We start from the raw sequence: 288,358 nt of genomic DNA on the forward strand, positions 1-288,358 counted from the left end.
TGGAATTTAGGGCACAATCTTAGCAATGGCATATCATGCAAGTGTGTTACAAACGGTTGTCTTCCTACGGAATCATTATAATCAAATATAATGAAGTTTGCAAAAATATTTATAAATGTTATTTAAATCTGTAGTTACCGCCAGCTAACCTAATTGTAATGACAAGTGTGTAAAAACATAAATGTGATTGCAGAAAATGCACTCGGAAAAAATTACCTTATGACGGCAGGAATTTCAATTTTCAGTGTCAGTTCTGTAATTAGGAAGTCTGTCTTTCCGCCCTTTCGAAGAAATACAATGTTATGTATTTTAAGACCCGGAACTAAGTAAATAAATTTCACAGGAGGTATTCTGTTACTTATAATATCAAACTAACTTGAGTAGTTCATTGTTTCTGTGGTAAGAATAGGAGTTGAAACAAAAGCATTTAAAATCTTTGTGGTGAGCACTGGCTTATGTAAAGGAAACGTATCATTTTAGACACTATACTACTGACGAGTAGTGATTATGTTCATGTCCCATACCACATCAGAAAATTCGGAACAGTTACCTGACTTCTGCTCCGCGTCGGAACACTTAGCGCTATTTATTCGGGGAATCTGCTTTCTAAATACAATGCAGTGTCATGCCAGAGACTGTATAATTTACATGAATCTTTGCAGGCTCTGTTATACAGGCTAACACTTCATCCACTATGCAACCCAACTTATCGCTGGAGATAGTGGCTCGACGATTCACTTGTGTATACTATATAGCACACACTGATTCAACCTGCTGCGCCACGAACAACCGTTAGTTCACTCGAATTCCGTCGGTAATATCTCGTGGAACGTATAGTATTGTCCCATAAATTACATTTGTAAACAAATGTTTAGTGTTTAATAAGAAATTGTAGTTATTCTATATATCATTCCAATATGTATCTTTTGTATCTCTAATATTCCCCGAATTATGTTACGTTTAAGTAGTGTCAGACCTTTAAAACAACCAAACAGGAATGCTTTATTTGGAGATGGGGCGCAATCACACCCCCTGGTCCGGGCCCAGTCCTGGCTCTCAGCGTCCCTGGTGTTGTTACTAAACGTAGTAGTGTATATAAAGGGAGTGAACAGCTTCAGAGGTTGAGTGCCACTGCGAAGAGAATCAACGCACTCGCCTGAGACAGCGTCATCAGCACTTGAGTGAAAGTGGCCTTGTTGGCCGGCTGTCGAATCGTGAAACACCCTGATTTGTGAGATTTGCCTGATGATGGACTGCATGGGAACGTGAGGGTTGGCTTACTTACTCTTCATCGAAGATCCAAATCAACAACATCAGATTATCACAAAGGTGGATAGCCGAATTGTGCAACAAGCACGCCGTAACCCATGCGTCTGTCGTTCGAGAACAAGTAATGGACACCCTGCTACATTCTGTTTTATTTCACACCATTGGTCTGTGACAAACAGCAGCCTGACTAGGAAATTACTGTCCCATGAGAGGGCTGCCATTAATACCACAACATAAAAGGCTGCGTGTGGGTGTGGTGCTGCTGTGATGAGAAACATGGGCTGTTCATGAAAGGCGGAGGACTGTGTAAGTAATGAATCCCGGATCTGTGCTACCGTGGATGACCATCGGCGAGTATGGTGGCGGCTTGGAGAGAGGTACCATTCTTCCAATGTTTTCGAGAGGGACAGTGGTGTAGCTCCCTGCATCATGGTGTGAGGGGCCTTCGGGTATGCCTTCAGATCTCGGCTCGTAATGACTGAGGGACACCTGACGACACAAGGATGCATCACGGAAATCCTTCCTCCTCACATGCTCATGCGACAGTATCGTGGAATTATTTTTCAACAGGACACTGCTCGTAAACACAGGACAGGGCACGTGTCACTACGAACTGCCTGTGTGACACTGAACTTCACCTGTGACCAGCAACATCGACAGATCTGTCCCGTTAGAACCTGCGTGGGAACAGCTCGGGCGTCGGTTCCTTCTCAGTGCCACTGTCTAGCATATCAAAAACCAGTTAGAACAATCACGGGCCAGCTTACCTAAGTAGGGGATACAACGTGTGTATGACTCCGTTCTCAACTGAATCAGTGCGTGTATCCAGGCCAGAGGGGATGTAACGTCATAGAGATAAGTGTGCTCGTTCTACAAAGTTGTTTGGAAATTTGGCTACATACTGTGACCACTGAAATAACATCACTTACCATTTCTACTTGTGAAGGTCTGTTTAGCTTCCTCCTCTACATCTGCGTGTTTCAAGTTTTTGTCAGGGGTGAATATCGAAATGCAGTCACTTTACTTATCCCTACATTATTAACTCTCTTTTACACTGCGTCGCGACTTTTCAACACATAAAGCGCCTCTACTAATATAATAATACATTAGAACTTTTTTGGTCTACACCTGCTTTTAAGTAACTTTTCCCCTTCCTTAACTTGTTTGACACATATTTTGGAAAAGTTAGAGACACGTAAAGTCCGAAAACTGTCCAGATTGTAATTTATGTCTTTTGTACTATGTTATTCTGCGCCCAAAGGTTTGGTCTTCTCTGCAGAAATTAACGAAGGGTTTGCTCATTGCCAAATGAAGAAAATATTCCATCCCATTAACGAACACAACCCGAGATAAAAATAACGACTACTGCGTGATATCGTTCGACATGGGTCATGTTTCCTACAAGGCTGCCGGGTACACGGTCCTCACTTTCCTTCTGAAAAGGATCGTTAAGAGAACAGTCACTAAAATGCAACTTGAAAAAATCAAATATCTCGCCAGATACAGTGTTTACGCATCAAAGCTTACATTACTACGATTCGTTAAAAATTATATAGTTAACTGCTAAATAATCGAAAATAATTTACTTGTTACCGACGTTGAGAAACAACGCGACTGAATTCAGGCAATCAGCGTCCTTTTCTTCGTTTTTTTATTTTTTTTTTTGAAAAAGGAAAAGCAAATAATAGATCGTAGAACTAGGAATTCTCAATAGACATGGATCTCGTGTTCTGTCTATAGTGCAATACGTTTGGTGCCGTTCTTTGAATGTCATCGCTATCATTCCGTTACTCACAGTACTGTCTGACGAAAAATGAAGAATGTGGCAGGTACGATTGGTTGTCAGTGCCACTTCGTACACAAACACAACACAGACGGGTAAGCAAATGATTAAGAGTAGCAATTCCCAATGACAGGTAGAACGGCCACCAGACTGCATCAGTGCTGTTCGTGGCCGGCCGTTGTGACCGAGCGGTTCTAGGCACTTCAGCGCGGAACCGTGCTGCTGCTACGGTCGCAGGTTCGAATCCTGCCTCGGGCATGGATGTGTGTGATGTCCTTAGGTTAGTTAGGATTGAGTAGTTCTAAGTCTAGGGAACTGAGGACCTCAGATGTTAAGTCCCATAGGGCTCAGAGCCATTTGAGCCATTTGCTGTTCGTGATTGGTGCTGTTACCAGACCTGGCAGAGTATATAAGGGGCGTGAACAGCGTCGGATGTTGAGTGATACCTGTACAAGAGAGGGAGTTACCACGTACTAGAGTAAAACAGCACTATCAGGACTTGACAGAATCTGAAAGGGGCCTGACGATGGGTCTCCATCTGGTCAGCTGACCGCATCGTGCTATACTCAGATTTGTGGCGCATTTGGATGTGACAATGGCTCAGTGATGGATTGCATGGAAAAATGAGGTCAGACATACTCATAGTCGAATTTCAGATCGGTCACGTCTGACGACCATAACGGAGTATCACCGTATTGTGCACCAAGTACATCGTAAACCATTCATATCTGTGCCTACCACCCGACAACACGTAATGTACTCCATGCAAACCCGGATGGTCATCGTCAGCGAATATGGCGCAACCAGTGGAGAAATACCGTTCTTCTAATGTTCTGTAGACGCACAGCGGTGTTACTTCGGGCATCGTTGTGTAGGGACTTCGTGTAATACTTCTGGTAACAGCTGGTAGTGATCGATGGAGCCCCGACGCATCAACAGTACGTCACAGACACATTGAGCCTCATGTGACAGTGTAGTAGTGCCATTTTTCAGGACAATTTTCGTCCCTACCTGGCACGTGTCTCTATGAACTGCCTGCATGATGCACAGATATTCCCGTAGCCAGCAAGATCCCCACATGTTTTCCCAATGGAACATATGTGAGATCAGCCCAGCTCCAATCTCAACTGTCTGAGTTCCAGTAGCCGGCTGGAGTGGCCGAGCGGTTCCTGGCGCTGCAGTCTGGAACCGTGCGACTGCTACGTCCATACACAACGATGCTAGAAGTAACACCGCTGTGCCTCTACAGAACATTAGAAGAACGATATTTCTCCACTGGTTGCGCCATATTCGCCGACGATGACCATCCGGGTTTGCATGGAGTACATTACGTGTTGTCGGGTGGTAGGCACAGATATGAATGGTTTACGATGTCCTTAGGTTAGTTAGGTTAAAGTAGTTCTATGTTCTAGGGGACTGATGACCTCAGAAGTTAAGTCCCATAGTACTCAGAGCCATTTGAACCATTTTTTTTGAGCTCCAGTATCTGAGATATCAAGGACCAATTATAAAATCTGTGAGCTAGCTTGCCACTGGAGAGGATACACAAATTTTATGACACGCTTATAATAGAATAAGTGCATGTATATAAGTCAGAGAGAGTGAAAGGTCGTACTGATAAGTAGGCTTTTACTACAAAGTTTCTTTTTTTTTCTAGATGCTGAACACTTATAAATTTATTTTTATACAGATGTGAGTTAGTAACTTTTACTCATTACGGTAACAGATATTCTTCTGTGGAATACACCATCACTGGGCTGTCCAGCGAAGACTTTTGCCATCACGACAACATGAGCCAGAGATCTTTTTCTGTAGTAACACTGTATTCGAAACGCGGGAACTGTCTAGAATGAATCTTTCTGTTTGCAGCGGAATGTACGCTGTTGTGAGACACCATCACAGATGAAGACTGTGCACTGGACTGGGACTCGAATTTAGACCTTCGCCTTTTGCGAGCTTTACTCTTCCATGTTGAGCTGTCGAAAACGATCCGCCTTCACATCTTCATTTATGCCGATAATTCTCTCCTACACTCCTGACTTCATAAAAGCTCACATACACACGTTGCTTGACTTGAAATCCTTGAAGAAAGGACTGAAGTAGGAGAGAAGTAGACGCAGAAATGTAAAGCTTGATCCTGAATGATGTCTGGGTAGCTCAGACAGTAAGAGCGTTGCCCGCGAAAGTCAATGACGTCATTCTGCTTACCTGATCACCGATTAGTATTAATGTCAAAGGCTTACTGAGATTCATCACATGTAGGAAGAACTATTACACAATTTATAACCAACACCTTGACGACAAGCATGCTGGAACAAATTTCAGTGTTGCATACTCCTATCGGAAAAAGAACAAACGATATGTTAGCAATCACATTGTTTGGTGGAAAGAGTTAGACAGACCGGTATTCATATCAAACTGCAAGGAAATTTTTTATTTATTTTTATTCATTTACTTAATTATTTAAGCTGAACTGATTATTACCAAGACACCCTCTGTTACATCAGATCAGAGTTTCACACATACGTCATAGTTACCTAAGAAATAACAATTTCAGTGTGACAAGTAGCATTAAATGATTTGACTATCTATGGAGACAATGTGAGTAAATATTTCTGACTATGAACTAATAAAGTTAATTCTGGCAGATCAACTACTGCTGCTGCTACTTTCGCGGCGATAACCATTAATAAAATATTCTGGTGTTTCAAGCCGTTAATCTCTTGACGCGGTTTGAAACCCGAGAATATTTTATACATGATGATGATTACGAAATGATTATGATGGCGATTATAGTGACGACGATGACGATGACGACGACGACGACGATAATGACAATAATAACAGTGATGGTGGCATATAATACAAGAATATACAGGTGTACGAAATAGGTGTTTCCTGATACAATGAGTTCAGAGTAAAGGAAATTTAAGGAGACTCCACCAGCTAAGAATATTGGGAAATGAAGAAGATCTGGTTAGAAAGGATATACAGAGATAGCGACTGCGTACAATGATGATCCTAGTCATTATTTCTGCATCAGCAGAGATGACATTAACTCTCCTCTGGAGCTGGAGACGTCATTCAGTTCTCTAATGCACTGGAGGAAGTTATTCCAGAATCGGATTCCTACTACTGAGAAGGACTTGGAGAAAGTATGTGAAGGATGGAGCAGGACAGAAAGGACTTTGCTCTGATGGGAATAGGTATTTCCTCCATGTTGTTCAGACACTAGGGTTAAGGTCGAGGATAGATATGAGGGACAGCATATGTTGATAAAACAGTAGAGGCGCCGTGAGGTTTTCTGGGAGAGACCTTGCAGGATTATGTCACTGTAATCAAAAATTGGAAATACACTCCTGGAAATTGAAATAAGAACACCGTGAATTCATTGTCCCAGGAAGGGGAAACTTTATTGACATATTCCTGGGGTCAGATACATCACATGATCACACTGACAGAACCACAGGCACATAGACACAGGCAACAGAGCATGCACAATGTCGGCACTAGTACAGCGTATATCTACCTTTCGCAGCAATGTAGGCTGCTATTCTCCCATGAGACGATCGTAGAGATGCTGGATGTAGTCCTGTGGAACGGCTTGCCATGCCATTTTCACCTGGCGCCTCAGTTGGACCAGCGTTCGTGCTGGACGTGCAGACCGCGTGAGACGACGCTTCATCCAGTCCCAAACATGCTCAATGGGGGACAGATCCGGAGATCTTGCTGGCCAGGGTAGTTGACTTACACCTTCTAGAGCACGTTGGGTGGCACGGGATACATGCGGACGTGCATTGTCCTATTGGAACAGCAAGTTCCCTTGCCGGTCTAGGAATGGTAGAACGATGGGTTCGATGACGGTTTGGATGTACCGTGCACTATTCAGTGTCCCCTCGACGATCACCAGTGGTGTACGGCCAGTGTAGGAGATCGCTCCCCACACCATGATGCCGGGTGTTGGCCCTGTGTGCCTCGGTCGTATGCAGTCCTGATTGAGGCGCTCACCTGCACGGCGCCAAACACGCATACGATCATCATTGGCACCAAGGCAGAAGCGACTCTCATCGCTGAAGACGACACGTCTCCATTCGTCCCTCCATTCACGCCTGTCGCGACACCACTGGAGGCGGGCTGCACGATGTTGGGGCGTGAGCGGACGACGGCCTAACGGTGTGCGGGACCGTAGCCCAGCTTCATGGAGACGGTTGCGAATGGTCCTCGCCGATACCCCAGGAGCAACAGTGTCCCTAATTTGCTGGGAAGTGGCGGTGCGGTCCCCTACGGCACTGCGTAGGATCCTACGGTCTTGGCGTGCATCCGTGCGTCGCTGCGGTCCGGTCCCGGGTCGACGGGCACGTGCACCTTCCGCCGACCACTGGCGACAACATCGATGTACTGTGGAGACCTCACGCCCCACGTGTTGAGCAATTCGGCGGTACGTCCACCCGGCCTCCCGCATGCCCACTATACGCCCTCGCTCAAAGTCCGTCAACTGCACATACGGTTCACGTCCACGCTGTCGCGGCATGCTACCAGTGTTAAAGACTGCGATGGAGCTCCGTATGCCACGGCAAACTGGCTGACACTGACGGCGGCGGTGCACAAATGCTGCGCAGTTAGCGCCATTCGACGGCCAACACCGCGGTTCCTGGTGTGTCCGCTGTGCCGTGCGTGTGATCATTGCTTGTACAGCCCTCTCGCAGTGTCCGGAGCAAGTATGGTGGGTCTGACACACCGGTGTCAATGTGTTCTTTTTTCCATTTCCAGGAGTGTATATTATGTTGTACAGGTTTCTTTTTCAGGTAATGACGGAAGAGCTTTTCATATTTTTGTAGGGTATAGAGAGATGCTGGTGCCTTCTTGCACAGCGCGGTTACGCTCTCATTCCAATTTAGATTTTCGTGTATATGATGGGGAGAAGCTGCTATCTGTGTTTGTCCCATTTAGGGTGAAAGATGCTAGGGATTTCCGGTCTTCCGGGTTAATAAGCCTAGAATGATCAGTCAGTACCGCTTAGGTTGTGGATGGGGTGAGCTTCCATTTTGTGGCGCTCAATACTGAGGTTTTCGATAGCTGTCTTCAGGTTTATATACAGCTGGAGGTTATCAGTTTATGTGTGGTATTTGCAGTAGTACAAGATTGATGACACGTCATGACATACAATGAAAAGAGTACGATTACGGAACTCTGTTGGGCGCCCGATGTGGGATACGATATGCCATACGAGATACTATAGAATTCTGTAATAGTGACTCATAATAAATGTAAAATATGGTTGTGATTATGGAAGAAATAGGAAGACTCAAAAGAAAATGCCGGAACTACAACCTGATAGATTGAAAGTTTTTCCGATTGCAGTATAACTCCAAGAAGATACCTTCAATGCAAAAGAGGCAGAAAGCGACTTCGGAATATCACAAAAATACTTATATACACAAATAAAAATGAGAATTAGTTCACGAAACACGTTGACGTGTGCATGAAAAAATAAGTAATTTCTGGAGCTTTCCATTATTTAAATCAGAAATTAATCCTTGAGATATGTAATGTTCCATTATCGACTGACGTAATTCATAATAAATACAATTTTATCTACTCTTGTGGAAATGATCTCAAGGATTCAAGTTGTATGACTTAGTGGTTTGCAGTACAAAGATGAGTTAGATGAGATAATGCTGTACATAGTTTCCTGTAACCACTGATGCATACGATCAACAGAAAGTGAGACTGGAGTGAAAGAAGTGGGGTATAGCAACTCTATGGTTAATTTTTATGATGATGATTTAACCATGCTACTGAAAAACAATACAGAAGCGAATATAGGAACCATACCTCGGAGATTTAAGGCTTAACATCTGGAGATTCTATTAATGTCATGTGTACTAAGCATATTTGGATGAACGCTCAGAAATGATGATGATAGGAACCCATCTCCAGGAACGTCAGCCAACGACTGTACACAGCGCCCTCGGCGTAATGGCCAGCGCCTGCCGCTAGACAACCACATCGGCAGCAAACACGAGTTTGTGCGCTGACGTCTCTGCGTCTGTTGAGGTTATAGCTTTCTTGCCAAGTTACTGTTCGTGCTGCTCAGCGAATGTTTCCCAGTTTTTGTTCATTTTGGGAAAAAAAATAGACCCCAGCAAGTCTTAGCAAAGTATTAGTTACTCCATGATGTTGTTGATGCTGCAACTGTTTTTCAGTTAATGAAACGCCGTTTCACTTGCTTTTTCTTTTTTTTTAACTTTATTAAGTTCGCACGCCATGTTCCGGTTTTTATATTAGACCATTATCTGAAAGCTATGATATAAAGGAGCAACGTCAAATGATTTTGACGTTGCTTCTGTGTAGCGTAACTTTCAGATGGACTTGATAATGGCCTAATATAAAGGACGAAACCGGTCGTGCGAACTTAATAAAGTTTTACAAAAACAATTGGAACGCCGTTTCATTCATATTAGCATATTACCTGTTGTCCTTGAAGTTGATTTGCATTCAAAAAGCCGGCCGATGTGGTCGAGCGGTTCTAGGCGCTATAGTCTGGAGCCGCGCGACCGCTACGGTCACAGGTTCGAATCCTGCCTCGGGCATGGATGTGTGTGATGTCCTTAGGCTAGTTAGGTTTAAGTAGTTCTAAGTTCTAGGGGACGGATGACTGCAGCAGTTAAGTCCCATAGTGCTCAGAGCCATTTTTTTCCATTCTGAAAAGTTCTTTCATTCCCTTCACTGTTTTTCAGTATCCCGATTGTGTAACAGGGACTGTAGGTCTCATGTCTACCTACTTTGAAAAATGAACTTACCTTTCTTGATGTCGTAGGTTTAGTACTCACAACTGGTTTCTGAAGAAATTGTAGACTTGTCTCTAATTTATCCCCAACTAACCAACTATATAGAATTTCTTATTCCATTTCCCACTGTCGAAAGCTTTCTCTAGATCCATCTACTTTCTCTAACACAGAACTGGCAATCGGTCATCCTCTTCAATTAATTTTTAGTTTTCTGTGCAAATTACTGTAGTCGGAAACGTAGCAGCTTGAGACACAAGAAAGATCATCCAACAGTTCGCACATATACTTAATAGTGTTTTACGCTCTAGCAATATAGAAAATTCGCGACTTTTACATGCAGAAGAGTACTGTAGTCTGGAGCATCAAGTATTTATATTAATAGCATTAACACAAAGAATGCGACCGAAACAGGAAACAGTCTTGGCATGCTGCACACGTCCTAGAAAAGGCGTAACTGCTCGATATAGCGGCACTTCTCTCACAAAAACTGCTGTCATCTGTGTCACTTTCAGCGCCTAGAGAAACAGTGCTGCGTGGTACGGAGATTTTTTTTAGCAGTTACAGTTCATTAAAAAAATCGATGTCATCATCATGTAATGCAGCTGATTAATTTCTGTTTTGACACGGTCGTCCAATTTTTGTAATTTCTTTTAGATTTATGGTAGTAGAAGTTCAGAACTCAAACATCACTCACTCAAAGCAGTTCGACGCAACTCTCGAAAATTCTCGAGAAAATGGACTTCTAAGTTTTTCGACCACTCCACGTTTAATACGCAAAAATAAGATAGGTTCTTCGATAAGCACTGTGACTGTAGTAGAACACTCGCTTGGTATATGGGGGGGGGCTAGGAGAACCTTTAATAGGGTGTATGTACTACACTTTACAAAATGGACATCGTGTTCATTCAAGAAACATTTAAAACAAACCGCTAACTTGCGTCATAAACACCGAATAAAAGTTGGCACGTCACAGTGATCAGAAAGATTCGCACCATCAAGATCTAAGGCTAGGTAGCTGAACGTCCTGCAGGGTTTTAACTCCCAAGGAGAATGCACACTGGTGTAACAGGGTGATGAGAACTGACTGAATGTGATGGCATGCGAAACAGTCTGTCGTGGAGATTATCGTGAAACTCGCTATCCTTTACGGCGTAGCTGCAGATAGCGCTATAATATGTGTTATAGGCACGGAAAAACCAAACATTCAGAGGCTAAATTTGTCCAATGAGTTCCATGTGGTATGAACTGCAATGTCACACATTTTTCGGGAGGGGTAGTTTGCTCTAAAGGAGTATGATTTTGACCCCAGACTAATAATCAAGCGAAAGCAAATTATTTTGACCAAGTATCGCCCAAAAGGAGTGTTCATACTATAGCTGTTTCTGTTACACCCACTTTCCCACTCTTTCTGCTGTGACGTAAATATTCCTTATTGTCGTTGCAAGATCACGCACACGAGAAGGAATCTTAGGGGGTAGAGCACCTGCAACATCTGCAGCACAATAAAAAACTTCCCAGACAGTTTACCATCCAGATCAAAGCCACTACAATTATATACGAAGGTGTTAAGGCACTGATGTTAGTTGATCTTCTTACAACTCTCTTGATACCTCCAATTTCCAGGTTTCCTTCCATGTGCACTTCTTCTTTAAATCCGGACTAGTCGAAATTAAAAAAAAAATTACAGAATGATAGGATAAGTTTGTTTATTTCGTCTACAAATATTCGGGCCGACTCCGTGGCTTGCTGAAGTTGACGCTTTGTTTGCAATTTCATTATTTTACATCTTCCAGTTCTGCGGCACAGTTTGCAGTTCCCCTGAAATCACGGCACTCTACGTCGCGGGAAATTTGATGCGCGTAATGTAGGTCGCTATCATACACATTCTATAAATTGAATCGAGCATCCCCGAAATGCCCAAATACCAGTTTTTGTAACAAGTGCGTGTCAACTTCGGCAACTGTTACTGTAGATGTAATGCAATGTTTGCTTTGTTTATCGTTGCCAATGCTTTACTTTGTATCAACTCCGCTTGTACTATTGTGAGTTACTAGTCGACTGAGCACTTCTACTAAGCTCCGTAGCCTCTTGCTGTGCTCACCGTTGGATACCTCCAGTCCAGACCCCTGGTGCCATTAGCAACCAATATTGTGGTTGTATGATAGACAATATGCCATAAACATTCCTGGACTTTTGGGTCCCGCACTCAAGGGGTTCCTTGTGAGAAACGACTTTGTCAGAGAGTACAAATGTCGTACTTCCCAGAGTACATGTCGTTAGTCCACGGTCAAGTGATCATTGCGTTTAAAAAGAAGCTGGTGATTTCAATTTTTGTGATGAAGCAGAAAGAGAAGTTGCTTTAGTATTGGTCACTGATTCTATATCTGTGCCCTCAGACCGCAGGCAGACAGTCAGTGATACACGCTGCCAAAGACTTCACGTGTGGCCAATAAGAGCCGACCACTAGTAAGCACATGGGCCTGGCTTCCGAGTGATGCATGAGACAAGGTAAAACTGGGCATCTTGCCACCACCAACTCGCATCCTATAGCACTGTGCTCTGGCATGTACATCGCTGACGCTTTATGTGCGTGACGTAACTGCTTATGGGATTTCACATGAGCAACTCTTTGGATTGTGAATATATGCTTGCTAACAGATTTGCGTGTTCATTGCTCTTGGTGTATGTTCAGAACACTGTAAATGACAAGGCGCAGACTGATTCGATGAACTAACTGCCTGATGACAACTGTCCATCCATACTTATTGTGTAAGTAGCTGTTTCCCCATGGCTGCTCCTGCGTTTGTTTCCATTGCATATAATGAACACATTTTCTCTTTCTCCCTGTCTCTGTGTCCACCTCTTCCACCCACTGTCTGTCAACTTCATCGTCCCACCTCTATCTCCTCCGCCCTACCTCTCTTTGTTCATTTCCTATGCCTCAAATCCCTGAACATATCTCGCCCCTCTCTCTGGCTATATTCTCCTCCCCCTCTTTATTTCCACCTTTGCCTCTCCCTTTTCCACCCGCCCACTGTTCCTCTACACCTCATGCATTTCCCTCTCCTCCCTTCTCTCTGTACATTTCATCCTCCCCTCATTCTGTCCATCCTCTACTGATCTCAACGTGTCCCCGGCCATGCTCATAAACACTTGCAGCCCCTGGAATACAGTTCAGTAAAGCAGGCCGATACTATTCCCACAAGACACCTCCTATGCAGATCAAGCTATACATCAAGGGCTTGAAAATCATTTATTTGCCCCTAATGCACAAGCCGCCCTGCAAAGCAGATCAATAAAGTGGGCTGATACTTCTCTAACACAGCACAGCTGTCATACAGGGCAACCTTCAAAAAAGTATCCGAACACCCCCAAAAACATACGTTTTTCATATTAGATGCACTGTACTGCCACCTATTCCCAGGTACTCCATATCAACGACCTCAGTAGAGTCATTAGGCATCGTGAGACAGTAGAATGGGGCGCTCCGCGGAACTCATGGACTTCAAACGTGGTCAGGTGACTTAAATTTCGTAAATAGATCTCGACGCGACGAAAAACGTCTTTGCTTTAATGACTTCCATCCCAACTCGCGTATCATATTACCCCTATTACCCCTATTACGTCATAATACAAAACGAGGTGCCCTTTTTTGCCCCCTTTCTATGTCCTCCGTCAATCCCACCTGGTAAGGATCCCACACTGCGCAGCAATATTCCAACAGAGGACGAACGAGTGTAGTGTAAGCTGTCTCTTTAGTGGACTTGTTGCATCTTCTAAGTGTCCTGCCAGTGAAACGCAACCTTTGGCTCGCCTTCCCCACAATATTATCTATGTGGTCTTTCCAACTGAAGTTGTTCGTAATTTTAACACCCAGGTACTTAGTTGAATTGACAGCCTTGAGAATTGTACTATTTATCGAGTAATCGAATTCCAATGGATTTCTTTTGGAACTCATGTGGATAACCTCACATTTTTCGTTATTTAGCGTCAACTGCCACCTGCCACACCATACATCAATCTTTTCTAAATCGCTTTGCAACTGATACTGGTCTTCGGATGACCTTACTAGACGGTAAATTACAGCATCATCTGCGAACAACCTAAGAGAACTGCTCAGATTGTCACCCAGGTCATTTATATAGACCAGGAACAGCAGAGGTCCCAGGACGCTTCCCTGGGGAATACCTGACATCACTTCAGTTTTACTCGATGATTTGCCGTCTGTTACTACGAACTGCGACCTTCCTGACAGGAAATCACGAATCCAGTCGCACTGAGACGATACCCCATAGGCCCGCAGCTTGATTAGAAGTCGCTTGTGAGGAACGGTGTCAAAAGCTTTCCGGAAATCCAGAAATACGGAATCAACCTGAGATCCCCTGTCGATAGCGGCCATTACTTCGTGCGAATAAAGAGCTAGCTGCGTTGCACAAGAACGATGTTTTCTGAAACTATGCTAATTAAGTATCAATAGATCGTTCCCTTCGAGGTGATTCATAATGTTTGAATACAATATATGCTCCAAAACCCTACTGCAAACCGACGTCAATGATATAGGTCTGTAGTTCGATGGCTTACTCCTACTACTCTTCTTAAACACTGGTGCGACCTGCGCAATTTTCCAATCTGTAGGTACAGATCTATCGTTGAGCGAGCGGTTGTATATGATTGCTAAGTAGGGAGCTATTGTATCAGCGTAATCTGAAAGGAACCCAATCGGTATACAATCTGGACCTGAAGACTTGCCCGTATCAAGCGATTTGAGTTGCTTCGCAACCCCTAAGATATCTACTTCTAAGATACTCATGCTAGCAGCTGTTCGTGTTTCAAATTTTGGAATGTTCCATTCGTCTTCCCTGGTGAAGGAATTTCGGAAAACTGCGTTCAATAACTTCGCTTTAGCGGCACAGTCGTCGGTAACAGTACCATCGGCACTGCGCAGCGACGGTATTGACTGCATCTTGCCGCTTGTGCACTTTACATACGACCAGAATTTCTTCTGATTTTCTACCAAATTTCGAGATAATGTTTCGCTGTGGAACCTGTTAAAGGCATCTCGCATTAAAGTCCGTGCCAAATTTCGCGCGTCTGAAAATTTTAGCCAATCTTCGGGATTTCGCGTTCTTCTGAACTTCGCATGCTTTTTCCGTTGCCTCTGCAACAGCGTTCGGACCTGTTATGTGTACCATGGGGGATCAGTTCCATCTCTTACCAATTTATGAGGTATGAATCTCTCAATTGCTGTTGCTACTATATCTTTGAATTTTAGCCACGTCTCGTCTACATTTGCATAGTCAGTTCAGAAGGAATGGAGATTGTCTCTTAGGAAGGGTTCTAGTGACACTTTATCCGCTTTTTTAAATAAAATTATTTTGCGTTTGTTTCTGGTGGCTTTGGAAGAAACTGTATTGAGCCTAGCTACAACCACCTTGTGATCACTAATCCCTATATCAGTCATAATGCTCTCTATTAGCTCTGGATTGTTTGTGGCTAAGAGCTCAAGTGCGTTTTCGCAACCATTTACAATTCGCGTGGGTTCGTGGACTAACTGCTCGAAACAATTTTCGGAGAAAGCATTTAGGACAATCTCGGAAGATGTTTTCTGCCAACCACCGGTTTTGAACAAGTATTTTTGCCAACATATTGAGGGAAGGTTGAAGTTCCCACCAACTATAACCGTATGAGTGGGGTATTTATTTGTTACGAGACTCAAATTTTCTCTGAACTGTTCAGCAACTATATCATCGGAGTCTGGGGGTCGGTTGAAGGAGCCAATTATTAACTTAGTTCGGCTGTTAAGTATAACCTCCACCGATACCAATTCGCACGGAGTATCTACTTCCACTTCACTACAAGATAAACCACTACTGACAGACACAAACACTCCACCACCAATTCTGCCTGATCTATCTTTCCTGAACACCGTCTGAGAATTCGTAAAAATTTCTGCAGAACTTATTTCAGGCTTTAGCCAGCTTTCTGTGCCTATAACGATTTTAGCTTCTGTGCTTTCTATTAGCGCTTGAAGCTCAGGGACTTTCCCAGCACAACTACAACAATTTACAACTACAATTCCGACTGTTCCTTGATCCAAGCACGTCCTGTATTTGCCATGCACCCTTTGAGATTGCGACCCACCCCGTATTTTCCCGAGGACTTCTAACCTAAACAACTGCCCAGTCCACTCCACAAAGCCTCCGCTACCCGTGTAGCCGCCAGCTGAGTGTAGTGAACTCCTGACCTGGGTGTCACTTGTGTCATACGTCTGTACGCGAGATTTCCACACTCCTAAGCCTCCCTAGGTCCACTGCTTCCAATGTGATAGTGAAGTGGAAACGTGAAGGGACACGTACAGCACAAAAGCGTACAGGCCGACCTCGTCTGTTGACTGACAGGCCGGCCGGAGTGGCCGTGCGGTTCTAGGCGCTACAGTCTGAAACCGGGCGACTGCTACGGTCGCAGGTTCGAATCCTGCCTCGGGCATGGATGTGTATGATGTCCTTAGGTTAGTTAGGTTTAATTAGTTCTAAGTTCTAGGCGACTGATGACCTCAGAAGTTAAGTCGCATAGTGCTCAGAGCCATTTGAACCATTTGACTGACAGAGACTGCTGACTGTTGAAGAGTGTCGTAATGTATGATAGGCAGACATCTATCCAGATCATCACACAGGAATTACAAAATGCATCAGTATCCACTGCAAGTACTATGACAGTTAGGCGGGGGTGAGAAAACATGGATTTCATGGTCGACCAGCTGGTCATAAGCCACACATAACGCCGGTAAATGCCAAACGACGCCACGCTTGGTGTAAGGAGTGTAAACATTGGACGGCTGAACAGTGGAAAAATGTTGTATGGAGTGAAGAATCAAGGTACACAATATGGCGATCCGATGGTGGGGTGTGAGGATGGCGAATGAACGGTGAACATCATATGCCAGCGTGTGTAGTGCCAACTGTAAAATTCGGAGGCGGTGGCGCTATGGTGAGGACGTGTTTTTCATCGAGGGGGCTTCCATCCCTTGTTTTTTACGTGGCACTATCACATCACACGACTACATTGATGTTGTAAGCACCTTCTTGCTACCTATTATTGAAGAGCAATTCGAGGATGGCGATTGCATCTTTCATTACGATCGAGCAGCTGTTCATAAGGCACGGCCTGTGGCGGTGTGGTTACACGACAGTAACGTCCCTGTAATGGACTGGTCTGCACAGAGTCCTGAGCTGAATCCTATAGAACACCTCTGGGATGTTTTGGAACGCCGACTTCGTGCCAGGCCTCAGCGACCAACATCGATACCCCTCCTTAGTACAGCACTCTGTGAAGAATGGGCTGCCATTCCCCAAGAAACCTTCCAGCACCTGATTGAATGTATGTCTGCGAGATTGGAAGCTGTCACTGAGGCTAAGGGTGGGCCAACACTATATTGAATTCCAGCATTACCGATGGAGGGCGCCACAAACTTGTAAATCATTTTCAGCCAGGTGTCCAGATACTTTTGATCACATAGTGTATGTGTCTGCAGCGTAGAACCCGTTTTTTTGCCCCTGACATATTGGCTGCTCTGCAAAGCAGTTTGATGTGGCACACCATTACTGTTCCCACACATAACCTGCTTGTCATGCAGGGCAACCTATATGCCAGGGGCTGGAAAAAAGCCATTGTTACCTGCCCTTACTGTATATATGAAGATGTAAACCCCACAGTGCTGGTACCTATGATGCCTGCTGTTCCTGGCCAAGTTTGGCACTGAATTTTCAGATCTATTTTCACCAGGTTTAGGGAGTACACATAATTATGTAGCTCATATTTGGTGAAACTCTTCTGTCGCACCTCCACAGTTTAGAACCAGATGAGGCCAGTAGCGTCGTGAGTTACCTTCAAGATGGAATTACAGGGCCCAGTGCAGCAAGACGTCCTTACACCAAGCTCAACAAAACATGATTGTTTCATGGAAACCAAATGCTTGCCACAGTACCTGTGGTGATTGTAAAGCAACTGTAAATGAACAATCGGAGATGGAGGTCTATCTCATCTGAAGCTCCGTCAAAGCTATCTGGTGGTCAGTACTCCAAAGCTTATTTATCTAAACCATATTTGCAACTGCCTCTAGACGAACAGTTCATGCTTATTAGATCCACTTTGGGACTTTACAGGTATAACAGGTTGCCGTTCAGAACTGAAAGTGCACCAGCAATTTGCCAACGGTCTTGGAGCAGCAGATTCAGAAGATTTAGAATACAGTAAACTATCCGGACTATGTGTTGGACTAAATGTTGGAACTATAAGCATCTTCTTTCAAATGCATGTCTATTGTCGTAGACAATACAACATAGTGAGGTCTGCAAAAGTGCAGGTTCTTTCAAGAGTAAGTGAAGTTCTTATGCCACATACTGTGTTGTAAAGGACTGTAACCAATTCAGCAATTGTGGAAACCATAAAAGTAATAAAACCCTAGCAATTCAAAGCGCCTTGAATTACTACATAGCAAAATCAATTACTATGCCAAAGTCTTACAAAATGCCGCGCAGACCCTTGTCTGGCGACCTATGTGTCGTCAAAATGCTTTATGCTTGCCACTGATGCCTCTCAGCATGGCATCAGGACTGTATCTTTTCGCAAATGTACTGATGGGCATGAACAACCTATCGCATATGCGTCCAAAACGATATCTTCAGCCCAATTAAATTATTCTCAATTCAAAACAGAAGGCTTTACGATCAAATCTGGTATTCATAAATTCCATACTTTTTGATGGCACAAAATTTCATCTCATTACTGACCGTAAGCCACTGATTTCCTTGTTTGAGCCTAAGAAAAAATTGTTCGATGCCGCAAATGCTGGGTCATCTTCCTATGCTGTTATATTAGTACAATTCATTATTAGCTGACACAAAACATGTTAACGCTAAAGCCCTGTTCAAGCTACTCCAGGGGCCATATCTCACATTTGATTTTCAGGAAACACTCACTTTTTCCGTATCAGTGACATCCTGCTAAACTATCTACAGTATTTTCCTCTCACAGCAGCTACTACCACAAAGGACATAGATAAGGAACTTCTTACATAACGAATTAGGACATATTCACGAAGGTTGGGTAACATGCCTCCCACCGCACTCCCTACCTGACATTGGGACATACTTTCCTCTCAAAAAAGGAAGGATCCACATAGTACAGGGAGTACTAACACTGACAACGGACAGTGACAGGTGCTGGTTGGTCAGCCTGTCACCAATGCATCAGGATGTCGTAAACCTCCAGCACGTCCTCTTAGTCACCAGTACCACAACATTTCCACGCCTAGCCAACGCAACTGAGCCTGTTGGAGTGCGTACATGCAAACTTTACCAGTCAGATGTGGCTCACTGTCATTGACAGGTACTCGAAAGTCCTAGAATTTACTCGAATGTCAAATACCATAATATCTTGAGTAAAATATTCACCATTGAAGGGGTATCAGAAGCAGTCGTTTTGGAAATGACCGTCAATTCTCGTGTCGTACTTCCAGGGGTTATTTCGCTGCCTAGGAAGCGGAATTCCTTAACTTCATCTACTTCATGATCACCAATTCTGAGTTTATGTTTCTCGCTATTCTCATTTCTGCTACTTATCATTACATTCGGCTTTCTTCGATTTTCTCTCCAGGGATTCGATACACATTAGGCTGTTCGTTCCATTCAACAGATCCTGTAATTCTTCTGCACTTTAACTGAGGATACCAATGTCATCAGCTATACTTATTATTGATACACTTTTGCACTGAATTTTAAATCCATTCTTGAACCTTTCTTTTCTATCCGTCATTGCTCCTTCGATGTATAGACTGAAGAAACAGCGAAAACCAACATACTTCTCTTCCACCGTTTTTAATCCGAGCCCTTCATTCTTGGTCTTCCATTCCTATTGTTCCCTCTTGGTTCTTATACGCTCTGTATATTATCCAGCTATAGTTTACCTCTATTTTTCCCAGAAGTTCGAACATCTTGCATCAATGTACATTGTTGAACGAATTTTCCATGTCTGCTAATCATATGAACGTGTCTCAGTTTTTTCAGTCTTGCTTCTGCTATCAGTTGCAACGTCAGACCAGCCTCTCTGGTGCCTTTACCTTTCCTAAAGACAAACTGATCGTCATCCACCGAATCTACAATTTTCTTATTCATTCTTCTGTATATTATTCTTGTCAGAAACTTGTATGCATGAGGTGTTCAGCTGACTGTGCGATAGTTCGCGCACTTGTCGGTTTTTGCAGTTTGGGAATTGTGTGGAAAACGTTTTTCCGAATGTCTGATGATATATCGCCAGTCTTATACATTCTGCACTCCACCGTCAAGCCGCGCGGAGTGGCCGTGCGGTCTGAGTTGCCATGTAACGGACTGCGCGGCCCCTGCCGCCGGAGGTTCGAGTCCTCCCTCGGGCATGGGTGTGTGTGTGTTGTTTTTAGCGTAAGTTAGTTTAAGTAGTGTGTAAGTCTAGGGACCGATGACCTCAGTAGTTTGGTCCCTTAGGAATACACACATGCACATACAACGTCAATAGTCGCTTTGTTGACACGTTTCCCAATGATTTTAGAAATTCGGATGCAATGTTATCTATATCTTCTGCTTTATTGGATCTTAAGTCTTCCAACACTCTTTTAAATCCTTGATTCTATTACTAGATCCCCTAACTCTTCCCTATCGAGTCATGCTTCTTCTTCAATAACATCAGATTCGTCTTCCCCCTCATAACGTCCTTCAGTGTTCTCTTTCCACCTACCCGCTCTCTCCTCTGCATTTAACAGTGGAATTCCTTTTGCACTCTTAATGTCACAGTTCTTGCTTTTCATTTCAGCGGAGGTTGTTTTGATTTTTCTGTACGCTGAGGCAGTCCTTCTGACAATCATTTCATTTTCGATTGCTTTACGTTCTCCAATCTGCCATTTCGGATTAGGTTCCCTGCGCTTCCTATTTATTGCTTTCCTAAGTGTCTTGTATTTCTGTATTCCCGAATTTCGCTGAACATTTTCATTCTTCCTTCTTGCGTCGACCAGCTGAAATATTCCTAAATAAATTAAAATACTAATCAGTCTTGATCATAAGGATTTATTGAAAATTAATAATCACACTTTAAAATGGTAACCCTTTTCAATTTTATCAAAACTCGCCTTCAGCCCTTCTCTCACCAAATGGTGAATAGAGACGACGAATGGACCATTGGTAAGTATCGGAGGACACCAACAATTGCCTTCTTGACGTGTGATAACTAGTTTTTAATAAATCCTTGTAAACAAGACTGATTAGTATTCTAATTACCTATCACATCGCTATTTGCAAGCAATATTTTCAAAAGTGATGAACTGTTTCTTCTGTTACTCCAGATTTCTTCGCAGTTACCTTTCTTGAACTTGTTTTTTTCTTTCCATCACCTGTGATTGCCCTTTTACGAGCTGTCTATTCCTGTTCAGATCAACTTCCTTTGAGTTACTAATTAGCACAACACCTATAGCCTCAAAGATCTTGAAACGTATCTCTTCATTCCTTAGCACTTCCGTGCCCCGCTACTTTGCCGGACTGAATCTTCCTGGCTAGTCTCTTAAACTACAGCCTATTCTCCATTACTGAATTGTGGTCAGAGTCTGCATCTGCTCCGGGGTACGCCTTACAATCCAATATTTCATTTCGGAATCTCTGTCTGGCCATTATGAAACCTAACTGATATCTTCGAGATCCCCCAGACTTTTACAAGCATACCTCCTCCTCTTGTGAGTCTTGAACACAGTATTCGCTGTTACTAGCTGAAATTTATTGCAGAACTCAACTAGAGTTTCTCTTCTCTCATTCTTACTACCAAGCTCATAGTCTCCTGTAAACCTTTTTTTTTATTCCTTCCCCTATAACTGCATTCCATTTCCACATGACTATTAGAGTTTTGTCTTCCTTTACGTACTGAATTACGCAGTCAATATCTTCATACACTTTCTGTATCTCTTGACATTCTGCTTGTGACGTTGGCATGTATACCTGAACTATCGTTGACTGTGTTGATTTGTTGTCGACTCTGATTAGAACAACCCTGTCATTTAACTGTTCACAGTAACTCACTCTCTGACTTCCTTCGTATCCAAAACGAATCCCACTCCCATTATACCATGTTCTGCTACTGTTGATATTACCCTCTACTTATATGACCAGAAATCCTTGTTTTCTTTCCATTTTACTTCACTGACTTTACCCACTTATGAAACTTGTTATTAATAACCCATCCCAATTCAAAAATAACAGCGAAGTGCATAACTACGCCGGCCAGTGTGGCCGAGCGGTTCTAGGCGCTACAGTCTGGAACCGCGCGACCGCTAAGTTCGCAGGTTCAGGTGGCCTGCCCACTTACAACGCCCCTTCCCAGCCAATAAGGTGAACCTCTACCGACAGGGATACTTTCCGCCCTACGGGATGCTATATTTGTGTCAGACAGCGAGATCGATTGTCTGCGATGTACACTGCGAAACACTTCAACTGCGGCCGATGAGAGGCGCAGTGAGCAATCACATGTGTTTAGCCTCTGAGATAACGCAGGAAATAACATCGAGTGCGTTGCCAGTATGAATTCATTTTCTGTCGTGCTGTGCTCTGGTATCTACCTCGCTGATGCTGTGCATACTTGACTGAGCTGCATAATGAATCCTATTTGGATAACTCTTCGGGTTGTAAATGTGTAGATGATGACGCACTTTTTAACCACACAGTATTTGGATTCTTCTCTTGGTGTATGCGAAAAACTTAAAGACAACCCAGAGCAGACTTGTTTTGTGAATTGTCAGGTGGTAATTGTGTATCCATCTTTACTGCGTAATAGTGTTTCACTTTAGTAGGCTTACTAGATATCACTCGATGCTTTTGTCAGTTAGCACCAGAAACTTCACTTCCCTATACCGCAAAAAATACAGAGAACTGATAGAACGACTTTGTTTTGTGCGTAATAATTTCTGTTCATATCGGGAAGTCTTTGTGAAATATTATAGCTCGTATTGCACATAATCTTCGCTGATTTTTCCAGCCGTTGTGTCATTCACTGACGACAATCTAAGAAGTTGGAAAACAGTGTGTGACAATACAAAATTGCTAAAACTCTAGGAAAATGTTTTATGCTTTCGATGGTTATTGTCATGTTCTCCTCATTTGATTATAATTAGATGTGTTTTGTTCCCAAAAGAAATAGGTTCACCAGCACTATGTCAAATTCTGCTATAATAATCACTAAACAATTTTTCAGAACACCACAGTTATTCACAGTCCATCAATATTTGGGTCGCACTTTACTAAAGGGCACCGCTAAATATCAGTTTAATTTGGGACAAAAACCACATAATGATGATAACAGTGGTAGGCAACTAACGAAAAGACTGGAATATTCACACAATCTCTTTATACCAGCAGTCATGGTTATCAACTTGGTACACTGACTCGATTTATATTGAAAAATATTGGTAGCTCAGTAAATCATCCAGATCAACTGGATAAGAAAGAGGACAGCACAAGAAATGTTCTATGCTGGTTCATCATGGTTAGCCGACAGACTGCTAGATTGCAGCAGTTAACAAATGGTACTCTGTGCCGTATCGAGAAGCACATTTATTTCGGCCCCAGAGTTACACTTGGCAGCCTGGACTGCCTGCGCACGTGAGCAACGTGAGGCCTGTGGGACCGAGGCAGCTGGCAGCTGGTGCAGAACGAAGAGCAGGAGGCCTTCTCCAAGTTGGTACGCCAAGGATCCGTTTACGGGACGTTACTGACAGTCTTTGCGTGGCCACGGCGTGGAATCAAACGATCCAGTCTTGGTGTCTTTGTTAAGGTGTAAGGACGGCGACTCAAATGGGGGAGCAGACAGGGGTCTCCATCTATAAGAAGAACACTAACTGGCTGCTGTTATGGCTGACTGCATTATTTTGGTCGGTCAAGTAACGCAGTACAGTTTACAGTGAGTTCCACAGGCTGTGCATTACGTGTATCGGATGGCCAGTAATATTACGTATGGAACGTGTGTGGGTGCAGTTCAAAAATGGTTCAAATGGCTCTGAGCACTATGGGACTTAACATCTGTGGTCATCAGTCCCCTAGAACTTAGAACTACTTAAACCTAACTAACCTAAGGACATCGCACACATCCATGCCCGAGGCAGGATTCGAACCTGCGACCGTAGCAGTCGCGCGGTTCCGGACTGAGCGCCTAGAACCGCTAGACCACCGCGGCCGGCAGTGTGGGTGCAGTGCAACGTGTCATAGTAGTCGTGCGATGGCACGAGGGGCGTACAGATGCTTTCCTTAAAAGCGATATCATATTGATTCTGTTATTTATACGCTGTGGGCTTGATTCATACGTGCCACTGTACGCGAAGTGAAATTATGCTGTGAGTGCGACAGATTTGTGTGTGTGTGTGTGTGTGTGTGTGCCATTGTACCGAAAACTATGTTATTCTTTTACCCTTAGAAAGTGAAGTTTTTTATATTTGATATTGAACAGAAAATTGTACTGAGAAATTTGCCTAGGTGGTCCTGTAGATGGTTGATACAAGCTTTGCTTTAGTGATTAGCTGGTGACGGTAGTCGCCGTAGATCTATATTTCGTTGAGTGATAATGTAAGTAGCTTTAATTAAATACGATATTTGTCTTCTAGTTCATTGTCCTGCAGTTAATTGCAGCAATTAACTTCACTGTGATTTTTCTGCCCGTGGCTAGGGCCAGATATTGCAAGCCTTTATTGTTAACTGTTTTTGGGCCAAGTGAAGTCTGTTTAAATTTGTTTTCGTAGTGCCCCCTGTATTCAAGAACTGTATTGCACTGTAATTTCTGTTTTATCATCATTTCTCTGTTATCAAGAAGAATAAATTATTTGTAAAATTAAGCCCACGTCTGCCCAATTCCCAGCCTGAGAGCCACTCCACCCAAATTCTACGCTGCAAGTGCTATCTAGACTTCTCCCTAGCCCACTGCTTCTTGATTAGCTTTAATTTCCAACAGTGTACTTTATTTTTATAATGACTGTTAAGAGAACCAACTAATAGACAGCTTCCTCAGACTAATTCACTAAGCCACACAAATGCAATGATCACAAGTCTAACAGCTGATAAGAAATAGAAAAATAATACTCCATTATGCGAGCAAAATATCTATGTAGCACCTCCAGATGACCAACATATACACAATATTCCTCCTCAGTAACCGACAGTATATTCAAAAACCTAACTTCGGAAGGACTGGTTGGAATTGGGGATCAAGATCGAAGGAAATGAAAATTGGAGGAACAAATATACACCGACCAATATGCCGGAGATCAATGACAGAGAAGAATACAGGAAAAGATTAGTGTGTCACCAGTGGAGCCGACAGTGGGAAACGGACACTGAATGTCTCGGAAGAAGGGCGGGAGAGAAGAAGAGAAAGAATGAAGAGGTTCTGGGAGAAGAAGAGGAAAATGCAGTCCACCAAGGGGCTACCCGTGGTCTTACAGAGGCCGTAACGCAAGAAGAAGAAGAAGAAAAGCCACAAATGAACGAAGACCAGGAAAGGGTACAAGTGTTTAAAAAAATGGTTCAAATGGCTCTGAGCACTATGGGACTTAACATCTGTGGTCATCAGTCCCCTAGAACTTAGAACTACTTAAACCTAACTAACGTAAGGACATCACACACATCCATGCCCGAGGCAGGATTCGAACCTGCGACCGTAGCAGTCGCGCGGTTCCGGACTGCGCGCCTAGAACCGCTAGACCACCGCGGCCGGCACAAGTGTTTAATTTTCTCTTCAGATTCAATAATCAATCTACCAAGTTACAACTTTAATCAAAAGCAGGAGGAAAACAATTTTAGAAACGTTCAATGTTTCAGATATCCCCACATAATGATCAGTTTAACCTGATGTCTGATCAGAACACAAAATTTTTCAGTGCTCAATATCGACATTTTCTTAGTTAATAAATTCACATAAATCATGAAAACTATGTAGTCCAAGGTATTTATTACTCAAAATCATGCTTCAACTAAACCACAGGGGGGCAAATCACTCTCCAGCTACACCACAATCGGGCAAGGGGAGGGTGCCCAGAAACTACACTCTTCACCGAAGTTACTACTACTTACCACAGCTAAGTAGAACCACTGAATAAGTAAGCGAAGTGACTCCTAACTTTCCACTATAATGAAATTATTTGCTTCAACAATCCACTAGAGCTCAAGTAATAAACAGCACTAAAATATTTGAGTCACTGACTGACAAAATGTAAGTAGTAAATCCACAATTGCATTTCACAGCACAGACAATACCGCTGTATCAGTAATAATAGGCTCAATCCTAGACCTCATACTACCAGATATATTTACACTGACGGAAGAAGATCGCAACGCCAAGAAGAAGTTATAAACGAAACATGGTAGGCGTCTGAAGGATGATATCTCTTCATATTTCACGACAATCGCATAAGGATGGTGCTAGTAATGCCTCTATGAGGATGGAAATCAGGTTTGCTTTAAATATACTCTGTAATGGGAGCGAGCGTTAGTTTCCTTTGAAACTGGACATTGTGAGTCGATATTAGTCCAGAATCCCTTTAAGGTGACAAAGAAGCCATTATCAACACCTCACTGAGTTTGAACGAGGTCGTGCAAAAGGACTACGACAAGCTGGATGTTCCTTCTGTGGTACTGCAGAAAGACTTGGTAGGAATGTAACAATTGTACATGATTGCTGCCAGCGGTATTCGCGAGACTTATGGGTTCTCAAGAAGACCGGGCTCCGGACGGTCACATGGCACATCCGAGAGGGAAAACCATCGCATTCGGCGTATTGGTCTGACGCATCGTACTGAATCTGCAGCAGTAATTTGAGCAGTAGTTGGCACCATAGTGACACAACGAACTATTACAAATACGTTACTTCAGGGACAGCTACGAGCCAGACGCCTTGCAGCGTGAATTCCACTGATACCAAACGACCGCCATTTGCAAGAGCTTATTGGGGAATTTTCTCATAGCAGCCGGTTCTGCCTCGGTACCAGTGATAGCCGTGTAGGGGTTAGGGGAGTGCAAGTTGAGGGCCAGCAACCAACCTGTCTGCGGGCTAGGCACTTTGGACCTACACCTGACTGTATGGTCAGGAACGCGGTTTCCGATGACAGCAGGAGCACTCTCACGGTTCTCCCACGCACCCTGACTGCAAATTTCTACGTCAGTCTGGTGATTCGATCTGTTTTTTTGTACTGTCATTCATGAACAGCATTCCAGGGATGTTTCCAAGTGGATAACTCTCAGCCACACACCCCCATTGTAGCCGAACGTGCTCTACAGAGTGTCGACATATTGCCTTGGTCTGCTCGATCACCAGATCTGTATCCAATCGGCACATGTGGGACATGAATGGATGACAACTCCATCGCATCCACAAACTGCATTAACTGTCCCTGTATTGGCCGACCAAATGCAACAGGTTTGGAACTCCATCCCACAAGCAGACAACACAATGCATGCACGTTTGCTTACTTTCAGACAATTTTCTGGCTGTTACACCGGTTATCAGCGTACCAACATTTCACGTTTGCAGAGGGTTATCTCGCACATCTGTGATCTTGCAATGTTAATAATTTATATGTTCATTCTCAAACTTCCACTACTCTACATTAATTGTTTAGTGGTGTTGCGATTTTTTTTCGTCTGTGTATAATGGTAAATTGTCTTTATAGCATGACAAAAAAGATTACCAGCTTTAATTGATGCACAAGAAAAGCAGAAAAATTTTTCAATTCATTCTAGGCACTACCATAAGCTCCTCTACAAACTTGGCTTTATCAAACACTTTCTGAAAAACGCTTCTCACCAGTAGCGAAAGCAAAGGCACATGTCAAGAATGAATTGATTAATAAGTGTATACCACAGTACAAAATTAACTCTGATCTCAACAAGTGTAGGAGATCATACTAAATATGCATAAATTATTGGCCCTGTTCGCTAACGTGTATTTTGAAAACCAACAGTATCTTCACTTTCTCATCAGTGACATATAACTTGCAACCATTTAAATAGCACACACAAGTAAGGTGAGTTTTAGTACACAATGAGCAAATGGTATGGAATAAAATCAAGTGGAGTACCAGATGATTATTGAGTTTCATGAAATGTGTGAACAGATATGCCAAAGGTTTGTTACACTGTCCTGAAAGAATAGAAGAATATAACTGGTTGTTCACACTAAAAACTGTATTTCACAGAAGATGCACCAGCAAAGAATTTATAAGCAATGCTTCCTTAACAAGTAAATATTAAATGCTGACAGTAGCAGGTGAATTATCATAAGTAGCACAGTTTCGAATTAAAATAAGAAGAAAAGTTGTGAAAAACTACAGCATTATAATGAACATTAATGAATGTTCTCATATGTGCATAATCAGAGGTACCGGATTTGTAATGATAGATGATAATTACAAGGTCCGAACTAACTGAATAATATAGCCAAGATAAGCGGACAAACAAAAGTGGAAATCTTATCACTATAATGACAGGAAGAACTTTAAACGAAATATTTTGCAATTAGCTACCTATCACAACTAAAACTGCAGACAGTGAACATCAGAAGGTTCCTGGTTCGAATATTGGCAGGGTCATCAGATGAAAGGTTACTGTTAAGATGTGAATTTGGATTAGCTGTGAAAGTGAATCCGAATATGACCTGATATGAAAATTAAATCCCTCCAATGAAAAATTTCCACCCATGAATCATATTTATCAATGTGAGGAGGAGGAGATTAGTGTTTAATATCCCGTCGACAACGAGGTCATTTGAGACGGAGCCCGGGCTCGGTTTAGGGAAGGATGAAGAAAATCGGCCGTGCCCTTTGTATGGAACTGTCCCGGCATTTTCCTGAAGCGTTTTAGGCAAATCTCGGAAAACCTAAATCAGAATGGCTGGACGCAAATTTGAATCATCGTGCTCCCGCGCTCGGCTTAGAATGTGACCTGACTTCAAATAGGTTATAGAATATTACCTCGGCAGTTAACGCTTACTTTGTTAGCGGAAGGATCTATAGAGGGGCGAGCAAAACGAAAACTGAATTTAAGCGAATACGGACAACTATTAGTCATCCCACCAAGTATAAAGTTGTTTAAGCAACATTGCTTACTGGCATTTGTAGTGCATTGGGACTGTGCTTCAAGACTTCGAAAAACACACTTTATCTGTAACAAAGCATTTCTCTCTGTCCCCTGCTTCTGCACCAAAAGCTATCTTGCCTGCTGAAAACATCCACAGAAGATTAAAGCACATTATTTGTGGTGATTACTACTATTGTTGAAGTTAACTGCAATGAGAATGTCTAAATTTCTACCACTTGAGGTAGCCGAGTAACACGTTTCAGATCAAATTATCGGGTACCAACTATTCGGTGCAAATCAGCCTAATCCTTTTAAATAATAAAACTAGTGGCAAATAGAATGATTGTATAGAATGCTTAAACGTAGATTCATCTATCTGATCTCAGAAAAGTGAACAAGTCACAACGACTCACGTGTCACTCATGCTTAGAGAACACGTAGCACACACATAGCTACAGTATAATAAAATTTAATAAAGTATGTTCTAATACAAATCGCAAAACACTTTTCTAAGTTCACTAATAGATAGAGTAGCTAAATTAACTGTATCACCAATCGCATGACTTAATAGCAAGCAAATTTTGCACCTATTCTCGAAACGTCTAGCCTCACGAAGACACAAAGAACACGTAACCAAATATGAGACGCGAGTCCAACACGGACTATTTACAGCAATTTTGAGATGCGAATTAAGAAAAAGTTAAGCATGGAGCAGACGTATGTCGCGAACTATTAACGAAATCGTATTGCTAGTGTGCATTTCCTGCACACAGCCGAGCTACTACACGTTACCACCTCGCCGTGCAACGATACAGCAAACACGTCCTCTCGCCACACAATGGAAAACAAGAGCAGCTGTTCAAACCTAGCATTCTCAGTGAGGGCAGCGAACTCATTGTTTCATTGTTTCACTGACCCGGAACCGAAACAAGAATTCCATGGACCCTCACAAACTAATCCCAAAAATAATTCTTTGTAGTCAATACTACGTACAGAACTGTATCTTTGCAGTAACTGGTACGTAAAAACAGTTTAATTGTAAAATAGCAAATTGAGTAGTGAAAGCTGCCATGTAACAACCGCTTGCATTCCACACATTCTGGAGAGGAGCAGGGTCAAAATTGCCGAACTGTTGTACTCCTCCAGGTTTCAGTGCTATCATTTCGTGAACACCGTGATCACTATACCACTTTCATTTTAATGGCACTCACAAAAATCTAACACAGGTGTTTCGCCATATTCAGAAAGTCCTCCTCTCTTGCTTGAACTCATGACAAATATAGGCAGCCGAAAGAAGTGTTATACATATATAAGTGTATTTGACGGTAGCGATAATACAAGCAACCATGAAGAAACTGACACTTCATTGTACTTCACGACAATTTATGCAAATTAACTTTTTCTGACAAGACTAGACGATTCCTTCATCCATTATTGTCGAATGCCGTCGCTAATAACGTAAATGTCCACTGGTCATTCAGCTTCTTTCTTTTCCGAAGTGTTGCCAACGAGCTCAGCCAGTCACACTACATAGGAGTACTTTTCTATGTCATCTCAGAATCTTTTGTTAAGTGTCAATATTTATTCCATAATCGGTATAGTTTTTATCCGTAGCCACGAAGTTATTTGGGTGTAATAAATGGTTCAAATGGCTCTGAGCACTATGGGACTTAACATCTATGGTCATCAGTCCCCTAGAACGTAGAACTACTTAAACTTAACTAACCTAAGGACATCACACAACACCCATTGGGTGTAATAGTCATGTATAATATATTCAAATACTTTCAGCTACATACATAGTTCGATACAGGTTGTTGTTGTTGTTGTCTTCAGTCCTGAGACTGGTTTGATGCAGCTCTCCATGCTACTCTGTCCTGTGCAAGCTTTTTCATCTCCCAGTACTTACTGCAACCTGCATCCTTCTGAATCTGCTTAGTATATTCATCTCTTGGTCTCCCTCTACGATTTTTACCCTCCACGCTGCCCTCCAATGCTAAAATTATGACCCCTTGATGCATCAGAACATGTCCTACCAACCGGTCCCTTCTTCTTGTCAAGTTGTGCAACAAACTCCTCTTCTCCCCAATTCTATTCAATACCTCCTCATTAGTTAAGTGATCTACCCATCTAATCTTCAGCATTCTTCTGTAGCACCACATTTCGAAAGCTTCTATTCTCTTCTTGTCCAAACTAGTTATCGTCCATGTTTCACTTCCATACATGGCTACACTCCATACAAATACTTTCAGAAACGACTTCCTGACACTTAAATCTATACTCGATGTTAACAAATTTCTCTTCTTCAGAAACGCTTTCCTTGCCATTGCCAGTCCACATTTTGTATCCTCTCTACTTCGACCATTATCACTTATTTTGCTCCCCAAATAGCAAAACTCCTTTACTACTTTAAGTGTCTCATTTCCTAATCTAATTCCCTCAGCATCAACCGACTTAATTCGACTACATTCCATTATCCTCGTTTTGCTTTTGTTGATGTTCATCTTATATCCTCCTTTCAAGACACTGTCCATTCCGTTCAACTGCTCTTCCAAGTCCTTTGCTGTCTGTGACAGAATTACAATGTCATCGGCGAACCTCATGGACTTTAATACCTACTCCGAATTTTTCTTTTGTTTCCTTTACTGCTTGCTCAATATACAGATTGAATAACATCGGGGAGAGGCTACAACCCTGTCGCACTCCCTTCCCAACCGCTGCTTCCCTTTGATGCCTCTCGACTCTTATAACTGCCACCTGATTTCTGTACAAATTGTAAATAGCCTTTCGCTCCCTGTATTTTACCTCTGCCACCTTCAGAATTTGAAAGAGAGTATTCCAGTCAACATTGTCAAAAGCTTTCTCTAAGTCTACAAATGCTAGAAACGTAGGTTTGCCTTTTCTTAATCTAGCTTCTAAGATAAGTCGTAGGGTCAGTATTGCCCCACGTGTTCCAACATTTCTGCGGAATCCAAACTGATCTTCGCTGAGGTCGGCTTCTACCAGTTTTTCCATTCGTCTGTAAAGAATTCGCGTTAGTATTTTGCAGCTGTGACTTATTAAACTGATAGTTCGGTAATTTTCACATCTGTCAACACCTGCTTTCTTTGGGATTGGAATTATTATATTCTTCTTGAAGTCTGAGGGTATTTCGCCTGTCTCATACATCTTGCTCACCAGATGGTAGTTTTGTCAGGACTGGCTCTCCCAAGGCCGTCAGTAGTTCCAATGGAATGTTGTCTACTCCCGGGGCCTTGTTTTGACTCAGGTCTTTCAGTGCTCTGCCGAACTCTTCACGCAGTATCGTATCTCCCATTCCATCTTCATCTACATCCTCTTCCATTTCCATAATATTGTCCTGAAGTACATCGCCCTTGTATAGACCCTCTATATACTCCTTCCACCTTTCTGCTTTCCCTTCTTTGCTTAGAACTGGGTTTCCATCTGAGCTCTTGATATTCATACATGTGGATCTCTTTTCTCCAAAGGTCTCTCTAATTTTTCTGTAGGCAGTATCTATCTTACCCCTAGTGAGATAAGCCTCTACATCCTTACATTTGTCCTCTACCCATCCCTGCTTAGCCATTTTGCACTTCCTGTCGATCTCATTTTTGAGACGTTTGTATTCCCTTTTGCCTGCTTCATTTATTGCGTTTTTATATTTTCTCCTTTCATTAATTAAATTCAATATTTCTTCTGTTACCCAAGGATTTCTACTAGCCCTCGTCTTTTTACGTACTTGATCCTCTGCTGCCTTCACTACTTCATCCCTCAGAGCTACCCATTCTTCTTCTACTGTATTTCATTCCCCCATTCCTGTCAATTGTTCCCTTATGCTCTCCCTGAAACTCTGTACAACCTCTGGTTTAGTCAGTTTATCCAGGACCCATCTCCTTAAATTCCCACCTTTTTGCAGTTTCTTTAGTTTTAATCTGTAGTTCATAACCAATAGATTGTGGTCAGAGTCCACATCTGCCCCTGGAAATGTCTTACAATTTAAAACCTGGTTCCTAAATCTCTGTCTTACCATTATATAATCTATCTGATACCTTCTAGTGTCTCCAGGATTCTTCCATGTATACAACCTTCTTTCATGATTCTTGAACCAAGTGTTAGCTATGATTAAGTTATGCTCTGTGCAAAATTCTACCAGACGGCTTCCTCTTTCATTTCTCTCCCCCAATCTATATTCACCCACTATGTTTCCTTCTCTCCATTTTCCTACTCTCGAATTCCAGTCACCCATGACTATTAAATTTTCGTCTACCTTCACTACCTGAATAATTTCTTTTATCTCATCATACATTTCATCAATTTCTTCATCATCTGCAGAGCTAGTTGGCATATAAGCTTGTACTACTGTAGTAGGCATGGGCTTCGTGTCTATCTTGGCCACAATAATGCGTTCACTATGCTGTTGGTAGTAGCTTACCCGCACTCCTATTTTTTTATTCATTATTAAACCTACTCCTGCATTACCCCTATTTGATTTCGTATTTATAACCCTGTATTCACCTGACCAAAAGTCTTATTCCTCCTGCCACCGAACTTCTCTAATTCCCACTATATCTATCTTCAACCTATCCATTTCTAACCTACCTGCCGGATTAAGGGACCTGACATTCCACGCTCCGATCCGTAGAACGCCAGTTTTCTTTCTCCTAAAAGCGACGTCCTCTTGAGTAGTCCCCGCCCGGAGATCCGAATGGGGGACTATTTTACCTCCGGAATATTTTACCCAAGAGGACGCCATCATCATTTAACCATACAGTACAGCTGCATGCCCTCGGGAGAAATTACGGCTGTAGTTTCCCCTTGCTTTCAGCCGTTCGCAGTACCAGCACAGCAAGGCCGTTTTGGTTAGTGTTACAAGACCAGATCAGTAAATCATCCAGACTGTTGCCCCTGCAACTACTGAAAAGGCTGCTGCCCCTCTTCAGGAACCACATGTTTGTCTGGCCTCTCAACAGATACCCCTCCGTTGTGGTTGCACCTACGGTACGGCCATCTGTATCGCTGAGGCACTCAAGCCTCCCCACGAACGGCAAGGTCCATGGTTCATGGGGGTAGGCGATACAGGTAGTGTTTTACAATTCTACAACCCAAATAACTCGCATTATCTTTAGTTTATTGATTCTGTATACTTCTTCTTCTTTCATTTGTCTTTGAATAGCTGACGTTATACACATTCATACATACGACATGTGGCTATAAAATAACAGGAGTATTGCTGTACAACATTTTATTTCAAAAACATACACATTTAGTTACTGTCCATCTCTATACAGTTCCCTCCTCTATCCCTACAACGCTCCATGTGAATTTTGCATTGATGGAAACAATTATGGAAGTCTTCCTCTGTGAGCTCCTTGATGATGCGTGTTGCTTTTCCTTTTAATGTAGATCTGACTTTCGGGAATAGAAAAAGTCACAGGGTCCTATGTTTAGCGAATAAGGTGGCCGGTCTAATAATGGGATGCTGTACTTTGCTAGAAACCTCTTCACAGACAAAGCGGTATGAATCGTTGCGTTGTCTTGATGCAGAACCCATGATTTGTTCCTTCTCTATTCGTGCCGATGTTTTCTTATGTTCTCATGGAGTTGAGCAAACCCTCAAGATAGCAAGTTTGATTAATAGTTTGACCTTCAGCAACTAAGTGCAGATATACAGTTCCATGAATATCGAAAAAAACAGTCATCTTCGCCTTGAACTCTGATTTCCTCATTCAAGTTTTTACGCTTTCTCTGAAGTTGAGCCCGTCCAGTGCATGGACTGGCGCTCAGTTTCTGGATCATCAGTGAAAAACCATGTTATCACTCCTTCCAAGAAATTTTGATCATTATGAATTGTATTAAAGTGTCAGTACAAACATTTTCGTTGAATTTTCTTTTGTTCGACCATAAGAATTTTTGGCACCAGTTTTGCACACTTTTGTCATGTTAAATTGATTATTTGAAATTTCCTTAACACGTTCTTTGTCAGTTCCTACACTTTCATCTACCGAACGAATACTCAACCGATGCGACCGTGAGATCGCATCGGATTACCTACTTTTTGGATATTTCCACCCATTTTTGATATTTAAGGGCGTCCGCGGCGTAAGTCATTTTCAGCGTCTTCTCTGCCAACTTGGAAATGCTTGCACGACTCAAAATCTCGTGTACTTAATAAACAGTCATCGCTATACACTTATTTTAGTAAAAGATAGGTTTCAGTAGCAGTTTTTCTAAGTTTAATGTGAAACTTCCCGACAATTCGTTGCCCTATTATTGCACTTTATCATTTTTCCGGAAAAACAAAATAACAGCTCTTATACATAAAATGGCCACAACCACACTGATTCGTCCATAGACACTAAAGATGCCACATTTGACTGAGGAGACTTCACGCTTCACAGCTAATAGTCGTTCATCTTTGTCGCATACATACTTAGTCTGTGACAGCGTCAGCCCCGTGATTTGATAGGCACACCTCGTCCCTCTAGCGTGACAAACTTTCACCCCTGTGTCGACGGCGATTGGCAAGGACCGCAGGAGGTAAAGAAAGCGTTGGATAACCACACCACAGCCCATAATACGCAGACCTGGGACCGAGGCATGAGGGCCACAGACAGTACTGAGGGCAGCTGCTATTGGGGCCTCCTTAACACTTGCTCATCTATGAACTTGTAAGTTCGCTATCTAATTTTGTAAACGGTTTACCTAGAAAAGCAAGTCCGAACTGAACTGAAATGCCGTCTCACATGAACTTACAAACTAACACAATCTGACCAATTTAGGAACTTGATGTACAACAGGAGAAACGTAATTCGCGCAACGCAGGTAACGAGCGAAGGAAATGGTTAACTGATTTACTTGATCAAGACTAGTCATAGCATACACATCTGAGTTTCACTTAAAAATGTACAAACAACGGGGCTTGTAACGCCGCTGTGTGTAATGTGCGTTATGCACCCACAGTGTCTGCATAGCATACAAATACATGAAATAAAATAGTCACATTTGATACTATGAGAAACTGCAGTTCTGCCAGCTGCTTCAGAATGCGTTACCTACCTTTAGTTCTGAAAAATACATTCACAGAATAACGACGTGTAGTGTTCATTGTGGTTGGTGTAAGACTCGAGATTAAATGTCGAATAATTTTCAGAAAGAATTATCTATGCTTCCAGAGTGAGATTTTCACTCTGCAGCGGATCGTTCGCTGATATGAAACTTCCCGGCAAATTAAAACTATGACTCGAACTCGGGACCTTTGCCTTTCGCGGGTAAATGCTCTTCCATCTTTTCTTTGTTTTTTTATTATTATTCTGAATGGGAAAATAAGTATTCCCCTTCTGCTCTCTTTTGTTTGGAACATGGCTTGAATAAAAATAAATGTAAATTCTATTGAGAAGGCACTGACGTAATTTTTATGGAAACGTAACTGCATCTATAATTTTTTTATCAGTGCGTGGTAAAACAGAAGTAAGAAAACTGATTATTGCTAATATGTAAAATTTTCTTCTTCAGGAAGGTAACGATTTAGAGTAGGCTTCTGCTGCTTGATTTTGACTCGTAATTAACATAAAGTATGTCTTCTTGTGAGAAGAAAAAGAAATAAAGAAAGAACTAAATAAAAGCTATTTGCCAGTTTCATCGCTGTGTTTTATGCTATCGTCAAAACGAAATATACACATGGACTTCACTGGTCTATACTGATGATGTACTCTGTTTACTGCCGGCCGGAGTGGCCGTGCGGTTCTGGGCGCTACAGTCTGGAACCGAGCGACCGCAACGATCGCAGGTTCGAATCCTGCCTCGGGCATGGACGTGTGTGATGTCCTTAGGTTAGTTAGGTTTAATTAGTTCTAAGTTCTAGGCGACTGGTGACCTCAGAAGTTAAGTCGCATAGTGCTCAGAGCCATTTGAACCATTTTTTTACTCTATTTACTTACTATTTCAAAACGTCCTCCTCCTGCGTGAAGAAGATACTGTAATGAAAAGTCATTCGTTTAAGATACGACATGGTTGATTGTGTACTGTAAATTATTCACTTCTATTCTTTACATTTTGTTTTAGTTAAAGAATTTGCATAATTTTCTTTGTATTTTTAGTACTCATCAACGTGTGGTGTTCAGTTGTAACACAGGGTGTATAATAATTAATGGCGTAAATGCATACAATTGAAAGTACTAGACGCAAAAACATAGGGTCGAAAATGCATATCTTAAGAGGTAGGAGCAATTTTTCATCTTCGATACTGTGAAACAAATCTCTTGTACTGCGAGCTCTTTCCTTTCCATATTTTGGGAAGTGATAATATGGACCTAAACAAGAAAAAAAAGTCCAGTAAACATGTGCCCTGAAATGCATACCTTAAAAGTTATGAGCCCTTGTTCATTAAAAGACTTGTGTTCCAAAGTACCTATGATGAACAAAGCTCATAGCTCTTAACGTATGCATTTTAGAGCACATGTTTACTGGTCATTTTTTCTTGTTTTGGTCCATATTATCACTTCCAAAAATATGGAAAGCAAAGAGCTTGCAGTAGAAGAGATTTGCTTCACAGAATCGAAGATGAAAAATTGCTCGTTTCTCTTAATTACCCTGCATATACCCAGAAGCCCTCCCTATTGCTTGATTCTTTAGTTAAGATGTAGTGCACAGTTTGGCCTTTCAACCAGTTGATTGCGTTTAGTTTTGTTTTAGGGTAAGGTATACTGTCAGGGTTTAAAACATCAGCATGCGTAATGGAGTTGGGCGTGGTTCTGCTGATGCTCGCTACCTTTTATCTTACGTTGAGCCATATGTCTTTTACCTTACCACACAACAATCTATGTTCTTCGGCATCTGGTATATTACATAATGCACAGCGGTGACTCTGCCAATCGAATAGAGTGAAGTTTAGAGTTCGTTGTAATTTTGCTGTTAACAGCAAAGTACCAGGTCGATTTCACATACGTTGGCAGGTTCCGGCATTGAATATTTTCCCAGATTGTTTCCCAGTTATAACAAGGATATTTTTGTTCTACATCGTTTCAGGATTTGTCTTTCATCAAGTTATTGTAAAGTTCTTTCACTTTTATGGTGTCTTTTTAGGGATGCTTGCCTGTATGTAGCTGTATTCCATTAAAAAGTATTTTAATTGGTGCAGTCCATTGGGTATGTTTTGGACAATTGTAGGTGCACGGATGTCGGCAGGAATTATTTCGTTTAACAAATATGCAGGAAGGGTACGGCTTGTTTCTTTCCATTGTTTTTATGTGGCAGAAAGGTGGAAGGCTTGCCCCTTTTTGCTGACATCGGTGAGGTTTAATGAAACACATTTCGTAGGGAGCATCAGAGTTTCACTTTTGACTTTGAAAATACGTCCGCGGCTCACAAAGCGTCCTAGTGCAGATGTGATGCTTTTAGACAAAGTCGCAGATAGTGATAGAACTTGTGCTACGTAATTAACTTTGGAAGTGTTGTATACTTTTGCCACTGTTACTCTCTGAAGTTCATCGAGTTTCCTAATACTATGTACTTGTACACAGGCACGTATGCTGTTAAGTAATTTTCGGTAATTCTCAGCAATAGTGTGCTTAACATGACTTTTAAAATCTATGCCGAGACACTTCATGGTTACAAGCTCGCGTGACAGACCCTGCGTGTACCTACCAATTCGCCGGCCGTTGTGGCCGTGCGGTTCTAGGCGCTTCAGTCTGGCACCGCGTGACCGCTACGGTCGCAGGTTCGAATCCTGCCTCGGGCATGGATGTGTGTGATGTCCTTAGGTTAGTTAGGTTTAATTAGTTCTAAGTTCTAGGCGACTGATGACCTCAGAAGTTAAGTCGCATAGTGCTCCGAGCCATTTGAACCATTTTGAACCTACCAATTCCATTGCCGATGTTGAAAATCCCCAAATTTCTTCTATTAAGTTTTGCACCAGATGCCTGTTTATACTTTGTTACTGTTTGTAGTGCGCTCTCTACTTCAGTACCATTCACGACTAGGAAACCAACATCATCAGCGTAAGCGTTACACACGATCTTTTCTCCATTTATTTGTAGCCGTTGTAGATGTTTCATACGGGAGGCAAGCTGAGTTTCGATGGCGATGGCGAAGAGTGTCACTGAAAATGGACCCCTTGCCTAATGGAACTGGTGACTTTAGTCGGGAGGCTAATGTGTCCATTGATGACAAATCTGGCTGAGTTGTTTGTTAGTATATTGCTTACTACTGCAACGAATCTAGGTGGGAAGTCTATTGCGCCCATGGTCCGAAGGAGAAAACGGTGATTAACCCTGTCGAAGACTTTATCAAATTCGAGTGAGATGAGAGCACATTTTATTTTGCAGACGTCGGCCGTTGAGATTAGGTCCCAGTAATCACAGATGGTCTGGAGAACTTCTCTGTCTTTGCCCACACTTGTTTCATAAGGGTCGGTGACGCTGGCCATTGTGGTTTCCAGCCTGCGAGCGAGGATGCAACCAAATATTTTTTAATCACTGTTTAAAAGGGTAATTGGCCTCAGAGCGCTTACAGTTTTCGGGTTGGTATATTTCCGCACTAACACTACGTGTCCCTCTCGAAATGCTTTCTGGATGTCATTTTCAGGGTTTAGCAGTTCGTTGCAGATGAGAGTAAATTTGACTTTTACGAGGTCACTGAATTTGCTATAAAATTCCGTCGGAATTCCGTCTGCTCCTGGAGCCTTATCTTTCATGCTTCCATTTATAGATTCTTCGACATCATCTTCAGTCACTTGTGAGATGAGCGTTTGTGCTTCCACGTGGTATATTTTGCCTTGCAGGTTGATCATTAACTCGTCTTGAAGCTGTTCGTCAACTGGTTGACTAGACATTAAGGATCCAAATGCTGTACTATTGCCTCTGCAATCTCTATTTGCTTCGTCAGCTTATTTCAGACAATATCTTGCGAGATGCCCTTTTGCATTCACGACTGACATGATAAATGGAAGTGACTTCGTGCTGTGGTATATTCTGAGCTCGCGAGCTTATTTGGTAGCCTTCCAGTTGTTTACCCCGAAGTGCCAAAATTTTTGCTTTAATTTTGTTAATTCTTTCGTAGTTGTCCACAACTTTTGTATCGGACTTGTACAGATCCCTCAGACACTGAGAGTAGAATTCTATAGTTGATTTGTACCAAAAGTTTTTGTCTTTTGAGTAATTTATGAAAAACTTCGGTATTTTAGGTTTTCCATGTTTCAGCCACCAGTCAGTGCCAGTGTTGCACGAGCTAAATTTGCTTTCACACTCTCTCCATACTTTGTAAAATGCATCCTGACAAGCATGGTCTTCCACATGTGACACGTTGAGCTTCCGTGTGCCTCTACCTCGGTAGGTCCCCTGTTTTATCAGACCTATTGTGCATATGTACGCAGCATGACCCGAGAAAACGGTAGGCCGTACTTCGGACAGCAAAATGGGGTGTTTCAAGTTGTTGTTGTTGTTGTGGTCTTCAGTCCTGAGACTGGTTTGATGCAGCTCTCCATGCTACTCTATCCTGTGCAAGCTTCTTCATCTCCCAGTACCTACTGCAACCTACATCCTTCTGAATCTGCTTAGTGTATTCATCTCTTGGTCTCCCTCTACGATTTTTACCCTCCACGCTGCCCTCCAATGCTAAATTTGTGATCCCTTGATGTCTCAAAACATGTCCTACCAACCGATCCCTTCTTCTAGTCAAGTTGTGCCACAAACTTCTCTTCTCCCTATTCCTATTCAATACCTCCTCATTAGTTACGTGATCTAGTTATGCGTTACGTATATCCTGTCTAGGCGGCTCGCCGACTGACTTGTGGCGTGGGTGAAGCCCGGAGCTGTACCATGGTTATGCTCCAATGAGTCTATTAGTCTTAAGTCGTTAACTATACGTTCCATTTAAGTACTCTTATTTAAATTGGGAGTCTGGTCTTTGGCATGCAAAACAGTTAAAATCTCCTACCAGGATAAGGTGTTCATATCGAGTTCCAAATAGAGAGAAGACGACTTCTTTAAAGAACTCCGCTCTGCGGTACCTCTTGCTGGACCAAGAAGGGGGATATACGTTAATGAATCGTATTTTGTTTATTGTGGTGGCTATGTCTTTATTGTTTGGTGGTTTTACCACATCTTGGACAACTATGCTCTCCTTTGTGAGCAGAGCTGTGCCCATTTCCGTTCCATGCCCTGGGTTTGATATGGCGTTGAAGCCGAGCTCAATATATGTCACTTCTTGTAAAAGGATAATCTCACTGTCAGAATCATATATAATAAAATCTTATAAGTTCTGTAATTTAAAGGAACTATGAATCTTACTAAGGTTTACTGTAGCGATGTTGCTTGGTTTGTATGTCAGACATTGTTCGTTCTACTTGATCAAACTTGAAAAAACATTCTTTCGTTTTGTCTCGCAATAGTCAGCTTTAAAACGCATTTTAATAACATACACTGGTTGCAAACGTTTCAGTGGTGTGTCCTTGTTCTTTAGAAAGTTCGTTCATTGAGACGTCTTCGTTGAAGAAATCAGCCTACTTTGCGGCTGGCGTACAGTCTGTTTAAGTTTCGGAAACTTCTTCCTTTTCTTCATCCGCATTGTTATGGTCGCTTTCGTCTGCCCAGCTGTCGTGGGTGGTACGAGTGAATCTTCAGGAGAGTGACTCGTTTCTTCGGGGTGTGTGGATGCTATCTTTGTTAGCTTTCCTTGGACGTCTCGTTTTTCCAACGCAGAAGGGGAACGCTCCTCAGAAGCTGATGTCGCTTTCGTGTTGTTATCTATCTGTTTGCTTAAGCTGTTACCTATTTCCCCCGCCTTTTGTCGCTGTATGGAGCTGTCTCCTCTGCACCTTTGCGCGCCAGCCGGCGTTTCTTATTTTCCTTTGGAGGATTGCCTCGCGACGGACTTTCTTCAGTATTCAAGTTAGTTTTGCTTTCCTGCAAGGTGTTTCGGTCTTCAACTTCCGGCGGATCTGCTTCCTTTACAGTTGGAGGTGCCAGGAACTTCAACTGTTTTTATAGATTGGCGGGAATCTTTTAGGTCGTCAGCTATGACGGCACTTTCGTCCATCGGAAACTAAGTGTCTGGAATACTTGTATTTGCACACGATTCAGGGGCTGAGGAAGTAGTCGGTCGTGCGCGTGACACGGCGGCGTTTAAGTTCCAGGCAGTGTTGTCATCGCCGGAGGCCGGGCGGCCTCGCCGGCCGGCATCTGCGCCACGCGCCGCTGTATACATTCTGCGCGAACGTGCCCAGGCTTCTTACAGGCCGCATAAGTTCGCGGCTGGTCGTCATAAATTACAATCCCTCTATACCCGCAGACACTGATGTACGACGGGATGTGCTTTTGTAACTCTGCTCGAAGCTGCCGTACTCCGTTTAGTACTGAAAACTTGTGCGCTCTTGACCATTTCTCGGCAAAGTTGCTGAGCACTTTCCCGAAGGGTGAAATCACGGCATTAATTTGTTCTGCTGTAATCTCAAACGGCAAATCGAAGATTCGAACTGTGCGAATGGCGAAACCAGCATGTGCAACAGTGACTTCACCAACGTTTCCATCAGAATGCTTAAATTTCATGGTACCTCCGGAAGACTGAACTATTTTCTAACGCAACTCGACACTACGCAATTTTACAAACACAACACAAGCTACAATTGACAGTTGGATCTCTATTATGTCATAAAAGGAGAGTTTCACATCTTCATCTAACCCCATCTCTCCTTCAAACGACTTGGGTCGAGCAAATCGAGTATCAAAAGTAAGTTTCAACGTATCTTTTCGACTTGGTTGGGCCATCACTGCATACTACTCATTACTTCTCGAAGTGTACTGTAAACAGAGCTATAAGCTGCAGCAAGCGCAAGACTTACCACGCGGAAGCACAGACGGTGCAGCGTACTCCTCAACTACGTTTTACCTCCACGCCGTCCACCGGCAAACTTTCCATCGGAGCTACCCAAGCACGACTCACGATCCGTCCTCACAGCTTCAATTCTGCCAGTACCTCGTCTTCTACCTTCCAAACTTCACGGAAGCTCCTCTGCGAACCTCGCAGAACTAGCACTCCTGGAAGAAAGGATACTGCGGAGACAAAACTTAGACACAGCCTGGGGGATGTTTCCAGAATGAGATTTTCACTCTGCTGCGGAGTGTGCGCTGATATGAAACTTCCTGCCAGCTTAAAACTATATGCCGCACCGATACTCGAACTCAGGACCTTCGCCTTTAACGGTAATTGCTCTACCATCAACGCACACTGCAGAGTGAAAATCTCATTCTGGAAACGTCCCCCACGCTATGGCTAAGCCACGTCTTCGCAGTATCGTTTCTTCCAGGAGTCTAGTTCTGTAAGGTTCACAGAAGAGCTTCTGTGAAGTTTGGAAGGTAGGAGACGAGCAACTGGCAGAATTGACGCTGTGAGGAGAGGTCGTGAGTCGTGCTTGGGTAGATCAGATGGTAGAGCACTTGCCCGCGCAAGGCAAAGGTCTCTAGTTCGAGTCTCGGTCCGGCACATAGCTTTAATCTGCCAAGAAGTTTCACTATATATGCTGATCGCAAAGTATTGCACCCTCTATCGAGTGGTGTTGTGGGGTGCAGCTCGGTGTGAATGTATTTATACAGAAAAGTGACGGCAGGGAAATTACATTTATTTAAAAAGCTTTTCAGTAGAACAGCATATAATTACCTATCAGATGTAATTAAGTTACGCCAGCACAAACAAAATTGATGCTCTCAACACTTGGTACAAAAAGCTTCAACACATGAGAATTTTTTAACAAAAGAAAATGTATGTATGATGAGAAACACTGAATAGCGTTCATCGGCAGTGAGGTATCGTCCAAAGATAACCGTCCCACACCAAGTTCAGCGAAGTGCTTCGATACAACAGACATTAGAGATGTCTGGCTGCAATTCGCAGAGACGAATGGGAGGCGTTATGAAGACACTCCCTCTCCCAGCATCGCAGTGCCATCCCACGGAGGTTGGTATAGAGCCATACATGGACTCTCTCTGCCGAGTTCGAAACCTCTGATCAAGCAGTCAGCACCATCTAGTTCGGACACCAGTGTTGTTCAGCTCTCATCAAGTGATGCTTTACTGTTCAAAGACAACTGTAAACATTCGGCTCATTCCTGTGGCAATGGACTGTCGAAAGTGAAGTACATAGTTTTATCATTCTTGTAAGGAAGTGAGCTAATCTTTCATGTGTTGTAGTTCTGATCTTCCCCCTTCCAGAACAATCAAAGACCCACATTTATGGCCGGACGATTGTAGTTTCGTCAGGTCGTAACAGGCAAGGAACGTGACGAATGTAGATCCCTACCATTCAGATGGATTAATAGCAAACAGCTTCTGTACCATGGCTCGAAGTTACGCGCTTCACAAAAGCACAAACACAGCATCTCCACGCAATAGACACCTTTTACAGTCAGGAAAGATTCGTTGCGATTCTCTATTTATAACCTCGCAATGCCAGCCAAGAAAATAAGTAAGCGTGAACCACACGACGTCTGTAAATGAATAATAGATTCGTATTCGAAACGAGCTAATCCTCTACACGACCAGACACCATCTTACCAAACTTCAGTGCCCTGTACAGCTAACCACGCCAGCACACCGACCAGGTCATGAAACCTCCAAATGACTCCTCACACTTTTGTGTTTTAACCACGCTGCCCACAGAACGTTGCAAGGCCCGCATGAACCTCATTGGCTGGAGTAACCGTATCTTACGACAAAGCTCACTGACGTCGCAAAGGCAATTACGCTTGTAGAAATCGACAGCTAGGTACAGATGTGCATCTTTGAGGTGATCCAGCGACTTAAGTACACGGGTAATAATTTCAGCAGTGAAACCATTCAGACACCACTTGGACTTGGTTTGGTGAAGCATTGTGTACCTGAAAGTACAACTGACTGCCACGTGCCGAAGCAGAGCGAACGGGTGCACTTGATAGTACAGTAGGGTTCTCTACTGTTAGGTGAGGCAGGCGCCTCAGTGGCCTCGTGTAATCCCAAGTGAACACGCCCCACACGAGAATACATCCATAACCTGTCTGGATTGTGTTCTGTTGGCAAGCAGAACTGCTTGTATCGATTGGTTTTCTTATCATCGGCATGTACGAGCCGCAAAACATCAGTTCCAGACCGTCCAGTGGCGCTATTTGTGTGACCACGCTAATCTCTGTGCCACGAAACGCGTACTGAAGTGAGGTACAGGTATGGAACTGTGGATTCTGCACCCAACAGCAAAAGAGAAGGGTCTTGACAGTATGGTCTCTCCCCAGTTGACGCTGCCAAATATTGTCTTGGCGAATGATTTGCTGCTCTGTGAACTTTGTTTTTGCTGTTACAGTAGGTGACAGTCGACAGCGACAGCCTGTCATCAACGTGTTGTTGGAAATGCCGGGTGGCTAGGGCCAGGGCCTCCCGTCGGGTAGACCGTTCGCCTGGTGCAGGTCTTTCGATTTGACGCCACTTCGGCGACCTGAGCGTCGACGGGGATGAAATGATGATGATTAGGACAACACAACACCCAGTCCCTGAGCGGAGAAAATCTCCGACCCAGCTGGGAATCGAACCCGGGCCCTTAGGATTGACAGTCTGTCACGCTGACCACTCAGCTACCGGGGCGGACAATGTGTTGTTGCCACGCTTGTTGACACTGGTGGCGTTGTCTTTCCCTGATACACACTTGTAGCCTAGTCCCGCTTCCGATCTCTAAGATGCAGTGGCCCCTACACCAACGATCTGACATCTGATGCACTAACATCAAGCGTTTCTTCTTGCTGATCTTGCCTATGTTGCCGACGACCAGTGGAGACAGTCTAACAGCAAAGTCATGTGACAGACTGGACTATCAAATTCTCCAGGCCCACAGAAGCACACCCTCTCCATCTCTGCACTTATCTCAGGTTCAGTCACTCGTGAGTGTATTAGTTCCAGCTACTCTGATAGTCTGACTTCATTGTAGAACTTCAGCTAATTTGTCTTTGTGTTTCGATTGGTACGCGCTGTATCGTCAAAACAAGTGATTTATTACTAACCATACGTCATAATATGTGATGTTATAGATGGCTAACGCCCCTTTAAAAAGATCCCGTCCTTTTGCACTGCATTGGTTTTATTGTCTCTGCAAATAAGTAAATTGTTTCTGTGGTGCTACTCCAGGTATCTCTAAGACCTGCAAGCGGGTAATAAGTCGGCTGAGTATCACAATATTTACATAACACCAACTACAAAGACAGCAAGTACCTCAAGGTTATGCAGTGAGAGGGACGCCATTGCAGACAAAGGAGGAGGAAGTAATTAGAGGTCTATTATGCTTCCTCTGGCAGTCTAACAGCAGGAGTCATTCTAAGGAATATGACAGAATTAAGATATTTGCCTTTAAAATGCTAAAAAACTCTAGCTTACCATGAGGTAAACATGCACTATAAAACAAACGAAATCCATTATATCCTGAGGAAATTATAAATTACTTTGCCGGAGAATATGAATTTAAAAACCGTTGCCAAGAGAATCGTCTCAAATGACTCAATAAACATTTCGTATTTTTTAAAATTATCTCTGATGCCATATTACAGGACATCCCGCATGTACTAGGTATACACGGGAACTCTTCACCTCGCTGGACACGTTCGGTCATCCAAACTCCTGATTATGTAAAACATCATCAGTGGTCAAAATCTAAAGGTAAAATCTTAATAGTCAATTTTTATTGAAAATTTACAGTACTCATTTATTTACATATGACATACTCGTGTATGACGTACAACTAGTAAATGAAAACATTATTACAACAGGAACAGTCATGTATGAATAATTCTTTTTCCTATGCTTTATCCGTTTACAGTTATTGCAAGTGTGAGAGGATAAAGAACGCTCTTTGGTACGTATTTTAGATTATCATTTACGGGACTTAGGGGCTATAGGCGTAAATGTGTGCATGGGTAATGTGGCGATGTGATAGTAATATTGAACCAATGATTTCAAACGCTTTAGCAAAATGCTCATTACGTATTTCCGCAAAAAGGTAAAACAGCTTTTTGTAACATTTTGCTTCAGAAATATACAATATTCAATGATTGATGTGGAAACGATTATCACCAAGCTTCTTCATGGTACAACTAATTGTAAGACTCTTCTCCTTGGTAGCGTGAATTCTCTGATTATTTCGTGGTAAAAATATTCCAGACCGAACGAAGAAATGTGGTATCACTTATCGTTCAAATGGGACGACGTTTGTGTAGGCATCTTTGCAAAGAAGATACCCACTGCATAGTTGCAGTATCTCACAGCATAGCTGGAAGCCATATTCAACACCTATAAACTTTACCAGTGGCTGGACGGTAATCTGCAGCGAACAGTCTTAAACAATCATGTGAATAAGTCTTCTGTAAATCAGTCAATACGAGATCCGTTCCAGATGTCGCAACCAAAGCGTAAAATTAAATCCACACAGGGTGTACTCTGATCAGCCAGAACACTATGACCACCGACGTACTACCTATATAGACCCGTTCAGGCTACAGCAGCTTCACCTCTAAGGAGCTACTGCTAGTCGATCATACGTATGGTGCATGTGGTATCAGTGAGCGTGCTGTCAGTGTGTAGAATGGAGAAGACGCGCCATCTATCTGAGTTTGAGCGAAGGCAGACTGTGAAGGCCCCTTAGGCTCGCAATAAGCATTTCGGAAACTGCACGACTTGTCAGGCTTCGAGGAATGCTGTGGTGAGTGTCTTCAACACGTAGCGAAACCAAGGTGAAACAGCTTCCAGACGTCATGGGGTTGGACGGCCACCCCTCACTATATATGTTGGACATCGTATGCTGGGCAGACTGGTAAAACAGGACAGGTGGCGGAACTAACACCAGACTTTAATGCTGGGCAGAGTAAAAGTATGTCTGAACACACAGTGCACAGAACACTCCTAACGATGGGTCTCCGCAGCCGACGACCCATGAATGTGCCAAAGTTACACCGCGACGTCGGCAACTACTACTGACATGGGCACGTGACCATCGGCACTGGACGATGGCGCAGTGGCAGAGTGTTGCATGGCCTGATGAATTCCATACCTTCTTCACAATTCTGATGGAACGGCGTGAATCCGTCGCCTTCCAGAGAAATAGCTCCTTGACACCTGTACTGCTGGACGGAGGCAAAGAGGCGGCGGCTCTTTTATGCTCTGGGCGTGGGCGTTCATGGGTCCAGTGGGGCACGTTCAAGGCACCATGACGGCCAGGGAGTATCGTACACCAGTTGCAGACAACGTACACCCCTTAAAGACGACCATGTTTCCCCACGGCAATGGCATTTTTCAGAAAGATAATGCGCCATGTCAGAAGGCCGGCAGTGTGATGGAGTGATTCGAGGACCACAGTTGTGGGTTCAAACAGATGTGCTGGCCCCCAACTCGCTAGATCTGAGATGTGACTGAACATGGCATCAGAGCTTATCGTCCCCCTCCCAGGAATTCACGGGAATTGGGTGACTTGTGTGTGCAGATGTGGTGCCAACTCTATCCAGCGATCTACCAAAGCCTCATTGCTTCCATGCCACCATGCGTTGCAGCTGTTATCCGTTGTAAAGGTATACATACCGGCTATTATGTAGGTTTTCATAATGTTCTGGCTGATCAGTGCAGTTGAGTTTTGCATATGAATTACAATGAAAAGACAAACAAGAATAAGAGATTAATAATTCTCGGCCTTTTTCAACCACGAGCGATGTTGCATGGCAAACGAACTAGAAAGAAAAGCAACTGTTCGTCACAAACTACCGCCTGCTGAAAAGTAAATGTTAAGTATGGCCATGGTGGTTGAATTGGCTAACGACGATTCGGGATTAAACGGCCGCATCGTCGGCGTCCACTGCAGCTATCGTCTCCCGCCAGAGGGCAGCCAGATGTCGAGCGGGATGTGGGTGAAGATCTGGTTGACGAGGACGATGAACACCTCGCTGAGAGCTTCGCCCAAGGGTTCCTCCAAATCCGCCAGCACCTCCTGCCCGTTCTTGTTGAGGAACGTGTTCAGCGTGTGCCCTGCAACAAGCCGGTGATGCGTAACTACGCGACCTCTAAGCCGGAGAGCAAGATTTTTTGCATATCTCTGTAAAACAGCATAGCGATAACGCAAATAAAAGAGTGTGAGAGACTTGTTCTCGGCGAGCACGTACTAAGTCATACGCGCATGAGGCTAAGTGGGCACATTTGTGGTGACTGTGCACCAAGACAAAACATAACCTAAAGAGAAGGTAGGGTAAGGTGACCTAAATATGATATTAAATCACAAATCTGTCTATTTTTAAAGAAAAAGAGTAACTGTTGATAAATAATTGTAAATGTTAGAGAATACAAGCTGTTTTAAAATGCACTGTGTCTAATTCTTTAAAGTTACTAAAGTAGACTAGAAAAAATAAGCGAAAGTGTATCATTTTTGAACTGAAATTCTTAAATATGATACGCCCTGTTCAAAATATGATTCTGGTGCAGTATTGTATTGTACACTGAAGATAGAATGTTAATGTCTTGTAAATGAAACTCAGAGTAGACAAAACGATACATATGAATAAGTACGATTTTTCTGTGGGGTATGTTTCTAAGACATTTATGGCTTAAAAGGTGTGTTGGAGTGAACTAAAGAAATTTATTTAGTCGTTTCTCCTATTTTTAACAGTATAAAGCCAACCAGTAAAGAGTAAGAAGTTTTTTCAATTATATTTAATATAGTGACACTAATGCAGAAATAAGAGATGCATGAAAGGGGAACACTGTCTTTTTTTCTTTTCAAGAACATCAACAGGACCGTTGAACACAAAGCAGATTACTCGTTTGATATTTCCCACCTCAGTAGAAATTTGAGAGTTTGGCAGTTTTCCTGTTACATCACTATTATTAATAGGACAAAAATATGTATGTGGTTCTGTTCTTTCAGACATGTCCAAAAGAACAGACACCATTTTGATCCACCAGCCATTATGAATTGAGATACAAAGGAATTACAGACATTGACTGCAAGTGGGAATTGACTGAAATTAATGGGTGATATTGAAATTTTGTGGCGGACGGGGTTTTGAACCCGGGTCTACTGCTTTATAGGCAGAAGCTCTGACCACTGAGCCATCTGTTTTTCTTTTTTTTTTTCATTTTGTTCGGTACTGTTCGTTGCGTTTGGCCTGGGCGGACATCAGATGACATTCGTTCAAGTTGATCGTTGATTCATTTACACAGTTTTTTTTTTAAATTTTATTACGGAGGGCAAGCAGCCACCTGACCGAACACGCTGAGCTACCGTGCCGGCAATTTGGAAATTTATGGTAAGCTCTGCCTGGGACCAAACTGCTGAGGTCATCGGTCCCTGGGTTTACATACTATGTAATCTAACTTAAACTAACTTACGCTAAGGACAACACACACATCCATATCCAAGGGAGGACTCGAACCTCCGACGGGAGAAGAGCCATCCGGACATAGTGGTCAGTGCAACTGCACGGACTACCCTGGCATGCCTGGCGTCAGGCCCAACTTCTCAACTTCTCCACACACTATCACACTACATACGTGTATAATTAAGGCGAGACGGCCAACGATCTCTTCAGTGCGGAAGCACACCTTGCTCGAACTCTCACGGGAATCGGCGAAATGCCGCGAGTAATGAGAATAGTGGACAAAAGACACTAAGTAGGCTGTTTAGGTTTTTATGTTGGTAACACCATGTAGCGCTCTGAATGAAAATCACTGGCTGTGCTGTGTGCAGTCTGGGGCATTGTTGGAATATTTCCTATTATAGTGTTGGGCAGTTGGCTGTTAAAAGCGCGTAGCGTTGCGCAGTTGGAGGTGAGCCGCCAGCAGTGGTGGATATGGGGAGAGAAATGGCGGAGTTTTGAGAGCGGATGATCTGGACGTGTGTCCATCTGAGACAGTAAATTTGTAAGACTGGATGTCATGAACTGATATATATATTATGACTTTTGAAAACTATTAAGGTAAATACATTGTTTGTTCTCTACCAAAATCTTTCATTTGCTAACTATGCCTATCAGTAGTTAGTGCCTTCAGTAGTTTGAATCTTTTATTAAGCTGGCAGTAGTGTCGTTCGCTGTATTGCAGTAGATAGAGTAACGAAGATTTTTGTGAGGTAAGTGATTTGTGAAAGGTATAGGTTAATGTTAGTCAGGGCCATTCTTTTGTAGGGATTATTGAAAGTCAGATTGCGTTGCGCTAAAAATATTGTGTGTCAGTTTAGTGTTGATCAGAATAGGTAAAGAGCGAAATGTCTGAGTACGTTCAGTTCTTCTCAGCTGTTTGAAAATCAAATAATGTAAGAGGTTTATCAGCACAGTAATTCATTAAGTTTTCTAAGGGGACGTTTCGTAACACTACGTTAGTAGTGTGTGGATAACTTGAGAATTTGGGTCTGACGGGAGGCGTGCTAAGGTAGTCTCTGCAGATGCAGTAACCATTTTGTCAGGATGGCTCAGTGGTCGGACCAAGAGACCTCGCCTCGAATCCCGATCTGACACAAATTTTCAACTTTCACCATCACTTTCGATCAATGCTCGCTAGCAGCCAATGGCTGTAATTCCTTTGTATTTTAATAAGAGAAATGTCATTTTCATTGTTAAAAATTATTTTGCTCTTGTCCACAGCATATAGGGCCATAACTTCTAGGTCATTTTCCAGTACTTTTTATATCATGCAGATGTATATGCAGCTGTATGAATTCCTATTTGCCCTCAAAATTTAGTCAAGATATAATCTCCTCCACGTGCATGTACTGTGTTAGTCATTACAATACCATCTGGTGTGGATTCTTCAAAGAAATCGACATTATCCAGGTTGCTGTCAGACAGATGCCGGAATCAGAATCAGTCTCCTCAGTTTCCTTTCTTTTTGCGTACTTGCCACAGCTTTGATCACAGGCATAACTTTCTGGGTATCCTGCTTCTGGCCTCTGGAGGATTTCTTTTTCTCCAATGAGTTTACTGCAGGAATTGCGGTACCCAGTGGTTGTTGTCGCTGGCGTAGGAAGGGCAGCAATCCTTGGTACACTGCTGTGTACCTAGTGGCTAGGCAGTAACTATATCACACACTGTGCAACATAATTACAGTATCAATTTTTCAAACCCCGTGATTGCCTCCCATTATGACGAAATTTCGCTCAAAGGTGCCAACAACATACCTCTGACATAGTGCAAAGTGTGGCGCCCTGCAGTGACACTGGCGGGCCCGGTGACGCTTCAGGCATTCGAAAAAGGGCCACACCTCAAAGGTTCGTGCGAACTGCAAGGTGGGTTAACAAAGTCACATTGACATCAGATTTCACCAAAATTCTCCTCAATGCCACTGTGAGCGTCTCACATGATGGTAAGGCCGTCGTAACCCCTCTTATCTAAATTTCGTCCCTTCTTTTGACGTCTCTGCGATGGAGGTCAGAACAGCGACACCAAGCGTCGAAATCACGATTTTGTTGTGGGGGACCATGGAACACATTTGAGACACACCGCCGCTAATCGACACTAAAATTGCCCAGCTGGTGGCATAAAGGGCGTCAATGAAATCACTTCTTTCCCTGGGGCGTTGATTTCCACACACTTCGCGGTCGAAAACGACAGTTCGCACTGCGATGAACAAAAGGAAGATGGTCTGGATAACCTCTGGCACTGCTGACAGCTTCGGCAGTGTTGTCCAAGGACGTTATGGGGGTGCATCCACACTTCCCTTCCCCCCCTCCCTCCCCCCTCCCCCCCGCCCGTAGCGTGATCACATGAGAGTGCAACATTTATATGTGCAGGGGTAAAACAGCAAATGCTCCTGTTCTGTAAGATCCCACAGATCGGCAACAATCTAGGTGCCACACACACAACTTCGTTGAGCACGTTAGAAATGTACCTGTGAGGAATTTCGACACCAATTCAGCCTGACGACAGCTCTAGACCCGCAATGATAGCTAAGCCCGCCAAATAAGTGTCTAAGTGGTTGACTAACTCTTAGGCGCTGGACCAGGCTGAATTCGTGTCGAAGTTTATGAATATACGTTTCTAACATGCTCAACGAATGTGCGTTGGTCACACCAAAGATATTGGCAAACTGCGGAGTTGGAGGAGGGGGGGGGGGGGGCGTAATTCTTAGAGAGACCCTTTGCCTTTTTATTCAAGCACATGTTAATGCTGCACTATCGCGTGATTGCTCCACAGGAGGGGGGGGGGGGGGGAAGAGGAAGGTTGATAAAGTATAAGTACCTTTTGATCTTCGAATTATGTTCAGATTTCATCGAATGGCTTTGAATGGTCACCAGTGGTTCCATCCTGTACAAGAGAGCAAAAACTGCGGTCACGCTGCGCTACAGAGGTGTGCGATCACGTTCAATGGAGATGCAGCGCCGCAATGTCATTAGAAAACGTTTGAAAGGTCCGAGGGTATAAGTAGTGTCCAAGGTTGTCAAGAACATCTTCCTGTTGCTCATTGCACAGCGAACTGTCGTTTTCGACAGCGAAATGTGTGGGAATCAACGACCCAAGGAAGGGGTGATTTCATTGACGCCTTTCATGCACCTCCTGAGGTCTTTCCGTGTCGATTCCGAGCGGCGATGCATCTGAAATGTTTTCCTCGACCACCCATAAGAAAACCGCGTGATTTCAACACTGGCTGCCACGGTTGTGACTTCCATTGCAGACAAGTTAAAAGAAGGGGTGAAATGCGGGTAAGAGGTGCTGTGATGATCTGATCGTGTGACAGAATTGTGGTGAATTTTGGTGCCAATGTGACTTCATTAACCAGGCTTACAGTTCACGGCTTGAACCGTGGCCTTTCTACATCTACATGTACATCTACATGGATACTTTGCTAATCACATTTAAGCGCCCGGCAGAGGGTTCATCGAACCACCTTCACAATTCTCTATTATTCCAATATCGTATAGCGCGTAAAAAACGAACACCTATATATTTCCGTACGAGCTCTGATTTCCCTTAATTTTTCATGGTGCTCGTTTCTCCCTATGAAGGTCAGTGTCAACTAAATATTTTCGCATTCAGAGGAGAAAGCTGATGATAGGACTTTCGTGAGAAGATTCCTCCGCAACGAAAAACGCCTTTGTTTTAATGATATCCATCTCAAATCCCGTATCATTTCAGTGACACTCTCTCCTCTATTTCGCCATAATAAAAAACGTGCTGCCCTTCTTTGAACGTTTTCGATGCATTCCCTCAATCCTATCTGGTAAGGATCCCACACCGTGCAGCAGTATTCTTAAAGATGACGGAGAACCGTAGTGTAGGCAGTTTACTTAGTAGATCTGTTACATTTTCTAAGTGTCCTGCCAATAAAACGCAGTCTGGTTAGCCTTCTCCCCAACGTTTTCTGTGTCTTCCTTCCATTTCAAGTTGTTCGTAATTGTAATTCCAAGATATGTAGTTGATTTTATGGCCTTTAGATTTGACTGATTTCTCGTGTAAACTAAGTTTAACGGACTCCTTTTAGCACTCATGTGGATGACCTCAACTTTTCGTTATTTAAGGTCAATTGCCAGTTTTCGCGTCATACAGAAATCTTTTTCTAAATCGTTTTGCAATTTGTTTTTATCTTTTGATGACTTTACTAGTCGATAATCGACAACGTCATCTGAAAGCAGCCTAAGACGGCTGCTCAGATTGTCTCCCAAATGTTTATATAGATAAGCAACAGCAAAGGGTCTATAAAACTACCTTGGGGAACACCAGAAATCACTTGTGTTTTAACCTATGACATTTCGTCATTTACTACGAACTGTGACCTCTCTGACAGGAAATCACGAATCCAGTCATATAACTGAGGCACATAAGCACGCAATTTCACTACAAGCCGCTTGTGTGCTACAGTGTCAAAAGCCTTCCGGAAATCCAGAAATACGGAATCAATTCAACATCCCTTGTCAATAGCACTCAACACTTTGTGTGGGTAAAAAGCTAGTTTGTGTTTCACAAGAACGATATTTTCTAAACCCGTGTTGACTGTGGGTCAATAGACCGTTTTCTTCGAGATAATTCATAATGTTCGAACACAATGTATGTTCCAAAATTCTGCTGCATATCGACGTTAATGATATGGGCCTGTAATATAGTGGATTACTCCTACTATCTTTCTTGAACATCGATGTGACCTGTGCAGCTTTCCACTCTTTGGGTACGCATTTTTCGTCGAGCGAACGGTTGTACATGATTGTTAAGTATGGAGTTATTGTATCGGCATACTCTGAAAGCAACCTAACTGGTATACAGTCTGGACCAGAAGACTTGCTTTGATTAAGTGATGTGAGTTGCTTCGCTACTCCGAAGGTACCTGCTTCTACGTTACTCATGTTTGCAGCTGTTCTTGATTCGAATTCTGGAATATTTACTTCGTCTTCTTTTGTGAAGGCATTTTGGAAGGGTGTGTTCAGTAACTCTGCTTTGGAAGCATTGCTATCGCGCAGAGAAGGCATTGACTGTATCTTGCTGCTAGCATTCTTCACATACGACCAGAATCTCGTTGGATTTTGTGCCATTTTTCCGCATGAGACTGACACTGTGATGTTTGAAACGTCGCCGAACACGAGAGTGACATCGTAGGGTGGCCATTACAGAGGACGGTTATAAGCAACTTTGAAACAAATTTCGAACTTATATGTTAAAATGGGAGCCAACTGCAGGTTTTAGAAAAGTGATCCTTTAATTCCGATGCGCAGAGTATTTTAGAATGGAGCGTATCATATTTAAGCATTATATTTCTTAATAATTGCTTAGTAATTATCTTCATATAACAAACGTGACAGTTATGAATAATTCGGCAGATAGAGCACGGTTTTCTGTTTCTGTAAACAACATCTGGGTAAATGTGACAAATGTTCTAGAACTGTGTGTAGATTTATTTTCGGTCTGAAAATGCTTTTTGTCATAATTACTTTCTTATCTCCAGAGTACAATTTCTAATGGAAAAATAAATTATGACTAACTATTCCTAAACAGTGGCAGCATAAATAACAGTAGGAACATTCGTGATAGGTATGTCACTCTTATGAATATACTGTTTGTACCATTTTATGGGAGTTTTGGCTTTATTAGTTTTAAGACACCTTATCCTAGTTCGTTGGGAATTAATAATTGTGTTGTCCTATATCACAGCTATATATTTCCTATGTGTCAGCTGAAGAAACTCTGTCAATTTATTCCTGCCGCAAGGTACAACTTTGTCTTTGCTAATTAAAAACCATCGACAATATTGTTGCACTTTCTTTGGTACTGACAAGGAGTATATACACGAAGAGCACCGAACGCTGGAACATCACGACGGATGTGGGGCGCTACAATCAAAACAATGTCTCTACTTAGTTTTGTTACCACCGAGTGTTACTATTGTCAATGTTGTTCACCGCAGATGAAAAAAAGGAGTGGAAGAACAACTTAAAGTCGCGAAGGTTAACCTCTTAGCACTGCCACAGTTTCATTATCTCGTTTGCTACCTGCTACAGATGATGGAAAACAAGCCAGACAGTCAAGGAATGATTGGTCTGTCGCGGACGATGTCGTTGGGGACAAAACACATTCTACAACTGCCCATGGATGATACAGGAAATCGGTCGTGTCCTTTTTAAAGGAATCTTACCACTATTTTCCGGAAGATATCACGTGAAACCAGGGAAAAATCTATATCTGGATTGTCGAAGGTAATTTGTTTTGATGCGGCTCTCTATGCTACTCTGACCTGTGCAAGCCTCTTCATCTCCAAATAACTAGTGCAAGCACACTACTGCAATCGACATCCTTCTGACTCTGCCTACTGTATTCATCTCTTGGTCTCCAATTTCTAACCCTCACACTTACCTCTGGTACTAAAGTTTGGTTTTCTGTTAACCGATCATTTTTTTTAGTCAAGATCTACCAAAAATCTCTTTTATACTCATTTCTGTTCAGTACCTCCTTATTAGTTACACGATCTACCCTACAAACCTTCAGAATTCTTCTGTCGCACCACATTTTAAAAGCTTCTATTTTCTATTGTCTGTTTATCGTCCATTTTCCACTTCCATACATTGCTACAATCCATACAACTGCCTTCAGAAAAGACTTAAATATTCAGAAACTCTTTTCTTGCTATTGCCCAAATAGCACAACTCATGTACTACTTTAAGTGTCTCGTTTTCTGCCTAATTCCCTCATCGTCATCTAATTTAGTTCTATTACATTCCATTATCGTTTTTCTTTTCTAGATATTCATCTTATCATATCTCCTTCTTTCAAGACGCCGACCATTCCGGTCAACTGCACTCACAAGTCCTTTGCTGTCTCTGACAGAATTACAGTATCTTCAGCAAACCACAAAGGTTTTATTTCTTCTCCCTAAACCTTAACTCCTACTCCAAATTTTTTCTTTGGTTTCCATCACTGCTTGGTCAATGTACTATCCAGCTACACTATTGATGACAAACAGCTGCAGACAGCGTCAGTCGTAAAATATTTAGGCGTAACTATCCAGTGCGACCTTAAGTGGAATGACCATATAAAACACATAGACTCAGATTCCACGTATCTCTGTCAGATAGGACTGACAGAGGAAATAGACAAGATCCAAAGCAGAGCGGCATGTTTCGTCACGGGATCGTTTAGCTGGCGACAGAGCGTTACGGAGATACTAAACAAACCCCACTGGCAGACGTTACAAGAGAGTCGTTGTGCATCACGGAGAGATTACTATTAAAATTTCAGAACACCACTTTTCAGGAGGAGTCGGACAACATATTACTTCTCCCCAATACACCTCGCGTATTGAGCAGAGGAAAAAATTCGGGAATTAGAGCGAATACAAAGGCTTACCGACAACCATTCTTCCCACGCACTATTCGCGAGTGGAACAGGAAAGCGGTATCGAAAGTACCCTCCGACATACACCATTAGGTGGCTTGCGGAGTATGATGTAGATGTAAAGATTGAATAACATCGGGGATAGGCTACAACCCTGTCTCACTCCCTTCTCAACCACAGCTTTCCTTTCAAGCCCCTCGAATCTTGTAACTGACTTCTGGTTTCTGTACAAGTTGTAAATAACCTTTCACTCCGTTTGTTTTACCCTGCTACCTTCGGAATTTCAAAGACAGCATTGCAGTCAAAATTGCCAAAAAATATCTCTATGTCTACATATTTTATAAACGTAGGTTAGCCTTTCCTCAACCTATTTCCTAATATAAGCATTGCCTAATCTCTCCGGATTCCCAACTGATGTTCCCCGAGGTCGGCTTCTACCAGTTTTTCCGTTCTTCAGTAAAGAATTTGTGTTAGTATCTTGCAACCATGACTTATTAAACTGAAATTTTGGTAATATACATACCTGTCAGCATATGCTTTCTTTGGAATTGGAATTATTACATTCTTCTTGAAATCTGAGGTTATTCCGCTTGTCTCCTACATTTTGCACGCCAGCTGGAAGGGTTTTGACACGGATAGCTCTATCACGCGTATCGGTAGTTCTAAGGGAATGGTGTCTACTTCCGAGGCATTGTTTCGGCTTAGACTTTTCAGTGCTCTGTCAAATTTTTCACGCAGCGTGTATCATCCATTTCATCTTCGTATATGTCCTCTTCTTTCTATAATTCTGTCCTCAAGTACATCTCATTTATATAGACGCTCTACATACTCTTTCACCTTTCAGTTTTCCCTTCTTTGCCTTGAACTGGTTTTCCATGTGACCTCTTGACATTCATACAGGTTTTCTGCAAAAAGCTCTTTCGTTCTCCTTTAGACGATATCTACCTTTCCTGTAGTGAAATATGCTTCCAAATCCTTAGGTTTGCCATCCAGCAGTTCCTGATTAGACATTCTGCACTTCCTGTCAGTATCATTTTTAGACGTTTTTCTTCCCTTTCATGAGTTAGGTTCAATACGATATCCTAGGATTTGTACTAGACCTTGTTTATTTACCTGTTTGATCCTCCGCTGTTTTGATTGTTTCATCTCTCAATTGGTGGGTATCAACTTCATTAATTACTAACGGAGAAAGTAGGAATATACGGCAAGAGCTCGTAAAACAAGAAGTAAGGCACTATTCGATAAGTCTTTATTGAATAATGGTACCTGCGTGTGTGTGAATTCCTAAGGGACCAAAATGCTTAGGTCGTTGGTCCCTAGACTTACACACTACTTAAATTAAAACTTAAATTAACTTATGCTAAAAACTACACGCACACCCCTGCCCGCGGGAGGACTCGAACCTCCGGCAGGATGGGCCGAATATTGGCACCTGGGTAGTCTCCTGTTCCATAAGTAGTCTGACTTTGATGCTTCAGAGCAGAAGTGGAGTAATTTAATGAAAGTAACAACTGCGGTGTTTAATGATTTGTGTATCACAGCGCTGTAAGAACTGAGCAAAACGATAATAATGTTATTAACTCTACGAGTGAAATGAACATAGTTCCATACAAATGAAGATGGAAGAATGTATTTCGACAAATGCATAATACACTGCAGTAAGCAATAATGGATTGGACATTAAACATTCTTCTCACTGGTCAGATGCGGCATGCCACAATTTAAGGTGAATGAGTGTTCATGTGGCAACAAGTTATAAAAAATGTTTGTTTCTTCGCCCTGAAACGAATTACTGCCAATACATTTACTTACAGACGGCCACCATGGTCGAATGGAGCCGGCGTGGTAGCTCAGCGTCACTGGTCAGATGGCTGGCCACCCTTTGTAATGAGAAACTAAGTGAAGTTCCTCATCACTGCGTTTAAGAGATGTGGTGCGCCATCCGCACAGAACAGTTCACTAGAGCTGCACTTTACCAAAACTACGGTACACTACATAAATGAGGTAGTAAATAGTAGGATTACCCGTAGTATTGGTACAACGGGGTTGGGGAGGAAACGTAAATGAATGTTTAAGAGAGAAAATGGAAGCCGATGACTTCTCTTTGTTTTTTGTTGGTTTGGTTGTTTGTTTGCACATAATTAGAATCGCACAACATTTGGTGTTAGTCCATGTGTATTATGTTTCCTTGCAGAATATAAATTGCATTTTATAAGTCATAAAAACTGGGGGAAGTGGCAACAAAACGACAATTCACGTTGTTGTGTAGAATATATGAGTCTGGCGATATACCATCTGACTTTCGGAAAAGCATCATCCACACAATTCCGAAGACGGCAAGAGCTGACAAGTGCGAGAATTATCGCACAATCAGCTTAACAGCTGCTTACAAGAATAATATACAGAAGAATGGAAAAGAAAATTGAGAATGCGCTAGGTGACGATCAGTTTGGCTTTAGGAAAAGTAAAGGGACGAGAGAGGCAATTCTGACGTTACGGCTAATAATGGAAGCAAGGCTAAAGAAAAATCAAGACACTTTCATAGGATTTGTCGACCTGGAAAAAGCGTTCGAATATAAAATGGTGCAAGCTGTTCGAGATTCTGAAAAAAGCAGGGGTAAGCTATAGGGAGAGACGGGTCATATACAATATGTACAACAACCAAGAGGGAATAATAAGAGTGGACGATCAAGAACGAAGTGATCGTATTAAGAAGGGTGTAAGACAAGGCTGTAGCCTTTCGCCTCTACTCTTCAATCTGTACATCGAGGAAGCAATGATGGAAATAAAAGAAAGGTTCAGGAGTGGAATTAAAATACAAGGTGAAAGGATATCAACGATACGATTCGCTGATGACATTGCTATCCTGAGTGAAAATGAAGAAGAATTAAATGATCTGCTGAACGGAATGAACAGTCTAATGAGTACACAGTATGGTTTGAGAGTAAATCGGAGAAAGACGAAGGTAATGAGAAGTAGTAGAAATGAGAACAGCGAGAAACTTAACATCAGGATTGATGGTCACGAAGTCAAAGAAGTTAAGGAATTCTGCTATCTAGGCAGTAAAATAACCAATGACGGACGGATCAAGGAGGACGTCAAAAGCAGACTCGCTATGGCAAAAAAGGCGTTTCTGGCCAAGAGAAGTCTACTAATATCAAATACCGACCTTAATTTGAGGAAGAAATTTCTGAGGATGTACATCTGGAGTACAGCATTGTATGGTAGTGAAACATGGACTGTGGAAAACCGGAACAGAAGAGAATCGAAGCATTTGAGATGTGGTGCTATAGACGAATGTTTAAAATTAAGTGGACTGATAAGGTAAGGAATGAGGAGGTTCTATGCAGAATCGGAGAGGAAAGGAATATGTAGAAAACACTGATAAGGAGAAGGGACAGGATGATAGGACATCTGCTAAGACATGAGGGAATGACTTCCATGGTACTAGAGGGAGCTGTAGAGGGCAAAAACTGTAGAGGAAGACAGAGATTGGAATACGTCAAGCAAATAATTGAGGACGTAGGTTGCAAGTGCTACTCTGAGATGAAGAGATTAGCACAGGAACGGAATTCGTGGCTGGCCGCATCAAACTAGTCAGTAGACTGATGACAAAAAAAAAAAAAAAAAAAAAAAAAAAAAAAAAAAAAAAAAAAAAAAAAAAAAAAAAAAAAAGACACTAGATGATTGCGTAACTGCTGTGGTTTTATGATGTAAATAAAGCAATTACGTTTGATGGAAGGAGAGTTTCATTGCACAAATACAGCTGTTGTTGTTATTTTGTAGTCCATAGAATTTTCTTCATCGTGATCAGTTGCAAGAGTTTCCTGTTATTACTGATAAAAGCGAAAGATGCTTACGAATAACAGAAACATGTTTTACGACATTTCGATGAAGTTTTGTGGCAATGTTGGTGCATATTTGTTCAGCGTTCTTTTTTATCTTTTTGTTGAGAAAATAGCGTTTTCTAGCGCTATCTGGTAAATCTGTATTGTTTTCTTTATTTTTACCACAACATCCCACTGTTTCACGTTAAAAATCAACAATTTTCGAATAAAATCTCAATTAAATATTGACAGTCTCAGTTTTGCTATAAATAGTTTGTTCTCAAGTAAATGAGCGGAGGACAACCATGCAGCACAAAAATTTCCATAGATTACCGTGTCCCTTATATATCCTCACACAGTTTGTAAACGGTTCGTCACTTTCGACATTTAGGGGACTTTCGTAAGACACTGATCGCATTCGTGAATAAAGCTAACGTTATAAGAAAACGCCCGATAGGTATTCAACACACCTAACATACAGATAACATGAGTACGTCGATAACTGACCAAAGCTGCTAGGAAAACTATCGAAGTAGCATCAGAGAAATTATCATTCACTTTTTTCTCTCTCACATGTTTGTGTTTCATGTAGAATCAGTCAGTTCTCATTTCATATGACTGTTCTTTACAAGCACAGACAGGTGGACAGATGAAGTCCACGGGATACCAATTCGATTCAGAGTATGCGAAAGAACTTGCCCCCCTTCTAAAGTGCGCGTCATTTATGTTGGCGGCCGAGTTTAGGTTCGTTCTGCGCATCTGACGTCACAAAACACAGTCAGCCAATGAACAGAGAACGACGTTGCCACATCTCGACTGCAGTGCAGAGCATGGACGAGTGTCTTCAGTTTTAGAAAAGTTCAGTCATAAATAAAGTAATAGAACAAAAGCAATGTCTTGATAGCCGACATTCTTTTATAGAAAGTTTGGAAAAAGCATTCTTTATACCAATTGCTTCATATTCTATTAACTAATTAAACCAAACAAGCAATAAGACTCCTAATTCAGGCGATAGCAAGGAAAGGTGTTTGTATCACTCTCACAAACCGCTTTTTCGCAATAAAGAACAGCGGTAATTGTTTATTTCATATTGTACTTCGACGAAGCGTGAATAATTCATAGCCATACCAACAGTGTTTGTCAGTATTGTGTGTGACGTGTTATAGTCCTCATGGCGTTATGTAGTCAGACGAGGTGCGTTAGCGTAACGATTAAGGTGTTGGGCTGCTACGCGAAAGGTTTGAGCTCAAACCCTTATGATGCTTAATATTTTATTATTTAAAAACAATATCGAAGTGCCTTACTTCACGAATTATATTCGTTTGAATGCAATTTTTTGAAATTTCTAGTGCTTTGTCTCTTCATTAACCCTTTCGCTGCTGCAGACATGTGCTCCCCGCATTCCGCGCTGTGCGCGATTTTGTCATCACTGTACTGCTCGCCTGTGCAGACACATGGTGTCTGCTTTGACACACTTATCATTCGATTTCACAATACTATTTGGCCCAAAAATTTGATTTTTACACGTCTTCTTGACTGATACCTTCCCCCCATAAATGACTTAATTTTGTTTCGATGTTCAACGCAGTTATTATGCAGCATTAAATGTAGTAAACCATTGCACGAAATTTTGAAGAGTTTGCAGAGGTAGAAGTCCATAGCGTTTACTTTCTGTATGGTCGATTTTAGTTGCCACAATAATGAGAATGAAATGTGGACAAGATACCTAAATTTCATATAAAATTTACTGTATAACAATATCTCATTTAATTTAAGTACGACATAGGTGTCGTACGTAATATTGAGAAATATTCCGTCTTTTGCGACTGTAATAAAAGTATTATTTACACCGGACGCGTTTGACTTTATTTTAAACCACTTCAATCAAGGAAAGGTATGGCACACACACAATGGTACTCATGTTCTCTTTCTCGTTTTTGTTTCACAGTCGCAGTTTTACCAATGGTACTGAAATATATTCCTCTTCTGCAATTGTAATAAGGGACTTATTTAGACCAGACGCGTTTCTCTCTTTTGAAGCATCTTCAGTGGACAGTATTTTGTCTCCTCCATTGCCAAGTCACCTTTCGTAGTTCTGTGCTGCGTTAACACAATATTCAACGTTTGTGTTGGCAGATCAGTGTTTTAGCAAATAAATGATGTTTGTGTGTGCCACACACAAAAATTATATTTGACATAGCTCAGAGCACTTCACTGATAGACGGTATATTCAAGTCCTAATGTTTTTGTAAGTCCACAGTTTTGTTTAATGTATTTTGTCCACTTCCTTTTGATTGATTGAAGTGCTTTAAAATAAAGCCAAACGTGCTCAGTGTAAGTAAAACTTTTGTTACAGTCGCGAAAGACGGAATATTTATCAATATTACATACGACACCTATGTGCTTCTTAAATGAGCTATTGTTATACAGTAAATTTTATATGAAATTTAGGTATCTTGTCCACATTTCATTCTCAACATTGTGGCAACTAAAATCGACCATACAGAAAGTATACTCTATGGACTTTTACCTCTGCAAACTCATCAAAATTTCGTGCAGTGGTTTACTATATTTAATGCTGCATAATAACTGCGTTTAACATCGAAACAAAATTAAGTCATTTATGGGGGAAGGTATCAGTCAAGAAGATGTGTAAAAATCTAATTTTTGGGCCAAATAGTTTTTGTGGAATCGATTGATAAGAGTGTCAAAGCAGTCGGAACACGATGTGTCTGCACAGGCGAGCAGTGCAGTGAGAAAATCGCGCACAGCGCGGAATGCAGGGAGCAAGTCTTTGTAGCAGCGAAAGGGTTAATGCGACCGTGGTGGCTTTACTTCATGAACTGCGCGCTCCCCCCTACACGTAAGCTTGCGAACTATGCTATACTATGGGGCTGCTCCTATTGGCGCGTGCGTCGTGTGCAACTGGCAACGCAGCAATCTCCCGCGTCTGGGCGGGCATGCGCGAGCCGCCAAGATAAAAGAATTGAACTATAACAGCCGTGTACCGCAAGTCTCTAGAGGAACGGAGGGTTCCAAATGATTGGAAAAGAGCACAGGTAGTCCCAGTCTTCAAGAAGGGTCGTCGAGCAGATGCGCAAAACTATAGACCTATATCTCTGACGTCGATCTGTTGTAGAATTTTAGAACATGTTTTTTGCTCGAGTATCATGTCGTTTTTGGAAACCCAGAATCTACTATGTAGGAATCAGCATGGATTCCGGAAACAGCGATCGTGTGAGACCCAACTCGCTTTATTTGTTCATGAGACCCAGAAAATATTAGATACAGGCTCCCAGGTAGATGCTATTTTTCTTGACTTCCGGAAGGCGTTCGATACAGTTCCGCACTGTCGCCTGATAAAAAAGTAAGAGCCTACGGAATATCAGACCAGCTGTGTGGCTGGATTGAAGAGTTGTTAGCAAACAGAACACAGCATGTTGTTATCAATGGAGAGACGTCTACAGACGTTAAAGTAACCTCTGGCGTGCCACAGGGGAGTGTTATGGGACCATTGCTTTTCACAATATATATAAATGACCTAGTAGATAGTGTCGGAAGTTCCATGCGGCTTTTCGCGGATGATGCTGTAGTATACAGAGAAGTTGCAGCATTAGAAAATTGTAGTGAAATGCAGGAACATCTGCAGCGGATAGGCACTTGGTGCAGGGAGTGGCAACTGTCCCTTAACACTGACAAATGTAATGTATTGCGAATACATAGAAAGAAGGATTCTTTATTGTATGATTATATGATAGCGGAACAAACACTGGTAGCAGTTACTTCTGTAAAATATCTGGGAGTATGCGTGCGGAACGATTTGAAGTGGAATGATCATATAAAATTAATTGTTGGTAAGGCGGGTACCAGGTTGAGATTCATTGGGAGAGTGCTTAGAGAATGTAGTCCATCAACAAAGGAGGTGGCTTACAAAACACTCGTTCGACCTATACTTGAGTATTGCTCATCAGTGTGGGATCCGTACCAGATCGGTTTGACGGAGGAGATAGAGAATATCCAAAGAAGAGCGGCGCGTTTCGTCACAGGGTTATTTGGTAACCGTGATAGCGTTACGGAGATGTTTAATAAACTCAAGTGGCAGACTCTGCAAGAGAGGCGCTCTGCATCGCGGTGTAGCTTGCTCGCCAGGTTTCGAGAGGGTGCGTTTCTGGATGAGGTATCGAATATATTGCTTCCCCCTACTTATACCTCCCGAGGAGATCACGAATGTAAAATTAGAGAGATTCGAGCACGCACGGAGGCTTTCAGACAGTCGTTCTTCCCGCGAACCATACGCGACTGGAAGAGGAAAGGGAGGTAATGACAGTGGCACGTAAAGTGCCCTCCGCCACACACCGTTGGATGGCTTGCGGAGTATAAATGTAGATGTAGATGTAGATGAAGTACACAGTACTTTCATCACGTTGTCACGGAGCAAGATAATTAGTGACTCACCTAACACCTTGTTGCCGTTGAACAGGTTGTAGAGGTGGATGTGCATGGATGCGACGGTGAAGTCGACCTTCATGGTGACGATGCGCACCACATCGCGGCCACGAACGCTTTCCACCACATACCTCGTGGACACCGTCGTTGTCGTATTGCCTGAAAGAACAGTAGGAACGTGTTATTTCTATAGCTTCCGTCAGTCTTTGAACACAGGGGGAATAAGAAGCACTGGAGGCGGATACTGCACACAAAAGTTACACTTGTAGCACACACTTTGTTCGTGAAAGAAGACTGTACGAATTTGTCACGTTAGAAACACAAAACACATTTTCAAAATGCTCGCCGCTCGCTTTCACACACGCGTGTAGTTGTCGAGTGACTGAGTGTTCCATCTGTACAAACGACTGTGCCGAAGTGCATACTTTAATGCTACGTTGAATGTTTTCCAGATAAACAATTGCTTTAGATGACACTCCATACGCTCGAGATCGGGAAACGTGCTATCTATCACCAAAGACACCATTGATTATGCAACTGAAATACTCTGGATCTCTGCTTTGCATTAACACGAACTGCTACTTATTGGGAAGGGCAAGGGTCTCCGGTTTGTAGTCTGATCTGTACCATAAGGATTTTCAACTGGCTACCAACAATGACTGAAAAAGTCTACCATTTCATCTCTTCCAAATGTTGACTCATCTGTACATAAGACAGAAGATAAAGTTAAATAACAGCTCATCGGGGAAAGTTCTCCAATGGATCTTGCACACACTGAAAATTAGATGGACGAATGAACTGCCCGTAATGTGCTCTCCCTGATATGTATCGCTTCCTACAGCGATGTGTCGTTTGTTGATACACAACCCATATTCTTCGTCAGCCTGCAGAACGCACTCTATCTGGTCACGAATACGAATGAGTCTTGATATAACCCAATCCATAATTTGTCGTGCTATTAACCCATGTCTCAGTAACATATGCAGTGATTATTTTCGATGCGTACGTAAATATTACATGTAGAAAGTACGGACAATTTGCAAAGGAAAATTCGTCTTTTTTACCGACGGCTGAGTGAACAATTAATATGAAAGTTTTTTTTGTATACACAAACAGTTTTTGGGCGGAAATGGCATGCACAGTTATCGAATAGGCAGTCTGAATAAGCAGCCGTGCGCGACGAGTCTTGATAATTTGTTTAGTGGATATAGCAGGTGAGTTTTCCGTGACGCATCACAATGCTCTCTGCTAGTGAATGCAAACCTGCAACTGGAATAGGAAATCTAAGAAACAGAAGGCAAATAGCGTGTTCATTTCAGCTAATAACGGTTTTCGTGTAATCTTTCTCGAACTCAGTTACTGGATCTTCACTTTGTCATATCGTATGAAGCAAACATGAATTATTTTGTCACTATAAATTCCGCATAAGTAATCCTACTTCACCGTATCTTTCTGCTGAGGCGTAGGATTCCCCTGTTACCAGATAAAAGCATCGTGTGCATTGGAAAAACCCTTCATGTGGAGAAGCCGCTTCATCAGGAAATGGGACGTTCTCCGGCAATGAGCCATCATTCATGTATGCTTGTCAGAACCATCTGATGGAAGCAGAAATTAATTTGCTTTTCAGAGTCTACAGGCACACGTTTTTGTAGATCCTGCCTATGATACGTATAGAACAGAAAACGGGGTCCTCTGTATCGATTTGATATGTTTCAAATGCTTGCCCGTGGTTCTTCCTCTTCCATACCTAGCATGCCCTCTTCTTTCCTCAGATACGCGGCTTCTTCGTTGTTACATGACGCGGGGGATCCCTCCTTTCTTAAACGTATACCGACAGAAAAACTTTCATTTTTGGAAACCACCTCCTTGCATAGTCGAAACGCTGCTTCGCCGTTGCCGTCAACCAGACGTACATGTGTATGAATGTGCACTCCTTGCTTGAAAATTTCTGCATAACTAACGTCATTTCACGATTACTGGAAACAACTTTTGTTGTGAAGCTCACCTTCCTGCAGAATGACACAGGCGAAATACTGAATTCTCCCAGGAGCGCTGCCGGCCAAGCCTACAGGAAGTTCAGTGTTTCTAAGGTTTCGAGTCTCTTTGACTGTTGTATCACTGACACTTTAAGTGTAGTTTGCAGTTAACGTGCTTTGTTTAGAAAAAGGCAGATTCATTACATCAAGATAATGTGATCGCTTCACGTATGAACTACTTCATTCTATGTTCTTGCTACATGTCATTTGTGACGTACATAAAAGTAACAACAGCCGCGTAAATGTTTCTGAGACTTGGTACCAAGGAAGGCAGGATTGGGTTGCGATTGTGGGCTGGACCGAAATCAATTACTGTTGGTTAGTTTATTTTTCAGTCACGTACACTTTGCTTGGAAATAACAACAAATGAAAAGTGACAATAAACTAATAAGTGTTTCACGGCTGAAGGTCTTAATGACAACAAATTCAAACTCTTTCTCTGCTGAAGGCCCCAATAGTGATAATTTAAAACTGTTTCACGGCTGAAGGCCTGAACAGTAATCTTAAGAGCCAGTTAAACTGACTTCAATCAGCAATTACAGTTATTAAAATATTTTTAAAAGAACAGTCATCAAAATCTCACTGCTAGAATACAATTGTCTAATTAAAATTTTAAGACAAGTAACACCCATGGCTGAAGGCCTTAATGACAACGAAGTCAAACTCTTTCTTGTCTGAAGGCCCCAATAGCAATAATTAAAAAACTGTTTAACGGCTGAACGTCTGAACAGCAATCCTTTAAGAACCAGTTAACTTCTTCAACTTGCAATTACAGTTATTAAAGTATTTTTAAAGAACACTCATCAAAACCTCACTGCTAGAGTACAATTGTCTAATTAAAATTTTAAGACAAATAACACTCACTGCTGAAGGCCTTAATGACAACAAATGCAACTACCTCTCGCCTGAAGGCTCCAATAGTAATAATTTAAAACTGTTTCACGGCTGAAGGCCTGACTATCAATCCTTTTAAGAACCAGTTAAACATCTTAAAACTTAAAATTACATTCATTACAATATTTTAAAAAAAAACAGTCATCAAATCTGATCATATTAAGAGAGGGGGCCGCAGACGTTGCTCCAAGGATTGACCTGGGTGAATATCTCAAAACTTCGCAAGCGATGAGACAGGCAGCCAAGCGTTGCATTCACTTCACGAAACGGTAACTCAGACTAGTGGCAGTTTAAACGCGTGATCCATAGTCATTTGCCGAATCTACCTAACGTGCTATGACAAATGCAGTGATGGAATAACACACCCAAGCCGGAACCGGCATTTAGCACTACGTCTTCAGACTCCGGTGTTTAGAGCATCCAGAAGTACAAAGGAACCACTACTACCAGAGTAGGAAAAAAATAAAAAACACCACCTGGCCCACAAATCAAGGAAGCTGTTCAACTACACGCCTTACCGGACAGCAACGGCAAGGCGAGGAAAAGTACACTGCCGTAACATACACTAAGCTCCTGGGCAGGTAACTGGGACGTCAGCGACCACTAGGCAGGAAAAATACCACTGGTTGAATTTCACAAATAATAACGTATAGAATGCAACAATTAATCATAAGAAGTGGGGGAATACTAATTAGATTCGCCTTACCCAAACGCTCCACTCGCTCCTCTTCGTCTTGGCGACACTGCGAACAGCAACACGCAAGCAAATGGCGAGATCTCACAATGGCGAAGGTTTCACCACTTGAATAAAGGTTCACTCAACTTGAACTTTCTGGGTCCGGTTAACAACGAGGTTGTATCCCCTGCGACTACAGCCCTTCCATCCAGCAGTGCATGCGTGCCACCAGTGGCCCCGGCGCGTGCTCGTGCTGCACGGACCTGGCTGCTCGTCCGTCCCCAAACGAACTGCCGGCTCACACGACACAGAAACACCACAACGTCGCTCCACGGGTACTACCACCGTTACTAGATATCGATAACCACCGCTGCTGCCGCTAGCGGACGGATAACGCTTGCAAACCGAGTGGCGCCAGTGAACACAAGAAGAAGACGACAACCGTAACCATACCAACTAAACGATGCCAACCTAGCAACAGCTCCTACACGAGCAGCAGCACAGCTCAGTTGCTTTGCGTGGAAGATGATCCATGGGTTTTCCATATTTTTGTGTTGTCTGTACGTCGTTGATGGTCCATACAAAACAAGTACCGAAAAGTAATAGAAAATTTTAAGAACCCGCGCCATACGAGGGACTCGATTCTACGTCAAGATCTCCCCTTCACAAAGACCGATGAGGATCTTGTAGACAAACAAGTGAAATCGCAGGCCCTGCTTCCAGTACTTCCTCGATGGAGGAACTGGGCAGAAAGTCACTAACTCTCATAAGATCGATTGGCAGAGAAACAGTGGTCCGGCTTAGAAGACATAGAAAATGCGACTGTGCTAATCTCCTGGCTCTCCTTTACGACATCCAGTGAATCAATAAGCACAGTGGTCTGGCGGCATCACGAGGGTCTCCAGTACTCTCTGCAGTGTTTAGATACTTGGAAATAGGTGTACAGAAGATTGAAGAGTGACATTAATACTTTTAAGAAATATAATGTTAGTTTGATTGTTAGTGAAACAGGACGGTTGTAATATGGGGTCGCACGGGATACAAGAGAATGACAGAGACTGAGAAACACCAGTAGTTGTCATAGAGGTAGGAGTCTTCCCTATCAGCTGTCATCGCTCTTTCTCTGATGACCTTAAAAGAAAGAAACTGTGAAAGAGGTTATAGAGATCACATAATACAAATGCAAGGGGCAAGCCCCAAAGTCAGCTAACTAAGGGCTATTATTAAACAGTGGAATCGTGTCTATGAGATGCGTTTTGGTTTACATTTTTACCTGTCCTGCGTAGAATAGTGATACCTATTGGTCGGCGCTTTACAAGCATGATAAATTAAACCTTAAAATTACCTTTCGTGCAAGCTAGCCCTCATGCCAAAAGTCAGTTTTAACACTGTAATTTTCTAATATGCATAGTCCTTGCAAGGTATTGCACCAAGCACTTTAACTGGCAGAAAGAAAGTAGTTTTAGTATGGCCCAGATTTGGTCCCAAAATTTTACCGACTTGAGACATACAGCTACATACAAAACTATCAGTTGTAGGGATGCAGTAGCATGTTTAGCAAACAAATGAAGATGAAGCAATTGAAAGAAATTTCTTATTTTAGACAACGCACTGTAACAAGTCTCCAACTCCGCATATGTAGGGTGCGGTATCAACTTAAAAAACTATAATGATATTCATAACAAAATTATTAAAGTTCAGCACATGTATGGAACTATAAATAAAAACTTAAAAAATAAGATGAGGAAAGACACGAAATTAAAGTTTTAGAAGAAAAACGGCTTTGCCTCTCATTCTCAATGGCAGTTAGTCTTGAACTGAAAAACGAAACACAGAAGCGGCGTACAGTCGGCTGAAATGGTCTTTTTAAGAACAGTCAAATGTTACTCAGGGAGGGATCTTATAAGAAATAAGAAATACGGGAAGAAATAAAAATATTTAACTTACCCGACAACGTGGAAGCAACAACCTATGGAAGAAGACAGAAGTTTAGTGACTGTAAACAACTACAAGCCTTTAGGTACAAAAGAGACGTTGGAAGACCTAGGAAAAGGTGATCTTAAAATCGAGAAGTTGGAACAGGCATATTGCGTAATTCTCGAAATGAAGAAGAAGAAGAAAATAAACATAATGCAGCATGATGATGATGTGCCATACTCTGAGGAGCGTAGGGGACGATGCGGGAGACCTGCACCACCGACTAGGCAAGGTCCTAGCGGAGGTTGTTTGCCATTGCTTTTCCTCCGACCATAACGGGAATGAATGATGATGAAGACGACACAACAACACCCAGTCATCTCGGGGCAGGTAAAAATCCCTGACCCCGTCGGGAATCGAACCCGGGACCCCGTAGGTGGGAAGCGAGAACGCTACCGCAATACCAAGAGCTGCGGACATGAGGTAACATACTCGCCCCGTACTACTTGCAATACACGATTTCCTTGGCACCTCTAATGATATAAAAGAAAATAACCAGAAGAACGGAATGTGAAGAAAAAGAAGTAAATACCATTGTTTACGTAATTCATTGGGTAACAAGTAAAGGAATTTCACCGATCTTTCCTGTGAGTATTTCCTCTTACATTGTAAACACGTGTAGCTGAGAGTATTACGTAAAGGAAGAACGGCGTAAGCTACACCCTTGGTATTCTACTTAGATACAGCGGCATGGATCTAACTGCAGATTGTATTTTTGGGGATGGTTGGAAATTGCATTTATCGTATTATCTGTCGTCGTGGGTGTCCTGTAAACGTTAAAAACGTCGCAATGGTAGACTTTTCTTAAGGTCTCTTGTCTAATGTACTCGATTTATTTCTTTATGAGTGTTGTAATCAGTTATGAGGTTCATCTACCAGCATACTATGTCATTCGTTTCTCCTACTCGGTTCACTGTTTGAATAGTATTCTTGAAATAAGTCAATCCAGAAATAGAACTTCTTCCTGAACGCGAGCGACTGCTACGGTCGCAGGTTCGAATCCTGCCTCGGGCATGGATGTGTGTGATGTCCTTAGGTTAGTTAGGTTTAAGTAGTTCTAAGTTCTAGGGGACTGATGACCTCAGATGTTAAAAAGTCCCATAGTGCTCAGAGCCATTTTCTTCCTGAACGTAACAATCCAAGCTATATTCAAAATCCGTTGAGATACCAACTTCAATACTTAAGATTTACCATACTGTTTTCTTCTAAAAGTTTCATGATTATATTAACAGCTACACAGGCTACAAGCTTTCTTCGTCAAAGAATAGCCGTGCTGTTGTTCATGAAATTTTAATGTCTTGTAAATAATTTATTAGCTGAGTAGTGTTTCTTACTGTTCTGTAGTCACTAAGTCTGTAATCCTGAATGAAAAGCGTTTGCTTTTGTTTTAACAAAAGGTATGTAGGGGACTCCCTGAAATTAACTAATGCAGTGATTGATTTGTCTACCTCAGGTTAGCATGTTAGATGTTTTGTGTTACTTAAGTGCAACTTTTTTATGTTTTCATAAACTGCATACCTGAAGGAGATTAAAACCGGCGCTGAAGATGATATTTCACGCAATATGTACAAACAAACAGCACATCCCAATGTACGCAGGGAACAAATGACGAAAAGAACACTGTCAATAAGTTGGTAAATGAGTTGTCTTTGGATCTTAAACAGAATTGTAAAATATGTGTTATTTTCAGATGAATGACAGTTTAACTGGATAAAACTGAACCCGTTTGGTGTACAAAAAAGGGAATTACTATCTGCATAAATATACGAACCAAATTATAACGTTCTACTATTTGGGGTGTGGAATTTCAGATGTTTGAAAGTGGTAGGGAAGCTAGAAAATCTGGAAAAGGGAAGTGCTATGGCTCAATATAGATATAGCGAGGGTCAGTAACGTGAAATGGAAAGAAGACAAGGATTTCTGGTCATATGAGTATGGGGTAATATCAAAAGCAGCAGAAAATGGTATAACGGAAGTGGGATTCGTTATGAATAGGAAGGTAGGGCAGAGAGTGAGTTAGTGGGAACAGTTTAGTGAACACTGTTGTCGTCATCAAAATCAACAGCAAACCAACACAAAGATAATTTAGGTGTTTGTGCCCACGTGGCAAGGCGAAGATGGTTATTATTTTCACCGTACTCGCTGCACGAGTATGCTTCGACAAAATTCTGGCACGCATATCTTTTGCACATATTGCCACTAATCTCTCTGGTCTCTTTTCCCTCCTAACACAGCAGTAGCATCTTCCATGACGACTAGTTTCTTTTGGTGCTGTAGGAGGAGATTCAGCTTTCGATAAACCCAAAATTTCCGTGGTACAGATCTTGATGTTTGTTGAAGTATTTAGTTAGTTGACCTTCAGTGCCAAATAATCATGCAACAGTTCTTTGATAAGAACTTTTAGACAGTCTTTTCTGCGAATGGTTGAAACACATGGAAGCTACACCATCACTTGAAGGAGATTCCAAGACGGCACAGAAAACATGCGCATAAGGCCCAAATAAAAGATCAAGAAAGCTAATTGGGAAGAACTCCATCCTTGGGAGATAGAATAGATGTTAAACTTCAAGAACTGACAGTGACTATACATAGAGCAATGGAGGCATCGATACCTATCAGCAGAGATCATTCTAAAGGAGTACCTTGCATATGGACAGAGGCGCTGCAGAAATTAAGATGCGAAACAAGAAGAGCTAGGAAGCTATACCGGACGAGCATGACTCAAGAAGAATTATAGAACACAAATGTAATGCGAGCCTCCACGAACTTGAGGAATGGTGTCGAAGTGTTAGGTTGCCACTAGCACCTCACAAAACAACATTTGCCCTGCTGAAAGGTAACCTAATAAGAAACCCTAAAATAAAATAAAATTATATAACGATTAGAAGAAGCGCAGTAACTAGATATCTAGGGGTATTTCTCGACGAACGTCGTAACTTTGCACATCGTGTAGAAGATACAGGCAGGAAAGGTACCAGTGTAATGAATAAAATTATAACCATTGCAAATATCAAACTTCGGTTTCCCTTGAAGACAGAGTATACGACCAATCTATATTGCATCAGCTGTAGGATATGGGCTCATAGACTGCTGCTGGAGAAGCCAGCGTGCTTCTAAGCACCATGCCGAATGGTTAGTAATTCTAGGAAAATGCCCACTGGACTTGGAAATTAGGAAAAGGGGAGCCTTTACTGGTTAAAGAAAGGTAATCGAATGAAAATACGAAGGCTGCTTGGAACCGAGGCCAGTTCGAAAAAGGCAATAAAAGATCGCATATTACAACTGTGGCAAAATGAATGGGACACTTCAGGCACTCGCAGGAGAACATATGAATTTCTCCCTGACATCAGAGAGAGATTAAAAATTGGATTTCTTAACCCATCGAATGGACTGATACATTACCTGACTGGCCATGGCCCTTATGCCACGTGTCTGGACAAAATCAGAAGACAGATGAATGATAGCTGCCCGTGCGGCAATGTGGGCACACCAGAACACACATTGTGGGACTCCGCGCTCTATGAAGATGCAGCAGGTTATGGACGTCAGGTGATAAGGATGTAGGATCCCAAAAAAATGGTTCAAATGGCTCTGAGCACTATGGGACTTAACATCTGTGGTCATCAGTCCCCTAGAACTTAGAACTACATAAACCTAACTAACCTAAGGACACCACACACATCCATGCCCGAGGCAGGATTCGAATCTGCGACCGTAGCAGTCGCGCGGTTCCGGACTGAGCGCCTAGAACCGCTAGACCACCGCGGCCGGCGATGTAGGATCCCAAAGCAGCACTAAAGAGTGAGTCGACCTGGCGCATCATGGACGATACTGTAGGCGCAGTATCCAGGAAGGCCAAGGAAGACTTCACGGAGCATTCAACCATAAGTCGTCACACTACCGTCTTGGCTGGACAACATTATCTGCAGATGGAGAGAAGATGACTGAGGTTGGCGACCACTAAGTGAAATCTTGTACCAAGAATCCACATTGCGTTGGTGCAAGTGATCATGGAAGTGTGGACTTTAGGAAGTAACAGTGACAGGCGGAATTACTCGCTACAGTGGAAACGCTGCTGACGTGCTGCCCCACGCCCAAGGAATCCATCAGGCTATCTCTTTTGACTGGGGTACCATGAGGGCGGATCCAGTAGCGGGAACAACCACGCACAAGTTAAATGCACTAAAATAACTGAAGAAACAGAGAACAAATTCTAGTGCTTGAAGTAGATTAGTACTTGGGTAAATCGTTAAGGCATTTAATGGAGTTTTGCAGTAGTAGAAGTAGTTGTAGTGTTTTTTAATCTCTCTCTTTTTTTTAAAACAAATATTAGGTAACAAAAATAAATACTTAATAGGTAACTTATAACTATCCGAGGAAATGCGATTTGTATGGCGTATTTTAGCTTTTTAGACAAGAGGCTGTCATTATGAAGAATAAATAAATAAAAATATACAGATCAGGAAAGGATGGTTAGGTTAGTGTCCTTTATTTATTTTGGTTGGGAAACTGAAGTAGAGATCGGTCCTAATTACTTAATTAATCATAAAGGTCGTGCCTAATTACACATAGCACTCACGACCAAATAGTCTACAGATGCAATGCAATTAGCTCTATTTTTTGCATGTCTGTGTCCATGAGTGTGTTGTGGATGGCTCCAATAAAAGCGTCCCTGTCCTCTGGCTGGTTGATCGACCACACATTAATACCCAAAACGGTGTCTAGAGGGTGATCCGCAATGCAGTACATCTGGGATAGGGTTCGAAGATGGATCTCCTAGCGAGAGGACTGGATGAAATTTATGGCAGCCATCTATGACATTCGCCTACACACATACAGAAAATAGAGCAAATGCACTGCATCTGTAGACTATATGATTGTGAGTGACAGGGTTCTTTTGACTGCAGTGCTATACTATATCATCCAACAAATGTGGCGTTCCATCCAATGGACATCTAGCACACAAAGTAGCGGAATTGCGTTGATTATGTACTGTCACCGTGGATCTTTAAGAGTATAAAAGATGTGATAGGCGCAGCAGGATGCCTTGGTATTTTGTTGTTACTGTAGAATCTAGGCAATATTGTTACAAAATGTCGGTAATACAACTTCCATCGAAGATGTTATGCTCTTTAGCAGGATGAATTTAAATGTGCTTACATCCCGTACCGAATGGTTTTGCGAAGAGCCTTTCTCTATTTGCGGGGCTCTAGCACTGTCGAAAATAACGTACAAATCGTTCAAATCCAGACTTCGCGGCTGGTAACATGTATGCATAGTCTCTATATGTTTGCATGTAGAGCTGCCAGTGGCAGACAGTTGCGGTTCGAAAACATAACTTGCTAATTGTTCGTCTATAAATTACCTTGCCTGGTTTGCGCGCTCTGTAGGTACGGGGAAGGGAAACTCTCACGTTCCAGAATGCCAATTGCAGTCGACACATTGCTAGGATGAAACTGCTGTATTGTTCTACACATGAGCAAAACTACCTAACATCAGACCAGGACTTCCTCGTGCAAGAGGAATGCTACCAGAGCCATGGTAATGCTACTGTAAACAGCAACAACACCATTACATCTCCTTTGGCTACTGATTGTGATGGTCACTCCTTCATAAGAAATTGCTGCTTTTTCGTGGGAATTTTCGTGAAGCAGGGCGTGGGTAGTACCTCAGTGTATCAGCCATGGAAAATATTCATTTCGTTTTCTCCTCACTCTATTTCCTAGTGAGACACAGCCGCATCTGTCAAAACCGATACCACGACTAATAATAAGCACGACTGACGTGGGACGTGTGATTGAGAGTACATACGTTTCTGACTTAAAAAGACGTATAAAATCCATTAATTTCCTAAGATACAGAACAGCAGTCTCCTGACTTCGTTCTACCTACTTTATAAGCAGCCCAAGTGGCTGATATACACTGACTATGCTTTCCTAGGACACCAGAATAGTGTAGAAAAAAGTAATCTTATCATTTTAAAGCCTCACACTTGCATGATCATTGTATGTCTGAAGTTGGACAAATATATCCTTTATTAGAGTATTAAGAGCGTTGCATTCTGCATGACTAATACATCGGAAACCATATGGCTTCACCAATATAGCATTTTAAGGTGCAGAACCGTGTAGCCGTAAATGTGTGTTTATGCTCTACAATCATTTCTCTCATGCCTGTACCTTCCTGGTACTGACTCCAGTAGAACAATACTTCAGAACCGATAGCACAGTTTATTTACGTGTAATGTTTCAAACTCCATCCGTCTGGAGCTCCATCATGTATAAACCACACGTTTCTTCTTCACTGTCTGTTATATCACTGCAACACTCTCATGTCTACTATACACTGATAAGAGGTGCTACCAAATGGTTCAAATGGCTCTGAGCACTATGGGACTTAACAGCTATGGTCATCAGTCCCCTAGAACTTAGAACCACTTAAACCTAACTAACCTAAGGACATCACACAACACCTAGGCATCACGAGGCAGAGAAAATCCCTGACCCCGCCGGGAATCGAACCCGGGAACCCGGGCGAGGGAAGCGAGAACGCTACCGCACGACCACGAGCTGCGGCCAGGTGCTACCCTCCACGACATCCACGGATCTGGAGATATCTTGTGCATTTGGATGCGTACCGTGGGTAAGATTGGTGTTGCAGAAAGGATTGGTCAAGGACAATGTTGGAGAGATCTGTCCTACGAATGTGCGAATTCTCTGATGGCCAGTCGTAATCGTAAATTCTGCACTTTGATTGATGTGCTGTACCGGTATAGGATGCTGCCTGGTATACTTTGATGTATATGACCGAATTACCTACTGCACAGTCATCTATCTGCACTCGTAATCTAGTATATGGCACTTGCAAAGCAGTGGAGGGGTGATTTAGCGATGATACAGAAACTGGAAAGCATTCTGCTGTGTCACTGGCTGCCGCTGAAATTATGGAACAACTAGTACAGCCTGATGTATATGACCAATGGAAAAAAATGGCTCTGAGCACTATGGGACTCAACTGCTGAGGTCATTAGTCCCCTAGAACTTAGAACTAGCTAAACCTAACTAACCTAAGGACATCACAAACATCAATTCCCGAGGCAGGATTCGAACCTGCGACCGTAGCGGTCTTGCGGTTCCAGACTGCAGCGCCTTTAACGGCACGGCCACTTCGGCCGGCTGACCAATGGACGTAGTGCACAGACATCTATCTGCATTCGCAATCTAGTGTATGGTGTATATGACCGAATGGATGTATTGCACCTTCATCCACCTGCATTCTCAAACTAGTATATGGTAGTACCAAAATAGTCAAAATGGTTCAAATGACTCTGAGCACTATGGGACTTAACATCTGAGGTCATCAGTACTCTAGAACTTAGATCTACTTAAACCTAACTAACCTTAGGACGACACACACATCCATGCCCTAGGCAGGATTCGAACCTGCGACCGTAGCAGTCGCGTGGTTCCAGACTGAAGCGCCTAGAACCGCTCGGCCACTCCGGCCGGCCGCCAAATAGTCGACGGGTGATTTAGCGACGATACAGAAATTAGGAAGCAATCTGTTGTGTCACTGGCTGGTTTTGAAATGACGGAACAACTGGCAAAATTGCTAAAACTGATCCTTTTATCAACTGCAGTGCGTATTAAAATGCATCATCCCATATCAACGGTGTCTTTCCCATCCATCTGTCCATGGGTACATTGTTGATTACCACATAATGACTGACTGACACCACTTGGGTGAGATGCTGATAGTCTTGGCAGAACACCGGATATCTGCTACTTGTCACTGTGGAGCATGGGATTAAATGTATAGATCACCAGTTTCAGACAGTTGTTTGGAAGCATCCCTCAATGCTCCAGACTCATCCTATTTCTATAGGCTGCAATGCCTTCCACATGTTTTTTTCCACCAATAAGATAACAGTACCTCTTTTTATTTCTACTGCGGAGTGTATAATAATTATGTGTAATAATTATGTCTTATTTATGGTTGTTCAAATCAGAAAAATATGTAAAGACTTATTATTGGTTAAGTGGACATTTAGAGACGTTGACACGTTAAGCCACAATATTCGTAAGCAGCAGCAGTCTAACGAGGAAAGCTGGCACTTGTGTGACATTGGTCATGTTTCTGCCCAACTACAGAATCGCTGTTCACACATCAGTAGTCAATGTTCCAGGAACTGTCAGCATACTGAACTCATGTGCATGATGTATTTGGCGATGCGGAGGAGATGACACGGCAGTGCCTGACCACACCAGGATAGTGGTAAAACAATGGAAATCCGGCTCTTATGCAGACATTGGTCACATTTATGTCCAACATGAGAAGCATAGATCAATGACCAAAGAGTCAGTCGCCACTCTAGAAACTTAGCGACATTGGCAAAAGCACCGAATAAATATCTTTGACAAACGGGAATGTGGTGATCCTTTGAGGTGGTTCTTTGGAAGGTCCTTCAAAAATGGTTCAAATGGCTCTGAGCACTATGGGATTCAACATCTGAGGTCATCAGTCCCCTAGAACTTAGAACTATTTAAACCTAACACATCCATGCCCGAGGCAGGATTCGAACCTGCGACTGTAGCAGTCACGCGGTTCTGGACTGAAGTGCCTAGAAGCGCACGTCCACCGCTGCCGGCTGCAGGTCCTTCGAAGGGAGAAAGAAGACATGAAGAAATATCACCTGGATGGGTGGACCAATGGTTGTCAGTGGATGTCATACTCCACCACACCAACTTAGCCACCATGCTGCTCGACAGAAGAAGATGTCAGTACCATGCCAATAGGTCAACAGGAAACGGCATTCCAGGTGTTACCAGATATAATTTCATGTGGTACTTACCCAGGTGACTGGTGAGGACAAAGGGACTGCGGTCTCATCAAATGGATCACCTGTGAACTTAGGGGTTGATGAACTTCGCCAGAAGACGCTGAACTTGAAGGTCGATGGTTTGATTCTGGGACAGAGCACTCCATTCCTCGCTGTAGTCCCTAGTTTGTAATGCAACGATGAATTCGCAAGAAGAAGACCACGCTACTGCCGCAGTGAGTCACGGGCATTCTACTGAATAGATGAATAAGCCACCAGTGTGCCACTGCGACACAAGCCGTCACTGCATCAGCTGTCACTGGAGTCCGCACGCTACAACTCTGCCACTCCACTGCTGTGAGGAACTGAGCGAGTTAAAAGACAATGAATTAGTCTGTTTTTTTAAAGGGTCTTATGTCTCAATAAATGACTGTTAGTGGAACCACCAATATTTCAGTCACGCCTCATCCACTGAACCAAGGAAAGAGCCCACACCACCATCAAAAAAGTGTCGCTTCCTTCCCCTGACAAAATAATGACCTTTGATCCACTCTGTTACTGATGCTCAATATCTAGTGTCACTAAACCCTGGACTACTACACTATTACCTCATGCATATGTGAACAGTACCTTCCAGCGATGGTCAAAACTGGAACAGTAATCATGTCCATGACTGCAAAATTAGAAACAATGCTCTTCGAAACAGAAAACTGAGACATATGCTACCCAATCACTGTGGAAGGTGAGATTAACTGTGTAGGGCATCATCTTCAGATAGATGTTGAAAATGCTCTACAATGATGCACAATGATGCACACTCTTCCAGTTTCCATATGTTGGGATGTCTTCCGCATTTTTGTCACATTTATTTCTTCCAACCTGTGTGTTGTGGGAACTGCATAGTTTACAGCATTTGATGTTCAGCTTTCTGTGCGAGCCAGTGGATCGAAATGTGTTAATGTCAGTTTAGCATCTGACACAGACCTCGAAGTCATGGTAGAGAAACAAAGTTCATAGTAGTGCACAAAGCTGTAGACATACATTGCTTAGATGTGTTACAGCTGAAAAAACAATATATTAATCTACTTATAAAGGAACAATACAGGAACCCTCTTTTGTGATTGATAGCCAGTTGGATATGGTCTTCGTCCAGTACAGTTGACAAAACTTTATGCAAGTCTGTGCAAGCAATTTCAACCACTGACCACCTGCTCCAGTGGAACGACACATGTATATCTAATATGCTAGATGTTAACATTCAGGCACGTTTTTAGATATATTGGAAGAGAGAGACATGATAAAATCTTGTAGGAGATTCTATTACAAGGAGTGGTATAACTGGTTGAAGTTTGGATGCATACAGTTCTCTCGAAACCACACAGATTTTTCTCATAAAACTAACAAAAATCAGCTGTACCTATTCTCGTGGAATCATGATTGCTTTTATTATTATGGTCACGACTGCGTGTTTAAAAAAAGGTGTTACCACATTTCCTATATTATTTCATACTTCATAACCTGTAATTATAGAGCAGATTGCGTGAAACAGGCCTTGAAGACCAAAGTGCTTACAAAACTAGAACGCAAGAACCTGCTGCTATTGCGAATTATTGTCTGCTGTATGACAGAAACTTAAGAGACAGGTTGGGAGAGGGGAGTTATGAAGGAAAACTATCAAATGTAATCACACAGACGGTATCTGTTTTCGTTGGATCGGAAGAGAGAAATGTGGTAAAATCTTGCACGAGGTTCTAATACAAGGCAGGCTCGTAAACACCACTGTGATATAGCATCGCACTGGTAAAACGGGACCTGCCATAGTGTACAAAACAGCAAAGTCCTCTTGAAAAATACGTTGTTGTTGTCGACTGTAAAACATTTGTGTTTTTTCCGACATGTGAGCAAATGGCATGAAAGGCTATATTGTGTAATGTTATTTCACAAGTCTGAAATGTTTGTAATACACATGTTCATGGCATTTATCTACAGACACTGGTATGAACATGAGTGATGCTCTCAAGTCGTTTAATTTGTCCATTAAGCTAAAAGAAATTGCTTAACTTACACGTTTTTTCTTTGGAGTCTAAATTCTCACTTTTTTCTTAACTCTGATGATGGTTTCAAACTAACGAAGACATTCTGCGGTGATCGGTAGTTTGTGAGCAAAATAATGATGGAGCATGAACACACTCAATGTTGAAGTCCACCAGTTGGTGTCTGGATACTTTTGACAAGAGAGTGTATATTAGGCAAACAGCCACACGAATATCGCTAACTGTTCATGAAAGTTACCACTTATGCTGCACTAGATGTTAATGGCATTTGGTTTTGCAGAAGAATCTCAGTTTGACCTAGAAAGTGGTGGTAAGATAATTCTGAGTTGATGAGAAGTTGTAATCCATTACGATAAACCGCCAATTCGAGGAAGTGCCTGGGGTATAATTCATTCTTTCGACTCACAGTCCTTTACACCTTCCTATGTGGTCTGTGGGTGTGATCATCTATAGACAGGTTATCTGTGACACATAGACTCATTAGTAGACCTGGGTACTGAATGATAATTCTGTCCAACTAGGAGACAATGATCGCCCAAGTGTTACTCATACTATGAATGAAAATCTTAAGAGCAAACAATTCAGCGCTGTGAGTGGCTAGCTCGATTTACCGATACTGATCCTATATAATGTATTTGGGGTACTCTTGGGAGACCCATTTTTCCACACAGACTTCCTCCACAAACCTGTTAACGCTGAGAGTTATTTTACAAAAAGAGTGGAATTCACTCCATGTGGAGTTCTTAAGTAGGATCATCAACAGCATGCATACCACATTGTCTCCAAAAACATTACTAATAGTATACAAAATTAACAACAGTTCGTACATTTCTAACGTAAATATTCTTTAATCTCTGAAATAATTTATTTGTTTGGCAACTGGGTATTATGTTTCGTTATGATATTATGATTTGTGCTCGTCATCACATTCAAGGCATTTCTTCTTAAATTATTACTTTTGCAGTTTTTCTTGTTCCATCGTACCCATGACTTTGAATTTCATCAAGATCTCACTGAATATTTTTGCACCTGATTTCAGTTAGAGCTTCATTGTAGATATGCGCATTAACTGCGAAAACTATTAATATTGCCTGGAAGGCCATTAATATACAACATGAGCAACAAGGATGCCACCACACTTCCCTGGGAACATCCAAAGTTACTTCTACATCTATCGATGACTCTTCATCCAAGATAACTACCTGCTCCGTACCTACCAATAAGTCCCCAATCCAATCAGAAATTTCGTTTGGTACCACATGCGATCGTACTCCCTATGGTAAGCGTAAATGCAATACTGAGTCAAATGATTTTCGAACATCGAGAAATATTGCATCTTTCTGACTGCCTTGGTCCATGGCCTTCAAGATGACATATAAGAAAAGGGCGAGTTGAGTTCCACATGACCGATTTTTTCGGAGTCCATGCTGATTGGTATGGAGGAAATCATTCTTTTCGAGAGAGCTCATTACATTTGAGCTCAGAATACGTTCCAAGATTCTAGAACAAATTTATGTCAAAGATACTGGACGCTAGTTTTGTAGATCACTTAAGTTATCCTTCTCGTAGATAGGTGCGAACTGTGCTTTCTTCCAACTATTTGGCATGGGTTTTTATTCGAGAAATTATGTTAGAAGATGAGCGAACTCAAGTGGAAATTTTGAACAGAATCTGATAGGTGTTCCATCGGGCCCTGGAGTTTTTTTCAGTTTTACAATGTCAGCTGTTTTTTGAGAGCACTGACACTAATACCTGTACACCTCGTCTTTTATGTACTTTACAGCTTTTTTTTTATATACATCGATGTATACTGAATTACGTTCAATGTCTCTCTCTTCCTCTCTTTAACTCCTCTTAAGTCGCTCTCTCTCTCTCTCAACCACACACACACACACACACACACACACACACACATATATATATATATATATATATATATATATATATATATATATATATATATATATATATATATATATAGTAAGGCTGGATGATGTAAATCATTTCTGCTTCTAGTATTATATTGTATGTATGAATGTTAGTGCTGTTTTTGTAAGTGAATAAAAAATAAGACAATTAACCCATATTGTTTTAGATTATCATCGTAGTTTCAAAAAACTGTTCAAATGGCTCTAAGCTCTATGGGACTTAACATCAGAGGTCATCATCTCCTAGACTTAGAACTACTTAAACCTAACTAATCTAAGGACATCACAGACATCCATGCCTGAGGCAGGATTCGAACCTGCGACCGTGGTTTCAAGTGTTGAAATTACTCCATTAGGCTTGATAATAATACTTAGATCATCAGCAAAGAGAATTATTTCTGCTTCTTTAGATATAAAAGGTGAATCAGGAGGAAGTGTACATGCTTTGTGGGTTGTTTGTATTAGTGGTTCTAAACAAGGAACTTCATATGGACATGGTGCCCTATTCCGAACTGTTTCCCAGAAAGATCACATTTAACCCTCGCAGTACTAATGACGAGTGGCGTATTTTATGACCACCTTTTGAAAATATAATCTGGTTAGATATTTCATATTTTAAAATTTTGAAAAGATATTTATTGTTTCTCATGAATTTTTTGACCAGATTTCATTATTTTTTTTTTGAATTTTTCCGTTAAACTTAACCCAGAAATTTAAGTCTTAGTAGCAAATTTCAACGTCCCCAATATAGGTGGGCTATTCCCTGTTCAGGACCTTACCCACACATCAGTAAGTCTTTTAAAAAGTATGTTGTGAGTAAAAGTGAACAACAATTCACGAAATGTGCATTTTTAAATTTCTTTTACGATGGGCATGAAGTTACATCTGCATCATCTACGTGATTACTTTGTTATTCACAATAAAGTGCCTGGCAGAGGGTTCAATGAACCACCTTCAAGCTGTCTCTGTACCGTTCCACTATCGAAAGGCACGCGGGAAAAACGAGCACTTAAATTTTTCTTTGCGAGCCCTGATTTCTCCTATTTTATCGTTATGATCATTCCCCTTATGTAGGTGGCTGACAACGGAATGTTTTGGAAATCGGAGGAAAAAACTGGTGATTGAATTTTCATGAGAACGCAACGAAAAACGATTGCCACTCCAATTCACGTATCATGTCTACGGACATATCTCCCCCATTTCGCAATAATACAAAACGAGCTGCCCTTCTTTGTACTTTTTCGATGTCATCCGTCAGTCCCACCTGATGCGGATCCCACACCGCTCAGCAATACTCCAGAATAGGGCGGACAAGCGTGGTGTAAACAGTCTCTTTAGTAGACCTGTTGCACCTTCTAAGTGTTCTGCCAATGAATCGCAGTCTTTGGTTTGCTCTGCCCACAATATTATCTATGTGATCATTCCAATTTAGGTTATTTGTAATTGTAATCCCAAAGTATTTAGTTGAATCTGTGTGACTTATCGCGTAATCGAAACTTAGTGGATTTCTTTTAGTACTCATGTGAATAACTTCACACATTTCCTTATTTACGGTCAGCTGCCACTTTTCGCACCATAGAGATATCGTATGTAAATCATTTTGCAATTCGTATTGGTTATCTGATGACTTAACAAGACGGTAAATGACAGCATCATCTGCAAAAAATCTAAGACGGCTACTCAGATTGTCTCCTATGTCGCTAATATAGATCAGGTTTATAACGCTTCCTTGGGGAACGCCGGATATTACTTCCGTTTTACTCGATGACTTTCCATCTATTTCTGCGAACTGTAACGTTTCTGACAGGAAGTCACGAATCTAGTCGAACAACTGAGGCGATATTCCACAGGCACGCAGTTTGGTTAGAAGACGCTTGTGAGGAACGGTGTCGAAAACCTTCTGGAAATCTAAAAATATGGCATCAATTTGACATCCCCTGTCGATAGCACTCATTACTTCAAGAGTATAAAGAGCTAGTTGTGTTTCACAAGAACGATGCTTTCTGAATCCTTGCTGACTGTGTGTCAATAAATTGTTTTCTTCGAGTTACTACGTAATGTTCGAGTACAGTGTATGTTCCAAAACCCTACTGCAAATCGAGCTAGTTATATGGGCCTGTAATTCAGAGGATTACTCCTACTTCCCTTTTTGGGTATTGGTGTGAGTTGAGCATTTTTTCAAGTCCTTACGTACGGATCTTTCTGTGAGCGAGCGGTTGTTTATAATTGCTAAATATGGAGCTATTGTATCAGCATACTCTAAAAGGAATCTGACTGGAAAACAATCTGGACTGGAATCCTTCCCTTCATTAAGTGATTTAAGCTGCTTTGCTACACCGAGGATATCTACCTCTATGTTTCACATCTTGGCAGTTGTATTGAATGAAATTCAGTAATATTTAGTTCAACTTCTTTGGTGAAGGAGTTTCGGAAAACCGTGTTTAATAACTCTGCTTTAGTGTTACTGTCATCAGTGACTTCACCGTTGTTATCGCGTAGTGAAGGTATTGATTGTGTCTTGCCACTGGTGTGCTTTATGTACGGCAAGAATCTGGGTTTTCTGCCAGATTCCGAGACAGAGTTTCGTTGTGGAAATTATTAAAAACATCTCACATTGAAGTACGCGCTATATTTCGAACTTCTGCAAAACTCTTCCAATATTGGGGATGTTGTCTTCTTTTAAATTTGGCATGCTTTTTTCGTTGCTTCTGCAACAGCGATCTGATCCGTTTTGTTTACCATGGGTAATCAGTGCCATCAATTATTAATTTATGTGGTATTTGTCTCTCAGTTGCCGTCGAAACTAGCTCTTTGAAATCATTCCACATCTTTTCTACGCTTACGCTATCAGATCGGAATGAGTGAAGACTGTCTCTTAAAATGGCGTTAAGAGAGTTTTTATCAGATTTTTAAATTGATATAGTTTGCGTTTCTTTTTTATGGTTCTAGGTGTTACGGCATTCAGCCTAGCAGCAACTGCCTTGTGTTCGCTAATCCTTGTATTCGCACGATACTCACTATTTGTCCAGGATTATTTGTTGCTAAGATGCCAAGTATGCTTTTGCAATCATTTACGTTTCGAGTGGGCTCATGAACTAATTGTTCAAAATAATTTTCTGAGAAAGCATTCAGTACAATTTCGGATGAAATTTTATACCTTCCGCCGACTTTAAACATATAATTTTTCCAGTATATCTGGGGTAGATTGAAGTCACCTCCGACTATAACTGTATCAGTGCCGTATCTATTTGAAATGAGACTCAGGTTTTCTTTGAACCGTTCGGCAACTATATCTTCTGAGTCGGGGAGGTCGGTAAAACGATCTAATTAGTAGTTTAGTCCGATTGTCGGATATAACCTCTACCCATACTATTTCGTAGGAACTGTCTAGTTCAATTTCACTACAAGGCGAAGTACTTCTGACAGCAATAAATACTCCACCACCAACTGTATTTAATCTGTCCTTTCTAAAGACTGTTAGATAGTTTTTAAAAAAAATTTGGCTGAATTTATTTCCGGCTTTCGCCAACTTTCTGTACCCAAGTATATGAGCTTCAGTGCTTTCTACTAGGGCTTGGAGCTCTGGGATCCTTTCCCGATATAGTTATGTCAATTTATACCTACAATACCGATCGTTCCTACAACTACCTTACTATGTTTTCTCCTTTTAGACGAATAAACTTTCCGTAGTTTCCTGAGACTCTCTAACCTAAAAAACCACCCAGTGCCTTCCACATAGCCTCCGCTTCCCGTGTAGCCGCTTCCTGTGTGTAGAGGACTCCTGACTTATTAAGCGGAACCTGGAAATCCACCACCCTATGGCGCAAGTCAAGGAATCTGCAGCCTACACGGTCACAGGACCGCCTGAGCCTCTGATTCAGACCCTCCACTCGGCTCTGCACCAAAGGACCACAGTCGGTTCTGTCGACGATGCTGAGGTGGTGAGCACCGCCTTAATTTCGCAAGCAAGACTGGCAGCCTTTACCATTTCCGCTAGCCGCCCGAAACCAGAGAGAATCTCCTCTGATCCAAAGCGACACACGTCATTGGCAGCGACATGCGCCACCATCTGCAACTGGCTGCACCCTGTACTCTTCATGGAGTATAGAGTTTTTATTCATTACAGAATTCTTACACACTTTTAAAAGTAATTTCTGTGATTCTGCAGAACCTCTCGTTTAGCCAACCGTAGCCTTGTGTGGCTGATCGCAGGGAAATAATATAGGGTGCCGCACGGAAAACCGGCCCCGAGTACAGGCTGCTCACCAATTACGGACGATGTGTTGCCGTCACGAGCAGATACAACAAACAGACAAACATGTAATAACTAGGCAGTAAAGAAATAACAAGCTAATGCAAGCAACAATTGCGAAACAATCTATGACGATGTGTAGAGAGCTGGAGAAGAGAACTTGAAAATCTCACGCGACGCGCATGGGCTGGCTATAGCTCATGTAGTCTTTTAAACCTGTTGGTGGCTGTTTCCCAACTTAATAGACCACAAGTGTCTTGTATAAAATGCTTCATTTCGACTTCCATTACATAGCTATGCTACGTCGTAAACAATAATCGTTTACACCATATATATACTTCACGTTGTCTCTGAGTTCGTAGGCGAAGTAGAGACTTCATGGAAGCAGAAAATAAAATTTGGTTTTCTCATACTTGCATCACACGCTTAGTAAAAATTATGTTTTTATGTTGCATTATTAAAGTTAATGCAGCAATAGTAATAATAATTAAGTTCCCAGTAATGAAGTTTTTGGTTTGAAAGGTCCTTCTGAACAAATGTTTTTGAGATAATAAGTTAATACTATTTTATGGCAATCTATGTCTTTTGAAATGGAGACGCACCACTTTTCCAACTGAGCCAAAACGACTCACAACCCACTTCGTTTTTTCAAAGAAACCAAACTAGCAGGTAATGCAAACTGGAAACAACCAAACTTAAAAATAATTTGAGCCTTCCTAAATGTAATGTTTTGTATATGAAAGATACACGAAAATCTTTTTATATGAATTTTCTTACACTAAAAATTAAGAAAGTTATTGAAAGTTAGCTGCTAAATCAAGTCGATGAAACCAAAAAATATATGAATTACAAAACAAAACTTGCCTTGTTATAAGTATGTCTTCTGCTATTCATCGATATAATGAAGTGAGCTGATATGCCCTTTTGTTACCTGAAAAGACGTACCTATTACATACAACGAAATTTTTATGTAATTTACGTAACTGTAAAATACTTTTTGATTACCAGTCGTGGACGCTGAATAGCCAGAACCAAGTGCAAGAACAGTTTGGAACACATGCAAAATATACGAGCGCAGTGAACGAAACGAACAACTGGATACTGAACTAACTAGGAGCAGTCGGCAGTGGAACTGAGACAGGGGGTCATGCGAAGAACGACGAGTGCGTCCGAGGGAGACCGAGACTGAGACGAGCACGCGACCGACGCTGGAACGAGAACTGCCGAAGTGACCGCCGCGACCGAAGTGAACTATGAACCGATCGTTCCTCGTTCCCGGGAACTATAAGTAGACCGCTGCGACCGAAGTGAACTATGAACGGATCGTTCCTTGGAATTCGTTCCTCGGTCCTTTCGTTCATCTTGGTGAACCGTTCCTTTGCACCCGTTCGTTCGCGAACTACCCAACTCTAGTGCGAACCCCCACAGTGATGCCCCTCGGCAGCAGCCTCAATCTGTGTGACGGGAGGCAACGCAGCCTGGAGCTGTAAGCAAAGGGTCACCAACTAAGCTCGCATGTGCACACAGCAATCACAGTTCCTATCCATTTCCGAAGTTGCTGCCGTTTCAAGGTCTTAAAAATGTGTAACAAACGGATGGTGTACTTGCCTTATTAGCAGCAGGAACTCGAGATGCTCTCTCCACAGACTGTCTAACCGTTCATACTCCATGTTATGGAACTTTCTGGTTCTAAGCCCTAATTACACATCAGTATCGATTTAAAAAGTATTATGTGAAGGTAAGTCAATAACAATTAGCGAATTTTGTTTTCTAAAGTGGGCATAAAGTACCCCCCCCCCCACCACCATCACAGTCACCCTTGGTAATACGCGTTACGGGAAATATGTTGGTATTGAAGGCTTAATATCCCTTTCGTAGGTTTTACTTGAAAAACTCGGAAAAATGCATGCCCCATGGAACGAGCCCCAATATTGAATTAAACTACGTTAAATTTCCTACAAAAAAAGTCCTGTTCATTTTTTCTCTAGGACTAATAGTTTGCACGAAAAAAGCGTGAGAACATTGCAGATCTCTCGCGGCGTGCATGCACAGTAGCTTAGGCAGTTTTTGTAGGCTAATTTGAGGTGGTTTGCTGACTTTACAGACCACACGTGTCCTGTATCAAATTGTTCGTTGCTACTTTCTCAACACTACTGTGATGAATTGTATACAATGTCTGAATTTTACAGAGAACAATTGACAATGTACATTAATTGTGTTCTGTCTCGTTCATAATCACTACTAATATCACACGTCAGCATTTACATTTCCTTCAGACTCAGCCTGTATAACACGAACAAGAGCGAACCCGACATTGATCCCTGTGGTGTGCCTGTAGTGATTATTCCCGTGTTGAAAATGCTGTTTCATTGTGTATACTCCATTAGCTCCTTAAGGTAACATTCTACATTCTTTTAGTTAGATGGCATAACGAACCAATTACCAGCAAGAGGAGGAGAATTCTGCGAACTGCACCATCAAGTGCCTTTGACAAGTCATAAACGATACGAATTGGGAATGTTGTGTCGTTCAAATTTTGTAAAGTCTGATTAGTGAACTGAAAAATAGCACGTGCTCTGAAGAGATCCTTGTGAAATCCAATTTGAGGCTGACTAAGTACCTTATTTCGAGAGAGGTGTGTTATAGTTCTTGCATACATAATTGTTTCAAGCGCCAGGAGGTAACATAGGGCAAATGAATAGCTGCATTTCCTCTGTAGCGACAGTGCCAACCAGTCGCCGAGTTTTGTGTCATACGACTATCTCTACACCAATTTTTAAAAGATTCAGTCAATTTTATAACGGCGGACCACCCTACAATTTGGTAAGAATCGTGTGCTGTGTTATATGTCAGAATGAAGCGAACATTTGTTCAACTTTCAAGCTTATTTACTAAACTCTTATAAACAGTACTTAGCTTAATTATCATATTGGTTTCGACCTGTCAATCGTTGTGATTACAGAGTTCTTCAAAATTAATTACAAATTTTAAATTAATAATATTTTCCTTATCTACTTTTTGTTATTTTTATTTCAGATTTTAGAAACTTTTATTTTGTGTTATATTAATTTAGCTTATGTGGTAACGGACAAAATTATAACGCTAATCCTTGAAATAAAATGACAATCGCCCTGCTGAGAAGGTAAAATTACTACGTTACGACTGTACCTGGTAAATTACAGAGAGCGAGAACACAGAAACAGATCTGCGAGGAGACATGGGCGTGCTTACCCAGCCTGAGGGTGGCGCGCCCGTTGCCGACGAGTGGCAGCAGCAGGATGTGCCCCTTGAGGTCGTAGTTGCCTTCCAGGCGCAGGTCTGGGATCTGCAGGCCGAACTCGAGGCGTTGCTGCTCCGTGTCCAACCTGTAAACCACCACAACACGTACAGTGCCATCGACAAATAAAGGTTTGACGCCGGTTTGGGATTTAAGTTTTCTAGACTGGAGGTCTGCAGTACACTCAACAATTGGTCTGCTCTCTAGTATCACTCAGAAAATAACTTTTACAGACGATGTATTGACTGCACAGAATCTCAGAGAAAAGGAATCGTTAAGGATTAGGATTGTAGATTTTCTACATTGCGGTCCACAATTAAAGGGTAACTTTTCGAAACACCGTAATTGTCTCCCATTGCGACTCATGTTTTAAATTTGTCTCAAAGCTGCTGTGTCGTCCGAACAAGGCATAGCCTGGGCAAAAGCGCCACAGGTGGAAATATTCGATTCGGTGCCAGTGCGAATTCTACCATCGCCTCGGGCGCTGGTTGGGATGAAGATATTGACTACAATCTGCCAGTGACCGGACGACAAACAACAGAAGCCCACTCGGAAGACAGAAGAGCAGCTCTCGCCCACTTGGTTAAAGATCATCGTTTAAGGCTGACTTAGACAGGGAACGTCATTTAGCGAATTCTTAGAAGTCAGCAGACAGTTGTTGTAAATTGCATTTGCTATGCCGGCTGTTGTGGCAGAACGGTTCTAGGCGCTTCAGTCTGGAACGGCGCGACCGCTACGGTCGCAGGTTCGAATCCTGCCTCGGGCATGGATGTGTATGATGTCCTTAGGTTAGTTAGGTTTAAGTAGTTCTCAGTTCTAGGGGACTGATGACCTCAGATGTTAAGTCCCATAGAGCTCTTGCTATGTACTGTGACGTTTACCTACGAATATTTGCACCTAGCCATTGGGGACCAGTGTTGCAGATTTCATTGTTCGACAGATCACAAAGATAAGTAATCCTTTTTAACTCATTTGCGTGACTTTGTTACTAATTTGTTGGAGTGTTGTAAAACCTTCGTTCTCCTATCCTGTTACCTGACCCTGGAGGATAGCTGTGTAATAGTGGCAAGGAGAAATTGTCTTAGCAGCGTACTTCACCAGAAGTCGTTTCACGAACTCACAAACTCGACCTACCGTAACAACAGTGGCAACTCGGACTTCACAGCAGTAGCGACGAGGGCTTTACGAAACTGGTGACGAGGCTTTACAAAACAACCCACCTCTGCAACGGTGCAAAAGCATGGCCCGCTGCGACGTCACTCTCGGGCTACGCTACGCTTCAAACAGAAAGGTGTCTATACATACGTAACGAAAGCCATAGTTCAGTTCAGGTGAGCGGTAAGGTAGGATAATGATGTCACACTCGCACCAAATTTCACTAAAATTCTGCTGAACGGCACGGTGGACGTGTCACACAATGAGAAGTTCGTTGCAGCTACCTTAACTACACTCCAGCCCTTCTTTTGATGCTTCTGCAAGGGAGAACAGAAGCACTACATCCACCGTTGAAACCACCAGTTTTCTTATGGATGGCCTAGGAAAACATTTCAGAGTCTCCGCCGTTCAGTATTGAGACGAAAAGGTCTCAGGAGGTGGTGTAAAGGGAGGCAATGAAACCACTGCTTCCCTTGGGACGATGACCTCCACACATTTTGAAGTCGAAAACGACAGTTCTCAGTGCGACGTCGTTCTTGGAGACATTTGACAATGCTGACACCCCCGGACGCTTCACCCGTTCTGTATTGACATCATCGGGATGCAGTCACATCTTTGCTCTGGTATACAGGGAGGAGCCAATAGGAACCGTTCAAAATCATTTGACGCAATTTTAACGCGATCTGAAGCAGCAAAGTGTGTTTATTCTTTTTCAACCCTCTTATCTCGCACCCTCATGAGGCATGTTGTCGGGGAAACGGTGAGGAGGGAGGGAGGTAGGGGGGTAGGGGGGATGGAATCCGACTTTGCTACATGTGTAAACAAAACTCAAAACGGGTCCTGTAAGACCTCCCCTGACCCTCCTCCCCCCCTAAAATTCAGCACACTCTCCGTGACACCGCGCACCTTTGTTCAGTACTTTGAAAAAGTAATGTACAGGCAGCTTCTCAACCATCTGACCACAAATAACATATTATCAAGAACACACTTTGGATTTCTGAATGGTTCTGATGTCGAGAAGGCTATTTACACCTACAGTGAAAATGTACTTAATTCATTAAATAACAAATTACAAGCAGCAGGTATTTTCTGTGATTTGTCAAAGACATTTGATTGTGTGAACCACAACATCATTTTAAATAAATTAGAATTCTATGGTGTCATGGGCGGTGCTGCAAAATGGTTCAAGTCATACCTCGCTAACAGGAAACAAAGGGTGTCAGTGCAAGGGACTAGTGAATTATGTCATCAGCCATCATCAGAATGGGAAGAAATTACATACAAGGATCCATCTTAGGGCCATTGCTTTTTCTTGTGTATATTAATGATCTCACATCAGTTACACTGCCAGAAGCAGAGTTCGTTTTGTTTGCAGATGACAAGTATTGCAATAAGTAGTATGTCGAGTGTAGTTCTAGAAAGATCTGCTAATGATATTTTCACTTATATTAATAAATTGTTTAAAGCCAACTCACTGACATTAAACTTCGAAAAGACTCACTATATGCAATTCAGAACCTGTAAGAAGTTTCCACCCAGCATATGCGTAAAGTATGAAGAAGAGCAGATAGAAGAGGTTGACAGTCTTAAATTCCTGGAATTACAACTTGATAATAAATTCAGTTGGGAGGAGCACACCACAGAACTGCAGAAACGCCTTAACAAATCTGTATTTGCAATTCGAGTGTTAGCAGACATAGGCGACATAAAACTGAAAAAGCTTGCATACTTTTCGTACTTTCATTACATAATGTCATATAGTATAATATTTTTGGGTAACTGTTTAAGTCAAACAAACGTTTTCAGAGTCCAAAAGCGTGTAATACGTATTATTTGTGGAGTAAATTCACGGACGTCCTGTAGAAACCTCTTCAAAGAACGGGGTATGCTAACTACTGCCTCTCAGTATATTTACTCCTTAACGAAATTTGTCCTAAATAATATATCTCTTTTTCCAACAAACAGCTCAGTTCATACATACAATACAAGGAACAAAAATGATCTGCACAAGGACTTAAAAGCACTTACTTTAGTTTAAAAAGGGGTCCACTACTCAGGAACACTCATCTTCAATAATTTGCCAGCAAAGATAAAAAATTTAGTTACAAATAGAGATCAGTTTAAAGGGAGCCTGAAAGACTTACTAGTAGCCAACTCCTTCTACTCCATTGAAGAATTTTTTAATAGAAACAAATGATGTATTGCATATACTCATACTATTAGTATTGTTATTTCAGCTTAAAAAAAGATGTATTTTATATGCTCATACTATTAGTGTTGTTATTTCAGCTTAAAAAAAATTGACACGTTCCAAATCCTGGAGGATCACCTCAGCACGGATCTATGGAACGAAAAACTAATCTATTCTAATGTAATCTAATCTAACCTCTACAGAAACATATGGTCACTGACTACTACGCGTCCTTATGACAGACAACCATTTCGACACACCTGAGCTAGGGTCTGCTGGCCGCATGCTCAGCCGCTGCTGGAGTACCGTTACTGTTAACACATAGGGCCTATCGATAAAAAGTATAGCGCATTAGACTGTGTAAGTAACTATGTCGATGCCAGGCATTTCTTTATATGTCTGTAGGAATAGCTGATGAGAATTACAACATTCTTCGGTTAATGTGTGAGACACGATTCGCTTCCTGGCTTTTGTCATCATTTCTTCTTCGTTGACCTTCTTGCTTGCGGCAGAATTGCGTGTAAGCATCCGTATACTAGCTTGTAACGAGTTCAGCAGTAGTAATTGTAATCTATACCTTTCTCTTTGTTTCACTGTCAAAGCATTGTGCTAACCTTCATCAGTAATGATAATAAGATTTATCTTATTCAGTGTAACTGAAATTGGAAGGAGACCGGTTTGGTGACGTGTCGATTAGCGCACCAACTACGCACCATCAGATACAGATTCGTACACCTCAGAGAAGTTGAACTTTTGCAGTCTAAATTTGCTTCACGAAGTCCGCTTTACACTATTCTACGTAATGCAAAATTGTTTGTCACATCACGTTTAATACAGACACGGTCCAGAGTCATCAAACACATCTGCTTGCCAACAAAGGTTGGGCACTTGAGTACTAGCACACCCGGCAAACGAATCGACAAAATTTAGCATTCTCAGCAGAAAGTATAATGTACCAGCATTGCTTGGTTTAACTCTGATTTATGTATTTGATTCCTGTGTTGGTCATTGTGACCCATACCGACTTCCGAATAATCAGTTTCAGTGTCTCTCTTATCTTTTTATTGGGATCGGTTGCAACTAATATTGGATCCCTCTATCGAATGGGCACGTGAAATTTTCCTTTAAGTACCATTCCGTTTGTAATCAGAACCAAACCGACATTTTGGGTGTACAATGGGCGTTGCATGAACCATGTGATGAACAGTATATGTTTGGGGTGAGTCGAGCTACACATTGCTAAAACTAATTGCAAATTCCTCAATGGCAGAAAACGACTACTAACGACTGCTAGCAGTGGCACCCTTCATATTTCCACACATGTTATAAAAATTGATTGTGTGTGTGTGTGCGTGTGTGAGTGAGTGAGTGACTGAGTGTGTGTGTGTATGTGAGAGAGAGAGAGAGAGATAGAGAGAGGGACAGAGACACAGAGAGACACAGACAGAGAGAGAGACAAAGACAGAGAGAGACAGAAACAGAGAGAGAGAGAGAGAGAGAGAGACAGACAGACAGACAGAGAGAGACACACACACACACACAGAGAGAGAGAGAGAGAGAGAGAGAGAGAGAGAGAGTGTGTGCTTGCATGTTCCACATCTCCTTCTAAATCAGTGGACCGATTCCAACCATACTTGGTACACATATCCCTTGTGTCAGCCAACAATCGCTGTGGGAGTAATAACCACCTACCTGTAATAGTTCGGGAAATAAGTAGTCATAAACACTGAGATGTACAAAAACTGCCTCATTGTGCACGGCGTTTAAATTTATTACCCCTTTGTTACTAACTCCACTCGCAACATATTTTGCTGATCGTATCCACATATGCCGCTGAATGTACCTACTCAAATGCATTGCTGTACGACACATAATTCAAGAGATATGACGTCATAAACAATGAGATGCATGAAAAAATACTGCATCATTCACGGAGTTTTAATACAGTTATTCTTCACTACTGTGACACTACTACAGTCGAGTCAGCCTACGGAAATCCCTGACAGTTGGCAGCACTTTTGTCAGCAAAGCGCAGACGGCTGCAGGCGAAAACGACAGCCGTCTATAGAGCTATGAGAGGCGTTGTCGTAAAGACGTTTACAAAATCGCTTTGTAGCTCCTGGACATGTAACTAGAAATACTGCTTAGGATCACGTTTAAATTAAATAAACATTACAGAAAATTTGTATTTTGCACACTATATTTCTTAATTTGGATACTGTACTTAAACCTTTGTATGTTAAGCATGTTTCTCTGTACCACTGTTCCATAATTTGAGAGGTGTTTTCACAAATAAGTGGAAATATTTCCGATATTATAATACAATACCCACACTTTTTATCATTTTTTTTGTTCTTCGGTTCTAATAGAAAACTGGCAAAATGAATCCCCCAATTTGTCAGCTAGTATGTACATGGTGTTCACGTAAGAGCAAAAATGTAACGGGACATAAAGGATGCCCCACTGAACAATTTGAGGTTGGGAACCTGGAGTCGGAGAAACCGGCTAGAGGAGATAACAGGAATAAAATCACATTACTATGTATCTTTTTATTTACATTAGATACAGTTAACTGCAAATACCAACACTGAGGCTATGAAAGTACCATTCGTACTGTATGTTACAAAATGTGCTGAAACTGATGGCTATGAACCTAACTACAAGCACGATATCGGCGAAAAAGGTTCTGAAGCACCCTGACAAATATCCCTGGTGCGTTTAGAATCACATCACAGGCAACTGCAATTCTGCCAAATAACTCCATCTCTATATCCACAGGGGACTCATACACAAGCGACTTTAGATATCCGAGTTGAAAATAATCAAGGCGGTTCAGGCCACGTGACCTCCCTGGACATGGAATAGGACCTCCTCCTCCAGTTCAGCCATCAGGAAGTACGGTGCCGGTACTGCCCCATTATATTGTACTGTACATCTCTGAATAGCAACGAGTAATGGCTCTGAGCACTATAGGACTTAACTTCTGAGGTCATCAGTCCCCTAGAACTTAGAACTACTTGCACCTAACTAACCTAAGGACATCACACACATCCATGCCCGAGGCAGGATTCGAATTTGCGACCGTAACGGTCGCGCGGTTCCAGACTGAAGCGCCTAGAGCCGCTCGGCCACTCCGGCCGGCAACGAGTAATGAACGGGTATGTCGTTGATTCATACAACTTTCTGTTACGGTACAATGTAAATACGAAACAACAGAGCCACCTTGTGGACAAGTAAAGTAAACAAAACCTGCATCTTGACTTCCTGGTAATCAGCCTCATTGTTTCCCTGCAGGAAATAAAGAATGTGCATGTAAATAAACGGCACAGTACGCATAAACTTGTATGCATGTTAGTATAAGTATGGTGGAAAACAGTAACGCTAGACGAAGAGGTAGAACAGTTCACTTTCATATCTCCTTAAGCTGACTTTGCCTCAAATTGTGCCGTGGAGCATCTTCTATGGCCTGTTACAGTTTTGCACGCTCTTACGGACAGGCACTGTACACACACACTATATATATATATATATATATATATATATATACGCTACACTAGTGAAATGGTCGTACGGGAAAATCCCCACTTCATCGCTACCTCGGAGATGCTGTGTCCCATCGCTCGTGCTCCGACTGTAACATTACGTTCAAACTCACTTAATTCTTGATAACCTGCCACTGTAGCAGCAGTTACCGATCTAACAACTGCGTCAGACACTTGTCATCTTACATAGGCATTGCCGACCGCAGCGCCAGTTTCTGCCTGTTTACTTCCTGTTTACTGAAGCGCCAAAGAAACTGGTGTAGGCATGCGTATTCAAATACAGAGATACGTAAACAGGCAGAAACAGGCGCTGCGGTCGGCAATGCCTATGTAACACAACGCAGTTGTTAGATCTGTTACTACTGCTACAGTGGCAGGTTAAAAGAATTAAGTGAGTTTGAACGTAATGTTACAGTCGGAGCACGAGCGATGGGACACAGCATCTCTGAGGTAGCGATGAAGTGGGGATTTTCCCGTACGACCATTTCACGAGTGTACTGTAAATATCAGGAACCGTTTAAAATACTGAATCTTCGACAGCGCTGCAGCCGGAAAAAGATCCTACAAGAACGGGAGCAACGACGACTGAAGAGAATCGTTCAACGTGACAGAAGTGCAACCCCTCCGCAAATTGCCGCAGATTTCAATGCTGGTCCTTCAACAAATGTCAGCGTGCGAACAATTCAACGAAACATCATCGATATGAGCTTTCAGAGCCGAAGGTCCACTCTTGTGCCCTTGATGACTGCACGACACAAAACTTTACTTCTCGCCTGGGCCCGTCAACACCGACATTGGACTGTTGATGACAAGAAACATGTTGCCTGGTCGGAAAAGTCTCGTTTCAAATTGTATTGAGCGGATGGACGTGTACAGGCATGGAGACAACTTCATGAATCCATGCTCTGTGCATGTCAGCAGGGGACTGTTCAGGTTCAAAATGGTTCAAATGGCTCTGAGCACTATGGGACTTAACATCTATGGTCATCAGTCCCCTATAACTTAGAACTACTTAAACCTAACTAACCTAAGGACAGCACACAACACCCAGTCATCACGAGGACTGTTCAGGCTGGCGGAGGCTCTGTAATGATGTGGGACGTGTGGAGCTGGAGTGATATAGGACCCCTGATACGTCTAGATAGGACTCTGACAAATGACACGTACATAAGCATCCTGTCTGATCATCTGCATCCACTGATGTAGATTGTGCATTCTGGTGGAATTTCGGCAATTGCAGCAGGGAGAATGCGACACCCTAATCACCAAGAATTGCTACAGAGTTTAAACACATCCTCTGGCCACCTAACTCCCCAGACATGGACATTATTGAGCATATCTGGGATGCCTGGCAACATGCTGTTCAAGAGAGATCCCCACCCCCTCGTGGTCTTACGGATTTATGGACAACCCTGCAGGATTCATGGTGTCAATTCCCTCCAGCATAGAGTGCAAGTTACTTATACATACTGCAGTAGATACAGCTTGTGACATGGTTTTCATAGTGAAGAGAATAAACGATTCATTACTCTTCTCAGCTAGTGTACATCAAGAGACGTCCCCAGTGCCTTCCAGCAACATGGATGGCTCAACATTTAAGCTTTCATACGTTTTTCCAAGGTCAGCAAGGTGACCGACAGGCATGCAGGCTGGAATCAGCGCGGCTGCGCGCGCAGCTCTCACCTGCCGAAAGTGGTGGTGGCGTTGGAGGGCCCCCGGACGACGATGTCGGAGAAGCTGCCCGAGATGAGGACTGCGCCCTGGCCCTTGCTCAGCGCCAGGCGCGGGATGCGCAGCGGCTCGTACGGCGCCACGCCGATCTCGGGAATGCCTGCCGACACCATAACAAGCGACCGTGCTTACTCGTCTATCGATCGGCATAGCAGTGAGAGGACTGCCATCGTTCTGAAATGGAAGTCACGGCGAGTCACTGCTGTTCTCAGCCAGCTCGTCCCAGGGCAGTAATGATGTCACTAGCAGCCATCTTGTGATACACTTCCCCACTCTTCTTGTCAGTCTAAGGTCGATTTCAACCACTCGATCCACTTCTGGCTCCTTATTCACCGTACACTATAGTTCCACGTATTCAAAGTTGTTCTGATGTGGCATACGAGGGTCGTTCCAAAATCCTGCACACTGCGCATGCGTGACCTTCACTGCGGCGCGATCGAGGTTGAAATTCTCGTAAGTTATGAGCGAGACTTCGCACATGACTGCCATATAAGTGTTTGCTGGTTTGCGTGGCTGTGTCGCGAGTAATTCAGTTTTAAAATGGAAGCTGAAATCGAGTCAGGTCGGTTAGCATGTTGTGACCAGCGTTCCTACATCAAAATCGAATCCCCACGTGGAAAGAATCCAACGGAAATATGCGAAGATTCGACAGAGATGTGTGGCAACAGTGTAGTGGATTGTAGCACAGAATCTCGATTATCTGCTCGTTTCCGTGAAGGTCGGGTAAACAATGAGGACAAACGAAGAAATTGAAGGCTATCAACTGCAACCGACTACACCTCTCAAGTTATTGTTAATGATATTTTGAGCGAGGATCGACTAAAAACATGTGAGGAAATTGCATGTGACACAAGAATGCCGCTTTAGTTTACAGAATCATAACTGGAAAGAATCATAACTGAAAAGTTAAACATGAGAAAAGTTGCTGCAGGATGGTGATCTGAGAGAAGAGCAAAAAGCATGTCCAAACGAATGGCAAAAGAACCGCTCCAACGTTATCGAATAGAAGGATAACAGTTTCTGAAAAGAACTGTTGCACTTGATAAAACCTGGATACGAGATTTTGGGTCAAAACTAAGGTGTCAGTCGTCGACTGATGAAGCTTTCAGTAAGGTTACTAGAGTAATCAGACAGATCAACAATGAAGGTGTCCTAATTCGAATACAGAAGTTACTAAAACGTCGGAAAGCTGTCACAGACAGTAGATTGTATTGAAGGCCTGTAAAGGTACTTTGTAAAATAAATTATTTTCTTAAATTCTGCCTTACAGAGTGTTGAACTATTGAAATGACTCTCATAACAGACCTTTCCAGCTTCAACATAAAACTATTTGAAAATACCTGCCTCTTTCCATAGCAGTCATTTTATTTATGCTTTGTCCCGCAGAACATAGCCGGACTACGAAGAACACCAAGTTGCCTAGTACTAAGGTGCAACTGAGTTGAGGCTAGCCACCAATAGAGGGCGCAACGAGAAAAGGCCTGAATTACGCTTCCAACGGATGTCACACAAATAGTTCCCATGTCATCATCTATCCCCTAAAAACAGATATAAATTGACGCACGACTCATTATCAGCGTTAGTATTAGCACAGTATCAACGGTATGTCAAGACGGCATCAGAACTACGTCTACAGAACCAAACTGATTCTACAAGTGATTGTAGTTATCGTTCACTCGATAGTAGGCAAGACCAGAGTTAAAGACAGATCAAGTGTGAATTTTGGTATCTACCCAAGGGTATTCAATTAAATGCCCGAAAACAAACATATGTAGGTCTCAAACTGTTAAACAAGTCTCTCACTTCTGCACCAGCTTGAAGAAGATTGCCCTCTCCTATGCTTTAGCTACACTGTCTTCTGTGTATACCTGACTTGTCTAGGGGTATTCGCTAGGAGGGATGGCTCTACAGTTCGAACGCGATGGCGTCGTGTTTGTGCATGGCTTTCTTTTTCCAAGTGAGCTCGGTAAAATGTTAGAAACGCAATATTTTGTTTCGCAACACTGTGTCCTTCGACGATTAAGCAGCTAACGCAGGGAGCTGTCAACAATGTCGGCCCACAGGGAAAATTGAATTTTATGAAACAGCGACGTCCATTTCGTCTATTTGAGAAAAGTTCTTCTCACAAAGCGAAATTTTCAAGCTAGAAGTCACGACGAATCACTTGAAGTCAATTCAGGAAAGCGTCATCGACGATTAATCAATTCAACTCCAAAATTTGGCACTTTCACTAAAAAGGACTGTTGTTGAATTCTTTGCAAATTTGTTCTTTGAAGATAATCAATCTTATAAACCGATGTTGGTCGTCCTTTTCCCAATTAATCTATCAGAATTATATCCTGGAAATTCCAAATGTATGTAACTATCACCTCTCCAACCGACAAAACTGTCTTGTCTTCTTTTGTGATCTTTTACAAGCCTTTGTCTCTCTTATTATTCTTTCGACTCAGGAGTGTGTTGATAAATCCTAGTTTCATCCATAGTCACTAATCTGCGCAAAAATTCCCGTGAATGGTGCATCAAGATGAGCACATTTTAATTTTCTACCCCAACACTGCAGGTGACTGGATGTTTTTTCTGTTTGAAACTTTCAGTAACAGTGTTACAAAAATCTCACTACCATTGCTGAGTTAAACGAAATCTTCTTCTTTAACAAAAATTTGCCACACTCAGAATTAACTCCCATCAATAATATCTAACATTGTCTCATGGCTTGACCATGGTTAACGCGATCACTTCACTGTAGAGATCCGTCTGAGTCTGTCTGCTGTTATTCACAGTACATTAATTTGCGACACACACGATATTATTTTCTTTGTATAAAACGGCGTTCAGTGCAACCTGCTGCACCTGGGCTCACAAATTTTCTTTCTACGACACTTTAGCTCCAGTCTTTTGCTCGGTCTAATTTTCTGTTCTGTTCACATTTCTACGAGGAAAATAATGGCACGTGATCAGTTGCAACCTTTCATCACGAGAGAGTGATCTGGTTCCAAAACGTCTGTTAAATTGTAGTTAGTCCTTTTCATACATATGCCGTCTTTAATAACATCCCCATGACAGTAATTTCTTTGATTTATCCAGATTTTCCTTGCAGTTAAAGACGTCCTCAACTGCAACATTTCTTCTGTTTCATTGTTTCGATTTCACTGTCAAATATCAAAAATATATAGAGCAGAAAATTTATACTACTACCGTAGTATTCATAGCGTGAAGTTCAGTTTGATGTTTTTTTCTATACGATAACGTATTTTAAGATGGAAGTCATCTGGACAAACGGGTGAACTGATACGAAAGGACTACCAGTTAATGTGAAGAAAGACAAATATTTGAATAAGTTTTATTTTCATGCTCGAAAATTTTACGTTCTTCAAAGGGGAAAAAATACTACTTCTGCGGAGTCTTGACCTCGCATCAAGATCCATTGGTGTTACTGTTCACTTCCTTACTTTTTACAGTCATCACTATCGACTATTAGCAGCAACGGTTGAGCTCACTTTCCGACGCTACACAGAGGACTATAAAGTCTTTCTCAATCTCACTATGTCATAATCTACTCAGCGCTACCCTAAAAAAATGCTGGGGCCGTCTAGTTTGTGACATCTGGTCCGTGAGTTCCATTCCTTACAACCGTTGTTTACTTACATTCTCTTCATTTAGTCACTCGCACACACTGTACGACTGTAAAAAGTTTAATCTGTAAGATTTTTATTTCTCACTTATCATTTTGGTGAAGAGGACAGCAATCCCTTCCGTTTTTAGGAATCTGATTCGAATTTAATGTTACAACTTAAAATCTAATATTACGTAAATTGGATAATGGAACACCAGGCAAAATAAACGTTACGCCTATCCTTTTGAAAAAGAAATGGCAACAGTGTAATATTTTATACCATAAAGAACACTATGTACAACCAAATGCTTGAAACAAACTTTTGGGCTTCTTGGAAGATCGCCATTGTGCGTGCGAAGCTTCTGTTCTACATGACCACACAGTTGCTTGTATCAAATGAAAACCTGCAGCAAGTACTTTGTGTATAACCGAAACTAAAAGTTTTTTTACATAACGAATGTGTAACTCTTGATGCGTGTATTTCATACTACGAGGCGAACCGGACATTGTCACTTTTAAACTAACTACCAAGATGATATGCTTGTGAAGACAGGGCCGGCGGCAAACTCAGTATAGTTATTAGCAGTTTAAAATCATGACATTTTATGGCTTGTTTTGGCTCAGTTATGTGTGAATAAATCTTTATAAGATTTTTAAATCCTAATTAAAAATTTCTAATATTTGCACCACATTCAAATTTTATGTTTCACATGTTATACGTAACCCAAATTGGCAGAAGTTCAGCCGATGTATCTAATATTAAGGTATTATTTTCTGGCGTACACGTACCTTTTGCTAGATAAGGAAACATGTGCTGGAACAGTTCCCTGATGCAACCATTGGCATTCGGGTCCTTCCGTGGACATGGGCGAATGTACTCGGCTGGAAAAAGAAGACAGACTTATAATATTTACTAAACAGAAAAGAGCACAGAGATTACTAGACAGTTATTTCCAGGAATAAAATGAGATAAGGCATCCTCAACACTCCTATTGTTATTTGTTGTAGTGTTCACTGTTACGTACGTTTGGCTCCTTGCTTTTTATAGCAAACAGACCGATGTGTAACCACGGAAGGCAGTTACAGGAAAAAGCAGGCTTAAACAAAAACAGTCATGGGGACGGTATGGATAAGCGCATAAAAAAATCAGTAGCAGAACTGTATTTCAGAAACTCAAAATAATTAAGGAGAGTCCAAAGTATTACATTTTTAATACTTGAAAAATAAAGAAAGAAATACTCTTAAAAAGCTAATAACAGGAACCGATGACCTCAGCATCTCGGTCCCATAACAATTTACAGCCTGCCAAAAGCTAATAACCACTGAAAACATTATGAACACAAACAGAAATTATCGTTTCTTTCGGGATGAACACGGCCAATGGAATTACGCAAACCGATAATTGTAAATTACTTTCATGCAAAAGCACAAACCCAGTAACAGATTTTTCTACACACAAAATGCCCAAAGAATATGAATGTTAAATGCACCATAACTCTAATAAATAAGGATTAATTCAAAAAGACAGTTTTAGGAAAGATGCACAAAAGTGATAAGTGTGCGTTGTTTCCTCCGAAACATGCACAAAAGTGATAAGTGTGAGTTGTTTCCTCGAAAACAACTTTTCAGATCTCAACAAAGGTTCTGTCGCCTACGTCACTGGACTAGCAACTCTACCAGGAAAAGATATTTGTTCAGAGAAATATGTAGCAGAGCCTACAATGGATGTAAAAGGTATAAAAGCATTAGTACATATATTCGTTAAGAACTGTTTGCAAAAGTCTCTGAGTTCGTATCTCGTTCCAATGGAATTTCAGTAACAGACTATTAATATCAGATATGTGAAGTAGACGAGAAAGAGGAATTAGCGTACTAATCGTTCGTAAGCGGCTGCAAAACTGGACTTCAAAGAATGAGGATGTTTACTACGTGGAATCGAGGGGAGCGAGGGCCAAATGCAGAGAACAGTGTTGCTGCGATTAGAGAAGACATTTTTGGCAACAATGACAGTTATTTTTCAGAAATTTTACAAGTAGTTACTATTATAGTCATAAATATTCCAAAAATGAAAGAGTATAGAAAATAACTAGAAAACACTGAACTGTGTAATAAAGTCCATAGCTATTATGTGAATTTAACTATATTTTTATTTTATTTTTTAATGATCCTCAGTGTTTGAGTTACTGACCTAACAGATAATACAATACTTTGTAGTACCGGTACTGGTATGAGCTAAATCGTGAGATGTCCCCTGTCTTCAAGCAAATGATAGAACGCAGTCTGTTTCATCAGGATACTGTCAGAAAGAAGTTGATACTCCCCAGAGTTTCCCGGCATCTTACCAGGAGAGAGTGAGGTGTCCTTAACGACGTACATACTTTCTCCAGAAATCTTCCGCTGCGACACGCGCGCTTTCGTGCATTGTCCTTCCGCTCTCGCCACTCATTACACGCAGGCGTCCTGGCTGACCGCCGAAAGCGTGTGACAGTCTTGCCAGTCCCGCCTGCGTAGAAAACTCAAGCAAACAGCTGTGTACCTCGGGCTGTGAGAGCCACATTTCAAACGACACTAAGTTTGATAAAGGCAGAAGAAACACGACACTCTTCCATTAGAGGCAGCCTAAAAGTGTTCGATTGATTTCTTTCCATACATAAAAGCTCCACCTGAATCTATTCATATGTAAATTGCATCCAGCGCTATGTATTTGTTGTTGATAATAACAGAATGTTTTTATTGTGAGTGTCTTGAAAAGTATCAATCCAAAAAAGGGAGGTCCATAATTGTATTTATGAACTCTGAAGGACTGTATAGAGCAACTGTAAACTTAAGCCAGAGAGTACTGCATATCGAGTCGCAGGTATAAGCATAAGTTACTGTGTTGTTGTCCAGAAAATGTAAATTATGCTCCTCATTGGTACGCTTTCGAATCAGAAATCAAAAAGTGACTCTTGAATACAAACGTATCTCACGTTATGGCTCCGATATATCTCACGCACAAGTTTAACTGAAGGGAAAGTTCGCATTAGGATATACAGTCACTGGCAGTAACGTCTTCGTGATGACAATAGGTATACAAGGACTATGTGAATTAGAATCAGAATCAAAGTTAGAATTCATGGATAAGGTTACAGTAATTTTCTGTGTAGCTAGCTGTTTCACAGAACCTAATGTGTAAAAATATTGTATAAGTATTATTCAATGATTTGATAAACGTTTTCTTACTTATGACAATTTGGAAGATTATAATCCTTTGGTTATAGCTTTATGGAACAAAAGCTATGTGAATATTGCATACTGATGCTAAAATAGAGCCGGCCGAAGTGGCCGTGCGGTTAAAGGCGATGCAGTCTGGAACCGCAAGACCGCTATGGTCGCAGGTTCGAATCCTGCCTCGGGCATGGATGTTTGTGATGTCCTTAGGTTAGTTAGGTTTAACTAGTTCTACGTTCTAGGGGACTAATGACCTCAGCAGTTGAGTCCCATAGTGCTCAGAGCCATTTGAACCATTTTTTGCTGAAATAGTCTTCCAGGGCAGTGAGCAGTACTGCAGATGACAAGTTACATCTTATATCCAGCTAATGTAAGCGATAAGTTTTCTTAGGAAATGGTCAATTCCAGCCGAAATTATCCCAAACGAAATAACATTGGAGAAAACATCAGATTTCTGGTATCTTTCGGGGTATTGTACATTTAATAATAAACTTTAGAGGAACATAAAAGGACATAAGATACCATTTACGGTTGCAGGAAAACAAAGTGACGAAAGACCCCCAGTAAAATTCCATGACTAACGAAATCTCCATTTCTCGTGAGTCAAAGCTTCTACCCCTAAAAACAGAGAGTATTAGGTGAACATAAGGATACCACTAACCCTCCGCCCTCACCACCACTCCTTTGTACAAAACAGCTTTAATCATCTGACTAGTTTACAAATGAGTTATCGTCTTTAACATTTCACATAAGCGGGAAAAAGTTCAAAAAAATTTGAAGTTTTGTTTAAACTTTGTTGTGAAGTCTCTAAGTGCTCTCATACACTAAAACTGGATGAATATACACTACTGGCCATTAAAATTGCTACACCACAAAGATGACGTGCTACAGACGCGAAATTTAACCGACAGGAAGAAGATGCTGTGATATGCAAACGATTAGCTTTGAACGTTTCCAACCGATTTCTCATACACAAACAGCAGTTGACGGGCGTTGTCTGGTGAAACGTTGTTGTGATGCCTCGTGTAAGGAGGAGAAATGCGTACCATCACATTTCCGACTTTGCAAGGGTCGGATTGTAGCCTATCGCGATTGCGGTTTATCGTATCGTGACATTGCTGCTCGCGTTGGTCGAGATCCAATGACTGTTAGCAGAATATGGAATCGGTGGGTTCAGTAGGGTAATACGGAACGCCGGTCTGGATCCCAACGGCCTCGTATCACTAGCAGTCGAGATGACAGGCATCTTATCCGCATACCTGTAACGGATCGTGCAGCCACGTCTCGATTCCTGAGTCAACAGATGGTGACGTTTGCAGGACAACAACCATCTGCACGAACAGTTCGACGACGTTTGTAGCAGCATGGACTATCAGCTCGGAAACCATGGCTGCGGTTACCCTTGACGCTGCATCACAGACAGGAGCGCCTGAGATGGTGTACTCAACGACGAACCTGGGTGCACGAATGGCAGAACGTCTTTTTTTCGGATGAATCCAGATTCTGTTTTCAGCATCATGATGGCTGCATTGTTGTTTGGCGGCATCGCGGTGAACGCACATTGGAAGCGTGTATTCGTCATCGCCATACTGCCGTATCACTCGGCGTGATGGTATGGGATGCCATTGGTTATACGTCTCGGTCACCTCTTGTTCGCATTGATGGCACTTTGAACAGGGGACGTTACATTTCAGATGTGTTACGACCCGTGGATCCACCCTTCATTCGATCCCTGCGAAACCCTACATTTCAGCAGGATAATGCACGGCCGCATGTTGAAGATCCTGTACGGGCCTGTCTGGATACAGAAAATGCTCGACTGCTGCCCCCGCAAGCACATTCTCCAAATTTCTCACCAATTGAAAACGTCTGGTCAATGATGGCTGAGCAACTGCCTTGTCACAGTACGCCAGTCACTATTCTTGATGAACTGTGATATCGTGTTGAAGCTGCATGGGCAGCTGTACCTGTACACGCTATCCAAGCTCCGTTTGACTCAATGCCCAGGCGTATCAAGGCCGTTATTACGGCCAGAGATGGTTGTTCTGGGTACTGATTTCTCCGGATCTATGCACCCAACTTGCGTGAAAATGTGATCATATGTCAGTTCCAGTATAATAAATTTGTCCAATGAATACCCGTTTATCGTCTGCATTTCTTCTTGGTGTAGCAATTTTAATGGCCGGTAGTGTAGTCTGGGTAATTTGTGCGCCGTGAGTTACGCCATCTCAAGACATTTACAGTTTCTAAACTTTAATACATGGTATATTAAGTTAAACACTTTATCGTAAAATTAGACCCTTCAGTGAGTAGATTATGACCGCATCTAGAATTTTTAAAGTCGGCCATTAATTATATGAAACGCTGAAAGTCAAATATTTGGGCCGCGCGGTGTAGCCGCGCGTGTGGGGTGTGTGTGTGTTGTCAATAGCGTAAGTTAGTTTAAGTCAGATTAAGTAGTTGTAGGCTTCAGGACCGATGACCTAAGTAGTTCGGTCTCATACGACCTTACCAAATCAAATGTTTGGTTGCCCTCTGAAAATATCTGTCACCGGGTAATGGTTTTAGCTGATTAATATTATAGATGACATTCCTGATGAGAACAACGTTTGAACCTTTTTTTTTTTTTTGGTCGTCAGTCTACTGACTGGTTTGATGCGGCCCGCCACGTGCTAACCTCTTCATCTCAGAGTAGCACTTGCAACCTACGTCCTCAATTATTTGTTTGACGTGTTCCAATCTCTGTCTTCCTCTGCAGTTTTTGCCCTCTACAGCTCCCTCTAGTACCATGGAAGCCATTCCCTCATGTCTTAGCAGATGTCCTATCATCCTGTCCCTTCTCCTTATCAGTGTTTTCCACATATTCCTTTCCTCTCGGATTCTGCGAAGAACCTCCTCATTCCTTACCTTATCAGTCCACCTAATTTTCAACATTCGTCTATAGCACCACATCTCAAATGCTTCGATTCTCTTCTGTTCCGGTTTTCCCACAGTCCATGTTTCACTACCATACAATACTGTACGCCAGACTTACATCCTCAGAAATTTCTTCCTCAAATTAAGGCCGGTATTTGATATTAGTAGACCTCTTGGCCAGAAATGCCTTTCTTGCCATAGCGAGTCTACTTTTGATGTCCTCCTTGCTCCGTCCGTCACTGGTTATTTTACTGTCTAAGTAGCAGAATTGCTTAACTTCATTGACTTCGTGACCAACAATCCTGATGTTAAGTTTCTCGCTGTTCTCGTTTCTACTACTTCTCATTACCTTCGTCTTTCTCCGATTTACTCTCAAACCATACTGTGTACTCATTAGACTGTTCATTCCGTTCAGCAGATCATTTAATTCTTCTTCACTTTCACTCAGGATAGCAATGTCATCAGCGATTCGTATCATTGATATCCTTTCACCTTGTATTTTAATTCCACTCCTGAACCTTTCTTTTATTTCCATCATTGCTTCCTCGATGCACAGATTGAAGAGTAGGGGCGAAAGGATACAGCCTTGTCTTACACCCTTCTTAATACGAGCACTTCGTTCTTGATCGTCCACTCTTATTATTCCCTCTTGGTTGTTGTACATATTGTATATGACCCGTCTCTCCTTATAGCTTACCCCTACTTTTATCAGAATCTCGAACAGCTTGCACCATTTTATATTGTCGAACGCTTTTTCCAGGTCGACAAATCCTATGAAAGTGTCTTGATTTTTCTTTAGCCTTGCTTCCATTATTAGCCGTAACGTCAGAATTGCCTCTCTCGTCCCTTTACTTTTCCTAAATCCAAACTGATCGTCACCTAGCGCATTCTCAATTTTCTTTTCCATTCTTCTGTATATTATTCTTGTAAGCAGCTTCGATGCATGAGCTGTTAAGCTGATTGTGTGATAATTCTCGAACTTGTCAGCTCTTGCCGTCTTCGGAATTGTGTGGATGATGCTTTCCCGAAAGTCAGATGGTATATCGCCAGACTCATATATTCTACACACCAACGTGAATAGTCGTTTTGTTGCCACTGATGGAATGTTATCTATCCCTTCTGCCTTATTTGACTGTAAGTCCTCCAAAGCTCTTTTAAATTCCGAGTCTAATACTGGATCCCCAATCTCTTCTAAATCGACTGCTGTTTCTTCTTCTATCACATCAGACAAATCTTCACCCTCATAGAGGCTTTCAATGTATTCTTTCCACCTATCTGCTCTCTCCTCTGCATTTAACAGTGGAATTCCCGTTGCACTCTTAATGTTACCGCCGTTGCTTTTAAGGTTGTTTTGACTTTCCTGTATGCTGAGTCTGTCCTTCCGACAATCATATATTTTTCGATGTCTTCACATTTTTCCTGCAGCCATTTCTTCTTAGCTTCCCTACACTTCCTATTTATTTCATTCCTCAGCGACTTGTATTTCTGTATTCCTGATTTTCCCGGAACATGTTTGTACTTCCTCCTTTCATCAATCAACTGAAGTATTCTATAGCGTTAGAGAACTTCAAACGTATCTCGTCATTCCTTAGTACTTCCGTATCCCACTTCTTTGCGTATTGATTCTTCCTGACTAATGTCTTGAACTTCAGCCTACTCTTCATCACTACTATATTGTAATCTGAGTCTATATCTGCTCCTGGGTACGCCTCACAATCCAGTATCTGATTTCCGAATCTCTGTCTGACCATGATGTAATCTAATTGAAATATTCCCGTATCTCCCGGCCTTTTCCAAGCATACCTCCTCCTCTTGTGATTCTTGAACAGGGTATTCGCTAGCTGAAACTTGTTACAGAACTCAGTAAGTCTTTCTCCTCTTTCATTCCTTGTCCCAAGCCCATATTCTCCTGTAACCTTTTCTTCTACTCCTTCCCCTACAACTGCATTCCAGTCGCCCATGACTATTAGATTTTCGTCCCCCTTTACATACTGCATTACCGTTTCAATATCCTCATACACTTTCTCTATCTGTTCATCTTCAGCTTGCGACGTCGGCATGTATATCTGAACTATCGTCGGTGTTGGTCTGCTGTCGATTCTGATTAGAACAACCTGGTCACTGAACTGTTCACAGTAACACAACCTCTGCCCTACCTTCCTATTCATAACGAATCCTACACCTGTTATACCATTTGTAAGTAGGCTGTTCAGGTTTTCTTATTGGTAACGCCACGTAGTGCTCTGTGTGAGAATCACTGGCTGTGCTGTGTGCAGTCTGTGTCTAGTTTGCATTGTTGTCTGCCATTGTAGTGTTGGGCAGCGGCAGCTGGATGTGAACAGCGCGTAGCGTTGCGCAGTTGGAGGTGAGCCGCCAGCAGTGGTGGATGTGGGGAGAGAGATGGCGGAGTTTTGTAATTTGTCATGAACTGCTATATATATTATGATTATTAAGGTAAATACATTGTTTGTTCTCTATTAATATATTTCATTTGCTAACTATCCCTATCAGTAGTTAGTGCCTTCCGTAGTTTGAATCTTTTATTTAGCTGGTAGTAGAGGCGCTCGCTGTATTGCAGTAGTTCGAGTAACCAAGATTTTTGTGAGGTAAGCGATTTGTGAAACGCATAGATTAATGTTAGTCAGGGCCATTCTTTTGTAGGGATTTCTGAAAGTCAGATTGCGTTGCGCTAAAAATATTGTGTGTCAGGTTAAGCACAGTCCTGTATAAATTGTTCAAAGGGGACGTTTCACATTTTCTGCTGCTGTTGACATTACCCGATACTCATCTGACCAGAAATCCTTGTCTTCCTTCCACTTCACTTCACTGACCCCTACTATATCTACATTGAGCCTTTGCATTTCCCTTTTCAGATTTTCTAGTTTCCCTACCACGTTAAAGCTTCTGACATTCCACGCCCCGACTCGTAGAACGTTATCCTTTCGTTGATTATGCGATCTTTTTCTCATGGTAACCTCCCCCTTGGCAGTCCCTTCCCGGAGATCCGAATGGGGGACTATTCCGGAATCTTTTGCCAATGGAGAGATCATCATGACACTTCTTCAAATACAGGCCACATGTCCTGTGGATACACGTTATGTGTCTTTAATGCAGTGGTTTCCATTGCCTTCTGCATCCTCATGTCGTTGATCATTGCTGATTCTGCCGCCTTTAGGGGCAATTTCCCACCCTAGGACAAGAGAGTGCCCTGAACCTCTATCCGCTCCTCCGCCCTCTTTGACAAGGCCGTTGGCAGAATGAGGCTGACTTCTTATGCCGGAAGTCTTCGGCCGCCAATGCTGATTATTTATCAAAATTTAGGCAGTGGCGGGGATCGAACCCGTGACCGAAGACTTTTTAATTATGACTCAAACACGCTACCCCTCGCCCACGGGTAAGCATAGCAAATATAATCAGAAACATTTACTTAGGGTTATAACTACACAGGGCGCATTAATGTGCGCCGCCTATGTTCGACGTCTAAGTAAAATCACCATTCACAGACGGCAGGTGACAGCGCTAGCAATGGAGGGTATATAAACCGTGCAGGAAACAGTACAGCCGTTGTCGCAATGGGGGATCTGAGCGGTTTATCTGACGTCCAAATGAGCTTGATCATTGACTTTCGTCCCATAGATGGGAGCATTTTCGAAACGTCTAAGTTCGTAAACTGTTAGCATGCCGCCTTGGTAAAAATTATACCGTGCATGAGGAAATGGCGCTATCGGAAACCGGCAAAGAGGCGAATGTAGTGTACGACCGGCCATAGATGACAGGAGTGAACTATGGCTGCGGGGATGTGTACAGGCGAATAGATGAGCAAATGTTGAGCAGCTGACGGCCCAAATGAACCAATGGGCTACCAACAGTGCCAAAGACCGTTCAGCGAACGTAGCTGCGTATGGACCTCCGCAGCAAGCGCCTGGTTCATCACCCATGCTGACCGCTGTCCATCGGCGACGAAGGCTGGAATCTGCACGCCAAAACCGCAACTGGACGTCCACTGTGTGGCGACACATGGCCTTTTCAGATGAAATATGTTTTATGTTCCATCGGATATATGGTCGCTGGCGTATACGTCATGAAACTTCTGAAAGTTAACACCCTGCCACAATCGTAGGAAGGTTCCTGGGCGGAGTCCATTCCCTGGGAGATCTCGTCTATATGGAAGGCACAATGGACCCTTGGAGACCATGACCACCCTCACATCTTTTTTATTTTTCTTCGGCGTGATGACATGTTCCAGCAGGACAATGCAGTTTCTCAACTTGCAGTAAAAATGTAAATGTCGTGTGACTAGGGCCTCCCGTCGGCTAGACCGTTCGCAGAGTGCAAGTCTTTCGATTTGACACCACTTCGGCGACTTGCACGTCGATGAGGATGGAATGATGATGATTAGGACAACATAACACCCAGTCCATGAGCGGAGAAAATCTCCGACGCAACCGGGAATCGAACCCGGGCCCTTAGGATTGACATTCTGTTGCGCTGACCACTTTTTTTTTTTTGCGTGTCTCTTTCCTCCCCTTCAACCCGTCCTTTACGCTCTCCGATTTTTGCACGCGCTTCTTCTGAATGACAAACTAAGTATGCCCCTTCTGCTGCCTTTGTTTTCAATATGGCTTGAATAAAAATAAATGTAAATTCCATGGCATTGAGAAGGCATTCACATTGTTGTTACGGAAACGCAACTGCAGCTATAACTTTCTTTCTCCGTGCGTGGAAAAACGGAATGTTTGCTTCAACTCATTATTGCTGATAAGTAAAACTCTCTTCTTCAGAAAGGTAATGAATTAAAGTAGGCTTCTGCTGCTTGATTTTACACATAAATACCACAAATATGTCTTGCTGTGAAAAGAAGGAAGGAAAGAAAGAAACTAAATAAAGGGTATACACCAGTTTCATCACTGTATGGTATGCTTCCCGCAAGACAAAGTAATATATACATATAGGCTTAACTGGTTTATATTGATGATTTTCTCTGATTACTTGCTGTTGGAAATCATCCTCCTGCTACGTGAAGTTCAACCTTGTACCACAAAGCATTCGTCTAAAATACGAAATGCTTGGGTGGATAATGTAAATTGCTCACTTCTATTGGTTACAGTATTGTTTTAGTTAAAAAAATTTGCGTAATTTGCTTTGTATTTTTTATTACACATCAACTTGTGGTGCTCAGTTGTAAGGTATATCCAGAAGTCCTCCCCATTGCTTGATTCTTTTGTTAGGATGTAATGCATCGTTTGACCTTTCAACCAGCTGATTCCGTTTCGTTTTGTTTTAGGGTAAGGTATACTGTCAGGGCTTAAAAATTCAGCAGGCGTAACGGCGTTGGGCGTAGTTCTGCTGATTCTCGCTATCTTTTATCTTATGTAGAGCCATATGTCTTTTACCTTGTCACACAACAATCTACGCTCTTCGGTATCTGGTATATTACATAAGGTACACAGCGGTGACCCGGCCAATCGAATAGAGTGAAGTTTAGAGTTCGTCGTAATTTTCCTGTTACAGTAAAGTACCAGGTCGATCTGACATACGTTGGCAGGTTCCGGCAGTGAATATTTTCCCATATTGCTTCCCAATTATAACAAGGATACTTTTGTTCTACGTCGTTTCTGGGTTTGTCTTCCATCAAGTTATTGTAAAGTTCTTTCACTTTCATGATGTCTTTTTCAGGGATCCTTGCCTGTATGTAGCTGTATTCCACTGAAAAGTATTTCAAGTGGTATAGTCCGTTGGGTATGTGTTGGACATTTATAGGTGCACTGATGTCAGCAGGAGCTATTTCATTTAACAAATGTGCAGCTAGGGTGCCACGTGGTCCTTTCCATTGTTTTTATGTGGTAGACAGGTATAAGGCTTGTGCTTTTTTGCTGATATCGGTGAGATTTAATCCACCACATTTCGTAGGGAGCAGCAGAATGTCATATTTGACTTTTAAAATTCGTCCGCGGTTGACAAAATGTCCTACTGCAGATGCGATACTCAGCTACTAGGGGCGGACAACTCGCAGTGTATATGCATGATTTGAAGAGCACAAGGATGAGTTTACCATACTGCCCTGGCTACCAAACTCCCCGGATTTGAACGCAATGAGAATCTGTGGGAGTACCCTTGATCGGGCTGATCGCGACAAGGATCCTCAATCGAGAAACCTCGCGCAGCTGGCCACGGCAGTGAGCCGGAATGGCTCCACATCCCTATCGGCATCGTCCCGAACCTCATTGACGTTCTTCCTGCACGCCTCGCAGCGGTCCGTGCTGGAAAAGGCGATATATTCATACTTTTGACAGGTGGTCACATTAGTGTGACTGGAAAGTGTACATTGCGCAGGATCATATGAAGGTGGTAGAGCATACAATAACGAATGCAAGAAGGAAGCTTGAAGCAACTCTTTTGCTACAGTTCGGCACGCAGAAAAGCAACCGGAAGCCGAGAATTACTTATACAGATTAGTACAAACTGTCCCAGTCCACACCCGGAACGTAAGAGCAAGACGAAGATTCTACATAGAGCGTTAAAGTATAGGTTCGTGAATAAGGTTGCGTTTAGAAAAGGGAAGTGTTACTGGAAACGACACCTGAGTGCTGACGCTGCTTCTTCTGCGTCGTAGTGGTAGCTCCGACCGTTCAGCTAGAGGAGACTGGGAACGTGTATCAAAACAAAGCGGACAGACTGGTGGCGAGCGTTAACTACAGGTGCGGAGAGCAGGTCAGGACTGGATAGGTGCGCCCACTGCATGCGCCCGCTGCACGCCGTGGCGTAACGAGCGCGCAGGCGGCTGCGGCCGGCTCGCCTGCAGTTGCGCAACGCGGGTTTCTCCTTTCTCCGCGAGGCGACCACTTGCCGCTTTGACTTACGCAACGGCGCGAATCCAGTGACAGGCGCTCCTGATTTCATCTCACTTTCCCAAATGTCAATGTCATGTCTGGGTTATGAACTCATTTATCTGCTATCTACGAGTATCTATCTCCTTTCATCTGTCGCTATACCATATTAGAGTCCCCTGCTGCGGGTCTATCTATATGATCAGGCTAGGAACTATTGTAGGGATTTTGATACGTCTCTAATAGTTAAACTGATGCGCAAGGACGACTTGTGTACGAGATGTGATCAAAAAGTCCGCTTCAAAGTTATCCCCATCCCCATAAGATACAACTCACTTGTACCAGAGCTTTTTCGAATCTTGGAAGCACTTCTGGAACTCAATTTTCGTTATGGTTGTTCAGCCTCTTTAGCAATTCTATCACATCAGTGATGGCAAAATAGCGTCCTTTCAAGGTTCTCTACAGCCTCGGGAACCGGAAGAAATTACAGGGGGCCATGCCCGGTGTATATGGTGGCTGAAGCAACATAATGGTTTTCTTTGTATCAAAAAAACCACGAACAAACATTGAGATGCGACCGGTAGCATTATCGTAATGCAATTTTCACAAGTGGTATTGCCACAATTCTGGCCGTTTCCTTCGGACTGCGGCACGCAAACGGGGTACATCTTCCAGGTAGTATTCCTCATCGACCGTACAACCATAAGGCAGGAGCTACCGAGATGGCGCAGTTGTTAACACACTGGACTCGCATTCGGGAAGTCAGCGGTTCAATCCCACGTCCGGCCATCCTGGTTTAGGTTTTCCGTGATTTTCCTAAATATCTGCAGGCAAATGCAGGGATTGTTCCTTTCAAAGGGCACGGCCGCCTTCCTTCCCCATCCTCCCCCAATCCGATGAGACTGATGACCTCACTGTCTGGTCTCCGCCCACAAAACAACCACCCAACGAGGAACTCATGATGCAATCTCCCACTGTAATTCAGCGAACAGTGAGAAACTTCACATATGATCGAACTTCTCGATTTTTTTTTCGATCTTGACACTTCAGGCAATTTCCATTGGAACGACTGGGCCTTGGTTTCGACGTCATACCCGTATACCCATGTTTCGTTACCTGTTATAACCTCCTTTATAAGTGCTAGATCGTTGTCGACTTCATTCCGCAATTCCTGAGCTATGTCTACGCTCTGTCGTTGTTAGTCCAAATTCAAGAATTTGGGAATAAACTTTGCTGCTATACGTTTCATGTTCAAAATATCCGAAAACAATTGATTGGTATTAGCCCTCAGTTATGTTGACATCATCAGAAACCTCTCTGATGGTGATTCGGGGATTTTCCAGAACCACTTTCTTTACTTCTTGTACAATGTCGCCAGTAATTGACGTGCTAAGGCGCCCAGGGCGGTCATTGTCTTCAACTGTCTTTGGAATGTTTATGTTATTGCTGTTGTGGTATACTTCGAATAACTACTGCAACCCATATCCTTACGAATCTGCTTACTGTTTTCATCTCTGTCTCCGTCCGCCCCGAGTAGCTGAGTGGTCAGCGCGACGGAATGTTATACCTAATGGCACGGGTTCGATTCCCGGCTTGGTCGATAATTTTCTCCGCTCAGAGACTTGGTGTTGTGTTGTCCTTATATGTTGCGTTGTCCTTATATGTTGCGTTGCTAACGACTCAATATCACCCATCCACTCCAGCACAACGAGGCACATACGACACTACAAAATGCGAAGGACGCGTCAAACCAATCAAATTCATACAAGGCGAGACCTTGAACCCAACGGTGCTAAACACAACCGTAACGCAAGCAAGCACAACTGGAGTCCAAACGGAAAACATGGACAAATCAGACACCTCAGACTGTAATCAAATCAAACGCAAAATAACTCTCTCTGACTCACTGACAGAGGAAGAAGACGACGTCTATTATTGCCCTTACGCCAGAGATTGTAGTGTTCATAACAATGATATTCGAAACCGTAATACCGACCTTGAACAGGCCACAGCGCCGGCAGACACCACGAATGCCACACAAAAAGCCGCAGCAACAACCGCAACAAAAGTCTGCGGAGAGTCTGGCAACAGAGGCGACAGTGCGCATAACATACCAAAAGCTGTTATGTCTGTCACAGGTAGCGTAGACGAGCAGTCAAGTTGGAACCAAACCACGTCAAATCAATGCAGAATGGAGGCACAAACAACCAACACATCTGATACACATCAAGACTGCACAAACGAAACACACACAAAAAACAAACGAATCATCGCAGCCTTTAGGAAACTAAAACCGCATAGAAAACCCAAACAGCCTAAGAGAGTCCCGAAAGTGAAAGCGTGTGACGACCAATCGCGGCAATCGCAGGCTGCCTCAAAACCTAGTGATACGAAAGTGCATACCCCTGATGATACCAACACCTTCGCAGCCCCCCAACCAACAACCTCAATGCCGACGCCCAAGGAAACCCCCACAACAACCAACGAGGAAGTCAATCCAGCGCCCCCCGCAGAGGTGCACAACAACGCCACTACACCATCACGACACGTCACGGCTGCAGAGACGCCAACACACGCCATCGACACCGATAGTTTTAGTTACGACAAGCTAGATATAAATGTAAAATTAAGTAGGCTAGAAAAAAGAGACATCTTAGAGACGGCACAGCGGATGCTCATCCGCACCCTACATCCGTACGGCCAATCTGTTTGTTTCCGTACATCAGAGCAAACCGATAGACTGATTCTCAAAACGGAGAATATTCCAACAGATCCAGACAGCCTACTAGACCTGCTCATGCAGGTGTGCGCCCGCAGGGAGGAACCATTCGATATGGACAAGCTTTACAAAGATCACGTAAGGGCTCATGGGAGAACATACCTCGATTACAGTCAAACTGGCAGAAAGTGCTACGCCACAGTTAAACACCCATACTGCTAATAGCACAGCTTAATGCTACGCGGAGTATACTTGTAAATTCGGAGCTCCCACGGGTCCTACGTGAACTAAAAAGTGACATTCTGTGCATACAGGAGCCCTACACTAGACAAGGGCATATCCCCAACTTTCCTCCAAGTGCGGTGACAGTTGCGGAGGGGACAGGCTGCATGGCATCTGTCATAATCCTAAACAAAGAAATACATCCAGTCAAAATTACAGAACTCTGTTCCGAGCACCTAGTTACAGTTGAAGTCACACACAAGGGGGATACTTGGATCATCGCGTCGCTGTACGCCCAATTCTGTCATTGCATCAAACCATACGCAGCCCTTATCAGAGATGTTGCGCAATACGCTGGCAACAAAAAACTTCTCATCTGTGCAGACATAAATGCCAGATCAACCCTGTGGCATTCAGACAGAACTGACTGGTCGGCCGAACTGGCCGTGCGGTTCTAGGCGCTGCAGTCTGGAACCGCGAGACCGCTACGGTCGCAGGTTCGAATCCTGCCTTGGGCATGGATGTGTGTGATGTCCTTAGGTTAGTTAGGTTTAACTAGTTCTAAGTTCTAGGGGACTAATGACCGCAGAAGTTGAGTCCCATAGTGCTCAGAGCCATTTGAACCATTTTTGAACAGAACTGACGACAGAGGTAGAATAATAAATGACACCATCCAAGAAAACAGACTACACGTACTCAACAAGGAAGGACATCACCCGACTCACATCGGACACAACGGTCATTCATCAAACATAGACATCACCCTCGTTAATAATGCCGCCATCAACCACGTACGAGACTGGACCGTACATGACCAGATCACTGCTAGCGACCACAACATCATCACACTAACCTTAAGTGGCACACCAAATGTCAACACAGAAACACTACCAAAAAGACTATTATTTGACAAAACAGACTGGGACAGGGTCAGACAAAAAATACATGAGCACATACCGCAAGACATCACCGGCAGTGTTGATTACAGAGCACACATGCTGACAGATATCATCACACACACACAGAACACCTGCATACCACACAAAGAATGACAAAACACCAAAATATTCCCTGAACTACACAATTAACACGACTCAAACAAGACTCAAAAAGTAAACGTAAACTTTACCAACGAGCAATTTCAGATAGAGAAAGACAATTACGACTACACGACTACCGGCTTGCCAAGGATAAATATAAACTTGAGCTGAATAAGACCAGGAAAGACCATTGGAACAGCCATATAGCAGCACAAACACAACTAAACATTTGGGGGCAACCATACAAAATCGTGACAGAGAAAATTAAGAGCCCACTGGTTCTGGGAACGCTGCGACAGGAGGATGGTGAGATGACTAAGGGCTGGAGACGCACAGCGGAGTTCCTGCTGAGCAAACTCCTGCCCGACGACATTGCATACACAGACACACCACAACATGCAGCACTGAGACGCGAAGTAGACACAGTATACACCACACCAACCGTCACCTGTCCATTTGCGCAGGAAGAAGTGGCGACAGCGATCTCAGAACTCAAAAACAAAAAGGCGCCTGGACCGGATGGTATCCACTCTGAGGTACTGAAACAAATTGCACCGCAGATCACCACGTTTCTCACAACGTTGTTAAACGATGCATTAAGGCTGGGCCGTGTGCCTGCAGTGTGGAAGTCCTCGAAGGCGGTTATCATCAAAAAGGCTCCAGACAAAGACCCATCAGACCCCAAGTCATACAGACCAATTTGCCTTATCAATACACTCGGTAAAGTACAAGAAAAACTACTCTGCAAAAGACTACAAGCACACCGAACACTACGGGGACTGACACCACACCAATACGGCTTCAGGGAAGGGAAATCTATAGACGACGCAATTAACAGAGCACTCCAAATAGTACACGACACACCCTCCAAATACACACTTGCAATTATGATAGACATCTCAGGTGCCTTCGACAACCTCTGGTGGCCGACCTTGTTCAAGAGGCTCAGACACCTGCAGGTACCGGAGTCTCTGTATAATAGTTTCATGGACTACTGCAGAGACAGAACGGTCGTTTGGCAAATGGACAACCAGAAAGTGATTAAACGAATTACAAAAGGCTGTCCACAAGGGTCGATCTGCGGCCCCATCTTCTGGGACATAGTTATACAACCGCTCCTACAGTTACTAGAGGAGCACGTCTTGACAGATGGAGCTGTCGCTTATGCTGATGATCTACTCGTCGTAGTTTCAGCAAATAACCATGCCCAGCTAGAAGAAAGAGCCAATGGAACACTTAGGACAATAACCCAATGGTGCACAGATAATAAATTAAAGATAGCAGGAAACAAAACAACTTATACATTGCTAAAGGGTATCCTGCGCAGGAACCCAATAGTCAAAATCGGGGACACAAACATAAAAAGACTAGCAGTCACACGCTATCTAGGAGTATACATTGATAAACGATTGAACTTCCACGAACACATGCGAATATGCACAAACAAAGCAGAGAAGATACTACACAAACTGGCTAGGCTAAATTCGGAACAATTCAGACTACCCCTGTCAGTGACACGAACATACCATTGCGCTCTCTTCGAGTCAGTACTATGCTTTGCTGCCAGTACGTGGGCCCACAGGTTAAATCTCTCAACCAACAGAACCATTGTACGTCGAGGCCAAAGAAGTGTTCTACTTCGACTAACAGGGGCATTCAACACAACATCAAATGACGCACTATGTGTCGTCATGGGAATTTTCCCCATAGATATCACCATCAGGTACCGCGCAGCAATGTACTGGCTTAGGATGGGGAGAATAGACCAGGTTCGGCAGATCACTGGTGTACCGATTGAGACAACACGCCAACTCAGAGCATGGCGAGTAGATACCTGGCAGAGCGAGTGGGCCAACAGCGATGAGGGCCGCCGTGTATACAACTTCTTCCCTGACATCCGAGAAAGACTAAAACTAAAACATATTGATCCCAGCCGCGGTATGGTACATTTCATCACAGGACATGGCCCTTATCCCACGCACCTGTACCGCGTGAGTCTGCAGCAGACTAATAGATGCACATGCGGGGAAGAAGGTTCCCCTGAACATACTGTCTTCTTCTGCGGACAACGCACGAACATAAGACACACAGTACACATAAATCGCCTGAACACACAGAACGAACTACATGCCATAATACGCGACCCGGAAAGGTGGACTGAACTCAACAAACTAACGGACGAAATCTCGAAGATCCAACAAATAGAATACTTGCGCAACAGACCCTACCGAAGGCAAGTCGGTCCAAACAGACGTCACGATGCCCAGGGGGACATAGATATGATTAGCACCACGAGTGATGAAGAAGAAACAGATACAGACCAGGGCACCAACACAGACATTGAAGCGTCCAGCGCGGATGATCCATAGTGTCAACCAAGTCAAATTCAAAGAACAGAGTGGAACAACCGACAAGAGGTGCACAAGTCACACACAATCCTAAAAACAGATTGCACCTTATATATAAATAGTTAACAGCATCTCCATGTCCAATAAGAGCTTAAAGCTAGGTACCTCTTCAAGGGACCTACGCCTTCCGTTAAGAGGCAGTGCACAGTCTGTATGGAAGGATCTTAATTGTGGTCCCTCTCTTTTGAGCCCCACCCGACGGATACCTATGGTAGATCGGGGAAAACCACCGCTCAGGCTGTGTTGGCTGGCGGGGCCGGAAGGTGCTAACTGCCACACCACGTATCATTGTAAGTCTCATTGGCTCAGTGCGAACTGTTTGTACAACCAACCTACACAGCCTATACCTCAACCTCCACTATACTAAGAACTTCTCATCTGAAGCTTAAAGTTGGGCACCTCTTCAAGGGACCTACGCCCCCCTGGTAAGAGGCGGCGCACGTCCTGGATGGAAGGATCTTAATCGTGGTTCCTCTCTTTTGAGCCCAACCCGACAGATACCTATGGTAGATCGGGGAAAACCACCGTTCAGGTCGTGTTGTCGGCGGGGCCGGGAGGTGCTTGCGCCTGATGTACTCTACTAGGAGCCTTTTAGGCTCAACACAAACCGTTAGCGTCTTTACCTTATTACATTTACCACGAGTACCCTTTCATTAGCAACTTTGAGACAAGCACAAAATCAGTTACCTCTCTATTGTATATCGTTAATAGTTTAGCAGGCTGGACATGGAGGTCCTAGTCTTAGTTTCTAGCTTTAACGTACCCTAATCTCTTCTAGTTAAGGTAGTTTTTAGGATGGTAGATGTTAAAGGCATGGTGAGCAACGGCCAGCGTCTTGAGGGTCATTCCGAGACCCGGGCCGCCGCCCACAACCAGGTGACGGGCAATATTATACCTATAACTTCTCCATTCAGTTCTCTTCCTTCCTTCTTTCTAAATATTTAATTTCGTTTTGTTTATTAATATCTTACTTGATTTTGTATTAGTTATAAGTTTTTCTAATACTGCACAAAAAAAAGATATCAAATGGATCTAAACAGAGCCCGCCTCCACGTGACGGGACACGGGCAACGGTGTGAGTGGGGACGGGAGCCGGTGTGGTGTTACTTTCAGTCACTGCGGACCCCGGACCCAGTCACAGCGGCTAAGTGGCAATATACGACCCACTATAAGAAATTAGACGGTGGGTCATAAAATATAAGCAGCTAGTGAAAAAAAAGTGTCCTTATCATTATCCTTTCACCCCCATCGCCCCGCAAGTCGCCGAAGTGGCGTCAACTCGAAAGACTTGCACCAGGCGAACGGTCTACTCGACGGGAGGCCCTAGCCCCACGGCATTTCCATTTCCATCTCTGTCTCCCTCAATGATTTTTGACACCCCTATCCCACCCTCCCGCTCTCCACATGCGCACACATCCCACCAGTACTGAATTGGTGATCCCCTGATAGAATATGTCCTATCAACCTAAGCCTTCTTCTAGTCAGGTTGTGTAACAAATTTATTCTCTCCCCAGTTATGTTAAGCACTTCCTCATTAGTCATGTCATTTGTCCATCTAATTTTTCAGTATTCTGCTGTAGCACCACATTCCAAGATCTGTTATTCTCTTATTTTCTAAACCATTTATCGTCAATGTTTCACTTCCATACGTGGCTACACTCCACAAAAATACTTTAAAAAAGTCCTCCAGACACTTAACTTTAAATTAAGTGTTAATTAATTTCTCTTATTCTGGAAAGCTTGTCTTTCCGTTGTCAGTCTACATTTTATATCCACAGTACTTCGGCCGTCATTACTTATTTTTGTGTCCAAATAGCAAGACTCATCAACTACTTTAAGTGTCTCATTTCCTAATTTAATTCCCTCAGCATCACCTAATTTAGTTCGACTACATTTATTTCCTTTGTTTTTATTTTGTATATGTTCGTCTTATATCCTACTTTCATGACTATGTCCATTCCGTTCAACTACTCTAACAAGTCGTTTGCTGTCTCTGACAGATTTACAATGTCTTTGGCAAACCACAAAGTTTTTATTTTTTCTCCCTTGACTTTATTTTCTATTTCAAATATTTCTTTGGTTTCCTTTACTACTTACAGATTCAATAACATCATGGAGAGGCTACAGCCTTGTCTCACTCCCTTTCATGCCTCTCGACTCTGAACTTCCTTCTGGTTTGTGGACAAGTTGTAAATAGCCTTTCCCACCCTGTATTTCATCTCTGCTAACCTTAAGAATTTCAAAGTCAGTATCGTCAAAATTTTCCCTAAGTCTAGAAACATTATAAAAGTAGTTTTGCCTTCCCTTACCTACCTTCTAAGAAAACTCATAAGTAGTGAAGTAATGGCAGTACCATCCCAAATTTGATATCAAATAGATATCAAATTAATTAATTGATCAATTAATTATCCAAAACAACCCCAGACGTAATCAAAGGGTTTCCTCAGCCCACATGTGGGTCCCCACTCCCTCTCCTCCACTCTGCTCCACTCCCTTCCCCTCCCCTCCACCTGCACCTCCCCCACCTGTCCTATTGCCAGGAATTTCAAATTTTGGAGGGAATTTCGAATTTTAACAGGAGTTTCAAATTTGGTGGGAAATTAAAAAATGGTGTTTTTTCAAGAACGGCGGGAGTTTCTTTATCGCAAGCCCTTGCTGACGTTCCTCCTCACCCCAGGAGTTGGCGGAAAATTCAAAATGGTAGGTTCTCTTTTTGGGACCACAATCCATCTGGGTGGAAAGCCAAGTGCATCTGCCTACACAGGGAAATGATTAGTCTCTGTCCAGCTGCAGGAGAGGAAGGTTAGGTTAGTGTACTTTATTTATTTTGGGTGGGACATTGTATCATCAAGAGTAGTGGCTGGCGTATTGTAACGAGCCAGTTGCTTGGCCACCACTGACCAGACGTTTTCAATTGGTGAGAGATCTGGAGAATGTGCTGGCCATGGCAGCAGTCGAACATTTTCTGTGTCCAGAAAGGCCCGTACAGGACCTGCAACATGCGGGCGTGCATTATCATGCTGAAATGTCGGGTTTCGCAGGGATCGAATGAAGGATAGAGCCACGGGTCGTAATACATCTGAAATGTAACGTCCACTGTTCAAAGTGCCGTCATCGCGAACAAGAGGTGACCGACAGGTGTAACCAGTGGCACCCCATACCATCACGCCGGGTGATACGCCAGTATGGTGATGACGAATACACGCTTCCAATGTGCGTTCACCGCGATGTCGCCAAACACGGATGCGACCATCATGATGCTGTGAACAGAACCTGCATTCATCCGAAAAAATGACGTTTATCCATTCGTGCACCCAGGTTCGTCGTTGAGTACACCATCGCAAGCGCTCCTGTCTGTGATGCACCGTCAAGGCTAACCGCAGCCATGGTTTCCGAGCTGATAGTCCATGCTGCTGCAAAAGTCGTCGAACTGTTCGTGCAGATGGTTGTTGTCTTGCAAACGTCCCCATCTGTTGACTCAGGGATCGAGACGTGGCTGCACTATCCGTTACAGCCATGCGGATTAGATACCTGTCATCTCGACTGCTAGTGATACGAGGTCATTGGGATGGCGTTCCGTATTACCCTCCTGAACCCACCGATTCCATATTCTGCTAACAGTCATTGGATCTCGACCAACGCGATCAGCAATGTCGCGATACGATTAACGGCAGTCGCGATAGGCTACAATCTGGCCTTTATCAAAGTCGGAAACGTGATGGTACGCATTTCTCCTCCTTACACGAGGCATCACAACAACGTTTCACCCGGCAACGCCGGTCAACTGCTGTTTGTGTATGAGAAACTTTCTCATGTCAGCACGTTGTAGGTGTCGCCACCGGCGCCAACCTTGTGTGAATGCTCTGAAAAGCTAATCATTTGCATATCACAGCATCTTCCTCCTGTCGTTTAAATTTCGCGTCTGTAGCACGTCATCTTCGTGGTATAGCATTTTTAATGGCCAGTAGTGTACTAAAACGATATTTCTCAATTTCCAAGTACATGTGTTTCATTATGACGTGTTGTTCATTAGTGCTGGTTCTTCTTCACAATTTCAATATGGAAGTAGAACAGTTTAGCATTTTCCGTCAGTTGTAGTACCGTTATTGTCCTTCCTAACACTTCAGTTAGTATTGGAGGGAAGCGTGGAGGGTGAAAACCGTAGAGGGAGACAAGAGATGAAAACACTAAGCCGATTCAGAAGGATGTAGGTTGCAATAGTTACTCGGAGAAGAAGAAGCTTGCACAGTATAGAGTAGCACTGAGAGGTGTATCAAAACACTCTGGACTGAAGACCACAACAGCAACAGATACTTCAGTGATGGTTTGCTGCTCTATCCTTGCTAACTATTTATCAGTGTACAAGTTACTTTTCAGTTGTACCAAGGAAACGTCTTGGGGGCAGTGGAATAGGACGATGTTGTCAAGGAATAAAGGGAGCAATTTATTTGTATTTTGAGCCCCAGGGCTGCAGGATGTTTGTTGAGGAATGCAGCGGGACGTGTCTATAGTGAAAAGGTGACCTCCCGGAGTTGTGCAATAGGACGAAGTTGTCGAGAAAGAAAGAGACCACCGTTTACTTCTATTTGGAGCAGCAGGGCTTCAGGGTGATTGTTGAGCAATGCAGCGCGAGGTATCTGTAGCGAACTGCGACGCCAAATGGCGAGACACAGTTATGGTCGTGGAAAAGGTGTGGCGGAGGATTGACCGCCCATTCCAGAAACACAAACAGCTTCAGCACAGGCACTACTGTCTAGGAGCTGTGAAATGCATTTTCAGGCCGTCCCACTGTGTCACGATTATTTTCTGAGAAGTACTCCCCTATGCTCATCCACTATCACACCCTTCCACTAATCATTTGGAGGCTGTAGACACAGTCCTCAGCTGTATGCTTACAGGTAATACGCTTATTAAAGTCTTCTCTGTCCAACACCAACATCTCGTTGATTGAGCACATTTCCCACAAAAAATAAAGATAGTACATTCCACGCTAGCCTTTCTTCTCTCTAGTTCACAAAGGAAGTAGAGAGATTTATTTAGACTTGTATGTAAAGAGTTCATCCTCTGTAGAGTTAATTTTGAGTACGTCTGCGTCTGCTACTTACTTCGAGTGGTATTGTGAATATTTCTTCCCAGCAGGATAACAGCAGTTGTATGACGTTGTCAATTTTTGGGTTGAATTGCGATTTTAGTCGCTCCTCTTGTAGCACTATGGATATAAATATGTAATTAGGTCTGATCTTTATGACTCATTACGTAATTAATCGCGATGGAGTTTGTGTGTTCCATCGTCATTACGAGGGTGCGAGGGTTACAATTAACTGTAATTGGTGCGTCGGAAACAAGAAACTTGACTGCCAGGAGAACGTCCCTCTGGTGACCGTGGCTGCTTTAGTCGCTTATATTCAAAACAGTTGAAAATGCAAACATACATCAGGAACATGTGTACCAACAAGATAAAGAGAATGTTGGGAAATCGGAAGAATAAAGCCCGCGAAATTAAAACTTCCTCTTTACTTTGCGATCACGCCTTGTATATAATGTATAAATATTTCCTGCAAATTGAATGAACTGTGACGAACTTGAGTCCACCGCCACTTTGAAATTGATGCCATTGCAATCTAGCGTATTTAAATATGTTACCTGCGTTTCGTGCACAGTAGTGTATAGCGTAAAGTTCACCACTTGGAAAGCAGAAGCATTTCTCTTAAACTTTTGTGAATTCTTGAGCTTCTTAAAGAAGTACGCGAATTTGGGCACCATCTTCTCGACACCTTAAAAATACAGGATGGAAATTCCTTGCTGATGACTAAAGATGTTTCCGAAAGACACCCACTATTGGTTTGGGAGGAAGCATTTGCAAGCAAGACGACAATTCGAGACTCCAAATTTTTGATTCGCTCTGATTAATTATCGTAGTTCACACTCATATTTCACTGCAAATTCTTGGTACAAAAGACAGTGAATTATTTAATTTCCAATTATCGTAATAAATATCACCAAATTTTAAAGGTAATAATTTCACCATCAATCTGTCATATTATACTATGAAGTGCAAAAAAATCGAATACTTTTGTAGAATAGTTTCTGTGCAATCGTATGAGAACTGTAGCATAGTGGAGAACATGTAAATAAAAAATCTGTGGTTTTTAAAACTGTATGCAAAAAGTAAAACTATTCTGAAAAACTAATTCAGCGTGAGATGCAGCTTTCTTTGGTTTAGGTAAAGAAAAATTTCTCAACAGCACAGCAGATGACTCAGCTTCAAGATTTCTCCATTCCTTGTAACAAGCCTTCACTCTACACGATTCTTTGCGTGAGAAGGCGACAAATTCTGCCGCAGAAAGTCTGCAACAAATAATTGTGGCAATGAGTCTGAAAAACGAATCAGTGCGTATAGGTTTTACAAGACCTGAGCTGCCAGCGACTACACATGTAGATCGATCGAGTTGTTTTCGTTTCTTATTTTATTTTCTTTAATCTCCTCGAACATGATCCACTTAGCTAACCTCTGATGTATTATACGGTACAAAGTAAGACATATAAAATCTCTGGCGCGCTTGCAAAACACACACACACACACACACACACACACACACACACACACACATGGCCCATGATTATCGTAGAATATATACATTTGTTGTAAACACTTTTAATTAAATCATGACGTCCTCCCATCATTGTCACGGGATGTAGCCTCAAACGTCAATTTAACATGGAGCAAACAATATTATTAACTCCGGAGTACTTTCCTGGCATGCGCTGTTTGAATCGCGTAACTTTAACTTTTATGTAAGCCATGGTAATGAGTTACATAATGTAGTTCGCTGAGTTTTGTTCATAACGCTAAGCAGGGGCTCGTAAACAAAACAACCACTTTGCCAGACAAGTTGAGTGGCCATAGATACTTAGTGCTATCTTTGAGAAGAAGCGGCATTTAATTTACTCATTAGTTCAATATAACTCCTAAATGCAGTCAAGAGGAGCACTAAGTGCTGCCACGAAAGTGAAAACCGCACCAGAAGATTCCTTGTACTTTTTTTTGTTTATTTATTTAACGTGATCTGATTAGAGCCATCAGGCCATCTCTTACATCGAAATTCGGTTTCGTACATACAGTACCTGTTTTACAACACTTTGACCTAATAAATAACAATTTTAATATGACAAATAATATTAAAATGATTTGAGTGCCTATAAAGACTGTGAATAAAATAATAGTGACTATGAACTAATGAAGTTATTGCTGACAATACTTCTACTACTGTCATTAGTAATGATAATAATAACAGTAATAGTAATGGGATTGAAAAGCAAGAATAAAAATTCTGAGGAAAATATATGGACCAGTGTTTCGGGAAGGAATTTGGATGAAGAGGCCAACTAGAGAGATTTACAAAGACATAGAAACAATAACAGACACCATTAGAAAGAGAAGGATGGAATTTTATGGACACATCAGGAGTATGAGTAAAAGCAGGCTCACAAGACAAATCTTTGAGATAGTAAACAAGAGCAAAAATTAGACAAAGTGGATCGCTGAAACAGAAGAAGACATTAAAGAACTGGGGATCACACAAGACAACATATACAACAGAGAACAGTTTAGAAACGTCATAAAGAAACACACACTTAAACAAGGACATACGGAGAACAGAACGGGAAAAAGATGACCGGAAGAACGCAAGAGAGAACACAGTGAACGTATGAATAGAATTTGGGAAGAACGAAGAAAGAAGAAAAAACCATGACTACTCAAGTTCGATCGCTCTCTCAAAAGGGAATAATCGAAAATAATAATAATAACGATAGCGGAAGATATAGAAAGAATTTCTACGTGTATAAAAATAGATGTCTTGTGATATGGCGAGTTCTGGAAAAAGGAAGTTTAAGGAGCATACATCAGCTCAGAATACTGGGAAATGAAGAAGATCTGGTTGAAAAAAAGGAAGTGTAGGATAACGAGGGGTACAGGGACAATGGTAGTCACTGTCGATTCAGTAGATATGTCACTAACTGTCTTCTGAAACTGGATATATTATTCAGTCCTCTAATACGAGGGGAAGTCAAAAAGTAAAAGACTTTTACAATTTCTCGCCGTAGGACTCGATAACACTGCTAGTATCCAGCGCTGAAGTATTGTAGTCTGTAACAATTCTATACAACGTGTCACTCTGTTCCCGCGTTAGTCGTTGTATTATAGTAGATCGTGAAACAGGGCAGCTACATTGTCGATCTGCACCAAGGAGGAAATAGGTCAGTGATTCTCTTTTTGTTTGCGGAAGGTGTTAAACCTGCGAAATGCAAGCGCAGTATGGTGTCAGCTGAAAATCGCGAAGCAATATCTACGAATGGATAGAGCGCTTCAAACAGGTAATAACTTTTCTATGTGACAAGGAAAGATCGGGAAGGTCATCAACATCAACAGCTAAGGACCATTTTGGAAATCGTTGAGGGCATGCTGTTGGAAAACAGGAATTCCAATGGACGAAATCGTCAATACTTCAGATATCAGAATGGTTCAGCGTATTCCACCTTACACGACAGACTAAATTTTCGGAAAGTGTGTGCAGGTGAGTACGGAAAGAACTGTCAGCGCTGCATAAGGCACAAAGGATGGACGTCTCTCGTAAACATATGGCACGTTGTCATCGCGAGGAGGATGGATTTTTACAGCAAATCTTTACTGTAGACGAAAAGAGAGTGCATTATCACGAACCGGAAAGTAAGGCTGCGAGCATGGTTTGGAAACACCCTTCACCAGAAGTTAGGAAATACAAACGTCAACCATCAGCTGTTAAGATTATGCTAACACTATTCTGGGACATGGAAGGTGTGATAGCCGATAATTTTACACCAAGAGGCGAAACTTGGTGAGAACTATGGTGATGTGTTGCGGACTAACCTGAAACCTGCAATCAGAGCCAAGCGCTCTCATTGAATGGGTGTTTCTGTCAGGTTGTTCAGACAAGAGCGTTGAGGCCGATAACAGAAATGAGGGAAAGTGTACGTTGATAAGACAGTAGAGAATACAGGGGTATGGAAATCTCTGCGCTTGTCTGCACTCAGCCAAGATAGCTGAGCATATGATAGTGAAATTGGGCAAAGAGTAGAACATCACAGATAAAACGGACACAGACATTCATAACCAGTTCCTGGCCCGTGAGCTTTCCTGAGAAAGATCTTGCAGGATAACAAATATACTGTACGAGAAATTTTTAAATACTTTTGTTCGCAAGAGAAAGATGGAAAATATATTAACATCTCGTCGACGATGATATCATTACAAACGGGACACAGTGTTTGCGAAGGAATTTGGCCGTGTCCTCTCAATCAGCCATTTGCTTTAAGCGATCTAGAGGAAACCACCTGGCCGACCGGGAATTTGAACCCTAGTCCTCCTAAATGCGGATCCAGCGCCTCAATCACTCTGTTGGTTCAGCATTAAGAGCGAATGTTGTGTTCTTTAGGTAAAAGTTGAAAGAACTTCTGAAGGACTATTACGAAAGTAATTCAAAATAGGGTGCTGGATACCGAAACAGTAAAAAATTCCTAAAACTGTTTACAGCTTCGTATCGGAACAGGCTTGTAAGACTTACTTTGTTTCACGAGCAATGCATTATGTTGGGAACAGCAGCTTGTAATCGTTTTGATATACGAAGCTTAAAGCGCGCGTTATTCACCTGTGCCCGACAACTTAGACTTATTGCGCTTTCTACAATCAACGGCGATATCTACTTCCCTTTATTTAAAATCAAACAAGATTTTAAAAATGGAATCCAACGAAGTAGAATAACTGTATGATATGCATCTGATTCGACTAAACAGCTACCAACAATTACTGAAAGAATAAATCACTAAGTAACACAAATTTAATTATCAGATGTTCAAAGGTACTTTACTTTTCGACGTCACGTTCTGCATTGAAACGCAACTGGTTCTTTGTTGTGGTATAACACAACCACACACTTTGAAAATGCTTTATTTCAATGCCATAACCGGTTTCGGTCTATCATACTCATCTTCAGATAACTAACGTTTCCGATTATATTAATGGTTTCGTCAGCACTAAATTGCCGTTCCTGCTGTGTTCCAGTGGACGGTCCTTTGGACTGCTAGGATCCTTATGCTTTTTCATTACGCTTTTCCACGACAATGTATAAGCTGTTACACTGCAAACATCACACATATTCTAAGTAAATTTCAATGGCAAACAAGACTTCATAATGTTCTTCGTGTCAGTTTCAGCTCCGCACACGTGCTTTACATCCAACTGATTCATCTTTCCGCAACTTTTCGGAAGCTTTACAGAGAAATACAAAATTCTTCGCAGGACCCATAACTATCTTCGAATCCCTTCTGACCTCGTCGTCATCTACCAGTTTTAGAATACATAAAGCGCCCGAACAGATGATAATCTGTTGGTATTAAATCCACGCTATATGGTGGATGATTCAACAACTGAAATTCCAGATCTGATAGTTCTTCCTCAGCGTGACCAGCAATGTGAGAGCGTCGGTAATTACGGAGCAACGGTAACCCTTATGGAGAAGCACCTGAGACTTCACCTTGTTGGACACTTTAACTGCCTTTGCAATATGTCAAGGTCACAAACTCTAGCTACACGATACTATCCTACGGTACTCTTGGGGTGAGTATGCTCTTGCAGGCATAATGTCCTTTCTGAAAATTTCTAAATTTCTTTAGTGACTGATCGCCAATTTTCAAATAGAACACTGTCGAGCGCGTTTCGACGACGCGCTGTTGAACATTGGCAAGATGTATTGTAACGAACTGGACGCTCGGACATATATCTAAACTGAACTTTTATTTTGGCTTGAGGGCACCGAAACGAACTGAAATGGTGGGTTCGATTTGCTTAATATAACTAATATAGTGACAGAAATGTGGCTAGGTGATTTTCATTAACGTTTGAAGCTGATTATTGAACTGCACTCTAGACACAACGATTAGTTAGTAAACATTGCTGACGAATTGTGCGAAAACTTTGACAAACTTTGACGTTACTAGCTGCATCCAAAGGATATATTAATGCACTTAAGCAATGGTTTATTTGAATTCCAAATATGTTTGAATTAAACTGTAGATATGAGCTGGAAACTTTTAGAGGTGTGGTTTTGTTAAACTTGAGAACTAACCAATGTATCAATCGAACACTCTCCTTTACCGAGTGTAGATCGCAAGTATCAAATTAGTAACAATGCTAATCATATCAACATCGTAATCTTGATTCTAAACAGGCTACATACAATCATATATTCAATTGCTGTAGACAAACTAAGATAAAGAGGGATAAAATGCATAAATCCCGAAACTGAATCGATGTAGTGTGTTAGACATTGGAAAGGATCAACACATGGCTTTCTCCGTATACGCCTTTGTCTCGACTGTTTTCGTGGCAGGTGATGACGGATTCCACTCCATCGTTCGTCTCTTATTATCTGATTAGTAACGGTGCAACCAGGACTCATTTTCTGTCACGATTCCATCGACAAAAGTATGTCTTCCGCGAACGAAACCGCTCAAGTGCTCCTGAGCCATGATGTGCCGCGCATCTTGAGAGTATCGGACAGCTGCCTTGGTAGTCTTCGTATCGCTGAGGAGAACATTGAAGCAGTACACCGATTTGTGACGCACGATTAATTCAATGGTAATTTCATCATCAAAGACGCGGCTTTTAACGAGGATTCACTCATCTATTTGTCGTCTCACTGCTCAGTTAACACGAAACATTCAACTGTTCGTTGCTAATATGTTGCGGTACTTTTAAGAAGATGAAAATGTTGGCTCGGTATAGATTAGCGTGGTGGGCTAAATAAAACCAGACTTCGGACATAACAACAAGAATCTGAAATTGGAGCAGAATGGACTCTTCTTCTTGAACTGTATTTTGACACCTTTGACACAGCTGACTCTCTGAAATTCCCGGAACCCTGGAGAACATACATTTCGATAGTTACTTCCCAGACAGCCGCCAGTCAACCATCAGTGGCTATCCACGGCAAGAAGCTCTCAGATGCACTCACTGATACTCCAAATAAAACAGCTCAAGCACCAGGTGAGCACTGCTTTCTCATGAATTAGGGTCTGCCATACAGTAGTCAGCTCTGTCGCGTCCTTCATCGAGTTTGCGGTAGCGATATGCAGGCAGCACACTCATACACACACGCACACACACACACACACACACACACACACACACACACACACACACACGCACCATCAGCCCTGAAAGACTGCTCTACGTCGCGTTGAGGTACCATCCACAGATGATGGGCAACAGGCGGATTCCATATTCCTATATGTCCGTAAAGCATTTGAAGCGGTGCCTCGCTGCCGACAGGTAAACGTACAAGCGTATAAAATAGGTTCCCCTGTATGTGAGTGGCTCGAAGACTTTTTAAGTAACAGAACGCAGTACGTTGTCCTCGACGGCGAATGTTCATGAGAAACAAAGGTATCGTCAGCCTTGCCCCAGGGAAGTGTGATAGGACCGCTATTATTTTCTGTATACGTAAATGATCTGGCGGACAGGGTAAGCAGCAGTCTACTGTTGTTTGCAGATGATACTGTGGTGTACGGGAAGGCGTCGGCGTTGAATGACTGTAGAAGGATACAAGATGACTCAGACAAAATTTCTACTTGGTTTGATGAACGACAGCTGGATCTAAATGTATAAAAATGTAAGTTAATGTGGTTGAGTCGGAAAAGCAATCCCATTATGTTCAAATACAGTATTAGCAATGTGCTGCTTGACACAATCACGTCGATTAAATATGTAGGCGTAACGTTACAAACCAACATGAAATGGAAAGAGCATGTAAGGATTGTAGTAGGGAATGCGAATGGTTGACCTCGGTTTAATGGGAGAATTTTAGGAAATAGTGGCTCACCTGTAAAGGAGACCACATAAAGGACGCTGGTGCGACCTATTCTTGAGTATTGCTATAGTGTTTGGGATCAGCACCAGGTCAGGTTAAAGGAAGACATCGAAGCAACTTTGAGGCGGGCTGCTAGATTTGTTACCGGTAGGTTTGAACATCACGTAATTACTACGGAAATGCTTCGGGAACACAAACGGAAATCATTGGAGGGAAGGCAACATTCTTTTCGAGGAGCACTAATGTGAGAATTTATAGAACCGGCATTTGAAGTTGACTGCCGAACGATTCTACTGCCACCAACATACACCGCGCGTAAGGACCACGAAGATAAGATACGAGAAATTAGGGCTCATACGAAGGCATACAGACAGTCGCTCTTCCCTCGCTCTATTTGCGAGTGCAACAAACAGGGAAACGACTAGTTGTGTGTACGGTGGCTTGCGGAGTATGTATGTAGATGTAGAACCAGCATTTGGGGCTGCCGTAATAATTCTGCATACTTGCAGATTGGCGTCGCATGAGGCAACCCGAGTGCCTATATCCAATGTGACGGCCTAAAGCCCCATCATTGAATTAAACCCCGAAACTGATATAAAATTAGTGTTCCCAGTAAGGCGACACCCTCATAATTTTTAAACTTCTCTTTTTTTAATATATCGCTGTACTGACACAATTGATTATCGTCGGAAAGAAAATCCAATTTGTGGTTTGTCATCCAAAGTTAAAAGTAATTAGCTATTGCATACCCTACATTTTTACGTTGTTTCTGGTGCTTTCAATACTGGCTTACTCTGGAGGACCTGGCACCCATTCCAAACAGAGTTTTTAAATAGTCAATTAAATTTCTAAAAGCTAATCACTGTTACTAAAATGATTATCGAACAATGCATATTATGTGACTAATATTGTTTTTAGTCATCAGTCTTCTGACTGGTCTGATGTGGCCTGTCACGAAATAGTCTCCTACGCCAACATCATCATCTCAGAATAGTACGTACTTCCATTATCCTAAGTCCTCATTTATTTGTTGGGTGTCTTCCTCCACAGTCTTATGATCTACAGCTCCTTCAAGATCCGTGGAAATTATTCCCTGATGTCTTAATAAATGTTCTAGCATCCTGTCAGTTCTTCTTGCCATTGTTTTTCGTACTTTCTTTCCTTCGACGATTCTGCGGAGAGCCTCCTCATTTCTTATCTGACCAGTCCACATAATTTTCAACGTTCTTCTGCACCACTACATTTAAAACGCTCGATCTATCCTTCTCCGGAGTCTCCGCAGTCCATAATTCACTACCACACCATGCTATGTTCAAAACGTTCATTCTCAGCAATTTCTTCCTCAAATTTAGTCCTGTATTTGGCACTAGTAAACTTATCTTTTGCAGCCGTGACCTTTTTCTTGTGCTAGTCTACTTTTTGAGACTTCCTGTCTTCATCTCTCGTGTGTGGTTTGCTATCAAGCTAGCAGAATTCCTTTATCTACTTTGTCGTCAGCAATTTTGATGTTAAGTTTATCGCTAATCTCATTTCTGCTACTGCTCATTACTTTCGTCCCTCTTTGTCTCACTCTCAATCCACATTCTGTGCTCATTAGACTGTTCATTTCTTCAACGAGTCCAGTATTTCTTCTTCACTTTCACTGACGTTAGGAGTGCAGTCAGCGAATCTTTTTGATATCCATTCACTCTGAATGTTAGTCGCAGTCTTGAAACTTTTCTTTATTTCAGCCATTGTTTCTTCGATGTTCAGATTGAATGGTAGGGTCTAAAAACTGCTTCCCTGTCTTACGCGCTTTTTAAGCTGATCACTTCGTTCTCGGTTTCTTACTCTCATTTTCCCCCTCTTCATTCTTGTATGTATTGTATATTACCCTCCTTTCCATGTAGCGTATTCCTACTTCTCTCAAAATTATGAGCATCTGTCTTCCTATTTTATACCGTCGCTTTTTCTAGGTCGACGAATCCTGCAAACGTGTCTTAATTTTTTTCCAAGTCGTGTTTCTGTTATGAAGCCAAACGTCAGAAATGCCTCTCTTGTACCTTCACCTTTCCTAAAACCGATTAAATCGACATGCAACACACCTTCAATTTTCTTTAGCTTTCTTCTGTACATTATTTTTATCAGCAACTTGGATACGTGATCTGTTATGCTTATTGTGCAATAGTTCTCACACTTACCTGGAATTGAATGGATGACATTTTCCAGAAGTATGGCGCTACGTTGCCTGTCTCATAGATTCTACCCACTGACTTGAGTAGTCGCTTGGTTGCCAATTCCCCCAATTATTTTAGAAATTCCCGTGGAATCTTATCTATCCTTCTTGACTTATTTAATCTCAAGTCTTCCAAAGCTCTTTTAAATTATGACTTTAATGCTAGATCCCTATATCTTCCATATCGACCCCATTTATTTTTCCGTCGCGTCATCAGAGGCGCCCTCCCTCTTCTTAAGCCCTCATTGTACTCTATTCGCCTATCCTCCCGCTTCTCTGTGTTTAACAATGAAATTCCCACTACAATCTTGATGTTGTCGCCCTTTATTTCGATTTTACAGTTTGTTGTTTTAACTTTTCTGCGCGCTGAATCATTCCTTCCGACTAGTATTCGCTTTTCGATTTCTTCACACTTTCCCTGCAGTGACTAACTTATAGAGAGCTATTACAGCACAATAATCCTCCTCGCCAGAACCTAGTATCTGCTATTTGTGATTGAGTAATTTAAAAAAAATGGTTCAAATGGCTCTGAGCACTATGGGACTTAACTTCAGAGGTCATCAGTCCCCTAGAACTTAGAACTACTTAAACCTAACTAACCTAAGGACATCACACACATCCATGCCCGAGACAGGATTCGAACCTGCGACCGTAGTGGTCGTGCGGTTCCAGACTGTAGCGCCTACAACCACTCGGCCACACCGGCCGGCTTGAGTGATTACATGATGAAAAAATTTCAGTATGGATTACGTTAGTCTGTACCACGTCGTAGTTTGAGGAAGATGTCATTATCGTCATATATTGACTGATCGGGCAATATTTTGCTTTCCGCAAGTAACGCGGTAAATAAGCCAATTATTGTAAAGCATAGTCCTCAGGTAGGCACTATCATATAGTTTGCAAGTTGCAATGTTTTTATTAAATGAGTCTCTGACGGAGCTGCAGTTAGTCAGCACTGTTCTTTGATTTGTAAGTTGAATACGGGAGAGGAAGATGTGTTTGGAAGAGAGAAGATTCTGCACTTTAAGAGCAACATTTTAAAGTCGAGTGTAAGGAAGAAGCAGTACATAATAAAACTAAAGGATAATTAAAGCCATTATAAAAGAAAATGAGACTATCAGTCATCCAGTAACTAACACTAACACTTAATCATGAAAATTGGAGAAGACAGAAAAGAGAACACAATAGGAGGCAGTTCTGATATCCAGGAAGAACTATTGAAATGAGTGAAACAAGTGAAACGTGAAAACCAATCACATGGAAAGAACACTTCCATTACCTACAAAGCTCCAATTGTGTTGCCTTAAACCGACAAAGTGTTTCTAAAGCTAAGTTTTTTTATCGAAAATGGGAGGAAGAGTAGCATTGGTCGTATATTTTAGTATGTTTATTGCAGGTCAATTCCAGCTATTGTGTAATTATCTTTAGTGCAATTACATCCAAGTCACGAAGGCTCCCCGTAAATAAAATCGCTCATAGTACCACACTGACACTATAGATAACGAACAGTTAAATACACTGAAGAGCCAATTGGTACACCTGCCTAATATGGTATAGGGCCCCCGCGAGCACGCAGAAGTGCCCCACCACGACGTGGAATGGACTCGACTAATGTAGTCCTCAAGGGAATTGACACCATGAATCCTGCAGGGCTGTCCATAAATCCATAAGAGTATGAGAGGATGGAGCTCTCTCCTGAAGAGCACGTTGCAAGGCATCCCAGATACGCTCAATAATGTCCATATCTGGGGAGTTTGGTGGCCAGCAGAAATGTTTAAACTCAGAGTGTTCCTGGAGAAACTCTGTAGCATTTCTGTACACGTTTGGTATCGCATCGTCCTGCTGGAATTGCCCAAGTCCGCCGGAATGCACACTGGACATGAATGGATGGAGGTGAACAGTCGCATCTAGACGTATCAGGGGTTCCATATCACTCCAACTGCACACGCTCCACACCATTACAGAGCCTCCACCAGCTTGAACAGTCCCATGCTGACTTGCAGGGTCCGTAGATTCAAGAGACTGTATCCATACCCATACACGTCCATCCGGTCGACACAATTTGAAACGAGGCTCGTCGGACCAGGCAACATGTTCCCAGTCGTCAACAGTTCGATGTCAGTGTTGACAGACCCAAGTGAGGCGTAAAGCTTTGTGTCGTGCAGTTATCAAGGATACACAAGTGGGCCTTTGGTTCCGAAAGCCCATATCGATGATGTTTCGTTGAGTGGTTCGCATCCTGACACTTGTTGATGGCCCAGCATTGAAATCTGTAGCAGTTTCCGGAAGGGTTGCACTTCTGTCACGTTGAACAATTCTCTTCAGTGGTCGTTGTTCCCGTTCTTGCAGGATCTTTTTCCGGCCGCAGTGATGTCGGAGATTTGATGTTTTCCGGATTCCTGAAATAGTCGCACGGGAAAATCTCCACTTCATCGCTCCCTCGGACATGCTATACCTCGGACATACTATATCTCTTCGGTCATGCACGGACTATGACACCACTTTCAAACTCACTTAAATCATGATAACCTGCCATTGGCGAAGCAGTAATCGATCTAAAAACTGCGCCAGACACTTGTCTTATATAGTCGTTGCCTACAGCAGCGCCGTATTCTGCCTGTTTACATATCTCTGTATTTGAATACGCATGGCTATACCAGTTTCTTTGGCGTTTGAGCGTAGTTTGTTACCTGTAATGCGATTGCAATAAGCTATGCTATTTTGTTTTTAATGAGTCATCATGACTTGGTTGTAAGTGCACTGAAGCTACACAGTTGCTGAAAACGATCTGCAATAAACAGATTAAAATTTATGCGCATTGCATCCCTTCCTCCTATCTTGGATCTCATTAATACTGTCGTGGAGTACACCGTCCCTGATGGAAACAATCCTGAACTAAGTTCTTTAACACAGCACTGGGCAGAAACGTTACGAAGTGGAAAGACTTAAAGGAATAAACTGGAATGTTTTGGATTGTTGTTGTACGACCGCTGAGGGTGTCTTGAGGAAAAAACTGAGGATGAAAACCCATATCCGGAAACATCGTCCTACAAAGCTACAAAGTATTGAACTACAGAAAAAATCGTCATAGATCATCCTTTTTGCAGGAAGCATGAGTTTGTACGCTGTGCAGTGTAGCTGAGGCACACGTGAAAGCGTTCGACGCCCAAATATGACACCACGTTCAAACTCGAGTAGTTTCGTTTGCGCTCTCTCAGCTTGATAGCTTATGATGTGTGAATAACGGTGGCCTAGCGGCATGTGTTTTCTTTTATAACGTCAGCGACTTGTACTGCTGTCGGATGACTTTTCCTCTAGTCCACGGTTGGGTAACCTGCGGCCTGAGGGCCGGGAATGGCGCGTGATCGGTTTCAATCCGGCCCGCGGAAAAAATTCGTAGGAGCCAGAGCGAGGCTTTTGTATTGTACACCGCCAGGGAGCTATTGTCAGATACTTCTGTCGCCGTTCGTCTCTCCTCGGCTTTGCAGCTCCTGACACAGAGCAGTAAACGTTTTGCTTACTCCGCGCATGCACACCACTACTTTGTCGCCACTGAGTTTGAACAACAAAGACACACCTATCCAGTCTGAGTTCGAAGCTATTGCTAATGTGCGGAGAGTGACGGAAACAGCTCCAGCTTGGAAGGGTACAGGTATATGTATTTTCATCTCTGGATCAGTGAGGACAACGTACACATTTTACTTACCTACGTCTACGTTATACAGTGATAGATTGCAAATGGTGGTAACAGGTGGCAGGAGCACGAAAATAACCGACTTCTTGCGAAATGTGCTAATTCGAACTGCAGCAGCAGGGTGCCGTTTACACCGGTATGTTACCATATAAACACTCACTTTACAGACGCTACAGTTTTGGCTGTAAGCGGCAGGAGTGTTGCTATCGTGTAACGCAAGGAAATATGTGAATCAAGCCCGTGGGTCACCAAGGGTTGACCATGCCTGCTCCAGACTTTCAATAATGCCTACAGAATGGCTACAGAATGGTCGGTATCTCTCTCTCTCTCTCTTTGTCATCGGTCTTCTGACTGGTTTGATGCATTGATGGAGCCCGCAACGAATTCCTGTCCTGTGCCAACCTCTTCATCTCAGAGTAGCAGTTGCAACCTACGTCCTCAATTATTTCCTGGATGTACTCCAATCTCTGTCTTCCTCTACCGTTTTTATTGTCTACAGCTCCCTCTAGTACGATGCAAGTTATTCGTAATGTCTTAACAGATGTCGTAGCATTCTATCCCTTCTTCTCGTCAGTGTTCTCCATATGTTCCTTTCCCCATCGATTCTCCAGAAATCACTTCATTCCATGCCTTATCAGTTCACCTAATTTTCAAGATTCTTCTTCATCTCAAATGCTTCGATTCTCTTTTCCAGTTTTCCCACAGACCATGTTTCATTGCAATACAAAGCTGTGGTCGAAACGTACATTCTCAGAAGTTTGTTCCTCAAATTAACGCCTGTTTTTGATAACAGTATACTTCTCTTGACCAGGAATGCCCTTTTTGCTCCGTCAGTCATGGGTTATTTCGCTGCCTATTCCTTAACTTCATCTACTTCGTGATCCCCAATTCTGATGTTAAGTTTTTCAGTGTTCTCATTTCTGCTACTCCTTATTACTTTCGTCTCTCTTCAATTGTCTCTCATCCTCTTTTCTGTGACCGCTAATTCCTTTTAGCAGATCCTGTGATTCTTCTTCACTTACAGTGAGGATAGAGGTGTCATCCGTGTATCTTATCGTTGATATCCTTTCACCTTGAATTTCGAGTCCACTCTTGAAAATCTTTCTTTTATTTCTGTCATTGCTTCTTCGATGTATAGATTAAACAATAGCTATGAAAGACTACATCCCTGTCTTATACCCTTTTTAATCAGAGCACTTTGCTCTTAGTCTTCTACTCCTATTGTTCACTCTTGACTCCTGTACACTTCTTTTCCTGTAGCTTGCCCCTGTTTTTCTGAGGTTTTGAACATCTTGCACTATCTGACATTGAAGAATGCTTTCTCCAGGTCTACAAATCCTACGAACGTGTCTTGATTTTTCTTTAGTCTTACTTCTATTATCAACTACAACGTCAGAAGTGCCTCTTTGGTGTCCCTACCTTTCCTAAAGCCAAAGTGATCGTCATCTAACACATCCTCAATTTTCTTTGCCATTCTTCTGTACATTATTCACGCCCATAGCCTGGATGCATGAGCTCTTAAGCTGCGTGCCTCATAATTCTCGCACGTGTCGGCTCTTGCAATCTCTGATATTTTGTTACACCTTTTGTTACACCAGTCTCAGCTGAAATGATGGGCCACAAAGTACCGTTCGGCAGTTAGTCTACGTGTCTGACGTTACACAATATGTGTCGCACACAGGGCAGTGCAGGAACCGGTCAGTTTATTGTGTAGTATGCTGGATCGAGACTGGACAATGAAGGAATGCAGCACCCTACTGTATGAATTCTCCATCGTTCTTCAGATAGATTGTGGTCGTACATTCCATTGGAGGCAAAAATGATAGCCAAGACAATCATAGGAACGTTTGATGGTAACAGTGGTATTATGCTGATAGGATCCGTCTTGGAGGATCGAACGTACAGAGTTACACAACATGGCTGGTTGTTATTCGAACAGTGCGAACACCCAGAAGTACAGAGATAAGCTTTGAAACCACATGTTCGACTGGTTGTTCAAGAGACAGTTGATACAGACGAGATATTCAAGGACGATAGCGCCAGTCACCATTGAGAAATTCTGGTGAAAGACCGCCTCCGCGGTGAAAAGACACAGATAAGCCAAAACATTAGGACCACTTACTTAATAGCGTGTTGGACAATGTTTGGAACTCAACAGAGCAGCGATTCTGCGTGTCGCGGATCTGACATGTTGTTGCAAGTTTTCTGGAGGTATGAGGCACCAGGTGTCTATGCACAGGTCACGCAGTTCCCGTAAATTATGGGCCGGTGGTTTGCGGGCGTGGATCTGACGTCTGATAGCGTGAAGATGTTATCCAGCGAGTTCAGACAGGCGAATTTGATGGAAAAGACATCACTATCGTGCTCCTAAAACCACGGCTGCACGATTCTGGCCTTGTGACACGAACAGCTATCCTGCTGGAAGATGCCATTGCTGTCCGGGAAGACATCAAACATGAAGGGATGTAGGTGGTCCGCAATAACGTCCACGTAGTCGTCACCAGTCAGGTGCTTTCAGTTACAACCATAGGTCCCATGGAAGACCAGATGAATATCACCCGTACTGCCCCCACGATCCTGCACCCTCGTGTGGAGCATGGTTCGAGCAGCTGTTTGCCTGGATGACGGCGCATCCGGACACTACCACCGATCTGGTGTAGTAAAAAACGTGATCCGCCAATCTCAATGATCCCATGTCCACTGCTGTTTCAACATGGGGTCACGTAGAGCTCCTGTGCTGTGAAGCTACGCGTTCAACAATTTGCGCTCAATGGTGTAGGCTGAAACACTTGTGTCTTTACCAGTATTGTACTCCGTCGTCAGATCTACCTCTGACCACCACCTATACTGTTACTAGTCTCAGACCTCCACATTCTGTGATGAGGCGTGGACGTCCAACACTTTGTCTTCTGCTCGTGGTTACGTCGTTCTTCAACCATTTTCCATATACGCTCACTACAGTGGTACTCTAACAGCTGATTAGCTTCGCCGTTTTTGAATTGCTCGTTCTCTGGCGCCGGGCCGTAACAGTGAGCTCCTTGTCAAAGTCGGTTGTTCCTCTTTTGCGGATCGCATCGTCTCTAGAATCACTGCTGTTAATCTTTGCTTCGCTTATTTACTTTGCTTGTCCGTAAGGCCACCAGGCGGCACTCGATCGTTCATAATCTTTTGGCTCATCACTGTATTTTCCCAATGGACTGGCCGACAACCTGTCCGGATCTGACTGCTGTTAAACGAATGTCACACGTGGTGGACAAACTAACTGAGCCCATTACCTACTAACCAGGAATTTATAGTAACCTTTGGTTCACAGTCAAGATGGCTCTTGAATTACCATATCGCTGCGACGTATGTGATTCGTGTTGTGAAATCTATATCTCATATTTACTAACATGTTATTGATCGTAACATTTTCCGGCTTCGTAGATTGAAATTCATATCTGCAGGTTAAAAAAAATTTCAGTTGTGTGTTTTTGAGTTTTCTATTGCTGTTGTACTGTACAGACGGAAGTGGGATACTAGAGAATGATGACGTCATTATATCACGTAGAAATAAATACAATAACAGGTGTGATTAGTGTAAAAATGAATTCGGAATGATAGAAAAGGTAAATGAAAGCAGAGATTTCTGAGAAAAATGAAATGATTCTAATCAGCAACGCGGGAACGGCTGATGGATTGAACGGAGTGGATGGTACGGAGCTGACTGAACGTGGTATGACTGAACGTGATCTGGCGCTGACGCGCTAATATGGACGAGAAAACAGCTCCAGCTGAGAGGCCCAACGTTTGCCTCTGCTAGCTGCTTCTTTATTAGACACAATTTCATCAGGACTTGTTGACCTGAATATACTGCGTCTTTTGATGTTCAGCGCTTCGTGTTGGAAGATTAGGCGCAGTGCGATCTCATTTTCACCACACAGCCCACACCTATCGTCTTCTTTCTGTACGCTCAGTGTGCAGGTGTTTCTTAAAGTTCTCATGGCCTGTCATTAGCCCTACCATGAATTTAATCTGAGTCCAAGCTCTGACGCCAATCCTAGGATTACAGAACTTCTCTTAAAACATGATTTTGGTATCATTAGATTGCCATGTTTTGTTTTTAGATCATGTGATTTAACGATCGCCTTAGTAATGGTTACGACAGATTACAGCCCAATAAATGACCAGGATATCAGTTTGTTCATCGCCACTGATTCCTGAGTGACCAGGGACTCACAACAAGTTTACAGTGTTGCTGTCTCACATGGGTATGGTGGCAATCTGCAACGATCTTTCATCTCGTTGTAGAGCCTGATAGAGATTTCAGAGCCGCTCGGCTGTCAGAATAAATGTAGATGCTACGACCTCTGTAGCTTCTACCCAAATTCTGTTCTGTGCACACCATGATTCCAGTTATTTCAGCCTGAAACAGTGTGAATTTTTTGGAAATTTGTGGTAAGGACTATGGGATCAAACTGCTGAGGTCATCTGTCCCAAGGCTTACGCACCACTTAATCTAACTTAAACTAACTTACGCTAAGGACAACACACACATTCATGCTCGACGAGGTGAGCCGAAACAGCTTGACCAGCTTCCCTAGAGAAGTTGTGATCTCTAGTCTATGCTGTACCTCGCATAACAGGGCCTTAGCGTATTCGTCTGTCTTCTGCAAGGTGTCGTGGTTCGTACTTCAACTGCTCTCTACTTCTAACAGTTTGTTGAAGCAATTAAAGGTTATTGTATAGTCATGTGGCGTTTAGGCGAGCATTCCTATGGTTGCCACATTCCTTATTTTCGTGTGGGATTCGGGATATGCTACAGTTTTGCAGTAAATTAGCAGTCATCTTATGTTCTACTTTGTTCCAACATACTATAGACCCATACATTATCAAAGATCTTATTACAGTGGTGCATATCCAATACTTAATCTTGGGGTTTAGTCCCGTGTTTCTTCCCGTGAATCTTTACTTGCAACTCCACCAAGCCGCAACACAGCAGTCAGAACGACGCTTTGTTTTTCTTTACCTGAGGAACTGTGGACCATAGTAATCATCCTCTTTAATTGTAGTGTAATAGAGCGTATGTTTTCAAGTATCCCGATTTTACTCTTAAGGTTTATAACGGAAGCTATCATCTGCTGCAAAGCACACGCTCCGTGTCGAGAAAATGCACTGCGACACCAACTGTGAATTCTATCGATGTTGTCATAACATTTGTAAGCACCGCCTAACAAAGGACTACGGAATTTAAACACTTGTGTCCTTGATTTGAAATCGTTTGCTGTTCACCGTTACAGTGAGGAAGCATTGTCGCACGACCTCCCCACGCCCGCTACCTTTTATCGGTCAGCGATGGGCCTCTCTAGCGGCGACTCACGTGTGGCCAGCGGTCGGCGCTGGAATACGAGAGAGCCTCATTGGCAAGAAATCCACATTTAGCAACGGATCAGCTGCCCGCCAAGGGGCGCCACCTCTGTTGTCCTGTAGTAATCTTCCATTTGTATTGCTACCCAGGCTCTTGTGGTTTCACTTTTCTTGTTTGCATTACGAAACTTGAGATGAGGGACGCCCGTGCAGAAGTTGAGAACGACTTGGGTGTTCTATTCTGTAAGTGTACGGGTGTGCTCATCATATATCTTCAACGATGAGTGACAGCAACAGAACGCTCTGAATTTTAAGTAACACGTAACGGAAAATTTAGTAATTTTTGTATGTTACACATAAAGAGCTAACATTTTTATTTTAAACACGTATTTGATATATTGTAGACGCAAAGCTACGTATTATCTTTTTACTTTCGCATTTATCCGTTCAGTGCTGAATGAGGGGCTACTCCATACTCTTATTTCACTAGGTTTATACCGTCCGTTTGCACCATGGTTCAGCAGTACTTCTTTCATGTGTATTAGATATCCAATGAACCATCCTTTGGTTCTGACTGTAGGGAACTTTCTTCGTTGTTTTATGTTCAGACAGTTCATTCTGACAACTTTCTGGTGCGTAACTCGTACTTATATTTTTTTCCACTCGTCTAATTCAGTCTCTGAGACCAGCATGCTGTGTGTATATGCACCCAAAAGTGAGAGCCAGAGATTCTAAATTGTAAAGTGTTACCGGGACACGCTCGTACTCTACACTTCTGTATTCAGATACACTGGGTTATACAAGTTGACCAGTACGAACGCTGAACGCTGTTACACAAGTCAGCGCTACTGTGTATGAAATTTGTACCACTCGGATGATATCTCTTAGCTAAATTTGTTTTCAGGCACATCCATTTGTTTCAAGGCTGTAGTTCATTATTACAGCCTTTTGTTCAAAAAATGGTTCAAATGGCTCTGAGCACTATGGGACTCAACTGCTATGGTCATCAGTCCCCTAGAACTTAGAACTACTTAAACCTAAAAACCTAAGGACATCACACACATCCATGCCCGAGGCAGGATTCGAACCTGCGACCGTAGCAATCGCGCGGTTCCAGACTGAAGCGCCTAGAACCGCTCGGCCAAAGCGGCCGGCTCATTCAATAAGACGTTATCCTTTGCACGACATTGTTTCTCTTCAATTTGCAGTTTTTAAGGGAACCTCTCCTTCCTCGAAGGTCATCGGGAATTGGACTTCAGCACACCAGGGCAATGCTAACCAGCTCAAGCAACAACTCACAAATCCAAAACCGCCTGACATCTCTTAACGGCCGTAAATGAGATTTACAGCAGACGAAGTTTCGCAATTAACTCTCAAATTTATCCTGAGACCAGACACAGTAACTACAGTACTCATAGCAGATTTGGATTAGTTGTCATTTGTGCACAGACTAAGATAGTGCCAACTATAAGCCTCCGTCAGAAGTCTTGAACGTCCAATAAGATATCAACCGACACTACATTACAGGGGTACATGACCCCAGGGGTACATGACCCCATGACAAGAACCCCATGACAAGAACATCACCAAGGATGTTGTATGTTGTTATTGTGGTCATCAGTGTGAAGTTCTCCATGCTATTATATCCTTTGCAAGCCTCCTCGTCTCCGAACAACTACTGCAACCTACATCCAATCGAATCTGCTTAATGTATTCATCTCTTCCTCTCACTCTGCGATTTTTACCCCTCACACTTACCTACAGTACTAAATTGGTGGTCCTTGATGTCTCAGAATGTGTCCCACCAACCAATCCCTTCTTCTGGTCAGGTAGTGCCACAAATTTCTTTTCTCTCCGATTCTGTTCAATACCTCCTCATTAACTACGTAATCTAACCACCTAATCTTCAGCATTCTTCCGTAGCACCACTTTTCAAAAGCTTCTATTCTCTTCTTGTATAACCCACTTCTCGTCCATGTTTCATTTCCATAAATACTTTCCGAAAAGACTACCTGAAACTTACATCCATATACGATGTTAACAAATTTCCCTTTTTCAGAAACGGTTTTCTTGTCATTTTCAGTCTAGATTTTAAATTCTCTCCACTTCTGCCATCATTTATTTTGCTGCCCAAATAGCAAAACTAATCTACTACTTTAAGTGTCTCGTTTCCTAATCTAATTCCCTCAGTATCGCCTGATTTGCACTGAAGTGACGGAAGTCTCGGGATAGCGACACGATCGTATACAGATAGCGGTACTATCGCATACGCAAGCTACAGAAGGGCTGTGCCTTGGCGGAGCTGTCATTGATTCATGTGAAATGGTGTCCGATGAGATTATGGCCGCAGGACGGGAATTAACAGACTTTGAACGCGGAATGCTAATGATAGCTAGACGAATGGGACATTCCATTTAGGAAATCGTTAGGGAATTCAATATTCCGAAATCCACAGTATCGAGATTGTGCTGAGGTATCAAATTTCAGGCATTACCTCTCACCACGGACAACACAGTGGCCGACGGCCTTCACTTAACGACGAGAACAGCGGCGTTTGCGTAAAGTTGTAAGTGCTAACAGACAAGCAACACTGCGTGAAATAACTGTAGAAATCAAGGTGTGGTGTACGACGAACGTATTTGTTAGGATAGTGCGGCGAAATTTAGCGTAAATGGACTATGGCAGCAGACGACCGACGCTAGTGCCTTTGGTAACACCACGGCGTCGTGTGTATCCTCACCTGCGCTCGTGATCATATCGGTTGGACCCTAGACGACTGGAAAACCGTGCCCTGATTAGATGAGTCCCGATTTAAGTTCGTAGGAAGTGATGGTAGGCTTCGAGAGTGGCACAAACGCTACAAAGCCATGGACTCAAGTTGTCAACGAACTGTGTAAACTGGTGGTTTCTCCATAATGGTGTGGGCTGTGTTTACATGGAACGGACGGGGTCGTCTCGTCTTACTGAACCGATAATTGACTGTAAATGGTTATGTTCGGCTGTTTTGAGACATTTTGCAGTCATTCGTAGACTTCATGTTCCCAAACAACGACGAAATTTTTATGGATGACAATGCATCACGCCACCGGTCCACAATTGATCGCGATTTGTTTGAAGAGCACTCTAAACGATGATATGGCCACCCAGATCGCCCGACCTGAATTCCATCTAATATTTATAGGACTTTATTTAACTGAGAGGTCAGTCCGTGCACAAAACTCTGAACCGGCAACTATTTGGCATTTATGGACGGTTACAGAGGTAACATGGCTCAAAATTTCTGCAGGGGGTTTTCCAATAACTTGTTGAGTCCATGCTACGTCGAGTTGCTCCATTACACTGGGAAAAATGAAGTCCACCACGATGTTAGGAGGTAACCCATGACCTTTTCCAGCCCAGTGCAATTCGACTACATTCCATTATCATTGTTTTGCTTTTGATGGTGTTCATTTTATATCCTCTTTTCAAGACACTGCCCATTCCGTTCAACTGCTCTTCCAAGTCCTTGTCTCTTGGTTCAAATGGCTCTGAGCACTATGGGACTTAACATCTATGGTCATCAGTCCCCTAGAACTTAGAACTACTTAAACCTAACGAACCTAAGGACAGTACACAACATCTAGTCATCACGAGGCAGAGAAAATCCCCGACCCCGCCGGGAATCGAACCCGGGAACCCGGGCGTGGGAAGTGAGAACGCTACCGCACGACCACGAGCTGCGGACTTTTGCTGTCTCTGATAGAATCACAATGTCATTGGCAAACCTCTACGTTGTTACTTCTTCTCCATGGACTTTAATTCCTACTTCTTTACTGCTTGCTCAGTATACAGATTGAATGATATCGGAGATAGGCTACAACCCTGTCTTACGCCTTTCTCAACCATTGCTTCCGTTTCATGGCCTTCGAATCTTACAGCTACTGGGTGGCCTCTGCACAAATTGTAAATAGCCTTTCGCTCCTTATATTTTACACCTGCTACCTTCAGCATTTGGAGGAGAGTATTACAGTCAACATTTTCAAAACCTGTCTCTAAGTGTAAAAACGATATAAACGTAGGTTTGCCTTTCCTTAACCTATCTTGTAAGAGAAGTCGTAGGGTAAGTATTGCCTCATGTGTTCCTATATTACTCCGGAATCCAAACCGACCTCCCCCGAGGTCGGCTTCTTCCAGTTTTTCCATTCTTTTGTGAAGAATATGTGTTAGTATTTTCCAACCACGACTTATTAAACTGATCATGGGTAATATTCACGCCTATCATCACATGCTTTCTTTGGAATTATAATTATTATATTCTACTTGAAGTCTAAGAATATTTCGATAATCTCATACACCTAGCACACCAGATGGAAGAGTTTTGTCATGGCTGGTTCTCCCAAGGCTATCGGTAGTGCTGATGGAATTTCGACTACGCCAGGGGCTTATTTCGACTTAGGGTTTTCGGTGCTCTGTCAAATTTTTCAAAAAATGGTTCAAATGGCTCTGAGCACTATGGGACTTAACTACTGAGGTCATCAGTCCCCTATAACTTAGAACTACTTAAACCTAACTAACCTAAGGACATCACACACATCCATGCCCGAGGCAGGATTCGAACCTGCGACTGTAGCGGTCACGCGGTTCCAAACTGACGCGCTTAGAACCGCACGGCCACACCGGCCGGCGTGTCAAATTTTTCTCGCAGTATCATATCTCCCATCTCATCTCCATCTACGTCCTGTTCCGTTTCTATAATAATGCCCTGAAAACATCTCCCTTGTATGGACCATCTATACATTTCTTCCACCTATCAGATTTTCCTACTTTGCTTAGGACTTCTTTATCATTCGAGCTCTTCATATTCACACAGCTACTTCTCGTTCATCCAAAGGCCTCTTCAGTTTTCATGTAGGCGATATCTATCTTTCCCCTCATGAAATATGTTTCTAAATCCTTACATTTGTCCTCTAGCCGATCCTGCTTAGCCATTTTGTAATTCTTGGTAATCTCTTTTTTTCAGGCGTTTTTATTCTCTTCCACCTGCTTCATTTACTGCACTTTTTCCTCCTTTCATCAGTTAAATTCAATATCTCCTGTGTTATCCAAGGATTGCTAGAAAGCCTTTTCATTTTACCAATTTCATACTCTGCTGCCTTCACAATTTCCTCTTTCAGAGCTACCCACTCGTCTTCTACTGTATTATTTTCCCCCGTTCTTGTTAATCATTGCTTCATGCTACCTCTGGAACTCTCAACAACCTCTAGTTCTTTCAACTTGTCTAGGTCCCATCTCCTACCTTTTTTTTACCTTTTTTAATTTCTTCAGTTGTAATCTGCAGTTTTTGACCAATAAATTATGATCAATGTGCACATCTGCCCCTGGAAAGGTCTTACAATTTATAAACTGTTTCTGAAATCTCTGTCTTACCATTATATAACCAGTCAAACTTTCTGGTGTTTCCAGGCTTCTTCCAAGTGTAGAAGGTACTTTCATGATTTTCAAACCAAGTGTCAGCGATAATTAAATTATACTCTGTTCAAAATTCTCCCGGCGGTTTACTCTTTCATTCCTTTCCCCCAATTATTATATTCTACTTGAAGTCTAATAATATTTCGACAGTCTCATACACCTTGCACACCAGATGGAAGAGTTTTGTCATGGCTGGTTTTCCGAAGGCTATCAGTAGTGCTGATGGAATGTGGACTACGCCAGGGGCTTATTTCGACTTAGGTCTTTCGGTGCTCTGTCAAATTTTTCTCGCAGTATCATATATCCCATCTCATCTTCATCTTCAGCATTTTTCCTTCTATTTCTTTTCCTACTATCGAATTCCAATCCCCAGTCACTATTAAATTTTCATCTCCCTTAACTTTCTGTATAATTTCTTTTATCTCGTCATACGCTTCTTCAATTTCTTCATCATCTGCGGAGCTACGAGGGTCGTTCAATAAGTAATGCCCCACATTTTTTTCTCAGAACATATTTATTCTTAAGAGTCAGAGTTTGGTGACAATATACATCAACATGTCTTGTCCATGTCCTATTTTTCTACATAGCCTCCATCACTTTTTATGGCCGTACGCCAACGTTGTGTAACAGTATGTATTCCCTGCTGATAAAAGCTCTTGTCCTATAGGCGTAGCCATGTCTTCACTGCATGACTGACGCTCTCCTCATCTTCAAAGTGTGTTGCCCGTAGAGAATCTTTAAGTGGCCCAAAGAGATGGAAGTCCGAGGGTGCCGGGTCTGTACTATAGGGTGGATGAGGCAATGGTGTCCAACCCAATTAGGCGATGTGTTCCTGGGTTCTGAGACTTGTGCGTGGGCGTGCATTATCGCGTTGGAAACGGTTCTTGTCAGAGTCTTCACGTATGCCTCTGAATTGATGGTTGAGCCTCTTGGCATCACATCCACGAGAATGACGCTGTCACAATCCCAGAAGAGTGTCACCATGACATTTCTGGCAGAGGGGGTTGTCTTGAATTTCTTCTTTTGCTCCATGGAGCGTCTTCTTGTTTCCGGCGCAAATTGGTGCACCCAGCTTACGTTCCCCGTAATGATCCTTGACAGAAAGGCCTCTCCATAGGACTCAAAACGCTCCAACAATTCAGATGAAATGGTCTTTCTTTGATTCTTGTGGTCCGCTGTGAGCATTCGTGGAACCCATCGTGAGCACCTCTTTGAATATCCGAGAGTCTCGATCATCCCATACGCACTTTCAATGCTGATCGACAACTGTAGAACTAATTGTCGAGTTCTGATGCCCAGTTCGGCACAATTCAGCATCTTTGGAGCAGTGGCTGTGACAGGACGTCCCGAACTTGGCTGATCACGGAGCTCTGTTTCTGCATTTCCTGAGACTGCAACTTTCTTTACCCATGGCTCAACTGTAGGCATATCAACTGCAGCATCACCATACACTGCACACAAACGTTTATGGGTGTTCACCACGGTTTCTTTTTCTGCACACATTAATTCAAAAACAGCACGCTGCATGTAACACGAGTCGTATGTAGACGCCATTTTGACGCTGTACTATGGCTCTCATCTGCCAGAACGGATAGAAACTTCACCGGCACACAGAACAAACATCAAATGTGAAACTCCAACAAGGACGTTAGTCTGTGTTTATTAATGGCCTTTTAAAAAAAATGTGGGGCATTGCTTATTGCACGACCCTCGTAGTTGCCACATAAACTTTTAGTGCAAGGAAAAAGAGAACCTGACAGTGTTCGAAACAAGTAGGGGCTTCATAAATGAGGGTTTCTATACCGGAGGCTTTGTGCTCTTTGATCTGGTTACCAAGTGTTTTACACGTTTGAGTTACAGTCAGGCACAGAGTTTTAATTTGTCTCCTATGTTTATTTACATGTTGGTAGGACACTGCAAGTTTATCTTTGCTCGCATTATTGAAAGGAAGAGTGGGAAAGGAGAAGGGTAGCATACTGCAGACAAGTACTCTGCCGTGGTACAATTCCTGCCTGTCAATAAGGCGAGTGTAGACGCTAGTGCAACATTCCGGCTGGGGGACTGATTACTTCTATAGTGAGCTGACCCGCAAGAAAGGGTTGTTTTTGTTACATGAAATTCATTACATATACAGGGTGATGCAAAAGTAACTGCAAACACTTCGTGGATATAACGTATGTACTACAATAAGAATAAAACATCTTACAGTTTTGTCTTTAAGTTTTGTCTTAAATTGCTTCGTTTCATTGTTATGCAGTAGAGCAGGGATCACAAATGCAACATAAAATTAATAAAATTCGTCTCAGAAAGCAACGACTTGAAGGGATCCGAAATTCAACTCAGCTACGTACTGTATGTTTACCTCAGGACATGTTCAGAATTACGTTCATGTACACGAAGACAGTGACACGCTCGACTTCTTACAGCAGAAATTTGCAGTCTCCGTTCACCTCGTTCTGCATAGTTGCACAGCTGTTTTCATTGCTGTAGTTGTGCTACATTCTCAATTGCAACACCCTACACGAGCTCCTCGAGATGGCACCAAAGGTAGAAGTTCAGGGGCTAAGATCTGGAGATCTGGCTGGCCAAGCAACTGGTCCTGCACAAACTGTCCACTTATCGGTATAAGCAACTCTGAGATACTGTCTTATCGCCCGACTCAGGTGCAGGGGCACTGTCGACAAAGCATCATCGTGAGATATGTAGGCGAATACGAGACGCCAGAAGCCTGTACTGGCCCATGATGTAATGCTTACTACAACTGACTTTATGCATAACTCGGAGATAAAGTAGTTTTAGACAAAACTTCATTTAACATTTTAGTCTTATACTGATCCATACATTACATCCATAAAGTGTGTACAGTTACTTTTGAATCACCGTGTATTGTAACTAGAGGAAAGTGAATGCTTTGAGTAAAGACTTAACTAACATATGTTCTGACCAACGATACAGATGTGGCAGCCGCATTATTATTAACCTGACAAATCACGATTAGATCATGTACTCACCCAAATTAGAAATATATTTAAAAAACATGAAATTAAATCAGTTTTAAAAGAAACAGTGCAATTCAGAACCAAGTAAAACCTACGACAGAAGGGAAACAAACATTATAGGTCAGGGATATATTAAATAAATACCTGCAACTCAAAACGTACTTGGATGACTACTAGAAACATTAATATTGGGTGCAAAGAAAATGTAAGAGTACCGAAGAGTGAGGACACCCATTCGACATTTGCAGAACACTTAATAAAGGAATATCACCACTAAACTGGAACAAGAACAGAAATGACAATCTTCTGCCATAATAATAGAAGAAATAACTTGCTCAGACCCAAAAGAAAGTATCTCATACAGTGGGACATAATAAATGAAGAAAACTCCTCAGTGACAGACAAAGCATCAACAGAAAATCAATAACTCAAGTTATACACAACATGCCATCAAATAAAAATTAACAAAAAATAGGAAATAAAAAAAACTAAAACCTAAGACACACACAAATATCACCAGAGTGTCCCAATACCACACCATTACCCGTCTGTCTTTTCCCCAACAACTCATTCCACTTTTACCCTCTGTAGTTTCCTTTGATACCACTGTTAACTTAGCAAGGAATTCAAGTGTTTTGAACAGCAGCATTGTGATATGTAGTTCAATGAAAACATTTATCGATGAGGTTTCAGTGCAAAAATGCTTACAGAAGAGCAAAACTGACATAATACATAGGATACATAAATAAAAGTAAGTGCTTCATCTACATCCTTTGCTTGTAAATAAAGCGAATATTAACGTAACATAAAAGACGTAACTCAAAAGAAAATAGTTACATCTAAGTATTTAATTATTTAATTTATTGCCTTCGTACAGCACAGGAGATGCCTTTGATTAAAACTGAATACAGTAATTCAGTTGATAAAAAGTTGTCTTACCAACAAAATTAACAATTGTATCAATCTCTTTTGTATTTCCAACTTATTGCAACTTTTTTGTGGACGAGAATTCGTATTTGTTCCAGGTAAGTTGCTTTAACGAGCTGGCATAGCTTTTTAAAGTATCTATATATTTTGTATAGTTTGTTAACTTGTTTTATTCTTTCTACAATTTTTCCTGCTCCTCTGTTCTCCCGACCTTACTGTTATTTAACTTGCCAGCAGTGCCTTATATTTAACTACCGGTGGGAGATATTGACGAAGTGATTATATGCTCCATTCCCAACCTAACCACACTAACACGGAGGGTGGGTGGGTGTTCACGGCGGTAGGTGAGAGCGGCCATTATACCCAGGCTGGTGGGCCGAGATGTTGGTAAACAAGAAGCAATGTCGCTGTGTTGCTCGATCGGCGCCCAGATACTGGCGCCTGGAGCGGCGGTCGAAGCCCCTGCCACTTTCACCAGCAGCGTGATCGTACTGCACTGGGCCTCGCAGGGAACCAGTTTCGTGTCTAATCATAGCCCTATTGACGTCGCTGCTGCAGCAGGCGGGTCCGCTCTCTGATGAGGACCGGCAGGCAGCTACGTGAAACATTTCAGAGACTGATTTGACAGAACCGCCAAAAAAGTAACTTTTCATTCTTCCTGTTCATTCTTTTATTTAACACAGTGTTCGGTAGATTGCTTCACCGACGTGAATCTAAACGAAGAAGATGTAAACAACAGGTACAAGTTAGTACAGGGAAATATTTCTGTAAGACACTAACGATTAACTACCACTAATCTGTTATATTCAATTTGTGCTTCGAAAGACTATAAATAAACAGAATACAAATATCATTAAATATGTTAGTTAAAAAATAAGTAGTTGTTTCTGTATCTTGTAAGAATAGAAGCTTATGTAAATGAGCCCGCTACTTATGCTACTGACAATGAGTCAACATCATCTAGTCTAGATAATCAGATAAGCTGTGGTATTAGCCTCTAATAACTAAGAATGAGATGAAGTTGCTGCTCCTCAACATATGAACTCGTTAAGCAATTTGTGAGATTTTCGTGTTATGTTACCTCAAAATAGCTAATCCATTACATGGTCCTGTTTAATTTGATGAGTATGAAGGAAGACAAATATAATGAGGAGAAAGTTACTAATTACACTGAGTAGATAATATTCTGATGCTGCCTGCTGAGTGACAAGAAATCTATCCGAGAAGCAAAAGAACTTTAAACACACTGTGCTGGTATTGTCAACGGAGATCCATAGATTTCAAATGAAGTGAAACGACATCCGTTTCCTTCCACATGCGTTCTATTTGCAAGTGGTTAGTTCCAAAGCACTTAATAAATGGGTCGCGCTCTTAAAATTACGTTTAAATTTTAGAATTTTTCCGCTGCAAGAAACAACAGTCAATAGTAACATATTAAACAATAAATTTTAAAATGATTTCAATTTCCTTCATTCCATACAGACTTCGTCGGGACCAAAAAAATTCTCGGGCCACGTAGACTTTGCGGCCTAGCATGTTTTATTTGTTGGTCACTGTAACCATTTCTCCAAAATTCTACGAAGCCATTAACAGCTACATCTAAATCAATACTCTGCAAATCACCATAAAGATCATGGGAGAGGGCCTCCTCCTACTGTTCAAGAATGAAGCACGGGAATAATAATTGTTTTGCTGTATTTTTATTAGTCTTACGTTTTCTTCAGGGGTCTGCGGGGGCCGTATGAAGGAAAGGGTAGAATGTTTGAAGATTCTTTTCTGAAAATTTATTATTGGAAGTTTGACAGAAGCACTTCCCTTTCGTCAAATATGAACGGTTCAGGTTTTGCATTATTTCTAATAAAAGCTCACTGAAAACACAATACTTGGGACTATTTGCGTTGTTCTTCTGAACATAAGTGCGGTGTCTCTAAACTGGGTGGGTCACGAGCATTCCAGCAGATTCCAGAACAATCTGTGCAACAATTACTTAGCATATAAAGAAATAATAAGCAATCAGTGTCATAAAAGAAATTTAATTCCCTTACCGGTTTCGAGCACGTACTACTCTTCTTCAGAAAGTTAAACCTATCTCATTATTTGCGAGTGTCAATAAAATTAGTATAAAGAAGCGTTTAACTTCTTTATACTAATTTTGTACAGACATTATGAAAATGACCACGGCATTTTACTGTATGCATCTTACTGCTGGCACTCGCAAATGATGCCACAGGTATAACCTGAAGAAGGGCACCAAGTGCCCGAAACCGGTAAAGAAATTAAATTTCTTTTATGCAACTGGTTGCTTATTATTTCGTTATATACAACTACAGTTGCTGAGGATGGATAAAATACTAAACTTTCATAGCGTATCTATTTTGTGAGAACATGGCAGTTTCGTAGTATCTTACCAATCTACTGAAGACCGATATTTGCTGTACCCACTCCTGAACATACGTTTCATCACCCATAGATCGAGGTGACGCTTTCGAGGGAAGCTGGTATCAAATCTTGATTTTAAGCTCAGAATGCCATCCCACTTCAGTGAGTACCTGGATAGTTCGTAAAGATAGAAGACAAACATTCCATTCGTCAAACGTGTTCAACGAGGTCTTTTGTTTCTGCCTTCTCTCTCTGATGTTCGATTCAGTTCATATCACAGAGCGATATATTATTCGACTTCAGTGACTCAAACTGTGACTCATTAGTCGAGATATTATTGTACTGCAAACTGTCACGTTCCCCTTAATCTCGCAAATTCGTAATTTACGTTATTGGATGATAGCAGTTATTCTGCATTCCGTTATTTGTATCGCAGTAACACCATTTCTCAAGACTAAAAAAAGGACATCGTTTTACGTTTATATTCCGTGGTCCCTCTTGCGTGACGGAGTGTGCGTTCTGTACCACTGTCACTCCCCCAACTGCTTTTGTCGTTCCAGTCGCGAATTGTGCGCGCGAAGAACGACTGTTGGTAAATCTCCGTGTGAGCTCGAATCTCTATAAGTTTACTTTACCGTTGGACGCAACAATATATTGGTTGACTCTTTCAGGAACGTACGCTCTCGGAATTTTAAAAAGTAAACCACAATAATGCACAGCGCCTCCCTAGCAGAGAGTGGCGCTGGAGTCGGATGAGTACTTCCGCGTCGCTTTCGCGCGTACTAAACGAACCTGTATCACAACGCGCTGCTCTTCTTGGAGTCTTCTCTGTTTCCTCTATCAGTCCTATCTGTTAATGGCTCTATTTGAAGAGCCACTCTTGCTTGAATGTTTAAAAAAGAACTTGCAACTCTTAACAATACATCAAGTAACTTATCCTTAAACCTACTGTCATTTATCAAAAAGTTTGTTATGCTTTTTTGAAATTTCTATCAAAATCTTGGAGCCCTAGATACCGGCCTACTGTTACGACACGCTGATTCGCTCCACAAATCAGCAGACAACGATGGGAACTGTAATTCTCGGATGCAGGTGAACAGGCAGATTCCGCCTTCCTGGATTTCACGGAGGAGTTCGACACTGTGCACGTCGTCGACTACTGACCGAGATAGAATCATACAGAGCATCCGCGCAAACATGTGATTGGCTGAGGAATGTTTTCCTAACAGAACACAATACGATACACTGATCGGCAAATGTTCTACATAAAGGAAAGCAACGTTCGGTTTGTCCAACGGAAGCGTAATGGGGCCTCTAATCCTCAATATGCATTAACGATTTATCGAATGGCATCACCAGTAGTACGACATTTTTGCTCACGATTCTGCTGTCTGCAGGTAAATATCGTCACTAGAGGATCGTATGGATATGTAAAAGGACTTCTAGAAAATTTGCTCTGAGTTTAATGAATGGCAGCTTCTTTTAAATGTGGTTAAATGTGAGATAATGCCCACAACTAAGAGAAGGGACACGGTATTTTTGAACATTTTGAGTACGTCACATGATATAATTATAAAGAGCTAATGCTAAGTAGCGATATGAAATGGGACAATCAAGTAAAGGCAGGATTAAAAAAGACAAATAGAAAAATTAGATTTATTTGTAAAGTTCTGGAAAGTGCGGTGTACCTACAAAGGAAATGATAAACAAAGCGCTGCTGCACTCAGTTCTGGAGTGTTGTTCCAGTGTGTGGTGTTCTTATCACAATGGTGTTACAACAGGTATCAGGAACGTGCTGCTGGAACCCTAACATGTTGGTTCAAATGGTTCAGATGGCTCTGAGCACTATGGGACTTAACATCTGAGGTCATCAGTCCTCTAGACTTAGAACTACTTAAACCTAACTAACCTAAGGACATCACACACAGCCATGCCCGAGACGGGATTCGAACCTGCGACCGTAGCAGCAGCGCGGTTCCAGACTGAAGCGCCTAGAACCACTCGGCCACAACGGCCGGCTAACACGTCGGTATAGCCCATATCAATGTCCAGCAGAAATGCTTGGAAATTGTTGAAAGAGCGGAAGTTTGTTGAGTAAATTTAGATAACCTGTACTGACGAAGACTCTGTGATCATTATGCTACCATCAGCATATATTTCGTGTAGTGATCGTGAGAATAAGATAGGGAATACTAGGGTAGGTACACAAGCGTATAGAAAAATATTTTTCCATCGCTCTGTACACGTATGGAATAGGAAACAAAATCGATGATATTGGTGTGATACATCCTCCGGAATATTTATATAGATGTAAAAGTCTTTAGGCGAAGTTTTCTCGACAGCGCATCAGGGCCCTGAACAGTACTTGACACGGCGGGTAAAAAGCATTTGGCTTATGATACGCTGAGCAAACAGCGAAGGAAACCTTAGAGAAATCTGAAAAGGGAATTAAACTTCACGGAGAAGAAATTAGAACTGTGAGGTTTGCCGATGACATATTAATTCTGTCGGTGACGGCAAAGGACTCTGAAAAGCATTTGTACGGAATAGACAGTGTTTTGAAAAGAGGGCGTAAGATAAATAGAAGTAATAGATAAATAGCAGTAATCGAATGCAGTCGAATTAAATCAGGTGATGCTGATAGTATTAGACTAGTATATGAAACACTAAAATTAATCGATGAGCTTTGCTGTTTCAGCAGCAAAATAGCTTAAAGTAGCCAAACTAGGGAGAATGTAAAGCGAAGGCTGCCAACAGCAGGAAAGCGTTTCTCAAAAAGAGACATTTATTAATATCAAATATAAATCTAAGTGTTAAAACGCCTCTTTTGTAGGTATTGGCATGGAAAGCAGCCTTGTACTGAACTGAAACGTGGACTACGAGCAGCTGGGATAATAAGCGAATTGAAACCTTTGAAATGTGAAGCTGCAAATGAATGTAAAAAAAAATAGAAGACTAGATCAAAACTTAATAACATGCTACTGAATCTAAATGAAGAAGAAAGAAATTTCTGGCACATTTTGACTACAAGAAGGGGTCGGATGATGCGACATCATGTGGCATTAGCGAATCGTACATATGGTAATGTAAAGAACTGTGGGAATTTGCATCTACATATACATGTACGTCTACACTCTGAAAACCACTGTGAAGCGCCTGGGAGAGGGCGCGTCCCTCTGTACCAGTTTTTAGGTGTTCCCGTTCCATTCACGTATGGAGCGGAGGAAAACGGTCGTTCAAATGCGTCTATGAGCGCTGTAGCTAATCTAGTCTTGTCCTCACGATCTCTACTGGAGCTATATGTACGGCGTTGTAATATCTTCCTAGAATCATCATCCAAAGCTGGCTCTCGAAATTTTTTAACTACGCTTTGTCTGCGTAGTGTACAATTATCTCCAAAAGTCTGCCAGTTAATCTTCTTCACTATGTCTGTGACTCTCTGCCGTGGACTAATCAAACCTGTGACCATTTTGCTGCCCTTTTCTGTATTCGTTCAATATCCACTATTGGTACTATTTGGTACGGATACCACAATCTTCAGCAATATTCTAGAACAGGTAGCACGAGTGATTTGTAAGCAATCTCCTTTGTTGGACAGACTACAAAGGCCATCGGTCAATCTCCTTTGTTGGTTTATTGCATTTCTGTAGTAGTCTACCAATAAACCGAGTCCGCTAGCTGCATTATCTACGTGACCGTTCTATTTAATATCCGTACCCGTTGTTACACATAGGTATTTGTAAGCGTTGGCCGATTGCAGCTATGATTCGTTGATACTGTAATCATAGGACACTATCTTTTCTTCGTTTTGTGAAGCGCACTGTTTCACATTTTCGAACATTTAAAGTAAGTTGCCAATATTTGCCCCACTCTGAAATCTTGTCAAGCTCTGAATCAATATTTGTGCAGCTTTTTTCAGATAGTGCTTCATCACATATAACTGCATCATCTGCAAAATGAGTTTTCTGTTATTCTCCGCAATGTTATTAACATACAACACGAACAGCAAGGGTCCCAATACACTTGCATACCATCAAAGATCTTGTAGATATCTTCGCTACTAAAAAATCACCATTCCATTCACAAATTTCGCTTGATTCCCCTATGATTGTAAAATGGCTCAACTGGCTCTAAGCACTAAGGGACTTAACATCTGAGGTCACCCGTCCCCTAGACTTAGAATTACTTAAACCTATGTAACCTAAGGACAGCACACACATCCATGCCTGAGGCATGATTCGAATCTCCGACCGTAGCAGCGCGGTTCCGGGCTAAAGGGCCTAGAATCGCTCGGCCACAACGGCCGGCCCTACGATCGTACTTTTGATAGTAAACGTAGATGGTAGTGAGTTAAAAATTAAAAATTACAGACATATTAAGCTCGAATACAGTAAGCAGATTGAAATGAACGCATACTGTAGTAGTTACTCTGAGATGAAGTTTTGCGGAGCTGCATGAAACCAGTCTTCGGGCTCAACACCACAACAAAAGTGCCGGCCAGTGTGGCCGAGCAGTTCTAGGCGCTTCAGTCTGGAACCGCGCGATCGCTACGGTCGCAGGATCGAATCCTGCCTCGGGCATGGATGTCTCTGAAGTCCTCAGGTTAGTTAGGTTTAAGTAGTTCTACGTTCTAGAGGACTGATGACCTCAGATGTTAAGTCCCATAGTGCTCAGAGCCATTTGAACCACAACAAAAGCAACAAGAGTGAGAAGCGAACGGAATGGAGTGTTTGTGAGCTCACGTGTGTGCTCGACGATGTCGACGACGGCCGCGCAGAGGGTGGCGGCGGTCGCCAGCGCCAGCACGAGCAGAGGCAGAGACAGCGGCAGCGACGAGCTGGAGGCGGGCGGCGGGGCCATGGTTGCGCGCCGAGTGCCGAGCTCCGCGACTCGCGGCAGAGGGAGCGCCCTCCGGAGAAAGTGTCGCTTGGGGGGGCGGCGCGGCGCCGGCTAATGTGTCCCTCTCTGTCGGCGCGTCCTGCCAGGCCCGCGCACGCTTTCGCCCGTTGTCCTGTAAGCGCATTACTGTCACCGCCCGTCTCAAACGAGTGGCTCCTAATGGATGCAGACGGAGGACACGCTCTTTATCAGTTTTGATTTCAGTCTTTATCGTGCTACAATTCAGGAGACTTACATCAATGTGTTTCGCTTTCGTCTACAAACCGTCACCAATAGCTTTTGACATTTACACTGCAGAGCAAAAAAATTTGGTACACCTGCCTAATATTGTGTAGGGCCCCGCGACCACGCAGAAGTGCCGCAACACGACGTTGCGTGGACTCGACTAATGTCTGAAGTTCTTGATGCAATAATTTACCAACAGCCGTATGTATTGTAGAAATTTATTTTATTTCATGAACTTCTAATTGCTATCAGTTGCCGGCCGGAGTGGCCGTGCGGTTCTAGGCGCTACAGTCTGGAACCGAGCGACCGCTACGGTCGCAGGTTCGAATCCTGCCTCGGGCATGGATGTGTGTGATGTCCTTAGGTTAGTTAGGTTTAATTAGTTCTATGTTCTAGGCGACTGATGACCTCAGCAGTTAAGTCGCATAGTGCTCAGAGCCATTTGAACCATTTTTTGCTACCGGTTTCGGCATTACATTGATGCCATCTTCAGGCCCCACTCGTCATAGTCGTAAAATCGCTATACACGGAAGGAGCCATATAACTGGATCCGTGAATCAATCGTCCTGCAGAAGCTATGAGGAGTGGGACCTGAAGATAGCATCAATGTAATGCTGAAACTGGCAGCAATTAGAAGTTCATAAAATAAAATAAATTTCTACAATACATACGGCTGTTGGTAAATTATTGCATCAAGAAGTTCATGCCAGCCGTCGTCCCATGATCCATAATGGATCAACGAAGGATGTCTGAAGTAGTGCTAGAAGGAACTGACACCTGAATCCTGCGGGGCTGTCCATAAATCCGTAAGAGTACGGGAGGGTGGAGATCTCTTCTGAAGACCACGTTGCAAGGCCTCTCAGATATGCTCAGTATTGTTCATGTTGGGGAGTTTGGTGGCCAGCGGAAGTGTTTAAACTCAGAAGAGTGCTCCTGGAGCCACTCTGTAGCAATTCTGGGCGTGTGAGGCGTGGCATTGTCCTGCTGGAACTGCCCAAGCCGTCGGAATGCACAATGGATATGAATGGATGCACGTGATCAGACAGGATGCTTACGTATGTGTCACCTCTCAGGGTCGTATCTAGACGTATCAGAGGTGCCATACCACTCCAACTGCACAACCCCCATATCGTTACAGAGCCTCCATCACCTTGAACAGTCCCCTGCTGACCATGCATGGTCCATGGATTCATGAGGTTGTCTCTATACCCATGCACGTCCATCCGCTCGATACAATTTAAAATGAGACTCATCCACCGGTGCAACATGTTTCCACTCATCAAGAGTCCAATATCGGCGTTGACGGGTCCAAGCGAGGTGTAAATCTCTGTGTCGCTCAGTCGTCAAGGCTACACCAATGGGCCTTCGGCACCGAAACCTGATATCGATGACATTTCACTGAATAGTTTGGACGCTGACACTTGTTGAAGGCCCAGCATTGAAATCTGCAGCAATTTTCTGAAGGCTTGTACTTCTGTCACGTTGAACGATTATTTTCAGTGGTCGTTGGTCCCGTCCTTGCAGTATCTTTTTCCGATCGCAGCAATGTCGGAGAACTGATGTTTTACCGGATTCCTGAAATTCACGAAAGACTCGTGAAATGGTCGTACGGCAAAATTCCCACTTCATCGCTACCTCGGAGATTCTGTGTGCCATCGCTCGTGCACCGACTATAACACCACGTTCAAACTCACTTAAATCTTGATAACGTGCCATAGTACGAGCAGCAGGAACCTATTTGACATCTGCGCCAAACACTTGTTGTCTTATATAGGCGTTGCCGACCGCAAGGTCGTATTCTGACTGTCTGCATATATCTCTATTTGGATACGTATGCCTGTACCAGTTTCTTTGGCGCTTCAGTTTATTACTCCTTTTTACACGTTTTGAAGTCGACAGATCTTCTCCAGCATAGCTAGGACAGTTGCTTTCAAAACGAGGGAAAAACTGTCGCTTTCAAAATACGTAAGGCGGAGTAATAAATGCCAACAACCACTGATGATTCTTCCCTGTTTAATGACCTCTCGTCTGTCACATGGCCAGGTGGTAAGTTTGTTTTGTTTGCAGATGATGCGAACATTGCAAAAAATATCAATTCAAGTACAGATTTACAAATGGCTGATAATCAAATTTTCATCGACATTAATCAGTGGTTTAAAGCTTATTCACAGTCATTAAACTTTAAAAAGATTTCCTTCCAGCCTGTGTATAACATTTGAATACATATTGATACAAGAGGTTGACAGTGTTAGATTTCTTTAATTAAAACTGGATAATAAATTCTGAATTGCTGGAGCGCCTAAACATGTCTGTGTTCGCCATACGAATGATGTCGGATGTGTGAGATACAAATATAAAGAACTGCCATACTTTGTTTACTTTCATTCTATTATGTCATATGGGATCATATTTTAGGGTAACTCGTCAAAACGAGTAAAAGATTTTAGATTGCAAAAGGGTGTAGTAAGACTCATTTGACGTGTAAATTCAACAATATCCCATAGAAACCTCTTCAAGGAACTGGGCATTCTAACCACTGATTATCAATCTATTTATATCCTAATGAAATTTGTTGCAAATAAAATGTGTATTTCCAACCAATACTTCATTACATAGTATCAATACTAACAATAAGAACAATACCTTATGACCTGAAATCACTTACCTTGGTCCAAAAAAGGGTCCAATGCACAGGAACATACATTTTCAATTAATTGATAGCAACAATTAAAAACTTGGTTTCCGATAAAGCACAGTTTAAAGAGAGTTTGAAAGACCTTTTGGCAGGTAGCTCCTTCTTAACAGGGACAGTTAGTACAGTTTAAGTAAAAATGTGTGTTAGATTTAAGTTTTGTCAGCACTTTGTCACAAAAGTCAAGATTGCGAATATAGTGTATGACAAATTTATTAAAAGTGCAGAACTATGTTTCATTCTGACAGTGTATTAATTCTTTAAATATTGCAGTCCCAGTTTACTTTAATGTATTTACGTAACTCGACCATCTCCTGACAAATGATCAGGGAAGTGAGTATTATATTCAAATGTTCTATATTTTTTAATGTTATACATTCTCACATATTCCACACCCACGAGAATCATCTCATTTTTGAATCTATGGAACGAAAACTGTATCTAATCTAATCCAGTCTAATCCTAAATAGTGAAACGAGGTTGATATAACACAACTGAATACGCTTAAGGCACAAGAAAAAAACAAGGAATACGCAGTCAAGGCACATTAATGTGACCAACTGTCAAAATCCTGAATACCCATCATTTGAAGCGTGGACGTGCGGGAAAAGAAGCAATGAGGTTCTGAAAGGTATCGACAAGAATGCAGAGCCACGCTGACTTCAGTGCCGTGGCAAGCTGCGCTAGGTTTCACAGTCGATCCATGGTGCGAATAGCCCAACCGATATGGTTCCGCAGATTCTCGATTGGGTTTTAATGCAGCGGGATAGGTGGCCAGGGAAGTACGGTGAACTTATCCTCGTGCAGTCCGCCCCTGGTAGCTGAGTGGTCAGTGCGACAGACTGTCAATCCTAAGGGCCCGGGTTCGATTCCCGGCTGGGTTGGAGATTTTCTCCGCTCAAAGACTGGGTGTTGTGTTGTCCTAATCATCAACATTTCATCCCCATCGACGCGCAAGTCGCCGAAGTGGCGTAAAATCGGAAGACTTGCACCCGGCGAACGGTCTACCCGACGGGAGGCCCTAGTCACACGACATTTACATTCATTCTCGTGCTCTTCGAACCGAGCACTGCAAGGTGTCTGACACGTTGCGTTGTCCTGCTAGTAGATGCCATTGTGCCAAGAAAAACAAACTGCATGTTCGGACAGATATGGTCCCCAAGGATAGATGCATACTCGAGTTGATCCTCTGTGCCTTCCAGAATGACGAGATCACCGACGGAATGCCACGAAAAAATTCCCCAGATCATTACCCTCGCTCCTCCTGTCTGGACCCTTCCGACAATAATTGCAGAGCAGTAGAAGCGATTGACCATCTGTCCGATGGAGCAAAAAACGCGATTCATCTGAAAAGACCACTTGTCACTCAGTGGTCATCCAGTTGGATACTGAGGTGCAAATTCCAGTCTTCATCGCCGATGAACAGCAGCCAGCACGGTTCCATGAACCAGGTGTCTGCTGCGGAGGCCCATATGCAGCAACGATCGCTGAACGATGGATCAGGAGATCCTATTGATAGCCATTTGATTCATCTGGGTGGTTAGTTGCTCAACAGTTGCAAGTTTGTTCGCACCTATACATGTCCGCAGCTGTCATTCATCCCTGTATTCTACGACACCACAATTCCCTCAACATTGGTTTTGGATAGTGCCATTTTGCTGTGCATGATATACTTTAACTATAGTGGCACGCGAACATTTTACCATCTTAACATCTCGGAAATGCTTCTGCCATTGGTCCCAAAACCAATGATCATGCCCTTTTGGGCGTCAGATAAATTCGCATTACGACAACGACTGCACTGTTTCCTGCGTTCTCCAACACACTTCATATACCCTCCACTGCTAGTGTTGCCGCCTGCTGTCTGTGAGTGGATATACACGTTGACGTCGAACATTGGCAGTGATCACATTAACGGGACAGAACTCTGCAACTGATATGGAACAGTTACTGTGGACAACACTGATCCAAATTAAAATAGTATGCTGTTTTATTTTATATTAGTGACCCGTGCTGACTTCACATTGGTAGCCCAAAATATCTACAGCTGGACGACTTGTCGCATTTTGAATGACAATTCGCGGTAATGATGCGGGCTGCGCGCTACCATGCCACTTAGCCCAAATGACTGCAGCGCCATTTGAGAGCCGGCTATGGTCACGTGGCACTCACCCTACTCCAGCACCAGTCCAGTGTTTGATCCATTTTCTAAGTGACCTTTTTATACATTTTCTTTCATACACCTTAAACGTTAGCTCTATACAAAAATACACTACTGGCCATTAAAACTCCTACACCAAGAAGAAATGCAAATGATAAACGGGTATCCATTGGACAAATATATTATACTGGAACTGACATGCGATTACATTTTCACGCAATTTGGGTGCATAGATCCTGAGAAATCAGTACCCAGAACAACCAACTCTGGCCGTAATAACGGCCTTGATACTCCTGGGCATTGAGTCAAACAGAGCTTGGATGGCGTGTACAGGAACAGCTGCCTATGCAGCTTCAACACGATACCACAGTTCATCAATAGTAGTGACTGGCGTATTGTGACGAGCCAGTTGCTCGGCCACCATTGCCCAGACGTTTTCAATTGGTGAGAGATCTTGAGAATGTACTGGCAAGGGCAGCAGTGGAACATTTTCTGTATCCAGAAAGACCCATACAAAATGTGCAACATGCGGTCGTGCATTATGCTGCTGAAATGTAGGGTTTCGCAGGGATCGAATGAAGGGTTCAAAATGGCTCGGAGCACTATGGGACTTAACTTCTGAGATCATTAGTCCCCTAGAACTTACAACTAATTAAACCTAACTAACCTAAGGACATCACACACATCCATGCCCGAGGCAGGATTCGAACCTGCGACCGTAGCGGTCACGCGGTTCCAGACTGTAGCGCCTAGAACCACTTGGCCACGCCGGCCGGCAATCAAGGGTAGAGCCACAAGAGGTGACCGAGACGTGTAACCAATGGCACCCCATACCATCACGCCGAGTGATACGTCAGTATGGCGATGACGAATACACGCTTCCAATGTGCGTTCACCGCGATGCCACCAAACAACAATGCGACCATCATGATGCTGAAAACAGAATCTGGATTCATCCGAAAAAAAGACGTTCTGCCATTCGTGCACCTAGGTTCGTCGTTGAGTACACCATCGCAGGCGCTCCTGTCTGTGATGCAGCGTCAAGGGTAACCGCAGCCATGGTCTCCGAGCTGATAGTCCATGCTGCTGCAAACGTCATCGAACTGTTCGTGCAGATGGTTGTTGTCTTGCAAACGTCCCCATCTGTTGACTCAGGGATCGAGACGTGGCTGCACGATCCGTGAAAACCATGCGGATAAGATGCCTGTCATCTCGACTGCTAGTGATACGAGGTCGTTGGAATCCAGCACGGCGTTCCGTATTACCCTCCTGAACTCACCGATTCCATATTCTGCTAACAGTAATTGGATCTAGACCAACGCGAGCAGCAATGTCGCGATACGATAAACCGCAATCGCGATAGACTACAATTCGACCTTTATCAAAATCGGACACGTGATGGTACGCATTTCTCTTCCTTATACCAGGCATTACAACAACGTTTTACCAGGAAATCCCGGTGAACTGCTGTTTTTGTGTGAGAAATCGGTTGGAAACTTTCCTCTTGTCAGCACGTTGTAGGTGTCGTCACCGGCGCCAACCTTGTGTGTATGCTATGAAAAGCTAATCATTTGCATATCACAGCATCTTCTTCCTGTCGGTTAAATTTCGCGTCTGTAGCACGTCATCTTCGTGGTGCAGCATTTTTAATGGCCAGTAGCTTATTTGTCCTTATCAGCTTAACATCTGGTCTGACTTGCATCACATTTTATTTAGGAAGTCGCTGGTAGCTCTCACCAGCCACCTGGTAGTGATGGTCCACAACCGCCTGTCACTGCTTTCGGATGGTCTGATGCCTGTCTCCTGTGCCCACAAACCTTCCTTGTGGATCAGTCTCTTAGTGAAAACTGTATCAAAGTCCCTGCAGTACTTCCTGAGATTACCGCGAACATACAGAAACCGTGGCAGGGATTTAATTTTATATACTTATAGATGCATGCACATAAAAGCAACATTGCACACGTTCCCTACAATACAGAAAGATCATTCTCTTTTCGAGAACAGTGAGTGAACACGGCCATTAACCCGTGCCATATTTACTCGTATTATGATTTAACAACACCATTAACCTGTGAATCTATTTATTCATTTATGTAAATCATTACATGTCCGTTCAACATGTCCTCCTAATCTAAGGGATCGATTTCAACCAATTTTGGTACGTATATCACTTAGTTTCTCGAGACAAGCACTGTGGGGATAAGAAGCCCCTAACCTCCATAGAGGGGCGAGAGGGGGAGGGGGTAGGGAGAAGAGAGTGACACAAAATCATAACTCAGGAACGTCTAGAGAAATTTCAACCAAATTCTATATATACATGACTAGCTAGTAATATCATTTGCATAATTATATGTACAAAAATACTGTGGGTGTAATACAACCCTAGAACCTTTGTGGGGTTCATTGAAAAATCTTGATATGTAAAAATACTCGTATACCGTAATGACCTGTGTTAGTATTCATTCCATAATTTTCTGTATTACTAGCCTTAGTGGCGCAGTACCGATGACGTTTCACCACTAGGGGCTGCGGAAGGGTGCAAAGACACTAACATATCAGCAATTTCGGTAATGCCTGAAGCTATTTGTACTAAACTGCGCACTCGTATCACCTGCTATCTGGTAAAAATTACTGTGACAGTAAGACACCCCTTTCCTACCCCCCCCCCCCTACCCCTGTCCTTCTTGTGGCTGAGAGCAGACATGAAAATGTCTGACATAAAAGCAATAATACACGAAGGCCTGAGCAATATCAACCAAATTCCGCATATATATGATTCATTACTTATATAAAAATAATCTGGGAATAAGAGACCCCTACTACTCCAGAGATTGGGGTAATAATTTTAATATCCGGCAGCGATTTTGATTCCCCACCCAGCCTGAGTATCGTTATTGACGGAAGGTCAGAGGTACTCAAGCTTCGTGGCTCGGCGCAACTTGCTCCTGTGGGGGGCGCCGCAGCTGCGCCCGACATATCACGACAGCCTGTCCACTCATGTGGCAAGAGTCCACAAATACTGAGGCCCCGCACTTGCCGGGCAATTCTCGCCACTCCATGAAGCCTTCGGAATGCCCCATTGATAGCAGAGTCACTGACACTCCCTATATTTTCGGCTTTCGATTCGGATTGCTCTCTAGATTGTTTGCGCATGCTTACGACGACTTTCTCTAGGCTCTGGAGTTTTCTTGTGGCCAGCCACTGACTTCGTAAAATTCCGCCACAGTCGACCACACAAACCATCAATTTGTTCCACCGGACTCTGTATCACAGCCAGAGCGAGTAATCGTAAACTGAGTTCTGTCTCCGCAGAGTAGGATGGAAAAGGGGTGTGCTTCATGTGAGATGAAGATCTTAGACGTGGATCGAAGGCGAGGCTTATCTAGCAGGAATAAGACAAGTAGGTACTTTCACAAACATAACGAGTTCATTTTTTTTAGAGTATTGTCTGTAAATTTAAATAAATTGTGCCTTCGAAACTCCTCGTCTTTTCTTTTAAGCCTACAGTTCTGCGATAAATAAAATTTAAAATGGTGGAATGTTAGAAAATATGAAGAAATAAAGTAAAATACTCAAGCAATTATAAAGCAAAAAGCACGTCTTCCATTTTAATACCTAAAAAGTTGAACCATTGCCCACTGCATTTTGCAAAATTTGCAACGTACTTTTCCATGGGGGCAGGTAAAAGCGAGAGAAATAGTTAATATAATAAAAAAAAATACGCATGAATGTGAATTTGCCTCCAGAAAGACACATTACTAATGCGATGACACGATGCAGTTAGCAATTTAACACACATCATTTTTTTAGTACACTCAGTTATTATTATTTTTAGATTTCTGTGCCATCGACGACTACATCCCTTCGATGTATGACTCCCTGGTGATTATTGAGTATCATCACTGTTTGAAGGCTCGTTCACCTTAAATTACTACTGTCACTTCCTCAGATGAGCTGGTGATGAATATTCGATCGAAATTTGTGAAAACAGAGGTGCGGGTTCGACTTGTGAACAATACTTAAACGCACGATGCGATGAGTAATTGGTCGCTTTGCCTTCAAACAATGTGAGCACAATTTCCCGACACGTTCATCTGTAAAATACATATTCATTACGCAATACAGTATTGTGATATCAAATGATTATCTACAATAGACCCTTGAGTCTCTGCTTCCCTAAAAAGGCATTTGTTTCTTTGAGAAAATGAATCTGTTTTTTCAACAGACATCGGTTTTGCCTTTCATATGCATAGCCTCTGAATTTTCTTCAACATTTGGTAATCAACCTTTATATTACACAGTACGCGTAACACAATAATTTTTAATGGGTTGATAGTAGTTCGTGTTTTTCACTTCCATTTTAACTTCTTTCTCAGACACACTTACACTTCTCCTCAGGATTCAGATGAAACTGCAGGTCGAAATTCGCTACAGCTATTAAAATGAAATATGTGTAGAGATGTGTGTGAAATATGTTAAATGCTTAGGTGATTATTTGTGCGCGTGAGCACAACCTCGGGCAAAAATCTAATGTTCTATAGAAATGGTGAACCACAGACGATCTGATTGGAAGTATCATGTGCGCAGATTACATCACAGATCAAGTAACGAACTTAAAAGTGATTTATCAAAGGATCTCTAAAGACATAATAGCAAAAAGAAACACACAAAATGTCCGTTCAAAACGCATACTTGTTCTTTCCAATTTAGAACAGACTTTTGGCCCAGGTTCTTGTGCTTGGACCACTGCCGTACACCAGTGCAACAAGCACTCTTCAGATTTAACGCAGGAAGTCGGTCTAGAAGGTGTACAGGGTGCGGCGCTTAAATCGGGACACATTTCAATTTGAGTTTCCCGCAATATCGTAGTTCCGTCGGAGGTCCCTGTTCCTGAAATCCATAGGCATCTATTAAACAGTTAGAACCTCAAAATGATATAGATGTTACGGACAAGTGCGGAGTACAACCGAAGAGCCGCGACTATCGAGAAAGTCTTCCAGCTGGTGTTCGCCCCTTGCAATACTTCGATTCTTCGAGTACCCGAGATGAACTTCGGAGAAGTCTAGGTTTCACATCTTAGGTGTTGTGACGAGTGAGGGCGATATCATGCCACCACATTTCTTGGAAAACGGACAAACTGTCACAAAAGAAATTTATTTGCATGTTTTGACGAATGTCGTGACACCGTGGATGGTAACTATGGCCTCGGGGAGTCATATGTTTCAACAGGAAGGTGCACCGGCTTATACGAACTATTTAGTCCAAAACTGGCTCTCGTAGAACGTTGACATGTTGGTCGAAGGAGTTCTGGCCCCAGACTATCCAGGATCTGAATCCCCCTCGGCTGCTACGAGGGCTATTCGGAAAGTAAGGAACGGTAGGTCGCGAACTGGAAACCACAGTGAAAATCAAAACTATTTTATTTGAAACGGTTAGCTACACCTTCCAGCTACTTCTCTACACAGTCATCGCTCAGTCTTAGACATCTGTCGTAGCGTTGTACCAACTTTTCAATTCCCTCGTTGTAGAAGACATCTGCCAGTGCTTTTCGACAATTTTCTACTCTGGACTGCAGCTCGTTGTCTGTCTCATAATATTGTCTTCATAGCCAGCGCTTCATTTGCACAGAGATGAACCTCAGGGGCAGCCAATTTCGGACTGTATGGTGGGCGATCAAGCATTTCACATCGAAAACGCTGGAGGAGCATCATTGCCCCTGCAGAGTGCGGCCAAGAATTGTCGCGTAGAACGACCACATGACGGTTATGTTAAGTGGATTGCATAGCTTCAGGCGAAATCTTTCGCCAGGCCCTCATACTTGGTGGGAGACGCTAATTTCTAGCCATATTTATCTTCTCACTGTGAGCTCAGAACTGAAAAAAGCGACATGATGCGATCGACGGGCGTTCTAGACACTATGCCCAACGCATCTGTGCAAAGCTACATCAGATTTTCACTGTGTTTTCCATTTCGCGACCGATCGTTCCTTACTTTCCGAATAACCCTCGTATGTTTGGAGCGTAGTCCAAAGAGTTACCAATAAGACGAGGCAGCCTAAGGTCGCATTATTCGCACCGCTATCGAAGCAGCATTCGCGAATGTAGACAGCGCTGCCTTAAAGAGTGCGTTCGATCGCTTTAGGATAAGATTGGAGACTGTCATTGTGGCTGGAAGGTGTTACGTCGAGTAATGGTACTCTTATATGTAAAAGGATTTTCATTTGCCCGGATTTAAGCGTCATATCCTGTATTACGCATGGCTGATTAATAAACTTGGGGGCCACAACCAGACCCACTGAAGACGCCTACCTTACTCGTTGTTGCTGCGCAGATGCGTGCCCAGAGTAAACCACGTATTGCCACTCGAAGACAGTAGATGTGGCTCTCGACGGAATACGCATGTTTATAACGGATTTCATGCAACTTTCTCCTCATTACTGCTTATTTGGCGTTGCATCTATTCACTTTTTTGTCATTAGTCCTTTGATATGCTTCATGCAGCCCACCACCCACTTGTCTCTTGCGTGAAAACATTCATCTCAATAGTGCTAGCATAAAACGTGTCCTGAGTTGTTTGCTGTCTTTTTCATCTCCGGTTCCCTAGAATCTTGTAAATTATTCTCTAAAACATGCTCTGTTATCCTATTCCCTTCTCAGATTCTGCGGATAATCTCATCTCCTATCAGTCCGTTTAATTTTCAGCATTGTTCTGAAACACTACTTCTCAAACCGTTTCTCTTCATCTCGAGATTTCAGAATCTATTTCCTCAAATTAAGGCCAATGTTTGGTGCCAGGTGAGGCAGCTAAGTCATAACACCTCTTATATCTCCTCAACCGTAATGGATACGAAGATGCCGTTTGGACAGTGCATTGCAGAGACAAGAGGTACTTGAATACATCATATTTCATGTTTGTGCTATTTTTGTTACATATATATGAGGCCATCTTTGGTTTTTTAAATGGAACCCTATGTTAAATTTTAGCGTAACATGATGGGCTTAAAAAACGGTTTCAAATATGTGTATATCATAATATTTAGGCGAATAGTTTTTGAGACACAGATATGTTCTAGTATCGTGTTCATCCTTTGAAGCGGCGTTGTCCGATGCGACCTTTCCTGTTGACCACTGAGGAACTTAATAGCGAAGGCGTTGTTTTCCTGCTTCTCGATAACGCCGCAAGGTGACGTACGAGGTAGCTGAAGAGAAGGTTATAAATGTGCTGCTGGGGTAATGAGACATCGCATTTCCGTCACAGTTTCTTGGTGCAGACATGTACACCAACGAAGAAAAGTTAGATATGCTTCTAGTGTATGGTGAAAGCAGAAGAAATGGTGTTGGAGCAATAAAGCGATATGGAAAGCTGAATCCTGATCGTGAGCATCGTACGCGCCCACGCGCCAGCTTCTTGCACGTATTTGCAAGAAACTACTTGAATCGGAATCATGGAACGTCATACAGAGGACAAGGCAGAAAACTGCAACTGGCGAGGTACATGAAGAGGACATTCTATCGTTGGTGCATAACGACCCTACTGTTTCGTCGCGACGTATCGCCTCGGAATGTGATATAAGTCAGAGAAATGTTCTACGCATATTGCACAGGCACAGATTTCACCCGTTTCACCTCACATTACATCAAGCACTCTGGGTGTGGATCTCGAACGGCGCCAGGAATTTTTCCGGTTTGCTCTGCAGCGCCTACAAGATGATTCAATGCTTTTTCAACGGGTTCTTTTTACTGATGAAGCAACTTTCGCCAAACATGGTAATGTGAATTTGCATAATATGCGTTACTGGTCAATAGAGAACCCTCACTGGCTTCGACAGGTACAACATTAGCAACCGTGGAGTGTTAACGTGTGGCGCGGCATCGTCGGAAATGTCATTGTGGGCCGTACGTCATTCCGGGTATACTAAATGGCAATAACTACGCGCAGTTGCTGCGAAACGTTCTGGTCATTTTGCTGAAAGAGGTACCACTAACTACGTGTCAGTGCGTGTGGTTCCAACATGACGGCTGTCCTGCTCTCTCTTCCCGTGTGGCTACAGAGCTGTTAAATGAAAAGTTCTCTGATTTTTGGACAGGAAGACGTGCTGAAGTGACGTGGCCAGCCCGGTCTCCTGATTTGACCCCTCTGGATTTTTCTCTGTGGGGAGCAATCAGACAAAGTGTATGCTCAGATACCAACCACACCAGACGATATGAGGCAACGTATCATCGAAGCGTGCGCTGATATCTCACGTGACACCCTCGTAACCGTTCACAAATCATTCGAACGGCGACTACAAATGTGCATTGCAGCAGAGGGCAAGCATTATGAGCACATGCTTCAGTAAAGTTTTGTATCGTGTGCAGTATGTATTTTGCATCTTTGTGTGTATTTGCTTCGTATTGTGATCAATAGTAAACATTTTCAATTAAAAAACAAATACGTATGAAATAATTGTGACCAATAAGGGCCTCCTCATTTACATTTGTATTTCTGTTACTTAAATGTATTAACATCTTGTAGTATTTTAATACTGTAAGTTGTCAACTATTTTGGTATCTCAGTTGTCAAATAACTGAATAATATTTGCACATCATCAGTTAAGTTTTGCGCAAAATATTGCAGTATGTATTTCTATTGTCGGGTAAATGAGCGTGTTTGTGTAAGGACGAACTCGCGACGTTTACCATGTACTCTACACAACAGGAAAGGTCGCATTGGACAACGCCGCTTCGAGGGACGAACACGATACGAGAACATATCTGTGTCTCAAAAACTATTCGCCTAAGCATTACGATATACATATATTTGAAACAGTCTTTTTAAGCCCATCATGGGAATTTAAGGAGATGGGACCTGGAAAAACTGAAAGAACCAGAGCTTGTACAGAGTTTCAGGGAGAGCATAAGGGAGCAATTGACAGGAATGGGGAAAAGAAATACAGTAGAAGAAGAATGGGTAGCTTTGAGGGATGAAGTAGTGAAGGCAGCAGAGGATCAAGTAGGTAAAAAGACGAGGGTTAGTATAAATCCTTGGGTAACAGAAGAAATATTGAATTTAATTGATGAAAGGAGAAAATATAAAAATGCAGTAAATGAAGCAGGCAAAAAGGAATACAAACGTCTCAAAAATGAGATCGAAAGGAAGTGCAAAATGGCTAATCAGGGATGGCTAGAGGACAAATGTAAGGATGTAGAGGCTTATCCCACTAGGGGTAAGATAGGTACTGCCTACAGGAAAATTAAAGAGACCTTTGGAGATAAGAGAACGACTTGTATGAATATCAAGAGCTCAGATGGAAACCCAGTTCTAAGCAAAGAAGGGAAAGCAGAAAGGTGGACGGAGTATATAGAGGGTCTATACAAGGGCGATGTGCTTGACGACAATATTATGGAAATGGAAGAGGATGTAGATGAAGATGAAATGGGAGATACGATACTGCGTGAAGAGTTTGACAGAGCACTGAGAGACCTGAGTCGAAACAAGGCCCCCGGAGTAGACAACATTCCATTGGAACTACTGACGGCCTTGGGAGAGCCAGTCCTGCCAACAATCTACCATCTGGTGAACAAGATGTATGAAACAGGCGAAATACCCTCAGACTTCAAGAAGAATATAATAATTCCAATCCCAAAGAAAGCAGGTGTTGACAGATGTGAAAATTACCGAACTATCAGTTTAATAAGTCACAGCTGCAAAGTACTAACGCGAATTCTTTACAGACGAATGGAAAAACTGGTAGAAGCCGACCTCGGGGAAGATCAGTTTGGATTCCGTAGAAATGTTGGAACACGTGAGGCAATACTAACCTTACGACTTATCTTAGAAGAAAGATTAAGGAAAGGCAAACCTACGTTTCTAGCATTTGTAGACTTAGAGAAAGCTTTTGACAATGTTGACTGGAATACTCTCTTTCAAATTCTAAAGGTGGCAGGGGTAAAATACAGGGAGCGAAAGGCTATTTACAATTTGTACAGAAACCAGATGGCAGTTATAAGAGTCGAGGGACATGAAAGGGAAGCAGTGGTTGGGAAGGGAGTAAGACAGGGTTGTAGCCTCTCCCCGATGTTGTTCAATCTGTATATTGAGCAAGCAGTAAAGGAAACAAAAGAAAAATTCGGAGTAGGTATTAAAATCCATGGAGAAGAAATAAAAACTTTTAGGTTCGCTGATGACATTGTAATTCTGTCAAAGACAGCAAAGGACTTGGAAGAGCAGTTGAATGGAATGGACAGTGTCTTGAAAGGAGGATATAAGATGAACATCAACAAAAGCAAAACGAAGATAATGGAATGTAGTCGAATTAAGTCGGGTGATGCTGAGGGAATTAGATTAGGAAATGAGACACTTAAAGTAGTAAAGGAGTTTTGCTTTTGGGGAGCAAAATAACTGATTATGGTCGAAGTAGAGAGGATATAAAATGTAGACTGGCAATGGCAAGGAAAGCGTTTCTGAAGAAGAGAAATTTGTTAACATCGAGTATAGATTTAAGTGTCAGGAAGTCATTTCTGAAAGCATTTGTATGGAGTGTAGCCATGTGTGGAAGTGAAACATGGACGATAAATAGTTTGGACAAGAAGAGAATAGAAGCATTCGAAATGTGGTGCTACAGAAGAATGCTGAAGATTAGATGGGTAGATCACATAACTAATGAGGAAGTATTGAATAGGATTGGGGAGAAGTTTGTGGCACAACTTGACCAGAAGACGGGATCGGTTGGTAGGACATGTTCTGAGGCATCAAGGGATCACCAGTTTAGTATTGGAGGGCAGCGTGGAGGGTAAAAATCGTAGAGGGAGACCAAGAGATGAATACACTAAGCAGATTCAGAAGGATGTAGGTTGCAGTAAGTACTGGGAGATGAAGAAGCTTGCACAGGATAGAGTAGCATGGAGAGCTGCATCAAACCAGTCTCAGGACTGAAGACCACTACAACAACAATGTTATGCTAAAACTTAACATAGGATTCCATTAAGAAAAACCAAAGATAGCCTCATATATCTGTAATAAAAAATAGCACAAACATGAAATGTGATGTATTCAAGTAGCCCCTGTCCCTGCAATTCACTGTCCAAACGGCATCTTTGTATCTATTATGTTTGGGGAGATACAAGGGGTGTTAGCTGCCTCACCCTATATATATATATATTGCCTAGAAATGGTCTTTTTGCCTGTGCTAATATGTTTGTTATATCCCCCATACTTCGTCCCTCATGCATTATTTTCTTCGAAGGAGGAAGAATTCCTTCACTTCCTCTAATACCTTATTTCGATAGTAAGTTCATCCCTAATCTTATTTCTGTTGCTCTACATTACTTTCGTATTTCTTTATTCGCGATCCATATTTGATGCTCAGTAGACAGTTCATCTTTTCATTCCATTCAACAGGTTCTGTAATTCTTCCTAACTTTCACTGAGGCTAGCAACCAACGAATCTTACTGATATCCTTTCATCCCGAATTTTAACCGACTATCAAACCTTTCTTTGTTTGCGTTATTGCATCTTCGATGTACAAACAGAACATCAGTGCAAAAGGACTGCTCCCTTGCCTTACATCCTTTTTCATCCAAACACTTTTCTCTTTGTCTTCTCTTCTTACTGCTACCTCTTCTTTCTTATTCATATTGCATATTATTCGTCTCTCTATAGCTTACTCCACGTACGCGTACACCATACTTACTCTACCACGCAAACATTGGGATTACACTCGCGTGGTGTGACACGTTCCCCCCCGGGGGGGGGGGGGGGGGGGGGGGTCCACAGTGGGCCGAACCGCACAACCACCCTGGGTTCGGCGTGGGGTGGCGGTGGTGTGAGTGGACTGCTGTAGCCTGTTGTGGGACTGTGAACTACTGAGGGCTACGGCGGGAACGAAGCCTCTCCGTCGTTTCTAGGTCCCCAGTTCCATACATTACATTACATACAATCATGTGAAACTGTCTTTCTTAAGTCTTGCCTCCCTTGTCAGAAGTGCCTTTTTGATGCCTTTACCTTCCATAAACCCAAAGAGAACATCACCGAACAGATCCTCAATTTTATTTTCCATTCTTTTGTGTATTATTATTATCATCGACAACAATTTCAGTACACGAGTCCTTAAGCTGATTGTACTATAGTTATAACATTTACTTCCTTTTGCTATCTTCAGGTTACGTGGTTGCTACTTTTCCGAGAGTCCGATCTCATATCTCCAGTCTTATAGATTCTACACACTGTCTAGTTTAGTGGGCTCTTCATCTAAAGATTTTGGAAACTTTGAAGGAATATTTTGTCCCTTCCGTCTTGTTTGATCACAGGTTTTCGAAAGGCCTGTCAAACTAACTCTAATATTGGGTCCTCTATGTCTTCCGTACCAACACTCATTTCTTCTATCACGTCGACAGACAGTCCTTCACACTCGTAGAGGCCTTCGCTTATTTTAATAGTGGAATAAATTTCGCATCTTTGATGCAGACAGCTTTCCTTCTAATTTTACCGAAATTTATTTTGGCTTTTCTGTATGCTGAATTTGTCCACCCGGCGAACATTTCAGTTTCTTCAAAACTGTTGCTACACCCATTTCACTTTAGCTTCCTTGCAGTTCCCATTATTTATTTCTAAGTGACTCGCGTGTCTCTGTTCCTTTCTTTAGCTGAATATTTTTGTATTTTCTTTTCATCCGTCGATCGACTGAAGTATTTCTATTGTCATCCACTGTTTCTGCGATGTATGTCTACGTTAGTCTGTCCAGGTTTTGTGACTAGTCTTTCTATTGATATCCACTCCTTCACAGCTGAATTGTCTACTGTGGTATTCATTATCACATTATTTGCAGCCTGAGACAACTTTAATCCCAACTAACTGTTTCTCAAGACTTCAGTAACTCATTTTCTAGGACATTGATTCTTTCTGATGATGCTCTCAAACTTCACCCTTCTCTCCATCATCATTACTAAAATGTGGTTGGAGACTATCAGTTCCTGGTTATGTATTACAATCCAATATCTTATCTCGCCACGATGTAATCTAGCTGGTATCATCCTGTGTCTGCTAGAATTTTGCAAAACATGCATCCTACGCATGAATTCTTGACAGTGTATTTGCTGTTACTAGCTGAAATTTAATGTAGAATTCAAAGAATTTTCTCCTTTCATTCCTATTGCGGAACTCCTGTTCTCTCGTAACTTTCCCTATCAAAGCCTTTCTCTTCCCCGTTATTATTAGTGTTTCATCTCCCATTACGTACTGAATTACCTATTCTTCATTGTTGTTGTCATGGTCTTCAGTTCGAAGACTGATTTGATGCAACTTCCGAACGCTAGAGAACCCTGTGCAAGCCTCTTCAGTCTCTGCATAGCTATTTCAGTTTATAGATTTGAACTTGCTTACTTGTCTGTCTCTACAATTTTTACAATTTCTCAACAAATTTTACAGTTTTTATTCCTCTCATACATTCTCTGCCTTATAGTCTTACTGCGAATAACCCAATAGCTGAACAGTTCGCAGTAACTCTCTCTTTTCCTTACCCATCTATTCGTAACGAATTCTACTCCCGATATAGCGTTTGTAATGCTACTGATATTACTTTGCATTCGGCTTACTAGGTAATTAGCTTATTTTCCATTTTACTTCAGGTATTCCCATCATCTCTACATTTAGCCATTGCAATTTCCTTTTGATATTTTATAGCTTTCCTGCGAAGGGTAACTATTAAAAAAGCAGCACTATGAAGGCAGCACGCAAAAAAGTCGACGGGGAGTGAAAAGTACGACATATGTATGCAAATTATTAGTATTTCAGAGCAACCGCACGGAACAGGTAGGCGTAATGCCATCCACATTCTGTATAAAGGCGTTCCAGGATGGATAGGAAAAATGTTAGGAGTTGTTAGCAGAAATTAAAATAAAGAATTCCATCAACATGTGTACACTTATTATTGGTTACAGAGATATAGCTGGTTACAGTGGTAAGTGTTCATTTTGCATGTTGGCATTCCAGTTGTGGTTTTTATTAATCAACGGTCATGCTGTTATGTTTCCAAGTTGTGAAGTTGTGTTTGAGTTTACATAAATGAAATTTTCATTTGTGCTCGTGGCTGATTTGTTGACTGATTCTATTGTATCATTTAAGCATGCCACATGCACAAACGATAATTGTATACAGATATTGCAACGGAAACGCTGTTATTACTTGTAGAAAAAATCAATATACCTTAGTGGAAATAACAGGGTTTCTCTGTAAATCCGCGGTGTGATAGGATTGAAAATCAGTTGATTAGCAATGTTACGTTACCACATCCTGTTTCGGGATCTCGTTATAGAGACTTTCTTGAAAACGAGATTCCACCTTCAAAGAAAGAGATTTCTTTGGCTAATTGGATAGGCACGTTCCTCCAACATGACGAGGTCCCTGCACATTCTACTCGTCAGGGAAAACATCATCTATGCCTGACATTCCTCGGAAGATAAAAATGGCTCTGAGCACTATGGAACTTAACTTCTAAGGTCATCAGTCCCATAGAACTTAGAACTACTTAAACCTAACTAACCTAAGGACATCACACACATCCATGCCCGAGGCAGGATTCGAACCTGTAACCGTAGCGGTCGCGCGTTTCCAGACTGTAGCGCCTAGAACCGCTCGGCCTCGCCGGCCAGCCCTCGGAAGATAAATCGGCAAAATTGGTCACGTTTCTTGGCCACTCGTTTAGATTTTGATTGCTCTGATTATGAGTAGTGCTGTCCTCATAAAAGAATACCAAGACGATCTCAGAACTATATGTGGTGTCGTCAATAAAATTGGAATATGCACCTACGTCAGAATGAGAATCGTCATTAAACTTAATAGTTTGCCTTTGATTAAAAACTTCTGTGAGTATGTATTTGGGTTACATCCTAACAGCATTAGCTGTCGGCAATTACGCTCGCGCTCAACGTTTTTTAACGGGAGAGATTTCCAGGACGAACGTGGCCCGACAGGAAACGTTTGAAACCATTGAACTTTGACTTAGGGATCATAGTGCATTTAAACCTGACAATATCAACAGGGGAAAGCCTAAAAGGACGAGGACAGCGCAATGGGAGGCGGCAATTGGGATCAGTTTTAGAGCCCGATTTCATCCATTGGCTAAGGCAAAGACGCTACGCAGAGGCAATTTTTGAAAGCAGCGTATGAAATTCGTAAACAAAGAAATGTCGCATACGGCCTTCTTGTGCGAACGCACACGCAATGCCCGAACTCGTACGGGACTTGGTAGATTAATCTGCCACGAGTAATGAGTATGGGCAAACATCTATTAGGCGCACTACCAATGTAGTGGTGTGGGCATGTTGGGAATGTGGGTCTCACGGGGAGCGTGCAAGGGATAAGTCCCTGTAGGCGCACTATCCTCTGTGCCCTCGGTGGCTCAGATGCATAGAGCGTCTGCCATGTAAGCAGGAGATCCCGCGTTCGAGTCCCGGTCGGGGCATACATTTTCAACATGTCCCCAACGAAGCACATCAACGCCTGTTTGCAGCTAGGATGTCCATTTAATGATCATTTCATAAAAATGACGGTAGCATAAAACGTGCAGAAACCACCACACAAAGAAAAGTGAGCACACAAGTAAAGAAAATTCACAAAAGGTAACAAATATTGGAATCGGTAACTAGAATTGATCTATATATGTTAATTCTAGTTACCGATTCCAACCTTCCCATGGTTCATTAATTATTTATATCGTTTTTCCAGCAGGAATGTGAACAAAAATGCAATAATATTTCAGCATTTGTAATCGCTCTCTGAACTACCTTGAAGAATAAACAAATATTGACAGTGGCTAATTAGTTTTTGCTATTCGGTAATCTACAGTTGTATTTACTGGTATTTTTCCTGTGTGGTAATGTGGAAAACTCGTGATTAGAGAAACAGTCAAGCTTGTATTTAAGTTGGTAAGCAGTCTCATAATTCTTGAGATGTGATCATCAATGCAAATTATCAGAAATGCAACATTAAACTGTCTTTAAAATAACTGAAAAGCCACGATCGCTTCAATTGTTTATTAGATGACCGGTTTCAACACTCTGAAGGTGCCATCATCAGATCTGAAACTTGGATTAAGATTTATAAAACCATATGGACGTCATGGCATATGAGGCAGACCATCTGATAAAATCATTGTCACAATTGTATATGGTATTCCGGGCAGGAATGGTATGTGGATGCGTGTCGTCTCCCGCAATGAGCGCAAACAGTGATAGGTGAGACACCGGATTCAACATTATGTGGACCACTACATTTAATGCATTTCATCTGAGATCGACATTGTTTGCTGATGTGCCCGTAACGAAGACAATTAAAGCACTGCCTGACAGTTGGTACATAAAGGTCTACGGGACATCTTGTTCCGTGAATAGACACGGCTTCCGGTAAGGTTTGAGAGTCGAAGGTTAACAAACAGTTCTGGAATTTAACGATTTGGTCTTCACCATATCTCTTCGTAAACCTCCGAACGCCTACAACAGGGAAGGGAGATTGTACGACTTCCAAAATCTCCGCTTCTTCAAGGTTGGTGTCTACTTTCCTGATTACTCCCAGCTTATGGACAACAAAGGAAGGAATGTAAACTTCTATATTTTTTGACTTTAATACCTCACTGGTAACTAGGAAATTAGCCTTGTCTGGGGTTTTCAGTTCCACCTTAACTTTTTTTTTTCCTGCTGAAGAGATGTTAAGGATAGAATTCTTCACTTCTGGCAAGGAAATATGCAATAATTTCCATAGTGCCATAGGGTGCAAGCGGCCTAAGTTTTTGTCCAAACATTCCATATAAACTACGAATGGTCCCCTATCTGTACGTTTGTACAAGTTGAGAGACCTCGGAGTAGGTGCAGGTCCCACAGGAGGGGTGTTAGTTGCAGCATGTTGGTTAAGAGTGAGCCCAGAAGCAGTTGCTACGGGGGGTCAGCTACATTTGAAACGTCAGTTACAGGTAAGAGCTGATTAGCGTCTGCTATGAAGGTTTTGGAATTTCTTAAATCCAGACTGACCTCACTTTGTCGCTTGTTTCTCGTAGCGGAGAAGCTGGAGGAATCCTGTTCCGATAAATCCATATGCTCTTCTGCCGGCTGTATTCCAGATTCTCCCCGAACAACTGCTAACGAGTGGCTGATCACAGCCGTCGTGTTGTCCAGTGTAGTTCCTGGAGGAGCTGGTAAGGGTGCTGCATCTGGATGTAGCCGCTGGGCAGGTGGTTGTTGTTGATGTTGTCCCATAGGGGCGTCGAAGTCACCACCCCCTTCTCCATACACCCCACCATACATGGCGGGGCTTACCGTCACCGATAGTAATGTCAGGTGTTAATGTGCCTAACAGAAAACCGTACCAAACGAAAGCTATTACGCGCGTGCTCTAGTAGGTAAACACAAGCGTCACACGGAAGAGCGACCGCGTAGCACGTCTTAACACTTCCGCTTCTGCAAGGGAACTGCGTTCAACCGTTTCTCCGCCCACTGCAGGCCGACCCGTTGATTTCCCCTTACAGAGGCATCCAGAAGCTTTAAACTGCGCATACCATCGCCAAATGGAGTTAGCAGTTGGTGGATCTTTGTTGAACTTCGTCCTGAAGTGTCGTTGCACTGTTATGACTGACTGATGTGGGTGCATTTCAAGCACGACATACGCTTTCTCGGCTCCTGTCGCCATTTTGTCTCACTGCGCTCTCGAGCGCTCTGGTGGCAGAAACCTGAAGTGCGGCTTCAGCCGAACAAAACTTTATGAGTTTTTCTACGTATCTGTAGTGTGTCGTGACCATATGTCAATGGATGGAGCTACAGTGAATTTATGAAATCGCTTTAATCATTTGTAATAGCCCTGTAATACCACCACTCTTTCACGGCCAGATGTGGGATCGCTTCGGTTGTGTTATCGCGATAGTATTACTTTCTAGACAATAAGCCATATAAGAACTAATTTTTTTTTTAATTCTCTGGCCGTTCTAAAGCTAAGGTTACATGTCGCAAATTTCCATCCCCTCTGCCATAGCGGTCTCGCTGTTCCAGACTGTAGCGCCTACAACCGCTCGGCCACCCCGGCCGGCGGACATCCTCTATACTGCTGGAGAAAAAATTAATACACCTGGAAAGACGACGTCGATTTTGATCCCATGAGGACATATACCAGCTGGGGGCTAGTTAACCTACTGATAATGGTTTCAACGCCGTCTATGGACAGATGGCGGGATGGCATAGATACTAGAGCTTCATCTGTGTCTACTCTTTAATAGAGAATGCTCATAGGCAGAAGGCTCAGTGTTGTGCTACGGAGGGCACGGAGATGTACTCGTACTTCCAACAGCCAAATGAGCGAGTTTGAAAGGAGTCAAATTGTGGCTTTCCCAGTGGCGGGATGGTCCTTTCGGAGAATTGCCACCCACGTTGGACGTGCTGCGTGTGTTGTGCTGGTATCATTGGTTACGTGAACATTACCACACCTGTAGACGAGATACTGGACGTCCAAATATCACAGAGGCCCAGAGTATCATCGAATTGTAAGGGCAGCATTGGTCAATCGTACAGCTACGACAACACAGATAAGAGATGAGTGTCAACACGAACTGTTGCGAAGCGGTTGTTATCAGTGGAACTACGGGCACGTCCATCTCTAGCCCGTCTTCCACTTAAGCCACAATATCGACGTGCACGAGTCGAGTGGTACCATCAGAGGATCACTTGCAAGAGGGAATGGCGCATCATGGTCCTCAGCGGTGAAAGCAGATTAAGCCTGCACACAAGAGATGGCGAGTCGATGAGTGCTGTCCAGTAGAGTGTATTCGTCCAAGACACGTTGGCCCCATGCATTAGGGACTGGGTTGCGATTAGCTATAACTGTCGTTCACCTTTAGTGTTTCTGGAGGGACGCTAACCAGAATGCAGAATTTTGTTAGACCCGTTCTTTTTCCATTCTTGCAACAGGAAGATGATGTGCTGTTCCAGAATAACGCTTCTGCTCGTAAAACTCAACGTGCTCTGAAAGACGTGCAGCAACGCTCTTGGCCAGCGAGATCCTCGGAGTTATCTCCAATCGAGCGCTTGTGGTATATGGTAGGACGAGAAGTGACTCGTGCGACTCGTCAGCCAACAACTCTTACAGACCTACGTGAGCAGGTCGAACAGGCGTGGCATAACGTATCCCAGGCCAGTATTCGCCATCTGTACGATGAACTAGATGTCAGAGTCAGCGCCTTCATTGCCGCCCGTGGACACTACACCACTTACTAATATCGGTGGATTTGCATTGGCCGGTGCCTGGTACCTCATAACAGCTTGTGCTCTTCATCTGTAGATGTAATCATTTTATATACACCACATTCAGTGTTACGACAATAAATGTTGAGTGAATTGGTAAGTTCTAAAAATGTGTACTATTTCTGCCGGGGAAAAATGGCCGAAGGAGATGTTAGACCTTCTAGATCAAGTAAACTGATTTCGCTGCTTGATATGTACATTGAATGGGATGCAGTGCACTTAGACTGGAGCATCTGAGGAATTTTGTGGTTTGAACTCGTCTCATCTGTTCCAGTAGGCTTAACGCCGAGTGTGCGTCGTAAACACTAAATTCTTTTGGTAACTAGTCGTGATGTTTACGACCAGAGCAAACCACAGAGGAGCCGGAGTACGTTGTACGAACGTGTTTTAAAACTGAATCTATAAACCTGAGTTACTCTCCTCCCACCACCCTCCTACCTCTTTCTGAGGAAAATCGGATGTCTAGTGGTTCCTTGCCGGCCAGAGCGGCCGAGCGGTTCTAGGAGCTTCAGTCTGGAACCGCGAGACCGCTACGATCGCAGGTTCGAATCCAGCCTCGGGCATGGATGTGTGTGATGTCCTTAGGTTAGTTAAGTTTAAGTAGTTCTAAGTTCTAGGGGACTGTTGACCCCAGATGTTAAGTCCCATAGTGCTCAGAGACATTTTCTTAGTGGTTCCTTTTACCAACTCCCTGAGTCTGATGGTACAGTTGTTGAACAGTTCAAAGAAAACTTGTGTCTCACTTCAAATGTCCCATTCATACTTGATGATGACTTCAATCTGTCCTTGAGATATTGGCGAAAATATATGTTTAAAGTCGGCGATAGGCATAAAATGTCGTCCAAAATCGTTCTGAATGCGTTCTCAGAAATTTAATTCAAACAATTAGTTCAGGAACTCACTTGAAGTGTAAATGGTTGCGAAAACTTACTTGACCTCTTTGCAACAAATAATCTTGAGCAAACGGGGAGCATCATGGTTGATACAGTGATTAGTGGCCAAAGGTTGCTGTAGGAAACTAAATACTGTAACATCAAAACCCACCATAAATAAACGCAAAATATGTCCATTTAAAAAAGCAGATAAAAATTCACTTCCTAAGAGACAGCCTTCACTCTTTCCAATCTTCCTAAGTAAGGGTAGACCAGATTTGGTTTAAATACAAAGGAACAATATCGAAAGCAACTAAGAGAGATAAACTAAATTAACTAATAAGAGATGCTATTGCCCGATAACAATGGTGATGTTACGAATGACAGAGTTATTAAAACAGTTTTCCGAAATTCCTTCACCAAAGAAGACGAAGTAAACATCCCTGAATTCGAAACAAGAACCATTCCCAACATGAGTAATTTAGAAGTAAATATTCTCGATGTAGCGAAACATCTTAAATCAGTTAACACAGTTAACAAGGGTAATGTCCCCGATACAGATTGTATATAAGTCAAGTTCCTTTCAGAGTATGCTGATACAATAGCTCCGAAATTAGAAATCATATACAACCGCTCACTCGTCGACAGATCCGTAGTGAAAAGATGCACACCAGTACCCAAGAAAGGAAATTGGATTAATCCGCTGAATTACAGGCCAATATTGGTAGCTTTGATTTGCCGAACGTGTTCAAACATTATGGGTTACCTCGAAGACAACGATTTATTGACAAACAGCCATCGCGGATTAAAAAAGTGTCGTTCTTGTGAATCACAGCTAGCGGTTTATTCTCAGGAAGCAATGAGTTCCGTCGGCAGGCGATATCAAATTGGCTCCGTATTTTCAGATTTCCAGAAGCTTTTGACACCGGTCCTCACAAGCGACTTCTTATCAAAATGCCTGCCTATGGAGTATAGGTTCAGTTGTGTGACCGGATTCGTGAATTCCTTTCACAAACGTCACAGTTCGTAGAAATTAACGGAAAGCCATCAAGTAAAACAGAAGCAATATCTGGCGCTCCCCAAAGAACCGTTATAGGCCCTCTGCTGTTCCTGATCTACATAAATGAATTAGGAGACAATCTAAGAAGCGGTATTAGACCGTCTACAGATGATGCTGTTATTTACCGTCTAATAAAGTCATCAGATGACCAAAACAAATTTCTAAACGATTTAAACAAGGTATCTGTTTTGTGGGAAAAGTGACAATTGACTCCAAATAATGAAAAGTGTGAACTCATTCACACGAGTACTAAAAAGAATCCGCTAAATTTTGGTTACAGGATAAAACTCACATATCTGAAAGCTGTCAATTCAACTACATACTTAAGGATTACAGTTACGAATAACTTAAGCTGGAACGATCACATAGATAATGTTGTGGGGAAAGCAAACCAAAGACTGCGATTTGATTGCGGAACAGTTAGAAAATGTCACATACCTGCCAAATAGACTGCTTGCACTACGCTTGTTCGCCGTCTTCTGAAGTATTGCTGTGCGGCGTGGGATCCGCATCACATAGGATAGGCGGGGGACATCTAAAAATTTCAAAGAAGGGCAGATCATTTTGTATTATTGGGAAATAGGGGAGACAACGCCATAGATATGATACGAGAATTGCATGGTTATCATTAAAATAAAGGAGTCTTCGTCGCTGCAGGATCTTCTCATGAAATTTCATTCATCAACTTTCTGCTCAGTGAGTGAAATTATTAATTGGCGCCAACTTACATAGGGAGGAATGATTATCATAGTAAAATAAGACAAATCAGAGGTCACACGAGACAATTGAAGTGTTCGTTTTTCCTGCCCGCTGTTCGAGAATTGAACGGTAGAGAAACAGCCAGACATTTAATTGTGAGTCACAGAGGAATCATGTAGACACAGATGTCAGTCAACTGTAACTCTAGTCAACGACCGGGGTCTAGTCCACATAAAGTGCCACAAGATCTACTCTTACACGAATCTGAAATAACTTTGACACCTGTGAACGATATGCGAATGGCGTCTTCATGAATGATGACTTAACATGGCAAAATGTAATTAACCGCGGATCGGGTGGAAATCCATATGCTTAGTATTTGGGGTGTGGCGGCTACCCAGCTTCTGGACATAAAGTGATTATCAGGCTGTTCAGTGGACATAGTGCGTAAAATCTATGATCTTCAGATGTCTAGGTCTTATTAATCCAGCCACTTGGTAGCCATAACACAGCCGTGACATCACAAAAGCCTTTACAACTGGAGCACATGCACTCCGTCTGCTCACTAACACCTGTAGCTAAGGTACTTCAACAGTGCGTGTAGAGATCTGTTTCCCAGTTCCCTGCAGCGTGTTAACAACCTCAAAATAAAATCTAACAGGAGACGAAGGACACCTGAGTGTCACCTCTTAGTAGTAAATGATGTTTACTGAAAGACTCGTCACTTGAAAAATTGCTCTAACTGGCCTACCTATATTTCTGGTTCAGAAGAGTAGCAAACATCGAGATATCGTCAACGTATAACAAACATCACGCTTGACGTAATGCTATCGACGACTATGGTAAAGACGATCAAGCTGGCGACATTGCTTAGCGGGACACTTTTATCCTGTCCAAACCAGTTCACTAGGACTTGCCCATTACGATACCTGAAGAAACGAAGCAAAAAGGGAGACCATATAAAAATGAGTAGACCTCCTCAGGAGCTGTTGGAGGATATTTTACCTCTAAGGGGTAAGGCAGGCTCTCTCAAGATTGAAGTAACACCAGTGAGGTATGACTAGCATAGAAAATCCCGCATCATAACCGCTTCCAGTAGGGTCAAGTTGTCGACAATAGAATGTTATACCCTGAAACCAAACAAATGATTTTTGTAGCTCACTTTACCTGAACCCATATAAGGTGGTGGTTCTCCATCGCTTCAAGGTTTTTGCTACAGAGCTACACACTCGAGCAGAAAAGCTTTTTCCGTGGATTCAGGGCAGGCATTAGGATTCCACACCTGTACGTTTGGGAATCCCCTGTCGCCCAAATGAGGCTGACTTGGGGATTTCCTTCGTTGTCTCTGTGAGATACTGCAACGCTGCGCAAAGAATTTTGTCGTCAGCAGTCGTTACTCATGAAACATTGGCGATAAGGACTTCAGCTGCCACACGGAGAAAGAACAATGGCGAAGCTTCCTGTTGTTGGAACAGAAGTCCCGATTGGCCCTCTCATGGATGACTCTGTGGCGGTGAGGGATGGATTCTGCCTAACGCTCAAAGTAACTAAACCGAAGTATTCTTCATCCTTCCGTGTCGTGTCTGTCTGGCTTGTCTGGATTCTACCAGCCCGCTTTAAGCTAGTACCAGTCTCCACCCATTTCGATAATCCAGAGTTCAGTAATTCATTTTGCTCTCCTCATTAAGCCTCTCTAATTCTGAGGCATTGTATCCTCGCTTCCCGAAAGAGTAACAGCGGAATAGCACAGCTGCCCATGGTTGCACACTGACACCCCTCGCTCCGCCAGGTAGCAGAAATGCAAGATTGAGTGCTTGATCTCTTCTTTTCTGAAGGGGTCCGTATTGCTGCGATTTTCGTAGAAATTCGTCTGAATAATTTCCTTAGAGGTGTCTGTGAGTAGTTAACCACCACTTTAAAAAGGCACTTATTTAATATTTTATTGTGTTGACGGTGACTAAATTACCAAGAGAAGAAGACTCATTTTTAAATGTTAGTTACAAGAGGGTTAGCTAATAATTTGAAAGAGAAATACTTTTAACTCGTTTCTATAACCACAACAAACATAATTAAGCAATCGGAAGGCAGCACTTAAAAAACTGAAGAACAATATAGCTTAGTGTAATGTCTTCTTCTGCACGCTGTGTGGTTCTCTAGCAGACACAGGAGCGAGGAACAGATGCCGTCGACGAACAGAGAATTTAGATACTAATTCATTCTACATCTAATATCAGATAGTAGAAATAATACATAACTTCGTTGAAGTAGTCACAGCGTCAATAGCTAACTACAGATTTGAATGTAGAAATATATGCATATACAAAAAAAATTATAAATCTGTCACTCTTCGATACAATGTCTATTCAGAAGATGTCGAGCTCACCCAATATGAAAGTCTGCTAATTTATTCAAGTGGCAAATACACATAGAGCGCTTAGTGCATCACTGTTCGAACTGAAGTACACCCGCCGCTTGAGCTACGGAGAGGGGATGCTTGCATCTCATTGGATGCGGCGTAATCGTTCGTGGAAGCGCCTTCGCGCCGCGGTGACGGGTGTGAGAAACGCGGCAGCGTAACTGGCAGCGCACGTATTTGGAAGTGCGGACGACCGGAAAGGGACCTATACCGTTATGTGAGGAGGTGAGAAGACTGGCACGCCATTAAGCCATTGCTGCGGCTGCGTCCTACATAACACACTAAGCGTCATCTATGTATTTTTCTATACAGCACACAATGTATTTGCAGAAATGACGTGAAAACAATGGAAACAGCTACAAATTTCCATTTTTTTGACGGAAGTTCCTATAGTTTCTAACAAGGCTAACTACCAAGACCAATGTGTGTTCTGTCAATCTTCCAGATTCAAAACACGCTGATTTCACTCATCGCAGGTTCAAAACACAATTCCAATCCTCCAATACTGAAGCCTTTCATTTTCTAAAATTAAAGAATACTTGTGGGTAAGGCTTTTTTTCTCAGAAGCTAACGCTTTTATGTGCTCCTTTCGTACTGTATTATATTATTAATCCATGTAAATCTTGACCACATACCTAAGAAAGTAAGAAACAATTTTTTGACAGTCACTTACAATTTTCGTTACCAGGTCCGCCTCCGCTAGCTGAATGGTCAGCGTGACGGATTGTCAATCCTCCGGGCCCGGGTTCGATTCCCGGCTGGGTCGGGGAATTTTCTCCGCGCAGGGACTGGTGGTTGCGCTTTCCTCATCTTCATCCTATCATCCTCATCGACTGCAGGTCGCCGAAGTGGCGTCAAATTGAAAGACCGGCACGCAGCGAACGGTCGCCCGAAGGGGGGCGCTAGCCGCATGATTAAATAAATAAAACCATGAAAAATAAGTTATACGCCATCTTTGGCCTCTGATTACCTTTATCAAAGGAGAAATAAAACTAACGTTCCTCTTGTTTCTCCTGTGCTGTCTGTCTGTTTGACGTAAGATATGACTGTCATTATTCTAAGACAGAGTATTTATACAATTTCACCGGATAATTTCGATATTGTTCAGCTTCTAAGAAATATGAGATGCTGTTAACCAATCTCTTGTACCCCACGTCCTGGATGACGGTTAATAACCGGAACCGGTAGATGACTAATGGGACAAATAAACAGCTGATGGTTGACATGCATTTTATAAATAAAAATAAAATAGAAGAAAGGTCATGGACTTTGTGTTCCCAAACAATAGTGGAATTTTTATGGACGACAATGGGTCATGTCATGGGACACAATTGTGCGTGATTGGTTTGAAGAACTTTCTGGACAATTCGAGCAAATGATTTGGCCACCTAGATCGCCCGACATGAACCCCGTCGAACATTTGTGGAATATAATCTAGAGGTCAGTTCGTGCACAAAATCCCCCAACGGCAACACTTTAGCAATTATGGACGGCGTTAGAGCCAGCATGGTTCAATCTTTCTGCAGGAGATTTCCAACGAGTTGTTGAGTACATCCCACTTCCAGTTGCTGCACTACGCCGGGAAAAAGGAGGTCCGACAGGATATTAAGAGCTATTCTAGCCGCGCGGAGTGGCCGCTCGGTTAGAGGTGCCATGTCACGCATTACGCAGCCCCTCCCACAGGAGGGTCGAATCCTCCCTCGGGCTTGTGTGTGTGTGTGTTGTTCTTAGTGATGTGTTGGTAAATGTGCCAACACCTTGTAGATAGAGGAAGCGGAAATGCACGCTATCTAACGCAGACGGGCGTGAATTCTGGAACAGGATAAGTAGTGAATTCTCATAAGAAAAGTATGCAGCTCCTCGAATACTTATCTTTTATTCTTTGATGTGAATAGAGCATTCTTGATGAGACATTTCATACGATAACTATCAAACTATGTAAGGCTAATGGCGCCTTGCTAGGTCGTAGCCATGGACTTAGCTGAAGGCTATTCTAACTGTCTTTCGGCAAATGAGAGAAAGGCTTCGTCAGTGTAGTCGCTAGCAATGTCGTCGTACAACTGGGGCGAGTGCTCTTCCGTATCTCGAGACCTGCCTTGTGGTGGCGCTCGGTCTGCGATCACACAGTGGCGACACGCGGGTCCGACATGTACTAAGTGGACCGCGGCCGATTTAAGCTACCACCTAGCAAGTGTGGTGTCTGGCGGTGACACCACACTTAGCATAAGTTAGTTTAAGTAGTATGTAAGTCTAGGGACCGATGACCTCAGCTGTTCGGTCCCTTAGGAATTCACACACATTTGAACAGTTTGAGCTATCCTATGACTTCTAACATGTTAGTTTCTCTCCGTTTAGGATTACGTTTATTTCATGGCCGCAAGGTTTTTATCACTGGTATAGTTCATAAAACATGCACTAAGCACCTGAGATAGAATTGGAATTACTTGTATGTATTTATTGTTCACTGCTAAGCAGTGTACTACTTTCCATACAGTTCTGTAATTGTAAAGGGAATTTTCAATTAAGTAATCGTAGATCTCCTTTTAGCTACTTGTATTTCGGAACTAGAAGTATGTCTCTGGACGTTTTCAAATGTAATACGCGACATGTCTACGTAATCGGACAACAAGTAATATTAAGAGAGTGTGTAAAAAACTGTTTGACGAAACTGCTGCTACGAGTTGTGAACGATGCGATCGGGGCAGTCACCTACTTGAAGCGCCCGGACAGCCTTCCGCGGCTGTACGCTAGATGGTGCGGGCTTGTCACCTGGCCAGCTCTCACTAGGGCCCGGAGCTTCTCACACGAGACGCACGTCTCCCATGGCCGAATGGCTGCAGCCGTTGCCTCACGAACGCACAGCTCCGCTTTGACTCACATTTCTACTGCACTGCAAACTCACCCTGGAATATGCCGAAAAATGTATGGAAGATTTAACACCACGTTGACGACGAGAGCAGTAGAGACGGATCTCATGGTCGCACAGGGAAGAAGAGGGAGCCGATATCGGCCGCTCTCTTTTCAAGGAAGAGATCCAAGCATCTGCCTTAAGCTGTTCTGAAAAATTACCTAAAATTTAAATATGGATTGTCGGGTAGAGATCTTGACCTCCCAAATGCAAGTACAATATATTCAATGTATTACCTCCGCGCCATATCTCTCATTTTGCAAAAAGAAATCTCAGTGGCAGAGTTGTAAGACGTTATAAAAGGACACGTACTGCACTCGTGTCTACGTACGCTAGTGACTTCTGACAGACAAAGGAAAACGTTTACGTGAAACACGAGAAACTGGAATTTAGAACTAGAAGTGACTCTCTCGTCCAGAAACTAGAATTACGTGCATGGGAGGATATTTGTGAAAAAATTACTGCAAAGATAAAGGCCCATTCTGACTTAAAACCTGTGGGGGAGGGAAGCGGTAGACAGTAGCGTGAAACGTAAGCTGAATAATTTGGTCGATTTTCTGCTGAGTACCTAATGTCAGGTAAACTACTGTAAGGATGACTACACACAGCTGACCCAGCTGGACCTTACAAGAATAACATCATTTCGTAAAGGAGGCTGCAACAGTGACCTTCTCCCAGTTAAAAAAGAACCTGACTGGAATTAGCATAGAAGGCAAGAGAGAAAGTACTCCGCCCATTGATATTACCGAATGGTGCTCTCTTCAGATTATAATTACAGCGATGTGGACGAAGTGAATGTAGACTCAGATAGCCATTTTAGTAAAACTTTATAGACGACCGTGTGCCATTGTAAAGCATAAATACAGTGTTTATGACATTTATATGCTGTTTCACTACAAGGTACAGTCTTAGACATAAAAATTGACCGCCGGCCGGCCGCCACAGAGACGAAGTCCGACTCGTTCACTTAAGGTGGCCAATAAAAATGACCGCCCCTGACAACTGTAAGTCCGTCCATCTGCACAATCTGACAAAACTATAAGACGCGGAAGTGTTACGAGGAAGTGTTGTCAACTTCCGAGTTGACATGGAGGGAGGGAGCCCGTGGTCTTGCGGTAATCGTCATGCATTCTAAACTTAGAGTCGCATGTTCGCGTCCAGGGATTTTTTTTTTTTTACCACATTTCGGTCTAAAGTTATGAGTCTGATTGAACATAGAAGACAATTCGCTTAACACTCTATCCACCCGCAATAACAAGTATTCCAGAAACAATTCCGCAGGACAGCTCGTGGCTGCGTCGCAATCATAACAGCTTACGCTCGAGCGTTTCCTCGCGCTGCAGCGGCTACCGGCCACCGGCCAGACGCCACCCGCCGCCTGAAATCCGGCGCCGCCCATGTGAAGGCGGCGCCACGCTGACAGTGTATGTATCAACGCCATTTTCGAATTTGAAGTTGAAGTTATTATCTTGCAGTTAAGCATTGGATTTTGCATACTTGAAAATCGTGAACTGCAGTTAAGCACTGTAAAATTGAGTCACAAGTGGAAAAAGGTGTAACATCTGTACCACAACGTTTACTTTGGTATAACAGAGGGGTGAATGTAGAGGAGGCAGCTAGAAAGATTTGAACCGTGCCTGGAGTGAGTGCTTTTGGGAAAAATACTCCAGAAAAAGATATTCTTGTTTCAACAAAGATCGTTCTGGCATGAATGATTTTCCACATTAAGGAAGTCTCGACTTCTGATATATGTGACATTTTACCATTTTACCATCATGCGACATTTGCATTCAACAGGCAAAGATCAGAAGTCTGGTGTAGGAGTACTGCATGCTCTAATTGGAAACAACAAAAATCATGGAGTGACTATTACTGAACGTCATCAGGTCGCTCATTGAGCATTCCTATGCAGTACTGTTACTGGTGACGTGTTATGATGCTATTATCGTTAACTTACTAAGAAGAAATGAAAGGCTGAGCCATACCAAAATACGAACACTAGAGTAAAGAGTAGAGTGAACATAGTATTTTACATTTGATAGTTCCGTAAGTGTGTTTCGGACTACGAATTCTGCCCCAAGGGGTGTGTGCAACACAGCTGGAATTTTTTGTCGACAACTGAGGCACCTGTCGGTCCCAGTGTAAGAAAATCGAGCAACAAAACTACATCACCTATGCTACTGCATGATAACTCACTCTGTTGATGTGAGAAGCAAAACTATCCAGGAGATTGATAGGACTGTCGTCTCTCAGACACTTGTATTGATAGAGAAGTCCTCTCTCAAGCGCTTGTCCCTCTCGTCATATATTCGTAAAATTTTACCTTTCCCGCTCTTGATCGATCAACCGTCAAGGCAATTCATTTATAGACGAAAATACTCTTAAAACTACACTGGTTTAATGACATCGTTAGAACCAGTGGTTTTTACAGGTGTAGAACTTGCAAACAACTGTAGCATAGTCAGATTGTTGTAGATAACGTGAAAGAAAATTCAGCTGCTGATCAATTTCTCTTTGATGATTAATGTTGCGATTAGTAAACTAATGGAAAATGCAATTATAATATTCACAGTACCAATACAAATTAAATTCAGCTTACTGCAGAAACATCACGACGGCAATCTATCTTAATAAAGCATTATGTGTCTGTAAGACGATTGAGCCTATTAACACGAATTAGTAGAATATTACCGACTTTTGACTTCGAAAAGATCTGTATTTACTTCATTTCCTGTATCGTTTGCAAGTATTATGGAAATGTGGCATTTCATAGATAAAATTATGTATTCACAACAGAAAAAAATATGTCGGCAGAAAACAAAAGTGGCATTATGAAATTGGCAGGTTTCCGCCCTGACACTAAGGGTTACTGTAAGTAGCATGCCGAATTTTGCTCGAGCGTTATCTTACGATTCCCTTACTGAGTTTGTATCTGCTTGTAGCTCAGCTACAAAGGAATTAAAAATCTGGCTTTCAGCGAGTCTAGAAAGGCGAACGACAGCAGCTTGCACCTGGTAGCCAAGCATGTTACCTGGAAACCGGTTTTTTTTAAAGTGGTAAGACATCCTTTTGTAGTTGAATTGTTGGCAAATGTCAGTCAGACGTGTGCCGTTGGTCTAAGCGTTTCGGTATGTTGAACTTGTACCAATGATTTTTCTACAGGTTTTTTCTGTTCCATTCATCTTGGTGAATTTTGCTCATAGTATTTTCGAGTGTGTTCCAGAATTTTTCGACATTTTTGGTGTTTTTCTTATTTTCGATGTTGGTGGGGCATGTGCATTGGTGAGTGTATATTTTTTACTGGGGCTCTGAATGTGCATAGTCATAAGTCGATTGTTGATTGGTGTGATTTCTTTGACAGAGTTGATGATAGATCTGTGTTCGAGAAAAGCAATGCGAAGATTGGTACACCTTTCGCTACCTTTTGATATATTTTGCTCTTGAAGATGCAATGGTTTCCGTATTGCAAGGTTTCACTGTCAGTTAGTCGTGGTTCGTGAAGAGCAAGGATGAGAATTTTTTGTTGGTCGATTTCTTTTGTGAGATTATTTAGTTTTCGTGCTTGGATCAATGTACCGATGTTTAGTTTTCAAATGCATGTTTTCTGCTTGTAGGGAAATTTACCAGAGATCTTCGATATTCTCTGCCGTGCTAACCTGGACTCCCCAGAATTCGAAAATCCAACTGCCGCCTGTCGACAGCCGGATTGTGTACCACCTGGGGTAAAGTTGACTTTGCTTGCACAGTTCATGTTTGCTTGTGTTTCGTTGGTTTGGCTTGGGTGATACCAGGACCGGACAGGACCAGAGGGTGTTGAAGCCTTTGGAAGCAAATATTTTCAGCCGAGCTCATTGAGATAACAGACGGTGGCCAGAGTAGCGGTGATTTTCACTCAGACGTGCGTGGATTTTGGGTTCAACGGACTGAGTAGCCGTTAAGGATTGTGTTAGTATTTGGTTCACCCCAAGTATTTGATTTCCTCGGTACCACCCGTATGGGGGAGGGTTCCTCTATCGACCCCACGGAATTTTTATTATTATTATTAATATTGTCATTATGTCATCAGCAAATACGATATGGTGCACCTTCCCACCACTGAAATAGATGTGCATTGTTCGATTCAGTATTTCCATCACATAAATATGTGTTATAATTACGTTACATTGCTGCTAGTAGACATATTTCTCACTTTTTCTTAGGCAGTTGCTACCTGTTACTCTGTCATAGGAATTTATGTGCGCAGAATTGTTGCAATACAGACGTTCAAACTATCCGATTTCTGTAATTTCATTTCGGTACCAGATCGTTCTAATCGGATTCAGCCAGTCAGGCTTAATGTGGATATTCGAATACGACTCTCATCATTTGATAGACTGGGTAAACCACATTCTTAATCGGACGGTTGAATCTAGATCACTTATTTATGACAGCGCCTGAATTCTTAAGCACTGTGGAAAGTAATAATACAATGTGCTTATTACTAATATTTAAATATAAATATATGAACGAACGAGATAACAGTTTATTTACAGGAGCAGAGCCCCATCCATCATAGCAGAGCAGTGCGAGATTGGTTTCAGGGCCAAGAGAGGATAAAGCTGTGGCCGTTTGTTCCACGATCACCGAACATCAACCAGATAGAGAATATGTGGGCAGAGGTAACAAGGTCATTGCCATGTGGACCTACAAATCCATGCGACCTTTGGACGAATATAAAAAACGTATGATTGGAAGTAAACCATAACGCTACACTGTCGACGTAACGTAACGTAATATGCAGGTTGTGGGTTGGGTAAAAATTCAGTGTGTAACTTCCCATCGCATTAAAATTCTTTAAAGTCATATTTGATGCAGTATTTATTGTTGGTTGTCTCTCTAATGTTAATAGTATTGATTCAGATTGTGCGTGAACACGAAAACACACACACACACACATACACAAACACACACACACACACACACACACACACACACACACACACACAGACAGTCATTGATTCCAGTGAGGATGCCAACTACTGTGTGTTGAACAACACATGCACCAGTCAATTCCTCACTTGGCGTCGAGTGGATGAGAGTTTTCAGTTACCTTGCTTTGCAAGAATTGTAAGGAGGAGACTGAAATTAAATGGACTTGCATCTAAAGAGCTGCGACAAAGCAAAGCTTGACCGACTGTCAGATGATTGTCCACATGGGTTTTGTGGACGAGTATACTTTTAGTAACCAACCCACCCACGATCATTACGTAAGATTTCTCGAAGGGGCATTGATTTCATTAAGTTCTCGACAGTGTAGCGTGATGGTTTACTTCCCACCATACGTTTTCTATATTCGTCCAAAGGTCCAAAGGATGTCATTAAACCATAGTGGTTTTAAGAGTATTTTCGTCTAGAAATGAATTGCCTTGACGGTTGATCGATCAAGATCGGGAAAGGTAATATTTTACGAATATATGACGAGAGGGACAAGTGCTTGAGAGAGGACTTCCCTATCAATACAAGTGTCTGAGAGACGACATTCCTATCAATCTCCTGGATAGTTTCGTTTCTCAAATCAACAGAGTGAGTTATCATGCAGTAGCATAGGTGATGTAGTTTTGTTGCTCGACTCTCTTACACTGCGACCGAAAGGTGTCTCAGTTGTTGACAAAAAATTCCATCTGTGTTGCACACACCCCTTGGGGCAGAATTCGTAGCCCAAAACACACTTTCGGAGTTATCAGATGTAAAATATTATGTTCACACTACTCTTCGCTCTAGTCTACGTCTTTTGGTGGGGCTCAGACTTTCATTTCTTCTTAGTAAGTTAACGATAATGGCATCATAACACGTTACCAGTAACAGTACCGCATAGGAATGCTCAATAAGCGACCTGATGACGTTTAATAATAGTCACTCCGTTCATTTTGGTTGTTTAGAATTTAGAGCATGCAATACTCCTACACCAGATTTCTGATCTTTGCCTGTTGAATGCAAATGTCGCATGATGGTAAAATGGTAAAATGTCACATATATCAGTAGTCGAGACTTCTTTAATGTGGAAAATCATTCATGCCAGAACGATCTTTGTTGAAACAAGAATATCTTTTTCTGGCGTATTTTTCCCAAAAGCGCTCGCTCCACGCACAGTTCAAATCTTTCTAGCTGTCTCCTCTACATTCACCCCTCTGTTATACTAAAAGTAAACGTTGTGTTACAGATGTTACACCTTTTTCCACTTGCGACTCAATTTTACAATGCTTAACTGTAGTTCACGATTTTCAAGTATGCAAAATCCAATGCTTAACTGCAAGATAATAACTACAACTTCAAATTCAAAAATGGCATTGATACATACACTGACAGCGTGGCGCCGCCTACACATGGGCGGCGCCGGATTTCAGGCGGCGGGTGGTGTCTGGTCGAAGGCCAGTAGCCGCTGCAGCGCGAGGAAACGCTCGAGCGTATGCTGTTATGATCGCGACGCAGCCACGAGCTGTCCTGCGGAATTGTTTCTGGAATACTTGTTATTGCGGGTGGATAGAGTGTTAAGCGAATTGTCTTCTATGTTCAATCAGACTCATTACTTTAGACCGAAATGTGGTTATAAAAAAAAAAAAAAAAAAAAAGTCCGCTGGACGCGAACATGCGACTCTATGTTCAGAATGCACGACGATTACCGCAAGACCATGGGCGCACTCCATCCATGTCAACTCGGAAGTTGACAACACTTCCTCGTAAAACTTCCGTGTCTTACAGTGTTGCCAGATTGTGCAGATGGCCGGACTCAGAGTTGTGAGGGGCGGTCAGTTTTATTGGCCACCTTAAGTGAACGACTCGGACTTAGTCTCTGTGGCGACCGGCCGGCGGTCAATTTTTGTGTCTAAGACTGTACATCTCCTAGTACGACGTATACGCAAGTGCAATCATCTGAGCGATACACTATTAATGTGTAGAGCTGCGAAAAGAAAACCACGAAGGAATTGTACAGATGGTCGCAAATTTAAATGTTCATAACGGTACTGAAGGAAAATGCAAAATTGTTAACTTTGGCAGCCTATGGATGAATAAGTTACGCTGCAGCCCAATTTCTCCGCGCAGCTGGCAAGGTTAGTAAACAGGTGACATGTCGATATCAGGGCATAAAGTCTCTCCGAATGTCATTCCGTGTACTCAGCTGGAGAGTAACTATGCCTCGCAGGCAGCCACGTTAACAATATACGGAGATATCATCTGAGAGAGAACGTGTAGTTCGGTTGAAGGAAGTGGGATAGAGTAACCGGAGAATCGCACGACATTTGAATAGGAACGATGCCGCTATTCGACGATATTGTCAGCAGAGGGTGAATCATGGCGGAACACAGTGTGCAGAAGGAAGCGCTCGACCTAGAGTGACGACAAAAACTCGGGAAAAACGGTTTTCGATGGTGCTGAGCCGTAGTCATAGTGTGTTTTTTGGGTGGAATACACTCCCATTTAACTGTATATTTCTGTACTTTTCTTGTGTACAATCTAGAATCCGGCTTCCACGCCGTTGTGAAGTTCGATATTCTTAGACCACTAATATCTTTTTGCTGTGTACTGTGCAAGGTGACAAACACACAGTTCAACATATTTGCTTAACATTTATATAAATGGTACAAAATTAACGTCTTGTTCCTACAAGACGTTCATTTTGTACCATTTATATCAAAATTAAAAAAAAAAAAAAATGTTGAACGCAGGATCGCAAATACGCTATTCAACACATTCGCTCAACTTTATATAAATGGTACAAAATTAACGCTGTGTTGCTACATAACGTTCATTTTGTACCATTTAATTAATGTCAAAAAAGATGTTGAGCTGTGTATTTGTCATCCTGCACAGTAGACAGCATAATGACGTTATGGTCTAAGAACGTTGTACTCGATAATGACGTGAAAGCCGAAATTTAGGTTACACACAAAAAAGTACAGTCAAGTATGGGTTTATTGTTTCAAATAACACCATATGACTATGGATCAGAAATATAGAGTCAAATTGCGGTGTATTCATTAAAAACAAGTAAGGACTGAAAAAAGTCAGAGGAACTAAGAGGCCCGGATTCAACATTGTAATCGATCCCAAGGGCACTCGTGCTTCAGTGTCCACAAGGATCATTAATAGGAGGCCCATACCATTGAATTCTGTACACCAACAAGCACGTTTGTAGTGGTGTTGGGCACATTCGGCCTGGGATCTCATTGAGTGGAGCAGAATTGTCTTGAACTTGAAATGTGAGTGTATGTTTGTGAATTCCTAAGGGACCAAACTCCTGACGTCATCGGTCCCTAGGCTTACGCACTACTTAAACTAACTTAAAAGAACTTATGCTAAGAACAATACACACACACATGCCCGAGGGAGGACACGAACCTCTAGCAGGAGAGCTCGCGCAATCCGTGACATGGCGCCTCTAACCGCGCGGTCACTCCGTGCGGCTCTTGAACTTCGAATTAAGTCCCAGTGACAAGCTAAGACGTATCTGGAGGCGCCCCCGACAGCGATGCGATACCAACCTATCTGTTACACGACGTACGGCCCGACAACCAGAACTGGTTGTTCAAATGGCTCTCAGCACTATGGGACTTAACATCTGAGCTCATCAGTCCCCTAAAAGAACTACTTAAACCCGACTAACCTAAGGAATCCACACACAGCCATGCCCGAGGCAGGATTCGAACCTGCGAAGGTAGCAGCAGCGCGCTTCCAGACTGAAGCTCCTAGAACCGCTCGGCCACACCGGCCGGCTCAGAAGTGATTGTTTGGGATGCCATTTCTTTGTTTGTTATTCTCAGAACCCTTGCAGCACAGCGGTACGTCGACGGTATTCTATACCCTATTTTGTTGTCCTTCTTGGCAACCTACCCTGGATTTACACTTCTGCAATATAATGCCCACCAGCACACGGCGAGAGCTTCCAGTACTTGTTTTTCGTGTTTGTCACACACTGCCTTGGCCAACAAAGTCGTCGGATCTGTCCCCATTGAGAAACGTTTGGAGCATTATGGGCAGGACACTCCAAAAAGTTCAGGATTTTGACTCTCTAACGTGCCAGTTGGACAGAATTTGGCACGATATCCCTCAGGAGGACATCTAAAAATTCTATCAATCAGTGCCAAACCGAATGGCTGCTTTCATAAGACCCAGAGATGGACCAACGTGTTATTGACTCGCTCAATTTGTGAAGCTCTTTCTATTGAATAAATCCATTCAATTTTTCTGGAACTGCAATCATTTGTTTGTACACCTACAGCACATCTACTGGTTTCCATCCCATTCAAATAATTCGTTCATGCTGATTCTCGTTTTCTTTATTTTTTTTTTGTTTTTTGTCTTGGAGTGTATTTCGAAACGCCACCACTGAGGCGTAAATTACAAAGTGATAAACTACCCTCCTTTGGTTTTTATCATTATTCCGGATACATATACATACATACATAATAGCAAACAGCGTTTCGACAAGTGTATTGGTCGGCGCTTGCCAGAAACGTGACCCAGATCTCACGATTTGAACCTGCTGGACGTTTTATGTTTAAAAACTCTGGTGTATTTCGGGCCTGTTGATAGTGTTGATGAACTCCGAGAACGCATTGTGGATGTGTGTCAGTACATTGGAACACGCCTGTGTTTTTTGAACTGTTAAGGGCATTGGTAAGGAGACGTGCTGAAGCTTGCGTTTACATGAACAATGGCCATGTGGAACACTTATACTATGGCTGTCCTTAAGTGCATGTATGCAGAGTGGATTCTCGGGGACTGTGTGATAAGGTGGTCATGTACTCAGTCGTTGTTCGTTGTATCAGGGAAACCATTCTTATTTCGTTAACCGCCACTTTCGTTTGCACCAATAACAATTAAGCACCCTGCATAATTATTTGATGCCAAAAATTGACTCTCCAGTGTAGTGTATCATTCAACAATTGTAAGTAACCATGCTTGCCATATCCTGTAAATTCTCGAAGTTCCCTCGTATACGACAGAGAGAAATTTACTATACAGATGGTAGGCCTTCTGAATATTGCATGAATTGCTCTGCATTACAGAAGATGAATACCGACCGCCCCCACTTGTTTCGAACTGTTGCCTAAGAAGGGGGCACTTAAAAGAGGAACTGTTCACCAGCACTCACCAATGGAGGCAAGCACTGGGAACGCTTTATTCTAACATATGTCTGTGAATATACCATCTGCAGGAAGGAAAGGCCAGGTAAGAATAATAGAGGACTGCTGAACGATTACGGCTTGTCCATTATTCGCCAGCCAGCTACAATTATTGACTTTGTTTCTGTTTACCGATTAGTGCACCTTCATTCGTGACTGTACTGTCAACTTGTACAGTACTCATATTTGGACAGACAAAAATCTATAAGGTTCATGATTGATTTATAAGTGTTTGTATTTTCTGCCACGAGAATAGTAATGATACCAGCAACTATTTGCACGGTATGTACAACCATATTTTTGTTTTTGTAAACATCATATATTTTACTGTAGTAATATGGTACTGGCTAAATACTATGTACGCGAAATAGCAAGAAAATGAAATCAATATAAAGCATTTGTTCAAGGCAGAGACAACAACGTTGAGGTGGCAGTCAGCTGTTTGTAATGACACATAAGCAGTTCACATAAATGTCCCTCACGAGCATTGATCGTTCAGAAACTCATACCACCTCAAACATTCATTTCTTACTGTAGCTTCCTTATCTTAACAAACACGGGATCCTCTACTGCCTGTATAGTTTTGAGCTGTGAGGTACATTACACATTGATCCCTCTTCAGAGCTTGACATTTAATAACATTTTTTACCCTGAAAATCATTTACACTCACCTGTAGCCTACGCGTGACGTCATAGCTATGCGCATTCTCCTGCACCCAAATTACTGTAATCAAGTATTCACTGCATTTCAAAACCTGCAAAGGGCTGTCGACTGCAGGGTGGAATGGACTCGCTTACGGTAGCCATGAATTCTGATTTTTTTTCCTTTATTGTGAGAGTTAATTTCCACTCCCCTAGTTTCTCTGTTCACATTATTAACTATGAGAATAGTCCAATAAAAGAAACACAGGAAGTTTCCACGGAACTTCCTCTCTAAGAACATAATCCCATTTTTCGTGATGTTCACCATATGAATGATTCCCTTTTGCCAACGGAAAAAAAGTTCGCGCGGCCGTCATGGGAGAACTACACCTTCTGTTTCCTCAACCAGATCCTCACCATCATCATGATTTCTTCACAAGAGAGGTACTGATTTCCTTGCAGGCCTTACTTCATTTTAGGGAATAGATTCAAATGAACGGTGTCAAACGTTGTATGGAGTACGAGGTATTGCAGTGAGTTTCTACCTGTAAAGCCCTTTCACGTTGAAACGTGAATAGTTGTCGTATGGTTGTCTGCTTCAATAAAACATTCTCTTTCTTCGCTGGAAATCTCCTGAGGCGTTTTGCTCGAACAACTTGGAGAGTCTAATGGGGAACTGAGATAATGCTTGTGTTCCTCCCAAGAAAACAATACGGATAATTCCATCGGTAATCCAAAACTCCGACACTTTAGTTGTATAAATTACAGCAGTTAAAAAAACGGCTTTTGAATGCTGCACATTAAGAGGTTTTTTTTTCCACCCACACGCGTTTCACCTTCATTACAAAGCATCTTCGGTGAGGGTCCTGAAATATTACACAATTTTTTTGTTTGCCCATATAGGTTGTCGTTTGTAGGTATAGGTTATAGATTAAAAGCAGTTAATTGAGGTTTTTATAACAAAATGGAAAATTACTGACAGATCAGCGTCTAATTCACTATCTGGAAGCCAAACAGCTTTATCTCATGTGGAAAAATGGTTGAAAGTTTGCAGTCTTCGTTTTGGTTACTGCCTAGAAAATATAGCACTTTAACTGCTACTTTCTGTATCTAGAGTGTCATTCGTTTCTGAAAGTGTTGCCAACTTTCTCAGGTTCCGCTTTCAGTTATTTTCTTCTGTGACTATAACCGTGCTGACGTAAGTTCTGCGCGAGCGCTCGGGCATGTGTGTGTGTGTGTGTGTGTGTTTGTGTGTGACCATTAATTGTTAACACAGTTCCGTTGATCTATATCCACCAGTTTTCTGTCTTTTTACCCAGTGCCGCATAGTGATAACATTGAAACAACCATTCTCATAAAGATTTGTTTTGGAGAGGGTCCTCCTTGAGCAAAACACGATTCTTATCTTTGTTTTTGTGGTGTCACCGCCAGACACCACACTTGCTAGGTGGTAGCTTTTAAATCGGCCGCGGTCCGCTAGTATACGTCGGACCCGCGTGTCGCCACTGTCAGTAATTGCAGACCGAGCGCCACCACACGGCAGGTCTAGAGAGACTTACTAGCACTCGCCCCAGTTGTACTGCCGACTTTGCTAGGAAAGGTTCACTGAGAATTACGCTCTCATTTGCCGAGACGATAGCTAGCATAGCCTTCAGCTAAGTCAACTGCTACGACCTAGCAAGGCGCCATTTATCCTTTGCTATGTATCTAATGAAGCATGTACAGTAACAAGACCAATGTTCACCAATTGTGGATTAAAGTTAAGTATTCCAGCAGCTACGTACTTTTCTTTATAGCATTCATTACGTATCCTGTTTCAGACCTCACGCCAGCCTGCGTGAGCATAAGCGCGTGCCTTTCGGTTACCCGTCACTGTGGATTGGCTGTCTTGCCAGTCCACAACAGTTTTTATTCTCCAGACATGTTTCGCTGAAGATTCAGCATCATCAGTGTTTCTTTATCACCATCTATAAAACAGGAAAAAATTCTTTTTATTACTTGTACACATGATGTGGATTGCCTGGATTTTATGTTATTTAATCCAGTTGTTTTGTTTCACAGTTTGTCATAAAGTTTCATTCTTCGACAGATTTGAACTGGAGCAACACATTTTGCTTTTGCGAACTCGGTGACAGCAAGCTGCTTCACTGTCAATGGCGACCTTCGCTCATACCGTTCCATTCCGACCTCAATGCCTACAAGACTAACGATAGCAACAGCTTGCAGCTAACTGAGGCTGTAACGGACACTCAAAGCAAAATACTGATACCAGTTACACCCCCGTGCTGGCGTTTCTTGAGGAGTAGAGAGTGTGGGGATATTACTTAGTCCTCGCGATATAGTCAGCAAAGAGAATCGCTTCATTATCAGAGCATTTCCAGAATTAACGACTTAACAAGTCTTGTGAATTTTGGATGGTCGCAATGCCACTGCACTGGTCACTATTTCCAAAACTTCAGTCATTAATGAATCTAATTAATTAATTCAACATAATTGTTTCGTCAAGTGGATGACTGAACACGGAACTCTTAATAAAATTACGACACGTCTTTTCTTACATTTTTGCACTAGCACTGGAATGTCTTAAACTTTCATATTGTCTACGACGTATAAAATATATTTCTGCATTGTGAAGACATATAAAATATATTTCTGCAGTGTGAAGAGATACGCGCGTTGCGCATAGACATGAGTTTATGTCATATCACTGTCAAATTACAATTCTCAACTTCCATTCTCCTACCTTCTGGACAATATTGAACCCATGACAGAAATCGATACCGCTAAGCAGCGATGTTAGAGTAATAGCGTCACACTTTCCAGCTGTTACACGTCCCACAAATGTTGCGACAAACTTCGAAGAGTTGTAGACTGTGTCTTCATGAAGAAATCGAGGATAGGAATCCGTATCCAGAAACGGCCACCCAATGACGCCACAGAGCGTCGAAGTTACAGGCCGGCGCCTGCCGCTAGGCCACCCGTTCAGCAGCAATCGTGACTTTGTACGATAACGGACCGTAGGCGCAACATCTGACAGCATTCTATCTTATGAATACGATGCTGTTTTGCCTTGGTGGATGATGGTTTCAGACATGGGTCTCCATCTCTAGTTTAGCTTCTTCCTGTATACCGAAAAACATTGGAGATTTCAGAACGTTGCATGAGCGAAATAAACTGCGGATGGAAACCCGGGTCCGAGAGCGTCATCGACTGAAGCAAAACAGCATCGCATTCATAGGATGCAAGGCCTTTCCGCGGAGTAGCGAGCACCATCTTCTGCACTGCTGACCGTGGCAGTTACCGCTATCACCGAAGAAACTACTTTGCGATACGTTCCGTCTACTATCCGTCAGCGTACAAAGTCCGCCGAAGGACCGGCCTAGTGGCAGGCGCCGGCGCTGGCGCCTGTAACTCCGATGCTTTATAGCGTCGTTGGGTGACGTTCCTATTCTCGATTTGTTCCTCAACACCTCCTCTACAACCCCTCGAACTTTGTTACAACAATTCTAGGACACCAAAAAAATGGCTCTGAGCACTATGGGACTCAACTGCTGAGGTCATTAGTCCCCTAGAACTTAGAACTAGTTAAACCTAACTAACCTAAGGACATCACACACATCCATGCCCGAGGCAGGATTCGAACCTGCGACCGTAGCGGTCTCGCGGTTCCAGACTGCAGCGCCAGAACCGCGCGGCCACTTCGGCCGGCATCTAGGACACCCAGTAGGTGTAATATGGAGAGTAGAATTTAAAAGTTCCGGTTTACCTTACTGCATTATGAAAGTGTTGTATGTCCCCTGTTCAGCAACATCTCGATAATGGGGCACCACAATTCCGTGTTGGTTAACATTAATTTGAGTTCACTTCGACAGAACTGATCGAGTTAGCATACAGCTGTAAGATTATTAGTTTCGTCTGTTCGGCGTGTGATGATTCCGCAGCCGTATGTTCAATTAACGAAAAGCCACTCCAGCTGCTAGTAAAAATGGTCGTTTTAGACCTTTATACCAGACCGTTTTCAAATGGGCCCGAAACTGTGCTGTACTGAAGGAATGTCAAATGAATCACTTAACTGACAGTGGTAAGACCTGGTTTCGCAGAAGGGAGCACGATTGTTCAAATTCGCTTCCAGTCATCCACGGACAAGTTTCCGTGGTTTCCCCACCTCACTTGCCCCATATGAATATTCGCTACTATTCTAATGACCTCGTCGTCGACGGGATGTTCAGTACTAATCTTCTTCCTGTATTTCTTTTTTCTTGTGTGTGTGGGGGGGGGGGGGGGTGAGGGCGAAGGGTGGGGGGGCGAGGGCGGTTAACAGAGACTTTCACTCAAAACAACAGCTGCAAGAACTAGATTTGCCCGCTCAAGGTCGTCTCAAGGAACTTTCAAGCACAAAAAAAGGTCATTGACACTACTGAACATAACGTAGCCACACAGAAGGTGACCACATAAAAGGCACGTCGAGCTGATTAGTAATAGAACCTTTTAGTCTTGAATTTTCATCCTTTTTCCCCGTACTGGGTACTGACAAAAGGAAACAGCGTTCTGTAATTTCAAGGTTACTCTTTAGCTACAGAGCTTTTATAGAAAAATATCATGTGGAGATATTGGGTGCTTGTCTTCCTCCGGTCTGCGTACCGACTCACCCAGCTGATTAACTGGGGGATTTAAAAGTGTTATGTACACTATAAGATCCCAAGAAAATTTTTCTTTCTTTATACTTATGAAATATGAAATGCATCGGCCAGGATGGCCACAAATATTAGTAAGTATTTGTTATACTCTCTATGATAATAAAGAAAAGCGCTCCTTCATATTTATTCTGCCAACATCAAGGAAATGCATTCCTGTTTCGTATCGTCTCTTGTTCTTCAACTTTCGCTATGTAAGCATCTATCTTATTAGCTCTTAAGTACCATGAATATACCGGATGAGTCACGTAAGACGTAACACCCCCCTTTCATTTGCCGGCCGCGTTGGCCGAGCGGTTCTAGGCGCTACAGTGTAGAACCGCGCGACCGCTACGGTCGCAGGTTCGAATCCTGCCTCGAGCATGGATGCGTGTGATCTCCTTAGGTTAGTTAGGTTTAAGTAATTCTTTGTTCTAGGGTACTGATGATCTCAGAAGTTAAGAGCCATAGTGCTCAGAGCCATTTGAACCCTTTTATTTCGTCAACGGTTGCACATTTCGAAAGGTTGTTTTTGACAAATGTTTGACAGTCGAGGGTACGTCTGTTTTTATTTTGGATGATGTTTTTAGCACTGGTATCAATGAAGACATTGAGGCAAGTTACTTTTTTAAATGTAAACGTAACTTTTCATTACTGCATTCGATAGCTCTTGAGAAGACAAATACAGTGATATAAGGCTTGTTACTGGTGACGGTGAAACCTGTCGTAAACAAAATCCGAAAAATGTCGTAGAATTTGAGAGCAAGATGGGGGGAATCGACATTAGAGGGGGAAAAACTGCCAAGCTGAGCTCTCGTGCTACATTGTGTCAGAACGTTAAAACATTTGCCTGTTTACTTGTCTGCACTGCAGACCTCTCATTTCTGTATGAACAATCGTTGCGTGCAGACATGTATAACAATGAAGAGGCGTTGGATATTCCACTTTTATACGGTGAATGTAAAAGAAATGCAATAAAAATATTATAGTGGTATAGGGCATGTATCCGGATCTCCAATGTTCGACGCTAGTCTGTTTGAAAGTCAAAAACAGGACACGAAAGAAGACTGCAACTGCCAGAGCACACGAAGAAGCTGTTCTGGCTACGATGTTAATGAATCCGCTTAGTGGTACGAGACATATTGCCAGGGAATGTGCAATCCACCAGACTAGTGTTGCAAGTAGGCTGTTTAGGTTCTTGTATTGGTAACGCCACCGCCACCTAGCGCTCTGTATGAAAATCACTGGCTGTGCTGTGTGCAGTCTGTAGCTGGGTGGCATTGTTGGAATTTGCTATTGTAAATATTGTGTGTCAGTTTAGTGTTGATCAGAATAGGGAAAGAGCGAAATATCTGAGTACGTTCAGTTCTGCTCATCTGTTTGAAAATCAAATAATGTAAGAGGTTTATCAGCTCAGTAATTCATTAATTTTTCTAAGGGGACGTTTCAGTGTCATTCGCATCCTGCATCGACAGAATTCCCGTCCCTATCATTTGTCACCACATCACGAATTCAATGACCGTGACTTCGAACATCGTATGGAATTTTGTCGGTTTGCCCTTCAGCAACTGAGAGACGATTCTCCATCGTGTGCTCTTTACCGATGAAGCAGCCATTAGTAAAAACGCTAATGTAGATTTGCATAACATGCACTACTGGGCAGCCGAAAATCCACCCAGGCTTCGTCAGGTTCAACATCAATGGCCGTGTAGCATAAATGTACTGTGCGGCGTCATAAGAAATTACATTGTGGGACTTACTTCATCTCAGGCGTTCTGAATGGACATTCGTACGCACATTTTCTGACAAACATTCTGCAGTGTCTTCTAGAAGGGGTACCACTGTATATTCGGCAGTGTACGTGGCTGCAACACGACGGTTGTGCAGCTCACTCGTCCCGTGTTGTAACGCAAATGTTGAACGAGAACTTTGCTGGGCTTTGGATAGGACAAAATTCTGTTGTCAAGTAGGCTGCAATGTCCTCCGCTTTGACTCCTCCTGATTTCTTTCTTTGGAGAGCACTCAAAGATGTACGAAGCCACAACTTCGGCAGACGATATGTGTCGACGAATCGCCAGTGCATGCTCTGCCGTATCATCTACTGTAATTACATAACTACTACATCTGTTAATCGTTCTTTCGAACGGCGGTTGCAAATGTGCCTTTCAAGCCATGGTCAACAGTTTGAGCACATTCTTCAATATAGGACGAAGCTACTTTTTGTAAGCCGGCCGAAGTGGCCGTGCGGTTAAAGGCGCTGCAGTCTGGAACCGCAAGACCGCTACGGTCGCAGGTTCGAATCCTGCCTCGGGCATGGATGTTTGTGATGTCCTTAGGTTAGTTAGGTTTAACTAGTTCTAAGTTCTAGGGGACTAATGACCTCAGCAGTTGAGTCCCATAGTGCTCAGAGCCATTAGAACCATTACTTTTTGTAAGAGAAAATTAATGTTATACGATTTGGATGATTATCAAAACGTTGTTAGTAAATAGTTTACTTCCATTACGTGTGTGCAAAATTGCTTTGCAATGTAAAATAAGTCGACATCATGTACGCATATAACTAACAAGTCATTATGCACTTACGTTCAGCAAGAAACGACTTCAAGAGGAATATTTATGAAATTCCTGGGCCTGCAGGGCAGAACGGATGAGGTTATGTTTGTGGAAAGGGGCCAAAATAAGTTACTGCCAGTTTCACTCAACATATAAATTTTATTTGTTAAAACACACAATCACACAAGCAATAATCAAAAACACTCAAGGTTTTAACGAAAGACTTCCTTTGATTTAATTTAGATCGGCTGAAGTCCACATTGAAAATCCAAGGCACAAGGCCTAAGGAAGGAATTGAGGTACAGTTCTTCTGGAGGTTTCACTTCTTTACAAAAAAAAAAATTATCTTCAATATAAATACGCTGAAAGCCTTAGCTTGAATTTTTCCCATAGAACTCGACTGAAGGCCACACATTAATCAAGAACAGTCTTACGGATTCAGGCCGAGACAAAGATTTTCAATGTTTAATCTAAATAGCCTGAAAACTCCGCTGAAGGCTGCATATCATTAAAAACAATTTAATAGCTTAAGGCCTAGGAAGAAGATCTTTCAATTTGAAAAGGCTGAAGGCCTTATCTTAAAAAATTCCGTGTAAAACTTAGCTGAAGGCCTCATACTAAAGAATAAAAATCTTATTACTTAAGGGCAAGACAAGGATTTTGAATTTTTAATTTATGAGAGATTAAAACTCGGCTGAAGGCTACATAGCAACTTGAAACAAATTTACGGCTCAAGGCCTAGGCATAAGGAATTTTCAATTTTAATTTTGAAAGGCTGAAACTCAGCTGAAGGCCACATACCAAACAACAAACAATTTTTTTATGCCTTAAGGCCTAAGAAGAAAAGCCTTGCAATTTTAATAAGCTAAAACTCTGCTGAAGGCCACACATAGTACTTAAAACTAAAAAGGAAATCACTATGTACCACACAAGGAGCAGTACTCAGAAGGTCCCAAGTGTCAGCCTGGAAGGTAACACTAACGCACATTTAGGTGAGACAGGCAGCCAGAATGACAACCTCTTAATCGGATGGCAACCCAACCAAAGCCAGCCAATGAACCAACCAACGAGATCAGTTCTGCTCCACCTGACCAGCAAAATTACAACAAGATGTTAGTAGCACAACGTTCTCGATACTGGTGCCCAATCCACCCAAGTCAGAATAAACGCCCAAAACTACCAACAACGCCTCAGCTGTCGAACTACACGCCGTGCTGGACAGCATCAACATGACAAGGAAAACACACTGCCAAAAAGTACGTCAACGACCAAGGCCTGACACCGGAACGTCAACGACCACAAGGCAGAAGAAACCGGTGGTATATTTCATTAATGAAGGAATGAGTTAAATTAAGTTAAACACCATACAGGAAGACGGCTGCAATTCTAGCCAACTTCATTGCACACTCGTTGTTGCTCGTGGGAATCTCCCAGAAGGCGACAACCAGGATCAAACGAAGAGATGTGATAGCAGTTGAGGCTTGATAGTAGGTTAACTGAGCAATCAACTTTAGTGTCCAGGCTCGGTGGGCGACGAACTTCGTAAGCCTTGCAAGAAGCGCCTCACAACTCCATCCGCGTGTGCACGCCGCCAGCGGCTCCGGCCTGACCACGCGCCACGGAGACTTCCTCGCTGTTCTGCCCCAACCGACCGACTGCCACACACTCATAAACGGTCAAAGGACCAAACAGACGTCGGCTGATGGGACGACCGACCGAACGACCAACCAACGGTCGTTCCCACTCCAGTCTCCTTCAGTCAGACAGTGCTTGTGTGTCGCCAGCGGTCAGCAAGTTCTGGCTCTCCGCACCTCACTGGTGCTCCGTCCCCGACGCTCCTTCGTCGCCGACCGCTGCTCCGTTCCCGACTGCACTGCTGGACCGTCTCCAACTGACTTCCAGACACATTACTACCCAGAAATACTATCGGTCGCTCCAGAGATGGCACGACAGCGCATTTATCGATAAGCGCTGCTGCTGCCACTCACGGGCAAGTAAGGCAGAAGTTACTGACCCCAGTAAATGGAATAAGAAAACGAGGCGGCAGTGACGTAAAAGAAGATGACAAACAATAAATGGCATGAGCACCAGCCGTGCACGGCTCAATTTATTTTGTGGTGAACATGTCGTCACCCAAGTATTTTTTTAAAAAAATGTTTAGTCCAATGAATGTATATACGGCATGATATAATTTAGATCAGTGTAGGCACAGACAGTTGTCCGACAGCATGTATTCTACTTCTAAAAAGTATATAGCCACGTACAGGTGAAATCTTCCTCCTAACATTTAGGTATTGAATATAGAGGTCGTTTTTGGCAGCATATAAGACTTTTTTATTTTTGAAGAATGAACCATTGATTTCTTTGCTTCAGTTAGAGGATACGCAAGTGTGAAATAGTTTTCCTAAGCCCTCTGTAATACGCTAGATTCTTGCCTATGTCGTATTTTCATATGCAACATTCGTAGGTGAACCTGTATCTAGGTCGTAAGTTGTTTCAAGGGGGAACAAAGCTTTATTCCCATAGCGCAAGCCTGATCCGAGAAGCCTGCTTGACGGTGTTTGCACCACAAATGCCGTTTCCGGCCACCATGCTCTCACATTCCAGAACATTTCTCGAATGTTTTATGAGAGGTTTCAACATCAACATTAACAAACGCTATATCACTGTAATTGTCTTCTCAAGAGTTATCGAATGTTAACAGTAAAAAGTGTACTGTTCAGTTTAAAGAAACGTACTTCAGTATCTCAGTTGATACCAGCGCTAAAAGCATTAACCAAACAAAAACATACGTCCCTCTCGAAGCTCTGACATTTGCCAAAAATCGCGTTTCAGAATGTGTAACCGTTCACGAAATAGGAGGGGTGTTACGTCTTACGTGACTCATCCTGTGTTTAGGTATATTTAAATTAATATCTTTCAGATTTACTTATTTAACAACCCAGACATATCTTTTTAATTAGTATCTTGTAAATGTCAGCTTTGTTTGCAGCTATTCGACAAAGAAATGCAAAAGCGCTGACGCGGAGCCTGTCCGCCATTGGCGTGATCCAAATACTGATTAGCAAATGAACCAATGAACTTGCTGTCTCTTAGAAACGAGGTCCGACACTCAGTTAACCATACAAAATAGCTCGACTGACTGATCGCATTATGCACTCGCTCTTTCAAAATTACTTTAGGTCACGTCTGTAACTTTGGGTTTCTCCCCAACACCAATCTGGAATAGCAGGAAATCATAACGGCAATCAACAAGCACCGCTCGGTTAATTTCAATTAACATTACTGAGTTGGCTTCCTGCAGGTAAGTGATTACGATTATAAACGTTACACTCCCTATCTTCCTTCCACTTTCACTAGCGGTTACAACTCGCAACATGAAACAATGGCTGGAGTGCTAGTTAATCTGACCTTAACTCACCAAATGTAGAGGAAAATTGAGATTTTTCACATCTGTAGGAGATTTTTCACATAAGCAGAGAAAGAAGTATAGGTCAGCGTAAAATTTGATAAACTATTGGCTACGGGTAAAAGCTTCAGTCATTAGGAAATAAATTTCTCGTATATTTTAAAGCAAAAATTACTTTTTCCACTGGTCGGTTTCTGACTTACATGCAATCAGGGATATAGTGAAATCCCCACATTAACAAGAATTTCATTAAGAAGTGCTGTTATGTCTGTAGCCTTTCCTTTACAGTTCACTCTTCTCAGCTTAAATATCATTTTCAATGAGTAATTTTCATCCTGTACCGTTAGATCGACACAAAGCCAGGTTAGAAAAGCCAAGTTAGAAAAGACTGCGTAGTTCTTTTGCTCTAGTAATAATACTAGAACCACTAGTTTAGCTGTCGCAACAAGGTGCGAAAACCAACTGACTAATATCTAGCAAATCTGTGTTAGACTCCTTCCTAGGTCATTTACTAGCACAGTTGAGCTAAGAATTAAGAAAAAAGACGGAGACCACAACCACGGTTTTATGTAACGCGACCGCAGCAGCGTTAAGCGGTGAGGTAATGACCTTCACATGTAAACATTTTCTGCGAAGAAGAGTTCATCGCAAAAAGATCTGACAGAAGTTGCCAATCAGACACGGCGTCTTCGTAGCTATGGTTTCTTATGTAGTTTGTTGCGTCATGCGGAGCAAAGTTTTGCAATTGGGGGGGGGGGGGGGCATAGGAAAGACAAAATCTTACCTTTGAACACCTCGTCTCCGAGAAATAAATTCATTTTCCCCTTCCGGAGATTTGCTCAAATTTTGAGAAGGTTCAGTTTATGTTCAGGAAACACGATTCAGGTTATGAGTGTCGTTGTAATGCAATCATCCCGAAAACAAACGACACTTGCATTTTTCTCCTCACGTGATTCAGCCGATTAGCTGTTTTCTTCTCTTAGTAATAGGCTTTCCCCTTTTGTAATGAGCAGCGCTTGAATTAGAACATTTCCTGACAGCATAGTTTAGCTGAAACCTTCTTTGTACTTTTGTTACCGCCTTTGTGTAGTGTCTGTGCATTACTGTTCTCCTCTTGAACAGCCTGCGAAACTTCCTGTTTTATTCGACGATTAAATCTGATTAAGCTGAACGTAAATTGGGGAAAACGACATTATGTCAACGTAGGTGAGGGAGTGACACATTATGCATTTCTTTTTACTGCAGACTCTCACATAATATTCTAACAATCATGATGTGTATCGTCCTTCGTTTGCCATCTTCAGATTCTGTGCGTCATAGGCAGCATTTTGTTGAACAAAGTGTTGTCGTACCAAATAGTTTGTTCGTGCTAAATCAGTTGTTCAGAGGTTTAGTGTGACGACGTGTTGTTCATTAAATGATATTATCTACGACGTATAGAATCTAAAGATGGCCAACTGTTAGCTGAAATAGTTTTTCATTGTTAACATTTTATGCATTGTGTCCAAAATAAAAAGTGTGAACAATTCGTGACATGGATGAAGCGTGTCACATGATTAAGGATTTCAGATTCGGAGCTTGCAGCACAACACTTAACATAATATCAGGATAAAACAGCGATGGCTATAAACAAAGGAAAGATTACGTTGTGCTTGCACGAACAGTTGCAGATTTCGTATTTCATCAGGATATTAAACAATTTAAGAGAACAAATTTCCGGGTGTCATGTTCACAGTCATGCAAAATGAATTAGGTGTAAGAACATAGGTAATATCATGATGAATCTTGTAATGACATAGAAATATTTCTCAAAGAGTAAGAAGTAAAACACATTTTAGTAGCCAGATTTCACCAAGAAGTATGTCCAGTTGAACGTATATTCAAAGAATTTAATCGCTGTATTAGGACTTATATTCCAAACAAGTAAACAAAATGGACAGAATGCATAGTTCCTTTTCAACACATAGTCAATAATTTATCACACCTATCGACTTACTCCCATCGAACTAATGTTAGGGAAAACGGAAATTTTCCACATATACCAATGAGTGAATCTTCACTTACAGAAGAAATAAGCTGCAGCTATTCTGAGAGAACAACCACAAAAAAGGAATCCCAAGTTCGACAAGAATTTAGGCTAGACTTGCGCTTTCCAGATAGGAGATCAGGTGTTGTTACAAACACACCCAAAACCTAGTAGAGTTAAAAAGGTTAACAAGGAGTGGGAAATATTATATAATTTCCTGATAATGGAAATTCCACATCTAGGATGCTGATTGTTAGTATGTGCTAGATCAGGAAGGGTCAAAGGGCTGTATGCACACAAAGGTATGCAGAACTTTGTTTACTGAACGTGTGAACACATGAAGCCTGGGATAAAAGGTAGAGTAGTGTAAATATGTAGCCGGCCGGTGTGGCCGTGCGGTTAAAGGCGCTTCAGTCTGGAACCGCGTGACCGCTACGGTCGCAGGTTCGAATCCTGCCTCGGGCATGGATGTGTGTGATGTCCTTAGGTTAGTTAGGTTTAAGTAGTTCTAAGTTCTAGGGGACTGATGACCACAGAAGTTAAGTCCCATAGTGCTCAGAGCCATTTTTTTGTAAATATGTAAATAGTTAGTAAGAAGTTTAAATATAGTTAGTGAAGAATTTGGATTACGATCAATGTCCTGAAAGAACGCAAGTAGATGAAGATCCATTTCCCACCACTACTAGGGAACATACCTGAAAATTATGTACGTAGTATATAACTTTGGTACAACCTTACATTATCTAGGGGTGAGTGCTATATAAAGACATATACATAGAGGCACACTACTAAGTTATGACATAATGAGAGCTAAGAATATTTTGTGAGAGGCAATCGATGCACATAAATTGTGTGGCATATGTTTAGGATATGATACAGCGCATACCACTACATTAAGCTACAAGATATATATAGTATATATGAATACATAATGTTACATATAACAGTGATCTACGAATGTATACATCTATGTACAACCCAAAGACCGACAATCTAAATACATCAAAGTATATACAGTATCCGCACTAAGTTCAAGTTAACAACTACATTAAAACTAAGGTAAATACTACACCTAAAACGATACCATTCTAAAAACGAGCTACTCACAAGGAAAATTGGTTCCATGGGAGGAAAAAGCTATGGGAAATATTGAATATGTCAGAGAGCACATTTACGCTCGACTGACAACAGGCAAGAAGTGTAAGCTTAACTGAAAGATTTGCAATTTGAAAAGATAATAAAATACAAAATCGTTATTTTGTTGGCAGGTATTCGATGTCTAGGAATCCTTTGTCTGAATGAATATGAATGTATGAACAGCTGGTTGACCTTCGGAAAAACCAGAATCTAACTAGTTTATTAAACATATTTCTTTGATAAAGATAGTGGAAATCATGTTTTGCAGGTTCTATTTTCTATGAATGGAGTATATGATTAAGGCAAAAGTATCGGAGGTGGGCCCTGCTTGTAATGTAGTTATAAGTACTTTGTTTGAAAGTGGTTTATGAATGGAAAAATAATGGCTAAGGAATCTTAGTATATCGGTATATTCACCTGACTGCTAGTAGAGGCAGAAAGAATATTTTTCAATAGTCTTGAAGGAACACAAAAGGTCAAATCATTTTACGCTTAAAAGAAAAGTTATTATGTGTCTGTTCTAAAATGAAAATCTGTATGAAATTGTATTGAAATTATTATTTGCATCGTAATTACTGTACTGTATGTGACGTATTGTAATCTACTCAGGGGAAACTAATGTTCAAGAATTATGAAAGAATGAATGATCAAAAGCTATAAGCAAAGGATACTTCAAAAGGTACATGGGTAAACGCCATAGTGCTATGTCAATTGAAAAGTGAGGTGTCTGTAGAGAAAAAAAAGTGCTGACCTGTGCATCAACGACGAACGAATGTACGGAACTTCCTGAACACAGAAGGCAATGATTAAAACAAGAAAAGGATGATCTGGATACTTACCAGACAGAATTCTACAGCTGGCACGTTGTGCGTTGGGTACTCTTCGGCGCTGAAAATATACGCAAGCCGTTGTACGTATTAGGGCGGAATATTTCCACATGATGCTGACAAGGAACCATGCCGTAGAAACAGTTCACGGTTACTAATCTTTCGCCACGCTGAGGCAATCAACACTGAGAGCGGGGAGACCGCGAACACCTTCAATCAGAAAGGGGTTTTGAGAATGAAAGTACACAGAACTGTAGCAAATAAACATACTACTGCACACACTGTTGTAACCTGTAAGAAACGAGTGTTTTATCTTGGAAACAGTAACAAATGTCCGAGGTTACTACTGTATTTTCCTACATTTTTCTTTCACTTGTTTCTGGTATATAAGTTAGTAATAAGAAGTTTTTGAACAGATATATCCCTAAAATGAAATGGCCTCTAATAAAGGATTTTCCTATATCTGGACTAAATGATAAATGAAAACATTAGATACAAGTCAAATTTTAAAATATGTAAAAGAAACTCATAAGTGTAATTAGTTAAAATCACTGTGAAGGATAGGTATATATCAGACATACTTGCCCTCAGCCGTAATCGATGAAAAATCTAGTATTTCTTTCAGCAGACAGGAGCGAATATAATACATCATTTCAGCGTACGACATCCGCTTCAGGCTAATGTTCAAAATTATGGAACATGTCCCATGAAAAGCCTAAAAGATCCAAAATGAGAAAGAAAAACAAAGAAAGAATATTTTAACGTTTACTTTTATAGAACATAAAATTTGCTGTGCGTTAAGCGTAAACGCTCCGTCTCCGAGAATAATTATTATATTACATTGTAGACGCTTACACATTAAAGATGTGTTATTAGACGAGCTCTTCGATGTTGCAGTATTTGAGATATTTTCGTGAGCAACAGTGAAACTCCTATACCAAAATTCATTTCTGAATGATAAATTAAAATTATTGTATCAAGTAAATGATAAAGCCGTCAATGTAATCTATCGCAGCTGTACCTATGGGAAGAACACAGTGCAAATGAAAGAAAATTACGTTTGGTCTTCCTCATTACGCAACGCTTAAAAGAAAAGTTCATTATTTAAAATTATAGACGATCCTGTCAAGAAAGAAAAGACACAATATCGCGGCTATTAAAAACACCTGAAGAATTTTCCTCTTGCGCGAAAGTAAAATTACTGCCCATGAGATTGGTAAGAAAATACAAGAAACTTTACATATCTTTAATGCAATAAGCGAGTTCCAAAACTGATTCAAGTATCAACTGTGATGATTTCTGTAACATACATCTAACTTTCCGAGGTGAGTCACACGGTTGTATCATTATCTGTACTGAATAATTACATTATAAAAGGTTGGTAAACTTTTCTTCCCAGTAAGTTCAGCAAAAACCAAATAACATTGTCAGTCAAATAACATTCTGTTACTGACAATGTAGAGTATCAACGAGGTGTAGTGTAAAATGCACTTTAGACGATACGTTACGAGCAAACTTGCGAGGGATCGGTCTTTGTCAACGCTTGTGTGGAAATCATTGGCTTAATTCAAAAGTGAACGTAATATCCACATTAAAAGATCATTGTATTTGTACACGTCCTGCAAGTTCTTCCGTTTATACCCGCGGCGTGCACATCTATCAGATAGCTAATATTTTTTATTATACACGAAAGGGCGATGTCTTCTCTCTCTGTGAGTCCTTGTTGTGCTTTTTCGTTCACGGGTGTAAATTGTAGTTGTTACTAGATTGTAGTTGTTACTAAATTGCAGTTTTTTCTTGACTGTAGACAGTAACTGCACTGAAGGAGGTTCCATTAGACAAAATTTGTACGCTTAACTTAAAGTGTCTTCTCAATGGTGGTCACATACACAGTCCAATTACACTAATCTGATCACCTGTCAAAAGCCTGAATAACCACCTTTCGCAGCACGGACGTGCGGGAAGAGAGTCAGTGAAGTTCTGGAAGGTACCAACAGGGATGTGGAGCCATGCGCGACTCTAGTGCCGTGGCCAGCTGCGATAGGTTTCCCGATTGAGGATCAATAGCGCGAACAACACGTTCGAAGTGAAACTTCCTGGCAGATTAACACAGTTTTAATCTGCCAGGAAGTTTCATATCAGCGCACACCGCTGCGGAGTGAAAATCTCCCCAGGCTGTGGCTAAGCCACGTCTCCGCAATATCCTTTCTTTCAGAAGTGCTAGTTCTGCAAGGCTCGCAGGAGAGCTTCTGTAAAGTTTGGAAGGTAGGAGACGAGGTACTGGCAGAAGTATAGCTGTGAGTCCGGGGGGTGAGTGGTGCTTGGGTAGCTCAGCTGGTAGAACACTTGACCACGAAAGGCAAAGGTCCCGAGGTCGAGTCTCGGTCCGGCACTCAGTTTTAATCTGCCAGGAAGTTTCATATCAGCGCACACTCCGCTGCAGAGTGAAAATCTCATTATGGAGACGATCGGAGTGGTCCCACAGTTTTCGACTGGGTTTAAATCCGGTGGGGTTTGGTGGTCAAGGGAATAACACAAACTCCTCCTGGCGCTCTTCGAACCACTCACGTACACTGTGACCCGTGTGACATGTTGCATTGTGGTAGATGCCACCGTGTTGAGGAGAAATAAAACTGATTGTAGCTGTGGACATGGTCCCAAAGGAGAAATGCATATTTGTGTTGACCCACTGTGCCTTTCAGAGTGACAAGATCTCCCAGGAAGTGCCACGAAAACATTCCCCAGGCAATAACGCTCCTATTTGGACCCTTTTGCTAGGCCGTATATGCTAAAGACCATCATCTGTCCGATGGAGCAAAAAACGCTGACGTTCACCCCTGTTATCTACGGGCTGTGTTGCAACGCACTTGCCTCGGCGCGATTTTTGGATAGCGCCGCTTGGGCACGCACGGTATACTTTAAATGCAGTAAATGCTTCCACTCTTGGCCCGGAAGCCAATGATCATGCCCTTTTGAATATCAGGTAAATCGCTCTTTTTCTGCCTTACGACAACGTCTGCACTGTTTGCCCAGTCCCCTCGACACGCTTCATACACCCTCACCTGTCGTCTGTGAGTGGTTATCGCACGTCGACGTCAAATACAAGTGGTGGTCCCACTAATGCGACTGTACTATGTATTTCCATGTCATTATAAGATTCAATATGATATTACCAATGTTCTTACACCTAATTCTCTGCTACATCATGAGACAAGTCCTCCCCGTCATAGAAGTCCTCAATGTACCCCTTCCACCCATCGGCTCTCTCCTCTGTGTTAAAAGGTGAATTTCCATTGCACTCTTCTGAAAGTTACCGCGCTTAATTTTAATTTCACTGTAGATTGTTTTGAGTTTTTTGTATGCTGAGTCAGTCCTTCCGACTATCATTTCTTTTTCGATTTCCTCACATTCTTCATGAAGTCATTTCGCCTTAGTTTCCGTGCACTTGCTATTTATTCCATTCCTAAATAACTTGTATTTCAATATTCCCGAATTTCCTGGAACATTTTTGTACTTCCTTCTTTCGTCGATCAACTGAAGTATTTCTTCTATAACCCGTGGCTTCTCGCAGTTACCTTCCTTGTAGCTACGTTTTGCTTTCCAACTTCTGTGATTCCCATTTTTAGAGATGTCCATTGCAAATTTGATGGAATCCTGTGAGAAATAAATATGAGACCAGCATTGACGACCACCATATGTTCCAGCTGGAATGTAATAATTCGTTCCAGTTCACTTCTGTGTTTCAATCAGCTTTCTGTTCCAGTGGGACTTACCAGCATTAGTGGGGTGTATCCTAGAGTCTTCTCTGTGCAAGGTAAAAAGTGTGCTCTGAGTGCTCTGTGGACGTTAGTGATGTGCTGATTGTGAATTTTCGAACACGAGATACTTTGCTGAGTCTCGGTTGATATCGGTGAAGTAAATAATATTTAGATGAGAGCTTGTGAACATTTTTCTGTATTGTCAGCAAATAAGCTGTCACCATACCTTTCAGTGCAGCTGAAATCAGAAGATACTCTTACACAAAGCTTGAACCATTACACATATGGAAAACTGACAAAAACAACGACCAAAATTTTAGCTACAGAAGTACGATGAACAACAGATACAGCGTGTATTCTTATCTATATATGTGTTGAACAAAAGAAGCAACCAGAAGAAACAAAGAATTTGGAATGACTCTTCTTGAGTAAAATCGGCTATATTTCATCCGTGAGTGAAAAGAACCTTAAAATCGCAAGATTGAACACCCTTCTCTAGTGTACGAGTACTTACTTTCTTGGATTCTGTTAGACAAATTGGTGTTCCAGGCTAGAGGTCGATGATATTCACTGATGATGCAAAACATTATGAACAACGGCTTAATGTCATGCTGGTCCACCTCTGGTAGCCAATACAGCAGCTACTCTGCATTATTTGGATTCGACAAGTTCTTCGCAGGTTATGTGGCACCAAATGTCTAGGCAAAGGTCATGTGATCCCTGTAAATTACGGGCCGGTGATCAGTGGTGGCGAAGCCGGTTTCAGATAGCGTGACAGATGCTTTCCATCGGCTTCAGATCAGGAGAATTTAGTCGCCATTACATCAAAGTGAGTTCACTATCATGCTCCTCAAGCCACAGCAGCACGATTTTGGCCTCGTGAAACTGTCATTTATCCTTCTGGAAAATGCTCTCGCCTTCCTGAAAAAACATCAGTCATGACTCGATGAAGAGATACAGTCCAGCGTGACCAGGCTGCCTTTCATTAACTCCGCATTTTAATGAAAACCCCAGCGAATGTGCTCTATAGTGTATAGTGCAATACTGCCATCCAACCTCCCCACCCCTCCCCCACCCACCAGGGCTGGTTCTGTAGTGAGGTGTACATGTTTCGAGCAACCACTCGTCAGGAGGTCGGCATCTCTGGACACGGTCATCGACCTGGTGCAACAAAAAACGCGATTGATCCCACTAGGCGACATGCTTTCGTTTACCCATGGTTCAGACTCGATGATCACCTGGCCACTGTAAACTTATTGTTGACGTCATTCAATCAACGTAGGAAAACATAGGGATCGTTTGTGAAGGACCCCCATATTCCCCAATGTGCGCTGGACAGTGCACTCCGAAACACTTGTGCCGGCACTAGCACTGTTCTCTATCTTCCCGTTCGGTGATGAGGCGTGGATGTCCGACACCTTGTCTCCTACTCGTGGTTTCACTATACTTCAATCACTTTCCGTAGATGCTCATGGAAGCAGCACGTGAACTGCCGAGCAGTTCCGCCGTTTGCTTGATACTCTTCCGAGTTCCACAAACCATAAGAACCTGCCCTTTGTCAAGTCACTAACGTCAGTGGATTTCCCCATTTTCAACCACTAGCGTCGCTAGAATGATGCCCGATTCGTCTCTCTTTCGCTTAAGTAGGTTCCTTCCCGCATCATACGCCCGCAACGCCGGCAGGCGTTATTCATTCTCGTGGTTGTCGGTGGTTATAGGTTTTTTTCTTTTTTTTTTTTTTTTTTTTTTTTTAACCGTCGTGCATTACTAAACGTGCGCGTCGTTACGTATAGACAAACACCAACCCCATACACGTTTAGGTAAACTACACACATTTTCTGCTGCCGAGCACTGCTTGAATCCACAATCTGCAATGAATCAGAAAAACGCCAAGATCCTCGTTATCACTTCCTTTTCATTCGACAATGTTGTCAAAAACACAAGATATACTCTCATGAAGGTGTAGAATCCATCTTGGTAGCGCTAAAGTCAAACTTACAGCAGAAAACAGCGTAAGATCCTCAACTTCCCATCGTCGACGAGGACTACATAGTTTAAGCTCGGCTGATACAAATAGCCTTAAACGAAATTGTACGTTTTCTTTTCATATATATCATCCCGGTATTTTCCTTTATCGATCTAGGGAAACCACGCAAATTATACAGCTGATGTAATAAATTATTGATGGTGTACAGCAACCATCCACAAATTGGTTTTAGATTACTGTTCCCGGTGTCAAATTTACACATCGCCAGACGGTTTTCATGCTTTATCAAAAGAAAAGATACATTAGTTTCCTCTGATTTATAATTGCTCATTTGTCGTCATAACGCAACAGATCTATTTTAAAAAATGGCTCTGAGCACTATGGGACTTAACATCTGAGGTCATCAGTCCCCTAGAACTTAGAACTACTTAAACCTAACTAACCTAAGGACATCACACACATCCATGCCCGAGGCAGGATTCGAACCTGCGACCGTAGCGGAGGCGCGTTTCCAGACTGTGTAACCTCCCCCTCACTTATCGACCTTAATGACAGTGAAAAATTAAACCGCGTGTACCTAATGGAAATTTGGGAAAAGCAATCGTCACCGAAGTTAATCTGTCGGTAAAGAGGGAGGAAAGGGTTACATCTAAATGAAAGGAAAAATGCAAATGAAACTGGTGGAAATTAATTTTGAAAAGGGCTAAAGTTAATAAAGAAAGTAAATGTGCGGCCGTTACGTTAACAATTAACTAGCGGTAATTAGATATTTGAGATTTAGGGGAAATTACGGTCGCCAGTCCTATGGACAATTGCTACAGTAACTGAAAAAGAAAGGTTATTACACATATAATTAGCACTAGAAGCGTGGCAACTGAAGGTTGACACGTGTCGTGTGAAAACTGAAAGTTTGTCAGAAGTAATAAATTTGGCTACACTCTGACTTAATATAGCAAAAGAATTAATAAAACCGGAAAATTGAAAGTTAATTTAGTGACTGAGATTAATAGTGAACTTTGTTTCTGAAGCATATCGAAATTCAGTAAATTACAGTTAGTCTTGGGCTACCTCAACAATCATTTCAAAAGCTACTTGAATCTACGCAATTTAGAAGTAAGAGATTTAACTTCGAACTTGAATTAAATGATTCTGAACAATTAACAATAGTAAAATTTAGTACGTACCAAGCTGAGCTGCAGTCACAGGTAAGCTAAAATATGCTAACAAAACTCGCACTCTTAATTTGTGCTCATGTAATCTAAATATTGTAGCCAGCTACGAATACTTTAACTGAACTTTGAAATTAAAGCAGTGAAATCGAATTATGTTATTTTAATGCTGGCGTTTGAATTTCAACGACACTCGAGTTCATTCCGGAAAAGGAAGGGACCCTGCTTGGTAATGCAATTGGGACAATGAGCAACAAATGTTCATGCTAAGTTGCTGTAATTATAGTTACGAAAATGGAACAGTTTGAAAAGCTGTGGTCTGCCATACAGTTCTAAAACTTTACGTGCTTCCAGTCTTCCTTGTTGGTTGATTGAAGGTTTGAAGCCGTCGATCGAGGAGGTGGCGACAGTCACTCATTGTCGGCCGTCGCTGTTGCAGAAGCTGGATGTTGGCGCGCCTTCTTCTCGACACGGTCACCAGGCGAAACGGGCTCTTGATGTGTGTCAGCTAATGCTTCCCGTCCGCGACACCGTGTCAGAAACTGTCATAGCAAGTCGAGCGCAATTACGTGCTGCCCAACCCCGAAAGCGGGGCAACTCGCGGGAGCGTCACACAACACACCTGCTCCACTGCACCACCCCAGCCAGACTCCGCTCTACTCGCGCTCCGCGCGACTGAGTTAACACTACCAAAGATCCTAAACACTTTGGTTCTCCACACGACCTATCGATGTATTTGTTCGATAGCATAGTTTTCTCTAGGCCAGACCCAGCGTATAAATACAAATAATATTCACAAAACAAACCAATTATACATCGACATAAATGCATATATATACAAATAGTAAAACAATTACAATAAAGAGACAGAAATATCATATCTTCAGGTGACAAAATAAGGAAAAAATTATAGTACAATAGATGGAAATAGGAGGATATGCATTTCCGGCGCTACACGTGTCCCACATTGTCTGAGGATGTTCGTGTAACCTAAACAGACTCAGAAAATGTCCCAAAAAAGAAACAGCGGAAATGCATATACTCAAAACATCAACAAAATTTAGCATTCGTCTAATTAACCATAAATCAATTTTTAGACCATAATAATTGAGTGGAGACACTCCTAATCTTAGTCCACTCTGTCATCTCGCACAAAATAAAACAGGTTGACAACATATTAAAAGTCACAGAAAACATAGAAAATGGTTTAGCTATTCCAAAATCATTAAAATTCGTAACACTGTAAGAAATGGAATACTATTTACAAAATTAATTAGAATGCATGGTCATAAAACGAGGTAGATCAAAATACGCAAATAAATAATTACGTATTATACACATTTTTATGTAACCTTTTCATAATTAATATTCTCGTCATGAGAGTCCAATTAACGCTAAACAAGAAAATAATAATATTCAGCAGATCGAAAAAACCACAAATATTGACAACGGAATTCTTTCACATCAGCTGTCCGGGAAGAAAAACAACTCCGCCTTCCGTACCCGCAAGTGCAAAGAATGCCGACAGCGGCACAAGAACCGACAGCGGCTCCGCCTCGCCAGTATTGTTGCGCCCGCCTGTGCGGCACGCTTGATCTCACTTGCCTGTGTAACGGCATTTCCAGAACGTCCGTTTCACTGAATTCTTTCGGAAAAACTCACTCCCGAGTAATCTCAAGGAGTTCATTAACACTATCACAGTGGATAACTCAACACTGTCCATCATCATACGCATGTACTAGCCTGAAACTTAAAACAGCGTCTAAGTACATCGGCAATGACTAGTAAATCACATGTTTATGAAATCTTACAGCTAGTTACAAAATCATATTTACATTCCTTAATCTACTGTGACTCAGCTGAAAACTTAAAATAGCAGCTTGGATTTTTCGATTGATTATTAATCAATTCCTCTTAAATCATTTAGTCAAAATTAATTACTTATTAATTACAACTTCTTTAATGTCCTCTTGGTCAGGCAAAAGCATGGCAATCTAGCAAATCGTTTAAATCTTACACTCTATATTTACATATTGTACAAATTACCCATTCTGTGGTATTAATCAATCCTAGGATGGTACAATTTCAAGTCTACAATGTTCCATATACCTAATAGTTTTCCAGAGCTTGGATACTCTAAGCAATAAGCATTTGTGTGAGGTATACCAATGACTTTATATGGTCCATTATAAACAAACTTAAATTTAGAGATTTCATTGTCTATCTCGCTCGATTTCTCATGAGCTTTTACAAGTACTAAGTCTCCGATTGCAAACTTAGCAAAACGCGCTTTAGCGTCATGACGACGTATGCGAGCATCGGCTTTTAGCTTCATTACTTCTCGCAAACGATCTTTTTTCACACCAATACTAATGTCAATCCGTGGAGGGAATTTGATTATCTCTTCCACTAAACTTTTACTTCTGTCATCCAACAGGATTTCCTCTGGAGAAAATCCCGTCGATTCATGTCTCAAGGTGTTCATAATTCTCTCAAATACTGCTACATATTTGCCCCATGCGCTATGGTTGTGATGGCAATCGGTACAGCAAAGTCGGCCTAGCTCGCGCATATACCTCTCAGCGGGATTCCCAGCCGGACAATAAGCTGAAATATGGATCACCTCGACCCCATTACTTTCCATGCCTTCATTCCACAACTTAGAAGTAAATTGTGCCCCATTGTCTGATAGAATCGCCTTGGGCTTACCAATATGAACAAAATAATCGTTCACAAGCTTGCTATAGACCGCTTTGGCTGTAGCTTTCCTAATCGGGTATAGCTTGATGAACTTGGAAAAACCTTCTAGCACTACTAAAATGTAGGCATAGTTTCCTGATGACTTGGGCAAAGGTCCGTACAAGTCCACGCACAGTAATTCAAAGGTGTCGTTAGGCCTTATACTTTGCATAGGACCACGACTCGTACAGTTGGTAACCTTCACCTTCTGACGTAAATCGCAAGTTTTCACCCTGTCAGTAACGCGTTTTAACATGTTGTTAAAATGCACTACTTCACTCAGCTTTTCCGTACATTTCTTTGGTCCACAGTGACCATACGCCAAATGGTAGTAGTCTATTATTTCCGTGACGAATTTGGTGGGCCAGCATACCCGCCAAATATTACTATCTTCACCCTTACGTATGTACAAGATATGATCGTATATTTTGTAATACTTCCTTAATTTCTCTCCTTCTGGACTCCTTTCGTCATATCGGGTTTTCACCATATTTAAACAACCATCCTCGTTCTGATGACGACGTAGATTCTTACAGATGTTCACTATCAATTTGCGTCCCTCAACTTCTTTAAAATAGTATAATTTGACCACTCCATCTGACTCATCTTTCAATGCGTCTTGATTAGACTCGGGCAACAGCGACAGCGCATCCGCTACGCAATTGTCGGTCCCTTTTACGTAACAGATGTCATAGTTAAATTGCTGTAAATACAGCGACCACCTAGTCAGTCTTTCGTGAAGTAGTTTACAATCCTTCAGATAAGTGAGCACCTTATGGTCCATATGAATAATCACCTTACGGTCCCATAGATAACCCTTGAACTTCTTGAATCCCCACACGATAGCGAGACACTCTTTCTCAGAAATCGTGTAGTTTCGCTCACTTTTTGATAAAGTTCGACTCGCGAACGCTATCGTTCGGTGTTCCTTATCCTCTCCTTTACCAACTTCTTGGAACAGTTCTACCCCCACCCCGTAATTCGACGAATCCGTTCCCAGATGGAAGGGTAGCGATAAATCAGGATGAAATAGTATGTTAGATCCTAACAACTCGTCTTTTAATCTCTCGAAAGCGGCCTGACACCCGTCAGTCCACACAAACGGAACATTTTTGCGTAAGAGGTTATTCAAATTTTCATCATTAAACACTTGTCCTTTTACAAATTTACGGTAAAATCCTGTGAGCCCTAGAAAACTTTTTAACTGTTTCCTAGACTTGGGTGGAGGACAATTCCTTATTGCCTCTAGTTTCTCTGGGTCCTTCGTAATACCAGCAGTGGTAATTACATGCCCTAAAAATTTCAGTTCCTGCTTCACAAATTCGCAATTCTTTAGCTTTAGAGTCATTCCGCCACGGCGCAATGCTCTAAAAACTTCATCTAACAGGTCACAATGGTCATGCCAAGTGGCATTGGCCAACAATAGGTCGTCAACATATATAGCTAATCTTGAAATCAAAGGCGGTCCTAGCACTTTATCTAGGGCCCTGATGAATACGGACACAGATATATTAAGTCCAAACGACAGTACTCTATACTGATAACACCTGCCCGCAAACAAGAAGGCGGTGTATGGCCTAGATTCTTCTTCGAATTCTATTTGCCAGTAACTAGCCGTCAGATCGAGGCTAGTCATGAACTTAACGTCATGAAAACGTTGCAAAATCTCCTCCATACTCTCTGGTCTGTCTGTTTCGCGTTGAACGACTCTATTCAACGTGCGTGCGTCAATCACAATACGCACACTACCATGCCGTTTTGTTACAATAACCAAACCGTTATTGTATGGACTCGTACTTCTTTCAATCACTCCCCATGCGATCATCTTATCTATCTCCCGTTGCACTGCTTCCTTTTTGGACAGCGGTATAGCATACGGTCTCACGAAGAATGGTTCGTGCGGAATTACATGCAACTTGCATTTCTATCCTTCCACAAGTCCCGGTTTGTCTGAAAACACACTCTTATTCCTCATTATTACTTCATACAGGCCTCGTCTTTGTTCGTGTGTTACGTTTGACACACCGACTACAATACTTTCCAATTCACTTTCTACACTATTGTCAATGCCGAGATTCCTCACATTACAGTAGTTCAAATTCATACCTACGTCAATACCATCCGGCCAGTTAACAATGTGTATAGGGTGGTATTGCCTATGGATCACCTCGTCAAAACTAACTACTATTGTCTTATCTTGTGATGTACATGTCAATGCCGAGATTCCTCACATTACAGTAGTTCAAATTCATACCTACGTCAATACCACCCGGCCAGTTAACAATGTGTATAGGCTGGTATTGCCTATGGATCACCTCGTCAAAACTAACTACTATTTTTTTATCTTGTGATGTACATGTCAAAGTTTTGCTTTCGCAATTAATCACTGCACGGTACTTTCATAGCCAATCTAACCCGATAATTACTTCCGTAGTTAAGTCTGGCACAACGACAAACTCTTGTTCAAATCGTGCCCCACAAATCTCGAAGTTGACAAAAATCTGTTTTGTGACCGGTTTACTGGCCTTCCCAGTAGCACCGATAATTTTCACTCCTGTTACTGGCATAACTACGATACCAGGTCTGTCTTTCAGTAACTCAAATACACTCCTGGAAATGGAAAAAAGAACACATTGACACCGGTGTGTCAGACCCACCATACTTGCTCCGGACACTGCGAGAGGGCTGTACAAGCAATGATCACACGCACGGCACAGCGGACACACCGGGAACCGCTGTGATGGCCGTCGAATGGCGCTAGCTGCGCAGCATTTGTGCACCGCCGCCGTCAGTGTCAGCCAGTTTGCCGTGGCATACGGAGCTCCATCGCAGTCTTTAACACTGGTAGCATGCCGCGGCAGCGTGGACGTGAACCGTATGTGCGTTGACGGACTTTGAGCGAGGGCGTATAGTGGGCATGCGGGAGGCCGGGTGGACGTACCGCCGAATTGCTCAACACGTGGGGCGTGAGGTCTCCACAGTACATCGATGTTGTCGCCAGTGGTCGGCGGAAGGTGCACGTGCCCGTCGACCTGGGACCGCAGCGACGCACGGATGCACGCCAAGACCGTAGGATCCTACGCAGTGCCGTAGGGGACCGCACCGCCACTTCCCAGCAAATTAGGGACACTGTTGCTCCTGGGGTATCGGCGAGGACCATTCGCAACCGTCTCCATGAAGCTGGGCTACGGCCCGCACACCGTTAGGCCGTCTTCCGCTCACGCCCCAACATCGTGCAGCCCGCCTCCAGTGGTGTCGCGACAGGCGTGAATGGAGGGACGAATGGAGACGTGTCGCCTTCAGCGATGAGAGTCGCTTCTGCCTTGGTGCCAATGATGGTCGTATGCGTGTTTGGCGCCGTGCAGGTGAGCGCCACAATCAGGACTGCATACGACCGAGGCACACAGGGCCAACACCCGGCATCATGGCGTGGGGAGCGATCTCCTACACTGGCCGTACACCACTGGTGATCGTCGAGGGGACACTGAACAGTGCACGGTACATCCAAACCGTCATCGAACCCATCGTTCTACCATTCCTAGACCGGCAAGGGAACTTGCTGTTCCAACAGGACAATGCACGTCCGCATGTATCCCGTGCCACCCAACGTGCTCTAGAAGGTGTAAGTCAACTACCCTGGCCAGCAAGATCTCCGGATCTGTCCCCCATTGAGCATGTTTGGGACTGGATGAAGCGTCGTCTCACGCGGTCTGCACGTCCAGCACGAACGCTGGTCCAACTGAGGCGCCAGGTGGAAATGGCATGGCAAGCCGTTCCACAGGACTACATCCAGCATCTCTACGATCGTCTCCATGGGAGAATAGCAGCCTGCATAGCTGCGAAAGGTGGATATACACTGTACTAGTGCCGACATTGTGCATGCTCTGTTGCCTGTGTCTATGTGCCTGTGGTTCTGTCAGTGTGATCATGTGATGTTTCTGACCCCAGGAATGTGTCAATAAAGTTTCTCCTTCCTGGGACAATGAATTCACGGTGTTCTTATTTCAATTTCCAGGAGTGTATTTTCCCAGATACAGCACTCAATTCTGCACCGGTGTCAATCAACACGTTTAGTTGTAGGTCGTGCATATTAACAGACACTACTATCTGTCTACACTTGTCCTCGACTGTTTCATTATTTTCCCACAGTAAATACTCGTCTATATCTAGGTCATTCCAGAAAAAACCATCCGGCTTTGATCCTAAATCCGGCTTATCTGGCGGCCTTTTCAGCCTCTGTTCACATACAGTTTTAATTTCAACACGTTTGTCCTGAGGCTTAGTCTGTAGCTTCGCCTCCAATACCGAAACCTTTTCCTGTAACTCGTCAACTAGTGAGTGTTGCTTTGCTATCAATTCACTAATTGTCACCTTCGTTGATTCCTCTTTGGTCAGATTGATCTCATCTGCCAATCTACCTGGAGGAATGTACCCAGTAGTATCTGCAATTACTCCCTCTGGATAAGGGCAGCCCACACTGCTACCGTCCGACCGTATAACGTCAGCTCTAACCTCATACACGCTGTAATCTATGTGCTTTTCTACCAATCGTGTCCGGCTATCACTAAAATTTTCGTAATCTTTCTCCTTAATACTCTCGCAATGTTTAAACTGGAGGTTTGCGTCGGATGGGTCGGCTACTTCTACCACTACAGCATTCGGTAAGGTCTGCCGGTTAGGGCCAGAACTTCCCGTTACTACTTCAACATCCAACTCTTGCGGTATGAAACACGACGAATTTTGCTCGTGCTCCCCATTAACATCAACTATTTCTGGTAAAGTCTGCCGGTTAGGGCCAGAACTTTCTATCACTCCACAAACAGTATCTTCCTGCGGGACGAGACGCGGCAAATCCTGCCCGCGATCCCCATAAACACTTCTCCCATACAGGCCCCTATAATCTCTTAGTTCGTCGTATAAGCGACCGAACTGCCTTATCCAGACCTCATCCCTCTCTGCAACCCCTCGCTCGATGACGGACGTATTATCCGACATCTGATCTTCTCTCAACAATTGCGAGTCATTCTTAAACTCAATCTCCATTTTCAATGTCGATGTTACAGCTGCCACTTTATAATCGATTTCCGGAACACTACTTAAATTGTTCTCACTGACAGTGAATGTATTTTCTACTGCCGTGTCTACAGCTGATCTACTACTTGTGGGCGCACTCCTTTCTCCTAACACTGGCACACTCTCCCGCCGTTGATTAATCCACACAGAATTTTCATAACGACGACACCTGGGTTTTCTCCTGTTATTGGGCCGCCAAAATTTCTCCACGCCCGGTCGGCTCCTCACCGGCGCGGCTAATGGTTTCCCTGTCTCGTCCCAGCAGATACGCTCCCCGGACGCTGCTGAGGCGGCTTATCGCACCCTCTGGCGTTGTTACTATCCTGTGAAGCCCGTATCACGTTAGTATGATACTGGCTTCCGTCGTTCCTGTTATTATTTGCATTGTACCGATTGTTATTACGGTCCGAACCACTGTTGTTATTGCGGCCAAGGTTGCGGTATGCATTATTCCCACGGTTATCGTTGTTGTTGTTGTTGTGGTACCCGTTGTTGTTACCACGGCCTCTACCACTATCGCGGTTATTGCGCCAATTGTCCTCGTCCTCAACTCTTTCCAGGAAATCATTGATTGTCCTGTAATTGCTTCCTAGTAGCGTTTTGTATCATCTGGAAGCTTCCTGTAGAGTTCCCAGACTATTTCGGATTCCGTGCGGCGATCACGCAAATATTCCAACTTGTGGATCCAGCCCTCACAAAACTCCTTCATTGAGCCACGCGAATGCGCATCGAAAGGCCTCGATACGACAAATTCGCGCCAGACACTTTGCTGTTTTTGCTCTGACCAGTATTCAGCCAGAAACTAATTTTTAAACTCGTCAAAAGTCAGGTTCGTAATGTTGAGGTTTAAGCCCCAACGCTTGGCATCACCAGCCAACACATCAACAACCGCATTAATTTTTCTCCCATTAGTCCATGATCTGGGTAAAACTCTTTCACAATTTTTAATGAAATCCGTCGGGTGTATACCGCCTTTTTTCAAGGGTCGAACCGCTCCTCTTTCGTCAACAATTCCGAACTATGTGCACAGATTGGCACATAGCTCTGTTTTTCGTCAAGTTTCATTTCTAATTCCGAAACTCTCGTAATTACTTGGCAAGTGGTTGTCGCAAGCGTTTCTACTTCCCTTTTTTTCTCTTCACAGGTATTAGCCTGCTTCGTCACTTTAGCATCAACCTCGGACACTAAAGCCTTTAAAGTTTCCACCTTCTGTTGATCCTCTTTTTTCACTAATTGAATTTGTTCCGTCACCTTATTTTCGATGATCGGAGCAACTGCGTCTCCTACACTTTTCTCGATTCTGCTAATTTCGGAATTAAAACGAGTATTTATGCTCGCAATTTCCGCCTGAACGCTTACCATTTCCTGTTTAAGATTACCGATTTCGGTATTAATTACAACAATATCTTCTTTCATTTTATCAACTTTTGTGTTAACAACTCCAACATTGTTGTTAACAATATTAATAGCTTTGTTCTGGTTGTCTAGCTTCCGTTCAATTTTTTCAGCCTGAGCTTCTTGCTTGGCAGCCTGAGCTTTAATTTCTGCCGATTGACTCTTGATTTCATTAATCAAAACATTCAATAAATCAGTTAAATTCCCGGAATCTACCGGTTTTACTTCCGTGGCGGCTTCCTCTTTAATTGTCCCCCCGTATTCGTCATCAAGGGGATCAGATTTGATTTTCACTTCCGATTCCGAAACATTTTCTAAAGTTTGGAATTCCATTTCTGCTCTTTGTTGCGTTTCGGCGGTCGCGTCTTTCATGCTAGCTGCCTGCCCCTGAACAATGGGTGCCGCGGTGCGCGTTTCCCACTGTTCGACCGATTGTTCCGTATCCAAGTCTACCAAATTTTGGTAAATGTTGCCTTCACTCATTTTAATAATTTTCAATATAAATGCCAAATCTCAAATCTAATTAGGATTCCTCCCACTACTTAATCTCGCTGACGTAACTACCTGTTCGTAACCAATACTTCGTTACGACATTTGCACCATACGAAATTCGTGTCCAGAACAACCTCAAATCTGAAGATTGTCCTGTCACCAGGTCGCCACGTGTAACCTCCCCCTCACTTATCGACCTTAATGACAGTGAAAAATTAAACCGCGTGTACCTAATGGAAATTTGGGAAAAGCAATCGTCACCGAAGTTAATCTGTCGGTAAAGAGGGAGGAAAGGGTTACATCTAAATGAAAGGAAAAATGCAAATGAAACTGGTGGAAATTAATTTTGAAAAGGGCTAAAGTTAATAAAGAAAGTAAATGTGCGGCCGTTACGTTAACAATTAACTAGCGGTAATTAGATATTTGAGATTTAGGGGAAATTACGGTCGCCAGTCCTATGGACAATTGCTACAGTAACTGAAAAAGAAAGGTTATTACACATATAATTAGCACTAGAAGCGTGGCAACTGAAGGTTGACACGTGTCGTGTGAAAACTGAAAGTTTGTCAGAAGTAATAAATTTGGCTACACTCTGACTTAATATAGCAAAAGAATTAATAAAACCGGAAAATTGAAAGTTAATTTAGTGACTGAGATTAATAGTGAACTTTGTTTCTGAAGCATATCGAAATTCAGTAAATTACAGTTAGTCTTGGGCTACCTCAACAATCATTTCAAAAGCTACTTGAATCTACGCAATTTAGAAGTAAGAGATTTAACTTCGAACTTGAATTAAATGATTCTGAACAATTAACAATAGTAAAATTTAGTACGTACCAAGCTGAGCTGCAGTCACAGGTAAGCTAAAATATGCTAACAAAACTCGCACTCTTAATTTGTGCTCATGTAATCTAAATATTGTAGCCAGCTACGAATACTTTAACTGAACTTTGAAATTAAAGCAGTGAAATCGAATTATGTTATTTTAATGCTGGCGTTTGAATTTCTACGACACTCGAGTTCATTCCGGAAAAGGAAGGGACCCTGCTTGGTAATGCAATTGGGACAATGAGCAACAAATGTTCATGCTAAGTTGCTGTAATTATAGTTACGAAAATGGAACAGTTTGAAAAGCTGTGGTCTGCCATACAGTTCTAAAACTTTACGTGCTTCCAGTCTTCCTTGTTGGTTGATTGAAGGTTTGAAGCCGTCGATCGAGGAGGTGGCGACAGCCACTCATTTCCGGCCGTCGCTGTTGCAGAAGCTTCTTCTCGACACGGTCACCAGGCGAAACGGGCTCTTGATGTGTGTCAGCTAATGCTTCCCGTCCGCGACACCGTGTCAGAAACTGTCGTAGCAAGTCGAGCGCAATTACATGCTGCCCAACCCCGTAAGCGGGGCAACTCGCGGGATCGTCACACAACACACCTGCTCCACTGCACCACCCCAGCCAGACTCCGCTCTGCTCGCGCTCCGCGCGACTGAGTTAACACTAACAAAGATCCTAAACACTTTTGTTCTGCACACGACCTATCGATGTATTCGTTCGATAGCATAATTTTCCTTAGGCCAGACCCAGCGTATAAATACAAATAATATTCACGAAACAAACCAATTATACATCGACATAAATGCATATACATACAAATAGTAAAACAATTACAATAAAGAGACAGAAATATCATATCTTCAGGTGACAAAATAAGGAAAAAATTATAGTACAATAGATGGAAATAGGAGGATATGCTTTTCCGGCGTTACAACCGAAGCGCCTAAAATCGCTCGGCCACTCCAGCCGGCCAGACCTATTTTCAGTTGCGACATAGTATGGCCTCGCGATTGAATACTTACTTGGCTCACCATATGTGGAGAGGAAGTAGAATCCTCACGAGGTAGCAGGCACTCCAAGCAATCATCAGTCAAGAGAGCCGTGGAGGCTGTGCGAGGAATACCCCTGGCATGCCTTTGGTTAGCACCTGTTTCTGTAAGGTACACATACGTTTTCGGTCTAAGACCAAAAATTCCATGATGTGTTACCCATTCACCTTGTCTTTCATCAGGCAGATAGCCTTCTTGTTTTAAGGGGTAATATCGTAAGGATTATCTGCTGCATATGTAGACGCGACGAATTCCTCGGGACAGTACCTAATTAACTTACATGGACGCCAGTCTTTCGCGCAGTACATGAAATTACCTGTACCCATATAACGTATGGGTCAACGAATTTTTTTCTCGTCAAAGTCTTATTGAATTCGGTACATTCGGCGTTTCGACATTAACAGGTTTTGTGAACTTTATCGAAACCTTACTCATCTCCAGTACGACTAATCCTCAATGAAGATTTTGACCCATTTAAAATTAGGCTTGGTGACAATCCAGTGCGACACACCGCGCCTTCCACTGGTAAACTACATGAATTTCGCAGTAGTTTCTTAAATTCTCCATGGTTTTCCCGGAAACAGCTTTAGTCATTAACACAAAAAAATTTTTTCTCAAAGTTACATGCCGTGCACGCCCGGGTTCCCGGGTTCGATTCCCGGCGGGGTCAGGGATTTTCTCTGCCTCGTCATGACTGGATGTTGTGTGCTGTCCTTAGGTTAGTTAGGTTTAAGTAGTTCTAAGTTCTAGGGGACTGATGACCATAGCTGTTAAGTCCCATAGTGCTCAGAGCCATTTACATGCCGTGAGAGCCCTCTGTTCGGTATTATTATCAATATATTCCTTCAGTCAGTATCTCTGCTTGAAACTGGTGATGGGTTCCAAAGTGCATTATTTATCTCTGTTGACCTCCCATCCTTCTCATCAGTTTTGTAGTGGAACCGTTGAGCAGGACTAGGCCCTCTGGATGTAAACGGAAGTGGATGCGTGTATCATGCAAATTGAAAGGTACATTATGTGATCAAAAGTATCCGGACACCCCCAAAAACATAGGTTTTTCATGTAAGGTGCATTGTGCTGCCACCTACTGTCAGGTACTCCACATCAGCTACCTCAGTAGTCATTACACATCCTGAGAGAACAGAATGGGGCGCTCCGCGGAACTCACGGACTTCGAACGTGGTCAGGTGATTGGGTGTCACTTGTGTCATACGTCTGTAGGAGAGGTTTCCATACTCCTAAACATCCCTAGGTCCACTGTTTCCGATGTGGTAGTGAAGTGGAAACGTGAAGGGACACGTACAGCAAAAAAGCGTACATGCAGACCTCGTCACTTGACTGACAGAGACCACAGACAGTTGAAGAGGGTCGTAATGTGCAATACGCAGACGTCTATCCAGACCATCAAACAGGAATTTCAAACTGCATCAGGATCCACTGCAAGTACTATGACAGTTAGGCGAGAGGTGAGAAAACTTTGTTTCCATGGTCGAGTGGCTGCTCATAAGCCACATATCACGCCGGTAAGTGCCAAACGACGCCTCGCTTGGTGTAAGGATCGTAAACACAGGACATTGTGTGGAATGACGAATAACGGTACATAATATGGCGATCCGATGGCAGGGTGTGGGTATGGCGAATGCCTGGTGAATGTAGTGCCAACAGCAAAATTCGGAGGCAGTGGTGTTAGAGTGTGGTCGTGTTTTTCATGGAGGGGGCTTGCACCCCCTGTTGTTTTGAGTGGCACTGTCACAGCACAGGCCTACACTGGTGTTTTAAGCACCTTCTTACTTCCAACTGTTGGTGGGCAAGTCATTTTCAGCCAGGCGTCCGGATACTTTTGATCACATAGTGTATGTCACATTTACCTCCACGACGTATCCTTTACCAGAATGAGGTTCGCCGTCTGTAAAATCATGTAATCTGAGGGTGCTGTCATCGGATAGCCATTGATAGTCTCCAACCAGTAAGTATTGTTTCATGGCATATCCAAATAAGTTGTCAATACTATCGTACATGATGTAACTCTCATCAAACATATGCTTTATCTGTCATCCTTTTGTCGTTTATTCACCTTGGCGTGGCTACGGACACAGTGGCAAAAGCTCCATGAATCCTGCATTCGGAAAAGAGTAGCATGACGGCTTTAGTTAGTAATTCAGTCTTCACCCGTGTCGTTTTTAATGTCGTATTCCTCAAAAGGCCTGTTGTGGTGTACTAGAAAACAAGCTCCAGATTTTTTGTGGTCATGTATACACTCTGAAATATCCGTTAGTAGTTGTACATCCATGTCGATGTGTAGCTTTGCATACTCCCCTATATCAGAGCTGTTGAATTCCTGCCGCACGTTCTCTGCATACCGATACTCTCCATCGATTACGTCATTGCCTGTAAGGTTACTTGTGAATGTAGGTGTGTCAGGCAATGTGGTTTCCTTGAGTCTCTCCATTGGATCCAGAAATTCGTAAAAAACCTCTTTATTCGTTGTGGAATGGAGCTTCGCATCATCGGGAAATCCAGCTCTAGTAAGATGCATGTCCTCCCGATATATCATTTCAGCAAGTTTCTGAAGCGTGCAAAAATCGAAGTGAGTCCGTGAACCATAAGGTGATGTTCGGTGTCATGCACTTGGAGAACAAGATATATCTCTCAACGTTCTCAGGCAGGACACTAACCTCATTGTTGGACAAACTGAAATCGCTCAAGTACTCAGTGATAAAATGCCCAACATATCCGTTAAAATTGTCGAAAATAATAGGTATGTGTCGTGACACTTGGTGGCTTAAATTGCATGCATTGCGTGCTGCACTACGGAGCTTCCCCGTTAGGTGACAGTGCTTCTAAGTGATGTTTCCTATTTTCTGTCTAACGTCAGCACACAAATGTGACATTTGAAGGCTTTCTTGTGCAAGACCTCATTCTACTGTGAGCTGGTCATGGAAATGTTGGTGCCATAAATGTGATCAACTCGCTAGGCAAGTTGCTTGAGCTCAGTTAGCAACCATCTTGCAGGATTATCCCCCGACACATGAACTGAAACTGTTTCTACTTGTATCACACGCTCATACAACTTCATGCGCAACTACATATGGTACGTGCCACTGTGTGAGTGTTGTATAGGATGCAATGGTGTCTCCCTCATAGCGCACTATTGGAGCGATTAGGCATTTGTATCAGCATATACTCCAACGCTTCTAGTGGTAGAAATTCTTAAACTTGAAAAACTTGTCTTCCTCAGATGGCATTTCTAAACATACTGGTTCCTGCGTGGAACCATCAATCAAATGCTTCTCTAGAGTTCCTCTTGTAAGAAAAGAGTTGAGGCGTCTAGAGCAATAATAGTGCGCACCTTTGTTTTAACTCTTCTCGGCAAGAATCAAGTGGAACAATTTCTTGGCCGTTACATAGTGCTGCTTGGAGAATAACAGCATATCTTCACGTCCCTCATGCTGACTGGCTACTTTGGAACGGTGGAGGAGTCTGGCAATTTTATGCTTCTCTTCTTTACTTTGTTGTACCATGTACTCTTCTTCTGGCTCGCTCTCTTTTTTTCTGCAAGGAATAAACACGAACTGAATAGTGCTTGTTCTGCCTCTCGAATTTAGGTATACCCTGCAGTGTCAAGGGGAATTAGATGCCATTAAAGTTAAAAATCCCACAAACATCTTTCATTCTATACATGGTCGGACACTCAGGATGAGCATTATAACAATATAACATCTTTCACAAGCAATGCAAAGTAGAATTCGTCTTTAAGATTTTCAGCACTGAAACATACCACATTCTTAGCTATATCCTTCGGAAGTTTGATATAGCTTACTCCTCCCCCCCCCCCCCCCAGTCGGTCAAAGACTTGTGTGTGGACATCAAGAAACAAATGTGACTGAGTGCCTCCTTTCCTGCATTTCTTAAAATTGGTGAATTATGACACTCGAGATGATATCATGAAACCACTCAGTTGTTCAGTAGCCCCAGGTTGTTACGCCAGCTTCTCCCGAAGTATAGATAGTAACTTTCTCCTGGACGAAACCATCTTGTTTCATGGTACATATTGGTCCACGGAATAGCACTGCTCTGCATTTAATGGTGGAATAGTGCGGATCTCTTAAGATTTAAGGGAGCTCCCTTTCCAGAATGGGAATGTTCGTATTGAGGAAAAAGTTAGGATGAATGTATACCACAGTAGAATTATCTATATGATCGTACGAGATCGACTCCCTATATGTGGCTGTAATCACAAAGTAGCGTAATGCTGGCGTGTATCTGACTTGATCCAGTCCTAATCCTATCGGATGGGCGAAGGATCAGCTGCCAGCTGACTGGTGATAATAATTCGATAGCACTGCAGGCAGGGAGTGATATCATCATGGTCCCGAGTGACGATGCCCGCATGTGGGCAGTCCATCAATAATGACGCCGCATGGGGGGACTGCAGCCATCATGGTCTTGCACGAGGTAACTGAGTTGCTGATGGCCCTACGTGTCGGGAGTCCATCGTAGAGGGGCCTGGACATGGGGAGTGAACCACAAAGGCCCCACACAAAGTAGTGGCAGTGCTGGGTGCTTCAACGGCGGGTTAGGGGGTTGTTGCTGACTGAAGTCCATCTCTAAACGGTTCCCTCAAGTATTCTGCAAGAAAAAGACGATGATAAGTATGTTGTATGAATAACGATGTCAGGAACTAAAAAAATCATATGACATAATGATTTTCTCATACACTGATATGTATCATATCATTTTCCTCTGCTTGTGGGCCACCTCTCATTATCATCACCAGGTCATCATCATCATCATCATCATGATTATCATTATCGAGCATGCCTAGAAACAAAAAGACACGTCATAAGCACCGCATGTATTCATAACAAAAAAAGTTATTCCAGAAGAAGAAGCATTACTTATGTATCGTTTCGTTTATCAAGAGGCAGACCCAGTCCCGTGAGCGGATGGATGAGAACTGGTCATGGGCTGGGACAACTGGACGTATTCTTTACCATTTCTTCATTGTTCTCGATAGCACCTACAAATAAGAAGAAGAAAACTCCATAAGCAGTTCATGTAAGCGTGAATAATTGAAGAATAATAATAAATTACTACTACTACATACGAATTCTTTCATCGATTTTTTGTGTCCATCCCAGCAAGGAAATGGACGAAAATGGTATCATGGCCTGGGACAGAACACCAGTCCGAGTGTCGATAGCATCTAGAAAGAACTCATAAGCAGTGCAGCCAGATTTAGAGATAGCAATGATAATTGTAGATGAAGTATGTATCACTACATACAAAATACACGATCGTTCACAAGCTAAGTCTGGCCGTGAGAACTCAGAGCCGAACATGGTGTCATGGTGACCACTAGGGTCCACTAGATAGTCTACACGAGGTATTTCTGCAAAAAAAGAAAAACCGGTATCATATAAGTACCATGCATAAAGAAAAAAATCTCAAAGACTCAAAAGAAAGAGTGCATTAACAGATTCCAAGTTGTGTAACCACCGGACTGACTACACCCCATACGTCACCTTGCTGGGAAAGTCCACAGGAGGGTTGGGTTCAACCTGGGCCACGTTTGCAACATCACAGCAAAAGCTACAAAGAAGAAGAGAAAATACGTCAGATAATCGTTGTAGTATTCACACAAAAAGATATACACTGATACAAAGGAAAGAAGAAATAAGTTAGATAATAATAGTAGTAGTATTCGCAAAGACGTGCACTCACCACACGTCCGAGTCAGCTCATTCCCCTCTCAGGACAATCAGCGTGCAAGATGTCAAGAGTGTCGCTTCCCATTACTGGTGGCAGTATACTAATACTACCATTTGCAAGAATGGAAAATCATAATTAGATTTAGGCTGTGCAACAACGAAAGAGTACATTTAAAAACACACACACGCACAGACATAGTTCACTATACATACCGCCATCAACGCAAGCTCGCGTAACTCTCTGTCCATCTGTCCACAACAACAGGATGACCACACTGACTGCAGCCGCTTCACCACTGCAAGTGTCTTTTGCAGCTGTCTATCCTACAGTCCTGCAGCGCGGCCTATCAGTAATATCAATAGCGCACCGGTGGATGGAGGCAGGCGATACACCATAATATTTTCAACCAGTCAGAGACGAGAACGCTGCTGTGGTATTTTTCCCTCACCAATCACAACAGAGAACGCTGATGTCCATGACAGGGCGACGCCAATGGGTCAGGCAAGCTGGTTCATGAATATACATTATGTGATCAAAAGTATCCGGAAATGAGTTACAAGATCGTGGCGCCCTCCATCGGTACTGCTGAAATTCAGTGTGGCGTTAGCCCACTGTTAATCTTGATGATAGCTTCCACTCTCACAGGAATTACGTGCATTCAGGTGCTGGAAGGTTTCTTGGGGAATGGCAGTCCATTCTTCACGGAGTGCTGCATTGAAGAGAGGTATCGATGTCAGTCGGTGAGGCCTGGCACGAAGACGGCGTTCCAAAACATCCCATAGTTGTTCCATACGACTCAGGTCAGGACTGTGCAGACCAGTCCATTAAAGGGATATTATTGTCATACAACCACTCCGCCTCAGGTCGTGCATTATGAACAGATGCTCGATTGTGTTGAAAGATGCAATCGCCTTCCACGAATTGCTGATCAACAGTGGGAAGCAAAAAGGTACTTAAAACATAAATGTACGCCTGTGCTGTGCTAGTGCCAAGCAAAACAACAGGGGGTGCAAGCCCCTCCATGATAAACACGACCACGCCATAACACTACCGCCTCCGAATTTCACTGTTGGCACTACAAACGCTGGCAGATAACATTCACCGGGCATTCGCCACACGCACACCCCGCCATCGGATCGCCACACTGTGTACCGTGACTCGCCACTCCACACAACGATTTTCCACTTTTCAATCGTCCAATGTTTACGCTCCTTACACCAAGCGAGCTGTCGTTTGGCATTTACCGGCGTGATGTGTGGCATACGAGCAGCCGCTCGACCATGAAATCAAAGGTTTTTCACCTCCCGCCTAACTGTCATAGTACTTGCAGTGGATCCTGATGCAGTTTGAAATCCCTGTGTGATTGTCTTGATGGAGTCTGCCTATTGCACATTACGACCCTCTTCAACTGTCTGTGGTCTCTGTCAGTCAAGTGACGAGGTCTGCATGTACGCTTTTTTGCTGTACGTGTCCCTTCACGTTTCCACTTCACTATCACATCGGAAACAGTGGACCTAGGGATGTTTAGGAGTGGGGAAATCTCGCGTACAGACGTATGACACACGTGGCACCCAATCAACTGACCACGTTCGAAGTCCATGAGTTCGGCGGGGCGCCCCATTCTGCTCTCACATCATGTGTAATGACTACTGAGGTCGCTGATATAGAGTACCTAGCACTAGGTGGCAGCACAATGCACCTATTATGAAAAACGCATGTTTTTGGGGATGTCCGGATATTTTTGATCGCATAGTGTAGCTAATGCAGTAAGCAGGCCACACACAACAACCGCAGACATTACAGGGCCTGCTGTTCCAAAGATTTCGAGATAAAGCAATATACTGCTTCACAGCAGCTACTGATACAGTAAGAGCACGATACCGGATGATGTAATAAATATATCTATCAAACAAACGTTGTCTAGAGGAGCTGACGCATCTGGCTGTGTTACAGTGAGTCGACGCTGTCCACAGTAAAGCCCTGTGCGCTATGTAATGAATTTTCATAGCAGCAAGTACAGAAGAGTTCTGTGCGCTGTATGATAAACATTATCATCTGCCAGAGTGAATTCTTCTGTATATAATAAACGTCCAACAGAGCAGATTACTCCAATAAACTTCTATACCGACTACGTCCAACAGAGCAGAATACTCCAATAAACTTCTATACCGACTACTGGAGAGTCCAACACGGCGGACAGTGCACCACAGTTGTAACTAGCAGACAGCATCAGCACTGAGGTAGGCTGAGAACCTTTCTCCAATAACGAGCAATTGCTGCCTGGAGCTGCTACATATTTATACAAGTGCTCATCTTAGCAATAAGATAAGACCTTCACTGTAAACTCAACGAATGCACTCGGTCTACTCACCTCTGTCTCAGGGCGACAATGCGATAATGTCAGTCTCTGTTTTTAAAAGAATGCAGACACATTGCCCTGAAGAGATAACAGTGGCCAGTGTACCACAATCATCCCTGTAGTATGCACAGTTCTTGCAAACACCCAGCCACCCTAAGAACAGAAGATACGGCATAAACAGACGGGGGACCACCAGCCACAGCGTGAGCGCTGTAAATACGCAGGCCAAGGGCCAGCCAGCCTGGTCGCCACCCGGGCCCTCTGCAGTGGACACGATGAATATAAAGCAGCATTCGTTCCGATGAATGTCGTAACGCACTTGACATAATGATTGTATCGACTTACGCATACCAGGCAGCTTGTGCAGAGGAGTGGGAGATGAAAGCAGCTGACTGAAACTTACTTGAAAATTGTATTTGGGAACTGTCTGAAAGTCTGTCTCCAATATAAGAATGCAAGCACAGAGAATTTATGTTGCAAAATTTGCGTAGTCATCCCTGAAGCATCTATCGGTAAGATAATTAAGTCAAACGCTTTATTTAGTTTAAAATAATCATTATTGATCACCCAACTTAAAAGTAATTTCAAATAATTTGAAGCAGAAATAAAAGCATTGTACATTCCGTCTCCATCTTCTTCCCCATACATCTTCTTGAGTTTACAGAGAGCTGTACAACCATATGTTTCAAGATCATGTTCTGAAGTGTTCTTGAATATTTTCTTCACCCAGTGCACTTTGTCATTGCCGTTGACATAAACTACACTATCAGTGCGATCAAAATCTCAGCACGTGTTCTAGAGACAAACGAGTCGTTTGAATGGTGACTTTACTTCACCCATAATATTTTCCTCCAAGTTTTCGCACATTTGATACTCCTGAATGGTTTAGCAGCTTCAACTCTCGTGGAAAATGTTGCTATTGCACGCCCAGAGTTTGTAAAACCTAGAAATTCGGTATCTTTATACACAAACTGACGGAATTCATCTAATAACCCTTCGTTGCAGGCAATAATATTCACACTCTAGGACTCTGTCGAGAAATCGTGCAGATGTGGTGTACCGCTCGTCACTTTACACCACCCACTCCGCTATTGCAGTTAGTGGACAATAATTCACCCCTCTATCATGTAGCACCAACCTGAAAACAGCTACTTCATGGAAGTTGACTGATGACTCAGATTATCTACGAATATCAAGGGCTTCTCCTTTGATGAGTCTTTCTGCTTCGATGTGTCCATAACAACGACTGGTGTTAATTCCTTACGCTTCAGTGGTCTCAATACACCTCCAGATCCATCGTCTGACTCGTCATAGAAGGAATGAAACTTCGAAGATATGTCGTATAATAAACTGCTAAAAGTTATCATAAGAGTAAAATACTGACTTTAAAAATACACTAGCATTCATTACTTTACAGTTGTTTAATATGCTTGAATCTTTCTTCAAGTTTCCTTTCCCCTTGGTCTGCAGTGCCAATATAATAAACCAAGGAGTTTGTCCCTAAACAGCTGTTTCAACTGACAATGACTTACGTCCAGTGGTTACAAGAGCAGGTTATTCATACAGTCCCCATTAGCAGAAAGGTAATGGCATCATACCAGAGGAATTCAGTCCTCAACAGAATCATAGGAGCTCTTTGTCCAAGACTGTAACGTGTTGCACTTTCCAGACAATCTTCTCCAATATTATTTAACTTCTTCTGGATTCGGCTGTCATTGAACACAACAGTCGTTATCCATCATACTTCTCAGTAACATAAGTTTTTGTTTCGAGTGAATAAAGACCAGATAATGGAAACTGTTTTTTGGAAGCGTCAACATAATTTGATGTTGACTCAAAATTCGTATTTCATTGTTACTTGTAAACGCCACTGTAGGAAAAGGTTTATGGGAAAGACATGCCTGACTGATGATTCGTTTATCATACTTAACTGGAGCTATTATATCGAGTGAAGTCGTTGTGATGTTTCTAACTTATCGTTTTGAGAAACTTGAACCACTCCAATGTTTCCTTATTGTGCTTTCATTGCAAAGTAATGAACTGACGATTGTGAGAGTCAAATTTGTGCCTAATACCCAGTTCGCTTTAGGTGGAGACGTACCAAGTATCTCTTCACAACAAAATCAACTAACACTGCGTCCTTATCCAGAAAATTATTCTCGGACTGATCTAATGCCTAGAGAGGCACTGGAAGATATATCGGCTTGTGTGAAACCTTACAATCTTGTATCCTGGGCCTCCTGTAGGGCAGAACCCGTAAATACTATTTATTAGCCGGTCGTTCAAATATGAATTCATCACAATATTACATTAGACATGGACTGTGCTTACCAGTAATACATTCACAAGTTCTGTTAACTAGTGAAAATTACTGGATTTCTTCTGCAAAACGTGGCTCTTTGAGAGCAATCGACGCAATACTCCTCCATTCTACCCTGCTTTTGTCAACAAAACAAAACAAAACAAACACTGTCCAAACAGGCCTTGAAGGGCCAGTGGTATCGGCCGCCGCGTCATGTTTAGGCGTCACCGGATGCGGATGGGCACATGGTCAGCACACCGTTTCCCTGGCCGTCCTCAGTTTTCGTGACCGGTGGCGCTACTTCTCAATAAAGGGCTCCTCAGGTGGCCTCACGAGGGGTGAGTGCAGCCCGCTTGCCAACAGTAGTGACCCATCCAGGTGTTAGCCAAGCCCGACAGCGCTTAACTTCGGTGATCTGATGGGAACTGGTCTTACCATTGAGGCAAGGCTGTTGGCTGCGCTTGTCAGCTGATGGAAAGCAATTCGCTTTCTTCTTCTTCTTCTTCTTCTTCTTCTTGTCATCAGCACCGTTGCAAGAGAAGTCGGTTTCTGCAAAGTCCTTGTGACAAGGATGTTTCGTCCACTCGGGTTTTTATAGAAAGGAAACACATATTCCTCTTACACTTTTATTCATGTATAAAATCTTACAAATCGGAGCTTAAATATCCATTCTTAAATACGCTCATAATTTGATACCCACATCAGACATGGTCAGTTCATACATATTCCCATGTATCGATGCATACCATGCGTCATATAATTGGGCGATGACTTCTTCCTATGGTTTGAGAAAAAAAATTGCTCTGAGCACTATGGGACTTAACTTCTGAGATCATCAGTCCCCTAGAACTTAGAACTACTTAAACCTAACTAACTTAAGGACATCACACACACCCATGCCCGAGGCAGGATTCAAACCTGCGACCGCAGTGGTCGCGCGGTTCCAGACTGTAGCGCCTAGGACCGCTGGGCCACCCCGGTCGGCTATGGTTTGAGAGTTTGGTACATCAGCTCTATCAAATAGTTCCACATTTTCTCGTAGAATCTGTACACGTATGGTTGTAAGCTTATCCACCTGTCTAGAGCATAGTGAATTACGTAACTGGCATACATTAACTTCTTAAATGTGTGATCTTGTACATGTATGCACTCCTTTCCGTTATAAAATTTGTGTCTGGGCAGTCTCTTGAGGGAACTGTACGGTCGTCCAGTATCACTGTGGGAGCATTTCCAGCACCACTGAACATTGCGGTAATCTGCGTCAAAGTTTTACGTACGATAGGGATATTATGGCTTTAGTATCACCGTACCAAGTATCTTCGAAAACCAGCAATGGGTAAAACTCTCGATCTGAGATAATTCCCCGAAAAACACATTTTCTGTCTGTGATGTCTATGTTAAAGTTTTGGGTTGTGAACAGTTTTATTATAAGTTCACTGACATTTAAATATCTCTGTCTTACCAGACATGGATGGTTTTGCGTTCTTTGCTGCAGTGGAAATTTATTATCGTTTCTAACCATTATGCTCTAGACTTCTAATAAGCCAGTGTGTTTTTTTTATCTACGAAAAACTCGCGTCATTCCTAAATAACCAAACAAATTAAACTTTAGATGACGTTCCAGAACCTAAACAGCTGACAAACCCAGCATTACGAAGGTATTCATTTTGCCAGTTTTCTATGAAGAATGAAACCCTGCATGCACTCCTGCAGTTGACTCGGTGTGAGATGATCCCAGAGAGTTTCTTTATACTGGGCGCAGCTGCTTTGTGTATCTACAACGCGATTTTGTAAACATTTCAATGGAAACGCCTCTTTGTAGCTCTATAGATGGATACTGTTTTCGCCAACAGCCGTCTGCATCTCGCAGTTGAAAGCTACCAAAAGCACTGCCAGATGTCAGATATTTCCTTAAGTTGACTCGACTGTAGGAGTCTCTTAGTAGTAAAGAACAAATTTATTAATCCTCCATGCATGATGCGGAATTTTTTCATGTATCTCAGCGTTTATTACGTCATATCTCTTGAAGTATGTGTGGAACAATGATAAATTTGGGTAGGTACACTCAGCGGCGTATGTGGGTATTGTACGCAAAATATGTTGCAAACAGAGTTAGTTGGACAAAAATAATAAATTTAAATGTTATGCATGATGCAGCAGTTTTTCACGCATCTCACTGTTCAAGAACTGTAATAGATAGGTGGTTCTAACGCTCACAGCAAGGGATATGTGTGCAAAGTTTGGCTGAAACCAGTTCACACACACACACACACACACACACACACACACATTTTTATAATATGTATGTATTCTAAGATCCAATGGTTTCACCTCACCTGCAGCTTCATACATGTGTGATCACTAACTTCACCACGAGTAATACTTAGTCGTAGCTTGTATTGAAGAAGTGACATGTGATGTGTGGTTCGACATCTCCCTTTAAGAGTTCTTATTCGACTGATACAACGCTGTTTTAAAGCGTCGTTAATATAAAGGGTTTGCAGTAGTCTATGAAACATTTAAAAAAACTACATGCATATCATCTTTGGTTTCAGGTATATAAGAAAAATCACGCAGAGAGCACCACAGTCAGTTCATTTCATTATATCAGTGAATAGGTCATGATACTAAATGCTAAATATGGTAAGAAGAGAGTAGTGGTATTAGTCGTTAATTTAAATGCAGACGACTAGTATATACTACAAGTTCTCAGTAACAAAGCATCTTCCAACACACTGCAGTCAGTCATTAAGATGCTGTTAACAGAGAATGACGATTAAAGGACATTTTTGTTTTTGGGGACACCTGCTACGTCCAGCCATTCTAAATATTTTGGAACAAATTTTACCAGAATATGTGATGATGGTGCAGCTAGAAGACTAAGGATTCGATAATATGGAAAGTGTCGATGCATATTACATACCGAAATGGTTTCGATCTAAAAATATATGAAACATGTTTCGTGGCATATACAGTATAAGAAATTTATGGACATGTCCTATAATTTCAATACCGTAGATTACGACTTGTTTCTGACGCCTACTTTGTGTAACACTGCACACAAATTTCACAAGCTACGGCCAGTGTTTCAGAGTGATGGGGTTATTTCGATCTATGACATTGTAATAAGCATTTTCAGTTGGATGGAGATTGCAAGGTTGATGGTCCATCTCGTGTTAAACTGCAGTGTGAAGGCAGTGAAAAGGGACTGAATGAAAAATAATTTTTAATGTGTCTTCTTATCATTTTCATATAAAATGTAATACTGCTTCAGCACGATAAGTTTGGTAATTACATAGGCCACCCTTTTTTCTCTATTTGGAAGCACGTTATCAACTATGCTAAACCAGTTGCACGTCTGCATGCTCTTCGGATAAAGTGTAGATCCTGCATTGGGGACCGAGTGTTTACTCTATCGCCTAGTGCGAAGGAAGAAGGGGTGATGTCCAGCACACTCTGCCCCCACCTGCGCCAACAGCCGCTGCATTCCCCGTCACCCGCTCGCTCATCAGTGCCTGCTCTATGTGTCGGCAGCTGCAGTCGCAACTCACTTCCAGATATACCTCCATCAGCCGTCCTCTACCCAACGGTAAAGAACAGTGTAAAGGTGTGAAAAAATGTAGCGCAAAGCTAACCTATCCCAGTGTTATTTACTTAATATTAGAGTAGCAAGAGCGTTTCTGTTCCTTCTTTTTTTTTCCTTGTGTACTCTGAGGTGTTAAGTTCCACATATACAACTGTAATATTTTTCGGAAAAATCGGTGAGTAGCATTGTACTGCATTATAATGCTGGAAGTCGGAGATCCTTCATGTTGATGGTGTTGTTCGAGCAAGTTACAGATTAAGAATGTAGGTCTCATGATGCTTAGGACGCTAAGGAGCGGTGAGTCAGTGGTGGGGGAACGACATACAGCACCACAGTGGGACAGTCACCATTTTTAGTTATAAATTACCTTAACTAAATGACATTTATCACGCTAAAATCATTCCGAGACATGGATAAACATGGACCCAAGTCCCTTTCTAGGCCTCCATTTTGCCTATAAATTACGGTAATATCATGACAGTTATTGGCCATTAATTGTCGTTATCATTACAGTTATTACCAAATAATTACGTTCTAAATAAAAAAACAGGGACACAAGTGAGCGGTTTGTTTACATAAGAGTCATTAAATTAGGCTATACAAACAACTAGGCAGTTTGTTTACCTAAGAGATTAAAGGATTGTCTCGAAACTCGCATATGCTCATACTAGATTCCATACAATATATACAATCAGTTGTAACGCGTGTTAAGATAGACAACTTGCAATGAACATTCTGAAGAAATATGAAGACACCTGTTTAAGAGAGCGTATGTGGCTTTAATCATGTCGTATTTGATGTATTTATAAGCAGATACGTATTTAACAGCTTGCGGACTACTGTCTACTTCCAGTGGGGGTCATTTCTTCTATTAGCAACGGGTAACGTAACTACATTAATATTTCTGTAATAACCAGTTATATGCCTTATTGCCAATTCCTCTGCTCTCCGAAAAAAGGACGAGAAACTATGTGTCGTTACTGCTTAAAATGAAGCAACTTGTGCTACTGAATTCTTGCGTGGGTTTCTCACAGATTCAGCAGTTCTCACATGGTAATTATCCAATTATCCAAGCAGTTCTTTGGGAAGTATTTAGCACGTACTCATGCAGGAAACCATTCTCACGGACAAGTGGCTATCTACACCAGATAACGTGCTACAAAAAACTTACGTAATATTAAAACATCATTTTGTGCGGATCTGGTCAAGTCCTTGCTTCCTTAACTTGTTTCACATTTCACTGAATGTAAGAATTTCGCATCTCGTAACAATTTCGTAGAACAAAATTATTTTTTCTTTCCGTATGCCAGCCAGAAAGTCAATAACACGTTTGGTGTTGTTAATTATATTAGACTGGTAAGTTACGCCAGTGTTTAGCAAATTTCGGGCGTGCAGGCACATAGATTTTACCGCTTCTTCTAATATTTCGGCTGTATACCGTTCAGCCATCTTCAGAGTGAGTGGAGGTGACTGATGCTGTAGCAATTGTTCCGTCCTTTTAAACCCGCGGAATGCACCACTGCGCATGCGGCCACAGATACACAATACGCAGGAGATGTTAAAAGGCAGCAAAGAGGTATAACATATGCATGGGATTAGATCTATGGCTGCGCTCCGATCCACACGATGATATCGATGTATCACTACACCGTCGCGACGTCTTTATGAGTTTATTACAGAAAGTGGCGGATTTCATGATTTGTACAAGATGAAGCCGCTATTTCTATTAATTAAATTCGTCGCCAACCAAATTTCAATTGCTTCTTTCACTACTGAGTCTCAGAAGGATGGAGCTGAGGCTAAGGCCGGAGTGGCCGAGCGGTTAAAGGCGCTACAGTCTGGAACCGCACGACCGCTACGGTCGCAGGTTCGAATCCTGCCTCGGGCATGGATGTGTGTGATGTCCTTAGGATAGTTAGGTTTAAGTAGTTCTAAGTTCTAGGGGACTTATGACCACAGCAGTTGAGTCCCATAGTGCTCAGAGCCATTTGAACTATTTTTGAAAGCTGAGGCTAAAATTTCGACGTTATCGTAGAGCATAACTGTCAATACAGTGCTCTGCCACCGGTAGATTTATTAGGTTGTACGAGCCGGGTGTACCTGCGGTGCTCTGTGCATCTCTCATGGGCCGTAAGTGTCGTTTGTTCGATATATGAACGGCCACACTCACAGAGAATCTTGTAACATCCAGGCTTCCGAAGCAGTAAATCATCTTTAATGGACCCTAGTAGTGCTGCTGTCTGGTGGAGAGCGAAAACTTACATTCACTTTGTGTTTAGTGGGGATCCATTCTATTTTTTACAATAGGCTACCCACATATGGCAGAAAAGTCATGGATTTAAAACTTTCCGTGTCTTCTTCTGCATTCCTTATACCCACTGTTGGTTTGATTTGTAGTGCGTTACGTATCTGCTGTGGAGAGTACTCATTACCTTCAAAAACTCTTCTCAAGTGTAGAAGTTCGTCCTCCAGACAGCTCTCGTCAGCAATGAGGTGTGCTCTGTTTATCAGAGTTCTTAGTACACTCATCGTCTGCGAAGGATGGTGGTAGCTATTTGCGCGTAAATATAATTTCGTATGGGTCGGTTGTCAATATACTGCATATCTCAAAGTGCCATTTTCTTTGAGTCGTATCAAAACATCAAAAAGTGGAAGGCGTCCATCTTTTTCGATTTCCATCGTGAACTAAATTTGTTTGTGGATGGAATTCAGATGATTTAAAAATTCTTTTAACTTGTCTTGATCATGGGGCCACACTACAAACGTATCATTAACATACCTCCGAAACACTGTGAGCTTCAAGCTAGCAGATTCCAGCATCTTCTCCTCGAAGTCCTCCATAAAAAAGTTGGCCACCAAGGACGACAATGGACTTCCTGCGGCGACACCGTCATTCTGTTCATAAAATTCTCCAAAAGAAATACGTGAGTGAATGTGTCCCTTCCGCTCCGTCCTCTTCTTCTTTGATTGATCTGAGATGTGTTTATGGTGCGATGTGTTGTGTCAGCATTGTAGTAGCTGCATTTCCTTGGACGGTGAAGAAATAGTTGTGGGATCGTTAGATCAGTTACACTTTGTTGACGACAGCTACATCCCCTAATACTTTAATGCCTGCCTTTGTGTAACTTTCTCAAGTGTAGTTCCCAGTAGTACCACCAGTTATGTCATACGACTGTCATTACAATAGCATATTAGGCTTTGCATTCGGCAAGACCTCGAATTTTACATGCCCCTGCAATGTAATTTTTATATAAAGAAAAAAACTGTGTAACCAAACGTTTCGTGCAAATATAATGTACACGCTGAGTGTACGATATTAACAGATGGCGATCCTCCTTTGGCCCAAGGTAAAATTGTCGTAATCAGTCCTGCATCTTCCTAATTTTTGCCATTTTAAACTGGTTTGCAAGTGTGTCTTTGTGGTTCAAAAACGTCAATCGATAATTACTTCATTCCTATTACGCAATTACACAAAAATCTCAGACACAGGTAAGACATTGGTGTTAGTGGAATATTACACTTATATGCGGCGCAAATTATTGACAACAGCTCCAAAGCACTAGACAAACTGTTCGATTGTACACCGTATCTGAAGCTTTCAGAGCCATATGGTACGAGAACTGTACGATCTTGCAAATCCATCAAATTGTTGCCAACTCTCTTAAGCTATTGTAATGTTGTTATTGTTTAAAAGCTGCGTGTGTTTTTAAACACAGCCAAAAAATTGTATCAGAGCAAGTTTCATCACACAATGATCTCAAGAGCAAGCCTGTTCACTTCTTTAATAGTTACGAGAGAACTTCCATGCCTTTTACTAGCACATTTGACAGGCAACATGGTGCTAAGTCAGTCGTTATGGTGACTGAGGGTCCAAACACACTTTCTGCAGACCACAGTTAGCAGAGATATGAATTGTAGTTATGTTCTTAGCACATCACGTTGACAATACTGTTGAAATTTAAACGAAGCGAACGAGTTCAGAATGTTATTTCTTACACAACAGCATATTTTAAGAAACGAGGTCATCCATCGCATCACACTGTTGGCAGAAACTACTGTTTGCTTTGTACAAAAATTGTCTCGAATATTATGAAGTTTTCGAAATATCCTTTATGAACGCATCAAGACGAATTAAAAACCGAGCGAGGTGGCGCAGTGGTTAGCACACTGGACCCGCATTCGGGAGGACGACGATTCAATCCCGCGTCCTGCCATCCTGATTTAGGTTTTCCGTGATTTCCCTAAATCGCTCCAGGAAAATGCCGGCATGGTTCCTTTGAAAGGGCACGGCCGACTTCCTTCCCTGTCCTTCCCTAATCCGATGAGACCGATGACCCCGCTGCCTGGTCTCCTCCCCCATAACAACCCAACCCCAATAAATTAAAATTGCGAAGTTTGGAAAGTCCTTGGAGCTGATTGTAAAAGATCCCTTGTGTTGAAAACCAGTAACTCACCTTCACTTCGAAACTGAACTGCATCAGAGAGATTACGGATGCACCTTGTCGGAGCGTATCTGCTCGAATGCTTTCAAATAACATGATCACAACATCGGGCTCGGATCGAGGTGCATAATTATATAAGGCATGCTTCATAAGCTTATTCAAGGTCTGCCGTTTCACTTTGCTTTCTGTTGAACATGTTATATAAGTTTCATTTCCCGCTGCATGGCCTGTAGGCATTGCAGCCTCTGTTTTGCTCATTTTGATTCTGGCAGCTAAAACTGACAGTTTATTACCGGATAAAGGGCCAAATATCATTGTGCTGCCTTCAAACAGAGCTTCGGTATCTTTTAATAATGTTGTGTTGTATTTAACTTGTTTGCAGTACTTTCAATTCGTCCTATCGAGCATACATGCACCACCTTTGTAAAATGCGTAAGATACACATTGTAGAAAGTCTTGTCAACGGTACATGTCAGTATTGCCGGATTCGGAATGGAGGGAAATGGCAGATGACATATTCAGTGGAAAGACCCTCCTAGAATCCAAACTGAAGCTGACTTGATTTCTAATACTTGCATATGAGCTCAACCATTGTTAAACACATTTCTTTTCCCAAAACTTCTGAATAGGAAGCTGAAACGTGGTTGTTAGCCTATTTTTATGATTACGGTAAGATTGTTCCATGCATGCATTAACTGTCGATTGGCGTCTTCAACGATGTGTGCGGTAGACATAGCCTAGTCCACAGTGCGCTGTGCGCTTTGAGTCTAAATGCGGGCGGGCGACAGTGACACCTTCACAAGTTCTTTCCACTGCCACAGCGAAGCAGCCAGTAGCGGCAACAAAGAGGACTTGCGAGAGGGGGTTCTGTTCTGGTGACCGAGAGAGAAGGACGCAGAACGCTCTGCTGCAATTAACTAATGCAATCATTCACAGTATTCCCACGACCTTGCACGGGTTCTGTTTATGTATTATCTCGTACTCATTACAATTTTTATTGATCAGTGACTTGCAGATTCTGTGAATTGTTTCGCACAAAGCGGACACAGTAACAAGTGTTTCCATCTGATATTTACCCATCTGCATCTATATCAGGTCTAACTAGCCTCTTTAAAATCGAAATGAGAGTAAACTCGGGTTTGCATTCGCCTGTATGTGCGAATAACTTGTAGGTTTTATCCCAGTGCGCTTTGTGATATTCTTATGTATGGTGTGGTCAGTAACCATGTGAACTGCAAGTTCGTTTCCCTTTGTACCGCACTGCACCCGTTTGCTAGGAAGTGCTAATAGAAACTTGTTGCTAATGTAAATTCCTCGTTGTTTTTACTTTTTTATGGGAGAGACTGGAATTTTATATCGTGAATATGGTCAGCGGACTCACGAGTAGAAATGATTTCCATTGCTGGTTGAAGATCACCGTAAGTGTCCACACGTGTAACTTCTTGTTTCAAAAAATAGGTGTCCACCAATTGATTTCTGCTCCACGAGTGATTTTCCCAGAAGTATAGTAACATTTCCCTCCTCACCATTACCAGCTTATTCCTGGCTCTGAGTAGCCCAAAAACTTTAATTTATTGTGCAGTTCGCTCCTTGCTTTAACTTCATGCAGTAGCAAAGCTGTATTTTTTTCTAATTTTCAGGTTCGTTAAAGCAAAGTTCAGCATGCTACGACAACGTATGGTGTGAAGTTTATGCTATAAACCTCTAGGGGTGGGTAAGGAGTGGAATTCAGTTCAGGCCTTTGGAGGCAGCCAAAATATTATCAAGGCTTCAAGGATGTTGGACTTATAGACAAATCAGTAGCGAGATATTATCGTTGTCAGATTTGTGAATATTTTCAATTACTGATTTATATACTAGAGTCAGATAACCAACCGCTGCAGTTACTAATAGTTTGTTTTATTCAAAATCGCAACCGGATTCAAGCAATTATTACCCCATCTTTGGGTGTAAAAGAGAAAATGAAGGAGCTATAATAAGAGATTGTATAAGACTTAAGACTTGTTATTATAACAACAAGCCTTAAGTCTTGTACTATCTCTTAATAACCGGCCGTGATTTTGAACCAAAAAAATTGTTTACAACTGAAGTGACTGAATATCTGATTCTCCTATGTAGCTTAGTTGCGGATGTCCTTTTAACCAAATCTTATGATTTATGTAGTTTTTACCTGATCCAGATAGCATGAAGATAGGCTTTGACAGATTGCCCCTACAAGGAATGGATTTAATTCAGCTGGAAACTGGCATCTTTCAGAGTTAATGGTGAAACAGCTCAATTATCACTAATACCTGTCCTACTATCATGGATTGTTGTTGTTGTGATCTTCAGTCCTGAGACTGGTTTGATGCAGCTCTCCATGCTAATCTATCCTGTGCAAGCTCCTTCATCTCCCAGTACCTACTGCAACCTACATCCTTCTGAATCTGCTGAGTGTATTCTTCTCTTGGTCTCCCTCTACGATTTTTACCTTCCACACTGCCCTCCAACGCTAAATTTGTGATCCTTTGATGCCTCAGGACATGTCCTACCAACCGATCCCTTCTTCTAGTCAAGTTGTGCCACAAACTCCTCTTCTCCCCAATCCTATTCTATACCTCCTCATTAGTTACATGGTCTACCCACCTAATCTTCAACATTCTTCTGTAGCACCACATTTCGAAAGCTTCTATTCTCTTCTTGTCCAAACTATTTATTGTCCATGTTTCACTTCCATACATGGCTACACTCCATACAAATACTTTCAGGAACGACTTCCTGACATTTAAATCTATACTCGATGTTAACAAATTTCTCTTCTTCAGAAACGCTTTCCTAGCCATTGCCAGTCTACATTTTATATCCTCTCTACTTCGACCATCATCAGTTATTTTGCTCCCCAAATAGCAATACTCCTTTACTACTTTAAGTGTCTCATTTCCTAATCTAATTCCCTCAGCATCACCCAACTTAATTCGACTACATTCCATTATCCTCGTTTTGCTTTTGTTCATGTTCATCTTATATCCTCCTTTCAAGACACTGTCCATTCCGTTCAACTGCTCTTCCAAGTCCTTTGCTGTCTCTGACAGAATTACAATGTCATCGGCGAACCTCAAAGTTTTTATTTCTTCTCCTTGGATTTTAATACCTACTCCAAATTTTTCTTTTGTATCCTTTACTGCTTGCTCAATATACAGATTGAATAACATCGGGGAGAGGCTACATCCCTGTCTCACTCCCTTCCCAACCACTGCTTCCCTTTCATGCCCCTCGACTCTTATAACTGCCATCTGGTTTCTGTACAAATTATAAACAGCCTTTCGCTCCCTGTATTTTACCACTGCCACCTTTAGAATTTGAGAGAGAGTATTCCAGTCAACATTGTCAAAAGCTTTCTCTAAGCCTACAAATGCTAGAAACGTAGGTTTGCCTTTCCTTAATCTTTCTTCTAAGATAAGTCGTAAGGTCAGTATTGCCTCACGTGTTCCAACATTTCTACGAAATCCAAACTGATCTTCCCCGAGGTCGGCTTCTACCAGTTTTTCCATTCGTCTGTGAATAATTCGCGTTAGTATTTTGCAGCTGTGACTTATTAAACTGATAGTTCGGTAGTTTTCACATCTGTCAACAGCTGCTTTCTTTGGGATTGGAATTATTATATTCTTCTTGAAGTCTGAGGGTATTTCGCCTGTCTCGTACATGTTGCTCACCAGATGGTAGAGTTTTGTCAGGACTGGGTCTCCCAAGGCCATCAGTAGTTCCAATGGAATGTTGTCTACCCCCGGGGCCTTGTTTCGACTCAGGTCTCTCAGTGCTCTATCAAACTCTTCACGCAGTATCGTATCTCCCATTTTATCTTCATCTACATCCTCTTCCATTTCCATAATATTGTCCTCAAGTACATTGCCCTTGTATAGACCCTCTATATACTCCTTCCACCTTTCTGCTTTCCCCTCTTTGCTTAGAACTGGGTTTCCATCTGAGCTCTTGATATTCATACAAGTGGCTCTCTTTTCTCCAAAGGTCTCTTTAATTTAATTAATCATGGATTATTGTCTAATAATGGATCCTTTAGTCCGTCTGGGAAGATACCTAATGAAATGGAACGAGCACGTCAGGATGGTAGTAGGGAAGACGGATTCTCGACTTCCTTTTAGTGCGAGAATTTTGGAAAAGTGAATCCAAGACGACATGTAGAACGATAGTGCAACCCATTCTGGAATACTGTTCGCGTATTTGGGATCCCCATCAGATCCGATTAAAGGAAGACATCGATGCAATTCAGAGGCGGGCAGCTAGATTTGTGACCGGTAGGTTCGCTCAGCACGCAGGTATCACGGAGATGCTTCTGAACTCAAATGAAACCATTGGAGAGAAGACGATGCTCTTTCCGCAGGGCACTCTGGCGCAAATTTAAGGAAACGACAGTTGATGCCGACTGCAGGACGATTCTACTGCCGCTAACGTAAATTTCGTGTGAGGACCTTGAAGGTAAAGTACGAGAAATTAGAGTTATACGGAAGCTTTTAGACAGAACAGTGGCATAAAAGTCGAAACCATTTGCAGAACAATATTGTTTACTACATGAAATTAAGATGCTCTATTCGAAAAAACAGCACCTAAACATGATGCTCTATGAGACTCATCTAGAATTGGCAAAAAACGTAGGAAACGCCGCAGTTTTCATGGCACTGGTAAGAAAAACTGAACACAACACATACACAACAATGAAACATTTGCAAAACAAACATAAACAAAAGATAATGAAACTAACAGTAAAAAAGACGCAAACATACATTTACATTTTAAATGTGAAACCACATGAACACCAACACACATTCCAGCCACGCTTAGTTAACCTAACAGAGACAGAACTACAAGAAAATGAAAAAATGCTCTTGGAAAAGGTTTGAAACACTGCACCAATAGCAAAGTGAACAATCAATACATAGAAAATCTCATAGTAGAAACTGAACACATCCTTACACGTGAAGAACAACAAAATAATTGTGAAATCAACATAGGACTGACAAGAGAACTAGTAAAAGAAGAAATAAAAGGCATAATAAAACAAACACAGCAGACACACAATAAGAACAACCAAACAGAAGCACCACTATGAAGAGGTTAAAACAAAATTTAACAAACAATAACGTATTAATAACAAGAGCAGACAAGGGAAATGTAACAGTAGTCATGGATAAAGAGCAATACATCACAAAAACTAAGGAATACATAAACACCAATGCCATACAAAAACTGAAGTCAGATCCAACCACACGATTCCAGGCAAATGTGAAACGAACACTGAAAAACATTGAACACACACTCACAGACAAACAGAAATACTACCTAACACAGAAAAACCTACAAACACCAACACTCCGCAGTCAATCGAAAGTACATAAAGACGGAATGCCAATGAGAGCTGTTATCAACTTCAAGAAAGCCCCAACATACCGCATAGCCAAACACCTCCAAAAGTTAGTTACAAAACACTATAAAGTAGAAAACAACAGAACAGTGATAAACACAGGAAACCTAATAGAAAACATACAGAATATACAGGTACCACACACAGCATCACTGATTTCATTCGATATAGAAAATATGTATACCTCCATCCCTATCACATAAACAATAGAAATCATAGAACAAAATCTCTCATCCCACAGCAACCTCACCACAGACGCAATAAAAGAAATAACAGATATGCTCAGACAACTGAACAAAACTACTTTCAGTTTGAGAAAGAATATTATCTACAAACTGATGGACTGCCCATGGGATCCCCAATATCAGGAACACTAGCAAACATTTTCATCAGTCACCTAGAAAATCAGATATTTGAAAAGATAACCACAAATGAAAGTTTCAAAATCATATATTGGTACAGATACGTGGATGACATTATTTGTCTGGTAGATGAGCCAAGTGAAAAAATAGATGAATTCCATTCAGAAATAAACAAAGCTCATCAGAACATAAAATTCACACTTGAAAAAGAAAAAGAAAATCAAATACATTTTCTCGACATTACAATTAAAAAAGAAAATGGCAAACATACATTTAACATCTTTAGAAAACCAACAGCCACAGACACAATAATACATTCCACATCCAACCACCCCCACAGCCAGAAACTTGCAGCACTAAGACACATGTTACGTAGATTAAACAGAATCCCACTCAGCAAGAGAAACTACGAACAAGAAATGAGTACAATCATACAAATAGCTAGGAACAACGGGTATGACACACATGTGGTACACAGGCTCAATCAAAAAATAAAAACACAAATAAAAAACAAACACAACATTTCCAGAATACAAAAGAACTCACAAGCTGAAAACGTACAAACACACTCAACAAACACACAAAATGACAACACCACACAGAAAAGAACCAGATGGTACACCATGACCTACACACATACACTAACACACAGAGTTGCAAACATCCTAAAGAGACAGGGCTTCAAAATAGCATATAAGCCTGGGCAAACCCTTCAATCACACCTAAGCCAGCCAGCTACCAAGAGGGACAAATTCCAACAATCAGGAATATATAAACTTTAATGTCAAAGTTGTGATGCAGTATACATAGGCATGACATGCAGGAATTTTGAAACAAGATACAAAGAACATATTAGATGTTGGAAGTATGAAACAAACCACTCCACATTTGCAGAGCATTTAAAACACTACAACCATCATCCTACAAACATGGAACAAGAAATGAAAATAATGAGAATAAGCAACCATGACAAACATCTTATACAAACGCAAGGAAACTTCCACATCCAGAAAGCCATAGCAGAAAACAAACATGTGATAAATGAACAAACACACATCAGCACAGGCTCCCTACTAGACTTATTAAAGGAAATGATAACATAAAACAAAAACTCTTCCCCACACCATCTGGACACACACACACACACACACACACACACACACACACACACACACACACAGCAAAAAAAAAAAAAAAATCGTACCATACCAAAATACAGACACACACACACACACACAGCACAAAAAATATATATCACACCAAAACACACACACACACACACACACACACACACATACATACATACACAAACGCACACGTAAATGCATACACGAACAGACCACAGATACTTCAATAGTTACACTCATAAGTTTGGCAATAACATTCGATCTTTGGCAAAAACATTTGACAGTCGACAACAGAAACCAAAACATTGCATTAAAACAAGCGTTCAGTGCATAGTGCTGTGGATGTCGAAAAAACCGCAAATTGGCGATCATAAGAAGAAGAACAACACCAAAAATGCAGCAGGAGCATAATATGTAAGAAATTGTCCACGCAACCTGTAAGTACAGTTCAAAACATTACTACTTAATAGGAAATACCAACCACCAGAACTGTTTGTAACCTATAGGCACAGTGACAAAAATGTAAATAAACTAGCTAACATATGTACATATTCCAGGCCACTGATGATGCCTTGCAGAAAATAAAGGCGAAACGCGTATGGCACCAAAATTGTGTTTTATTCAGTTGCTGTCAGACGGTCCATAAGTAAAAATTATCAATATACCGTAATATTACACGCAACTGAGGAAGACGGAAACAAAAATTGAAGATGTCCCTTCACTCTATTCGCAAGTGGAAAAAGGCAAGAACTGAACAGTAGTGGCATCATATGGTGTTTTGTGAAGTACGTATATTTTCAACCAGCTTGAAATGTTGTCAACATGCATGAGAATTTTTACTTCTAACCGATTTGATTATTTTTACGATTCTCCTGAAAGAAATTACAGTGATTCTTGTCGATATACTACTTCAGCCTATGTTACAATATGAAGTCATGTGTCACCAGTTATTCTGCTATGGCATCGCTCAAAGAACTGGAACAGATTCTTTGCGAGGAATTGTATCAAAAGCCAAATGATAACATAATACATAAGGAAGATATTGAACAATCTTTCCATAACCTCTGGCGTGATATTTTTATTCACGTGCTCTTTTTAGAAAGTAAAAGTTTAATCTAAGAATAATACGCCACTGCCGTAAGCAGTTACGGTTATTTTTGCTTTGTTTATAAACGCTTATTTGGCATAAAAATTGGAATTTTTGATTCTCTTCTTTCACTGTTAGCTCTCATTTAAAATCTTATCCAGTCGAACACGTGAGAAGCTAGTCCATGTATGCAAAAAGTAAAATCTCTAGTCGATGTTAAGAAAGAAAACCGTTCACCATATTTCTATTGTGACTAAGAAGTCTAAACAGATATCAGAACGTGGTCAGTGCTTCAGTAAATTCAGTTAGCACTGGGGATCAAATAAATAAATGAATGAGGAAATTATATTTTCAGTACGGACGAGAAAGCAGTGTGTGTAAAAACTGTTACTCCGAGGGAAAAAATTACGATGTGCACCGCGTCAACGCAGCGCGGAAAAAGGACAGCTCTAAGAATACATCTTACTTTAGTTCAATGATTGGCGAATTACAAGCAGCACATTAAACAATCCATTTCATGTAGAAAATGGTTTCCTCACTTCTGATAGTTTCGATAAGTTTTAGAAAAACTCACAAATAAAAGCATGGTGGACGAATTCACAATGTGCATAAATTATTTTTAAATATGTGAATTGTAAAACTTGAAATCTAAGAGTGAAAAATATGGATTATTGTTGATCAAACTACAGATGTAGCAGTATTGTGGGTATATAGTGTGACAGATCTTTTGTACAGTCTTGATGAGGTTTGAGGTTTCTGACTTTGTCAAGGCAGAAGTTGCAGCCGTGTTGCTACAGTGCAGGAATGTTTTGATGCGAATGACAAGGCAAAAATGTAGAAAAAATATATAAATATTTTTGCTCATCTAATAGCACTGCTCGAAAATTTTAATATTTTATTGCATCATCAGTTTCTTTTACACATGAACTTTGTTTTCTGAGTCTTACTGTGTTACTAAAATTATATTTGATTACATTGAGTATTACAGAAAAAGCACAAATGCTAAATTTGTGTCACACTGCTGCAAATCTTCCTGGCGAAAGAATACATATTGACGATTTCACTGAAGACAAACTATAACCATACTCAACCTTGACAGAAATATTTTACTTTACAGAACATTTTTTTTTCTCTTTTCTGCTTTCTGTGTGCATTTTGTACGCTTGTTTTTGTCTTCATTACTACGGTTTGTAGTACTAGCACAACGATTTTAGTGTTTCTCCCCTGCCCACAAAGCTGAGACTCCATAGGTGTATCTAATTTCTCAATTCTTGTAGTTCCCGTCCCTCCCTCCCCAGCCTCCCTCCCCAGCCTCCCTCCCCACTCCCCAGTTGTAACAAGTTATACATTGCGTTCGTGTAGCATCCCGCATAGATACACCGATTATTCTCTTCGATCCGGTCTCTTCTGCAAACGAGTTTGCTTAAACCAGCCAAGGTTAGCGCTAATCACGCCTGCTGAAAAAAAAAAATCAGGTCTACTCCGCGTCTCCGTTCCCGTGCGTCAGACTTCTGGGGATTTTCCCACAGCTCCATTTGCAAGGACGTCGGCTACGGGTGGCTCCCGAAGCTAAGAGCTGCTCAGAGGGCTCTACGTGTAACATCACAAGAATGAAGCCAGCTCCCCGTCCATCGACGATGACAGTCGGTGACCTATTTTAGTGTTCAGGTACGGTAGGCCGCGAGTGATGGTTTTAACTAAAGTGAATTTTCAGGACGACACGTTGGAAACCACCAAAGAAGTAAGGTAGATGTCTCACGTGAGAAAATAAACGCACTTACGTGGCACTGAGATACATTTATCCAAGTACAAAATGGTGATGAGCGAGGCGGCACTGTGATTAAAACACTGTTTCCGTAATTGGAAAATGCGGAGTTTGATCACAACCCTGTCATTTTCATTCGTATTTGCCGCTGAATTTCCACGTGGTTCGCTGAATAAAACCACGACCGACTTCGAACTTTATTCAGTTGAAATAGGGCGATGACTAATGACCTTGAATCCCTTTGCGATCTTAATTCATTTTCAGGTCGTCAGTATTTCATCTCAGAGTAGCACTTACACCAAACGTCCCGAATTACTTCATGCATGTATTCCAATCTCTGTCTTTCCATACAGTTTTTACCCTCTACAGCTCCCTCCAGTATTATCGAAGTTATTCCCTGATGTCTTAACACATGACCTACCATCCTGTCCTTTCTTCCTGTCAGTGTTCTCCATGCGTTCCTTAACTCACTGGATCTGCGAACAACCTCCTCATTTGATATTAGTCCATCTAATTTTAATAATCGTTCTACAGCAGCATACCTCAGACTCTTAGATTATCTTCTATTCTGGTTTTCCCACAGTGCGTAGCAGCAGACTGAATCTTGTTAGTACAGTTCACTGACTCCAACGTATACGGGCCATTGTTATAGCAGCTGAGTAGCACATCAACCCTTCTAAAGCTGCCCAAGACGACTTTTGGTGAGGTGATTGTGAAGTGTAAATGCGAAGGAATAATCTCAGCTAAACCGAGATCAGGAAGGCCTCATGCACTGACGGAAAGAACCGTCGACCATTTCGGATGGCAGTTGTAAAAAGCAGCGTGAATTCAGCGAAGAATCACTCGTGAGTTACGCCGTTCAACCATCAGTTCACCTGGGACAATGACTGTGAGTAGGGAATGCAGAAAAGGTAGTGCAATGGTTTAGCAGCTTTTCATAAGCGAATCATTTATGGAGTCAATGCTAAGCGACACTTGAGTTGGAATAACGAGCAACGACACTGGTCAGTGGATGACTGGAAACAAACGATTTGGAGTCATCGATCACGCTGTACTTTGTGGCAATCCGAAGGAAGGGTTTGGGATTGACAAAACTCTGGAGAACGTCAACTATCATTACGTGTAGTGCAAACAGTGAAGTACAAAGGAGATGTTACTTCACGGGAGTGTTTTTAAGGGTTTAAGTGTGGTCCCATTTCCCCGGTTAAGAAAATGCTGATTGTGGAAGGATCATCATCATCGTCATCACCATCTTCATCAGGATTTCCTTCGAGCGAGTAGGGCAGGAACTTTGTGAACGATATGCCTGCATTGATTTCTGTCCTGGTATAGCTTTTCGCTCTCCACAGCAACCCACGTACCTCCTATCGTCTTGATATCTTCATTACCCTGATCCGTTCATCTCTTCCTATTCCGCCGAGTTGCTCTTTTTCCTGGTACCTCCATCTCCAAACACTGACGTGGTGTTCCAGTCGGGTGCATTCGCTTCACATGATATAACCCTTTCAGTCTCCCAACACTTATTGTTTCCTCCATGGTCAAGGTCACCTGCAGGTCTCTCCTTACGTATTCGTTTCTGATTATTTCTTCTGGATTTTTGTAGAGCTGACCGAAGGAACTTCGTTTCACGTCCATGTATTTGACTCTCTATGCAAAGTTATTATCAGGAGACAGATTTTGTACATAGTCACTTTATCTCTTACTCCACATTAGATTTCGTGATTGGTGGAAGTCATTGGAGCCTTTTGCTACTCTGTTTGGCACTTCCATCACTTGATTTGAATCTACCCAAATAATTCAGATTTTGCATACATTCAGCATTCTTTCCTTCCAGTATGACATTACAGTCTTCAATGCCGCTGCCTTGCTCTTACAGCCATCTTGAATTCTTTAATATTTTTATTCCAGTAATTCAGTCTCAAGTTATGAGAAAAGAGAAGGGCACTGCTGAACACCTCTCCTTGTCTTAAACCATTGTGATTTTCCAATTCCTACTTGTACACTGCTGCCACAACTTTTATACGGTGTATGAACTTTTCTTAATTAACGAATCAGGAACAGTCAGGCATTGCCATATTTTATCCCTTACAAGGGAACCTCCCCATCGCACCCCCCTCAGATTTAGTTATAAGTTGGCACAGTGGATAGGCCTTGAAAAACTGAACACAGATCAATCGAGAAAACAGGAAGAAGTTGTGTGGAACTATGAAAAAAATTAGTAAAATATACAAACTGAGTAGTCCATGCGCAAGATAAGCAACATCAAGGTGGATATTAGCTCAGGTGCGTCGTGGTCCTCTGGTTAGCGTGAGTAACAACGGAACGAGAGGTCCTTGGTTCAAGTATTCCCTCCACTGAAAATTTTATTTTCGCAAAATTATGATCTGTCCGTTCGTTCATTGACGTCTCTGTTCACTGTCATAAGTTTAGTGTCTGTATTTTGCGACCGCACCGCAAAACCGTGCGATTAGTAAACGAAAGGACGTGCCTCTCCAATGGGAACCGAGAACAGTTGATCGCAAGGTCATAGGTCAACCGATTCCTCCACAGGAAAACACGTCTGATATATTCTATACGACACTGGTGACGGCATGTGCGTCACATGACAGGAATATGTTGTCGACCCACCTAACTTGTACACTTAGCGAATGGGTAAAAAGATCCCTCTAACTTGCTCGATTTAGGTTTTCTTGTGGATGTGATAATCACTCCCAAAAAAGTGATGAAAACATAAGAGTTTGTCACATAAACTGAAAATAAAAAATTAAACTTTTCACTTGAGGGAAGACTTGAAACTAGGACCTCTCGTTCCGTAGCTGCTCTCGCTAACCACGGGACCACGGCGATCCTTAACTCGCGGTCTCCTTAATGTTGCATATCTTGCGCATGGACTACTCAGTTTGTATATTTTACTAATTTTTTTCATAGTTCCACACAACTTCTTCCTGTTTTCTCGATTGATCTGTGTTCAGTTTTTCAAGGCCTATCCACTGTGCCAACTTATAACTAAATCTGAGGGGGGTGCGATGGGGAGCTTCCCTTGTTAGTACGCCGTCATATGATTTCTCCAAGTTCAGGAACACTGTTTTCAGGTCCTTTCGTTTCCCCCAATATTTCTCTATTAACTGACGAAGGGAAAAAATGAGGTCTAACGTTCCCCTGTTACTTCTTAACCCATGTTATTGTCTCTTTTCTGTTATATTTTCCATTATCTTATGATAATGGGATAAAAATGAGATTCCTCGCTAGTCGGTGCACTTCTTTTTACTTCCTTTCTTAGACAATGGTATTATATTTCTCCTTTTCCAATATCCGGCACTTTTCTCTCTTTCTGTGTCACCCCCAGCAACAGCTGCAACTATCGTTTTCCTTGATTCCAGCTGTCTTAGTCATATCCGCTATCAGTTCATTCAATTCTTCCACCATCCCGTCTTTCATCTATTTCAGGTCATTTTCAGTTTTTGCCCAAGAAATTGGATACTGTTCTTCCTCTACTTCAATGACTTTGGCGTCAATTTCTTGAGATATATTCAGCCAGAAATTAGAGGAAGACAGCGAGAGGGACCAAAACCTGTACTAAGGGTTGCTGAAGAGTAAAAGATCTGATAAGATATAAAGGCGATTGAAACATAAGAGCAGGATATTATCGAGGAAATGAAAGGCACCCTGCAAGTGATGAACAATTTGAATTGTGGAAGGATGTAAAAACATTTTACAGCATTCTGTCCTGTTTACAGCAGAAGAATAGTTCTGAGCCGATTGTTTATATTAGCACGAAAGTGCAACCTGTGACAGAGCAGAATCTGTGAGGCAATGGTATACCCACCAAAGTTCAAGCCGTCTTAAAAACGAAGAGTGAACACACCCAATACTAATGTCCACTAACCGGTGTCCGCATACATTTGATCAGATAGTGTACATTCCCAGAAATTTAAAGGCCTTTCTTTGATAGAGGAAAACTTCTTTTGAGCAGTAATACCCTCTTCGTCTGTGCTAGTCTGCTTTTTAGGACCTCTTTGCTTCGTTCAGCAGGTATCATTTTGTTTCCAAGGTAGCAGAATTCCTTCACTTCATTTACTTCGTCGTTACCGATTGATGTTAAGTCTACTGCTAACGTCATTTCTGCTACTGCTCACTACTTTCGTCTTTTTTGAGTTTCTCTCCGTATTCTGTACTTATTAGACTGTTCATTACATTCAAAGGCCCGGTAATTCTTCTTCACTTTCACTGAAGATAGCAGTGTCATCAGCGAATCATTAATATCCTCTCATCCTCAATTTTATCCCCACCCTTGAAACTTTCTTTTACTTCTGTTATTGCTTCTTCAGGTTTGTAGATTGAATAGTAGGGGCGAAAGACTGCATCCCTGCCTTCACACTTTTTAATCTGAGTATGCCATTTTTGGAATTCCATTAGTATTGTTTCTTTTTTTTGTTACCCATGTTGTATATTACACGTTTCTCAAAAGATACATTTGCACTATCGAATGCTTTTTCTAGGTCAACAAATCCTATCAATGTGTCTTGATTTTTCTTAAGTATTGTTTCATTTTCAAGGGTAACTGTAAAACTGTCTCCCTGCTCCCTTTAACTTTCCTGAAGTCTGTCTGGTCATCATCTAAAATATTCTCGAATTTCTTTTTCTTTCTTCTGTAAATTACTCTTGTCAGAAACTTTGGTATATGCGCTGTTAAATTTCCGCACTTATCCGCCCTTGCTATTTACGGGATTATGTGGATGATATTTTTCCTGAAGTATGATGGTATATCTGCTCTCTCATAGGTTCTACACATTTTTCTACGATTAATTCTTTTGTGGCCACTCGCCTCAGTTATTTTAGGAATTCCGAAATGTTATTTATATCTTCCGGTTTATTTGATCTCACAAGGGAAGGTCACGGTAGTTGTAGCGGAGAACAGAACAAAACTATTTTTGTTTGGATATTGATTAAAAGGAAAAACTCTTTATAAAGTTTTAACTATTACGTTGTAACGGTATTCACATGAGAGGGAGGAACAGGTGGGAAGGTGATCGCAACCGGTCAGATGGGTTTGCGTTTGCTGTTAGATTAGATCAGACCGTCTTTGTGGTGTGGAAGTGTGTTTACAGATTTAGTATATGTTTCATTCTGGACAATGAGACAAGCAGTAATTGTGAAACTCTTGGTCGAGTACTTTGGTATTCCATAAGCTTTACCCACAAGAGAAGATCGTCTTATTTATGAACAAATAAAGCAACAGTTGGCAGAAGAGGATTAAGTAATATCAGAGGTTACTAAACTTTCAATAGCTGAAGAGGCATCAGATGAAGAAAATTATAGTACCATGGTAGTGAGGGCTGATGCAGTGTCATCAGTGGCGGATTTCCAGGGAAGCAGCAGTTCATCTTATCAGCCTTTACTTCCAAGAAAAGGAACGAAATTTCCAGAAGAATATATGGTTGACGCATGTAAGATATGGACGTAACAACCAAGGGAAAAGATGGAAACGTTGATCCTCCCCGTCCGTGTGTCCTGATTTAGCAACTGAAATTATAATTATGAAAATTGCAGCAATGTTGGCACAGAAAAGGAATTAAAGAGCAAGACGGTGTTACAAAACCCCTGAAAACAGGCTAAAACATTGTCATTGCTCAAACCCAAAAATTGTTTAGGGCATAATAAACTGTGAATTAAGTGATCATTTTATAGCGAAGAGACATGAAAACACAAGAATACATTACCGCACATTAAAGCTTTGAAAATAAAGAAGAGGATTAACCCCTACAATTCACTGCTGTTGAAACATTCCAACTCGTGGGCAAAGAAATTTAAATGCAATAAACAGACTATCTGTAGCAAAATAACCCACAAAGTTAGCAAGCAGCTGGTTGAAGGGCATGCCGATATCCAACAAAAAGTGTGTCAATTCGAGGGAGAAATCAGGTCTCTCATTGAGGAAAAACGTCTGTCACCAGGTCAAGTTATGAATGCCGATCAGTTGAGGTTTAATGAAGAGTTACGAACAGGACAGACTCTCATAGTGAAGGGAGGCAAGCAGGTCTTTGGTGTGGTTGGATTCATAGTGACAAACACACTCTTGTATGAAAATGCCTGGGATGGTACGCTGCTACCCCATCTGTGTTTCTTTATAGTGGAGCCCTTTGGCCATTTTCCTCCACGTATCAACATAAATCTACCGACCATCAAGACGTTTGCTAGCAAACCTACTAATATGACGAACAAGAATTTAAAACTCTTCCTAGAACAATTAACATGGTCAGATACACAAGAAAAAACTAAAACCCTTCTTTTGTTCGACTCAAGATGACGAAGTAAACAACTCTGCAGTTCCTGAAGGCGCTGAATTCATTAAGAAGCTGATTCCGGCAAGGTGTACTGACATTCCATACAAAAATTTTATGAAATTTATCACAGAGAAAATTATGGTACCTTCTGATACTGACATTAAAATATGGCATAGATACTCACTCTTACACCTTCTATAGTATGCGTATTTCCAGTTCTCGGAGGCACGATTTGCCAACTTTATCAAACTTGCATTTTTTCAATGCAGTTACATCAAGGACTTTCTTGGTGTGTTTCAAGTAGCCTTCGAGTACAGCTTCGATGAAGGATTAACGGAAGAGTGTTTCCATGGAAACTGTGACCAACCTGCTTCCATAATATTTGCACACTGCGAGAACTGTGTATGTACTAACCATGCTGTTATTCCTAGCTTGTATATTTTTTGTCAAATAAGTAACTCTGTGATAGAGTGTTTCATGTCATGTTATTGACTATGTGTCTCAAATAATCCATTTGCATAATAAATCATTCGCATTTACAGCATTCTCATCGTAACTTTGACAGCTGGTATCTCCTGTTCTAATAGTCCATAGCAGTTACAATGTTTATGGTGAATGTACACTTTGTTGATCTATTAAGAGTGCTATGTATGACTGTAATTTGCACGACAACACAATGTATCCCTCCCTCGTCAAAGCTCTATTCAACTCGAATGCTGGGTCCCTTTTGTCTCCCATTTCGTCCTCTGTCGTGTCAGCAGTAACATCGTTTAACGATGGAATTCCCCTTTGCTTCAAATTTAAATTAAAGTTATTTTATGTTTTTTTTAACAGTCCCTCCGATGACCATTTCTCTTTCGATTTCTTCACATTTTTCCTGCAACCATTCCGTTTTGTCTTCCCTTCGCTTTTTTCTGTATTCCTATCTCTCCTGAGCCTTTTTATACTTCCATCTTTCGCCGATCAGTTCAAGTATTGCTTCTGTTACGCAAATTATTTTTCGTAATTGTCATACTTGTACTTATATTTGTCTGTGGAACTTCTGAAATTGTCCACTGCCTCTCAACTGAAGTACCTACTGTGGTATTCATAATCGCAGCATCTACAGCCTTAGTGAACTTCAAACGTGCGTTATCATTCCTCAGTAGATCAGTATTTTACTTCTTTCCATACTGAGACTTTGATTTTCTGAAATTTCAGTCTACTCTTCATCATTACTAAACTGTGATTTGAATATAAATCTCCTCCTGGATACCCCTACAATCCACTACTTGATTTTCAATTTTCTTATTACACTGATGTAATCTATGTGGGAGCTTTCCGTGTTCACAGGTGTACCTCTGCCTCTTGTAATTTTTGCATAATGCATTCGCTATTACTACCTGGAATTTATTGAAAATCTCAATTAGCTCCTCTTTGGTGGGTCAAGAGGAACTGACGCCTTTAAGAACGAATCATACTTTAGTAACAGATATGTGTGGTGTCATCAAGTTCTTTAAAAGCTTTATATATCGGTAAGGCTCAAGAAATGTTATCACTGAATACCTGAGATCAATCTTTACGAGTTACTACACTAACATAAAAATGAACTTCACTACAGCAGAACAAGTAATGACTTCCATAAAATCTTCAAAGTCAAATATTCTAAAAGTACGTTAAAATATCAACAAAATTAGTTTAAGTATGTTATCCTGTGCTTAATAATAGCTACTTGTCTATCAATCATTTATCAGGGGAACATTTCCTATTTAGCTGAAATACGCTGAATTTAATTCACTGTGTAAGAAATAGAATAAGGGACTACCATAAAATTTTTAGGCTATTTCGTTTTTGTCAGAATTCTCAAACAATACCGAAAACTTGTATTAAAGGGCCTTAGTAACCATCTGGCTTTAAATGTAGTGTCAAAGTCACAGTTTGGATTCCTAAACGGTTCTGATATTGACAAGGCTAATTATATCTAAAATGAGAACACATGTAATTCATTAGACAATGTATTACAATTTTTTTATCTCTCAAGCGGATTTGACCGTGTTAATCACAACACTCTATTAGAAAAAAAGAGTTGTTACAAAAAGTCCCACGATATGTTTTAAGCCACGTGTGGCTGACAGGCACCAATAATTGTCGATAGAAGCTCTTATTGCTCATATGACTCGCTACTAAAGCCTGTAGCAGCCCAAAAGTTTACATCTTAGGACCTTTAATGTTTCTTGCGTATATTAATGCCCTTTCAGCAGTAACAGTGGGATATGTTTTGTTTTGTTTGCAGATGATGCAAACATTGCAATAACTGCAAAATCAAAGGTTTCAGAAAGAGCTACTAATTTAATTTTTATGGACATTAATAAGTGGTTTCTTCCCAATCGATTATCATTAAACTTAAAATTTTCGTTACGTGTATTTCAGAACATGCAAGAGATTTCCACGCGGCATACAAGGCGTATAAAATAAACCAGTCCCAGAAAAAATTGCATTAATAAACATTTTTTATTAACGTCTATGATCACGAAACTTGTGGCCCTTACGTTATCGGTTTCAGTAGATTTTCAGATCTCCAGCAAAACATGGGAAAATAAAATACAACTAGGGGATATTCTACATCTTAAAACAATAAAATACGCCATAATAAAAAGTAATACTTTCATACATTTGGAAACCATGCGCATTAAACTACAATATTTTTGTCATAAATTCGTTAGATGTCGCTGTTGTAAACACACACGTATTTGTAAAATGAAAAACACAATATCTGTAATGGGTTTATCAAACGTATAAGTTATTATAGTGATAAAATGTGATAAATTAAAAACAGCAAGTTAAATTTTAAATTATTAAGAAGGACATGGTTAAGCGACGTAATGTGTTTCTGTGACCCTCTTATGGTGACTTTAGATTAAAAATAATAATATGCACAAGAAGAAGCTAAAGGAGCTAACAAAATATTATAATAAAATAACTAGGGAAAGAAGACAAATGGCTGAAATAAAAGACTGAAGTAAGTAATTAGCGCCCTCTCTTGGCGTAGCCGTCGGAATTCAGTATTTGCGAGAAGTTATTGGAGGAACTTAACTGTCAGAGAGTCTCTCGGTTCCCGTGACTTGCCGTGTCAACAAAAGGATAGTAAAATATTGTACCAGTTAATTAATAAGATTAGGTAATCAGCGAAATACACTACATAAACAGAAACGGGACAAGCAAACACAAGGCTAACACGATCAACGTAAGAAAGTGAAACAAATATATAATGCACTATCTAGTAGGTAACGACAGGGCAAGATATATGTGTATACACTAAAGAACCAAAGAAACAGGTACATCTGCCTAATATCGTGTAGGGCCACCGCGAGCATCCAGAAGTGCCGCAGTATGACGTGGAGTGGACTCGACTAATGTCTGAAGTAGTGCTGGAGAGAACAGACACCGTGAATCGTCCAGGGCTGTCCATAAATCCGTAAGAGTACGAGGGTCTGGAGATTTCCTCTGGACAGGATGTAACAAGACATCCCAGATATGGTGAATAATGTTCTCGTCTGGAGAGTCTGGGGGCCAGTGGAAGTGTTTAAACTCAGCAGAGTGTTCTTGGAGCCACTCTGTAGTAATTCTGGACGTGTAGGGTGTCGCATTTTCCTGCTGGAACTGCCCAAGTTCGTCGGAAAGCACAATAGACATGAATGGATGCAGATGATCAGACATGATTCTTAAGTACGTATCACCTGTCAGAGTCGTGTGTAGATGTATCAGGGGACCGATATCACTCCAGCTGGATACGTCTCACACCATTACAGAGCCTCCACACAGCTTGAACAGTCCCCTGCTGACATGCAGGGTCCATGGATTCATGAGGTTGTCTCCATATCCGTACACGTCTGTCCGCTCGATACAATTTGTCTATTGACGGTACTGACTGGCCTAGGCAAGGAGTCGTGCAGTCATCAAGGTTACATGAGTGGGCCATCGGCTCCGAAAGCCCATATCGATGATATTCACATGCTGACACTTGTTGATGGCCCAACACTGAAATCTACAGCAATTTGCGGAAGGTTAGAACTTCCGTCACGATGAACGATTCTCTTCAGTCGCCGTTGGTCCTGTTCTTGCAGGATCTTTTTCCAGCCGCACCGATGTGAGAGATTTGACGTTTTACCGGATTCCTGATATTCACGGTACACTCGTGAAACGGCCGTACGTGAAAATCCCCAGTTCATCGCTACCTCGGAGATGCTGTGTCCCATCGCTCGTGCGCCGACTGTAATACCACATTCAAACTCTTGTAAATCTTGATAACCAACCATTGTAGCAGCGGTAACCGATCTAACAACAGCGCCAGACATTTGTTTTCTTATATAAGCGTTGCCGATCGCAGCGCCATATTCTGCCTGTTTACATATTCCTATACTTGAATAGCATACCTATACCAGTTTCTTTGGCGCTTCAATGTAAGAGAGGTTTCAGAGATGAATAGACCTTCTCCCTCGCGTCCCCATATTTTCCCTACCATAATTTTTGCCGCTTCCACCCTTTTCTTCCCAGCCCCTTCAGCAAATTTTTATCTCACTAATACCCCTCTACTCCAGCTCCTCTTATATCCCAACAGCCACTCCTAACCCCTTCGAAAAATCCGCGGCAGTCCTCCACCCTACGTCATCTAGCTTCTACCCTCCTGAATGTCCCACATTTCCCCTTCGATTTCCCAGAGCAGGTCATTCCAGTTTTAGTGCCAGTGTAATGCTTTTTAGCAACGGTGTTCTGCGTCAAAATTTCCTTAAATGTTTTTAAAAGTAATCTTATTGTGTTTTCTGATTTTTACATTTTCTAGCAACTGTTTTTAACTAAAAGCGAAAAATCGTGTCTCTTATATATAAACACTTCCATTTTATTTTCTACGTTAAAAAGTTATACAATTAACTGTAAATACCTCACCTCTTCGCTCTAATATTCACAAAGTCAATGTCTCTCTGTACCGGTGTAAAAGGCGTTTCAGCTGCATAAGTGGAAATATGATCTTTTTGCAAATATGGCTTATCTTTATAATGTTACGATATATCATAGCATCTTTGACACTCATGTTTGTAAACACTTTGTATCTATCAAAACGTGCGGCGAACGTTAAAAGTCTGTCCTGTGTCAAATATGAAGTGCTCAGTGATACAAATTTACGTGTGCAACGGTAGGAATGTGGTGGAAATGTATTCAGTGATAAATCTGATGCGCTCAATTATACAAGTTTATGTGTGCAATGATGGTAATGTGGCGAAAACTACGAACGTCGTCTGCTGGACGAAAACTATGAAAACATGTACTCCAAACCGACATTTCACGTGAGTCACATCCCAATGCAAATCTGTAACACAACCATCTGTGTGACGTGCTTATAATTATGTATTATTTATATTTTAGGACAACTAATCAGTAAAAAACGCACCACACGTTCTAATGAAAGCATGACAGTCGTCTGCCGATGAACTTTAATGATACGAAACCGGTAACGATACCTTTAGAATAAAGGAACTTGAAATAAATTTTTGGCCGTGCGGTTCTAGGCGCTTCAGTCTGGAACCGCGTGACCGCTACGGTTGCAGGTTCGAATCCTGCGTCGGGCATGGATGTGTGTGCTGTCATTAGGTTAGTTAGGTTTAAGTAGTTCCAAGTTCTAGGGGACTGATGACCACAGATGTTAAGTCCCATAGTGCTCAGAGCCATTTTTGAAATAAATTTATGGCTGGTTGCTGTCTCAACACCCTCAACATTTGTCTTCAAATAAGAGGCACGGTCTCCAACCATGTCATCATATGACAAAATTGCAGCAACCTCACCTTTCTGTTTATCATTCTTTGATCTCATTTAGATTTTTCTTGTCAGTTCGCTGAAGAGCGGTTGGCTGTACACCTGACAGCCCTCCTCTCCTCCTCCATATGGCGTGAGGGAGAATGAAATAACACTAAAGGAAAATATATCAGTGGCAAACATAGTCAAAGAAAGCAAAAGAGGCTTGGGCACTCTCGCTGACTACTGTTTTCTTTAATTACTTTAGAAATTTTAGGCTCTTACGACAAATCGAGCGTATGACCGTTTTGTGCGTTTGGATAGTATGCATCCTGTTCTTAATGCTTTCTATATTATCTACATCTACATGGATACTCTGCACATCACGTTTAAGTGCCTGGCAGAGGGTTCATCGAACCACCTTCACAATTCTCTATTATTCCAATCTCGTATAGCGCGCGGGAAGAATGAACACCTATATCTTTCCGTACGAGCTCTGATTTCCATTATTTTATCTTGTGATCGTTCCTCCCTATGTAAGTCGGTGTCAACAAAATATTTTCGTATTCGGAGGAGAAAGTAGGTGATTGCAATTTCGTGAGAAGATTCCGTCGCAACGAAAAACGCCTTTCTTTTAATGATGTCCATCCCAAATCCTGTATCATTTCTGTGACACTCTCTCCCATATTTCGCGATAATACAAAACGTGCTGCCTTTCTTTGAAATTTCTCGATGAACTCAGTCAGTCCTATCTCGTAAGGATCCCACACCGCGCAACAGTATACTAAAAGGGGACGGACAAGCGTAGTGTTGGCAGTGTCCTTAGTAGGTCTGTTACATATTCTAAGTGTCCTGCAAATAAAACGCAGTCTTTGGTTAGCCTTCCCCACATTTTCTGTGTGTTCCTTCCAATTTAAATTGTTCGTAATTATAATACCTAGGTACTTAGTTGAATTAGACTGATTTATCGTGTAACCGAAGTTTAACGCGTTCCTTTTAGCACTCATGTGGATGACCTCACACTTTTCGTTGTTTAAGGTCAACTGCCAGTTTTCGCATCATTCAGATATTTCTGATAAATCGTTTTGCAGTTTGTTTTGAACTTCTGATGACTTTATTAGTCGATAAACGACAGCGTCATCTGCAAACAACCGTAGACGGCTGCTCAGATTGTCTCCCAAATCGTTTATATAGATAAGGAACAGCAAAGGGCCTATAACATAACCTTGGGGAACGCCAGAAATCCCTTGTCTTTTACTCGATGACTTTCCGTCAATTACAACGAATTGTGACCTCTTTGATAGGATATCACAGATCCAGTCACATAACTGAGACGATATTCCATAAGCACGCAATTTCAATACGAGACGATTGCGTGGTACAGTGTGAAAAGCCTTCTGGGAATCCAGAAATAACGGAATCGATCTGAAAGGCCTTGTCAATAGCATCAACACTTCATGTCAATAAAGAGCTAGCTGTGTTTCACAGGAACGATGTTTTCTAAACCCATGTTGACTGTGTGTCAATAGGCCGTTCCGTTCGAGGTAATTCATAATGTTCGAACGCAATATATGTTCTAAAATCCTGCTGCATATCGACGTTAACGATATGGGCCTGTAATTTAGTGGATTACTCCTACTACCTTTCTTGAATATTGGTGTGACCTGTGCAACTTTCCAGTCTTTGGGTACGGATCTTCCGTCTAGTGAACGGTTGTATATGCTTGTTAAGTATGGAGCTAATGCATCAGTATACTCCGAAAGGAACCTAATTAGTATACAGTCTGGACCAGAAGACTTGCTTTTATTAAGTGATTTAAGTCGCTTCACTACTCCGAGGATATTTACTTCTACGTTACTCATGTTGGCAGCTGTTCTCGATTTGAATTCTGGAATATTTACGTCGTCTTCTTTTGTGAAGGCATTTCGGAAGGCTGTGTTTACTAACTCTGCTTTGGCAGCACTGTCTTCGATATTATCTCCATTGGTATCGTGCATTATGGACGGTTTCTGCTGAGTGCAACCTGAAGGCAGGTTCATTATTTGGCTGTAAATGCTCCTTACATTAAAATGCTTATGACAGTTATTAAAACCAACGCTGACGCGTAATTGACCTTCGTTAATGAACATCACAGATGAAGCAGGAAATGGCCATCGTTGGCGTCGACACAGCGCTGCGCTCGATATATCAAATTGTGAGACACGCGTAGCAGCTCTGCCTGAGTGATAGCTGCTGTAGCGTCCTCTGGCGTCTGCTGTAGCTCTCCCAGTCTGTGAGAATTATTTCAGTGAACTTGATTCTCCAGTTTGTCCCGCAGCTAAAAATTACAGGTAGAGAGAATAGGCGATCGAGGTGGCCAGGAGACTGCACTGCCTCTGCTGATTGTGCTCTGCTCAGCGAACACCTGATGCACTCCTAACAAGTCTGTCGGGCCTACTCGTATGTATGCAGTTGCTCCGATATCCATAGATCCTGCATCTTCTGTAAGTTGATCCTCATATGGATTAAGCAGTCTCCGAATATACAGGTTAGCAGTAATAGTTCGCTAAAAATAATCATGTTCTGATACGGGCATCAGATGCACTACTGGCCATTAAAATTGCTACACCACGAAGATGACGTGCTACAGACTCTAAATTTAACCGACAGGAAGAAGATGCTGTGATATGCAAATGATTAGCGTTTCAGAGCATTCACACAAGGTTGGCGCCGGTGGCGACACCTACAACGTGCTGACATGAGGAAAGTTTCCAACCGATTTCTCATACACAAACAGCAGTTGACCGGCGTTGCCTGGTGAAACGTTGTTGTGATGCGTCGTGTAAGGAGGAGACATGCGTACCATCACGTTTCCGACTTTGATAAACGCCGGACTGTAGCCTATCGCGATTGCGGTTTATCGTATCGCGACATTGCTTCTCGCGTTGGTCGAGATCCAATGAATGTTAGCAGAATATGGGATCGGTGGGTTCAGGAGGGTAATACGGAACGCCGTGCTGGATCCCAGCGGCCTCGTGTCACTAACAGTCGATACGACAGGCATCTTATCCGCATGGATGTAAGAGATCGTTTAGCCACGCCTCGATCCCTGAGTCAACAGATGTCGACGTTTTCAAGACAACAACCATCTGCACGAACAGTTCGACGACGTTTGCAGCAGCATGGACTGTCAGCTCGGAGACCATGGCTGTGGTTACCCTTGACGCTGCATCACAGACAGGAGCGCCTGCGATGGTGTACTCAACGACGAATCTGGGTGCACGAATGGCAAAACGTCATTTTTTCGGATGAATCCAGGTTCTGTTTACAGCATCATGATGGTCGCATCCGTGTTTGGCGACATCGCGGTGAACGCACATTGGAAGCGTGTATTCGTCATCACCATACTGGCGTACCTCCCGGCGTGATGGTATGGGATGCCATTGATTACACGTCTCGGTCACATCTTGTTCGCATTGACGGCACTTTGATCAGTGGACGATACATTTCAGATGTGTTACGACCTGTGGCTCAACCCTTCATTCGATCCCTGCGAAACCCTACATTTCAGTAGGATAATGCACGACTGCATGTTGCAGGTCCTTTACTTGCCTTTCTGGATACAGAAAATGTTCGACTGCTGCCCTGGCCAGCACATTCTCCAGATCTCTCACCAACTGAAAACGTCTGGTCAATGGTGGCCAAGCAACTGGTTCGTCACAATACGCCAGTCACTACTCTTGATGAACTGTGGTATCGTGCTGAAGCTGCATGGGCAGCTGTACCTGTACACGCCATCCAAGCTGTGTTTGACTCAATGCCCAGGCGTATCAAGGCCGTTATTACTGCCAAATATGGTTCTTCTGGGCACTGATTTCTCAAGATCTATACACCCAAATTGCGTGAAAATGTAATCACATGTCAGCTCTAGTATAATATATTTGTCCAATGAATACCCGTTTATCATCTGCATTTCTTCTTGGTTTAGCAATTTTAATGGCCAATAGTGTATTTCACACCAAACAACAATCTTCAGATTATCCAACGGCTATTAATAGTACAGATGAGGATTTTGGGCCGAATAATAACACATGTTCTGCGAATGTAGATACCCAGACAGGCAATCCGGCATCATATGAAGAAATGTAAACTGAGGATCCAAAAGTCCTGATTTCACATCATTCAGAAACCATCGGCAGAACTCAACACGCAAAAGTTCTTTTGGAAGCTTTAACTCGAGCACAACAGTGAATTTGCAAAGATACGGGTGTAGATTCTTTCTAACACTGTTTCGACATGATGATCTAATTCCCGCTTTCACAGATATACGACGTTAAAAGATCGTCGAACTGTGCTCCTGGCTTTCCTTCACTCTAGCAATGTTTTCCGGTGTTTGAATACTTTTCCAATAGTTGCGGTTTTCATTTGCTCCCGAGCCTTTTTCTCGCCATTTTGCCTCTACGTTTTGCATTGTGGACATTGCTGCAGTGTTTGGCAAAACACTTCTAGTCTTAAACTCTGGTGCAAACAGTTTCGCACACTTTTTTTCACGAATTGTTTTCCGTATGACAATCGACATTAAACACGCGCCATTGTGTCGTGAGCACTATCTTCTCTTGCATTCAACTTTTCTCTAAATAGCCTACGTCTGCTCCTCTCACTCACTCAGACGTAATGCCTCAGCGAAGTACACGGGACAGAGCACGTGGAAGATGTGAATGCGCAGACACGTGGTGTATCGAAATACGATTCCCATTGTTTTCAGTGATGGGATGTGCTCCTCTTCGTAACGGTCAATTTCGGGACACTTGTGTTTTCCCCATACCATATCCATAATGTATAACGTCACGCAGGTAGAAGACAATGACAGAGTTAAATTCTTGGATTTCAAACTTAATAATAAATTCACCTTGCGAGAGCATACGAGAAAACTGCTGGAACGCCTTAATCAATCTTTGTTTGCAATGTGGCTGTTGTAAGCCATAGATGATATGACAACGACAAAAAAACCAGAGATATTTTGCTTGCTTTGCAACATAGGTATTTCAGTAACGTTAGTGCTGTTAATATCATATTAGGTCCATTTCTCGTAACACATTGTTGTCTGGAGATAAAAGCTTCTGAAATAAATCATATGAATGGGACTCGTTAGTATTTATGCAAATAAGTATAATAACTGTAATTCATACCTGAACATGCAGTTAACGGTTGTGTCAAATGTTAGGCAGCGAAGTTACGTAGTGTTGTACATCTGTATCTAAAGTTCAGTAATACGATTAGACTGACAAACCGCTTTTAAAAATAAGTCCTTGCATAATACTGCCTCATGCCTTGTATTGATAGTGTAAAAGGAGATATACCGTTACAGTTTCTCCTGTTAGACAAGAAAGTGATTTAATTTTCTTTTTTTCTTCTGATTTCAAAGATAATTTTTTTTCGCTCTATGTTGTTCGTGTGGCGTGCTATGTGTATCTCATTTTTCATATGTTGCCCGGAAGTGTAACCTAGTCGTTATATGTCATTATGTGCCCTCCATTAACGCCTGGCGTTCATTTCTGTGCACTCTACTTCTCTCTCTCTCTCTCTCTCTCTCTCTCTCTCTCTCTCTCTCTCTCTCGCTCCCTGTCTTGCTTAATTACTTTCGTTACACACACGTATAATTCTTGCATGAGTGTGCTGTTCAGTCTGTATATTAATTAACTGAAATTGCCATCTTATTTACCACTAAATGATAGGACTGTAGTAGTATACGTAGCTGCGTTTCTTGTTGTAGGGTTTCTGTATATCGTGCATAAACTGTTTGTTGATTTCTTGAGTATCGAGAGATGAAGAATGTTGAATCGTTGAACTGTGCTCTTTCGATGGTAATATCGATTAGTGGATGGTTATATCACTATGGAGCTCTTTTATTATGACATAAACATACTAATATCATTATCTTATTAAGTATTGTTTTGTTTTTGTTATTTTGCCAAATATTTAAATTTTTTAGTCGGGAGGTCAGAAGTGGGTTCTTTTGGTGGAGTGCCGGCGTTTACTAATTTAAAAACGCTGTGGGACAGCGTAGGAAGGACACAGCTACTACTTTATTTCATTATGTCATGAGCAGGTTGTAATCCCGATCAACTAGGCACTAAAGAGAGCTCATTGAGAAAGCCACAGTCCGAAACAGTAAATACAAGAACAAGCTGTAGAATATATTACGAAAAGGCCTTGCTGCCTGAGAGATCAACCGGAAGTCGTGCAGGCCAGCGAGTATACGAAGGCTCATATGGCTCTGAGCACTATGGGACTTAACATATGAGGTGATCCATCCTCTAGAACTCAGAACTACTTAAACGTAACCAACCTAAGGACATCACACACATCCATGCCCGAGGCAGGATTGGAACCTGCGACAGTAGCAGCCGCGTGGCTCCGGACTGAAGCGCCTAGAACCGCTCGGCCACAGCGGCCGGCTGAGTATCCGAAGTACTTAGCACTGTTCTAATTTGCAAATGTCTGCTGTCTGATGCAGTCTTTGGTTTAAAAAAAATGGTTCAAATGGTTCTGAGTACTATGGGACTTAACTTCTGAGGTCATCAGTCCCCTAGAACTTAGAACTACTTAAACCTAACTAACCTAAGGACATCACAGACATCCATGCCCGAGGCAGGATTCGAACCTGCGACTGTAGCGGTCGCGCGGTTCCAGATTGTACCGCCTAGAACCGCTTGGCCACCCCGGCCGGCGATGCAGTCTTTATATGCCGGTGTCACCAAGGGGCAAGAGGAACTGGGTGTGGGAGCGGCGGTCTCGTCCGTCTTGAGTGTTTCGTCGATGGTAACCGTCTCCATCTCTAACACTAGCCCTTACTTGGCTTAGTTATCGACAGTACAACTGCACACTAATTCTCTCCCCTCTATGGATGCACGTTGGTTCGAAAGTGATCCAGGAGACGGGAGATGGTGACTCTGGCGGGCTGATAGTGAGGCGACCGTATGGGTGCCCACATCTGCAATATCTTTCCGACATTTCCTATCCAAAGGCACGCATCGAGATTTCATCAGGGGATTCAAACAGATGCATGCCTCAGTGGATGGAAGTCTGGTTGCGAAACCTCGTTTTAGTTGTTGGTGCGTTTCTCTTGGTTGTGAAGACGGTGAGCTGGTGTCGACTTTGATGGCTAGCGGCGTCTCGGATTGCTGTACACTGAACGCTCTTTGGTGGTTTTATTGACCTCTGGCTGACAGTGGTGGCGGCTTATTGGACCACTGATAGCCACAGCTGGTTCTGGTAGCACCACACGTAGCTGCCATGCTGCCATGGATGGCCTTCATTGTGGCTAGAGACCACCCTTCCGACAGGTAAAACGTGCAGGCCAATAATTGAGTACTAAGTACAAAATAAGAGCTTATTGATGTGTAGGATGCAGCACGTTGGGGCGGAGGAGGTTACGATTTTGGTGGTCTGCCATGAAGTATCCCTGCAAGACCTTTTCTACGAAATGTTAGTGACTGATGCCAACAAAGGAACAGATTCAATGATACGTTTGTTGCTGGCTCCTCTGGTGATTTGTTCATTTGATACTTGGGAGTTCACATCATTCTGTCTGCTTCTCTGTTACTCTGTGGGCGGACCTCCGAAGTTAAGTCGC

General features: G+C 42.3%; 1 protein-coding gene across 1 annotated transcript; it reads right to left on the bottom strand.

Annotated features, from left to right (window-relative positions):
• Window positions 1–46,694: 46,694 nt before the first annotated feature.
• Window positions 46,695–164,286, bottom strand: LOC124777097 (protein takeout-like). Its single transcript, XM_047252378.1, has 6 exons — window positions 164,168–164,286; window positions 104,960–105,052; window positions 100,510–100,657; window positions 91,893–92,026; window positions 66,036–66,185; window positions 46,695–48,979 (listed from the first exon to the last, which is right to left on the bottom strand). The coding sequence occupies exons 1-6, from the start codon at window positions 164,283–164,285 to the stop codon at window positions 48,816–48,818; spliced, it is 807 nt and encodes a 268-aa protein (XP_047108334.1). The 5' UTR covers window position 164,286; the 3' UTR covers window positions 46,695–48,815.
• Window positions 164,287–288,358: the final 124,072 nt, after the last annotated feature.

This window comes from Schistocerca piceifrons, chromosome 2 (genome assembly GCF_021461385.2).
Source record: "Schistocerca piceifrons isolate TAMUIC-IGC-003096 chromosome 2, iqSchPice1.1, whole genome shotgun sequence".
In the NCBI taxonomy this organism is placed as follows: domain Eukaryota; kingdom Metazoa; phylum Arthropoda; class Insecta; order Orthoptera; family Acrididae; genus Schistocerca; species Schistocerca piceifrons.

Coding starts and splice junctions, on each gene's coding strand:
- LOC124777097 (XM_047252378.1), bottom strand. CDS start 164,285: ATGGCCCCGCCGCCCGCCTCCAGCTCGTCGCTGCCGCTGTCTCTGCCT. Junction 100,658..104,959: donor GTTTCCTTATCTAGCAAAAG/GTACGTGTACGC, acceptor TGGTGTCGGCAG/GCATTCCCGAGATCGGCGTG. Junction 48,980..66,035: donor CAACGGCAACAAGGTGTTAG/GTGAGTCACTAA, acceptor GGCTTGTTGCAG/GGCACACGCTGAACACGTTC.